This window comes from Sinohyriopsis cumingii, chromosome 9, assembly GCF_028554795.1.
Source record: "Sinohyriopsis cumingii isolate HCF-2022 chromosome 9, ASM2855479v2, whole genome shotgun sequence".
Classification (NCBI taxonomy): domain Eukaryota; kingdom Metazoa; phylum Mollusca; class Bivalvia; order Unionida; family Unionidae; genus Sinohyriopsis; species Sinohyriopsis cumingii.
Genome location: NC_142969.1, coordinates 6,638,548 through 6,926,905, shown reverse-complemented (window position 1 = coordinate 6,926,905; position 288,358 = coordinate 6,638,548). Strand labels below are relative to the sequence as shown.

At 36.6% G+C, this 288,358-nt stretch overlaps 1 protein-coding gene and 1 long non-coding RNA gene across 3 annotated transcripts; one reads left to right on the top strand and one right to left on the bottom strand.

Moving 5' to 3' along the window:
* The first annotated feature begins 139,916 nt into the window (after window positions 1-139,916).
* Window positions 139,917-209,877, top strand: LOC149791219 (sclerostin domain-containing protein 1-like). 2 transcript variants are annotated; one of them, XM_089969690.1, is made up of 3 exons: window positions 139,917-141,338; window positions 168,331-168,369; window positions 204,099-209,877. In XM_089969690.1, exons 1-3 carry the CDS (start codon window positions 141,179-141,181, stop codon window positions 204,548-204,550), a joined length of 651 nt encoding a protein of 216 aa, XP_089825816.1. In that variant the 5' UTR covers window positions 139,917-141,178; the 3' UTR covers window positions 204,551-209,877. The 2 variants fall into 2 exon arrangements, with proteins under 2 accessions (XP_089825816.1, XP_089825817.1); XM_089969691.1 differs by lacking the exon at window positions 168,331-168,369 and having other exon boundaries at window positions 139,920-141,338.
* Window positions 176,572-277,662, bottom strand: LOC149791218 (uncharacterized). Its single transcript, XR_016423323.1, has 2 exons — window positions 277,013-277,662; window positions 176,572-178,249 (listed from the first exon to the last, which is right to left on the bottom strand). It is a non-coding gene; the product is annotated as an uncharacterized LOC149791218 (long non-coding RNA).
* Window positions 277,663-288,358: the final 10,696 nt, after the last annotated feature.

Sequence of the window (288,358 nt, the reverse complement as noted above, 5' to 3'; positions counted from 1 at the left end):
CAGTATTCCGACAAACGCACAGGAAACGAATATTCGTCTTTCACAGGTTCGTTTCGATGAGGGTTGGGTGACATGAACAGGAGTTTGCTCAGGGCTGGATGACATCCGTAGGGGGGTAAACGTGAAGGTGAACATTCCCCTTTAAAACGAAACCCAGTAAAATGTCCAAGAGGACGAGCAGCATCGCTTTCGCACCCCACAGGTTTGACACGCACAGCATCACTTTCCATGATAGGGGTAGGGGCACTAAAGTTCCCATGATGCTTTACGGCATCGCTCAGGTCACAACGTACAGCATCGGTCCCATCGCAAGGCTCACAATCGCACTCGTCTGCAAACTCCGTTACGCAATTACAATGGTAACCACATGGACAATCGCAGTTTCCTTCCGGACATTTTCCGTCGCAATGCCTGGGTCTTATCCATCCAGTATTAGTCACACTAGAGAAAGATACAGCTTTTTTACAATCCCCAAACTGGAACGATGTCTCTTTCAAAGTATTCATCTTGTTCGCTCGGTCTTGGTAGTCACAATGAACTATCGATCTTGACCATAGCCCCCTTTTTATACTAGTCGCAATGCAGTCTCCAGCTTGTACATCTTTCCTTTTTTACGTTTTTTATGTCTTGTTTCGGAAGGTACCGTCTCTAAGGTACCGTCAACATTGTACCGTAGTGTGATGGGTGGAAAGGCCATAGAAAGGTAAGGGCAGTGCGGAGACCATCGAGTATGTTCCAGAATAGCTGAATCTTTATAGATACATAGATCCATTCGTAACTTCAGTCCGCAAGCGAAACACTGCACCTCGTATCCCAATCCTGACTCAGGTCCCAAGTAGACAAATCCTGTTCTAGCTAAAACATGCGAAGAAGGTAATCCTTCCCTATCCGTAGGCCATTTCTGAAACGTGTCCAATCGACGGGCACAATCACAATAGTCAGGTAAGAAGACTGGAAAATGGTAGGGTTTGAACTTGGAGTTCTCATCGGGTTTCTCACTCGATTCTTGCTGTGGCGAAGTCATCTTTCTGGTGGGGTAACTATCCTCTTACAACCAATGTTTTATACCAACGTGTCCATACGGTAAGGTGAAATGATTGGGAAGTCGAACTCGCTTCTGGTACACGATTTGATAAACTTTTTCCAAAGGTCGACTGACGATGTGGTGAGTGGGTAAACGTACAATCTTGTTCGGTTGGTGAGTGGTCACTTTAAAGTTTCCATCCTCTCCCGATTGCAAGGCTTCTTTCAATACCCCAAAGTTGACCACTCGACTGGTACGATAATTCAGAGTCAGTCCTTTCACTTTGCACGTCGTGTGCACTTCTCCTTGTTTGTCCCGGTATTCGTAGCCGTAATTTTTGGGACCGCCACTGACGAAACTTAGAATCTTGTCGTCGGGATGTTCGTCTGTCCAGGCTCCTAAACGGTCTCCTTCGATGTTAGGGTGATGTTGAATCGGGTGATGGATGTAAATGCAACTGTCCGTGTCAAAGTACAGGACGCGTTCTTCTAACAGTTCTAAAGCTTCGTACAATTTTAAGCGAGCATGGGCTGTCACGTAAGCCGCAATGATGACATTTCCAAAAGGGTCGTCTTGCACAAAGTCCAGATCTTCTTCGTAATTGACCAAGATCAAATTCTCTCGAACGACGTCCACGTGTTTCATGTATTTGGTTTTGTCGTGAATCATCTGGAAGTAGCGGGAAGGTTCTGTCAAATATTCCGTCTTGGGTAAACACGGTCGTTGTGCCATTTTGCCCCACAAGCAATTTAACATCACTTTGGCAAACGATCGCCTGCCTTCGTTTTTCTCGATGTGGTCTAAAGTGATACCTTCTTGTTCGTAATATTTCTCTTTGAATTGTATTTGGTCTTCGGGAGTGTGACACCAGGAAGGATAGCCGCTGGCTTCTTGTTTCAGTTTCAAAAAGGCATCCACGTAGTCGGCGAAAATGCCTTTCTGCGTGGGGTCACCCTTGCGGTATTGTTGTGTCTTGGGAAAGTGGCAAATTTCGTACACTTCTAACAGTTGGTATCCCATGTCCAGAGCTTTGAACAATTCTACGCTGACCCAGGTTCCCGTCAAGGCACGTTCTTCCTGGCTGTGCTGACAAGGTTGGTCTTGGTTGCACGTTTCGGCACAAGTACGGCACAAGGGAAACATCAGTTTGCCTTGACAATGGTGAGGTAAGACGGGGTGGTATAGGTTCGTGGGAGGCAAAACTTTGCACTTGATCAAGCCTTCGTATTGTCGAATGTTTTTCAGGTCAATGTGTTCCGTCAGCAATTGCGGGTGCCCTACAGGAAAACGACAATATTTGCACACGTAGGGATACAGCGAACACACGTCCAAGTATTTGATTTCTTCTCCTTTCTCTTCGTCGGCTTGGTACAGCAAACAGGTGGCATTGGTCCTTCCTCCGTACAAACTATCCCTCGGGTTCAGCGGGTCCACGAACTGGTAACTTTCCACGAGGCGTTTAAACTCGGGATCGGTTTTCATACGGTGATCGTACTCGTGTTCCCACATTTCCACCACTTGGTATCCTTGCTGTTCCAACTTTAGGCGCCGCTGACAAGTGTCCTGGTACAAGTCTTCCATGGTTCGTTGCAAAAACTGATTTTTAGTGCCACGGTCAGGGTAACAGACGGGACATCCGTGAAATAAGCAACCGTTAAACTCGTACACGATCTTGGGGTTTTCTAAGTCCCAGCCATCGACCGAATACGTTCCGATGGTCTTTTCGCCCCCTCCGTTGCGGGCATGCTGAATCCACTTGTCTTCCTTGTCGCACAAGTAATGTAACCAACGTAGGGCTTTGACCGAGTATTGACGTTTGACAAAGTGGGTCGTTTGAGGACTGATGACAGCCACGGTGTTTTCAGGCATGAATCGTTGTCGATACACTAAGGAACACGCTTTGGCAATGGTGCAAGCTTCTTTCAAAGGATCGACCCCTCCGTGTTCCATGAACAGTTCTCGAAATTTTCCACAGCAACGCCGTAAAATGTCCACGTCGGAACGACAATACTTTAGCATTTCTTCCTGAAAGTCGAAAGGGTCCGAGGCGTGAGCCTGGTACCAAGCGTAGAAAGCTTCTCGTTGTTCGGTACGCATGTTGTCGGGGTCGTAATAGTGAGCCTCAGGCAAATGGGGTAGAACGGCATGTTGATTGGCTTCCGTATTGAAAAAGTGTGGAAAGTACCCTTTAGCCATTTCTGTCATTCCAAACGTTTTAGGCATTCGACTCAAAGGCATGGCCAAGTAACTCATCGAATCTTTAAACTGCACTTGTCCCACTTGCATGAAAATGATTTTGGCTCCGTTCAAAGTCACTTTAGGACGTTCGGTGCCTTGTTCCGTATAATATCTGAGAAGAAACTGTCCATCGTATCCGGAGAAATTGTGAGCCATCACCGTGGCATGACGATGACAATCTCCGTAACGTTCGATGTCCTCTTGGCTCCACGTCTTGTCGACGGGGTCTAAGGCCCATTGGGCAAAATCGGCTAACGTGTTCGGTCCCCGAAAGATTTTTTCACGCCCTCCGGGTATCTTGCTGCAGTGAGGGCAATGACTGAAGATAGGTTCTTGAATGCACTTCTCGCACGCTCGATGAGCCACGCAGAAATTAGGAATGTGAATGCCAGTTTCTTGCATGCATTCGAAATCGAAAAAGATGAAATTGCCTTTCTTCTTGTGACCGTCCTCTTTCTCTGGTGGGGGTTGGTATTTTTGCACGTAACATTGGTGTTCCAAGTCCACGATGTGGTGACAAATGTGACATTTTTTCTTTCCTCGACATACGTGTGCCTTGGTATTATTGGTACGTATGACTTGTTCACACGTAGAGCACAATCTCAGCAGTTGACAAGCGCATTTCTTCTGTGAACCTTGCGTTTTCAGATGTTGTTGGTAACAGGTAGGGCTGACAAACGTGCGCAGACAAGTGGAACAAGGCACTGGTTCTTCGCTCAGACAGGGTGAAGAGGCCAAACATCCTGTGCATTTCGATCCACAATGCTTGTGTTGCTCTCGATTGTTATAACCATGGTCACATTTCTCACAGTAATAACCGTATTTCAGGAATCCGGTGATACTGGTAATGGTATCGAAATGTTCATCGTGATAATAGACATGAATGTATTTTCCGTCCTTAAAGTCTTGGCCTCGAAACAACAGAGGTCCGCGCACTTCTTGAGGGTGCACTTTCAAGGTGTAGCGTGGAGCTAGGGCATCTTGCAATTTTTGCATCTCAGGAATGCCACAGGGTGTGTCTTTGGACAGGCCAGCTTGTTGCAACAGGAGTTCTGCTTCGTTTAGTTGCTTGGCTCGATGGGAACGTTGAATAGTGTCCCAGGTTCTTTTCCATTCTACCGTGTCGTTCTTGTTGGCATAGGTTCGTCCCACCACGATGGCACGGGCTAAACACATCTGGTCATGAGGGTTGTTAATTCGGACGAGACTCTTTTTGGTGTTGCGAAGGTCGTCCACCAATAACATCTTTTTGCGTCCTGTCCCTTGAGGAGGAGAGACGTGGGTCATGTCCAGTGTGGCTTTACCATCGGTGATGTCAAACTGATCATTAGATTGTTGTACGTGTTGAATCTTGTCCATGACTTTGGAAGCAGTCAATTCTGCAGGGGTGCTAAACTCGATCCAAACAGGGGATTTCAAACCGTCGTGTTGTATGGAAAGTCTCAAACGATCGTCTTCTTTGGGTTGACATTGTCGCTTGAGTGCAGTGAGCAAAGAATCCCACACCTCAGTGATGAACACTTCTGCTTTCTCTAACGGCACTTCAGCCTTGAAATCTTTAAACTTCACCGTGTATTTGTAAGCCGTGGTTCTAAATTTTCTAGAGGAGCGCTTTTCCGTCTCTCGAATGGAATAGTACTTTTCAGGGTTGACAAAGGGTGGTGAACTTGGTTTAGAGGGTTTGGATTCTGGTTCACTCATGTCCTCTTCAAAATCACTGGCATGAATTTGTGCCAAGATTTCAGCCCTGGTACGAGGCGAGAGATCACGTTTCTGCCTCTTACTTTCTTCTTCTTTTTTCTTCTCGAATGAATGGGATCGTTTCATCTTGAAAGCAAAAAGTCAAATGACTCAAGTTCAAACACCATAAACTACTTTATAGTCCTGGCAGACCAGCGTATATAAAAGGGTGTGTGTCTTGTCCTTTCACTATTCATTTCACTCTCAAGCCGAGCACAACGATGGAAGAGACTGACCAGATGGAACGTTTCGTCAGAGCTTTGCGAGGGGTCATTAGAAAATTCTCTTCAGACCAGCCTACGGACTACTCTCCTTCCTTTAGAGATAAAAGTCAAGATACTTGCTATATCTGTCAGAAGAAAGGGCATTGGTCTTCAGAGTGTCCAGACCGTCAAAAAAGAAAAAAAAACAGGGACTAAAAGAGACAAAAGTGAAGATACCTGTTATTATTGTCAAGAAAAAGGACATTGGTCTCCAGATTGCCCAAAAAAGAAACAAGAGGAGTCAGAAGAAAAGAGGAATTCTTCAGAAGAAGAGAGGGATTCTTCAGAGGAAGAGAGGGATTCTTCTGAGGAAGAAAGAAGACAGGTGAAGAAAAAGAAACAGGAGAAAAAAAGAAGAAGGGAAGAAAGCGAGGAGGAAGAAGAGGAAAAGAGTGTGACGGTGAAGAAATTCAAAAAACAGAGAGACTAAACAAGGAGAAAAGAAGAAATCAATGAACTTATTATTAAAGTGTTGTGTTATAAATTGTGAATTGGATTGTAAAAAATGGAGAAAAGAATAAATGAATGATATAAGGTAAGTGTCTTTGAGTTGTGATTTTAAAATAAGAAGCTACACTCACGCACTCATACACAGACACGTACTATAAGGGTAACATGGGTGAGTTTTTTTGAGTTATTGGCAAATTGAAATTGTATTTCTTTTCGAGAAATGTGGGTGGCCCTGAAAAGGGCCTTTTTTCTTCATGGTGTAGGGGTGAGTTTAAGCAATCAATTTTAACTGCCTTAAGCCTTTGCCACGGCCAAGGCCTACTTCTGGACTGCGTAATGTTGATGATGATTGGGTTGAAATCACTAAGGGTGGTACGGTAGGCTTAGTCACAGGGTTGACATGTTTGGCTCGGGAAGGTCGTATTCTCTTCGGTCGTGATAAAGAAGTCTGATACATTTGTTTCAGACTTCTTAACTCCGCTAAAATGTCCAACAGTACCGTGACCGTTTGATTTTCACCCTCTTGTTTCTTTGCTGCTACTTCTTCTTGCTGTTGTTTTTTTCTTACCTCTTCTTCTTCTTGTTGCTGTTGCTGTAGGAGAAAAGCCTGTTCCGCTTCCTTTTGTCGTTGTATAAATTTCTCCAATTCTTCTTTCTGTCTCTGTCTAAAATTCTCCACTTGCGGTAATGAAGAAAGTAACGAAGGTTCCGGAACAAATTCTTGCGAGGAGAGAAAATCCACAAAATCCCAATTCACCTCTTCTGAAAGTAAGTCCGAGTTCCCTTGGGCAGTCTCCCCTGCTGGTGCACCCCAATGGACCGTTTTCTGAGTTTCCGTCATGTTGAATCACTGTCGCATAGACTGACTGCACACAAGCGCTAGCGAATCTATATTGACTACGTGACGTCACAGACTGCTCTCTTCGGATTGGATGCGAGCTGACTGAATTCTGTAACGCGTGTTCGGATTGGTAAATGAACTCAATCCGTTTCAATCCTTCCTCCGCCTATAAATAAGCGCCGTTCAATGTTCTCGTCGCTTCAAGATGTGGACTACAGTTGAGTCATCCACCCTTGTGTCTTCCATGATGTTTCGGACAGACTTGCTCATGTATGTCCGATCGAAGTGGACCGTTGTCCACAGGACAAACACCAGCCTGTGGATACGTAGGATCTACGTCGAAAGACAAGGATGCCTGAAAAGAGTGCTGATGTACGGACCAACAGTAAGACGCAGCCTAAGGACAAGAAGAAGACCAATGCGGTGCCATTTATGTTAATGAATACATTAACATAAAACCCAAAGGCCCTTTTCAGGGCCAGCCATATTTCTCGAAAAGAGATAGTCTTTTGAATTGCCTACCCCTTTTTTAAATTTAAATTTAAATTTAAATTTTAAAAAAAACTTTAAAAAAAAAAAAAAATCCCATGTTAAATTTCCCTTGTACGTATAGTATCCCACGATTTATTCCCATGTTAAATTCCCTTTGTCCGTAAAGTGTCCCACGATTTATTCCCATGTTAATTCCCCTTGTCCGTAAAGTGTCCCACGATTTTTCTCCATGTTAAATTTCCATTGTCCGTAAAGTGTCCCAAGGGTGTTTTTAATGCTAATTCCCATTGTCCGTAAAGTGTCCCCCTTCACTACTTATATGCGTGTCTATACTTTTTTTGTTCGCTATAACATTAATTTTGAGTACTTCTATTTCCCCTTCATGCACGTCTATACTTTTTTTGCTCGCTATAGCATTAGTGTTAATTGTTTCTATTCTCTGTCCATGCGCGTCTACATTATTTATGATCGGTACAACATTAGTTTTGATTGTTTCTATTTCCCGTGTATTCTCGGTCATACTTTTTTTGTTCGCCGCAACATCAAGTTTGATTGTTCCTATTTCATATGTATGCACGTCTATGCTTTTTTTGTTCGCTGCAACATCAGTTTTGATTATTCCTATTCCCCGCCAATACGCGTCTACATTTTTTTTGTTCGCTTCAACATCAGTTTTGATTGTTCCTATTTCCTGTGTATGCGCGTCTACACTCTTTTTGTTCGCTTCAATATCAGTTTTGATTGTTCCTATTTCCTGTGTATGCGCGTCCATATTATTTATGATCGTTGTAACATCAGTTCTGATTGTTTCTATTTTCCGTCCATGCGAGTCTACATTATTTATGATCGTTGCAACATTAGCGCCGATTATTTCTATTTCCCGTTCATGCGCGTCTACACTCTTTTTGTTCGTTGCAACATCAGTTTTGATTGTTTCTATTTCCTGTCTATACGCAGTGATATCATTTATAGTTATTGTGATTTCATCCGGTTTGGTATTTTTTTTACCAAGGAATTTATCAACGGCGCTATCAACCCTGTTAAAATTTTTTCGTAACGTGTAAAATTGGCCCGACAGCGTCGTAAACTCCGAAATAGTATTTTTTATTGTTGCAAGATTTGGTTCGGTTACCGTCGGGGTTCCAAAAAAACTAGCGGTAGTGAGTTGTATATCGGCGACAGATTTTTTCACCTCGGTGGCAGATTTTTTCACCTGCGCGTCAAGTTCGGTCACCGATCTATCTAACCTTGTAAAACCGTTCTGGACTAATGTTACCCTATCCTCTATCTCCAATATATGTTTACCCGGTCTGAATCGTCCGTCGGCGGTATACAACGCGATAGTGCCATCGTCGGCATCACGCTGTCGTGTTAAAACGTCATTCAGTGACATATTACTGGATTTCAATTTACCCTGGCGGTCTTGAAATACAACTATTTCGCCTGGGTCAACACTTGTTAAATTCAACATATCAGCGATTTCATCCTCAATTAGCTTTTTTATGTCGGCGGCGGCCGTTTCCGTGGATTCTTTCAGCGCCGAAACCGGTCGTCCCCAAATATCAATCATCGTTATTGTAGAAAAAAACGACGTTTCTAATTAACCCGCCGGGTCTCTACGACCCCACTAGTGTATTCGTTTACAACCACATGAGGTGGTTTCCGCGATGATGAAATCGCCGCGAGTACGTTCAATACCTCACGGCCACATATCGGTGGGTCACTTAATCGCTGCGTTGGCAGCGTGGAATAAAAAACCCGGGCTGAACACGCCCAGGCTGAACACGCCCGGATATACCGCATGAACTCTTTCGGCGGAGCTAACCCGTATGAATCAAAATAGACGATTGCACGCGGATCAATCGCGTATGCAACCCAATGAGTTCCCGCTCCGGAGGACCCATCGAGGTTAATTATGCCGGTTTCAATATTCCTTGGTGCCGCCGGTAATTGATCCCTCATAAAAACACCTCTGAAGTTTTTTATCGCTAGCGCGTTTGCGGCGTCTATTAAATCAAAATTAGACATTGGAGTCATAGACTCAGGAGTCATTGACTCCCGAGTTAATAAACGGTTCCCGGTAGTCTTAGACCCTTTCCCGAGTACCATGAATACGGGGTTCCCGGTAGTCTTAGACCCTTTCCGGCTACGGGTCGTTTTTTTTTGTAGCCTTTCCCGGTTGCCTTCTTCAATGCCATCCCCGCCGCGGTACCAACGGCACCCAACGCAGCCGCCTTAGCCACTGCTGGGGCCGCCGCGGCAATCAATGCCGGAATCGCAGCTAACAGCGGAAATATCCCACCGGTCTTTTCCATGTTTTTAATTGCTGCGGCTGAAAAATCTATTTGAACTCCCTTTTTATTCTTCATCGCATCATTGAAATGTTTTATTTGACGCACCGTCAACGATATCTTATGATTACCACCTGCCATCTGCGACGGCTTCAGCGTTATTGTGGTCCCGCATTGTTTAGCCGACTTTGATCGTAATTTCTTGACTTGACCATCAGTCAACTCTACACTGACGACACTATACGACATTTATTGTAAACGCGTTTTGTGCTTTCAATTACATGTTTTCCACTGGCGCATCAACGATTCTCATTCGTCCACCAACACCTTCTAGCAGCATTGATTTATCGCTGAGAATGACAGCAACCGCTCTATAATCGGCGCCACCCGGGGCTATACGAGCTCGGAAGTGTATATCAACGACGGATTGTCTCGTTAAATCAAGATGTTCCAGCGAAAAATAATAAATCGGATACAGGTTTTTAAAATCAAGTTGCGATATTTGCAAACCAGTGTCGACGTTTTGATCACGACCCATATATGACAGCAATCGATGGTACACACGTGCGATATGGTTGTCGCCGTAATTAAGCTGTATGTCCTCGGATGGTTCCTGTTGTCCGTTTATTCTCAGCGAAACATCCCTGACTCCTAATTGATCAAATATCATATGGCTGCGTTCTTGACTGCCCAATCGTTCCCTATTCTGTAGCGCTATGAATATATGACGCGGGGCTGAAACACCCTGTTTTGATGCCAGGTGCCATGTAAACGTATCGGCGACGTTATCTTCTTTAGCATCAGTTGTTACCGCTAGCCAACTCAACAACGATTTCCCTCCCTGTTCCATAAATGCTAACAATCGCGCCTCCGTGGTAACTGATGGAGTCAGCACCGGCATCCACAATGCCATTTTAGTTAAAACAACCTTACCGGCAGCGACGCCAGCAGCACGCCATATTGCAGTTATCATCGCCCCTTCGCGTCAGCGCGATTGTATGCTTAGCCCCATAGATAACTTTTCTAACATTTCTGCAGAATCCAAATATGTGATGGAGTGGAATCGCGCATGAAAACTTTCGGCGTGGTCTTTGCAACATCCCTACTCGTGCTGCGAATCCCATATTGTAATTATCGTTAAGACTTTTTATAACAGTGAAATCAGCGCCTGGTCTTGCTCTGCGGTCTGGGTTATTTGCTTCAGCCTGTGGGTCAATTGCGGTATCTCTTGCCGTCAGCACGTTAACGTACTGAAGATGATCAGCGTTATTGGTGGTGTCCTTTGCGAACATCATAGATGGACCCGCCGATCTTGTATAATCATCCGAGTATCTCGCCAACCCAATTATCGTTGTTGCAACATCAACCTCGCGTTCTATTGATTCAATTTCTCGCCCGTCAATAAGATATCTGGCGCTCTCAAATAACGCCATGATACCGTTGTTGACGAAGCCAACTCGAACACGATGGTCATCTGCGTATGGTGCATTATCGGCGGCATTTGTCACGAGTTCTCCCTCGATTTCGATAAACGCTTCACACGGCAGAAAGTATTTACTGGTATCTTGGACCTGAAGTTCAATTCGCGATCGTAGGTCGGGTTGCGCTGCATAATAAGAATAAAATTGATAATCACGGACAGAATCATCCCTGCGCACTGGGGCGTCCATATCAAACGCGGGATCAGCGGTTCGCGCAAACATTCTATTATTTATCATGTTGATGTTTTCAATTGAAATCCATCAACGTCGTTTTCGTCGTAAATTCTTTGAATTTAAACCACTCCCCGCTATCGCGTTCATGAGCGCGTTGGTTGCCGCATCGGCGGATGGCGAAGTCGCCAACGACGGAGTCGTCGCCAACGACTCTAGTTTTTCTTCCACGGCGTTATTTATTACTTTACTGACATTTGCAGGCATCACTGTCGTTGATGGCATTACCGGTGGTTTCTGTTTTCTTTTTGAAAATCTCTTGGATTTCACCAACGACATTAGTTTGTCCCGCGCGGCTGAAAGCGCCTTTCCGGCAACATCTCCAATAGCGCTGATTCCCTTATCACGAATAACATCAATAGCCTTCATTCCTAATTGTTTGGCTAACGGCGCTACTTTTGGAGCCATTCTTGTAAATAACCCCGCAATGGTGCTACCGAGACCATCTCCATAGTACGCGCGGTAAACAGGCAATCGCGAGTTTACCACGTAGACGAGTACTGGTTTATCGTGGTTGTAGTGTATGATCATCCTTATTAAAAACACCAGTTTTCCAATTAATCATCCACGAGCTCGTCTATGAGCGTTCGATATGCATTAATGTCCATAATACCGCCTGCAAATAACCGCTTGCAAATATCAGCGGCCTCATTGATTATTTCCGGAGAGTTATTTCCGGCTCGTTTTCCTCCGATTAGTACTTCCAGCCGTGATATATCACTGAGAACACTATTAGGACAGGTAACGCCGTAGGATTCTTTACCAACAGAGTATCCTTTTCCTTTTTTTGGTGTTATACTCTTAACTTCCTTGTGGAATGCGTCGTAATCGGATTTACTACGATGTGGTAATGCATCTTTATGTTTACTCGCTAAATACACTATTCTTGCCCAGTCCTTTAACGACTTTATATTTTTCTCGTAACCGCTATTGATATGCTTCTTATCTCGTATGCTCTTAGCAAAATTGTTGGCAGCAAAATTAATTAATTCTTCCCTGTTGCTGAAGCCTCTAATTTCATCTATTGTGCTCTTCTTGAGTACAATACGGGGTATATTCCCCTCTTTTTCTTCCGGTATTTCTTCTTCTGGTGTTTCTTCGGGTATTTCTTCTTCTGGTTCTTTCGCAGTAGCACCTAATTCTTCCTCGTCGGCCATTGTAACATAAGGTTCTTGTGGTTCGGTTATAGCGAGTGGTGATGGCCTCCGTGTTGTAGCAGCCGCTATTTTTGCAGGGAGTGTTTCTAAAGACCTTTTTGTTTGTTTTGTCTCTGCCGCTATCTTTTCAAGCGCACCAAGAACGGGTACAGTTGCCGCCGTAACATCCTTAGTCGCTTTAGTTACCGGGGCAAATAACTGTTCACTTCCAACAGCAAAATCAGTTTGCATTTGTTGTCGCGTTTGAAGTTTCTCTCTCACTCTGTCTCGTAACGGTATAAACTTTCTAAGCGCTGCTAGCCGCTCTCTGGCTAGCCGAGTAGTAAGTGATTCACCTACCATTATTGTAAATTGATCCGCAATTTTCTAATTTTCCGCCGAGTGTACCATCGGGGGCTCCACGGAGTTTTCGTCTATAATCCTTCTAATGTTTTTGATCTTACTAGAAATCTCCCGGCGTCGTTCATAAACACGTCCGAGTTTTTTTCGTATTATTTCAACGGCAGTGAATAGTCCAATGAATGCATTTGCGTCATTGTGGTACAGGTTCTCATTAATCGTATGTTGTAATCGTTTTATAAAAAAGTACTCGCGGGCCAGGGTAAAACGCCCCCGTTTCGACTGTTCGTTAATAATCTCATAATCGGATAATATTTTTTCACTGTCGAGACCATCAGATAATTCAATTCCTTGATTTTTTAATTTTGAAATCTCGGCTAATATATTATTGATATCTTCGATATTCATTATTCTTATAAAACATCTTATTTCTAATATCAAAAATTTTAATAAAATTATTGGGGGTCTCCACTCGAGTGTTGTGGCAGATTGCAGGCATACATGGACAGTACAATGCCGTAGATCTCCACTCGAGTGTTGTGGCAGATTACAGGCATATACATATACTTAATTAAGGACATTCATATCTTGGAACCCCAAAGCATACATCTCCGAGAGGGAGGCCTAGGGTGACAAACGTCATCGTAGACCGCCCAGAAGATATGCTTGGGGGACATCACTACATGTACTTAATTAAGGATGAATATATTTACAATGAAATGATTGATGGATGATGGGACGACACAAGACAGCACAAACATAAAACGGCGGGGCGGAACTCTACGGCCAATTCAACCAATCAAAAGCAACCCAATTAAATTAACCCGGTTGCATGATTGTGAACAAAAGACAACCACACGCCCGGGTCAAGAGCGTGGGTTAGTTTTGATTAGTTGAATTGGCTTTCGAAAGCCCCAGGCTTATAACGAGTCATCTTATATATAAAGTGACTAATACAGCGGCGTCAGTCACAAGGTGTGTGTTAATTTGAATTCCCTTGAATCGTTTGAATCCTTAAATACTTATTAATGGTGTTTCACGGCATCTAAATGAAACCAAATACTCAAATAAAACATTAAAAAAAAGAATACAGCTGTTAGATAACAGCGTGTATTTCATTAGTTTTCATCGTAAAATGATTAATTAATCGCAACATTAATTGGACTTCAAGGGACGTAACTCTTGTCATGCGACGCTATCACAAAACGAGTTATCTCCCTTTGATGTTATATATGAAAATCGAATTCTGTGACCCGTCTTTTTTGAGATCGCTGTTTGATATACTCGTTCTGCTACTCTTCGTATTGAGGCGATACAAATGTCAAAATATTTTCCTGCCTCATTCATCGACTGAAATATTTTTTCCTCGTGAGTTGTTGTATCAAATGACTTTACGGGTTTTGCTTTCTTTGAGTATTTACCAGTTTCCCCTTTTTTGGTATTTTGACTTTGCGAGATAGCTTGCAAGTTTGTAAGAGAATTATCAGTCTTATTATTATTAATATGATCAATAACAAGCCCATTCTCGATTAATCCGTTAAATGTTTCAAATACCGCCCTATGAACAAAATACTTCTTTTTTCCGGCACCAAACATCAAATACCCCTGATTATTTTTCCATCCAACCGGCTTCTTCAGTCTACGATTTCTAACAATGCCGTCGCGAGATGCCTCGTAATTGACGACCAGGGGATGCGGCTGAAATTCTTGGTCCATTTGTATAATAATACTACTTGTCTAATTTATTATTTGGTTTAATTATGAATCTTTCAACGTAGTCTTGGGGGCTTTTGATGACGAAGTCAGCGGTGGGGTCAATGACGGCGTTTTTTATTCGTTTGTCATAATAGCGTTTTAGTTCCCTGTATCGTTTGCCGCCACAATTGATACACAACTGCGATTTTCCTCTTACACCAACGTGACAAACCAAGCACGGGAGGGGGCCAAGAGAACCATTACGAACGCTTTGTAAATGATACCCGCAGAATTCACCTCTACATGATTTATTGCACGGGGTTATCGACCCAATCATCAACCATTTGCATTTATTCATTATACTATATTCTTTTATTTAAATACTTGTTTTAATTATATGGATGAGTTTGAGAGATTAGCAGTAATTAAGCCCTGGAAAAATATTAAGTTCAATCTCGATAGAGTCCTCAAGGACACACCAAAAGCGTTAATAAACGATAAAACCCTGTTGAGTAAAATACGCGATTGTATCAATGAATTCAAGCGTGATGGTGCATCTCATAGTTGGTCAACATTTCGAATTGATGGTGTTGTTGATGCTACCATGAACGACAACCGCGCAGCAACGATAATATCACAACTTGACGGTAAAAGGTATTTCTTCAGAGTAAAATTCATTGTCCGGGTGGAATCAGGCGATTGGATCATACGTGATAAATTTGAACCAGTTCTCAGCGACAAGAAAACAGTCACTGTCAGCCGCGACTCCAAGCCGGGGTTGTTAACCGGAATTGATAGACCATACTATGAACGAGCGTATCCTGAAACAGCAGTTGTTTATGGAATATACCCGTTAAATAAGAAACCTGATATCGGAAAACTGAAACCGATGAAACAGTCAACTGGGATAAATTGTGTAGCAGAACGAATAATAGAGCATTTTACAAATGCATGTCGAGGAAACAAATTGACTGATTTACGACGTAGCAAAATCAACCAGTGGGAACTAACCGTAAAAGAGCGTGGATCAACCATCAGCGACATAGCGAGATTAGAAACGTCGTTGAGATTTCCAATAACCGTTACAACGATAACCGATGAAGTATTATACGAATCGAAGTATAAATCGAAGGGAGCCCCAATCAAAATTATCGATCATAACGAACACGCATGGACGCCCGTGATCACAATATTTCCACGGGATAGAACAGTAAAGTATATACCCGAAGAATTCCTGGGAGAACAATTCTCCAAGGATGGTTTTCTCGCGGAGAGGAAACTATTTGATGCTATTGCCTACTTGTGTAAAAACGACCCTGTATCAGTGTGGTTACTTCGCAGCGCTGAAAACGATGCGGATACCTTTGATCAGTTTGTAAGACCAAACGGCGAATTATATCGCACTGAAGCATTTCACAACAGGATGAAAAAAACCGCCATAGAATTTGAGGAGCATGATGAACAACTGCTAACAAATTGTTTTACGATTCCATCGGTTGTAGCTCATGTTGCAGCAAGGAAAAATGCGTGGAGACCAACGCGCAAGGAATTTCTGCCGGATGTACAATCCAGTTGTTTGGAGTATTATCACGGTGGATTATGGAACACTGAATACAACCGCGACGCTATGATCTCGGTTGATATGGTTGCCTGTTATCCAGCGAGTTTTCTCGGGTATGGATCCGCCGCTGAGTATTTCAAACGATTTGGACACCCCAGACATGAAATGACTCGTGTTGCTATTAATGGACCACTGCCTGATTTTGATTTAACCGGATTCGCTCGCATAGTATCATTTGAATTCGCGGCAGGACTCCATCGCTGTTGCTATATTTGGATCGGTAGACACATGGCTGAAAAGAAGTGGCTGCCAATAGCGCTGCTACGGTATATGATTGATTGTAGCATGCTAGTTTCGTTGATTGTCAGTGACGCGATTATATCATACCGGGCACAGACTGAAGTCTGGTTACCAGAACCGGAGCGTCTAGATAGCATAATTGACGAGTCCAGAAAAAACATTGATGCCGACGAGGAATATATCATCGAATGGTCCAGGAGGATATTTAACCAACGAAACCGCGAGGCAAAAGATCTCGGTAGAAGAATAATTGGTAAGTTCACACAAGGTGGAAGAAACTGCGACTACAAACGATATTGCTCACGGCTGATTATAGATGACGCAGAATATGATTTCGTAATCAAGGACGCAGTGGCAAAAAATAGATACGTGAACTGCAAAACAGCTTTCTTGTCCAATGGAACGAGGTTGGGTACAGTTGTTACCTACAGCGATGGAGACAGCCCGGCGTATCCACATTTGAGGGCGTCTATGCTGGGTTATGCCGCTATCAATTTATTCTCGATGATAAATAGATTCCCCGATACCGCGGTTAGAGTAGCCGTTGATTCATTTTATATTGACGTAAAGTATAAGGGAAACGTAGCCGAGTTTACTAGTCCGGACGAGAGTTGGGGTACATGGAGAATTAAAAATGAAATACGACGCGATTATTCCCCGTCAGCAGATGTCACCGTTGAGAACAACTACTTACGCGGTGATAAATTGTCAGAATGGTCTAATGCACCATCGTGTTCTGATCCAATTTGTAGACACAAGACGGTTTATTTAAGCGGCTGTGGCGGGTCAGGAAAGACGACTCGGGCAATTGAATTATTTCGAACGCGGGCAAGTATAATCGTGCTTACACCGACCCATAGACTAGCGCGAGAGATAAAACAACGAAATGTTGACGCCGTTACTTATCACAGCTTTTTTCGATACAGCGGCGGTGAGTGGACTCCTGATCGAATGGGTGAAAAATTTATTCCCGACATTATCATCTGGGATGAGATATGTACTGTTTCGTTAGATACTTTACAAATGTTTCTTGAGTGGTTGCTGCGCGCGAATACAGCGGTAATCATGTGTGGGGACCATGGACAACCTCCACCATTTGTCGGCGAGGGTCCACATGATTGGTTGAGCGGGTTCGTGGACTATTATGAAGAAACCGATACTGATTACCGAGCACTTGATGAACAACTGCGCGAGGTTAAAAAACTAATCAGATTACAGCCGGATAGAGTTCAGTGTGAAATAATCCGCGAGGTTATTCCGGAAACGCCGTTGAATGAATTCTGGGAAACATGGAGACCAAACGATTTGATTGTAGCGAGTAGAAAGATAGTCAGAGACACACTTCAGCGGAAGTTGTTTACGTTGCATAAGGAAAAGTTTCCAACGCGTCCAGTGCCGTTATGTTATAGACCCGCGGACACACGGCGGCAGAACATTGAAGTTGAAATTCCAGGCCGGACAGAAAAACAAATTCTCGTGCTGAATGATATCGTGCTCGTTGATATCGGTGTCGTCGAGGACGCGCTACGTGCTGATAAATCCCCGTGGACGCTAGGATACGCAACAACAATACATTCCTCGCAGGGACTAACCATCACGGACACAATTGTTTGGATAGTTGATAATCGCATCGAATGGTCGAATCTAGTCTATCTTGCAGTGTCCAGAGTACGAAGGATAAATCAGCTTCGAAGAATTGTTATTGACGAAGCCACCGACGAAGCCGGCGACAAAGTCACCATCGATGCAAGCGTCATCGATAGAAAACTCTCGGGTTACCGCCAACAGGATAAAAAAAAAACAGCGGCGTTTTGATATTGATGCCGAATTAATAATCTCGCTACGACAACAACAGAATAATCACTGCGCAAGTTGCAATTGTATAATGAGTTGGCGTTATTCGGATAAAGACACTCGCCAATTTACCGTGGATAGGATCGATAACAGTCTCGGTCATGTCAAAAACAATGTGAGGTTGACCTGTCTTGAGTGCAATAGACGCAACGGCGCTAGTTAAGACCACGTGGGGGCAATTGAGTATCGTTAGGTATCACTTGTAGTTGCTCGCGTGTAAATCCGCGCTGAGGAGCAGTTGAATCCAGCCTATAGATCGGTGGTCTACCAGTTGATCGTGTTATCGTTGATATGTTATGTGTGGTAACACTCCAAATAGGATCAGTAGCTCTTTTTTTACCGCCTTCAAGCTCTCCTGGTTCATACAGATATCTCACGGTGACATTGCCGAGAATCGGCTTGAAAACGCTATTTATTTTTGATTTTCCGGGTATATACTCGTATTTAATCGCGTCGCTGGGCTTCATGTTGATTGCTCGGGTAATCTCGTTATTTAACGCTGCAATTACACCTGGCAACCTTTTAACCCATTCACGAGATCGTTTTTCTTGGATGAATTCCTTCGCGTTTTGATATCCAAATAACCGTTCAGCGAGAGTCCCATTGAATCGTTCAACAATTGCCTGATCACGATGTAGCGCAGTATGACCTCGTCGTATCGCGACGCTATGATGTTTCAGCGTTGATAAAACAGCGCCGCGAAATTCACTACCGGGATCAACTTGTAATAGATTTGGCCAGCGCAGAGGGCCTCTTCGATAAATTCTTTCAAACGCACCGGCTACTTCAGTTGCTGACTTTGTTTTTAACGGCTCCGCTTGTTTGTATCGACTCGCAACATCAACTACGGTTAGCGCGTATTTGTAACCGTTGTCATGCGGCAGAAATAGTATATCAGCCTGATGAACTTCATTAGGCACGCCGACATCAAAGCGAGAGAAGTTGATTTGTTTAGGCGGTGGTAGATAAATTTGCCATATAGCCTGTTTGGATAACCAATTAGCCGCAGTGGTCTTTGTTACCTTTGCAGCGCTTGCAAGCTTACCAATTGCGGCCTTCCCCTTCCAGTATCCTCTCGGAGAATAATAGATGGAATCCATCGTTTTTCTTGGATGATTGTTATTAATTACCAGCGCCAATCATTAATTTACCTTTCATAGCCGATTTTACCAACCATGAGGCCAATTTTTCTTTGACGGATTTATCAGGAATAGCATTTAGCGCGTGAATTAATTTTACATCCGCGATATGACGCTGTTGCAGATCGCTACTTTTGTAAGCAACATCATGAGCATGACACGCCTTATCGATAGCGTTTATTGGATACTCACCGGGTTTGGGCTGATTTTGATCATCGAGTCTAATATCTAATCGTGTTCCGGGGCCACAGTAGTTATATCCTGGGAGGTGTTTTTCTCCTGGATACTTTGCCCACGGTGTTCCGGGGAGTTTTGCCAATTTGGCTGCGATGTCACCTCCTCGCTTTTTTTTAAAACATCCCCGGGTTTAATAGAAATAAATCTAAATTTCTTTGTACCGCATTGTGCACACTTGCCAGTAAGCGCCGATCTGTTATTTCTTGTTGTAGCGGTTGTCATATCATTTGTGCCAGTACGTACTCTACACTTCACACAATATAGATCCATAATTTATGTATAGAGATATGAATATAATTGATTTTTCGGCGACTAAAACAAGAGAACCAGTTAAGCATGTTGCAGCGTTACCAAACTCGATCCGGATGATTATCATCGGACCATCCGGATCAGGTAAGACGCAATTGTTACTCAATTTAATAATGAGATGGATGAAGTGGGATAAGTTGTATTTGGTTGCTCCTAGCGTAGATGATCAACGATGCTACGAGGTGTTGAAAGATTTCAACGAGAATGCATCAGCGATCGCTAAAAAAAATGTTATTGAGTTTATTACGGATATCAATGATGCACCGGGTATTGATGATATTGATGGCGACGTTAACAATCTAGTCGTGTACGATGATGTTATGTTAGACAATCAAAAAAACCCAGCTAGGATATTTTCCAGAGGCAGGCATAAAAACACTGACGTGATATATGTCACTCAACGATACACTCAGATTCCAAAAGTAATTAGAGACAACTGTAATATTCTTGCTGCATTCAACGGCGTTGATACACACACGCTACGAAATATTTGGCAGACATGGTGCGGCGGTGACATGGACTTTAATGTTTTTCGAAACTTTTTTAGTCATGCTCAGTCGACCCCACATGGATTCGTAACGATAAATTTACATGATCCTCGGACACGATATCGTATCGGACTTGACCAAATATTCGGTTAGTTGTAAATAACCACTTAGCAGCAGGGGGGGCGATGACATCGACGCGGTCGTCGATGTGCTTACCGGACGCTGACGACGCTGGGGATCGACGCGCAGAAGGTGTTAATTAAACCAAATGACGTCACCATCGTGTAGGATGGACCGACGTCGTTTTTTTTTTACCAGGCGCTGACGACACTAGATCGTTGAGTTGCAGAAAGTATTAATTAAGCAAAATAACGATTGGACAAAATGTCCGATTCGCCCCCTCTGCTGCTTGTGTTATATCAACTGTATGTTGTTAGTTATTCCAATGAAAATGTTAGTGTGTGAATTCATTTTAGCTTTTGCTTTTATTGCTAAAAAAAGAATCGGAGAACAAATTTTATCTATAATATAGAACAATCTGCACATTATACGAGTATCTAGGAGAGTGGTATTTAAGGGAAGTTATTCACTTTGTCTTGAAGAAGATTATTTTAAGGAAAGGTTATCTCCCTTATTACCGCTGACGTTTGTCGGGTAAGCTTGTTAGTTTTGGCAAACTGATATATTGGTCAGAAACAATACATATTACTGACTTTGTTATTTCTGTTGCAATGACGAAAATCTAATTATTGTTGAGATCTAATGTAGTCTATTTGTTCATTAATCGAAGTGTTTTGTTCCTTGCCAATTTGCTTTGCATGTGATAGAGTCAATCATTTAACACGTGTCACAAATCCGACTTCATCAATGTTTGACATTTAGTATGAAAGAGCATTTCATTGTGGGAGGATCAAAATATTAAAGGTCCGGGTCAAATAGGATTTTTACAATGCAGATGACTCTAAATTACACTTCAGATATTAATCAAATTACATGTATGACTCTCTTCTGGGAGAGAAAAAAGTTCTTTGACAGGACATAAGGTCGAATTTCGGGGTTGATAATTTTGCACTAATTTTAGACTGTTCGTGTCTGTATCACGATAACGTTTGTTTAATTAACATACACTTTATATACACTTCATGTAAACTATATATACACTTCATTTAACTTTGTATACACTTCGTAATACTATATTCAGTTAGTGGTTTGACTCGGTGAAATGCTAGCTGGTCTACTTTTTTCAAAAGGTGGTAGTCACAATAATTTTAAGATAGGTGCTTCTTCGATACTAGTTAGGTTATATGCTCTCTCTACATACAACAATTTATGTAAGCCTTACCGAGTTAGTTGAGAGAGTAGCATTTACACGTTCAAGTCTAAGGATTCAATGTTAAGATAAACATACATGGTATGGCTACGGCGTTTAATGGTCATTTGAAGTATCGTTGACAGTTCCATTTTAATTGTTTGTTTACCAGTATTACAAGCATGGCATTGGAATTGAATTACAAGTTAAAGCAACTTGTCAAAAGTCCTGGACGCCAAGTCATAATTAAGTAACATAAGACTTGATCTCGAAGCTATTGCAACTTAACAAGGTTCCTGAACTCCAAATTATATGAACCTAACAAGAGGCCTGGACTCCAAGTAATAGCAACTCACCAAGGATCCTGGACTCAAGTTATACGAACTTAACAAGATGCATGAACTCCAGGTTATATCAACTTAGCAAGAGGCATGGACTCCAAGTTATATCAACTTAGCAAGAGGCCTGGACTGTAAGAAATAGCAACTTAACAAGAGCCATGGACTCCAAGTTATAGGAACTTAACAACAGTCATGGACTCCAAGTATAGCAACTTAACAAGAGGCCTGGGCTCCAAGGTATAGCAAGTCACCAAGGATCCTAGATTTCAAGTTATAGGAACTTAACAAGCGGCCTGGATTCCAAGTAATAGCAACTTAACAAGAGACCTGGACTCCAAGTTATAGCACCTTAATAAGAGGCATGGACTCCAAGTTATAGCAACTTAGCAAGAGGCCTGGGCTCCAAGTTATAGGAAGTTAACAAGAGGCCTGGACTCCAAGTTATAGCAACTTTACAAGAGGCATGGACTCCAAGTTATAGCAACTTTACAAGAGGTCTGGACTCCAAGTTATAGCAACTTAACAAGAGGCCTAGACTGCAAGTTATAACAAGTTACCAAGGATCATGGATTCCAAGTTGTATGAACTTAACAAGAGGCCTTGACTCCAAGTATTATCAACTTAACAAGAGACCTGGTCCAATTTATAGCACCTTATTAAGAGGCCTGGACTCCAAGTTATAGCAACTTAGCAAGAGGCCTGGGCTCCAAGTTATAGGAACTTAACAAGAGGCCTAGACTCCAAGTTATAGCAACTTTACAAGAGGCCTGGACTGCAAGTTATAGCAACTCACCAAGAATCCTGGACTCCAAGCTATAGGAACTTAACAAGAGAACTGGACTGCAAGTTATAGCAACTTAACAAGAGGCATGGACTCCAAGTTATATGAACTTAACAAGAGGCATGGACTCCAAGTTATAGCAACTTAACAAGAGGCCTGGACTGCAAGTTATAGCAAATCACCAAGGATCCTATACTCCAAGTTACAAGAACTTAACAAGAGGCCTGGACTGCAAGTTATATCAACTCACCAAGGATCCTGCACTCCAAGATATAGAAACATAACAAGAGGCCTCGACTCCAAGTTATGTCAACTTTACAGGAGACCTGGACTCCAAGTTATAGCAAGTCACCAAGGATCCTGGATTCCAAGTTATAGGAACTTAGCAAGAGGCCTGAACTCCAAGTTAAAGGACTTAACAAGAGGCCTGGACTCCAAGTTATAGCAACTTTACAAGAGGCCTGGACTGCAAGTTATAGCAACTCACCAAGAATCCTGGACTCCAAGCTATAGGAATTTAACAAGAGGATTGGACTCCAAGTTATAGCAACTTAACAAGAGGCCTGGACTCCAAGTAATAGCAACTTAACAAGAGGCCTGGACTGCAAGTTATAGCAAGTCACCAATGATCCTATACTCCAAGTTACAAGAACTTAACAAGAGGCCTGGACTGCAAGTTATAGCAACTCACCAAGGATCCCGAACTCAACATTTTTACCAGCTTAACAAGAGGCGTGGGCTCCAAGTCTTAAGAACAGGTCAAACATCGTAGACTCTTAACATGAATCAGCTCGCCAAACATATTGGACTCCAAGTTATAAGAACTTTCCCATTGAACTACAAGTTATAGCAACTTAACAAAAGTCCTTGGACTCCATGCTATAACAATTTGCCAAGAGTCCATGACTCCACGTTATATCAAACTGTCAAGTGTACTGCACTGTTCTTAATTAGAAAACAGTTGAATAAATTCTGACGACACTATCATGTATTTGAGTGACAGGCATGCCAAGACGTACGACTCTTTCTAATTCGGAGCACAGAAGATTAAGTTACTAGTTATTTTTGCAAGTGTCATAATGTTAATTTGAAGAAAAGAACTGAAAGCTTCTGGGACAGTGATTTTATAATTTCGATTAAACTTATTCAGCATATTTCCAGATTTAAAAACTAAATAGTCGCTTCACAAGTACATGTGAGAAATTTGATTCAAAATAGGATCAAATGGTTCTTTTAACGAACACACACGTGGCTAATTTCCTTTATACACTAACGTGACAATGGTGAAAATATTATCAAGGAAGGCTATCTAAATATATTCGATATTCCTCTTTTCAAGCTCCAGTTTAATGTGGAAGTGAAGAATCGCCGAATTCACCTTCTTCCTCACACAAGACATATATAACCAACCCCCTATATCCCCAAAAATGCAACATAATAACAATTTGCACTAAGTGTAATAGACTAGTGATCAACTCTCTGGAAATCAACCAGCTTGTTGGTGAGTCCGTGTTCAACAAAACTGTATAATGTTCATACAACCAACCTTTTACCATCGACAAACCTTTCCACATCTTCCATAAACTTTCGACAGCAAGCACATTGTGCTGATAATGCAAGAAATGCTGCAAGTATAATCAGGTCTCAGTTATACGCCATCTTACCTAGACTGAAATACCGCTCAGGTGGCCTAGTGGTTAGAGCGTCCGCCTCGGAAGCGGGAGGTCCTGGTTTCGAACCCCGGCCGAGTCATACCAAAGACTTACAAAAATGGTACTAACAGCTGCCTCGTTTGGCGCTCAGCATTAAGAGGTTAGTGTTAGGACTGGTCGGCCTGGTGTCAGGATAATGTGATAAAGTGGGACATCATGCTACATGTCTGCGGCATGATGCCCCAGTGCTAGACATCACTTTAAACTGCCACACTGCAGACATCGTAGCGATATGACTGAAACATTGTTAAAGCTACGTTAAAATAATCACACACACACACACCTAGACTGAAAGCTTGTTTGCACTTTTAGATCTGATCGCCTAACAATACGTGATTGGCATGCTATAACGCTGAAATTCAAATAACTTCGAAAAAGAATCCTCAAGATCTAACAACACACCCAACACCAGGTGTAAGTCTGCACTATTTATTCAACATTCCAATGGACTGCTGCCCACTCCCTTGCAGGGGATTGTTTGATTTATTTGGTAATAATACCTGGGTACTAACTTTGTTTCACAATAAAACGGCCTATGTAAGTGATAGACTGGGTGTTTTGTTTGGTTTGGTTTGTTTGGAGGGGGAGGTGTTTTTCTGAATTGGCGATTCATCAATCGCAACATTTTTTATTCGGTTTTCAGAACTTTACGCGTCATTGTTTTGAACAGTTATAGTATCCCCACCAAGATAACTGTAAGTCCTTTTTTTACATCATACATCATGTATGATTTAATTTTCCGGCACTGTAAATATAAGTTATTCCAATATTTGCGCGGTATATTGGCTAAAGATAGGAAGCAAAGAAGAAGAAATGATAAAGCTTTAGAGAAACATTACTTAAATAAACAAACATTTTGAACATTTTTATATTCCTAACGCGCCAGACTTTCCGATATTGTTTGTATTAGACAGATATTCCTCGAATGTGTTTAATCCCTGAGGCCTGCTCATCAATCCTTGGCTGAACGTATATAGTAGCAAATATAACGTCACCACCACCACCACCATCACCACGCGAACTTCATGCTAATTTTGATTACATCCACTTACTTATATGTTTAACTTCATGCAAAAATGTGTTACACATGCACTTTACTGTATAAGGTTAATTAGAGTACGTTGATCAAACACTGACCTACAAGGCTATAGGATTCAAGGCTTCGTACTGTCAGTGCCCCATTTTCTTCTTTCTCCTCGTACTCCATTTTTGTCGTACATTTGACCCCTACGATGATACTCATTTTTTAGACTGAGTTGAGTAGAGTTCGTTACATTCTATTTTATCAACAAAGTAAACAGTATCCATAGTGATGTATCCAACTTAAAACCTATGTGTCTCGTGTATGACATAGTATACAGAGACCCTTGGCAAACATTGCATATATGTCACGTGACGGTCGTAAGCCAGTAACTTGGTTGAGTAGATACATTTTCAAGTGTAGCCCCAAACTGACAACAACTTTTCCAAAGGTATCATAATCACATTTTTAAATAAAACTTTTATTTACCAGACTGAAACATGAAATCCTTTCATATCCACATTGACTGCCGTTGAATCTGAGTTATTCATTTTTATAAAAAAAAATTATTTATTTTTAAATGATGGTTTGATTTTATAAGACTTAAAACGATATGCTGAAATTTGCAAGTTAATAATTCACTGACCTTATCATGAAAAATACAACACGCTGTAACCTATTTTTGACATGAGAATGAGTACTGCTTGTGTTTTATCTACATGTCAGATTTGATGTATGCACGGCTAAGAGTGCTCGATAAGAGCTGACGTGCCGTAAACCAGGTAAATCCCACTATTATGACAAGTAAAGTTACACAGGTAGCCACAATGAATACTATAGCTGTATGAAAGTAGTGAATTCAGCTAGACTTAACTGGGAGCTTTCTAAAGTTTATTATTAGCGATGTTCATACTACCTTTATAAAATATTCGTACATTTCAAGAGAATGTTATTCTTTCATAAACCAATCAAATGCAGTTTTTCTCATCATTCAACAACCCTAAGTCTTTACAAAATATAATTCGGAATCAGACTGGCGAATGCACGTATAGAACAAATTAATGATCACGTCCTCTTACATATATGAAGTATGTATTTTATTCCGTTTTGATCAAGATTCTTATGTAATAAACCCATACATCTTGTCAGGTCTAATGTAATAAACCCATACATCTTGTCAGGTCTAATGTAATAAACCCATACATCTTGTCAGGTCTAATGTAATAAACTGATTCCTCTGGTCCCCGTTGGTTCCTTATAACCTTGATATGACGTCAAATAATGACTATTTAAAAAAAAAAAAAACATATAATATGGACATAGGTCAAATTGTACAAGGCCGATTTAGTAAATGCGCATTCATGTTTATGTCTTATCTTGATTGAGAGAGAGAGAGAGAGAGAGAGAGAGAGAGAGAGAGCGAGTTTGCTATCAACAGTGAGTTTATACAAACAACTGGCTTATACCTGTAATTTTCAACCCAAATTCAAAACACATATGACGCATTTAGGTTGAAACCAGATGGCTGACGTTACTTTGATCAATACGATGCACAAAAGTCTGTTGTTTCGAAATCGACCTTCACCTTCTTTAATTTAGTCCGATTCATCTTCTTCGCCCACACACTTCTTTGTATGCACTGAGAATAATAAGGCATTGTTTTTAATATTTCTATACTAGTTATCCAATGTTAAGAATTTAATAAGCCATGTGTATTTATTTGAAGAAAATCGGTAGAAGTGCTTTCCGTGTTGCACGCCTGGTTAAATATGTCGATTCGTTGAATTGGCAAGAGGACAAGAAAAAGTTACTTATTAAATTTAACCTTGAACTTCTAGTCCGTATAGTCTCATGACCATCCAATGCTAGTCCGTATAGTCTTATGACCATCCAATGCTAGTCCGTATAGTCTCATGACCATCCAGTGCTAGTCCGTATAGTCTTATGACCATCCAATGCTAAAGCTACTTGTTCTGATTATACGACTTTGGCTGCAATATTTTCAGAAAATAAATGTTGATTATTTTTTAAATACGTATTACTGAGTACAAAAATATGTAAAATGCTTCAGGATCGAGGACCTAAAAATGTGTAAACTCTCCATGGAGTCGATAAGATTTATTATTATTATTATTATTATTATTATTATTATTATTTGTTTTTTTGTTTGTTTGTCGGTGGCACAGTTGGTGATGTAAATATGATTACCTTTACAGTCTTGGTAAGACTTCTGTAATTAAAATTTTACATCTCTTTAAAGTTACTGCATGGATCATTCCGCCTAAAAAAGGCTGAAAACTGTCTCTGAGCTGCTTGTGTGTATACGAATTAGCAGTGACCTGTCCAGCTGTCTTTCCATATTGGTTAAACGGCATACATCTGGGACGTAAAATGAAAACATTTTTTTTTTCTGCAATATTATATTGAAATACCGCTGTATGCATATTTTTTTTTTATAGCTAAGTCAAATTAGCCTGCGCAAACCCAGGCCCACAGTGTACCTATCCGCAAAATTATTTGTCGGTGTAAAAAAAAAAAATACAAAGAAAACAACAACAACAACAAAAAGCACCCCGTCTACTTATCTACCTATCTGTATTTGAATTTGTATGTTTGTTCCTATAATGCAATACCTTAAATGAATTAAAGGAAATTCAACATTTTATAATGACGTGATATAATTTTGAGAATCGTTTACATTTGCATACCTGCTTAACGTACGTAGAAATTTAGGGGCTTGTCTGTGTGCATTGAGAGATGTCACTTTTTATACTAAAATACATTTATTGATCTCGCTTTTCAACGCACAAATTTAGAGTTCATTGTGTTCTCAACAGCACCTTAAATGAACGAAAATATTACAACAAAACAAAATTATATTTATAGCAACCGATACTGATATTGATAAAGGACCCAAGAATTACTTACTCTTGTAAGCCCTAATTTCGGAGTACTGTGGTTTTATTTACAGTGTTACTCGATCAAATAGCCTAAATGTTCATAATTATAGACAGCGCACGCTGTTAATATTTTTCTTTTGAAGTAAGTGACGGTTGCACGAACTGGCTCATTTACAAGAAAGAACCACGCCCGCATATCGAGTTCTTGCAAGAAGATAATCGCGTTACTGTAAATAAATGACAAGTATCGGCTCAACGTTTCATTCATAATGTTTGACGATTAAGATAAAAGTGTGAATTAGCCTTGGTTTTGGTAACAAAGAGGTACATGGGTGTACAAAAGAGATAGTTGCATTGTTCTTTTATTACGATAGTAAAAAAAAAGACGGCCATGGTTTAATCTATTATCTAAATTCATGTTTTAAAGACTTGTTATTCAAGTTCATTTTTTGGAATGGCAGGACGGCTGGTTTGGAATTTGCTTGCAATATCTATGGAGTTGATATAGAAGCCTTGAGCAGAGGCTGTTAATGTACTTGTTGCAATGTAATGTTCATTTAGAACAGCAGGTTCATATATATATATATATATATATATATATATATATATATATATATATATATATATATATATATAATGTATATAATGTAAATCGTTTTTCTTCCTTCACTTTTCGAATATATATGATGTTCTGACTTTCGTCAATGAATTGTTTTCTAGCTAATGCCAGCAAGCTGTACTTTTAAAATTGTTTCTAACTGGCAGAGAGTAGTTTACAGGCAGCTGTTGAGAATGCTACTGAACGATTAAACATGATGTGGTAAGGTATCGTCACGTTAGTCCCATTATATAAGATTCATGAGTTTGAATGGTCCACTGTCCAAAATTAATATCGATCGATGTTGTATTGATTGTGTTTTAGATCTGGCTCGAAAGGCAGATAATCAAAACGAACATTTAATTGATCCGAAAGTCAAATATGCGAAGAACGATTAGCTATAAGGGTCAGAAATTTGGATACGTTGTTTATATGGTCCCTGGGTATATAAATCAGACGACTCCGTTCTCCATGATTGTTCAAAAGTTGTATTCATATCACCGTAAATTTGGTATGTTTTCGTCGTCAAAATGTATGACATATCTGACTTATGTAACCATTTTTTATTCAGATTACTAATCTAAATCATTTCATCAAGCACAGTAGGTGACAAATAGACCCCAACGACCATGGTTTGCAACTGTAAAGACTAAGGCTTGCTTTTCCCCATCACTATTTCCAAGACATGCCTTCAGAAATAAACTTCTATCACAGATAAGGCAACGACCAGTGAAATGACAAACCATTGCTGTAGAAGATATGACATAATGAAAGACGTACCTATGCTTTAGAGGATATGACATAATGAAATACGTACCTTTACGGAAGAAGATATGCCATCACGAAATGACCAACCAATGCCGTAGAAGAAAGAGGATATGAGATAATGAAATACGTACCTTTACGGAAGAAGATATGCCATCACGAAATGACCAACCAATGCCGTAGAAGAAAGAGGATATGAGATAATGAAATACGTACCTTTACGGAAGAAGATATGCCATCACGAAATGACCAACCAATGCCGTAGAAGAAAGAGGATATGACATAATGAAATACGTACCTTTACGGAAGAAGATATGCCATCACGAAATGACCAACCAATGCCGTAGAAGAAAGAGGATATGACATAATGAAATACGTACCTTTACGGAAGAAGATATGCCATCACGAAATGACCAACCAATGCCGTAGAAGAAAGAGGATATGACATAATGAAATACGTACCTTTACGGAAGAAGATATGCCATCACGAAATGACCAACCAATGCCGTAGAAAAAAGAGGATATGACATAATGAAATACGTACCTTTACGGAAGAAGATATGCCATCACGAAATGACCAACCAATGCCGTAGAAGAAAGAGGATATGACATAATGAAATATGTACCTTTACGGAAGAAGATATGCCATCACGAAATGACCAACCAATGCCGTAGAAGAAAGAGGATATGACATAATGAAATACGTACCTTTACGGAAGAAGATATGCCATCACGAAATGACCAACCAATGCCGTAGAAGAAAGAGGATATGACATAATGAAATACGTACCTTTACGGAAGAAGATATGCCATCACGAAATGACCAACCAATGCCGTAGAAGAAAGAGGATATGAGATAATGAAATACGTACCTTTACGGAAGAAGATATGCCATCACGAAATGACCAACCAATGCCGTAGAAGAAAGAGGATATGACATAATGAAATACGTACCTTTACGGAAGAAGATATGCCATCACGAAATGACCAACCAATGCCGTAGAAGAAAGAGGATATGACATAATGAAATACGTACCTTTACGGAAGAAGATATGCCATCACGAAATGACCAACCAATGCCGTAGAAGAAAGAGGATATGACATAATGAAACACGTACCTTTACGGAAGAAGATATGCCATCACGAAATGACCAACCAATGCCGTAGAAAAAAGAGGATATGACATAATGAAATACGTACCTTTACGGAAGAAGATATGCCATCACGAAATGACCAACCAATGCCGTAGAAGAAAGAGGATATGACATAATGAAATACGTACCTTTACGGAAGAAGATATGCCATCACGAAATGACCAACCAATGCCGTAGAAGAAAGAGGATATGACATAATGAAATACGTACCTTTACGGAAGAAGATATGCCATCACGAAATGACCAACCAATGCCGTAGAAGAAAGAGGATATGACATAAGGAAATACGTACCTTTACGGAAGAAGATATGCCATCACGAAATGACCAACCAATGCCGTAGAAGAAAGAGGATATGACATAATGAAATACGTACCTTTACGGAAGAAGATATGCCATCACGAAATGACCAACCAGTGCCGTAGAAGAAAGAGGATATGAGATAATGAAATACGTACCTTTACGGAAGAAGATATGCCATCACGAAATGACCAACCAATGCCGTAGAAGAAAGAGGATATGAGATAATGAAATACGTACCTTTACGGAAGAAGATATGCCATCACGAAATGACCAACCAATGCCGTAGAAGAAAGAGGATATGACATAATGAAATACGTACCTTTACGGAAGAAGATATGCCATCACGAAATGACCAACCAATGCCGTAGAAGAAAGAGGATATGACATAATGAAATACGTACCTTTACGGAAGAAGATATGCCATCACGAAATGACCAACCAATGCCGTAGAAGAAAGAGGATATGACATAATGAAATACGTACCTTTACGGAAGAAGATATGCCATCACGAAATGACCAACCGATGCCGTAGAAGAAAGAGGATATGACATAATGAAATACGTACCTTTACAGAAGAAGATATGCCATCACGAAATGACCAACCAATGCCGTAGAAGAAACACCATCGCGAGAAGTCAAGCCTATGCAGTAGAAGATATACCATCATGAAAAGCCGAAACTATGTCGTAGACGACATAAAATCATGAAAAGCCGAAACTATGTCGTAGACGACATAAAATCATGAAAAGACGAACCTATGCCGTAGAAGAAACGCCATCATGAAAAGACGAACCTACGTCGCAGACGACATAACATCATGAAAAGACGAACCTATGCTGTAGAAGAAACGCTATCATGAAAAGACGAACCTACGTTGCAGACGACGTACCATCATGAAAAGACGAACCTATTTCGTAGAAGAAATATCATGAAAAGACGAACCTATGTCGTAGGAGACATACCATCATAAAAATACGAACCTATGTCATAGAAGACATACAATCATGACAAGACGAACCTATGCCGTAGACGAAACACCATCATTAAAAGATGAACCTATGCCGTAGAAGAAACACCATCATTAAAGATGAACATATGTCGTAGAAGAAATACCATCATAAAAAGATACAGGATAATAAAATGTCGCGCTCCCCCCTCTCGCTCTCTTTATATATATATAAGGGAAAATAAGTATTGAAGATTAGTTGAAAGTGAGCTAGAGTTTATTGTTTAACGTTTAGACAAAGACGAGCTTTATTTATGGATGGAAGGAATGGAGAGGAGATATTTGCTTTTCGTTCTTCATAATGTTATAATAGGTTAGCAAAAGAATATTATTAAAGCTATTCAAAGGCCAGAATATGTTCTCTGTAGAATCTCATATATTCTTAAAGCTATTCAAAGGCCAGACTATGTTCTCTGTAGAATCTCGTATATTCTTAAAGCTATTCAAAGGCCAGACTATGTTCTCTGTAGAATCTCATATATTCTTAAAGCTATTCAAAGGCCAGACTATGTTCTCTGTAGAATCTCATATATTCTTAAAGCTATTCAAAGGCCAGAATATGTTCTCTGTAGAATCTCATATATTCTTAAAGCTATTCAAAGGCCAGAATATGTTCTCTGTAGAATCTCATGCATCCAACCATATCATGTTACGATATTACCATCAAAATGGTTGGTCCCTTGTAGTCTATGTGAAGATAAAACACATTCAAAATACTAGCTCTGAGTGCTATTTCCATTGACTGGTAGTACTGTAGCAATATCTGAGTAACATATACTCTAGTGCTGTTTCTATTGACTGGTAGTACTGTAGCAATGACTCAGTAACACATAATCTAGTGCTGTTTCCATTGACTGGTAGTACTGTAGCAATGACTCAGTAACACATAATCTAGTGCTGTTTCCATTGACTGGTAGTACTGTAGCAATATCTGAGTAACATATACTCTAGTGCTGTTTCTATTGACTGGTAGTACTGTAGCAATGACTCAGTAACACATAATCTAGTGCTGTTTCCATTGACTGGTAGTACTGTAGCAATGACTCAGTAACACATAATCTAGTGCTGTTTCCATTGACTGGTAGTACTGTAGCAATGACTCAGTAACACATAATCTAGTGCTGTTTCTATTGACTGGTAGTACTGTAGCAATGACTCAGTAACACATAATCTAGTGCTGTTTCCTTTGACTGGTAGTACTGTAGCAATATCTGAGTAACATATAATCTAGTGCTGTTTCCATTGACTGGTAGTACTGTAGCAATGAATTAGTAACACATACCCTATTCAACAACGTATTTTAAACTGCAGACTATGCCTTTGAAGCAAATATAGTTTTGCCTATTGGATTAAATAATCAAAATCTTTAACTAGATAAAAAAATTGTTGTGCTTTACTGAGTTATTATGAGTATTTAACGCGTGGTGGGCCAATTCAATTTTTTTTTTTTGACGATTGATTCTAATCATATCCCACTGTGAGCCCCCATAATTACATTGGACGGATTCTTGTCTATCTGCGTATATTATTGACATTGTAATCGAGGTCAAATAGGGAATTGTATGACAGATTATCTTTGAGATTAATAACCGTCATATTTGTCAAAACCCTACATAAAAGCAGGGCTGTTGAAAATGAACGGGCTTCTGACACGCAACAGTAATACATACCTCACAGTTTAAGTAGCAATACTATAAGACTGTAAATATTAATGACATTTTCTTCATTTTCAGGAAGAATTAAAGATAGGACAGGAGATAGCTGTGAACCTTTGAATCGGAGACTTGTTTGCATTTTTAAAACTCATTACTGAGAAATTAGTTCTTTCCGGTGCTAATTTAGACGCTTCCCTCTTTATCTGAAGAATATTTACGCCTAAGTCTTATAGTGTGGACAATACAATGCTACATACGTACTTACATCTGGCTCTTTATGTCCATCACTGCCCTGACCATCATGCAATTCATTTCCGCTTGAGCAACACATTGCGAACAGCCAAGTGAATTGAAAGTAAAGTCTGTATACTGTAAAAGTTTGACAACTTTAATTTTCACTTATTCTTGTCACAATGTTACCAAATTACTGCCCCGTTTTATTCTTTTACTTTTATACACGGAGATTTCTATTCATTTTACTTTCACCACTCATAAAAGATTTAGGTCATGTTTCATTTTACCCACATTTGACTCCAATAGTATACTGTGCTTTCAGTACAAACTCTCTTTATTTTCAGAAACTTTTAGTATGTGGGTTGAAAATAAATTTAGTCCCAGGACTTATTTAAAGAAGAGTCACAGATACTGTTTGATTTATACTGCCGTAGACTATTACCAGTCCTCTCTTTATTTCCTTTTCCGTCACATAACTGTAGAAAGAGTTCATAGATTTAAACAATTTTGAAATATTGTATTTTGAGAAGAAGTGTAATTTTGCACACATCTGTTGTCCAAATGTCACCGAGTTATGGCACCTGCTGCTTTAGAAGTTTGATTTTGCATCACTAAGTCTGTTTCAACTCAAGAACTTATGAACTTAGTTGATGGAAACCAAATATAATAGAGTTGGTGTGGGTCTAACAAATATATGTGTCAGGCACGACTGATGACCTGTTTGCTTTAAAACTTGATTTATTGCTCCATCTTTTTATTTTGTAGAGCGTTTTGAATCTGGTTTCAGTATGCTCCATTGTGTTGTAAAAGAGTACTTTATTAGACTGTTTCGTCTGCAGTGGATTTGGATACCGGGTGAGTAAGATCAGTGAATGTAACACCCAAACTACTTACACTCTGTGGACGGGTTTTCAAAACTGTTCGAAACAAGTTAGATTTTCACTCCATCGGCGCACGTGAAGACATCGAGTGACTCAGATAAATCTATGAAGATCTCTCAAAGTAGCTCAAGCCTTTTTTTGAGCCAGATTATAGACAAAATCAAACAACACCCTCCATTCGGACGAACTCAGCAATTTCGGCGAGACATATAAATGCCTCGGGTGTAGACCACAACAGAAATCTACAAAACTATGATACATTTTGTACGTCGGAAATTTCTTCGCATGAAAGAAACCGTGTTCTAACCCATTCAAACATTTCTACGATAGAACTGACAGTAAGTAGCATTGTAAGATACGTGGTAAAAGAAAAAAGAAAGTAGTTCTATTAATTTGCAACTTCTCGGTCAGTCTTGTTTCGTAGATAAGCTAGGTGATCCGAAAGGCAGCTGATTGAAGCTGGCAGCATGTATTTGTGGTATTATCCGTGTTTTTCACGTCGAATGAACTTCCTCCATACATCTAATGAATTACTGATATGAAAGATGTGCGTCATAGCTCTATCATTTAACTTCCACAATAACAAGTTGTAATCGATCCTAACAAAACAAAACGGAAGGGCTAAATAATGGTAATGGCAAATATCTTTAAACATGTTTTGCGGCATAATGCGATGAACAATGAGTTCCAGGAACGAGATTTTAAGACATGTAAGTTTGAAACCCTTTGCTAATGTTTTCCAAGTGGAGCAAATCGAAGAAGTTTGCATAGTTTTTTACTCTTGAATTATAATATAGTGTTACTCGTGCATGCCTCTCCCATTGCACCTACTATTATTGTTCGTTATATTCAACTGGATGCTTGCGTCATGGATTAAATGCTACCAATTCCATCCCACTCAATAACTAATACAAAGGTTGAAAATAAATTTACTACATGATTTATATCAAGAAAAGTTACTGACCTTGCTTAAATTATACTGAAAGAGGTTATTTCAAGTTATCTTTCCATTCCTGCGTATTAACTTCAGAAAGAATTTATGCTTCTTAATTTCAGAATGAGTTCATGGATTAAATTACAATTCTTGTTTGTTTTACTGAGATTATTTATTACATATTTTTGTACATGTTTTCTTTTTTAAACAGTGTTATGAAACCTGCTAATTTAGAAGTTTGCTATTGCCTCAAGGATTCTGTTTCATTTCCATAGCTAATCGAACTGATTGGTCTAAATTCGATTTCTTATGTAAATCAAGTAGTCTTGATGGTAGCCTTCTGAGATAAAAGTAAACTTTACAGACTCCGACGCATTATTTAATATGCAAGATGAAGTCTTCCTTTGAATGTGACGAGTTCATTGTTCTTTTTCACACACACACACACACACACACACACACACACACACACAAACACACTCCGTCTCTCCATTTCTTGATCCATCTTGCTCTCTCATTTTTTGGTTTTTATATGAACGTCTACATACCCACATGCTTGTCTGCTCTCCTATCTAATTTGTCGTCTGCATTAAAGAATTCAATAAACGCTTCAATGTTATATTAAAAAGATATCGTCCAACAAGACCAGAAAATATTGAATACATAAGATTGCAAGTAGAACAATAATAAATTGATTGTATCTTCTACCAACGCCACGTTATTGGGATCGAAATATAGTGTGCTAAAATTGTTTGATAGGTCTTATCAGTCAAAGGTTATCGTCCTTATAAGTGACTTTCATTTTTGCTTTCCTTTTTTTAACTTTATGATGAGTCAATCAAAGCAGTATAGCCTAGTTACAATGGTATCATATTATCTTACCGTGTTGTGATTTTTGTTTGGATGTATGATCAAATATAAAAGGGTTTTCGAACGACTCGGCGTTGTTCCAACGAGTCCTATACATCAAAAGACTGATTCTAAACTCAGTAACCAGACAAGATCAATGACGGAGTCAATTGTAGCTTTCACAAAGGAACACTCATATCTATGTAAAAAGATGTGCGTCATACCTTGAGACTTTAACTCTTCACACTGAAAAGGTGTAATTGATCTTTGTAAAACAAAAGAGGAGGGGTGAGACGGAACTATATAGAAAAGAAAGGTAATTCTAGTGTTAATGAAAAAATTGTAACTTTAGGCATGTTTTGCGGCAAAATACAATGAAAAATTAGTTCCAGGCACGATATTGCGAAACAAGTAAGTTTTGTTTAAGATTTGTTTGCTAAAACGATACAATGTGGTTACTTCTTTAAGTAATATTAACTGAAAGTAAGAATTTATGCAAGACCTTACAATTAGCGGCGACAAGTACAAGGAAATGAGCACACGTATATTTTTCGACCCGCGTGTCATGGTCGTTGAAAAGAAAATGTTTCATCAAGGCCTATATAACTCTTGGAATGTTTTGACAGATTTGCAAGCTAGAGCACACTAAAGGGGTGTTGTTTTTGCTGGGGTTTTATTATTTAAAAAAAACCTGTAAAACAAAGCTTATAGTACAAAACACACTTGTAACTATTTAAACACAAAATAAACATGTAGGGAACAAGCTAAGGGGCACTTTTTGTCCTTCTTTGGGCCACATTTTAAAGTCACTAGAGACATTACTTTATGCAAAAGTAGATACCAGTTTGTTCACATTCATTGCGCTTGTAATAATAATAATAATAATAATAATACAAGTAAAGTCTTTGTATGAGGGTGACACAATTAATACAAAATATAATCTCGTTTGTGACCCTCAAGTTATACTTGCACGTGAATTTATTTTAAATAAGGTGTGAAGTTATTTTCGTTGGAACATTTACAATTTTCGTGAGATTTTGGCATTAATTATGGAGACACAACATCAATTATAGCCAGCAAAGAATTTCATTTTGCTATCATTTACATGTTGGTAGTCATTCATCTATCTGTGTCATCAACACAAGTATGCAATTCACTGAATGAAAAGTAAATATCGCAAGTTTTTTTTTTTTATATCGCCCACGTGATCAAGTACTGAGGTATCATAAAGATAAGTATTGCTTCAATATTAAATAGACATATCTTCAATACTAAATAGACATATCTTCAATATTAAATAGACATATCTTCAATATTAAATAGACATATCTTCAGGGAAAATTATACCGGTACACTAAATAAACCTTTTGTTAAATTAAAATTGAAAAATCCTTTTTTCCCGAAAATATCTCGAGTTCGAGAGATGATACTACATTAAGATACTTGAAATGTAACATCTTTAAAAAGAAAGAATGATTTTTTTCTTCTTTTCTTCAAACAGTTAATAATTCAGATTGATTGTTGATCGTTGATTGACATATGACTCAAGTTGTTATAATTGCAGTTCATCTTCATACGATAATATCACGTTAATATACAAAATACCCGCTCAGTACATATAATATTGGAAAAGACCTGTTTGTCTCTATCTATCATCCGTCTCAAATGACGGAATGTGATGGATCACTCCCATTGAAGATGGTTATCAATGAAGATAGGGTATCACTCGATTCATTACTCCGACAACAATCAGTCTAGTGCTAGGTCGTTCCGGCAATGACCCAGTCAGGGGCTCGATAGTATCACACGGAAGATCGTCCGTTGCATGAAACAACGAATATCTCTCTTATCGAAGAGTATTGATTAATGAACTATGTGACACATAAACCATTTTTAGTATTAATGCCATATGATATATGATAAACTATCTTGGTTTAAAATAATAATTTTGTTGGCACGAAATGAAAAATCGGATGTTCCCTACCAACAATCATATAGCTATATTTATCAAAGAAAGAATTTGGAATTTTAAAATTGTGTTTATGGGAATTTTTTTTTTCTCCTTCTAAAAGTAGCGCTATGTACCTATGTCATTTTGTGGTTATCGAAATCAAACATTTATAATATTCAGCCTCGGACTCTTATCATCAGTGTAGTTTGGGGTTCGAAGTTCCAAAGGAATAGTTTTCAATATTTGATCAAATAGATCGGGAAATTATATTTAAAAAAATCATTAAAAAAAACAAGAAAAGAACAACATTCCAAAACCAAGAAAGAAAAACAAACCAACAAACAAAATAACCACCTAACTGGTTGAGATCGTGGACTTTATTATCAAATTTTAAACGATTATACTATTTTTATATTGATTCGCAGATAGTGGTACCGCAGGATATTTACAGTGTGATAATTACCTACACAAAACTATGTATCTGTTTCGAGTGAACGAGTGCGATTTCAAGTCGAGATTGTTAGTTGCATAGTTTATTATTCGCTGTTACCCATCCTAAATTGTCGAGCCAATATCGACTACCAGTGTTGTGACGCAACAGTCAGCGAAAGTTTCATAGTGACTTAGTATCAGTCTATATCAGTTTGGTGTCCCAGTTGTTTACATATGACTCACACATTTTGCCTCTGTCCAAAGAGTTTGAGTCTCAGCTTGGCCGACTTGCCAATAGATTCCGTGGGTAGGTGTTTATTCCCGAGGTTTTGCTCTGGCGGACATGTATAGCCTATCATGTACTTGAAAATGGCGTTAAACGCTAAATACTAATACAAACTATACAGGTTCAAAAACCAGGTAATGCATTTACTCGACCGATGAACTTAAAGATTACATTGATATCCACGTCATTCTACTGACCAATCATATAACCCTCTAAAGATAAAGCCCGTGACATTTCCTAACTGGCGACACCATGATGGTACAGTCATATTGACAAAAGCCAAAGCTTGCTGACTTGTAACCCGGTTTGCCCAGCTATATTTAGCCTTTTCCTTGCTCCGCAGTAGAAAGCCAAACCAGCACATGGGACCTCCCCACCTCACCACCCCAAAAAATAAATGACACAAAATCAAGGTACCCACATTTATGAGCAGTTCATTAGCTAAATTAAATTTAGTAATGTCAGCAAAGAATGCAATATACACCTTTATGGCAAGCAAAAGTAAATGTTAATAAGTCAGGTGCAAGATCAATTTAGTTTTAAGTTCGACAAAAGTCATTTATTACGTGGTACACATTATGTCTTCCGAATCACGATGACGTCAGCACTTCCTTAATGGACATAGAACACAATTAATTTTACTATATGTTCTCTCCATTTGTTTCTCGGTACTGGCCTTTTCACTGTGTGACAATCAATGCAAATCATATGTTAATCAAAAATACCTTCAAAAATGACTTCACGGTGAAGTTTTTGTCAAATGTTGACCTGCTCTTTTTTGAGATGCTGGACTGTCAACATAACAGCATGTAAACAAAACACAGATTTTACTTTAAAATCCCTACCAAAAATGCATAAAAAGAACTCTTCTATCACCACCAAAATGAGAGAGGAAAAATGTTCTAAAAACAGACTAGAACTACATTCGTGGGTACTGATCTGGAAGTATTAATTGTGACCTAATTCCTGACAGGCACCATGTTTTACGCCAATTTTAGTCAAACTTTTATATTTGCATGCTATACCTATTTCAACTTTATACATGAAGTCTTTTTGAATTTCATTGCAAACAAAACACGTGGCACCTGTCAGAATGTATGTAGTGCTGGTGTTCCACAGGGTGCAAGTTCTGGTCCAAGAGCTCTTGAGAAACCAAAACTAAATTTACTATATCTTCCTTAATTATAGGACTATTTCAATGCAGTATAAACCTAATTGTAATACAAGATAAGCCCTGTCTGAAAATATGTTGAAAGTTACAAATAATGATAAATTAAATTTTAATGGCAAATTAAATAAACATTTAAATTTTAAAACTAAATTTTATTGAAAACTTAAATTTTCATACAAGTTTTTAAACACAGTTTGATAAATTTTATACAGAAAAGTTGACTAATGAATGGTATTTAAAACAAATGGTAGTTTGGATCTGTACATATAATAACATTTTTTCCCAGGGGTAGTGAAGCATCGTAGCTCATAGTGATATTGGTAGCAAACCGCAATATGCCTGTCCAGATGCATATAGGTGTACACACTAAAGAAACAATGACAGGTGCTATGTTCCACATTTATTGTGTCAGGTACTTAGGCAGTTGTTTCCATAGCTAATAGCACATTCAGATTTAAAGTTCTGATGGGACCACTGCCATGTTTTATAGCAAAAATGCATTCCATTTCAATGTCGATAACTACAAAAAGTGGCAATGGGATAGGAAAATAGTTTCTAGGGAGGCTCTACCTTACTGAAAAATGGTGCTGATCTCTCTCATGAAAACCTAAGCCATGTCTTTGAGGTGCCATATTTCAGTGTGGTGATATGAACTAATCTTGGTCACTTATGCAGTACACTGCACGTGACCTTATGAAACCTTGCTATCACCACCAGACTACTGGAGAGCTTCCAAGCTGATCCAACTCTAACACTTTGTTCCAGATACCAGGCTAGACCTGAAAAGATACAATATGTTTCACTTAATTCTAGAAAACAGTAAAATCTATGTAAATGAAGTTAAAATGTGTTAGTTATGGTGATTTCAAAATAACATTAAGGTTGCAAGCATGGGGCAAAATATTAAACTTGACAGAGTGACACTCAGAAATGTGAAGCAATCGGCCATGTATTAAAGTGATAAATTCATCCTAAAAATATATGTGGTTTCTAGAAGAATATTTAGCCATTTACAAGTTAAATAACTAATCAGGTAGACTATGTATCATAAAGTTTAAGGCAATGTTGGGGCGGTGAGGTTTGATCATTGGTACAAACATTAATACACATCAGTATACAGGAAAGTCAAGCGACAATGTACTAAATTAGAATATATTAATATAAGCAATACTATTCATAAGGGAAATAAAAATTTTGGATACTGCAAGTGAATACAGCCAAATGTGGCCATACAGATCAACTATAGGTACCAATAAATCCTATATCATCAGCTAAATGTGAAATTCTGATCCCCAAAACTTGTAAACAAAGATGGAAATTTGCATATGTTGGATATATACAATGTACTTGTTAAGATCAAATGTGCAAACATAATTCAAATGATCTGTTTGAACATTTATGGTGCATTTTTAAGAGTGTTGGTTACCAATTATTAAGCTCATTGATTCGGTGGATTCATATATCAGCTGGTGCTTCAATACCGCACTCTGTCAAAGTACTAAATTGAAATATGTTACCATACATAGGCATATTCATGGATATTTTCAGTGCACATAGCCATAAATGTGCCTTACAGATTCACTATAGGTACTATGTCAGCCTATATGATGTACTGAATGTGAACGTTTTGATCCCAAACATTTTAAAATGGATGGATATTTGTTCATGTGGGATATGCAACCATGTTAAGATCAGTTGTACAAAGTTAAATTCAAATAATCTGTTTGAATATTTCTTATGTAATCTTTAGAGTGTCAGTTAACAAATATTATTAGTAATTAATAATGCATAAAGCAAGATGGATCATTAGAATTCCCATAACATCATGTAGGCCACAATGCCGCACTACACCAATCAATATCTTAACCAAACTGAACAATAAAATGGAATACTTTTTGTGTTCAACTTACATCATTTTGCTGTTTTCTTACATCCAAAGGTAAATATACCTGAGGAAAGCATATTTTATCCGTTTGACCTGTATTTCATTCTCAGACAGTTTAAAATGATTTAGTAGAGAACTTGAGTAGGTTCTAGTATAAAGTTTTCATCGCTGTCCTCTCACTAAATACATTATAACTATGTTTATAAACAATTACTGAAGCTATACAAGCAGATGTGTGTTACTCAGGAAGTGACCCCATCATAAACACATAAATTAACTGCTTGGACACCTAATAAATAGTCTAAATGGCCAGTACAAATTATAATTTTGTCTTCGTGTATTTTAAATGAAGGTCTCATTTTGACTTACAAAGATATTTTCTCTGACAAAATGTGACAAATATCCAACATTGGAGCTTGTATATGTTATAGGAATATATACATGCTGATAACATTTAATATCATTCCAAAAAATATTATATATGTGCATTTTAGAGGGAATTTTTTAATTTTATTTTTTAAATTAAAAATTTTATTTAAAATTTTAAAATGAAAGTTATTTTTTTTACTTTTAATTTCATTCTTATATTTTCAAAGTCACTATACATGGCATAATAAAATTTCATGTATCTATTGTTAATAATAAAAATTTTATACCAATTTAAACTTTACTCCAATACTGCCCTGACAGGACATAGAACACAATTAATTTTACTATATGTTCTCTACATTAGTTTCTCAGTACTGACCTTTTCACTGTGTGACAATCAATGCAAATCATATGTTAATCTAAAATACCTTCAAAGATGACTTTACGGTGAAGTTCTTGTCAAATGTTGACCTGCTATTTTTTGAGATGCTAGACTGTCAGCATAGCAGCATGTAAACAGAACACATATTTCACTTCCGGATCATCACCAAGGCCTTATTACTCACTGTGCACTGTCGCCAAAATACACACAGACAACAACACCCTGAGCTCATATTATCAAGAATAAACAGTTACCTTTAAATCCCTACCAAAAATGCATAAATAAAACTCTTCTATCAACACCAAAATGAGAGAGGAAAAAATGTTCTAAAAATAATCTAGAACTACATTCGTGGGTACTGATCAGGAAGTATTAATTGTGACCTAATTCCTAATGGAAGGGAACAGATTGTGCCTATTTGATTTCAACAATCCGCAAGAAAAGGGTCGTTCGTTTTATGTAGTATTTTGCCCAGGCTGATATTTGCAAACTCTCTACGTAGATGCATTATGGGTAGGCCAAAACAAACTAACCTAGAATTTCATTCAGATCGTCCTGTGCCTTTCTCGTCGTATGTTAGTCGCATTCAACAAGACCTCTCGCGTGGCTCCGCAAGACAATCACCAATAATCTCTCACCAGATCAGTGTGTTGAACATCACACGGAGTCACACGACAGTCTGCTTGAACGAGATTAAAGTTTAATTAAACACGATTAAACAGGTATATCGTTCCAGTTTTCTTGTAAAAATAACAAATTAAAAGGTATACCTTAAAATCCGTGAGCTTTACAATTTTGGTCACCTCACAAGATTAACTGGCAGTGGTTAATTACAAATTAAGCCTATAGGTAACGATTAGAAGAAAGGAGGGGACGGGGTCCAAATATATTAAATTTATAACACCAGGATAGACACAAATACATACACCACCGTGTTTACAACTTGGTTAGTTCTTCATATTTTCGCCTTAAAATATTAAGTTTATACCTGCTGTAACATAAAAATACTTAATTTTCAAGGCATCTCAACAAAGCGCGTCGACTGGATGGACGACAAATTCGAGAAATTCAACACGTTTTTCCTTGATTTCAAGCGAAAGGAAACGGAAATGAAAGTTGGGATAGCGTTCTGATCATCTGGGATTTCACCATTATTGAAAAGAAGACGATATAAAAGATGAGCTGGAAAAGAAAAATGTAAAATGAAAACTTTAGTATACCGTGACAAGGAAATGTAAAACATAAGCACTGTACTGCAAACAATGTATTCTGATTTAAATGTAATCTTCATTGCTGAATGTGAGTACTTCGTTTTGTTATGAACTTTATTTCTCATCATCCAAATACAAGGTAATTCAAGTCTATATATATATATATATATATATATATATATATATATATATATATATATATATATATATATATATACGATCTCAAATGGCTAACGATCTAATATTGAATTTATTAAACGAGTTGAATAATTTCCAGCTTTTGCTCGAGTTTCATAAATTTAATATTAAATCATTGCCCATTTGAGATCCTCTATATATTGAATTTATTGACGTCACAGTTATTCGACGACAGTTCATCACCAATGGTGACGTCATAAATGGTTGGAGGTTGATTAGTGTCTTCTTTTTTTTCTCCTTCAGAAGATGAATGTATTACGTAAACAAAATTAAAGTGCAGGTGATTCGTTGAATGTTGAAACGTCTTCTTCACTTTAATTAGTAAAAAAGTAAGAATCTGGTTTTAGGTAAAGTAATGTGTAATTCTGCTGAGACGTATTCACATGCCATATGAAACGAGGTATTTACTTCGACTTGAGGCAAAAAGCGAATGCAATTTTGTGCCACATATATACAAACCTAATCAAAGGGGTGGTGAGGAGAGGGCATATCAGAGGCGGAGGGGGCCCATTTGGCCCGTTCCTCAACCCTTAACTGGTGGGGTGCATCTTGGGTGGGGGCAGGGGCCATATGGCCCATGACTGAATCCCTAACGGGCCTCGAAAGCGTTGTTTTGTAAAAAAAAGTAATTATGAAAATAATAAATATAGTTGTGTATATTTTTTCACTGCTTCTTATAGTAAATTATATGGGCTAATTTTTAAGTTCCAACTTTCAATATTGCCAGGTCCTAGGGGCCTCAATATATCGAAGTGGTCCGCGCTATCTCACCCGCTTAAGGGGACTGGCTATATTACTTTTCTTTCACGGTTTCCAGATATGAGTAACTTTATAGCGTGGACTTAATTAAAATCAAAATGGGATTTATAAAAGTAGGATTCTGTGTATCCACGAATATTGATGCAGGGGCATCAGTAAAAACACGTAAATGGCCCAGTCTACATGGAAATATGAATTGAATATGCAACACGTAAATGGCCCAGTCTACATGGAAATATGAATTGAATATGCAACACGTAAATGGCCCAGTCTGCATGGAAATACGAATTGAATATGCAACACGTAAATGGCTCAGTCTACATGGAAATATGAATTGAATATGCAACACGCAAATGGCCCAGTCTACATGAAAATATGAATTGAATATGCAACACGCAAATGGCCCAGTCTGCATGGAAATACGAATTGATTATGCAACACGTAAATGGGCATGTAATAAATGGGCATGTAATACATTTACCTAAAATCCAGGTCAGTTTGTACCAACAGTATGTTCTGCTATCAATTATTAAGAAAGTGACTGAACCATTTCGCTTATTTCATCTTCTTGAAAACTAATCGTCATTGACATACAATAGAGCCTTGTTCAATATTCGCTTAAATTATTCCTCTCAAACACTGACTGAACAACACAGTGTATTACCGTAGCGGTACTGTTGGCATGTCACATTTTTGTCAGTATAAGTTTTAGTCTGTATTTGTTATCTTACGGATACTATAGTTAAACCTTTACATCACACTAAGTCACGGAGGAGAAAGAATGAAAGAGAGAAAGGCAGGAAGGAACGAAGGAGTTAAGGGTAACTGAAAACGAGATATATCAAACGTTTTTACTGTATGTGTGTGCGTGTGTGTGTGTGTCTTTGGATTTTTAACGTAGCTTAACAATTTGAGTTATATCGCTATGATGTCTGCGGTGTGGCAGTTTATAATGATGTCTAGTACTGTGGCATCATGCCGCAGACAAATAGCATCATGTCCAAACCAGTCACATTATCCTGACACCAGGCTGACCAGTTCTAACACTAACATTTTAATTATGAGTTGAGATGTTTGAGATATTCTTATGCACTGCCTATTAGCATGGTTATGAATTTTGCTAATTTACATGCATTAGGAATTTAAAAAAGAATTAAGATTAGATTTTTGTCATCTTTATTAGAAACGCTGAGATTGTATCACCAGTTTCATATACTTTTTAGAACTGAGATTTTATTGCCGAACGGCGACTTACTTTGTAATTATTTTTGCAAATTCCATATGAAAGGAAAGACACGCTGGGTTAGTGACGTATGGACAGTGCAGTTCATGATGACGTCAGGACTGTGTAGTTCATGATGACGTATAGATTGTGCAATTCATGATGACGTAAGGACTGTGCAGTTCATGATGACGCATGGACTTTGCAGTTCATGATGACGTATGGACTGTGCAGTTCATGATGACGTATGGACAGTGCAGTTCATGATGACGTTGGACTGTGCTGTTCATGATGACGTATGGACTGTGCAGTTCATGATGACGTATGGACTGTGTAGTTCATTATGACGTATGGACTGCAGTTCAAGATGACGCATGGACTTTGCAGTTCATGATGACGTATGGACTGTGCAGTTCATGATGACGTATGGACTGTGCAGGTCATGATTACGTATGGACTGTGCAGTTCATGATGACGTATGGACTGTGCAGTTCATGATGATGCATGGACTGTGCAGTTCATGATGACGTATGGACAGAGCAATTCATGATGACGTATGGACTGTGTTGTTCATGATGACGTATGGACTGTGCAGTTCATGATGAAGTATGGACTGTGCAGTTCATGATGACGTATGGACTGTGCAGTTCATGATGACGTATGGACAGTGCAGTTCATGATGAAGTATGGACGGTGCATTTCATGATTACGTATGGACTGTGCATTTCATGATGAAGTATGGACTGTGCAGTTCATGATGACGCATGGACTGTGCATTTCATGATGACGTATGGAATGTGCAGTACATGATGACGTATGGACTGTGCAGTACATGATGACGTATTGACTGTGCAGTTCATGATGAAGTATGGACTGTGCAGTATATGATGACGTATGGACTGTGCAGTTCATGATGACGTATGGACTGTGCAGTTCATGTTCATGCTCAGAAGCATATTAACCTTTGTAAAATCAAATATTTTCTCTGTAAAATGTTCCATGAATATTTTTATTTGCTAAATATCTGCTTAAAATTTCTTTTATATTGGAAACGAAAATTTCTCTAAAATGAGAAACGAAAATGTCTCTAAAATGGGAAACGTAGGAAAATTTCTCTAAAATGGGAAACGAAAATTTCTCTAAAATGGGAAATGAAACTTTCTTTAAAATGGGAAACGAAAATTTCTCTAAAATGGGAAACATACGAAACTAGAGCCAACAAGTTATTGACACCTGCCGACAGGAGTTAGTCTGCAGGGTCATAGTCTGTATTTATCAGTGGAAAGTTCTTATAGTAGCCTCTTGGCCGTGACTGAGCAATGAATTAATGTTGATAAAATAAAATAAAATAAAATAAAATAAATAAAACAAAATAAAATAAAATAAAATAAAATAAAACTAATTGCTTTCTTAACTAGTCGACTAAAACATTACCAATAACTTCCGGTTCTTTTTCCTTGCTGTTGTAAAATTTATTTTTCTTAATGAGTAGTGTTTGGCCCCTGTCTAGATAGCTGCTTATTGTGCATAGACATTAGTCCCTTTTTCTCTAGTTTCGTTATAGTATCGTGCATAATTATAGTTAAGGTGTTGCGTGCATCACGTCTGAAAATCGTGCAAGAATTTGCGAGGATGCATCTGCGTGCTAATTGCAATCAATTTGACCGTGAAGTTAGTATATAAGGACTATCGTGATATCATCAGGTAATGACCCGTAATTCTAAACCTGATCTTAAAATGCTGATCCAAATTTTAGGAATGTAAATAAACACGGATTTTTAAAATTCATTGTGACGTGAATGACATATATCAATAATTGTCTTCATCCAATAATTATTTATGACATACCAAATTAATTAGGGGAATAATTTGTGCAAATTGGCCGTTTCTTTTGATCAACCCATTAATCAAGATAGACCAAAGATTTTAAGAAGAAACAAGTCTATTCGTGACAATGATATATAGTGCAAGATATCGAACTTAATGATCTTTCCGTGCCATCTAGGTATTTATCAAAGTCAAGATAAGGTATTATTGCCAATATTCTTTTGAATACATTTATTACTGTATAGATAGTTCAAAAATATTTACCTATCTTAATGATTCATATCTATGATGACTATAATGGTACCAGTTACTGTAAGAAGGGCGATGATAATGTCGAAGAAAAGAGATTGTTTGCTATGTAATGTATATGTATGATGCCTCGATGTTAAATGATGTAAGACTAAGTCTCAGACGCGCTAGAGGAAATAAAGAATTATCCTCTTTGAGTGAAACAAGTACCTACCTACCTATCTATCTATCTATCTATCTATCTATCTATCTATCTATCTATCTATCCATCCATCCATCCATCCATCCATTAGTCCATCCCTTCATCCATCCATCCATCCATCTATCTATCTATCTATCTATCTATCTATCTATCTATCTATCTATCTATCTATCAGTGTGTCTGCTAGCCTGGTTGTCTGTCTGTCTGCCCGTTCGTCTGTTCATTGGTCCGCTCATCCATACATCCATCCATCCATCCATCTGTCTGCTAGCCCGATTGTCTGTATATTGGTCCGCCCATCCATCCATCCATCGATCCATCTGCCTGCCTGTCTATCTATTGTCAATATAATAAGTTAGTGAAATGCTTCATTAAAATCGCTATTACTCTTGTCTTTCTTAGGAAGGCAGCCTTGTTTATACAGACAGTCAACCATATCGTACTTGGTACAGTGGTTCAATTGACTTTCGATTGTTCATATTGTGGTAATAGGCATGTTGCTGTCGTTTGAGACTGAATCCATTGATTCTGAAAGGGCTCAACATGGGTATAAAGTTAGTCTCTGCACCGTTTATGGTCACTTTTCATAATGCATGTTGTCTTATTTGTAGGAACCCCTCCGGTAGCCAAGTGGTTAGAGCGTCCGCCTCGGATGCGGGAGGTCGTGGGTTCGATCCTCGGCCGAGTCGTACCAAAGACTTACAAAAATGGTACTAACAGCTGCCTCGCTTGGCGCTCAGCATTAAGAGGTTAATGCAAGGACTGGTGGGCATGGTGTCAGGATAATGTGACTGGGTGGGACATTATGCTACATGTCCGCGGCATGATGCCCCAGTGCTAGACATCGCTAAAAACTGTCACACTGCGGACATCGTAGCGATATGATTGAAACATTGTTAAAGTTACGTCAAAAATCCAAATCTTACACACACACACACACATACACACACACACACACACACACTTATGTGCAGTACGAAGTGCCAAGTAAAATTGTTAAGTATTTTGAAACAAAACGTTTCCCCACATAATTTTGTATTTTATGTGTGCGAGCATGTTTCGTGAACATTTGTAAATCTTATGAATTATTATTATTATTATTATTACTATTATTATTATTATTATTATTATTATTAGTTGCAGTAGCAGTAGTAGTAGTAGTAGTACCAGCTACTAATATTAGTTGCTACTTTTATCTAGACATCCGTGTTTTTGTTTTCTTTTTAAGTGTGTACACTTTATTATTTAAAAATCTGTTTCTTCCATGTTTTTTCACCTATGCACAGCTCAAGGCAGGGACATTATTACATATAAACTTAAGAGAAGCAATAAAAAGGGTAATTTTCGAAATGTGGAACGATGATGACATCACGTTTTTATTGACAGAAAGACGCTAGGTTATCAAGTTTTACTTGTGTTGAATACAAAACGATAAAAAATTGATGTTTGGCGCCTTCGAATTCACTCTGCTCAATTTCATCCCAATTAAAGTTATTAGAGAAGACATTTAAATGAGTGCATGATTTATTCATTGCGTTAACCAATTAGAAGAGTTGCAAATATTGTGCTGTGTGATCCCCCCCCCCCAAAGGAAAATAATTGCTATTTAAGAGACCCGATTTTTTCAGGAGTAACAAATGTAATATTCGCTTGTGAAGGAGCAATTTGGTCGTTTCTTTATTTAGTTGCATAAATTTTAATAAAGCCAAAACCTTCGAAAAAATGATTTTGTTTTATATCCTTGTAAAGTTTTTGAAATTGCAGATATCAGCAAAGACTACCTCATCCCATTAATAAACGTCTACTAATAAAATTAGATTACTACGGTTATTCGCTTTGTGCCGTTATTTATCACATAAAAGAACAATATGTATGCAAATCACCAGAACTTAAATCCATTACGTCATCAAGTGATTAACCACTGGAATAATGACTATAATGAACAAAGCAAATACGATGACGACAACAAAAGCTGTCATTAGCATCTCTACTGATGCTAGACCAAAGATATCTAGCATTTTATAGTTAACTGAAGGAATAGGTAGGTGAAAGGTGTACATACTTTGTGTGCGACTTGCTCTTCATTCCTTCCTCGTGTTTCTTGATGGTTACGAATACCACGATTGTTCGATATCGTGTGCAAAATCTTAGCAGATGAAGGATATGTCTTGCTCGTATTTTGGGAAACACGATTCTTTTGTAAGTGAAGCACGCTAATTTCGCCAGTGTAATAATTAACAAATATAGACTCTCATATATTTTTGTGCAACGGATTTTACTTCACCGCAAATGGCCTTTGCCTCAAGATCACTGTCATGCTATAATTTGCAATTTTATGACTATGGTCCATGCAAGAAATATAACGTTTGAACTAATGAAGAGATTTGAACGAGAATGTGGTACAGGATTTGGTAACACTAAACAATGCCCTCATAACCGAGGTCAAGGAATTACCCTCTCACTTCTGAATCCACCAGCTATCAAGACGATGCTCTATAACAATCAGCATGTAAACATGTCCAAAAGTCGAAAATGGAAAATGTAATCAATAAAGTAATGGCACGGTGAAACACGGCTTTCTGTGATAAAAAAACTCAATCGGCACACCAAGACATTCAAAGCGTTGCAATGCCTAAAACTAGCGATCGTCACCATCATAAATAACCAGTACTGATCGAACCTGAAGGCAGGGACCATTGCGTCCAAAATATTGACAAACTGATCTTCCCACAAAATCATTCAATATACAATATGTCTTCCTGCACTGGAATGGTCATCTTTATAGGTTACTGCATTTGTATGGGAAAATATGAACGAGTTTTTCGGATGTAATACTGCACGACCTTGGGAGTGCAGTATATCCATCCGACAAAACGAGTTCTTATTTTCCCATACAAATGCAGTAACCTTTTTATTATATGCTCATTTTCTTATTATACCTAAGGCTTAATTTTATAAACAAAATAAACTACAAAAAATAAAGTACATGAATATATGTCGTATTCCAAACTAAATACATAGGCGCATATTCATCATTACACAACAACATTATTATTGCGCACATAACTCTGCCCAGATAAATTTGAACTTAGTCGCGCGCTAGACATAAGTTTCGAACGAAAACGACGCTTTTGACTACTTAAAATTGAAATTTGGAGTCATATTGCGAATAAATGTGCATTGCAACAACTTTTTATTTCATCTGGAATGAATAGATCTTGATATTTTTGTTGATTCTATGACATTTCGTGATTATGGACTGGATTTATATGTGACAATTCCACATGAAATACACCGGATTGAAACAGCGAGGGAGATGCATGTTGATACATGAAAACGTGTTTCTGTTTCTGTCCTTGAATGTTTGAAATGATAATGCGTGAAACATATGAATTCTTTCAATTGCAATTATCAAAAAGACTCTGTTGAATTTAATGCTTATTTCATTTTGAGTGCAGTAAGGAGGATGTAATTGCACTTATATTCGAAATTGCAGTACAATTTCGAAATATGTAATTAAGATTGAGAACTTATGGCATGGCTCATGTAATTCGGATTTGCAGAATTAAGAAAATACATTTTGAGGAAATTCAGGATGTAAAACTAAGTATATTTTTTGCCATTCTTATTACCAGCTAAAGAAGACAGTTTATGCCTTGCCACTTGTATGTTATTTGTAAGGACCCTTCCTAGCGTCTACTGTATAGCTAGCCTAAATCCGAAACATTGTATCAAAACAGTTAACATGGAATGTGTCAAAACATATGGTATGTGGCACTCCACGAAACGTTTGCTTTACTTTATTCAGAAACAAATTTCATCAACCAAAACGTAAAGCGCCTACTACGCGAGTGTAAATGATTTGTTTACAAATCAAAAGTGCTAGCGTCTGCGTCCATTGTTTGTGTACAATAGAAAGTAGTTCCTTAATGCACGTGAATGCAATATGAAGGCATGCAATATCGTAAACTACTGAACGATTCTGACAATGTTAAGTTAACGGAGAAAAAACCGAGCATATAATAATAAGTAATATTGATAGTGCAGTAAAGAACGAGGTAACAAAAGTTAGATAAAATATGGATGTCTCTTAAATAAAGAGTACACCATGGTCAAAATTGCGACACTGCTTGGTGTTACATACGCCACGACTAGAACATGTGTTGCATACGATAGCCATGACAACTTCATGAACTTGAGGTCACGGCAAGTCAGATCTAATTATGTGACATAAATCGTTGTCCCGTGTGTACATTTCCAACCACTCAAGACATTTTAATGAAATTTTGCCCAAGGATATATCACCGTCGGTGTCGGTGTTGCATGTGGTAGTCACGCTCCCGGCATCAAGACCAAGGTCACTACAAAGGAAAATGTAATTATATGATCTGAATCCTTGTCTGGTGGATAACACTTGAACCACTGAATATATTTTAATTAAAGTTTAGCATGTAGTGTGTTTTGACCTGACGAATTGAATCATACCTAACCTCACGGTTAGGATCACAACAAGGGATGATCCAGTAATACCTCTACCTCAAGGTTAGAGTCACAACAGGGGATCATTCAGTCATACCCTTACCTCACTGATAGGATCACAACATGGGAAAAACCACATCATGCCTCTACCTTATAGTTAGTGTCACAACAAGAGGTTATTTAGTCATATTTCCACCTCAAAGGTAGGGCGGAAAACAATGGATACATCAGTTATATCCATACCTCAATGTTAGAGTCACAACAAGAGACCATTCATTCATACCTCTACCTCAGTGTTAGGGTCACAAGAGGAGTTCATTCAGTCATACCCCTACCTCAATGTTAGGGCACAACAATGAATAATGTAGTCATACCTCTACCTCAATGTTAGTGTCTGCCATTTGCGGTACGCCTGTTGTTTCCCTCTTTGCGCAAGATCTCTTAACCGTTTCGTACAATTCTTTGTCCTAACCATGCCTTTTGGATGAACCGAGACTGGTGCTTTACGTTAGGAGACGACATGTCCCAGCATTGGTTTATATACAGTGTTTTTCATGCTGAATGGTTTACATTTTTGGATGCACATACGTACATTTGTTGAGTGTTGTGATACCTTTAAACATCGTGAGTCTACTACCTTATGTGTATATGCATGATGGGGCAACTTTGAAATTCTAATTTATCACATCAGTCTTTGTATTCAAAATTGTGATAGCACGTATCATGACCTGTCATTCAAAAGATTTGTTACACTGTTACACGTCTTTTCTAATTTAGAAGTTAATTCACATAATTAGAACAATGTTTTACTGGTTCGAAGAAATCAAGACAATCTTTCCTTATAAAGAGAGATCTTTAGGTCAAATAGAAAAAAAGAAAAAAGTATTGTTCTGTGATAATGTTATATATTTTGGAACTATGGGTTCAAACCTTCCACAAGACAGCTGAGGTTCCAAATGGCTGCGGATGTATTTGAAAAGCGAAAAAAATTTCACGGCTAATTAAAATTTTATACGTAATTTAAAATGTCGTGACCTAAATTAATATATCACAATACGTAATAAATACACATTTGATTCCCGAAGAAACCTGAACAAATTTCATTCCAAAAATACGTCCTATCAAATTGGTATACTCCCTGACACAATCGTAACTAATACCCATGTTTGTCGGATTAAATGATGACTGATATAAACGATCCCGATATGAGATTGTATTCTATCGACATCTGTAAAATTATCTCCGGGGTCATCGATGGATATATCTAATCTGGATTTAAAATCTGAATCAAATATCCAATATATGTCAGTGACAAATTAGGTATGGCTGAAATTCGCTGTGTAATGTTAACGGTCGTTTATGGCCGATTAGACATTTTTGTGTTAGAAAAGCTTGAGAATGAATGCAACAAGAGAGGCTATCTATCAACACAAAGGTAAACAAAACACATAGGAAAAAACATCAATAATCAAACGTCTTTAATGTTTGATTTATGGTGAATCGCTTTCTTGCACATATTTAGTTTCGAAAAGAATTTAACTGCGATCCAGGTGGATGATATCAAAATCGCTACGAATGAAAGTAATCGTTTTAATGTTTAATATAGGAAATCCATTAGTGTAGTACATCTACTTATGGCCATTTATTGACTATACATCAAAGAATGAAATCAAAATCACGAGCATGTACTTTACATATAATAATTCTTATAACCATCCACATTATTGGCATTATATTATACTGACGACATAAAAAAACGAATGGAAGTTTAACATATAGGGTTCCTAGAAAAGGATTTTGGACTGAATTGAAACTTGATTAATCATCACACAAAACAGAACAGACGAAAACAAAGCTTGCCTTGTACCAAAAGAACAAAGAACAAAGAATAGAATGGATTCCAACAATGTGTTCACTATCATTAGCAAACAGCTTGCACAGAAACAATGGTGAAATAGATTATCATAACTACTTAACTCCGTGTTTTATTATGTGGTAGCTTTCAAATATTGTTTGACCAAAATTAAAATATATCGAATAATTTTGCTCCACGGAGTTACATAACTTTTCATCATATAAGAGGAAATATTTCGAGTCTTTTGAAATTTGAATGTAACGTTAACTTTTGAAAGTTTTGAGGAAAATATAGAATCACTCAACAGGTTTGATACATTTTATGAACTTTAAACATAACATTAAATTTCTGAATATTATTTCGTGGCGAGACACTCCGTCTGTTTACAATGACTGTTAGAAAGCTGTATCGGTCTAAGATGTACATTTAAACGAGCGAATGAAAAGCAAAGATGTAAGTTTGTAAATAAATATGCATTGATACATGGACGGATGCTTGGATGTATGCATGGCTGATAAAACAGATTAAAAATAGCACAGTAGACATTGTATAGTCTGCAGCTAAGAATCAGCATCCAAGACGGTTTCTATTTATCCATACTTCGTAATGACTACATGCATAAACACAGACCTACCCTTTTCTAGGCCCTACTCATATGGGATAGATACAGATTCTGAAATAGTTATGCATACTTACTCATAGTAATATTTCAAAGTTTAAATTCTCTTTTTAAAACGGTGTTTGAGTTGTTATTTCATACGCACTCGTCCTTACATGCATAATAATTGAGTCTACAGTCTTTCTTTGAAAAGACATGATCTCAAAGAGTGTGCAAATAGCCTGATCGCTGTCAGGAATTACTGGTCACTTTTAGAAAGCAAACACTCACAAGAAAATCAGGAACTGACTCCGGACATCAACACGACGTAGAGTGCTACCGAGTGTTCGAGAAAACATTACATGTAAGAAGATGCACAAAGATTAACTAAGCTGATCAATGAAAATTGATCCATATCAAATAGTACAAAATATAAGTATCTAACACACAATGTTTGTTTGCTTATAGAACAAGCAGCAACGAATCTTCTTTGCAACTGTAGTATGGGCAAAAGTGTGAGGGATTTGTTTTCGTTTGCTTGTTTGTAATGTAACTGGACATCATCACTAAAAGGTTATGTAGAGACACGATTTATCTTTCTGGTCGCGATATCGGTACGCTAAGCGGCTCACGCGTGGGATAAGGGGAATCCGATGTAGAATTTATTTATCTGACGAAGTTTAGAATCAGATGAACCACTCTTTTTTGTCCCGGACTATCTTATAAATTAATAAGATAGAAGTGTTTATACGAGTACCTCATAGTTGCATACATACAAGCATACTATCATACACAAGGGTAGGAAGTGTTTATAGACACACTATGTTATCCCCTCACACATATTAGCACGAGAGAAGGGATAATGGATCTTAAGGTTTAGTTTCAAACATCAAAACTTACACAACACACGCGCAAACACATACATAAGCACAAAATATTTTTCTACTTTAGACTAATGGGTGGCCCTGAAAAGGGATGATGGTTTTTTTTTTTCTACATTTCGATCAGCAGTAGTCGTGCCTCCCGGTTCGAGCAACAAAGGCCGCACATCTTTGCCACAAGTTCTTTCCATCTTTTCTCTTACTGGCCTTGTTGGAGACCATGAACTTAAAACTCGTTTATTAGCCCACTTCGTCCAGTCTTCCTTTTCTTCCGGCATCCAGTGTGGATGACACACTATTCAGAATTATATGGAACTCACCTCTTTGTCAATTGCTAAAATTTTCGTCAAAGAGGTGTTGCATGAGGAGAAGTGGGAGACACTTCTCCTCATGCAACACCTCTTTGACGAAACTTTTAGCAACTGACAAAGAGGTGAGTTCCCTCTTCAAGTGTCGCTTGCGGTGGTATACCTGTATCTATTCCACCCAATCAAGGAGGTGCTGTACCGTTTCCATGAAACATCGCTATTATTTAATTGCCCACTTTACAACTGCACGACACATAATAAAACCCTCACACAGAATACAAAGCTAGCAGAACATGCGCGACCTAAAACAAAACATACTAAGATTTCTCATAGGTTTACACAAGGCTAAGATAGTGTTTATATGCACACTCTGTATATCCACACAGAAACACACACTATTCCCAACAAACACTTTTATAAGGAAATATATTTTAAGTGTTACATTTGTTGGGAAAATACAACGATACGCACAAACGACATACACGGAAACGTAAAACACAAACGTTTTGGAAAATTGGTTATCATCTTCTTTTCTAGAGCTCTGACTTGCCGTGAAAAAAGCTGTTTTGATTTGGTGAATGGTCTTTGATTTTACAGTCTCGGATGACAGCCACGTTTCACCATGGGCCGCACCACAGTAAAAGGCCGGCTCTTTGTGAAAAAAAGTCCTCCGTCTCCATTCTGTATTGAACTTCTTTTCCTCCATTTTCTTTTTGTTGCTGCTAATCGTGCTGTCCCTCCGCCCAGTCTTATTTATACTTAACGCTCTCTTCACGCAGGGCATGTGGTAACTCCTGCGCCAGTTTTAAGGATATAGGGTTTGCTTCCTTATTTAGATGCTGTCTGATACAGTGTATGTACTCCATGGCCTTGCTCAATCTGGTAATCTTCGAAGACATTTTTAATGGCTGACGGATCAGTGATGAGTGGTCAGAGTAGTGGAAGCACTGCTTTACATGGAGAAAGCATGAACATGACAGAAACATCCTATTTATTCGGTACTCGCATGTTAAATAAACCCGATCAGGATACATATGAAGAGCATATTGATACAATTTGCTTTCAATAAATATAAAACAATGCAGCAATTTTTCCAAAAATAATTATTTTTTAAAAATAGGAAGCTTCTGGAACACAAACAGGAATACAAACTAAGGAGCAAGCAACTTTAAACATGAATGTATTTACAAGGTTGAAAGATGAGTCAAACTAGACTTCCATTGGTCTAAGGCACACACATTTTGCAATCGCTGCACACCACGTATCTGAGTTAAAGGCTAGATATAACTCACAAAACCATCTTTCTATTTTATCATTGTCTCGTGAGTATTCAAGATCAAAATAAGTCACTAAATGTTCTCATGAATGTAAAAGACTGTTGATGAAGACAACACAAAATAATGTCCACACATCATACAGTCTAATCCTTGTAATCTGATATTACTGATTCGAGTTGATACATCATGTTTTCTCATAAAGTCAATTATGTAGTCTTCTAGAGAAGGAAAAACGTAGGAATTATAGTTGTCCATACTTTGATCGTTAGGAAAGAGGACGGATACCCAGTGGTTTTCTGGACGATCACCTTCGTCTATGTTGATGACATAGGCTTGGGAATCTTTAGCTTTCGATAAAGACGTTCATCTTTAGCCCACACCACATGATTCCAAGAATCTGTATGCAAACCGTGAGACAGCAGGTAATGAAGGTCCCAGGTATCCATTTGTTTCATGATGGTTTCCCATATATTCCATTTTCTTCCTTTCACATGCAATGATATGTCATGATCTAACTTCCAACGTTCTTTCCAGTACCTCGCTAAACAACTTGTAGTCTCTGTACTCCGTACAGTTTCAAGAGAGCGTCTGGTAAGGAGGTAAGGAATGGTCAAACAAATCTTTATGCCCCCTTTTCTAAAATGTCTCCTGTGAGCTGCATGTTTCAAAGCATGCAATACTAGAGTCAACACCTGTTTTAAAATGTGTGATATCGTACGCAAAACTGATTTTGACATATCTTCTAAACCACGTCATCGCTGTCGAGCAGCAACGTGCTACAAAGGATACATATTGTTTTACAATTGACCGGGTAATCGTTTCTAAAATGTACTTTCACCGTGACATTTCCTTTTGCGAATAGAATATTCGGAAACACGTATCAAGTTCACGGAGAATTTTCACATCATCATTTTCTGCTTGTCAGTAAATCTCATTTTGACAATGATCACTGATAGTATAAAATGAGATCAAGCAGCAATGACATAATCCACTTTGAAAGGAATGACTAAAAGCAATGGAGAGGATGTTGTTCACACCACGTTTTACTCGACCACATCTGAGTACACAAACAGTAAATTTAGCCCTTTGATCGGTTCCACGGGGTGACGAAAATACTTGTAGAATCCATCGTTGTTGCAAATGTTTTTCATAGGAGCATGAGTACTTTATCCACTATGAACAGGCAACAAACTGGTTCAAAAGCATTACTATTCTACGTCAGAAAAGGCGATCCTCAATTATATTATACTTATTACGTTTTAGTAAGCTTTCGCCTGAGCCCCATTGATCATTACACATCGAAGCAATCGTTTCGAATATATGCCGAAAACTAAAAGAATAGCATAAAGAATTATCATGACATGTGTAGTCAACGGAAGTTTAGTTGTTGATTTGATGGTGTGTAAGATTCAAAGTAAACAGAATAACGTTTATCCAAATATTTTGAATTTGTTCGTTCAAGATATCGGAAATGAAAGTGTCTTAACCTTGATTGATAGTGAAGCATTGCATTGAATGAATGATTTTTAACAAACGTCACTTCCCAGTGAGCGTCGTAGTAAAATTGTATGGCTTGGGGTAATTTACATATAAAACAACATCATCTTTTGATGAGAAATACATCCGTAGAACTGGTACTATGTAAAGTTAAATAAAATTGGTTATACATAGTTTGATACTTCCGAATTCTGAGAAGTCACTTGATGTGAAACGAGAATGATTTTCAAAATGTTCAAAAGAGGGTTCGTGTTGTTGTGACTGGAATATATATTGTATGAACTGGTTTTGCTTTTGTTGTGGTTATTTTCCGTAGTATATTTCAAGGAAGGACTGGGACAAAGGTAATAAATACAGCTACAAAGAGAATTCTCCACAGTCATATGTCTTCGGCTGCAATCTCATATTTCCAATCGAACAAGACGATTTGATGGTTCTCCAAACCACAGCCAGAGAGGTTGTTTGCATAGTTCTTAAATAGAGTAACGCTGACAAGAGGCAGCTGCTGCCTTTAACGGCATAATGACCACTTCTTTTTATGTCCAATGACTTGTGAGGTTGCAATTCAAGAATGCAATCTAGGCGGCTATCTTGTCTAATGCACCTGCACTTTTTAAGGTCGACATTTGCCCCCTTTATGTGTCCTTCATACGAGAATGGTTCCGATTTTGTGACGTGATATTTTGCTTTTTGGGGTCGATCGTTGTAACACAGGAAAGTTACAAGATCCTATTCCTACATCTCCGTTAACGTTTACCAAATTATTGACAGGAGGAGCAAGTCAACGCACTTGTCCAATGACAAATCAACAATTCTTTTTTCCAGTTATGCAAATAGCATGTGTCAAAAGTGAATCTGGTTTTTGTAGTGCGAAACCAATTTCCGGTCTTGATCACCGCTTTTTTATTTTAGTTGGTGTGTGATGTTCTAAGCCATCTACCAAACACCGTCATTTCGTTTTTGGGTGTCACGTCTTTGGGTGCACATAAACTGTTTCGATGGTACGAATGAACGTAAGCTTTGACGGGGAGTGGTAACACGTCGATGTACTTGAGAGTCTGTTGATGTTTACAATAGTTCCATATACGTTCTTTCAAAATAGTTTGAAAACGTTCAACAACACTTGCTAAAGTATCGGGATCTTAATTAGGGAAAAATTAATTTTGTTTTTCATTTTTTTTTAATTGGCTTATTTTGTCTGTGGTTACCACTTAGCTTTAAAACCAGTTTAAAATATCACCTTAATTCTGAACTTGTTGAAGTAGAAGATTATTCTTCTGATGATTATAAAAGACGTCAAGGACACAAAATAAACATTGGCAACCACGAATGTACGCTAGGAAATGAGAAATAGGAGTTAAGTCCGCTTGCCACAGGTGATCGGTGCCAGTAATCCTGCGATAACTTCTGGAAATCAGTCTCTTTGGCATTTTGTTGTTGGTGGTAGTGTTGCTCCTCAGTAAGTGACCCACTGTTCCATACTGAATTCAGGTTAATATTTGCGTGAATATTTTTGCGGGGATTACGATGAGGATTGACGTATCCGACGAGCAATAGGAGCAGCATCCGTTTGTGAGGTGCTAACTTTTTTGTTATATCTTCATTCACTTCTGTCTTCCCTTCAGTATGTTTCCCTTCTGCTAAAGACGTTGTCGACATCACCTTTGTGACACAACCGTTCATGTTTTCTCATCTGGTAGCAGGGCAAACAAAATTTGAATCATTTTTCTTGTGTCTTCGTCCTCCATCCCTTTGGTAGTGTTTGTCCTGGATGCTGTTTCTTCGTCTTCCATGATAGTCTTGAAATCTCTCAATGTAGCTGCTTCGTAAAATGCATTCTTGTAAAAGAGATGAAGACGCCACAATAAATGTCCGTACCTTTGCACTGTTACTGTATCTGACAAATCGGTCCGATCCATCAACGACTGCAATTCTTGTTGTAACTGTGACATCTCGAGGAGATTAAGAGAATAGGTAAATGATTTATCCGTTGTTTGTTCCAAAGATGGAGTTCCATTCATTGCTTGTGTGGAACTAAAGAAAGTTTTCATTCTTCCATAAACTCCAAAGGTGCAAGTATGACATCTTTCCAGAAAGTGTGTACTTTGTATCTTCTTCAGTATAATCCGATGACCGTCCCTAAAGGTGCTCTATCAACCGATAGTAATAAAGCTCCGTCAAATTTTACAACAAATCACATCTCTGAACGATACATTTAGTTTTTGATCGATATGTATTTTACCTATTACCATTTGGCAAAGAACATTCTAATGTTTTATTAATCGTTGCTTCTGTATCTTGGATTAAGGAACTGTTTCATTCAAAACATTAAAACAACATTCACACACGGTACTTGACGGTTTCTTTGGGAACCTTTTGAATGATGTTTTAGCATCGGAGGGATGGATTTAGTTCATACTGACAAAACATCCAATTGTTAAGCTAAACGAGGAGGGTCCTTTTTACCTTTTTTCAGTAAGCTCTTTTCTGGTGATGAGGATTGTTGTGTGTACTTCTTGGTGACATTGTATATTTCAGAAGCAAAAACACCAATACTTCCATCTAATACTTTTGTCTGCACTCATTGTCGGCACGCCATATCAACTTCATTCTCGTCACTATTCAACAATGAGGTATTTTCATGGACTAAATCGTGACAGTTCTTGTTTGGATCCAGTAAACTTTGCAACACACCTTTTCTTTCCTTTCCATTTCTCATGGCAGGGATCACTTTTGTTTAACTGTAGCAGCAGTCGCGACAGCAGTAGAAGAAGACGTCGTCGCCGGCGCTGGAGGAATATACGTTGCTTCAAAGATTTGTTTCCATTTCTTCATCAGATTAGAAAACATTGGTGTTCAATGAGGTTTGGCAGGCATCATCCTTAACGGTGAAGACGAAGAAGGAGAGACCGTATTTTTATGTCGTACAGGCGCGTCCTAGCAGCAGGGTCTCTATGTTTGGCAGGAGATGTTTGTTTCTTGGAGTTTATCTTCTTGGGACTTTTCTTTCTCTAGTGTTACCTTATGTCAATACCAATCTTCATTTTGGTTTGTCTTCTTTTTGGAGACTTGACTTTTCCTTTAGCATTAGGTTCCCATTTAAGAAGGTAAAATGTGATTTTTAGTTTAATTATCGATTTATGGATTTGCCCGTTGTGACAACGCTACTTCATGTTCTTCAAAATAGATTTGGTTTGATGGAGCATGTAAAAGATGCCATAAAGTAATTGACGTGCTGTTAAAGTAAGCCATTGCAACCTTACTTTGAGACTTGCATCTCACAAATGCCAGTTTGGCAGGAGAATGAGACTTAAAAGATGTGATGTCTAATATTGTTTGATAGAAAGGAAGAGAAGGATATGTTCATATTTTTTCAGACAGACGCCATAGGTAACGTGCACTTGACAGGGCATTATTCTAGGCATTGATACGAAATTAATTAATCGTATGTTAAAGGTTTGAAATCGATGAGTAAATACGCATCGTCATACACATAGTTCAAAAGAGGTATTCCTAATTCGTTTACTAACACTTGCACTAGACATTTATCTATTTTACTTTTAAACAACACCACTTAATGAACATCGCTACTGAAGATCTGTTGGTAATTATGAAGTGAGGATAAAGTTCCAGAAATGTCCACTTCACGCGGAGGTACATAACTTATGTTCATCACTATTCTCAACACTTTTAACACAATTTGTTTTTCGTACATATATACAGTGTAGGGGTCATGTCTTTGCTGGATGTATTGTTCGCAAATGATCCACAATGAATTTGTCGGTAAACGAAATCCGTGACAAGTAGTCCATAATACGTAGACCATACGTTGTCCAAAATTCAATCGAATCGTAGGTAGAAACAGTTCTTGTAAATGTGTTTGGTAATCAGCTAGGGCCTGAACGCTGGCATTGACTTCCTTCCGCGGAATTTGCTGCAACACTGAGGACAAAGTTGTGGGATGGTAAGCATTATATCAACGTAGAGATTCGTCTGTTATAATTTTTCCCAAGAATCAGTCATCTAATACCTCGGAAATAGTATTACTGTAAGATCGAAAAATGATTCTGAGTTTGAATTTCACTTGTATCTTGACAAACGCTTCACAAATGCGTTCTCACAGCTCCAAATATAGAGATAGAGTCTGAATATGTTCTTTTAAGCTAGTCATCCAGTGGAATGTATTTCCTTTAGATGAAATGCTCAAAGATGAGCCAAATGGTGGCAAATTATACGGAACCAGATCAGACACTAACTTAGCCTTTTCTTGAGGCGATACGTGTTTTAAACTTTTTTTGTAATCATCTAAATGTCTGGCCTCTTCAATTATGTGTACCACTGCCACATCAAAGATAGAATTCGTCGAATGGAACTTGTTCTGACCATTTGTACACTTTCAAAACATTTTGTTCTCTTATAGCATTCATGTACCACGTAAAAGGTATATGTGGTAAGGGGTGCGATAGTTTTTGTATTTCACTTTAATCTGTTCGTGTTCTTTATAAATGAGTTCGCGTAGATGTCGCAACAAATTACAAAATCTGTCTTCTAAAGTATCCGACACATGTATCATATTTAGGACAGAAAAAGGAAAGGTAGAGACAGCTCAGATACCATCTGGGATATTCCAGGCTAACTATATTTTGTATTCCCCCATTCGTGAAGTGTTACAATGCAGCAGAAACACTGTACTTTGTTTCATTCTCCAATGTAGACCAATCCGGCTCAGGATAAAGACAGTGAAGCCACAGTATCCCTTTGAACATTTGGAATCGACTTTCAAAGTCACCGTATCCCTTTGAACATTTGGAATCGACTTTCAAAGTCACAGTATCCCTTTGAACATTTGGAATCGACTTTCAAAGTCACAGTATCCCTTTGAACATTTGGAATCGACTTTCAAAGTCACAGTATCCCTTTGAACATTTGGAATCGACTTTCAAAGTCACATTATCCCTTTGAACATTTGGAATCGACTTTCAAAGCCACATTATCCCTTTGAACATTTGGAATCGACTTTCAAAGTCACAGTTTCCTTTTGAACATTTGGAATCGACTTTCAAAGTCACAGTATCCCTTTGAACATTTGGAATCGACTTTCAAACAAACATTATCCCTTTGAACATTTGGAATCGACTTTCAAAGCCACAGTATCCCTTTGAACATTTGGAATCGACTTTCGAAGTCACAGTATCCCTTTGAACATTTGGAATCGACTTTCAAAGTCACCGTATCCCTTTGAATATTTGGAATCGACTTTCAAAGTCACCGTATCCCTTTGAACATTTGGAATCGACTTTCAAAGTCACAGTATCTATTTGAACATTTGGAATCGACTTTCAAAGCCACAGTATCTCTTTGAACATTTGGAATCGACTTTCAAAGCCACAGTATCCCTTTGAACATTTGGAATCGATTTTCAAAGTCACCGTATCCCTTTGAACATTTGGAATCGACTTTCAAAGTCACAGTATCTACTTGAACATTTGGAATCGACTTTCAAAGTCACAGTATCCCTTTGAACATTTGGAATCGACTTTCAAAGTCACATTATCCCTTTGAACAGTTGGAATCGACTTTCAAAGCCACATTTCTCTTTGAACATTTGGAATCAACTTTCAAAGCCATATTTCCCTTTGAACATTTGGAATCGACTTTCAAAGACACATTTCCCTTTGAACATTTGGAACCGACTTTCAAGCCACATTATCCCTTTGAACATTTGGAATCGACTTTCAAAGTCACATTTCCCTTTGTACATTTGGAATCGACTTTCAAAGCCACATTATCCCTTTGAACATTTGGAATCGACTTTCAAAGCCACATTATCCCTTTGAACATTTGGAATCGACTTTCAAAGCCACAGTATCCCTTTGAACATTTGGAATCGACTTTCAAAGTCACCGTATCCCTTTCAACATTTGGAATCGACTTTCAAAGTCACAGTATCTATTTGAACATTTGGAATCGACTTTCAAAGTCACAGTATCCCTTTAAACATTTGGAATCGACTTTCAAAGCCACATTTCCCTTTGAACAGTTGGAATCGACTTTCAAAGCCACATTTCTCTTTGAACATTTGGAATCAACTTTCAAAGCCATATTTCCCTTTGAACATTTGGAATCGACTTTCAAAGACACATTTCCCTAATAACATTTGGAATCGACTTTCAAAGCCACATTATCCCTTTGAACATTTGGAATCGACTTTCAAAGTCACATTTCCCTTTGAACATTTGGAATCGACTTTCAAAGCCACATTATCCCTTTGAACATTTGGAATCGACTTTCAAAGCCACATTATCCCTTTGAACATTTGGAATCGACTTTCAAAGCCACATTATCCCTTTGAACATTTGGAATCGACTTTCAAAGTCACATTATCCCTTTGAACATTTGGAATCGACTTTCAAATTCACATTAAATAGGTAAAGCCACAGCATCCCTTTGAACATTTGGAAATCGACTTTCAAAGCCACATTTCCCTTTGAACATTTGGAATCGACTTTCAAAGCCACATTTCCCTTTGAACATTTGGAATCGACTTTCAAAGCCACATTTCCCTTTGAACATTTGGAATCGACTTTCAAAGCCACATTTCCCTTTGAACATTTGGAATCGACTTTCAAAGCCACATTATCCCTTTGAACATTTGGAATCGACTTTCAAAGCCACATTATCCATTTGAACATTTGGAATCGACTTTCAAAGTCACATTATCCCTTTGAACATTTGGAATCGACTTTCAAAGTCACAGTATCTATTTGAACATTTGAAATCGACTTTCAAAGCCACAGTATCTCTTTGAACATTTGGAATCGATTTTCAAAGCCACAGTATCCCTTTGAACATTTGGAATCGACTTTCAAAGTCACCGTATCCCTTTGAACATTTGGAATCGACTTTCAAAGTCACAGTATCTATTTGAACATTTGGAATCGACTTTCAAAGTCACAGTATCCCTTTGAACATTTGGAATCGACTTTCAAAGCCACATTTCTCTTTGAACATTTGGAATCAACTTTCAAAGCCATATTTCCCTTTGAACATTTGGAATCGACTTTCAAAGACACATTTCCCTTTGAACATTTGGAACCGACTTTCAAAGCCACATTATCCCTTTGAACATTTGGAATCGACTTTCAAAGCCACATTATCCCTTTGAACATTTGGAATCGACTTTCAAAGCCACATTATCCCTTTGAACATTTGGAATCGACTTTCAAAGCCACATTATCCCTTTGAACATTTGGAATCGACTTTCAAAGTCACATTATCCCTTTGAACATTTGGAATCGACTTTCAAATTCACATTAAATAGGTAAAGCCACAGTATCCCTTTGAACATTTGGAAATCGACTTTCAAAGCTACATTTCCCTTTGAACATTTGGAATCGACTTTCAAAGTCACATTTCCCTTTGAACATTTGGAATCGACTTTCAAAGCCACATTTCCCTTTGAACATTTGGAATCGACTTTCAAAGCCACATTTCCCTTTGAACATTTGGAATCGACTTTCAAAGTCACATTATCCCTTTGAACATTTGGAATCGACTTTCAAAGCCACATTATCCCTTTGAACATTTGGAATCAACTTTCAAAGTCACATTATCCCTTTGAACATTTGGAATTGACTTTCAAATTCACATTAAATAGGTAAAGCCACAGTATCGCTTTGAACATTTGGAATCGACTTTCAAAGCCACATTTCCCTTTGAACATTTGGAATCGACTTTTAAAGCCACATTATCCCTCTGAATATTTGGAATCGACTTTCAAAGCCACATTATCCCTTTGAACATTTGGAACCGACTTTCAAAGCCACATTATCCCTTTGAACATTTGGAATCGACTTTCAAAGCCACATTATCCCTTTGAACATTTGGAATCGACTTTCAAACAAACATTATCCCTTTGAACATTTGGAATCCACTTTCAAAGTCACATTCTCCCTTTGAACATTTCGAATCCACTTTCAAAGTCACATTTCCCTTTGAACATTTGGAATCAACATTCAAAGCCACATTATCCTTTTGAACATTTGGAATCGACTTTCAAAGTCACAGTAAATAGGTAAAGCCACATTATCCCTTTGAACATTTGGAATCGACTTTCAAAGTCACAGTAAATAGGTAAAGCCACAGTCAATGGGACTTACCATTAAAAACCACCCTGGGACACTCTAGCGTCAATGGAAATTTAACATTAACCACCCTGGGACACTCTAGCGTCTATGTAAATTTAACATGGACGAAAAACCCTGGGACAATATAACGTCAAGGGAATTTAACATGGGAATAAATCGTGGGACTGTCTAGCGTCAAGGGGAATTTAACATATGGAAATTGAACATGGTGGGTCTGTATAGCGTCAAGGGGAATTGAACATGCTGGGATTGTCTAGGGACAATGATGGTAGAGGGTCAAACACAACAGAGACAGAGACATACATACACTAGTACAAGCGTGAGATCTATATATATATAAAGCATTACCAAGACCTGAAATCTTGCTGGGGTGTTCAAAAATTTGCATAATTGTAATGATGCTATAAATAGCTATAATCAAGGAAATACTCAACGACAAAATGGATGTGACTAAAAGTAACGCTAAAATGACAAAATTGTCCCAGAATTTAAAGGAAAATAAACATATCCCCGAAAATTAAGTTACAATGGTTTAGACTAAAATGGATAAAATTAGTAACTACTTACAATATCAACTTGTGTGACGATCGTGGATAAACACCCATGTATCTATTTATAGCTATAATCAGATAAAATTCATATGAAATCCCACTATCTATTTATACTACAACTTGTGGGTTATTCCTTTGGAAAACCCCACTATCTTTTTATAGCCTCAGCTTGAGTGACGTTCCTGTTTATGAACTCTAGTACATATGTATAGCTACAACCTGTGGAAATCCCAAGTCCATATTTATAGTCTTAAAATTTCCAGCTTCAGTGACGTCACTGTACTGAACACTAGGGGATAAATGTCAACAGTGTTGCAAGTGGCTGACCTGAATACGCGCTACTGGAGGTAGGTAGATTGAATGTATTTGATAGGGATAAATGGAGTTTTATAAGGACAAACAGAGACCAATACACACACACACACACACACACACACGCACACCACAGAGGGAAGAAGAAAAAAACAAACCCAAAATATACTATTCACACAGGGAAGAGGAAAAACCCAACAAATATACTATCCAGACGTTCTTACACACACACACACACACACACACACGCATCAGATCGAAGAATAAAACCAAAATTAAAATATAGTATCCATACAAACGTACGCTAACGCGTACAAACCCCAAATATACTATCCATACAAACGTACGCGAACGCATACAAACCGCAAATATACTATCCATACAAACTTACGCGAACGCATACAAACCCCAAATATACTATCCAACAACGTCGCTAACGCATACAAACCCCAAATATAATATCCACACAACGTCGCCAACGCGTACAAACCCTAAATATACTATCCACACAAACGTACGCGAACGCATACAAACCCCAAATATACTATCCATACAAACGTACGCGAACGCATACAAACCCCAAAAATACTATCCACACAACGTCGATAACGCATACAAACCCCAAATATACTATCCACACAAACGCACGCGAACGCATACAAACCCAAAATATACTATCCACACAACGTCGCTAACGCATACAAACCGTAAATATACTATCCACACAAACGTACGCGAACGAATACAAACCCCAAATATACTATCCACACAACGTCGCTAACGCATACAAACCCCAAATATACTATCCACACTCGGGAGGAAGAAGAAAAAAAACAAATATACGATCTACACAACGTACGCACGCGCGCACACACACACACACACACACACACACACACACCACAGAGGGAAGAAGAAAACCATTATACACTATCCACACGGAGTGAAGAAATAACCCTTTATATATACTATCAACAGAGAGTGAAGAAAATAACCCATTATATTCCATCAACACAGAGTGAAGAAGAAAAATGTTTTTTGAAAGCACCTAAGCCCTCACCTGCAATGACCAACTCTGCCAAACACCTACACCCCACCCCCACTCCCAACACTACAAAACCCATTTAACCAGTTATTTTATGGCATCAGTGTGTGATTTAGGAAACATCAAGACACAAAATGATGGATGAATAGACTGACTATTGTTTACCGACTTGCATGCCTAAAGAGCGTGCGTGAAGGAAAACATCCTTCCATTTCAATTCTAACTAAAACATGATCCAGAGGGATAGGGCCAACGCATCGGCTCACATTGTCAATTTTTTCATTTCCATGTCTTCACTGGCACAAGTTCTTCCTCATCTTCAATTTCTTCTTCTTCTGAATCCCTCTTCTCTTTTTCGTCCTGTTTCTGTTTCTTCTCTTTTCTTGTAGGGCACTCTGAATCCCAGTGTCCTTACTAATGACAACGATATTAGGTATCTTGACTTTTATCTCTCTTTCTTAGACGAAGCAGGTATTCTGGAGACAAATACCCATTTACCTTTGCAGATATAACAAACTTCATCAGCACTTACACACTTTCGTATGACTCTCATCAAATCAACGACCAAAAGAGTAAGTTTTGTTGCCAATTTCGCCTGTGAATTATGCTTTCGTATGACTTTTAGCATATATTTGACCAGCAGGTCGATCTGTGCTGACTCTTCCATCTTCTTGATCGTTTGAGAGTGGAATGAATACTCTGACGCTAAGACACTCTCCCTATATGCAGGGACCTGCTGCGTATGAAACCTAGTCAAATGTAATTTTGCAATAAGATGAAACGATTTCATTGAGAAAGTAAAAGGCAATGATGTACCGTATCGCCTCACACAAAACCTGAAGCGTTAGTTCAAATCCGTGTCAGCGATTTCGAAGACGACATAACTGAGCTTTCATCAATGCTCTCCATTGATGCCACAAAACCACGAGTCCTGATTCACGCCAAAAGAAATTTCGTTCGGTCCATAAAAAATAGTATCACATCTGAGAAACGCAAAAACGTACTTCCAGAAAACTGAGAACGACGGCTTACACCTACAACGTAAATTTATGAGTTCAAGTAGTGCGTAAAACTTAGTCAAATTAAATTTTTATAGTCAAGACGAAACGATCTCTTTTCGAACAAGAAAGCAGACACCAAGCGACAATGGCGATCCGTGTCACACAACACTTTTCAAAATGTGTATTATCAGAGGTTTGTTCTAGCGATCTGCACGGTTAAATTAAATGTTGATGTATTTTGCAATAAGACGGACACAATTTCCATAGGATCGCCCATGGTACGATTGTTCGTGCATTAGTTTAATTTTTTTAAATATTTTTTTATATAAATCGCCTATAGGATAGACCCAGTAAAGCATGGCCATTCTCGTCACTGTCTGAATAGCTAGTCAAGTCAATTCGAAGCGAACGCGGTAAGAAAATAAGTATAGCCAATGAAATGGCTTACAACGGGTGATGCATTGTTTTATTCTACGACTGTGTGGCATAATAATCCCTATGCTCTTGCGTTGTTACCATTACAGTGCAGACAGACTGAAATGTGAACTTACAAGCCCTCTTTGTGTATTGTACCATTTCTTCTTACCACATCAAAATACTGAGTGTCACAGTATTGGTTCGCGTTTTCAAGCTGACCATTTTTTTATATCTTACTTAAACATTTTAACATAAACACTCACACTCACATCGGTAGGGTCAGAACAGACGTGTTACAGTATTGAGGGGCATGTTATCTTTTTTTTCTTCAAAATAATAAATTTGGGGTTTGTATGAAGTAAAGAACCTAAAGTACAGTGAAACTCAAGGATGATGACCCAATCAGTCTGTCTATTGATGCGTGTATTTACTTAAGAAGAAATATGACCTCTAAAACACAAAGAGATACGGCAAGCATGATTAGAATGAACACAACGATGTTTTCCTTCACGCCCGTGTAATTTAGAGTTTCAATCCTCTTTCAAGACAAACTTGGTCTCCTTTTGTAGGGCTTGAAATAAAAAAAACTGAAAAATCTTAAGCACTTTGCTATAAATAATTTCATCAACAGACTAAACAACATAAATACCGTTACAACACTAGAAATCTTCTATCAAAAAGAAATGCATCAAAAAATTAAAGATTAACGATAACTAACCAATGAAACCGAATTTAACAAAGGCAATGACATGTGAAGAAATGTCTCTCACTTTGGAAAGGTAGGCGATTGTAATCTGTCATGTACCATAAACTTGAAAAAAAAAAATTATAAACAGAGAGAAATCTGAATTCAAAATTCAGTTGTTTTTCTTTCAAAATTGTTTCGTTTCGTTTTTGGAACAAATCTAAGCACTAATATAGAGTGGAAAAGGGAAAATGCACATACAAGTTTTGATATTTCTGAAAACATGAGGGATATTCCTAACGTTCATAATCACCTATATATGCTTGGACTTGCCTGTGACTTATTCACAAAACAAGATGTACATATTTCTGGTCAAGCTGCAAGTGTGTGCGTGTTTTGGAAAATGGTAAAAATTGGATATAAAATTTTTTCGTGACACTTATAAAGTGAAGAATCTGTGCAAGTGTCAAAAGCCAAAGTCATATAAGTTTTGTATTTTGTACGGCTTGTAAAGATTTCCACTTTAGAAAATGTGAAGTATCACAAGTCATTATCACAAACAGAAGTGGAACATAGGGGCTTGCAAGAAAGAAAATAACCCAGACAGTTGGTGTCATCAAGAGTGCTAGAGACGGTACCCGAACTTGCTTGCTTGCTTACTTGAATTAAAGTGATTTTCGCTCCAATGGAGCATGTGTCACTGGTTTAATCACGCATCGCGTGATTTTTAATTACTCCTGGGGAAGGAAAGAGAACCTCATCCCCCAGGCTTTTATGTACTCACAGACTACTTTTAAATTTAGCCACTCAGGTGTAGGACTAACTAGTCCTTAACAACCTGACGGAAAGGCTTTAAACATGAGTGGGAATAGTCTCACCACACACTCATTTTTCTTAGTTGGTTTGAAATGCCTCAGGTGTCAACCCAAGTAGTATGTAAAGCCCGCTACGATTGGTCGGCAGCTATGACGTCACATTAGGACACATGGGCGTGTGGCAGGTGGAAATCGTTCCACATTCTGCCACGTGTACGATGTCCGAGCGTGGTAAAGGAGGAAAAAAGGTGCTCAGCAAGCCAGCGATGGATGTTAAAGTACTCCCCAAAACGCCAGCCCGTACTTATTTCAAATCAAGTCCCGTTTTTGCTAATGGACAATAAAAAGTACCAATAATGTGTTTTCCTCCTGTGCAATTAGTTCAAATCTAACGAGTCTGTTAAATTTCCTACTTCCTAACGTATCTATCTAATATTAGTACTTAGTATACATAAAAATAACCATACTGGTCTTATTTAAATTAATATGTCTAAGCGACATATACAAGTTTTGTCACTGTTAGGTTTGACAAGTTAAGTTTGTTGCGGTGTTCCAATGGGTCAAGTTTGTTTCGAGAATAGTTTAGTCAAGGAGGGATACCAAGCCAAATATGGTTCCCTATTTAATAAAAGGCAATCTTTTGGAGCCCTAAAAAGGGCAGTTTTTTTTCTGCTAGAAGGTACCACGTCTCTCCTTCGCCCTCACGATCTTTCCCGCACTCCTAGTCTCATGATTCTTGATATCAGGAAATGCGTAGCCATGATGGGCGACACTGTGAGCAGCGGCTTCTACCAGTTGACTGAGGGGGTATCCAGTGTAGGCTTGTCTGTAGAATTGGGGGGGGGGGAGAACTCTGACCCCAGATCCCCATTGAGAATGTCTTGGTTTAAAGGTGTCTAGAGATTTGTAGGCAACGTATTGTATGGCTCTTATACACTGCCTTGCTTTGTTGACGTCATACAATGCTTGATCTAGCCCCATTTCGGTGTACTTCTCAACGAGGGTCAGCGTCCCCTATGGTGTCTGTCGCTGTTATTGTTGTTGTGGTTGTTATTTCAGCTGGAATTGCCTGTAGTATCGGAGTGAGAGAAGAACGTAGTGCCTCCGATAATTGAGTCTGAGTTTGCCATACCGTTTGTTTAACATAATTGGCCCTTTGTTCTGCCACCACTCTTTCCGGGGTGGGTTGTTTGTTAGGTATAGTCGACTGTTGACCAGATGTTATTTGTGGTCTCAAGGTGGGTGGAGTGCTAACTGGCTGGGTCTGCATTTCTTGCTCCCGCTGCTGTTGGGTATATTTCTTCCCTCCACACCGAGTTCTGGGTCTAATTATTTTAATTTCGTTGTACCCGAACTTACATTATCCATATTATCACAAAAAACAAAAACAAAGAAAAAAAAAAAAAAGAAAAAGAAGTGAGTCTATAAGCACATGCTTTCTTTATCTTGGTTAGAAAGTGTGACTCTAAGCCCTTCGTTTCCGTCGCCTATCAAAATTTTTAAAATAGTGATGGTCAGTAAAAAGTGAGTGAGTGTTTCTTTTTTTTTTTGTTTTTTTTTTTTGGATACACTCTCAGTCAACTTGTAGAAGCTGCTGCTTACATTGTCGCCCATCATGGCTACGCAGTTCCCGATATCAAGAATCATGAGACTAGGAGTGCGGGAAAGATCGTGAGGGCGAAAGAGAGACGTGGTACCTTCTAGCAGAAAAATACAGCCCTTTTTAGGGCTCCAAAAGATTGCCTTTTATTAAATAGGGAACCATATTTGGCTTGGTATCCCTCCTTGACTAAACTATTCTCGAAACAAACTTAACCCATTGGAACACCGCAACAAACTTAACTTGTCAAACCTAACAGTGACAAAACTTGTATATGTCGCTTAGACATATTAATTTAAATAAGACCAGTATGGTTATTTTTATGTATACTAAGTACTAATATTAGATAGATACGTTAGGAAGTAGGAAATTTAACAGACTCGTTAGATTTGAACTAATTGCACAGGAGGAAAACACATTATTGGTACTTTTTATTGTTCATTAGCAAAAACGGGACTTGATTTGAAATAAGTACGGGCTGGCGTTTTGGGGAGTACTTGATATCCATCACTGGCTTGCTGAGCACCTTTTTTCCTCCTTTACCACGCTCGGACATCGTACACGTGGCAGAATGTGGAACGATTTCCACCTGCCACACGCCCATGTGTCCTAATGTGACGTCATAGCTGCCGACCAATCGTAGCGGGCTTTACATACTACTTGGGTTGACACCTGAGGCATTTCAAACCAACTAAGAAAAATGAGTGTGTGGTGAGACTATTCCCACTCATGTTTAAAGCCTTTCCGTCAGGTTGTTAAGGACTAGTTAGTCCTACACCTGAGTGGCTAAATTTAAAAGTAGTCTGTGAGTACATAAAAGCCTGGGGGATGAGGTTCTCTTTCCTTCCCCAGGAGTAATTAAAAATCACGCGATGCGTGATTAAACCAGTGACACATGCTCCATTGGAGCGAAAATCACTTTAATTCAAGTAAGCAAGCAAGCAAGTTCGGGTACCGTCTCTAGCACTCTTGATGACACCAACTGTCTGGGTTATTTTCTTTCTTGCAAGCCCCTATGTTCCACTTCTGTTTGTGATAATGACTTGTGATACTTCACATTTTCTAAAGTGGAAATCTTTACAAGCCGTACAAAATACAAAACTTATATGACTTTGGCTTTTGACACTTGCACAGATTCTTCACTTTATAAGTGTCACGAAAAAATTTTATATCCAATTTTTACCATTTTCTAAAACACGCACACACTTGCAGCTTGACCAGAAATATGTACATCTTGTTTTGTGAATAAGTCACAGGCAAGTCCAAGCATATATAGGTGATTATGAACGTTAGGAATATCCCTCATTTTTTCAGAAATATCAAAGCTTGTATGTGCATTTTCCCTTTTCCACTCTATATTAGTGCTTAGATTTGTTCCAAAAAAGAAACGAAACAATTTTGAAAGAAAAACAACTGAATTTTGAATTCAGATTTCTCTCTGTTTATAATATTTTTTCAAGTTGATGGTGCATGACAGATTACATTCGCCTACCTTTCCAAAGTGAGAGACATTTCTTCACATGTCATTGCCTTTGTTAAATTCGGTTTTATTGGTTAGTTATCGTTAATCTTTAATTTTTTGATGCATTTCTTTTTGATAGAAGATTTAAGGCTTTCTAGTGTTGTAACGATATTTATGTTGTTTAGTCTGTTGATGAAATTATTTATAGCAAAGTGCTTAAGATTTTTCAGTTGTTTTTTATTTCAAGCCTCGTGGTTTTGTGGCATCAATGGAGAGCATTGATTAAAGCTCAGTTATGTCGTCTTCGAAATCGCTGACACGGATTTGAACTAACACTTCAGGTTTTGTGTGAGGCGATACGGTACATCATTGCCTTTTACTTTCTCAATGAAATCGTTTCATCTTATTGCAAAATTACATTTGACTAGGTTTTACGCAGCAGGTCCCTGCATATAGGGAGAGTGTCTTAGCGTCAGAGTATTCATTCCACTCTCAAACGATCAAGAAGATGGAAGAGTCAGCACAGATCGACCTGCTGGTCAAATATATGCTAAAAGTCATACGAAAGCATAATTCACAGGCGAAATTGGCAACAAAACTTACTATTTTGGTCGTTGATTTGATGAGAGTCATACGAAAGTGTGTAAGTGCTGATGAAGTTTGCTATATCTGCAAAGGTAAATGGGTATTTGTCTCCAGAATACCTGCTTCGTCTAAGAAAGAGAGACAAAAGTCAAGATACCTAATATCGTTGTCATTAGAAAGGACACTGGGATTCAGAGTGCCCTACGAGAAAAGAGAAGAAACAGAAACAAGACGAAAAAGAGAAGAGGGATTCAGAAGAAGAAGAAATTGAAGATGAGGAAGAACTTGTGCCAGTGAAGACATGGAAATGGAAAAATTGACAATATGAGCCGATGCGTTGGCCCTATCCCTCTGAATCAAGTTTTAGTTATAATTGAAATGGAAGGATGTTTTCCTTCACGCACGCTCTTTAGGCATGCAAGTCGGTAAACAATAGTCAGTCTATTCATCCATCATTTTGTGTCTTGATGTTTCCTAAATCACACACTGATGCCATAAAATAACGGGTTAAATGGGTTTTGTAGTGTTGGGAGTGGGGGTGGGGTGTAGGTGTTTGGCAGAGTTGGTCATTGCAGGTGAGGGCTTAGGTGCTTTCAAAAAACTTTTTTCTTCTTCACTCTGTGTTGATGGAATATAATGGGTTATTTTCTTCACTCTCTGTTGATAGTATATATAAAGGGTTATTTCTTCACTCCGTGTGGATAGTGTATAATGGTTTTCTTCTTCCCTCTGTGGTGTGTGTGTGTGTGTGTGTGTGTGTGCGTACGTTGTGTAGATCGTATATTTGGTTGTTTTTTTTCTTCTTCCTCCCGAGTGTGGATAGTATATTTGGGGTTTGTATGCGTTAGCGACGTTGTGTGGATAGTATATTTGGGGACTGTACGCGTTCGCGTACGTTTGTGTGGATAGTATATTTGGGGTTTGTATTCGTTCGCGTACGTTTGTATGGATAGTATATTTGCGGTTTGTATGCGTTCGCGTACGTTTGTATGGATAGTATATCTGGGGTTTGTACGCGTTAGCATACGTTTGTATGGATACTATATTTTAATTTTGGTTTTATTCTTCGATCTGATGCGTGTGTGTGTGTGTGTGTGTGTGTGTGTGTGTGTGTAAGAACGTCTGGATAGTATATTTGTTGGGTTTTTCCTCTTCCCTGTGTGAATAGTATATTTTGGGTTTGTTTTTTCTTCTTCCCTCTGTGGTGTGCGTGTGTGTGTGTGTGTGTGTGTGTATATTGGTCTCTGTTTGTCCTTATAAAACTCCGTTTATCCCTATCAAATACATTCAACCTACCTACCTCCAGTAGCGCGTATTCAGGTCAGCCACTTGCAACACTGTTGACATTTATCCCCTAGTGTTCAGTACAGTGACGTCACTGAAGCTGGAAATTTTAAGACTATAAATATGAACTTGGGATTTCCACAGGATGTAGCTATACATATGTACTAGAGTTCATAAACAGGAACGTCACTCAAGCTGAGGCTATAAAAAGATAGTGGGGTTTTCCAAAGGAATAACCCACAAGTTGTAGTATAAATAGATAGTGGGATTTCATATGAATTTTAGCTGATTATAGCTATAAATAGATACATGGGTGTTTATCCACGATCGTCACACAAGTTGATATTGTAAGTAGTTACTAATTTTATCCATTTTAGTCTAAACCATTGTAACTTAATTTTCGGGGATATGTTTATTTTCCTTTAAATTCTGGGACAATTTTGTCATTTTAGCGTTACTTTTAGTCACATCCATTTTGTCGTTGAGCATTTCCTTGATTATAGCTATTTATAGCATCATTACAATTATGCAAATTTTTGAACACCCCAGCAAGATTTCAGGTCTTGGTAATGCTTTATATATAAATCTCATGCTTGTACTAGTGTATGTATGTCTCTGTCTCTGTTGTGTTTGACCCTCTACCATCATTGTCCCTAGACAATCCCAGCATGTTCAATTCCCCTTGACGCTATACAGACCCACCATGTTCAATTTCCATATGTTAAATTCCCCTTGACGCTAGACAGTCCCACAATTTATTCCCATGTTAAATTCCCTTGACGCTATATTGTCCCAGGGTTTTTCGTCCATGTTAAATTTACATAGACGCTAGAGTGTCCCAGGGTGGTTAATGTTAAATTTCCATTGACGCTAGAGTGTCCCAGGGTGGTTTTTAATGATAAGTCCCATTGACGCTAGAGTGTCCCTATTCACTACTACCGTATTCTTCTTTCATTTTGTACATCTTGACGAGAGCGACTACTGAATGCATATATGAAATAGATAACTAGGTACACTTTTACTATACAGAAAGGTCAGGATGCATCGTGTTCGTTAGTAGAACGGTTAGGCACACGACGGCATCGCGTTTAATAGTATAAGAGCTGAAATGTAATGCTGCATTGCTGATGTCGTGGAGTATAGGATCACTCTGGTCGTAAGGCAAGGCATCGCACTGGAGTTTAGTGTTGAACTTTGTTTTACACAGTAGGCCCCGCACTCAGTTGCTGCGTTGGATTATTCACCTTTTTAGGTTGACGTTTGTATCCGCAATGAAGCATTTTTCTTTAAAAAATACTTTCCCCATTTTATACTCGAGCACAGTGTGTCCGTATTATAAACTATTGAGGTCTGGACGACAGTTTGATAGATTTTGTCCAAACCTTTACTGACAATATGGCGGATTCGGAAAGGCACCATTTTGTGTGGATCCAATATTTTCACATCAAGGTCTTGATCATGCAAGGCGGGTAATGCTTCGTTTCAAGATAATAAAATGGCCTCCCTGGTCCATCGGTAGCTCAGGTTCAGTCTTGTGACTGTGACTCGTCTATGCAAGTATAGATAATGCTATTCTTGATTTATTTGTATCACAGCTAGCAAAACTGACAGTTGTCTCTTCTGGGTGTTCGTCAGTACATGCACCCAAACTGTTACCTATGATGTCTGGTTGATGGGTATGAGAGCGAGGGATATACATGCAACTTTTCACGTCGAAGTAAAGGATTTGCTTTTTTAAAAGTTCCAAGGCATTATGCCATTCTAAACGAGCATTGGCTGTCACATACATGCAATGACAATTCTAAATTCGATTACATCTTCACAATTTACCAAGATCAAATCTTCACAAAAGATTTTCACGTGTTTAATGAGTATTCCTTTGTCGCACACCTGTTGAAAGTAGCGACTTGGATTCGCAAATTATTCCCTCTTATGTAATAACGGACGTGGTGCCAGTTCTAAGGTACAAACAATTCAGCAGGGCCCATTCAAACGGCCATCTTCCTTATTTATTTTCAACGTGTTCCAAATTAATGCCTTCTAGGTATCATTCATTGAATAACTGTTTGTCCTCTGGAGTCGGACACGAATATGTATATTCACTGGCTTCTTGTTTTACTTTTAGGAATTTGTTGACGTATCCAGAAATCTAATTCTGGACTAGAATCGTCGTTCTTTTGGTATTGTTCTATGTTAGGAAAATGCCAATATTATTAGCCATATTGTTTGGTTAACATGGTAACGGCCCAAATCATTCGTGTTTTTTATGTCTGTTAGTGTTTGCGTGTGTTGTGTGTGCCTATGATGTTCTAAAACATAAGACTCCGTCACCCCTTCTCTCTTATGTGTAATAGCATGTGTGTGTATGTGTGTGTGCGTGTGTATCATAGAGTGTATATACACATTAAATACCCTTGTGTGTGTTTGTATGTAAGTATAGGATGCATATATAATCACCCTTACCCTTTTCGTTAGAGTTATGGAAGTGTGTTTGGATAGTAATAAAGCAGTGGTCGACTGCATTCGTGGCGTGTTGGATCGCAAAAAAGAAACAAGTACTGGATTGTATATTTGGTGTGTTGTATTTTAATCAAAAACTGATTGCTGGGGTGAGCTGAAATGTGTTCCGGACAATAGATAAAACTTTAACAGTACAATTGCCCTTGTCCCGTGAATGAACGATCTTATCTCAATTTGTAAGGCTATTTGGGGACAAAATAAACCGTAGGCTAAATTCACTATGTCCCCAGAGTGTCCATCATCAGCTGCTTCTGGAACCACCGTGCAAAATGCTTGTCTACCCGAATAGTAAGAACACTAACCCCTTAAAATATTACTTTGTCATTCGGTCAGGGATTTCAAACTCAAACAGCATAACAATATAAAAGAAGTTTTGTTATTATTATCGACGCATTCTTTAGATTTCTGATTTTGTTTTTATCTCTTTATTTTTCAACTTAAAGGCGGTGAACACATTTCGTTTATATTCGTTTACTCTGATTCTCTACGCCAGCAGTTCTCGGCTTGATGATAAAATTGGCCATGATTTCTGTGTATTTGTATCGCCATGTGACTCGTACGTTGGAAATAAAACAAGGATAAAACATTGTAAAAACGAACGTGTGAAAGTGGAATGATATTAAAAATGGCATCGCATTCCCAAGGGAGAATTAAATCAGATATGTAGTCCTCTTTCCCTCCATGTTATGGCATAAATGATAACTTGTTATTTTTTATGGGAACCACATGCCAAAAAACTGTTATGGAATGTCCAAGGTTATATCCCTAAAAACGATTTTATGGCGCGTTTGTTGATGTGTGAGAACAAATATTTACAACTGGCGCATTACAATGCCTGATAGCAGGCCTTTTTTCCACCATTATCACACAGACACTCAACAATACGTCAATATAGATTTACATGTATCATTTTTAGCAACGAATGAATATCACCAGGAAACTAACCACTAACGTTCGAAAGAGGACGGGAATATAGTGGGGGCGGGGCAGTATGTTTAATTTATACTCCATTTTGAAGTGTGTGTGTGTGTATATATATATATATATATATATATATATATATATATATATATATATATATATATATATATAACTTTTGAGTATGGAGTTACCCTCCTCCGAAAATGTCTTTGCGCCCCACCAGCCCCACCACGAAATCTTCATGCCGACGCCCATGATTATGCTACCCATCCATACTAGCCCGGTCGTTGCCAGAAATCTATGAATGCGTCTTTACTTGTGACTAGGTTGCAAGTCAGCGTGAACAAATCTTAAAGGAATAAAGTGAATACTGATTTGTTCTTCCTCTTGTATACATAGTTTGCCATACCAAGAAATCGTCGTATCTCTGGTACGCATTTTGGTGTTCCTATTTCAGTTATAGCTTTGAGTTTTTCTGTCTTAATTGTGTCATCGTCACGATCTTATTTAAGGACTGAGTGTTTGAGTATGGGATTTATAAAGAACACTTTAATATACCTAGCAATGTGCATATGGATGATTGAACTTCTTCTCATACAAATCCTTTGTCCTATTTTTTAATATTTTTTTGTGAAAGCTCCAACTAAAGTTTAAAACATGAACGTATCTAATCGTGTGATTAGCTAGATTTACCTCTAATGTTGAAACGGGTCGCTTTGACATTTTTGGGTAATCTACTTTCAAAATACGTATGATCCTCGTGGAACAAAGTTTGCAATAATAAAGTAATATGGTAAATGGATAGATATTGTTTCCCCAATTTATTTAATTGCCATTATAAAAATTTACATTCTAGCGTATATAAAGTATTTTGCACACAACCATTCTGGAGATTCAAAATTATATATATATATATATATATATATATATATATATATATATATATATATATATATATATATATTATATATGTGTGTGTGTGTGTGTGTGTGTGTGTATATATATATATATAATTACCGTTTTGTTCTCTTTTCAATGATTCTCTAAATTTGCTTATTAGTCACCCATTAACATATAATTACAACTATTACAATGAAATATCCGGGATATAATTTGCGCATACATAAGTTTACATAAAATAACAGATGACGCTATGGCTCATCAATGTCTAGGTCAATACAAAATATATTTTAGCATCCGCAACCAGTCATAGACACATGTAAACTTTTACAAAGACAACGGTTTGTCTGTTTCATTTGTTTGTCTTGTCTATGTTTTGTATTTGCCTTTGAAAAAGACTCATTAAGAGTCGAAAGCACTTAGGCTAGCTAGATACTAGTTTTGCACTGTTCGTAGTGAGTTATTATTATTATATATATATATATATATATATATATATATATATATATATATATATATATATATATACGAGTTTATCCTCTTAAAATAAGTAAAAGAAAAGAGTGAAAACAACAAGTTTGTAAATTTTAACAAATAATTTATTTCCCTAGAGTACATAGTTTAAATGAAGATAAAAAAGAACTTACGGTAATGCGAATTATATCCTAAAATAATCCAAGAATTACAGACAAGTAATAATAACTTAAAATCCTGAATAAAATTCAGTAGACGTCCAGAATAAATCCAAAACATAAAGGCGATGATGTATGTGGTAGCTTATAGAGTGTTGATGTATCAACAATATTTTGTTGAATCACAGTAATATAATTCATGATTTGAATTCACTATAAATCCTATTGAATGTCTCTATCCAATAATGTTATCAGAGCACTTTTGTATTTCCAGAGGAAGAATTACTTGAATTCAATATTTTGAAGAAATGAAATACTGGGCACAACATACGTGTATGTGAATGTAACTGGAATTTTTAACGTAGCCATAACAGCTTTTCAGTCATATCGCTACAATGTCTGCAGTGTGACAGTTCATAGTGATGTATATAGCACGTAGCAGACATGTAGCATGATGTCCCACCCAGCCATATTATCCTAACACCAGGCCGACCAAGGCCCAAATAAACATATTTATTTCTGTTAATAATAATACTGATTTTAATCCCATACAAATAGAGAATAATTTTGTTATGTATTTGTTGACACAGAAAACAGGTCAATTAAAGTCAAGCATCAGTGAACTCAGTTTTGGACAAGGTTAAGTCCATCATACAAATTTACATTACAATAGCATGTAATGAGATAATAAAATAAAATAAAACTAACAAACAAAGCTATAAAACAAGTGCATATAAGAGTGTACATATGAGAACAATGTATAAAAAGAAAAAAATCTGTATTAAATAAGGAATAAATTGCGAAAATTTAATTGGCAATGATTGGTTAGACTTCATACGTATATACAATTAACACAAAATACCAAAGACAACGCCATAGGTACACACACAAGGAGCACAAAATACCAAAAACGTCATACGTACACGCAAGTAACTCAAAAGACCTAAGACACATCGTATGTAAATACAAGTTACACAAAACACAAAAGACACATCTTATATACATACAAGTAACAAAAAAACATGAAAGACACATCATATGTACATACAAGTAACATAAACTACCACAATCACATCGTACGTAAACGTAGTTATGAGAAAAGAAAAGAAGATATTCCATCATTATTAAATATCACATCACACAATTGTAGATAAAACAAATACATGAGTAAGAAAAACATAAAGAGATGATAGCGCCATTTAGCACAGAAGGTATACATAAAAATGAATCACTTACAAATCATAGATACTGGGCAGTCGGGATGTTGGTGGCTGGTCATACATTTAGTTATGATCGATCCATTACATGGAACCCAAACACTTAATATAATTTATGTTTTCTACACAAGTTGAAAATTAACTTATACGGTGGGAAGTCGATATTTGATAATTAACTTTTCAAATAATAGCTACGTTTTCTATTGCTCATTCTTTATGTAATTTGATTGATTGATTTTAACCTTTATTGCGGGGAGGAAAATCATCTCAATCAGTCTGGAAGCGCCACTGCATCCACAAGTTGTCATCTGTACCTTTGGTTTTATCATCACAATTTTATGAATTCGCAAATAGAAACTGAAAATATAGGAATATTAAGCAGTGGTCCAACAAATCTAGCATTGCTATTAATAATTTATCAACCTTTGTCGGAGCAAATCGCGTAGTCATAATAACGGATATGGCAACTCAAAACGAGACTCACCGCGGTTTAAACAGATTGTAGCATTGTCTTCGACGTTATCTGTAGAGAAGTATGTCTCGGCCAATTTGATCTAACTCCCTGTGACCCAAAGTATTAATACTACACTTATACTTTGAAAATAGTATAAATTGTTACCTTTCTTACTGATATCGACGTCCTACCTACATAGATTTTGTTACGAGAAAGATGCATGCCGATGAAACAAGTTTCTTCGTGTTTTTTTTTCTCGGTTTAACCATATATGGTGTCATATATATATATATATATATATATATATATATATAAATTGTAGTAAAATATATTTAGTTTGGTAGAAATATAAAATATAAATGTTAACTTCGTCCACATTCATAGAGCAATCAATGCATACACGTGGAAGTAATGTCGTTTTTTGTACACCGTAATGCGGACCGTGATATAACCAATTCAGTGAGGTCCGTTTCCATTGGCTGCAGTTTCCAGCTCTAATTTGGAAAGTCACATCGTTTGAACTGTGCATGCAAATATCAAGTTGTTAGCGTTAAAAAAAATAATTCATGCATTGAGGAATCAGTGTAAATAATAGGTCTAAATTGAAATGTAAAATCAAACAGACTATTTTAGAATTTCATCATGCTAACGCAGCAATTTTATTCTTCTGAATAATTGTATCGATGTCAGTATCTCTGATTCACGAAATAACGTTTAATTTGTGGTTATTTTCTGTTTATTAAGTTTCTGAATATCCGAGGTCTATTTTATAAGGCCAGAGTTCTCTTTTATACATCAGAGGAAAACATTAACAAGTTGCCATTGGTAAATAACGCTGTTCATAATAGAAATTAAACATTTCCATTGATTTCAATATTTCCGAATAGTTATATTGGTGAATATCAGAGAGACAATGCGTTGCTTGCGGGTCTTTTAATTTGCCCACAGTTGTCGATATCTGATGTCTATTTGCCAATAATTCGTTCTTAATAAAATAGTTATGAAAGTAAAACGTTTGCTAAATTCACTGGGACTAGAGCAAGCATCATAAATTAGTAACTATGTTGCTTTTAGTGTAAAAGTGCGAAAGGATATATACATTGAGTCGTTTGATGGTTTTTCTGCCACTGGGATTTAAACAGTTCGTTGCAGCTTACGAACCTCAGTAATTACTAGATATTTAGCTTTCATATTGCTTACATATTTTAAAATTTTAAAATATTTTTACGTCTCTCAGGACCATACCAGCATGAGCCGGAAAGCACTGCGTTAAATTATTTTACTCCTTTTACATGTCTAACATTAAAACGAAACATTTATTTGTTTAATACGTTTGTGACCAATAATCGAAGTATGTAAGCATTAGCAACAGAGTATTGTTGGGGGCCCCGTGTGGCCGAGTGGTCTAAAGCGCTTACCGTTACGGATCACTGCCATCTCACCTCTGTCTGCGTGGGTTCGAGTCTCATATTCGGCATACGTGGGTATGTGAGAAAGCTTGCCAGTAGCTTCTCGTGCGTCGGTGGTTCTTTCCCGAGTTTTTCCGGGTTCTTCCTCCACCATTAATACTGGCCACTATGTATAGCCTATCTTGTGGTGAAAATGGCGTTAAACCCCACAAAAACAACAACAACAACAACATATATTGTTAACAGATCATTTGGTGGGACGCTCATGGATTATCTTTGCCTGTAGAGTCAATATGGCGGATGCGTTGTCTCTTGGAAGACGAGCAGCTAGTGATGAGTCTTTGTTTAAGAAGTTGTTTATACTTTCTCAAAGATTCATTATTTTCTTGTATTATGTACAATGTCGATTCGCCTGAGGATTAATACAGTACAATGAGCAAAAGTTAATAAGCAGAACAAAAGCGAAACCGTATGATAATGAAACCATTATAAACGGTTTGGAAACTGTGTTTCACTTTTTGGTTGCACTACTAAGAACGAAACCATCAGAAGGCGAACAGTACAGTTTTAAAACGATTGGCACCAACAGGTGTGCAAAATGAGATACGTTCCGCAAAACGAAAACCAAAATCGGTTTCATTAAGACTCTTTAAGCACCATCCAAACTTCTGAGAAAAATAAATGACCTTCAGCAAATTTGTAGCTCTTCAGATTAAACGTTTTCTTTCGAAATAGCTATCAAATGTCCACTAGAATACAGATTAATCGAGGTAACCTGCCCTACTGTTACAATCGTTCAGAGAAAAAGGTAACTTGCGGTAAATACAGTCAGCTACAGGCTTACATATTTACCGGTGAAACTGTCGAGTTGCTGGATTCACAAAATATTCCTGCAGGAACATTACGGTGCTCATGCGCATTAATATGATAATGAGTTATTTTCATTTCCTCTGAAAATATTATTTTTTTCCTGTAAAGTGGCAAAGCTAGTTATTCGTAATTTGTAAGCACGGCACATTCTAAAGAAATGAGCTTTTATAATTCAATGTTTGAATTGTTTTATTTCCTCCATATGTCGTTTTTATTGTATAAGATTATTTTTCAACACCAATTGTTAACGTTGGCTGCTAATGAGTTTTAATGTATGAAAACTAAGATATTAAAAACGTATGTTATCGACGGTAATCAGCTTTGATCAGCTGGAAAACAACTATAGTATAAGGGCGCATTTATATTATAATTACAGGCAAACACTTGTGTTGATTGCGCTGAATATCAATATTTTGTCTTTGGTTTCCTGAAAGGATATATTCTAAAATTAAAGTTATACCAATACACGCGCTGAGTACCGTTATGGCCCAAATACTATATGACCAAAAGGAAATATAAACACTTGAAAAGAATTATATATTTTAACGAGATTTTATAGAGAATGGTTCATGTATTGAACAATTTGATTAACGTGTTTTTATTGAATTGGTTTTATTGATAAAAGATTATGGCCCAGTCGGTTGTTGAATATTCAACCATTTCTTTTCAAAGCTAAACGTCACCATAACTAACTATTCAAATACTATTTAAGATGTGTAATTATACTAATGCAACAGGGGAAAATGCACGGTCAGACCAGGTCTTGAACCTGGGACAGCGCTAAATGTAGTCAGGCGCTTTACTATCTGAGCCAATACGCCCAGTCCTAACCGTTACGCTCTCTCCCTGCTTTTCTGAGACACGACGGTGTGTCTCAAGGTCCCACATATGCTTAACTGTACCTTCCCTAACTGGTTGGTGCTCTATCATTTGCGCCATCCCAGCCAACACGCCCAGTCCTACTCGTTACACTAATATTGGGATACAGTCGTCAGAATTCAATTCATTCTTGGCAGTTTCTGTTTGCAAGAAACAAAAGCAAACCAAACGTTTGATTTCGAATTTCACCTACTTCATATTTGGCTGTAATTCAGAATAGAGTTCAGGATGATTGCACTAAAGTTCTTGCTGTGTCTTGACAGGTCAATGAGATTCCATTACTTCATGGATACACGAATGTCAGATGGCAGATAAATAGGCCATGTTACTTACCGAAAGTGTACACAAGTTTAGAACCAGAATGCCGCTATCGTGAAACGGCTACTGCTCAAGTCAGGTTTGTCTTCGGCAAACAGTCAAACCTCAATTGGACACAGATTGACACATAAAAACAGATAACAACTACTCACGGCGACATGAAGTGCTCGTCACAACTTGATTAATCACGTGTCCGAGATGGTCACATGACACACTCATTCTCGCAATGTTCGATTATGGCACATTTTACGATAAAATTCGCGTTACTAAACAGATTGGAGATAAGAGAGCTTCAATAGCTTGTTATAGGCGGGCAAAGATGTTAAAATGCCAAGCCTGATAAATACCAAGTCGTTCGTTAGCTGACAGTCTGACAGCATGCTTCTCAAATGAGATAACGAAATGTCGATCGCGCACGCGCTGACGTATAAGACCCGAGCACACAAAAGTACTTGATTATCATCATAAATCTTCAACAAAAAAAAAAAAAAAAAAAAAACCCACAAGACAAGACTAAACAAAAACAAAACAAAAACAACCTATGTTTGTTATGAAAATGACGCGACACTGTTAAAATGGAACTGATAAACATCTTGTAGAATAGTATTGCTTCCTGCACGCGCTTTCAGTAATTTGACTTTATACATTTATCGACACCCTTCGACACCAGATATGCAACATGCTGAAGATAAAGACAGCAGTTTCAAAATAATATTCGGTTTCTTGGCCAGAAAAATACCACATTTTGTTCATTTCTACTATCCATAAAAATTCAGGAACTATGATTATCAGACAAACCTTGCCAAATATACTTCATTTTATCTTCAAACATTTCGAGACCGGGTCCCATATTTCTATATCATTAGCAGTGTGAGTCCTGAACGATGATAAAAATTAATAACCGACTTAAGTCTTCATAAATTAAATTATAAGCTAAGTGATAAATTAAATTTAATCAAATACCAAGCAACAGCTTCGGACTAAGAGCCAGAGGAGCTGCAAAAGAAACCTTACGGTACAAAAGGCAGCGGGAGGGCACTTCGTAATTGAAATAATGGATGGTACAGCAAACAAAACAGCAAAACAGAGATTATTTGTCGACATCATTAAATGTGAGTCGGAGGGGGCGTATTATTTGCATATATTATATTTTCAGTCTTGATGTTTACAGTTCTTGGGACATCTAAAATACATGATCATCTAAATTTGCATTATTGTATTCAAAATAAATGAAATCATTCTGCTTGTATGATCTTAATATAGAAGTCTCAAAGTGTAAGAAATGGCCTTTGTGATGGTCAAAAAACCATCACACAGAAATCTTAAAGCGTGTGACACGGCCTTTGTGGTGGTACAAATTATCATATAGAAATCTCAAAGCGTGTGGCGCGGCCTTTGTGGTGGCCAAAATCATCACACATAAATCTTAAACCTTGTGGCATGGCCTTTGTGGTGGCCAAAATCATCATATAGTAATTTCAAAGCTTGTGGCATGGCCTTTGTGGTGGTCAAAATCATCACACAGAAATCTCAAAGCGTATGACATGGCCTTTGTGGTGGTACAAATTATCATATAGAAATCTCAAAGCGTGTGGCGCGGCCTTTGTGGTGGCCAAAATCATCACACATAAATCTTAAACCTTGTGGCATGGCCTTTGTGGTGGCCAAAATCATCATATAGTAATTTCAAAGCTTGTGGCATGGCCTTTGTGGTGGTCAAAATCATCACACAGAAATCTCAAAGCGTATGACATGGCCTTTGTGGTGGTACAAATTATCATATAAGTAGTGAAGGGGGGCACTTTACGGACAATGGGAATTAGCATTAAAAACACCCTTGGGGCACTTTACGGACAATGGAAAATTAACATGGAGAAAAATCGTGGGGCACTTTACGGACAAGGGGATTTAACATGGGAATAAATCGTGGGTCACTTTACGGACAAGGGAATTTAACATGGGAATAAATCGTGGGTCACTCTACGGACAAGGGGAATTTAACATGGGATTTTTTTTTTTAAAAAAATTTTAAAAAAAATTTTTAAAATTTAAATTTAAATTTAGGCAATTCAAAGACTATCTCTTTTCGAGATATATGGCTGGCCCTGAAAAGGGCCTTTGGGTTTTCTTCTTCTAATTTCTTCTTTTCCTCCACCAACTTCTTATTTTATCTCCAACACTCTTTCTCTTCTTTTTTTTCTCCTTCTCTTCTTTCTTCTCTTCCTCCTCTTCTTCTTTCTTCCTCTTCTCATTTTCCTCTTCTTTTTCAATTTTTTCGTTCCATGTTCTTATTCTTATCTTTTCCTCTTCATCCTCCTTCTCCTCCTTTATTTCTTTCAACAGATCACTGATGATTACCTTCATTTTTCGTAAATTGTTTATCTCCATCTTCACTCGATGGGGACTATATGAATAGTGATCCTCGTTTAGGTTAACCAACATTTGCTCTATCATTCCTAAATTGTCGAGGACGTTTTGCAATTTTTCCATTTTGTCCATTTGGTTAGAAGCCATCTTCTTTGTATTCTTTGCAGAATGGTTTGAACAACGAGCACTGTGGGTTCTTATACGAAAAGCGCGAACGTGAAGGAAAACATCCCTCTAAAACATAAAATGGATCTTACCTAGATCATGACCCAACATCGCGCGTACGTGAAGGAAAACATCCCCCTACTTTCTCATTTCATATAATGAAACCCTAACTATACTCTTCACATACGCTAAGAAACCCATAATCTACTATTCACACTAACATACCTGAGCTCTTACAAACACAAACACACAAACACACAAACTCATACCCTCACACTATCTAAAATAAGAGTTAGTGTTTATATACACACTACTCTACCTACACATTGGCAAATTAATAGTTATTTCTTTTCTAGAATATTGGGTAGCCCTGAAAAGGGCTGTTTTTGTTTGGAACTTCATGGACACCTGGTTAATGGTGGCACCTTCCAGGCCTTGCGCCACATACACATCTTATCCCCCAGTTACTTTTTACCTTTTGGGGGCAGAGAGCAGAGGCAGGATATGTCGCTTCAGAATCCCAATTTTCGCTCTCTGGGATTTTGAAATTTCTTCTTTCCTTTTCCTCCTCCTCTTCTTTGTTTCTTCTTTCCTCTTTATATCTTCTTTCTTCTTCTTCTTTATATCTTCTCTCCTCCTCTTCTTTCTTTCTTCTTTCCTCCTCTCTTACCCTTCCCTCCTCTACAATGGCTTCCGCGGCCAGTTCATTTAATATGCGCCTGGCATATTCCAGATGCACATGAAGCTCCAACAGTTTCTCAAGTCTCGTGTTCATTCTTCTGGCTGTGTTGATCAATCAACAAGGGTAGCTGGACTGCCGAACGAGTTTCAATTTATACTGAAAGCGCGTACGTGAAGGAAAACATACCCTAAAAAACATAAAATTCATCTTACCTAGATCATGACCAAAAAACATCAACAACGCGCGGACCTAAAAGAAACACTCGCTCACTTTTTTATGCTACCCATCACTTCAATAGACTATTTACATATGCAAAGCAATCCAATCTAACTCCAAATATACACCTCAAACACTAAGAAAAGATATCATTTTAATCTACTATCCACACCAACCTACTTTATCACTTACAAACACAAACACACCAACACATACCCTCACATTTTTTAAGAAAGAGTTAGTGTTTATTTTCACACTACTCTACCTACACACATTGGCAAATGGATCGTTATTTCTTTTCTAGAGTATTGGGTAGCCCTGAAAAGGGCTGTTTTTTTGTTTTTTTTTTGCTATGGCATTCTTTTTTAGTTTCTAAGAATGCGATGTCCTCTGAGGATAGACTTTCTGGCGATAGGTCTGCTTCTTCGGAAAGAGAAGAAGAATTCTTTGGTGTCGATACGACAATCGACAAAGCCTCTGTCAGCTTCAGGTTGCTGCTGTTGCTGTTGTTGCTGCTGTTGCTGCTGTCTCTGAAGTCTGTACTTCTCTGTCCATTCTTCTTTCTCCCTGTTCATTTCTTCTCTGAAGAGCTCTTCTATCAGGTCTTCAGTGATTTTTAACATTCTCACATTCTCTATTTCTTCTGGTTTCGGTATCAGACTGTGTCTGACCCTATGCAGATTCACGTAGGCTTCGTTGAGCTTAGCTAGTTTGGAGCACATCTTCTTAGGAGGATGAGTCGACAATGGATGGCTAGACTGGGAACAACCCGGTTCTTAAAGTGAAAGCGCGGACGTGAAGGAAAACATCCCCCACACGGTTTTCGAGCCGCAACGTTCATGAGAGGGATAGTAAGAAATGAAAGAGCATCAATCCAACATTCTTATAGCTAAACAAAAGACAAAAGCATTTTTTCAAAACACAACATTTTTTATTCAAAAATCACTTAACACTAAACAACAACTCTAACATTTTTAATTATAATCCAACACTATAACATCAAACAATTTTTTTTCAAATCACAAACATTTTTTTCTCAATTCACAATCTACTTTAAACAGGGCTGACAACGTTGTGAATGAAATTGTGATTTCCACTGTTGGAAATCATTAGGCCATTGATGGACACTACGTTTCCTAGCTTGAGACAAAAGATAAACATAATGGTCACAAAACCATCGATCTACTTTCACATCGTTTCTAGCAGAAGAACGAGGATCGAAATGAGTCACTAAATGTTCTAAGGAATAGCCCAGGCTGCGATGATGCAGAAAATACACACAGTACTGTCCACACACCAAGGAATCTGTGCCTTGTAATTTCACATTATTGAATCGGGTGGTTTGAGCATTTCTTCTCATAAAGTCGATGATATCGTCTTCCAAAGGGGGCAATCCGTACGAATCGAAATATTCCACACATCCTTCTTGAGGAAAGTAGACGGCTACCCAGTGGGTTCCTGGGAGATGACTGTCGTCCGTGTTGATCACGTAAGCTTGATGGTCTTTAGGTTTGCGATGAGGGAGTTCATCTTTAGCACAGACGACGGGATTCCAAGAAGACGTATACGAACTGTGGTTCAAAAGGTAATAAAGTTCCCAGGTATCCATTGTTTTGTGTTTTCTTCTTCACAGGTAATAATAAGTTGTCAATTCGATCCTGACTTTTTGCTTGAAAATGTCTGACGAATAAACGGTTATTCGTTCTGTTTCCTCACTTTGATTCAGGAGAGCTTCGATACGATGGATCTCTTGAGTGGTTAATGGTGGACAAGAATGTTCACGCAAGTCTTTATACCACTGGTGCAACACGTCTTTGTTCGAGATGAGACTCCAAGCTTCGTCCAGATACTCGTCCAATTTTTCTTCTTGACTTAACATCAGGCATTTATCGTGTTGAATTTGACTGGGATGATCGTTTTGACATCCATAGCAATTTTTCTTGATCAATTCCGTCATTTTGTCGACCAAGTGTTTGGCAAAACAGGAGACTAAATGGGCTTCTTGTTCTGGCCATCTCGACTTCATCAAAACTTCTTCGTCTTTGTCTTGAGATTCTTCTCCTTCCACGGTCTCCTCACATTTCATCTCCAAAGTTTCTCCACTAGGTAAAGAGGGATAACAGTCTTCCATGGCTTTCTAATAATCTAGAATGACTTCTCTCAAACTGTTGATTTCTATGGTATTATCGAATTCTGCATACAGGATGACGTTCACTGTCTTGTCCAGTGGCTTTGCAAACTGAAGTTCCACACGAATCTGGCCAGATTTTATAGGGTGGAAATGTCCCTCGTCGCTGCCTTGGTCTGGAGTGAAATCGAAAGCCCACAAAGTATAGCCTCCGTCATAATCGTCATACTCAATGCCGTGACTGGTGTTGGTTCCTAACTGGCCGGTGGCTTCGTACAGGGACAAGTACGATCTCAAGTAATTCTTTGCATCACCAAATTTAGGTTCGAAAGGTCGGGTACACAAGGTCTTGCCATCCCGACTGACTTCGATCTTGGACACGTTGAAGTGTTGAAAGTTGAAAGGATTTTTAGCGATGGCTCCGTTGAAGGCTTCATTATCGACCATACCAAGGATTAAACGCTTGGGTAACTGTCCTTGAAACAGATGATCTTGGGTTATGGATTGAAGGTTAGCGGGAATGGTGAACGTTTTCACTTCCACGCGTCGGATGGGATACTTGGCGGTCGTTCTGCTCAACGTTTGACTGATTTCGTTTGCCACTTTAGGTAACACTTCTACGCGTCGTACGTAGAGTTTGGCCTCTTGGATTATGCTTTTAGGAGCCTTAGCAAGATCAGCAGCCTGCAAATGGAAAGTGGTACTGCTGCGGTTCAGTCTCAAGCGGACATTCACCCCGTTCAGCAAATATTTCTCTTGCAACCACATGTCCAAATGCAAACGATCCATCAGTTCTAAACTGTTCTTGTTTAAGATTTTGCTTTCTCTTGTCTCAAAGCCTTCATTGCTTGGATCTATTGCGTCGAACTTGTCTGGTGTGTCATCTACCCACAGCACACAGGCATTGAGATGACTTGTCTTGGCATCTGTTCCGTACGTCAAGAGATTTTCCAGGTAGGCACGGTAAGGGTATGTATCCATGCTGCTGCTGACCAGTTTGTTATTCAAGTACAAATCCACTGAGCTGAACAAGGAATGCATGAAATTGTTGACGGGAGCTATATTATCATCGTCTTCTACTCCTTTATCCTCTTTTTTTAGAACTTGGACTTTCAAGTACAAGTAACTGCTATTCAGATCGATGTAATCTTCGGGCTGTCCTTTGATTTCAAACTCGATGGGAGCGGAATCGGTCAATGAGGAGATGGGATTAAATTCCACCCATTGGGATTCTTGCATGGTCATCATGGTAGGGGGCATGGCAAACAGATCCAGTTCCGTCTTGGAACAAGCACAAGACTCTCGGTGCATCATTTTTTGTTGTTGCTGTGTTTCAATAATCGAAAACGTCTAAGTCTCGAACGGTTCTTCTTTTCTTGGCCTTTCTCGCTTGAAGTCTGGTGAAAGGGTGTTTTCTTCTTCGTCGTCTCTTTCTGCCTTGTCCTTGCTGAATGCTTGACTCGGTAGCGTGCAGGGCATTTATAGGTGTGTCTCGTCGACCTAAAATGTCTTTGCCCGTTTGCAGCAAGACATTTTTGCCAGCCCTCATGAAGGCTTCTTTAGGGTTTTGTTTGTCGATGATGACATTTTGGAGAAATTCTTTGCCTTGTGTCAGTGCCGCATCTTTCAAGGCGTGCAATCCGCGTGTCACCATCGGTTTCAACACTGGGGCCACCGAACGAAAGGCCGATTTTAACATGTCTCCTAAACCGTGTCCTCGCTGTCGAGCCACCCCTCGGTACACTGGATACATGACTTACGAGTCGTGAGAGAACCGTTTTCGAAAATGGAGTTTCACCGTGACTTTTCCTTTGGTGAATGGAATATTTTGTCCCAAATCTCCTTTTATAGTAATGTTGACCGTGTCCAAATACGACTTGCTGACCGGCAAATAGTGAGGATGGACAAATTCGCGGTGGACGTGATAAGTGTTTCCACCTTCCTCGTCAGCGTTTGTGGCAGAATCCACTTTGAAAGGAATGACACGCAGTAACGGCACGGAGGTGTGTCCCACCACGTTGTATTCCACCACATCGGAGTACACGAAGATCAAATTCAGTCCCTGGTTCAGTTCTACCGGGAAACGAAAATATCTCGCAAAAGAGTCGTTGTCATGAATGACTGGTAATTCGGGGCTTTTTTTTTGTTCTCCTATCTTCCTCAGCTCCGTGTCACCGCCCAATATGTCAAACAATTCAGGACAAAATAAGAAAGATATGAATTTTTTGGACCCCTCAGAAAATTTCATCAGAAAGCGACGAGCTATTTTGTGGTATTCCAGGGTGACACTTTTTTGGACATTACTCAAAGCTTTATGGAACACGCCATTAAACTTGGAGGCTATGGCGCTGACCAAATGATGACCACTGAAATAATAGCCTGGGGGAATCAACAAGTTGTAGGTGGTCGTTTTAGTTTTCTCATCATAGGTTTTATTGGTATATGTGCCAATCTTATCCAACTCCTCTTGCAATTGTTTGTCATGAACTTCCACCTTAAAATAATTTTGATTGGGAATGACATTGTGGACTTGGGTCGGGTGAATCATTTCCACTAAAGCCACTTCCCAATGGGCTTCGTGATCTAAGGGGATGGCTTGAGGTAATTTGGCCGTGTAACAGCACAACGTGTTGTTGGGAAACACCTCCATGGAACTGTCACTGGGTAAGGTTAAGTAAAATTGGTTTTGGTGACTCATAATTCTAGAGTTCTGTGGCTGTCCGAGGGGTTAGTGGATGTCAGAGGCGTGTCTCCGCCCAAAATGGGGTTCTGGTTGTGGTTGTTGAAGTGGTGACTGGCACTGGCACTGGACACAACGTTCCCGTTCGAGGAGAATTTCAGGGAGGGATTGGGAAGCAGGTAACCGATGCAACTGCTCAATAAAATGGTCCACAATTGTTTGTCTCCTTGTTGCAAACTCAAATTGGCGATGGCTGCCCCGATGACACAATACACCACGAAGATTTGGCAGAAAAAGACGATTTGCGTTTTAGGCACACGTTCTCCACACCACACCCACAAGGGTTGTTTTTGTAAATCTTGCACAGAAGAACTAGGGGAAGAAGGAGTGGTCGACGTAGCTGCGTCTGCTGCTGTGTGAAAGGGCATGATGGTCACTTCTTCTTTTTATAGTCGATGACTTGCGAAGCGTCGATCCAAGAATCGAAACTGGGTGGATATCCTTTCCAACGTACTTTGACTTCTTTGACACGTCGTTTGCCCACTTTACGGGTTCTGCGTTCGAGAATGCTTTCGATGTCGTACACGTCGTCTTCTTTTTTGGTGACACGTTGTAACTCGGGCAAATAAAACGTTCCTTTGAGTACTTCTCCGTTCATGTCTTCCAATTTATAGACGGCAGGATGACGGCCATGTACTCGTCCAGTGACGCGAAACAGTTCGGTCGTCCAGTTAGGTAAGTAACCTTTGTCGAAAGTGCGTTTGGTTTTGCCAATGCGCACCCAATCTCCTACGGTCAACTCTCCACTTTTCTTGGGGACAGCCCTCGTCGGGGACGTACCGAACAGGCGCTCGAACACCAGCACTTCGTTGTCGGGAGTCACGTCTTGCGGGGCACGTCCGATGCTTCGATGGTAAGATTGGTTGTACGCTTGCACCAGGTGCGGTAAGATGTCGATGTACTTCAGAGTGTGGTGATGCGTAAAATATTTCCACATGCGTTCTTTCAAAGTGCGTTGAAAACGTTCCACGATGCTGGCTTTGGTTTCGGGATTCTCGGTGGTAAAAAAATGAATGTCACGTTTCTTTAATTCTTTTTGGAAAGCTTGATTCAGAAATTCGGTGCCTTTGTCCGTTTGCCATCGAAGAGGGCGACGACCGCTTTGTTTCAACACCCGTTGCAGGGCTCGCACTAACTCGCTGCTGGATTTGGAAGTCAAGGGTACGACCCAGGCAAATTTGGAAAAGACGTCGATGACACAAAACAAATATTTGTAACCACGATTGTAGCTGGCCAAATGAGAGACATCGGCTAAATCGGCTTGCCATTGATGATCGATACCTTCCACTCGGGTGCGACTTCTGGCAAACTTGCGTCGAATGGGTTTGTGTAAAGTGTAGGTAGCTTGTTCTTGTAACCATCGTTGCACTTGAGGTAAACGGAGACTTTTCAGTCGCGTTTTGGCAGCACGATACAATTTTTGAACTCCTGCGTAACCTGCAGGATGCGAGGGATCGTAGTAAATGCTAGCTAAGACTTTTTCCATTTTTTTGTGATGATTGGTGTCTTAATAAGGCACCCACTCTTGGAAGAGGCTACTCTTTTTCTCTTGGGGTACTTTCTTGGATTGCAAGGCTTTGCGTGTGCGGCCAGCAATAGGTGTCGAAGAGGAGGAGGATGTCTGAGCAGGGGATATCGGTTCTTGTTTCACTTCTGTCTTCACTTCTGTCTTCACTTTCTTTTTCTCTTGTGAGGAAGAAGGGGTGGCCATCATCTTTTTAATCCATCCAATTCTGGAGGTAGGTGGTGTTGTTAACTTGCGTACCTTTTCTGGTGGAGTTTGAAACCCTTCTTCTTCTTCTTCTACTTTTCCTTTTTCTGTCTTGGTCGCGGGTACTGGTGGTACTGGTGATGGTGCTGGACTTTTCATCAAGGTCTTAAAATCTTTCAAAGTGGGTAGAGCTGTTTCGTCTAAAGCTTTCTGGTGAAAGAGTTGTACTCGTTGCAAGAGTTGACCGTACTTTTGCGATTTTTCTGTTTCGGACAAATCTTGGCGATCCATCAAGGACTGCAATTCGTGTTGTAACTGGGACATCTCGCTCAAATTGGGATTGGGAGGTAAATGCGGGGTGCGTTGTTCTTGCCACCGATGGTATTCCATCCATCGTTTGTAAGGCACTAAAGCTAGTTTTCGTCCTTCCATGGGGTTGTCAGCGGTCGATTCTGAGATCTTGGGACTTCCGAAGGCCTTTTTATCTTGCTCCCATCAGTCCTCCCAACATGGTTCCCAAGACTCCTTTCAGTATGGGGCCTAACAAGAGAGGTAAAATACCTCCACGTTGGACCAACATCTTCTTTTTCTGACGAATGGGAACTTTCTTTTGAACCATTTTCCGAAGAACGTGACGATGTTTGCCTAAGCATTGTTTCTGGTGTTTGGACAAAGGGATCGTGCCTTTCAAAACGTTCAAACAACATTCGCACACGGTATCGATGACCTCTTTGGAGGCCGTTTGAATGAGTTTTTTTCGTAGGGGTGGAGAAGCTTTGGACAGGACAGATAACAGGTCCCCATGTTTGGCTAAACGTGGTGGTAGTCCTTTCCTTTTCTTTCCTTGGGGTTTTCTGGAGGGTGACATCTTTGAGTCTTTAGGAGCACCTAAAAACACTGATACCCTACTCGGTCACAGGCCTTTTTTATACTGGAACGCGTCGCCACTGATTGTCTTTACGTTTTATCAGTTTGAGGACAGGCATGACACGTCGTGCAGGGGTACGTAACGGACTAAATCGAGCCAGTTCTTGCTTGGACAAATCCAGTAAACTTTGTAACATGCCCGATCTTTCTTGAACTTTGATTTTGGGAGAAGGTACTTTGTGAGCAGCAGCCACTGCCGCTAAATGGGAAGGTCCTGCCACTGGGGAAGTTCTTTTGGGGGTCATCAACGGAGAAGTTCTTGGTGTGATCAACGTCTCCAAGTACTCTTCAGTTCCTGGTGACATCAACGGAGAAGTGGACAAACGTGAGGCTGCCGGAGACGTTGTGGCAGGTCGTGGTTTGCGAGTGTAAGGTTGCGTCCTGGCCGAAGTGCCTCTCTTGCGACTAGTTTTCTTCTTCTGTGGACTTTTCTTTTTCTGAGGACTTTTTCTCTGTTTCTTTTTCTGGGGGCTTCTTTTCTTTTTCCGGGGTGATGGTGGTGTCTGGTAAGAGGAGGGTCCTGCCACTGGAGAAGTTATTCTTCTTGGGGACTTGGTCTTTTTCTTTTTCTTCTTGGGGCTTCGTTGAACTTTTGTCTTGGGGATAACTTTGGGGGCATTAGGATCCCATCTTAAGAGTGAGCGAATGATGACCCCTCCTAGAGTACCGCTCCCTCCAGGTTTCAAAATGATTTGTTTTTTGGTTTGAGTGTCGATGCGGGGATCGGCCAGTTGGACCAAAGCGACTTTGTTTCGATCGAAAAAGCGTTGGGTTTGATGAGGAATCTGAATGATTCCTTGGAGTAATTGACGTGCCGTCACCGTGAACCATCGTAAGACTTCTTTGAGACTAGCTTCTAAGACACGGGCTCGTGTTTGTGGATCTTTTTCTCGACTGATGCCATACAAGGCACGAATCAATTTGACGGGAAGATGCGACTGAAGGGACGTCATGTTCACACTGTGTGAGACAGACGAAAAAGGGTCTGAGGTTTTTATAGATTTTTTTCATGGGAGGAGTGAAATGAAGTCGAGGACGGAGACGTGTACAGGACAGGCCCTCCGTCTTGGCACCAGTGGTGAAACAAGTGGGTACGAAATCGCAAATCCTCGGGGGTCGTAGGTTTCAAATCGACGAGTAAATAGGCGTGTGGCGTTTGAGTGGCATCGTCGTACGCCTGAGTCAGCCAAGGCGTTCCTAACTGTTTGGCTAAGACTTGCACTTGCGATTTATCTCGAGGGCTTTTAAACAAGACTACGTAATGCGCATTGAGACTGATGGTGCGATGGGCTTTACTTTGTTGAAACAAATTTTGGGTGATGTAAACGACACTGGCATTACGGTGATGCCCTTTGCGCGTAAACCACAATTTAATTTCTTCTTCGTCTTCTCCTAACATGTCGTCGAAAATGACCAAATGGGTTAGACGGGAGTCAGAGACGATGCCATCGTCTTCTTTAGGAATGCCTTCCACAAACACGATGGAATCGCCTTGACTTTCACGCAAGAGGCTGTACGCCGATTGCCACTCTTTGTAACACCACACGATCCGTTGAGGGGGCCGATCGATCAAATGATGTTTATGTTCGATCAAACGTTTGACGAATTCGGTTTTGCCTGAACCGCTAGGTCCAGCAATGAGCATGTTAAAGGGATGGCGAAGATACAAAGCCTCCCAACTGGCACGATCTAAGTGTTCGTCGATGACTTTGACAGTAGAGGAAGAGGGAGCAGAGACAGCAGAGGTAGCCATGGTGTGAGAAATGTCACTTGTGACACGAAAACAAACAAGACAAGAGTTTATATACTTTTTCAGAACACGTTTATTGAATGTTTTTTTTTTTTTTTTTTCAAACATGAATACGAAAGACAAAAATACATAAAAGCCAAAGGCTTAAGTACAAGGATAAAAGGCACATGATAACGATGAACGTGGAATAAACACAAGTGTCTGTACAACAATCACATCTTTTGGGTAATGTTCTAACCAGTTCAACAGGGGGTAAGGTCACACAAGTGTCCTCCCGAAAGGGTCTTTCAGGTCTGTCCACGACAGTCCTGTCCTGGGTGACGGGTTCTTCTGGCACCGTCACTAACACGGGTTGAAAAGTAACTTTTTTCCTTGAACAACTCTCGTGCATACTGGGCCACTTCTTGGGTCCAAGCCTCAAAATCCCATTCTTTCCAGGCACGGACATCTGTCCAATGGGGATGTAAGTCACAAGCTACACACACATCGTCATACACGTCTTGGGTCGCTAAAAGTTGACGAATCTTTTTTTCCCGTAGAGGTCGAGAAGTATCCAGATGAAAACGCAAGGCTTTGAGCAAGAGGAGTTTTTCGTGACCATTTAAGGCCATGGAGGTGGTAAGTACTGATCGTAAAGAGTCCACAAAGAATCGGCTGGTAAACGAAATCCCAAAAAACAAGTCACTAAGACACACACCACTTGTCGTCCAAAATTGAATGGATACAGTTCTTGTAATAATTGATGGTAATGATCCACGGTTTGAATATGGTCATTGAGTTCCTTCCACGGAATCTGTTGGATGACATGTGACATAAACCGTGGCATGGCAGCCTGTTTTTATATTCTCTTTTTTTCGGATGCAATACACGTACTTTCTAGCCAGTGATGTTCGTTCTCCAGTAGGGAATCTAAATCTTGCATACTGTAACCGAAACGTCAGAGTTCGTTTAGGTGTTTCCTCTTCCTCTAAGTAGATTCCACGTAACAAATGTTGGTAATCCTTTAACTTGTCTTCCTCAATGCGTTGCACTAGGTGAATCTCAAAGTAACCATAATTATGAACATGTCGATCATTAGCGACCTCAAAGTGTTGAACAATGTCTGACCATTGAAAGAATTTCTGACGAATCAGTTCTTTTATACCATTCAAGTACCAGTGGTTAAAGATCTGGTGACGTATCGGATGCAATTGTTCTTTACGTTTCACTTGTATTTTCACCAGCTCTCGGTAAATGCGTTCTCTCAACTCCACAGGCAAAGCACGAATGTTCTCTAGCAAAGTATCCATGAATAGGTCATACTAAATCCTCTTTGGTCTGACACAAGAAATGTACTCTTTGCACAAACATGGTTTCACTTCAGTGTCGAATTTAAATCGTTGAGTCACTAATCTACACATTACAATTCGTTCAGAAGTTTCCTCTTTCACCAAGTTGACATTGTGTTCAAGATGTTGGTAATTCGTTAACTCTTCCTCTGGAATTCGATGCAGTACGTTTACAATGTAGTAACTACAATCGTCCATACCAAACCAATCCTTTTTAAAACTAGAGGATCGTTGATCAATGTCTGTCCAATGGAACACTTTCAATTGAATCAATCCTTGTATAGCCTTCAGGTACCAGTGGTTCAAACACCGGTGACGTATCGGATGCAATTGTTCTTTACGTTTCACTTGTATTTTGACCAGCTCTCGGTAAATGCGTTCTCTCAACTCCACAGGCAAAGCACGAATGTTCTCTTGTAAAGTATCCATGAACAGATGATTATGGTAAGAAGTTACTTCAATGTCTCGGTCCCACTAAAGGTAAGTAATGACAATTCGGTGACCATCGAGCATGTTCAACGAAGGCCGAATCTTGGGGTTCCCAGTGGTGAAGTGACACACCGCAACTGAAGCACTTGACTTTATCTCCTTCGCCCAAGTAGAAAAATCCGGCTCTGGCTAATTCTTCGGGGGTCGGTCCTCCCAGATACTTTGGCCATTTTCCTTTGAACGATTGAAGACGATTTTCAAAGTCGCAGTATTCCGACAAACGCACAGGGAACGAATATTCGTCTTTCACAGGTTCGTTTCGATGAGGGTTGGGTGACAGGAACAGGAGTTTGCTCAGGGCTGGATGACATCCGTAAGGGGGTAGACGTGAAGGTGGACATTCCCCTTTAAAACGAAACCCAGTAAAATGTCCAAGAGGACGAGCAGCATCGCTTTCGCATCCCACAGGTCTGACACGCACAGCATCACTTTCCATGACAGGGGTAGGAGCACTAAAGTTCCCATGATGCTTTACGGCATCGCTCAGGTCACAACGTACAGCATCGGTCCCATCGCAAGGCTCACAATCGCACTCGTCTGCAAACTCCGTTACGCAATTACAATGGTAACCACATGGACAATCGCAGTTTCCTTCCGGACATTTTCCGTCGCAATGCATGGGTCTTATCCATCCAGTATTAGTCACACTAGAGGAAGATACAACTTTTTTACAATCCCCAAACTGAAACGATGTCTTTTTCAAAGTATTCATCTTGTTCGCTCGGTCTTGGTAGTCACAATGAACTATCGATCTTGACCATAACCCTTTTTATACTAGTCTCAATGCAGTCTCCAACTTGTACATCTTTCCTTTTTTAAGTTTTTTATGTCCTGTTTCGGAAGGTACCGTCTCTAAGGTACCGTCAACATTGTACCGTAGTGTAATGGGTGGAAAGGCTATAGAAAGGTAAGGGCAGTGCGGAGACCATCGAGTATGCTCCAGAATAGCTGAATCTTTATAGATACATAGATCCATTCGTAACTTCAGTCCGCAAGCGAAACACTGTACCTCGTATCCCAATCCTGACTCAGGTCCCAAGTAGACAAATCCTGTTCTAGCTAAAACATGCGAAGAAGGTAATCCTTCCCTATCCGTAGGCCATTTCTGAAACGTGTCCAATCGACGGGCACAATCACAATAGTCAGGTAAGAAGACTGGAAAATGGTAGGGTTTGAACTTGGAGTTCTCATCGGGTTTCTCACTCGATTCTTGCTGTGGCGAAGTCATCTTTCTGGTGGGGTAACTATCCTCTTACAACCAATGTTTTATACCAACGTGTCCATACGGTAAGGTGAAATGATTGGGAAGTCGAACTCGCTTCTGGTACACGATTTGATAGACTTTTTCCAAGGGCCGACTGACGATGTGGTGAGTGGGTAAACGTACAATCTTGTTCGGTTGGTGAGTGGTCACTTTAAAGTTTCCATCCTCTCCCGATTGCAAGGCTTCTTTCAATACCCCAAAGTTGACCACTCGACTGGTACGATAATTCAGAGTCAGTCCTTTCACTTTGCACGTCGTGTGCACTTCTCCTTCTTTGTCCCGGTATTCGTAGCCGTAATTTTTGGGACCGCCACTGACGAAACTTAGAATCTTGTCGTCGGGATGCTCGTCTGTCCAGGCTCCTAAACGGTCTCCTTCGATGTTAGGGTGATGTTGAATCGGGTGATGGATGTAAATGCAACTGTCCGTGTCAAAGTACAGGACGCGTTCTTCTAACAGTTCTAAAGCTTCGTACAATTTTAAGCGAGCATGGGCTGTCACGTAAGCCGCAATGATGACATTTCCAAAAGGGTCGTCTTGTACAAAGTCCAGATCTTCTTCGTAATTGACCAAGATCAAATTCTCTCGAACGACGTCCACGTGTTTCATGTATTTGGTTTTGTCGTGAATCATCTGGAAGTAGCGGGAAGGTTCTGTCAAATATTCCGTCTTGGGTAAACACGGTCGTTGTGCCATTTTACCCCACAAGCAATTTAACATCACTTTGGCAAACGATCGCCTGCCTTCGTTTTTCTCGATGTGGTCCAAAGTGATACCTTCTTGTTCGTAATATTTCTCTTTGAATTTTATTTGGTCTTGGGGAGTGTGACACCAGGAAGGATAGCCGCTGGCTTCTTGCTTCAGTTTCAAAAAGGCATCCACGTAGCCTGCGAAAATGCCTTTCTGCGTGGGGTCACCCTTGCGGTACTGTTGTGTCTTGGGAAAGTGGCAAATTTCGTACACTTCTAACAGTTGGTATCCCATGTCCAGAGCTTTGAACAATTCCACGCTGACCCAGGTTCCCGTCAAGGCCCGTTCTTCCTGGCTGTGCTGACAAGGCTGGTCTTGGTTGCACGTTTCGGCACAAGTACGGCACAAGGGAAACATCAGTTTGCCTTGACAATGGTGAGGTAAGACGGGATGGTATAGGTTCGTGGGAGGCAAAACTTTGCACTTGATCAAGCCTTCGTATTGTCGAATGTTTTTCAGGTCGATGTGTTCCGTCAGCAATTGCGGGTGCCCTACGGGAAAGCGACAATATTTGCACACGTAGGGATACAGCGAACACACGTCCAAGTATTTGATTTCTTCTCCTTTCTCTTCGTCGGCTTGGTACAGCAAACAGGTGGCATTGGTCCTTCCTCCGTACAAACTATCCCTCGGGTTCAGCGGGTCCACGAACTGGTAACTTTCCACGAGGCGTTTAAACTCGGGATCGGTTTTCATACGGTGATCGTACTCGTGTTCCCACATTTCCACCACTTGGTATCCTTCCTGTTCTAACTTTAGGCGTCGCTGACAAGTGTCCTGGTACAAGTCTTCCATGGTTCGTTGCAAAAACTGATTTTTAGTGCCACGGTCAGGGTAACAGACGGGACATCCGTGAAATAAGCAACCGTTAAACTCGTACACGATCTTGGGGTTTTCTAAGTCCCAGCCATCGACCGAATACGTTCCGATGGTCTTTTCGCCTCCTCCGTTGCGGGCATGCTGAATCCACTTGTCTTCCTTGTCACACAAGTAATGTAACCAGCGTAGGGCTTTGACCGAGTATTGACGTTTGACAAAGTGAGTCGTTTGAGGACTGATGACAGCCACGGTCTTTTCAGGCATGAATCGTTGTCGATACACTAAGGAACACGCTTTGGCAATGGTGCAAGCTTCTTTCAAAGGATCGACCCCTCCGTGTTCCATGAACAGTTCTCGAAATTTTCCACAGCAACGCCGTAAAATGTCCACGTCGGAACGACAATACTTTAGCATTTCTTCCTGAAAGTCGAAAGGGTCCGAGGCGTGAGCCTGGTACCAAGCGTAGAAAGCTTCTCGTTGTTCGGTACGCATGTTGTCGGGGTCGTAATAGTGAGCCTCAGGCAAATGGGGTAGAACGGCGTGTTGATTGGCTTCCGTATTGAAAAAGTGTGGAAAGTACCCTTTAGCCATTTCTGTCATTCCAAACGTTTTAGGCATTCGACTCAAAGGCATGGCCAAGTAACTCATCGAATCTTTAAACTGCACTTGTCCCACTTGCATGAAAATGATTTTGGCTCCGTTCAAAGTCACTTTAGGACGCTCGGTGCCTTGTTCCGTATAGTACCTCAAAAGAAACTGTCCATCGTATCCGGAGAAATTGTGAGCCATCACCGTGGCATGACGATGACAATCTCCGTAACGTTCGATGTCCTCTTGGCTCCACGTCTTGTCGATGGGGTCTAAGACCCATTGGGCAAAATCAGCTAACGTGTTCGGTCCCCGAAAGATTTTTTCACGCCCTCCGGGTATCTTGCTGCAGTGAGGGCAATGAGTGAAGATAGGTTCTTGAATGCACTTCTCGCACGCTCGATGAGCCACGCAGAAATTAGGAATGTGAATGCCGGTCTCTTGCATGCATTCGAAATCGAAAAAGATGAAATTGCCTTTCTTCTTGTGACCGTCCTCTTTCTCTGGTGGGGGTTGGTATTTTTGCACGTAACATTGGTGTTCCAAGTCCACGATGTGGTGACAAATGTGACATTTTTTCTTTCCTCGACATACGTGTGCCTTGGTATTATTGGTACGTATGACTTGTTCACACGCGGGGCACAATCTCAGCAGTTGACAAGCGCATTTCTTCTGTGAACCTTGCGTTTTCAGATGTTGTTGGTAACAGGTAGGGCTGACAAACGTGCGCAGACAAGTGGAACAAGGCACTGGTTCTTCGCTCAGACAGGGTGAAGAGGCCAAACATCCTGTGCATTTCGATCCACAATGCTTGTGTTGCTCTCGATTGTTATAACCATGGTCACATTTCTCACAGTAATAACTGTATTTCAGGAATCCGGTGATACTGGTAATGGTATCGAAATGTTCATCGTGATAATAGACATGAATGTATTTTCCGTCCTTAAAGTCTTGCCCTCGAAACAATAGAGGTCCGCGCACTTCTTGAGGGTGCACTTTCAAGGTATAGCGTGGAGCTAGGACATCTTGCAATTTTTGCATCTCAGGAATGCCACAGGGTGTGTCTTTGGACAGGCCAGCTTGTTGCAACAGGAGTTCTGCTTCGTTTCCTTGTTTGGCTCGATGGGAACGTTGAATAGTGTCCCAGGTTCTTTTCCATTCTACCGTGTCGTTCTTGTTGGCATAGGTTCGTCCCACCACGATGGCACGGGCTAAACACATCTGGTCATGAGGGTTGCTAATTCGGACGAGACTCTTTTTGGTGTTGCGAAGGTCGTCCACCAATAACATCTTTTTGCGTCCTGTCCCTTGAGGAGGAGAGACGTGGGTCATGTCCAGTGTGGCTTTACCATCGGTGATGTCAAACTGATCATTAGATTGTTGTACGTGTTGAATCTTGTCCATGACTTTGGAAGCAGTTAATTCTGCAGGGGTGCTAAACTCGATCCAAACAGGGGATTTCAAACCGTCGTGTTGTATGGAAAGTCTCAAGCGATCGTCTTCTTTGGGTTGACATTGTCGCTTGAGTGCAGTGAGCAAAGAATCCCACACCTCAGTGATGAACACTTCTGCTTTCTCTAACGGTACTTCGGACTTGAAATCTTTAAACTTCACCGTGTATTTGTAAGCCGTGGTTCTAAATTTTCTAGAGGAACGCTTTTCCGTCTCTCGAATGGAATAGTACTTTTCAGGGTTGACAAAGGGTGGTGAACTTGGTTTAGAGGGTTTGGATTCTGGTTCACTCATGTCCTCTTCAAAATCACTGGCATGAATTTGTGCCAAGATTTCAGCCCTGGTACGAGGCGATAGATCACGTTTCTGCCTCTTACTTTCTTCTTTCTTCTCGAATGAATGGGATCGTTTCATCTTGAAAGCAAAAAGTCAAATGACTCAAGTTCAAACACCATAAACTACTTTATAGTCCTGGCAGACCAGCGTATATAAAAGGGTGTGTGTCTTGTCCTTTCACTATTCATTTCACTCTCAAGCCGAGCACAACGATGGAAGAGACTGACCAGATGGAACGTTTCGTCAGAGCTTTGCGAGGGGTCATTAGAAAATTCTCTTCAGACCAGCCTACGGACTACTCTCCTTCCTTTAGAGATAAAAGTCAAGATACTTGCTATATCTGTCAGAAGAAAGGGCATTGGTCTTCAGAGTGTCCAGACCGTCAAAAAAGAAAAAAAACAGGGACTAAAAGAGACAAAAGTGAAGATACCTGTTATTATTGTCAAGAAAAAGGACATTGGTCTCCAGATTGCCCCAAAAAGAAACAAGAGGAGTCAGAAGAAAAGAGGAATTCTTCAGAAGAAGAGAGGGATTCTTCAGAGGAAGAGAGGGATTCTTCTGAGGAAGAAAGAAGACAGGTGAAGAAAAAGAAACAGGAGAAAAAAAGAAGAAGGGAAGAAAGCGAGGAAGAAGAGGAAAAGAGTGTGACGGTGAAGAAATTCAAAAAACAAAGAGACTAAACAAGGAGAAAAGAAGAAATTAATGAACTTATTATTAAAGTGTTGTGTTATAAATTGTGAATTGGATTGTAAAAAAATGGAGAAAAGAATAAATGAATGATATAAGGTAAGTGTCTTTGAGTTGTGATTTTAAAATAAGAAGCTACACTCACACACTCATACACAGACACGTACTATAAGGGTAACATGGGTGAGTTTTTTTTTGAGTTATTGGCAAATTGAAATTGTATTTCTTTTCGAGAAATGTGGGTGGCCCTGAAAAGGGCCTTTTTTCTTCATGGTGTAGGGGTGAGTTTAAGCAATCAATTTTAACTGCCTTAAGCCTTTGCCACGGCCAAGGCCTACTTCTGGACTGCGTAATGTTGATGATGATGATAATGATTGGGTTGAAATCACTAAGGGTGGTACGGTAGGCTTAGTCACAGGGTTGACATGTTTGGCTCGGGAAGGTCGTATTCTCTTCGGTCGTGATAAAGAAGTCTGATACATTTGTTTCAGACTTCTTAACTCCGCTAAAATGTCCAACAGTACCGTGACCGTTTGATTTTCACCCTCTTGTTTCTTTGCTGCTACTTCTTCTTGCTGTTGTTGCTGTTGTTTTTTTCTTACCTCTTCTTCTTGTTGCTGTTGCTGTAGGAGAAAAGTCTGTTCCGCTTCCTTTTGTCGTTGTATAAATTTCTCCAATTCTTCTTTCTGTCTCTGTCTAAAATTCTCCACTTGCGGTAATGAAGAAAGTAACGAAGGTTCCGGAACAAATTCTTGCGAGGAGAGAAAATCCACAAAATCCCAATTCACCTCTTCTGAAAGTAAGTCCGGGTTCCCTTGGGCAGTCTCCCCTGCTGGTGCACCCCACTGAATCGTTTTCTGAGTTTCCGTCATGTTGAATCACTGTCGCATAGATTGACTGCACACAAGCGCTAGCGAATCTATATTGACTACGTGACGTCACAGACTGCTCTCTTCGGATTGGATGCGAGCTGACTGAATTCTGTAACGCGTGTTAGGATTGGTAAATGAACTCAATCCGTTTCAATCCTTCCTCCGCCTATAAATAAGCGCCATTCACTGCATTGATTCACCTGTTCTCGTCGCTTCAAGATGTGGACCACAGTTGAGTCATCCACCCTTGTGTCTTCCATGATGTTCCGGACGGACATGCTCATGTATGTCCGAGCCAAGTGGACCGTTGTCCACAGGACAAACACCAGCCTGTGGATACGTAGGATCTACGTCGAAAGACAAGGATGCCTGAAAAGAGTGCTGATGTACGGACCAACAGTAAGACGAAGCCTAAGGACAAGAAGAAGACCAATGCGGTGCCATTTATGTTAATGAATACATTAACATAAAACCCAAAGGCCCTTTTCAGGGCCAGCCATATATCTCGAAAAGAGATAGTCTTTGAATTGCCTAAATTTAAATTTAAATTTTAAAAATTTTTTTTAAAATTTTTTTAAAAAAAAAAATCCCATGTTAAATTCCCCTTGTCCGTAGAGTGACCCACGATTTATTCCCATGTTAAATTCCCTTGTCCGTAAAGTGACCCACGATTTATTCCCATGTTAAATCCCCTTGTCCGTAAAGTGCCCCACGATTTTTCTCCATGTTAATTTTCCATTGTCCGTAAAGTGCCCCAAGGGTGTTTTTAATGCTAATTCCCATTGTCCGTAAAGTGCCCCCCTTCACTACTCATATAGAAATCTCAAAGCGTGTGGCGCGGCCATTATGGTGGTCAAAACCATCACACATAAATCTTAAACCTTGTGGAATGACCTTTGTGGTGGCCAAAATCATCATATAGTAATTTCAAAGCTTGTGGCATGGCCTTTGTGGTGGTCAAAATCATCACACAGAAATCTCAAAGCGTATGACATGGCATTTGTGGTAGTCTAAATCATCAGACAGAAATCTCAAAACGTTTGACATGACCTTTGTGGTGGTCAAAATCATCACACAGAAATCTTAAAGCTTGTGGCATGGCCTTTGTGGTTGTCTAAATCCTCACACAGAAATCTCAAAGCGTGTGACATGACCTTTGTGGTAGTCTAAATCATCACACAGAAATCTTAAAGCGCGTGGCATGACCTTTGTGGTGGCCAAAATCATGATATAGAAATTGCAATGCTTGTGGCATGGCCTTTGTGATGGTAAAAATCATCACACATAAATCTCAAAGCGTATGACATGGCCTTTGTGGTGGTCGAAATCATCATATAGAAATTTCAAAGCTTGTGACATGGCCTTTGTGGTGGTCGAAATCATCATATAGAAATGTCAAGGCGTGTGGCAAAGCCTTTGTGGTAGTCTAAATCATCACACAGGAATCTCAAGGCGTGTGGCATGGCCTTTGTGGTAGTCTAAATCATCACACAGAAATGTCAAAGCGCCTTACATGGCCTTTTTGGTGGTCACAATTATGATACAGAGATCTCAAAGCGTGTGACATGGCCTTTGTGGTGGTCAAAATCATCATGCAAAAATCTCAAAGCGTGTGACATGGCCTTTGTGGTGGTCGAAATCATCATATAGAAATTTCAAAGCGTGTGACATGGCCTTTGTGGTGGTCGAAATCATCATATAGAAATTTCAAAGCTTGTGACATGGCCTTTGTGGTGGTCGAAATCATCATATAGAAATTTCAAAGCGTGTGGCATGGCCTTTGTGGTGGTCGAAATCATCATATAGAAATTTCAAAGCGTGTGACATGGCCTTTGTGGTGGTCGAAATCATCATATAGAAATTTCAAAGCTTGTGACATGGCCTTTGTGTTGGTAAAATGCATCATACAGAAATCTCAAAGCGTGTGACATGGCCTTTGTGGTGGTCGAAATCATCATATAGAAATTTCAAAGCGTGTGACATGGCCTTTGTGGTGGTCGAAATCATCATATAGAAATTTCAAAGCTTGTGACATGGCCTTTGTGGTGGTCGAAATCATAATATAGAAATTTCAAAGCTTGTGACATGGCCTTTGTGGTGGTCAAAATCATCATGCAAAAATTTCAAAGCGTGTGACATGGCCTTTGTGGTGGTCAACATCATCATATAGAAATCTCAAAGCGCGTGACATGGCCTTTGTGGTGGTCGAAATCATCATTTAGAAATCTCAAAGCACGTGTCATGGCCTATGCGGTAGTCAAAATCATGATACAGAAATCTTGATGAGTGTAACATAGTATTTGTGGTTGTCAAAAATCATCCCATTCAAATAGCACAGTGTGTAGCATCATGGTTTTTGCGGTGGGATAACATTGTGTTGGTTTCTCTAGACTGAAATGTTCGAGTCATACTTTATTTATAGAGATATAAGAAATACTACGAAGAGAGAGAGAGAGAGAGAGAGAGAGAGAGAGAGAGAGAGAGTGTGTGTGTGTGTGTTTGTGTGTGATTTGGACTTTTAACATAGCTTTCACAATTGTTCAGTCATATCGCTACAATGTCTGCAGTGTGGCAGTTGACATGATTTCAAACACTGGGGCATCATGCCGCAGACATGTAGCAGATATGTAGCATGATGTCCCACCCAGTTACATTATCCTGACACCAGTCCGACCAGTCCTAACACTAACCTCTTAATGCTGAGCGCCTACCATGTTTATATATTTGGTATGATTCGGCCGGGGTTCGAACCCGCGACCTCCCCCATCCAAGTCGGACACTCAACCACAAGTCAACCGGAGCGGATAATATATGAAAAGGGAAGACGATGTTGTAGATTTTGTTTTCTTGACGTATTCATATTATTTAAGATTAATTTAATTTCATAGTAAACCTCTCTTAATATTTACAATCTTAACAGAATATTTGTTTAACTAATTAGCGTAGAAAACAATTAGTATGCTATATTAAAGATCTTTGCAGAGCACATGTATCCTGCATTCATTTCAAGAAAGAATTTGGAAATGTACTGGATAATGCATTGTATCATCATAGGTGTTACTAATAATACCACTATTTCGAATTGTCTGTATGAAGCATATATTTCTGTCTTACATGGGAATCTTGTTTTGATTCTTTATTTAAATGTAACATTAATGAGTCATTGATGTTACTCATTTAGTTTGATTATGCTGTTAAAGCCATTATTCTGAATGGATGAGTCGTATGCTTAAATTTATTAAAATGACTCATACGCAAGTGGGAGCTGGGAAATGAGATCGGGACTGAAAGATGTAAAACGAGTGCATGATCGCAGTGCTATAAAGGACACTAAGAAAATAGACAAATCCACAAAGAATAGGTTACCACGCTTTCTAATTATCATGGTATTTTCTATAAAGTTTGCGTTTTTATTTAACGTAGATACATTTTTCAACTGACTATGAATGTTATGAAACGTGAATGACAGATAGTGAAGATGTAACTGTCTAAATTTGCATGATATAAAGTGACATTCTTCTAGGTGTCAGAACAATTATTAGAGTGCTTCAGAGAGCTACTTGAGTCAGTGGTAAATAAGTCACACTTTGCCAGCGAATGATAGTACTTGTCACCAGTCAATTGATGCTAGTATACGTTACTGTTTGAATGATGTACTCGATTGACAAATCAAGTAGAAAATGAATCCCAAAGACTGGATTCCAGATGAATAATTTCATTTTAAAATCTATTTTCAAGTTCCATTTTGCAACAAAGACAATTATATGCAGTCTCCATTCATATGAGATTTGCATTTGACAGCAGACGGTATCCACGTCGCCAAACAGTACAAACAATGTTTTTTTTTCCTAACACACTGTATCATATCTTACGTCATTATAACAGCTAATATTAATCCGAATTCATTTTTAAAGAGAAAATGGCTCGAAGGTCTGAATATAAAATGAAATAATTTTACCCGATAGTCAGCATCTGCGCTTCCTTCTTTTACGTATGAAATATTGGTTAATCACTCATTTGCAATGCCCACCTATCGCTAGATCTAAAGTATCTTTCAGCAAACTAGAAAAATTGATAGTTGTTTTAATATGTATACTCTAAGTGACCTCATAGTTCCTTATCTCCTTCAATTATTCAATAATTACGGACCATAGATGTTTTGTTTTTTTATCTCTTCCTCAATAATTCAATAATTACGGATCAATTATTTAACAACATAATACAACCTTTTCTGCACCGATCCAAATGAAATTTCACACAGCTACAGATTCAAGCATCAAACTGAATACACAAAACTAAAAGGCAAGCCAACACAATTTCTTGCCAAGAAAAATAAAAAATTTTACGTTGAATAATACACTACAACTAGCACGAGAGACACCGTATGTGCTCATTTATAAGCCGAATTAACTGCAAACAACAAAGATCGTGATCTTCATGGTCTCTCTTGTTTATTCGACTGATTACTATTAATAATTGCACAGATTCAGATTTACCGGCACACTAACCGACGGCAGATCTGGATCTGTGCAGTTTCCAGTAGGATTCGTCTTATAAGCGAGCATATACGGTGAACAGAAATATCCAATACAACAAAACGTCATTGAAAGAATATTCAAAAATGAAAAGCAAACGAACGTGGGCTTACAAGAAATATGACTTTTATTTTGAAAAGCATATAACATAGCGAAAATTAGTGATAACAGCATATAAATACCGGACAAGAAATGACAAAAATTTTCAAACTGAACTCAGATGAATGTTTCAGGGAATGTGAAAAAATCACAAACTTAATGTCGCCTATAACAATGCTGAAAAATAGAAGAAGAAAATATGAATAAAAATTGACATGGGAGAAACGTGACTGTTATGCTGAGAAGCCCGAACGGCATCCGAGATGAACATGTAAGCGATGTTCCAAAAAGTTTCATTACCGGACAGATAATAATAATAATAATAATAATAATAATAATAATAATAATAATAACAATGAGGACTTTGTATAGCGCCTAATCTTTAGAAGCTCTAAGCGCTTTACAACATTAGACAACATCTATAAGATAAACAACATATAATAATTTAATTACGAAAACAAACACCATGAAATGAGAAAACATTTTTAAAAAAAACATGCTGAGAATATTGAAGGTAGGAAACATTATTAGGTCTTTAAGTTTGTTCTTGCAGTCGAAATAAGTGAGTTTTGAGAGCCCTCTTGAATGAAGCCATTTAGTATAAGATGTGTTTTCGAACAACTGAAAACAAGAAGTAATGTAGTAGCTTCGTATCTGTATTAAAATATGTATTATTCTCTTGGACACCGGGGCCCCGAGTGGCCGAGTGGTCTAAAGCGTTCTCCGTTACGGATCACTGCCATCTCACCTCTGTCTGCGCCGGTTCGAGTCTCAGATTCAGCCAGTGTAGGTATGTGAGAAAGCATGCCAGTAGCTTCTCGTGGGTCGGTGGTTCTTTCTGGGGTTTTCCCGGGTTCTTCCTCCACCATTAATACTGGCCGCCATAAATAGCCTATCGTGTCCTGAAAAATGGCGTTAAACCCCACAACAACAACAACAACAACTCTTGGACACCATAATTATTTCAATTACTTCCAATGTGTCTTGAAAACTGCAAGACTTATCTACCTTTTATGAGTGTTATGTATATTTAACTTGTATTATTCGTTGGCTTTTCGTAATGATTATGTGTTATGTATATCTGTATTTTGCACTTAACCTTAGCCCCAAATAACATTAATGGTGTACCTGACCAATGCCGTTTATTTTGTAAACAATATAATGCATAGCTAATATTTCTAATTGAGTATAGTTTAAATATTCTTATTAGTAATAATTGTAAACATGTTTAATTCAGTTTGAGCTAAAGGTACAGTAATGATTCTAGCCTTAAAAACCTCAAGAAATGAAATTTCCCATTAAGTTGACAGGACATTTCCAGAAGACATAGGTAAATTAGAGGGGTATACAATCTTGTTTACTTTAGGCCTATTCATTCGTGACTTGACGTCCGAAGCAGGATCAGTCTTATTTTTGTCTTAAGTTTTTCATTTGGTTAGATTTATTTATTTATTCCTATTATGATCCACTGGAATTATAAAATGCTCAATAATATTCTTGGAGTAAAGCTTTAAATTTGGAATCATAGTGAATTCAGACAAGGACATTTTGGATTATATTTTTGTGATACATCAAAAGACTGTTACAAGTCACCACATTCTAGGCCATTGGCGCATTTGCGCTGTATCAACACATTCAATATCAATATCAGAATTCAATTGGAACTTCATGCATTTAGATTTTTGATAGAACTGTTAGGACTATTTGGGATTTAATGCACAATACTGTAAGTTCATTTTAAGTTTTCTCTTTGTTTTCTAGGTAAATAAATTTGTCCCTTGAATTTTACAAAACCGGTTGTATTTGGCTTCTACTGTTACTTTGTCAAATACCATATATACGTGTTATAAAAATAAATCTTCGGATTTTCTTTAAATGTGATTCAGAGCTTATAATTACCACGTGACACTAAAAAAATAATACAGGATTAAGTTTTAAGTCTGTGCTAAGTCAAGATTCATCATTCATCTGAAAAACATGATCATATATATTGCTTATCCCTGACCAATTTGAATAAAATGTATTTACTATTGTGCCATCTCTTATTAAAGAATGGCAAACATGCTTATTATTGCATCATGTCCTATCAAGGAAACGTAACGATGTTTCAGTGGAATTTTTGTGTCTAGTGATAAATGTAGAAAAAATACTTGATAGTTTCCATTTGTATTATGTAAATATTATGGGCAACATTCATGAGATAATCTTCTTATAGGTGTGTGTGAAGAATAACGTGCAACAGTTAAATACTGGAATATATATTTTTTTTTAAACTATGCAAAAGCAGTCGCTATTCCTGACTATGTCAATAAACGGCTTTGAATTTCAATGCATTACATAAAAATAATAAAAGATAAGGCAATAGGGTATTTGAACAATTTATATTTTAGGCACGAAATAAAGATATACATTTGCGTTCTTATAACACGTATTTTTATCATGGGGAAGATAAATTGGAAATGGAATACGTACCTTTTAAATGAAACACATTATTGACTAGATGTCACAAGCATTTAATCAACATGAATGGCCGACATTTGGTGATGTTTTAGTCCCCATTCATCTATCAGAGACACAACATGTCATAGCGAATTTAATTAAATAACAATTTTCTCTATATGTGTCCATACATTTCCAGTGACCCATTTACTCTGTATGTGTCCATACATTTCCAGTGACCCATTTTCTCAGATAACCCTACTCTGATGGCGATATGCAGAGAAAACTTTGGAGCAGCTTAAATCGCTTTCCGCAGCACAACTGAACCCTTGTTTTCAGTGTGTTTACTGTCCCAACTGTATCGTACTATAAAAATGTACATAAAGAGTGGATATACCAAACAACAACGGTGCAAAATCATGGTATTATTCCATGACTTATAAGATAAAGGGTTGCTGTGAATCATATTTCAGCGTATACAAATTGTCGGGGAATGCTCTTTTTTGGCTGATTGCTATTATAAATACGCATACACTTACTCTGCAGTATTGTATCATAGACGGTAAATGTGTGTGTGTGTGTGTGTGTGTGTGTGTGTGTGTGTGTGTGTGTGTGTGATTTGGATTTTTTAACGTAGCTTTAAAAAAAATTCAGTCATATCGCTACGATGTCTGCAGTGTGGCAGTTTATAGTGATGTCTAGCACTGGGGAATCATGCCGCAGACATGTAGCATGATGTTCCACCAGTCATTTTCATATCCTGACATATCCTGACACCGAAATGACGGTAAACGTAAACAAAATATTCACCTATGTGAAAATGTAACATCATAGGTTTTAAGTACAACACGTTCAGATTCAAAACCCGAGTATACGTATATATATATATATATATATATATATATATATATATATATATATATATATATATATATATATATATATATGGGGGGGGGTGTAGGTAGATAGATAAGCAGAGGAAAACAGACAGATTGTACACTCAATTACATGATTTTAATCAAATCTGTTCAAAATTTCAATCCCTCAATAATACATTTTCTGGACAATCAAAATATAGTTGACTGAATAAATTGCAAAGCAAATTATCACGTCATAGTTGGGCAGGTTTGTCAAGAAAACAAAATCTCAATACGTAATTTTAAATTCAACAATTGTGTTTGATTGTTTGCTCGTGTCCAGAGTTAAGACACAAGGACCAAATTTGTGATAACGGAAATTTGAAACCGCACAGAAATAGGGTGGCATTAAACCACTTGCTTCCTCAAGCACATTCTTTTTTGCACAACGAAGCTTGATAAATACGGTTTTTCTTCCTGTTGCTTGTGTAAATTCAACCTCCGTAATCATTAATTTCAAAGGAATCTTTCAGACTACAGTAAGTATGAAGTACATCACTTCACAGTGCAGGGTCTACATTTATCAGCATTTATCATTTCCTCCTAAAATAGATCACTGGAACCAACCGACAGAATGTAGAGTGACAGGTCCGAGCCTGCATGCTTCCAAAATCTGCCACCCAGCAGGCGCCGTCCGTTTAAAAAGATGTCAGAGCGAAAAAATTTGTATAATAAATATTCTTCTTTTTTTTAACTAATTTATTCCCCCTGGAATTTTCTTTTGAAGTAGAATAGCTTACAAATAAAGTTTATTTTCTACAAAATTTATGAACAGAATTTCATATTATATGCGTTTGACATCTTGTGTTATTTAATGGGCTTCACAAAATTCGTTTTAACTGAGTACAGTTGTGATGTTTAAATTCGTCACATCATGCATAGGACATTATTTCAGTCTGTGACGTTGTTGTGTGACGCTGCTAAGTGTTATGATACAGTGTAATAAACCAATATACCACATACGACGTTATGTCACGACACAGAAAGACGAACCCTACCATACATTAAATTAGCACCCCAAATTTTGTTTTAGTTTGGATCTAATGAAAAGACGACAAAAGCCTGTACAGAATTTCGTCATCTGCATCACTTATAATACGAGACAATTGATGTCAAAATTGCTTTGCTAAATCATTCGGTTACTGTAAAGAAATGTAATTGAGCAACGCGAACTGGTTTACGGAAATGTTGAAAAAAATTGACTCCTGACATAGTTGGAAACAGATGGCACATGCATTTGATAAAAGCTAAAAGGAAAATCGTGACAACTGGGTTTTTAGGCAAAATCCTGAACCGGTAAAAAAGTTAACAAATGACCAGTAAATGGTTTTCATTTTCTTTGGCCATCATATGAAACTATAAATATCTCGAAATAGATACTACATTCCTAAATATTAAAATTATACTTTCTTCCTTCTTTTTTCTCTCAAACAATTACAGACAAAGCACTTATCATGCCATCACAATTTGCAGTCAGTTGAACTTCTCTGTAGTTCTCCCAAATTTCGATTGTTCAAACGTTGCTGCAATTTATTTGTTATTCTGAAGGCTTTTTTTCTAAACTTTACACAACAGCTGTCGCCTTTTATCTCTGAGGCCACGCCAATTCCCGCAAAAGAAGCCGTAAATTTGTCTTATTTCGTGGGAAAGCCACGTGGATAAAATGATTACCACGTGCCCTTCCAAATTGATTCTCCTCACGTTCCGTGAGGGTTGTAATTTGATCAACTGACCTACCGGATAATAATGGGGTGCGCTTTATCTTCATTATGCAGTTTTCCGAATGAAACTTTCCTTGTTTGGTATAATTTGATATGAGAGAAACATTCTGCATAAATTTGTCATCTAAAAGATCCCCCGTTGTGGCCTTATCATAGAAAGAGCTAAAAGTCGGGCACGGGAAAGTGGTGGTTACCGAAATGTAGCCAGACTATAAGGTGTATCTAAATAAGAGAAAAACTTAAAACAGCTTTCAATACCCGTGACAGAAGCGGGAAAAACAGTGAAATTGACTTGACAAGTGGCGAAATACAAACCTTATTTACGATGGAATGAGCTGACGTTCTGATAATTACAAAATATGCTCTAGTTCAAGGTAAACAAGATTTTGCCGACAGAACTTAAGCATGGACTTAAACATCATTTTAGATCTAGTGACCTTGTCCTGTTTTCGAAAGACTGGACTTCAACCTGAGCTACAATCGTGTGCTTCGGCCTGGATTTCACAAGTCTAGACTTAAACCTCATCTGGCCCGGATTTCTCAAGCTTGGACTTAAACCTAAGTTTGGAGGCCCCGAGTGACCGAGTGGTCTAAAGCGCTCTCCGTTCCGGATCACTGCCATTTCACCTTTGTATGTGCGGGTTCGAGTCTACGGCTCGGCTAACGTGTGCACTTGAGAAAGCTTGCCAGTAACTTCTCTTGGGTTGGTGGTGTTTTCCAGGGTTTTTCATCCACCATTTAAACCCGCTACCATGTATATCTTGTGCAGAATAATTGCATTAAACCCTGCAACAACAAAAACCTAAGTTTAATTGTTGTTATCATTATTATTTATAAATATTGTGCTTTGATTCCGTTAGTTTTGGAATTTCATCATATCAATTAAAATCAATACCATCCCAATGATTATGTTTTGCTCAATTTGTAAAATTTTAAAACAATGGCCAGAAAAAGTGATGTTGAATCTTTGTTTCCCTTGTAAAGTTGTGCCTGATATTTTTATGTCTAAGATATACATTAACAGTCTGTGAACTCCTAAAAAGCTGACCTGATGTACATTAACAGCCTGTGAACTCCTAACAAGCTGACCTGATGTACATTAACAGCCTGTGAACTCCTAACAAGCTGACCTGATGTACATTAACTGCCTGTGAACTCCTAACAAGCTGACCTAATATACATTAACAGTCTGTGAACTCCTAACAAGCTGACCTGATGTACATTAACAGTCTGTGAACTCCTAACAAGCTGACCTGATGTACATTAACAGCCTGTGAACTCCTAACAAGCTGACCTGATGTACATTAACAGCCTGTGAACTCCTAACAAGCTGACCTGATGTACATTAGCAGCCTGTGAACTCCTAACAAGCTGACCTGATGTACATTAACAGCCTGTGAACTCCTAACAAGCTGACCGGATGTTATTCCGAATTCTTGACCAGATTTCATCAACAGAAGTGTCAAAGTTAAGTCTAGAAAAAGTACATCTGGTGGATCAACGTTAAATCAGGAGTACAACTACAGGTAATCTAATCACTGGCACGACCACTACTTCTACTTACTATTATTATTAATTATTATTAATAATTATTATTATTATTGTTATTATTATTATTATTATTATCTTTGGACGATATTTTTCAGTTTTTTAAAGGACCTGATTGTTAGAATATAAATTATTTGTATCATCACTTTAAAAATATATTTTGCGAAACTTATCTTGAAGTGTAAGGAATCTGCTAGAGCCACCAGTATAAATGGCGGAGGAAGATCCACCGACCTACGAGAAGCTACTGGCAAGCTATCCCACATTAGCCGACTCGGAGACTCGAACCCACGTAGACAGAGGTGAGATGGCAGTGATCCGTAACGGTGACAGCTTTAGACCACTCGGCCACTCGGGGAACGCAAGAGCAGATATAACAACAACTATAAATTAACATTACAAATAATATAAAATCAAAGTAATTAACGGATCCACGTCAATTAGTGTTAACTGTTTTAGGGTATGCGGAAAATCTCATTAAAACAGTTGAAAAATGTTACAGCGATTGCGATTGAAATTTGTATATAATATATTGTGACAGTTGGCAAGCTTACATACATAAGCTTGCCAGAAAGGGCCTCGAGTGGCCGAGTGGTCTAAAGCGCTCACCGTTCCGGATCACTGCCATCTCACCTCTGTCTGCGTAGGTTCGAGTCCAAGGCTCGGCTAGCGTGGGTACGTGGGAAAGCCTACGAGTAGCTTCTCGTGGGTCGGTGGTTCTTCCCTGGGTTTTCCAGGGTTCTTCTTCCACCAGTTATGCTGGCCGCCATGTATAGCCTATCTTGTGCTGAAAATGGCGTTAAACCCTAGAACAACAACAACAACATGCCTGAAAAGTTTCCTGGAACCTTGTAAACTGTATGGTGGTTCATGCCTTTGCCAAACATGGTATGGTCGGCGGTCAGTATGTATTGGCACATGTTTCGAGTTTGACAGAAATACAGCGATGCGTTTAGCAGATATATTTTGACGGTATAATATCGTCAGCTGTGTTAATTGCCTCGACATACGGGACCCGTACATGACTATAACAAGTGACCACAACATCGGTATCACTAGTAAATTAGACACAATTATTTAAACTCCAAATTTATGATCATGGAAAAATACATATAAACTTACACAGATGGACCATAATTAATTATTATAATATATAATTTTGAGCAATAAATGTGTCACGTGTTCTTACATTATTAGTGTCATTGTTCCTGGCAGACTGGGAAAAAAAAAAAAAAAAAAAAAAAAAAACGGACAGCCTTATGATTGCCACAAACGTTTCAAGAACTATTCCATTTAAAACCGAACATCAAACAATTAAGAGGAATATACAAATTGTATCAGTATTTATTGTTTATGATGTAGCATGATGGGTAAAAAGCAATGGATAAAAGCAAAGTGCCTTCGCCTGACAGGTAAAAAGCAATGGATAAAAGCAGATTGCCTTCGCCTGACAGGTAAAAAGCAATGTATTAAATAAAGGTGCCTTCGTCTGCTGGGTCAAAAGCAATGGATAAAAGCAAATAGCCTTCGCCTGACGGGTTAAAAGCAATGCATAAAAGCAAATTGCCTTCGCCTGACGGTTAAAAAGCAATGAAGAAAACCAAATTGCCTTAGCCTGATGAGTAAAATGCAATGGATAAAAGAAAATTATTTTAGCCTGATGGGTAAAAAACAATGGGGAAAAGCAAATTGCCTTCGCCTGATGGATTGAAAGCAATGGATAAAAGCAAATTGCCTTCACCTGTCGGGTAAAAAGCAATGGATTAAAGCAAATTGCCTTAGCCTGATGGGTAAAAAGCAATGGACAAAAGCAGATTGCCTTAGTCTGATAGGTAAAAAGCAATGGATAAAGCAAATTGCCTTCACCTGTCGGGTTAAAAGCAATGGATAAAAGCAGATTGCCTTAGTGTCATGTTAAAAAGCAATGGATAAAAGCAAATTGCCTTCGCCTGAGGGGTAAAAAGCAATGGACAAAAGCAGATTGCCTTAGTCTGATGGGTAAAAACAATGGATAAAAGCAGATTGCCTTAGCCTGACGCGTAAAAAGGAATGGATAAAGCAAATTGCCTTCACCTGTCGGGTAAAAAGCAATGGATTAAAGCAAATTGCCTTAGCCTGATGGGTAAAAAGCAATGGATAAAAGCAGATTGCCTTAGCCTGACGGGTAAAAAGCAATGGATAAAGCAAATTGCCTTCACCTGTCGGGTTAAAAGCAATGGATAAAAGCAAATTGCCTTAGTCTGATGTTAAAAAGCAATGGATAAAAGCAGATTGCCTTAGCCTGACGGGTAAAAAGCAATGGATAAAAGCAGATTGCCTCAGTCTGATGGTTAAAAAGCAATGGATTTAAGAAAATTACCTTCGCTTGATGAGTAAAAAGCAATGGATCAAATAAAATTATTTTAGCCTGATGGGTAAAAAGCCATGGATTAAAGAAAATTGGCTTCGCCTGATGGATTAAAGCAATGGATAAAAGCAAATTGTCTTCACCTGACGGGTAAAATGCAATGGATAAAAGGAAATTGTCTTAGCTAATAGGTAAAAAGCAATGGGGAAAAGCAAATTACCTTAGCCTGATGGGTAAAAAGCAATAGATAAAAGAAAATTGGCTTCGCCTGATGGATTAAAAGCAATGGATAAAAGCAAATTGTCTTCACCTGACGGGTAAAAAGCAATAGATAAAAGCAAATTGCCTTAGCCTGATGGGTAAACAGTAACTGATGAAAGAAAACTGCCTTCGCCTTACGGATAAAAAGCAATGGACAAAAGCAGATTGCCTTAGTCTGACGGGTAAAAAGCCATGGACAAAAGCAAATTGCCTTCGCCTGACTGGTAAAAAGCCATGGACAAAAGCAAATTGCCATAGCTAATAGGTAAAAAGCAATGGACAAAAGCAAATTGCCTTCTCCTGATGGGTAAAAAGCAATGGATAAAAGCAAATTGACTTAGTCTAATGGGTAAAAAGCAATGCATTAAAGAAAATTGCCTTCGCTAATAGGTAGAAAGCAAAGAGAAAAGCAAATTGCGTAATGTGACATACTGTATGTTACAATATCATTGTCCACAAACGAGGCTTGAGGTTTGGGAGGTGGGACTTTATCTGTCGAATAATGCGAATTGGAATACAATAAATAACACCAGTTCAGAATGATGTCGAAATAAATAAATTAATATTTAGAGTACACGTGTTTATATTTTGTACTCTTAATGACTCTGAGTCAGCAGAAATCACTCATGTACTATTGGTTTTAATCAAATATTGTCAAAAATGCTTACCAAATGGCTATTTGTTTAACGTGCAGGGAACTTCCACTGCCAAGCAGAAGTCAAATTATGCGCTTGACATCATGGCATGATTGAATTACGTGTGACATAACTTGGTCCATCAATTTTACTTAAATGGTTGAGGCAACTTGACTTTAAATTCGCACGGTTTGGATCTTAGTTTGCTGTTGTCCCCAGTCAGAAACATTCCCACGGTCTTTGGTCTATAGGAATCTTCCTGACGTAATTTATAATGTTTGGTAATTCAAACACCTGCGCTCCCGGGTCGAGGCACGATGGAATTAATTACCCCTTTTAAGAAATAGTTTTGTATGCAAAACTTCCATTTGATTTTTCACTACGTTTACCCCTACTTTCTTCCTGTCAGTTTCAACTCTCCTTAAGCACGGCCACCTGAGTATTCCTCTCTGACAGGTTCTTAGCACGCTTCATGTTTTTTATACTGGGTGTCCATAAGCAATTCATTTGTTTTCACGTGAATTGGTTATTCTGTTATCTGAAGGAAAATATACAAAATTGACGAAATTCTTCATATTTAGAAAGTAATCAATCGTTCTACACCGAGTCCTAAAATCAAGCTAGAGGGATTTATCTTACTGGAAATAGCCACGATTATTAAGTACCTTCGTACTGATATCCCGATCAATGTATTCCTTGACATCCATCCGTGTTCATACGACAGCAGGTGTAAGGGATACAATTTCATCTCAGTTCTAGTACATCCACCCAAGTCACGGGTAAAGCGCGTGTGAAACTTAAAACAGTAAACAAATTAAATTCTGACTTCGTGCCGAGTCTCAGCCACTGTAATTTATTGATGACAAAGACTACAATCTTTAAATCTCTTTAGCATATTAGGCTAAATAAAACAGTTTTATTCCAATGGGTAGGATATGTTGAATTACCACATATATATATATATATATATATATATATATATATATATATATATATATATATATATATATACTGTTGTCATGCTAGTCATCGCAACTCACAGTAAATCTTTTAATTTTTCACCTTTTGTTTCGGCATTATGTTCACAAGCATTCTGTTTACAACAGTTTTTTGCAGGTAAAAAGCATACAGAACTGTTTCCAATGTAGTGATGTTTCAGATGGCAACAATTTGATGTATTGATGTTTATTTTGATAATGTTTGTTTTATTGCAAAACAAAAAGAAAAAATTTCTTTTCTGCATCAGAACATTCCAGAATAGGCTATGCAGTTATATTTATCTGACATTTTAAAATGTAATAAAGAAAACAAAATATATTCGAAAAATTAATTCCTGATGCAACACAAGTGTCGTCATAAATATCGTTCATAGCGGATGTTGACGTTTTATATGTAAAGAAAGTTACTAATAATGACCTAAATTTCGAATGAGTTTGTTTGTTTTCTGAATAAAGTCATAACAGGTGAAACGTTCAGAATTGGGTCAGTCATTCTTTTTATTGGTTCATGACGTTTTGCGACTATAGTCAAAGTGTCACTAAAGGCAATATAAACTTAATCAAACAGAAACACCCATCACGTCTAAAGTCAAAATTAATGATCAATACGTGATTTGCTTACTTTTTTACTTACTAGCATTGGATATATTATGGTTTACGTCAAATTAAAATTAAAAATTCTAAAATTGAGCCCACATTTATTGGGCAACAAAGAACCAAATTGTTTTGTTACTATAAAGGTTGATTATTTCCTAGTTTTAAATACAAAATATTTGTTTTTAAAAAATATCGCAAATTCCACGCCTTATAATCACCTTGGTTACAACTTAATTCTGTTTTAAAAGAAATGTTGCACGCAATTGGTCTCTCTAACGAGTGAATCAAACACTCGCGTGAGTGATGTGCCGAAATCCCTTGCTTATTCCTATTTCCAAGGACTTCCTTACAACATTCGATGTCAACTGGAAGTTCTCCTAATGAGCCAAGACTGCGAATAATTTTTCTCTAATCATTCAATGAACACAACTTCACAATTTCACGCCGTCTCCTTGTTAGGAGTCTATAGCGTAACGTCAGTACCTCTCACCATGAAATGGAAAACACAATGCAAACATTCAGTACAAGGAGTTACGTTACCATTCCTTCTTTGGGTCAGTCGAAACACTGTTCTAAACCACATGTTCCCCATCCCTAAACTGTCTTCACAGCAACAATTTTAATGGCATTTCCAATAGAGGGATAACCCCTTCTAAATTATTCTGTGGCACAAAATATTAGTCCCTGTCACGAAAATTTCACATTGAAAGGCACAACCAATCAACACCTTTAAATTAAGGTTGAGACTACCTGGCTCTGACCCGACGTCAACTACGAAACTAATCTATGTCATCGTTATCAATACTGTACATTGTGACGTTTGCCCCTAGCAAATGGCTAATTACTCGAGCTGAGATTTATTTTCCCAACACAGACTTCCCATAATTAAACAGCTAATCATTAAAATATAACAAATGTATAAATGGAGACTTATTGATATTTAATTTTATGTTCAGTTTTGCCGAAATAATAACACCCAAGGCATACATTTAATATCTGATACGTTTAATTTTTCATAAATGTATTTTGTAAAATTTCTCAAACTCTCACCGTATTGGCAAACTGGAATGAATAATATTATTCCTCAAGTTGGTTTTACCACTATGATTGTATCAAATCTGATCACGATTGTATTAATGTCAAATCACGGCAATTCTCGCGCTTCTCTCAGTAATGTGACTGAAAGCAGTAATAACAAAGTATAAAAAGAAAAAATTCCTATTCATTTAGCGTCTTAGCAGATATTCAAAACGTGTCACTGTGTATTGTATCCCCAGATCGTTCGCCCTCCTGCTTCCACGGCAGAAGCGTACCACGAAGGAGTTCAAATTCAACACGGCAACAGTAATTACGAATACAAAATGCTTGATCGTTTCAAAATGTGGGAAAACATTGGTTTTATGACGTTTCTGATATGCTTCTCGTTAGCTCAAATATGCAGATGCCTCCAAACTTTCAAGTGTATTATTTGACACCACACATTGTAAACAACGTAAGTAATGAAAGTTATATTAGGACACATTTCAGATACCAGAAGGAAAAAAATGATTTTTTTCTTCTTATAAAAAACAAGATGATATATATATATATATATATATAAACTGACAACGAACAGTGCGAAACTAGTATCTAATTAGTCTGAGCGCTTTCGACTCTTTAATGAGTCTTTTTCAAAGGCAAATACAAAACATAGACAAGACAAACAAATAAAACAGAAAAATCGTTATGTTTATAAAACTTTACATGGATGTTTCGACAGGAATTCGACCTTTTGACTACAGTATGGGTCAATTAGTTTATTTCAGCCTGTTGCTGATACTGGAAAATATTTGTATTGACCTAGAAATTGATGAGCCCTAACGACATCTGTTATTTTATGTAAATTTATGTAAGCGCAAATTATGTCCCGGATATTTCATTGTTATAGTAGTCATAGGCTATTAAGCAAATTTAGAGAATTATTTGAAAGAAAATGTGTCGGCTGTGAAAGATAATTTTATTTGTGCATGGTTGTCCTTTTCCAGTCTTCTTGGTTTAAACCTCTTGGTTTCAATGTTCTAAGGCGGAGTATCCAGTAAGATTCCTTTTCTTTCCTAGTTTAAGGACTCCATTTGGGGTTGTGAGCAATTGCAATAAGTGTTATATCACTGAAAGTGTGGCCAGGGGAGGAGACATATTCTGCGACCGGGATGCCGTCAGCTTCTTTGTCATCCAATCAGATCTATGAAGGTTGGTCCTTTTTTTTGTAACTTTTCAATTTCTCCGACATACTGAAGGCTACAGATCTTACACGTGATGAGATAAATGACATTCATTCTCTTTTGTGCACGTTTTGTTTGAACCATGTATGTTTAATTTTTCTCTGGTCACTGTGCTAGAAAATGTCCCGGTCTCTATCATATGTTTACAGGTTTTGCACCTTTTGTAGCCACAGGAGCCAGATTGACTAGGGTGGTCTTGATTAGCGATTTGCGTTTTCTTCTCCCTGACTAGGATGTCCTTAAGGTTTTCATGGTCTCTTGTAATATCCGGGATATAATTTCCGCTTACATAAATTTACATAAAATAACAGATGTCGTTATGTCCAGACAACCCCAGAGTAGGTAAAATCATCGGGAAGCACTGGCCCATCGTGGAATCGTCGGACGCACTAAAGTTAATCCTCCCTAATAAACCTGTAGTCGCCTACCAGAGACCAAAAAACATCAAGGACATCCTAGTCAGGGCGAAGCTAACGCCAATCACAAATAAAGACCACCCTAGTCAATCTGGCCCCTGTGGCGATAAAAGGTGCAAAACCTGTAAATATATGATAGAGACCAGGACATTTTCTAGCACAGTGACTAGAGAAATATGAAACATACATGGTCCAAACAAAACGTGCAAAACAGAGAATGTCCTAAGATCTGTAGCCTTCAGTATGTCGGAGAAACTGAAAGGCTACACAAAAGGATCAACCTTCATAGATCTAACTGGATGAAAAACAAGCTGTACAGAAATCCGGTCGCAGAATATTTCTCCTCCCCTGGCCTAATTGTCAGTGATGTCACCATTATCGCAATTGCTCACAACCCCAACTGAAATCTCCAAACAAGGAAACAAAAGGAATCTTACTGGATACGCCGCTTTAGAACATTGAAACCAAGCGGTTTAAACCAAAAAGACTAGACAAAGACAAACATGTACAAATAAAATTATCTTTCACAGCCGACTTATTTCATTTTAAATAATTCTCTATATTTGCTTAATAGCTTATGACTGCTATGACAATGAAATATCCGGAATATAATCTGCGCTTACATAAATTTACATAAAATAACAGATGTCGTTAGGGCTCATCAGTTTCTAGGTCAATACAAATATTTTCCAGTATCAGCAACAAGCTGAAATAAACTAGCTGACACATAATAGAGACAAAAGGTCGAAACAGTCATGTGATGTTTCGCAAACATAACGATTGTTCTGTTTTATTTGTTTGTCTTGTCTGTTTTTTGCATTTGTCTTTGGAAAAGACTCATTAAAGAGTCGAAAGCACTCATGCTAGCTAGATACTAGTTTCGCATGGTTCGTTTTCACTTTTTGCATTTATCTTAATCAAACACACACGTGATCCCTTGTTGGTTCTACTGTACTTGATATGGTTGTTATTTGCCATATGATTTGTGTTCGTTATATATATATATATATATATATATATATATATATATATATATATATATATATATATATATATATATATATATATATATCTGTGTGTGTGTGTGTGTGTGTGTGTGTGTTATAAGTATGATTTCACTCTCAGTGCCTCTAGTCCTATTCTATTAGTTGATAGTGACAGTTGGCCAGAACATTAATACCAGCATTTTGGAGATTTAATACCAGAGACTATCAACAGGTCCTGTGCTGTTGTTTATCTTCCCATGGTTAACTGAGCCTGGACCAGTTCCTGCCCATGGATAAGGCACAAATCTTAAATCAACTAAGATCCCTTATCTCTAATCCTTACTAAAACAAGAGCAGAGTTGCGGAGAAGGCAGTTTATAGTTAGGCTTGGTACTGTAAGCAACACTGGTTTTTTGTTTTCGTGAAGATTTTAGTTTTTGTTTACTTAAAGTTGTAGGTCCCTTACCTGGCCTTTGTGTGTCCTTTCAACCCATATATATATATATATATATATATATATATATATATATATATATATATATATATATATATATATATATGATTGAATTTATATTTGGTTTAATTTAATTGTTTGTTTGTTAGTTTAAAATTTCTTTTATTCCATTACGTGCTGTTGTAATGTAACTTTGTTTACTGGATTTGATATTGCCCATAATAGACTTTAGTTATGATTGATTTTTGTTTATTTTTTACTTAATCAGATAATAATAGAGACATTTTATCTAATGTTGACTTAGTTATTGACCTTGATTTAGAAACAGTGGCAGTTCTTTAAAACTACTTTGAAAAACAAAACAATAATTATTCTTTCCCAGAGTACGAATCATTTATTTCAGCTACGGTCATACTGGGAGTACGTGATATTAGGCATGTAAAAAGCTATTTTATTCTGCAAGGGTGACCATGTTACCCTCATTCGGGAATCTGTTTTGCGGCTTAAATTAGTTTATAACTGTTTCCTGATTATAATTTGGGCATTCGGGTTCTAAACCATTGATACTTAAATGTGTTTTGTTATGACCATTTTGAGCTGAAATTTTATTTTATGAAATACAAGTGGTTCTTTTCCCTGGAAATATATAAGTGCTCATACAGAATTCTTTGACAAAGACATTCTTCGAAATTTATTCGGAATTCAAAACTGGGTAATTTGTTTCTGTGATTCAACAAGAAACTGTTGAAACAACGGCACTTTGAAGGTTGCAATAGACGTCATCGCCTTCCATTTTGGATTTCTTCGGGGTCCGAACTCAGATTCGTTTAGGACTTTTTACTAATAGGACTTCTATTTTTTAATTCTTGGATTAAATTTGGATTTGATTCGTAAAACCGTAAGTTCCTTTTCTCATTTTTACCTGTTTTTTCTAGGGATATAAAGAATTTGTTAAATTTTACGAATGTTGTTGTTGTCATTCTTTTCTGTTACGTTTTGTAGATATAGAGGCTGCAAATATTACCACCTGTTGAAGTTGTTTAGTCAGAGACTAAACCTAGTTTATGCATACACATATTTATACATACTTAAATACATACATGCATGCATACATACATACATACATACATACATACATACATATAGACAGAAAGACATACAGACAGACAGACATGCAGACATACATGGAAGGATCAAAATATACAGAAATTATTTATCAGCACTTGAACTGAAATATTTTCAGGTGTTTTAATTATTGTTTAAGACAACGATAATTTTTTATAGCGAAAATTATTGGGTACCAAATCATCGATAGCCACAATGCTGTATGTAGTTTATGGAGTCAGTGGCATTTCCATGACTTGCCAATTAGTTTACCTTAAAGGCGCCGGATTTCTTTCATGTATTGGGCAGAGTGCATTTAAAATCGTCAAGAATTGTGGTTTTACCATCGCTAAACATCAGGGTTACCATGAATTTGACCATATCGTTATGAATAATAATAATAATGATTACCTTGATTTAAAGAGGATCTGTCAGGTGGTTCTCAAAGTATTAACAGGTCTTGTTATGAAAAGAATCCCTTACACGCACTCAGGTATACTCTTAAATGCAGTAACAGCGATTCGAAATGGATTACTATTAATATATAGTCAACAGGTGCATATATGAATAATATACTGTACATTTGAGAGTAACCTATGTCATATATATATATATATATATATATATATATATATATATATATATATATATATATATATATATATATATGTGTGTGTGTGTGTGTGTGTGTGTGTGTGTATGGAATAAATGAAAGAGAGATTATCTATGGATATCTTGAAACATTGTATTGGAAGGCATTAATGTGTCATTCCAGCTGGTTGCTAAATAATTTCTTAAATTATTCTTCCACAGAGGCAGGGAATTTGAATTACGTATTCACAAGGGTAGGGGATTCCCAAAAGATACATGTTGTTTTAAGCAAAAGAGCTATAAAAAGTTTCTCATCCTTGGAATCTCGAATTAGTTCTTAGTTGTTAATCGGATCTTTCTCTCAGTAGATGATGATCATCGTTCATTAAGGATGCACGTATAATCCGGAGAAAGACTGCAAGTTTTGCAATGTTGAGTTCGATTTGAAGGCTGCTTTCAATGTAGATTTACCAGATGTAAGCAGTGTAGAATCGTCAGCACACAAAAAAAAGAGCAGCGTTAGGATGTACTGGATACAAAGCTAAGTCACTGACAACAAGATGAAATAGAAGAGGTCGTAATATAGAGCCCCGAAGAACACAACCTAGAGTTAAACACGAATCAGAGTATATTTATTCGTACAACAAACATATAATCTAAAGTGAGATATGACATGAATCAAGAAAGTGAGTTTAAAGAAACCTAGAAACTGATAGTTTTGTAATGAGCACTCAATGAGAAACCACGTCGAATGCTATTTTCAATCAGTAAGTCCGCTTTATGAATCGTTTTGGGAAATATTGTTGCTAACTTTTGACGGTAATATATCAACTCAGTCTTGCTTTTCTATTTGTGGAGTGCTTCAAATACGTGTAAAGAGCACCAATGAGTCATATTTTCACTTAAGCCAAGTACAATGGTCTTTCATCGTATGCACAACTGTATATAGTTTTTCTCCCTAGGATGTTCTTAGTATGGGCAGGATTAAATTTGCAGCAAAAGCATATTATACACAGTTAAACGGAATTCACTTTTGTCAATATGACCAATTGCAATAATTCATTTATTTTGCTCGGAAAGGAATATTAAGATATTCTTAGTCTAGCAAATTATTTCATTTTCTACGATTTCAAATAGCCGATTTCTCTATTTTTGACTATGAAAATGTAGGGAAACCGGCTGTAGGCCCATAATGTAGGCCCATGATATTAATTTGCTAGGAAGGTCTGTTTTCAGAGCTTTCATAAACTTAATGTGTGATTTGTGCGTGTGTGATTTTGGATTTTTAACGTAGCTCTAACATTTTTTCAGTCATATCGCTACGATGTCTGCAGTGTGGCAGTTTATAGTGTTGTATAGCACTGGGACATCATGCGGCAGACATGTAGCATGATGTCCCACCCAGTGACATTATACTGCCACCAAGCTGACCAGTCCTAACACTAACCTTTTCACGCTGGGCGTTAAGCTAGGTAGCTGTTAGTACCATTTTTATAAGTCTTTGGTATGACTCGTCCAGAGATCGTACCCACGACCTCCTGCATCTGAGGCGGACGCTCTAACCACTAAGCCACCGGAGCGGCAAAAAAAACAACATAATAAATCTTTCAAAATCATTGATCACGTCGATGTACGTTGTAGGGACGCTATGATTGGTTGGTATTATTTTTCTGTTTTCGATGCGGAGCGTGACAGCGCCATCCTCGTGCTGTTGGCCTTACTTTTGTAATAAGATTTATTTTTGATGAAAATAATATTCAGTATCTTAGGAACTGACGAATTACATAATTAGAGATAACCATGCTAACTAATGGACCTATTCCGCAATTCGTGATTTTTGAGTTATCTCTCCTGAATCATCACTTAATGGTGCGCTGGTAGCAACTTCCGCGACGTTTGGATGCAGATATTTTCCACCGGAAGTGGTCGGTGGTAGAAACGCCACCTATTATTTGGAGAAATTACTTTTGCCAAAAGGTCCCTTAGCATTGCATTTTCCCCCAAAATAAAAGATTTTCTTGGAACATTTTACGATTTAAAGAGGTTAAGTTTGGTTGTACGGTACCAAGGCCACGAAAATGTGGTGAAGGGTAAGAAAGTTTTAATAGTTTTATCTTGCGCATGCATTATCACAAGCGTAGTCAATGTGTCGGATCCTCACTATACCAAGCAATCTGAGAACCCAGACGTTATTATGTCATTACTCATACACCGCCCGACGTTAGAGTGGGCAACGGTCCATCATCAGAAATGTGAATAATAAACAACTGAATGACACCTTTTGGTAAGTAGGTAGGAAGGCAGGAGGTGATTGTGGATTCTACAATCGATATACCATAAAGAAAATAGTTTTTAAAAATATCAGGCAGTTCGATGCGTAATAACCGCCGTCGAGGAGTTATACAAGCATTATCACATTAACATACTAATGGTTTAATAGCATTACTGTGTATTTTACAACTTTACGGCACACATGCTTCATTTTGTTATTAAGTTTTAAACTTGGAAAGTTACCTGGTGGTCTTCGTTTTAATTCGGGATAACTGAAACTACGCGAAACGGTGTTTTGCATTTCAAGTTTGAAACAGTTTTATGACCACGTAATGTTAAATATAAACTTTTTGACGTGTGTATATGTCCTGTAGGTGTTATGCATCAACATGTATTTAAAACATGTCTGTAAAGAAACCCCACGTGCATGTGAATGCTCGACCCAAAAATATTCATCAAACTGTTTCATGAATATTTATTACATTGACATAATGTACTTTGATACACTTTGTATTCATCATATATGAGAGCAGTTCTCTTTTTTATTACAACTGTCATTATCATTATTTATTAAATTAATTTTAATATAACGGTAGTTATTGATATTTAAGATATTTTTTGTAATATAACTACATTTATCGTCATTTAGGATATCATTTTTTAACATAAATGTAGTTATCGTTATTTACGATATTATGTTTTAAATATAATTGTATTTATCGTTATTTAGGATATTATTTTTTAAATGTTACTATATTTATCGTTATTTATGATATTATATTTTAAATATTACTGTATTTATCGTTATTTACGATATTATTTTTTAATATAACTGTAGTTCTTGTTATTAAGGATATTTTTTTTTCTTCAGGGTTTTAGCGATTTATTAAAACTGTGTGTTATTATGCACATGCTGAAAAGATTATGGAAGATTTCATTTCGATCCATTCAGGGACTGGTGTTTATCCCGTTTGTAAGCACATCTACACAACGTGACCATTGGAAGAGTTTCCTGAATGACAATAATTGCTAAGTAACTTAGAAAATCACACATCCAGAGGAATTCTCAACAAATTAGTTTGAGATATTGCTATCTCAGTAAATCATTGAATATAGAGATGCACTTTTAACATTGATATTACAAAATGAAATTGGTTACATTTCTTTATACCTATAACTGTACGTGATTAAGACACGGAATATACATTGAATATACTATGCTACTTCCGTCTATATTATTTCTAGGAAAACTGATATAATTCTACCATTCCAAGATGTTATATATTTGATGTTCGAAAATATTTCATTCTAATGTTGTTTTTATTTTGCAGTTTCATTGATTCCACTTCTTTTTAATGTATTTGATTTCACTAACTTGTACATCATGGGTTTTCCTGCTCCGGTGGCCTTGTGGTTAGAGCGTCCGCCTCGGATGCGGGTGGTCGTTGGTTTGATCCCCGGCCAAGTCATGCCAAAGACTTACAAAAATGGTATAAACAGCTGTCTCGCTTGACGCCCAGCATTAAGAGGTTAGTGTTAGGACTAGTCAGCCTGGTGTCAGGATAATGTGACTGGGTGGGAGGGACATCGCGATACATGTCTGGACATCGTAGCGATATGACTGGATTTTTTTTAAAGCTGCGTTAAAAGTCCAAATCACACACGCACGCACGCACGCACACACGCACGCACGCACGCACACACACATCATGGGTTTAAGGAAATTAACTTAATATTTCCACCCCTGACAGTGTCAACAACGAAACAGAGAGATATCCTCAATGTTCGTTTATCCTTCATTATCTGTGTCAGTCAAGTGTTGATCTACATGCAGCGTTTAATTGTGCACTGTACCTATGTTTCCAATATCATAGCATCCCAATACAGTATGCATAGTTCTCATTACACTAACGGTCTAACCTAAATGCTATGTCTTTGATCTAATTTTGCGTTAAGGTGTGTGTGTGTGTGTGTGTGTGTGTGTGAGAGAGAGAGAGAGTAGCCTAATGACCTATATTAGTTTTAATGTTAGCATTACATGTATAATGCTTTTGATACATAAACTTCGTAATTACGTGCTAAGCTTTCCCTTTGCTATTGTATTGTGTGCTTTTGTGTGGTATATTTATGGGGTATTTTTCGTCGAAAGCTATAAACCAGCTTTTGTCGACTTGTATGGTCAAACAAGTCAAGTCTTGTACATTTTATCCCAATTGCCTTCCCCATTACAATTCTGATTATTTTTATTATCTCGCTATAATACTAGCATTCTCACTGTTCAGTGGGAAAGCTGTGCTCTAAGTCTTACCGCTGGTCCTCATGACTACCAGAGATGGCATGACATCTCGAATACGACGGATGAAGAAAGATGTCGGAGATTAGAAGTATAATTATAAATTAAAGTCAATAGTTCGAACATCTAGCAAGTGTACGTACATGTTATAAAAAGGTTTTATCATTAGTGTCAATCCCCTAAAAATTTCAAGGTTTAATAATTCAGACAATATCATTCTAGCCCTGACTGCCTCTGTGTCATTCTGCAATCCAAGAAAGACTCCGAGTGACACTTCACATAGCCATGTTACACAGCGCGCGACATAGAGACACGGGTCTCACAGTTGATACCCTTAGTGCGCGACGTAATGACATAGGCCTACAGTTGATATTACTTAGTGTACGACAGGGAGACACAGGCCTCACAGTTAATACCTATAGTGTGCAAAATAGCGATACAGGTCTCACACTTGATATCCATATTACTTATTGCGCGACATAGCGAGACAGGCCTCACATTTGATATAACTTAGTGTACGACAGAGAGGCACAGGCCTCACAGTTGATAGTCATATTACTTAGTGCGCGACATAGCAACACAGGCCTCACAGTTAATACCTACAGTGTGAAAAATAGCGACACAGGCCTCACAGTTGATAGTCATATTACTTAGTGCGCGACATAGCGACTTAGGCCAACAGTTGATACCCATATTAGTTAGTGTACGACAGAGCGACACAGGCCTCACTGTTGATCACTAAGTCAAAGATTCTAAATCAGAACGTGCTGTTTATTAACTGAATGCAGGCATATTACTCTTGTTTACGCGGTGCTTCATGAAGTCTCAAGGTACTTCCCGTCCCCGTTATTTACATTTGTTCCTTTGCGAGTATGACAGCAGCCTACACGTAACGTTTTCATTCTTTTTACTAGAAACTTTGCGTACGGTCAATTAATCCTAACAAGAAAACTGATTTAAACTTGCACTATAGTTGTTTGTTTATGACGTGTGTTGATATTTTCTATCAAAACTGCCTTAATCGTGTTTTGTTTGGCTTCGTAATGCAGTCCGAAACAATATTAAAAATGCGCATATGTAATAGATCAAACTTGATTAACTAACACTTTTAGTGATGTTTACATTCCTTTCTACAACTTATCATTGCATAATATTCAAAGTCTTCTTTTGTTTCCATTTACAAACTTTTCAGCATGTTTATCGCATTTTTCATCCTTTCCATGGTCTTTACAACCATCGCCGCTAATGAAAGGATACTGTAACAATACTGTGAAAATAAGGCTGTTATTTAAAACATTCGAGGACCAGGTAGATGGTGGCGTCTACTATTTCGTTCATTACAGAGGGTTTAATTTTTAAAGAAAAATAATTTCACAGGTTTTTCTCACAGCTTATCCTGGTTATTTTTTTAAAAAATCTTGTGTACATGGTCTGTTATTAATGAGCTTTTAATTCCCTTTAGCTGGTCTATGATTGATGAGTGTATTTTGGGTTTGAGAGTATAGAGCTTGAACTTTCTTCAGATGTGCATTTATCCAAATACTGCTGGCTCCGCTTGATCATTTTCAGTTCCTGTAATTCAAACGTGCATTTTTAAAAACGATTCATTAATTTCTTTTTCCTTTTATATATTTTGTAGTTCTTTTATTGTACTTTTAGAAGTTGGTATTGACTTCTCTGGTACAATTCGTTGTCCGTATTTTAATATCCGTTAGATTTAGTTTTCTGCTTCAAGGTCATTTTTTGATGATATGGGGGCCATTTTGATCAGATGTGTTCTTAGATCATGCACGATTTCCACAACTACAATATGTACAAATATTTAAGCATATCATGCACGATTTCCACAACTACAATATGTACAAATATTTAAGCATATCATGCACGATTTCCACAACTATAATATGTACAAATATTTAAGCATATCATGCACGATTTCCACAACTACAACATGTACAAATATTTAAGCATATCATGCACGATTTCCACAACTACAACATGTACAAATATTTAAGCATATCATGCACAATTTCCACAACTACAATATGTACAAATATTTAAGCATATCATGCACGATTTCCACAACTACAATATGTACAAATATTTAAGCATATCATGCACGATTTCCACAACTACAATATGTACAAATATTTAAGCCACCGTACAGTAAAGCAGCACATAGGTATGACAACGTTCTCTGCACTGTTCATGATTCAAATGCAAACAACTTCACCTTGCACCTGTCACTCTGTCAGAAGTCTGTAATGTCTGTGGAGCGTCTCCGTTGGGGTAGGAACAGTCATATTGGTCAATAGTTGGGTTCCCTGCTTCGTATGCTCGCTGCTTCCCATTTTGGTATCTAACAACGGGGTGCAAAGCAAAGAGCATACTAAATAAGGAACAAGATCAATTAGTGCAATATGTCATAAAACGATATGAGGCGATTCATGTAGATAGAAGACATCTAATTCATTTGCAAAGGATATACACAAAATTAGTAAATGTTCTTATCATAGTAAACATTGCTCAACCCAACGGAAAGGTTTATACTTCAAGAAAAGGATTGGTTGCAGTATTAAATAATATATGAAAGGGGCTGTAGATTATTTACAAACTCAAATAAATAGATGACTCCATTTGAATATCAATAGCTTTATGAAACGGAAGCTCCTTGTCATTGGTGCAGACACAATTAACACTTATGAATCAACGTTTCCTTTTCAATTATCAAATATATAGTTTGCATTTTATTAAAAGTCAAGTTTTTCTTTCATTTTCTTTTATTTTGGAAATTTATTGAGATGACTGCATGTGTATTATTTCGTAAAGATCAAAGAGACCATGGTGCCAGGATAAGCAAAGTAAACAAAACTTGTTCTGAATCTCTTATATATTTTAAAGGAACATTTAGTCTTTTCTATATTTGCTCGGGACAACAACATTTCTCGGCACATCTGCATCGTTTGACCCTCTATACGACAATGTAAGGTCTTGATACCAGATATCTGCCCCTTTGTACAATCATGTACAGCATTGATACGAGATATTTTCCATCAGGATGACGGCAAACCTTCATCTGTAAACCGAAGGCAAGTCGAATGGAATGTCGTAATTATAACACGGCATGTGAAAGCCTTTATCCCACAATGTTTACTGTAACAAACATAGTCATAGCTGAACCAAGAGTTTGTAATTAGTCACTGAAAAGTGTCTTTACCTTGTAACTTTGACCTTAACAGATGTCCAGTCAGATACAATAACACATCTTTGTAGCTCCTTACTGCCAGGATGCTGTCGATTGTTAAATATTTCCTAATTATATTAAGTAGGTTTTGGAAGGAAGCAACTGCATTTTTATATTCCTTTACATAGGAAGGAAGCAAACACTAGGTGTACTGAATTCAAATGACAGGATTATGTAAGAGTCCCCGTCAAACTGGATCATTGCGTGGCAATGAGTTTAAGAAAGACAATAACGTTTTATGTGATGTGTAAAAGCCGCCCAATTTAATTACAACTTTTCCGAATTTGTAGGAATTCTCAGGTCATTGGTGTCATAATGCTTCCTGTAAAAACGGATCAAATTATGGAGCGATGAAATCCTTTAAATGGTTTTCATTTTCAGTAGCTGAATACATATCCAAACCTGAAGCCATGTTAGAACGCGAGTCAGCAGCGTTCATTAAAATCATTGATTAATGTATTCAGTTCGTCAGTTTGTCCATGTTTTTTTTTTTTAGGAATCATATTCTCCCTGTGAAATTTTGTTTCAGTAGTTAGTGACAGCATTTCTAGATAATATTATATCAACCGAACTGAGACTAGTCATGTATCTGCCATCAAAGAGGCAGTTGCTCTGAAACAAAGTCAGGACCATAATGCCAGAAGGAGATTCCCGTTCATTTTAATTAACGTTATTAAAGTATTTATATATCCGTCCATTTGAGTGAACGAACCCAAACAAATTGTTTCTTGAACACTTTCAAAATTATGATGTCGGCATGATGTTAACGCAAGCACACTGACCGAAAACGCTTGGCAACAACATAATACGGTTTGTTTTCAACCACCTTTGAGCGTAACCATACCGAAATGCAGCTTGACACTAACCTCAGTTACCTGACCAGTCCTTGTGTCTTTTATCAATGTTCTCTTTTCTTCTATAAAATGTTCTTTAAAATCGGCATTTCATTATTTCAGGAATTCAAAAATGGCGACCGTAAAAGGATGCACGTTTTATGATGCAATGGCAGGGTTGCACTATAACATAACCTTGCACGAGCAAATGTACACATTACTTGTTGCAATAGTAAAAAATAATACCACTGTATCAAAATAGCAAAATTTATATTTAATATTTCTTAACTAAAAAAATACAAATCTGAATAGTATTAAAGTTTTGGCTTCGTCTGGTGCTTTACATCACTGCAGCAGAAGTAGGTTTTCTAGTGCCGATGCAATTGGTAGCTGACCCACGCTGGTCCTTATTTAAGATTCGAATCAGTACTCCTTGCGTCCGACACGCTAACCAGTGAGTCACTTCGGCTCAATTTGAAAGCTTTATTTAATTTTGTCCGGATGGGAGAGAGGGGAGAAACGCATGCATTTGTTTTCCCAAACCGTGTTTATCTCTGGTAAAATATATATTTAGCACACCAAAATAATAATAAATAAAAAAAAAAAAAATGGGCTACATAAAATAAAAGTATCAAGAGTTGTTTGCAGATGTGAAAAGTATACTCAGGTGTAAAAGTCAAGAGTACGGTCACTGATTCTTGAATGTACCGCCAATACCACGATGCAATGATTAAAAGTGTGGCCAGGGTGTGGTTCTACAGCTCGTACCGCTGATCCGAGCCGCTTTCTTGCACAGGAAAACATAAAAGTGATTTCCTTTGTCATTCTTCAAGATCACTGTACCTTTTTGGGGGTCATTAATTTCAAGGACTTGATGTCCTCTCCTTGTTATCCGTGCAATACAAACGCAGTGAGGGTATGCTTCGTTATAATTCTTACCTTTCTATGAAGTTCCTATGCAGGATCTTGCCTTTACCTATTTTAACCAGAGCTACAGCTGTACCGCTGTATTTGTGTATTTGAGTATGCCTCAATAATCGTCTCTGTCAATACACCTTGTAATGATATGCCCATCCACGCGCTTCCAAAATCCACAATTTCAACCCCAAAGAAGAATGGGTAGATTGTTGTGCTTTATCTTGTCCTTACTATTTGGGAATTAATACAGTGGAAGTTTCGCTCGGGTTAGTGTAGAAGGCCTTTTCATACCGTCATATCTAAGCGATCGCTCGATACTGGTGACAGTTTATCAAGCATAGCTGGCCGTGATATATCGGGACTGAATGAACCACTTCAGGTCCGCCCCTGGAAGAACCACTCGATTACTTGAATTCTCGTTTTATAACAAACATTGATAGTGGATAGTAATAGCGCCATTCATGTACGGATCGACCTGTTTGATTGACAGCGCAAGTTGTCGCAAGCCACGCCTACGCCGCACGCGGGCTTAGCGCGCTTGATCAGCCAGTTCTGCTACTCTCGTTATTGGTAGAGAGCAAACGACATTTCTTTAGATCTAGTTAAACAAGCAAAGTCTCATGGGCAACTGTACACATGCACAGCGTATTTTAAACAACGTAACAATTACATTTTGTCTCGTTCGCAGGATATAATGCGTAGTGGAAGATTCAAATGTGATATTTCAGTAATATATTCCTTTGAAACCTGTTGGGATCTTGTTCTACCGTAGCACGACATAAGCCGTTTGAATGCGTCCAAAAACATGTCCCAGCCCATGGGAATTCTGTTTCTATGTGTTACACTCCTGGAAACTTTACTGCACGCAGCAAAGCTTCCCAACTTAACAAATGGATCTTTACTCGTGTCAAGTAACACAACAGTGATTGCAAAATCGGACTTTACAAACTTCAAACAGTGGCCAGGTAAGCAGATATAACTTGCAGGTATCAATTAATCCACGTGCAGTTTTCCAGGTAATATTATCAGGTGAGACACTTTGGTCACGAATAAGATCTTTTTAATTAAAGTAACCGATGAATGGCGATGTTTTTACAACCCAGACTTGCGGTTTTCAAACTATGACTCACTAGCGGAGAAACTTAATTGGTTATTTGCTATTTCTTCACAACGCATGTCAATGTTAGGATTTGATGATGCAACACAATGCGTGGTCTTTGCTTTGTTACCAGACTGTGTATAAAACATCAATCGGATTTACTGTTAGAATGTGAATTTTGTTTTGTCTTTTCATACACGTAGCCTCAAATTTCATAAATATTTTGTCCATTAATTGGTAATCGTTATTGAAAAACTCTTTTAAATAATTAGGTATCACAGACATAAGTTTAGTTCACGAGTTTTTTCAGATAATCTTGTTTAGTAGTGTCCGCTCGAGAGATAAATCTTTCATGTCATGTATGTGAGTATTAGTTTGTCCTCTATATTTGCTTTAATAATTTAAGTTGCAAGCTTTCATTTCTTCCAGCTGGGAAATCGTCTACCTATGTTGTTAGTTTCAATGTTTTTTTCTTTCTGTCCTTCCTTTGAACGTGATATGATGTTGCGGCCCAGTCAGGTAAAGTGCATTGCCCAAGGGCACACAGTGAGAGCCGATACAATTTAATCCGACGATGGGAATTGAATCCGCACACATTTAGTTACGAGTTTAACGCTTTAACCATTAAGCTACCGCGGCTCTATTTATGTATTGCATCGATCACTACGTAGTGAACTGAAAAATCACGGAGAAAATTTGAATACGAAATGGTCATTTGGAAAGTACTGCTATTTACCGACATATCATTCCAATTAATAAAGGTGCGGTTCTTTCTTAAGCTATAGAAATCCCAATTTTGGGTTATTAAACGTGACTACAGTGCATTTATCAAACCTTAATATTTCTAAAACTATACGGCCATCCTCCTATACCAGGAGTTGGAACTTACATACACTTTCCCGTACAGAACCGAATAATATTGACCGATGGTATGGCGTAATTTCAATTTCATGTGAAAATATTTATGTGGTTTGGCATTTACAAATTCGAATCAGAATATCGGTTATTCTCTTTCAGTTTGTATTTTTGTCGCACTCCATCTGAAGGTATTACATTATTCTCGTGTCCACAGAACACATTAGCTGTACCTTCTGTCTCAGTATGTAGATTCTTACACATCGACACATGCTCTTATTCACAGATTAACCAAATTGTCTTCATGTAGTTGCCACCAACTGGAATGTACGCCAGATTTAATACATGAAATCGGATCTATGCACAGACAGGTATATATATCACAACATATTCAAACCATACATTAATGTAGGATTAGTTGCCAGTCAGCTTTCTGAAACCTGACTGATGATTTCACATTTTGTCATCAGTCATTTTCTTGTAAATTCAAATAGCGTCCATCTTCGTAAAATCAGTTCTGGTATAGTGGTCGTTGAGTTGAAAGATTGTTTCACATATGTTCATCACCAAAATGTTTTTTTATCTTTGTTTTTTAATGAAGCTGAGATAAATGTACATGAATTCATTCGATAAGACAATACAACATATTCACTCTCTTTTTCCTCCCACGCTGTCAGCACTAGTGGGTATGTATGTATGTATGTATGTATGTATTTGTGTGTGTGTGTGTGTGTGTGTGTGTGTGTGTGTGTAAAAAGAAGAAACGAAAACGAAACACGTAGTTTTTCATACTGTGGCCACTAGTTGGCCGTGACACTTTGATCTTTCCAGACTCGAAGTCATACAGCTATCAATAGCTGGCGTGGTCGCTTGACCAACCTGCTTTGACAAAATTCTTCTCGCACAGAAGGATGATAACATCGAAAGCTGAGGGCAACATTGTATCTTAAAGTATTCACAGTATCATTTGGTGCTCGGCCTTGTCCATGTTAAATTACTCACAATACCATTCTGTCCACGTTAAAGTATTCACAATACCATTTGGTGTTCGGCCCTGTCCATGTCAACGTATTTAAGGAAACAATACTGTCCATGTTAAGTTATTCAAAATACATTTTGGTGTTTGGCCCTGTCCATTATTATGCAATAACATACTTTCTTCACAGAATCACTATCGCTGTTGGTAATGTTCATCGAATATTTTTGTGTAATTCGTTTGTTGATTGTCGGTGATTATACATACATACATACATACATACATACATCTGGACACAATAGTCGCCATATGGTGCCGACTAAAAGTGAAGTTGTAAAAACGTGAAATCAATCCCTTTGCATAATTAGTGAGCATAAACCTTTCCAAATAAACGTAAGCTATGAAGTACAAGAAGATAAAATACAGATTTTGAAATTATGTTTAATGTATATCGAGTAAAAGATAAAGATAACAAATACAAAGTTCTTAAACCATATTGTTAAAATTTGTTCTATAATCCGTATTGATTAAAAAGTTCAAGATTTTCTCGGGTGGTACACCAGCATGCAGTTTCTATGGGTTGCAATGACATTTTTAGAGGACAGAGATTGTTGGTGGTTTAATATGGGTAGTAGCTTAAGTAAAGTTGGATATCAATCAATCTGTAATATAAATACATCAATAATATGTCGAAAATAAACAACACACGACAAACATCGCATCGGAATCTATTATCCAACAAAAAATAATGCGTCTATGTGCTGTGCATCGGTGCATTTTTCATCCTGTTTGGGATAAAGTGTGTATTGGTTATAAACTGTTGCAAAAAGAAGGGCAAATATACACCATAGAGCTTAACTACAAATTACACATGAGTGAAACAGGGAGCAACGGGAGCTAAATGGTAGAGCATCGGACTCGTAATTTAAGGTAATTTAAGGGCAGCCGGTTCGATACTCGACCAGGCCATTCCGGGTCGTCACTGTGTTTCCTTTGGATAGGCACGTGTCTCCTGTTTCTTCTATAAGATATAGCAAATGAGGTGTTAAAAGTCGCTTAAAACCAAGAAACGAAACCACAGCCTAATTAATCAATCATTCATTACGCAAGGTTAAAATAGATTTAACGACTTACTTTATAAGGAAGGAGTTCATTCAAATAGAAAAGTAACTCTGCCTAGACTGATGATCCGGTTTATTCCGAAAAGAAAGTGTTTCATTTCAATTCCCCTTACCATTCAAACGAACAATTATATGTATACGATAGGACAAATATTGTACAATTGTTTCGCCGCCAAGAAAGCTAGTTCTGTTTTTTAATCTGAATGATATTCTATCTTGGCCAAAAACTCGACATACACATGTAATAATGTCAAACCAGGTAGCTTTAACAAAGTGAGTGATTCAAGCTATTGCACTAACTGAACAGCGTCGCGCAGGCATATAACCCAACATTTTTACATTTTAGATGTGCAATTCACTCGCACCTTTTGAAATAAAATTGTAGTCTTAATATACCTAGAAGTGGTTATACAATTGCACGTAACTTCCATCCAGAGTGCTTTATAAGTTGGCCTTTCTCCATTGCGAAGTTAGAAGAAACACTAGCAAGGAACGGAGGTTTTTAATTGTATATTACATCGAGTCTGACATGTGATTATATAAAATGATTGTAAGCTTCACTTAAATTAAGGTACAGCGATGTATCTAGGTCTATCAATATAAATGAGATGAATTATGCTTTGATGTCATTGAGACTGCATGGTTTTCACAGGATTAGTCTGCACCTGTATTTTCTAATAAAGACCAAATCAAGACGTTTCAAAACTATATTTTAAGTATATCCATTGAACCTTGAGAACTTGACGTGTAAGAAATGCTTACAATAAAAAAAAGTTTAAAATAGATTGACGGAACAGCGTTCTTAAAGAAAAAATAAATAAAACCACAAGTAATGATTTCTAGATGTAAACTTTGTGGTTCTGGTGTAGTGTGATGTCTTTATCCTGCGTTCTTTTGAAACTTTCTTTCACGTCATCGGTGTATAAGCCTGGAAAGCCGTCTTGTGTTGACGTTGCGATGACTCGATTAAGCATTACACAACTATGTTTTTTTTTACCTGTTTGAACGATAAGATAAGATATTTGTCTTTGCCAAAGAAGTCGGCCAGACCCCTTCGATTATAAAACAATGTTAATGTTAAATGTTCTTAGTGTTAAATCGAGAATAATGAATCTTACTCCATACTGGAATATCATGCTGAATCGTACTTCATGCTGGAATATCATGCTGAATCGTACTCCATACTGGAATATCATACTCGAATTGTGCAAATGCAGCATTGTGTTTGGTCTGAAAACTATCATCTATGAAGATTAGGAGTCGATTAAGACTTTTGACGATGAAGCTAGTTTATTAATATTTAAGTCTGAAACAGGGATGTTCTTTTATTGACATAGTCGAGGGTCAATGGAAGAAAGTGTGCATGAATTCGATTCAGCAGATTTCGTTGTAAACGGCTATATACGTGCTCAGGATTCAATTTACTTTGTGCCCATTCATTAATACAGTCATGGTGCTGTTATCTTGAAACCCCACTTAGGCAATGAAATTGTCTTACCGGACCTGTCGTGCCCTACGATAAAACAGATTTGATAAATTATGTTTGCCTACACCAGTACATTTATATTGACAGCATATTAAGTTCAGTATGACTCCTTGGGGAAACTTGTATGTGTGTATGGTATAGTCACAGGCGGGAAAGCTAGGAAAGCCTTTTGGTTGCGACGTTGCAATGCATCTAGGAACTGAAACTGTAAGCCATATGCCTCCATTATGTTATACTTGTTATATAAGTTATATGTAGACGTAATAAAAAGAATTGATGTCCACGTCATTTATGATAATTAACCGCTGTTCGTCATAAATATTTGTATGTTGATCCAACAATCCATCAATTTGTCCTTGTTTGTATATATCCATGTATGCACGCGTCAGACTTCGTCCATACGTATGTCTGCCTACTTGTCAATCTATCTTCGTTACTTAGGACATAAATACATATAATCTTCATATATCTGAAGATTATTCAACCACACGATTTCTAAGCTTTATGATATTGAAATTGGGATCCATGTCTCGGAGGTAATTGGTGGACACGGTATTAATACAGTTATTAGTGGCAATTACTTTCTAAACAGCTCTTGTATTAGACGAAAATCCCGCTTTTGTAAACAATCTTAGATAAAATCAATTCGTTGATTTAATTCGATTTTGATAATCTCAGTCTATTAGAACGTTCAATCTCAGTATTTATTTTAGCTGTCAGATTCACTCATTAGCACAGATGTCTTGCGATTTCTTAGTTATTGCTACTTGTATCTGTCACGTAATTATTCTTTTAAACTCATGGAATTAATGTTCCGTGAAGGAATTTAATAAGACCTTTCATATTGCCAAACAATCAAGGTTTAAAAACTCATCGTATGAAGACCAGCTATGTGTCGTCCTCCTTCTCTTCTTTATTTGAAAATCTTGGAAGTAATGTCTGCAATAATAAAATCAGGCATTTGAGTTCAGAGTCACAACCGCTGCATTCAGAGTATGCTCTTTCTAAACTCAGGGAGCAACTGTAGATCATTTGGCAAAGTATCAAACCGCTAATCCAAGAGTTACAGGTTCGATACTCTATGAGGCGAAACTGTGTCGGCTGCGCAGTATGTCATTCGGAAAGCTCCCATTTTCATGACATGATACAGCCAATAATATGTTGAAAGTACTGTTGTGAACCAAGCAAGGAAACACTTTCATGACCCATCTTCGCTAATCAAACCTTACGAGGCCAATATTCTATAAGGCTAACTGAGTCTATGCATCGCTTAGTTGATTCGTAACATAATACGTACATGGTCTGTTTTCGATCCTATAAACAATCTGCTAGTTATTCCGTGTTGGGATAAATATTTAAACTCCGATGCAGCAGAGCAAACTGGAACATAAATCATTTTTCAGGCACTGAAAGAAAATAAATAACCATGCACATATACATGATTTGAAATAGAATGCAGACTGTACTGTTGTATAATACTGTAGACTGTGTCTGCGCTTTCTTGAACTATCGATTCTGTTTTTGTGCAGGTCATAGGTAGTAAAAAGTCGGAGTACCATGCTGACAATATATATAGTATGATAGAAACAGCAAAACACTGTCGAGAGTGAATGATTTCATACCTTTAGATTAGTATATTTATTTATCTGCATTGTAAAATTAATTAAAACAATATAAAAATAAATGCCTGAGCATGCTATATTTAGGTTCCAGAAGGAAAGAAACTATCTTTGCCGGTTTATGTAAATCTAATTAGGTCAAGGAGGAATGCATATGTTGGCTTGACTTTCATTGAATACTTCGATTCGAGTAGAGTGATTCATAAAAGACAAACGCAGTAAAGAGCCCGGCTTTCTCCCTAGCTGTTTTGTACCAGGGCTGATTGATCGGAGTTAGTGTATGTGTGCAGTGAAGTTTTTGGTGCCGCTCCATTTCCCATTACTGGCTAGAGGATTGGCGCAAGGGATATAATACAACTCTTTTCACTCAATGGGGCAGCGCTCCCGAACAAGTTCCACATGTAAGAGACCGCGACGCGAGGTGAATTTTAAATAAATTGAGCTTGAAGTACAATATGGAAATTTCAATAATATGGCCATTCTAAAGTGATATTGACAGGGTTAGGAAAAGGTAAAGTGTTGTGAATTGAAAGTAGAAATTCAATACCTCAGTGATAGATATTGAGTGACATTTCTTTTGGCCCTGATAAACATACAAGATTTCCATTACAGATGCGACCTTTACCTCAAAAAACTTTAGTTTTATAGAGAATAGAGAAAGTAATGATAGTTTTCAAAAACCGGTTAAGATCAAACCGTTTAAAAACGTTGACAAATGCAGGGAATATGATAAGCGCAGGGTAGAAATTAGTTGATAGGTGAAAAAAGTTGACATACAGTTTCAAATGTCTCTTAAATTCATATTGCCCATCCTTCTACGGAATAAGAACTCGTAAAATTTACTTTTCATTTAACCTACATTTCCAGTCGTGAACGACATACAAATTAGATGTACATATATATATATATATATGTATATATATATATATATATATATATATATATATATATATATATATATATATATATATGCACATGTTCGGAGACGGCATCAATAGTGTGATTTTTAATGTGGAAAGCGTTAGCATCATTAGAAACAACCATAACTGCATAAATAATTTTATATAACATACCCTCCTCTCTCTCTCTCTCTCTCTCTCTCTCTCTCTCTCTCTCTCTCTATATATATATATATATATATATATATATATATATATATATATTACGTGAATTATTATTGTTTTAATTACCTATGATGGTACTCTTGACCAATCTCAAGCACTCAAAGCTAGCTGCTGTACTAATAGGTTCATACACATACACTTCGGGATGGGATGGATAACTCAGTTGAACTCATCCGAATAATTGTTTCCCCTGACCATACTGTTAACATTACACTTGCTGTAAGTCTGTGTATGTATGTATCTGTGTATGCATCCCTACCTGCCCGTTTACCAGGCTGTCTGTATATGTACCCAGCTTACTATTAATCGACCGGCTTCTCATGGTGGCCGTTTTGATTCGAGTAGATTCTCAAAACGGAATTTTATTTTGATTCAAATTGACAACCGGTCTCTGATTTTTCTAAACGTTGATTTTAGGTAAAATATTCGAGAAAAATATAATTAGATATGTATCTGTACTACAGTATAGTGGCCTCCCTGTACATAGCACCCAATGACACGGTCATTTAGTGCTTGATTCATAATGAACTTGGATGAATTTATGTCTAAGGTAGAGTGGCAACATTCACTGATAATACTCATTTCTGTTCAGCGTATATTACGCATATGAACGTACATCTCGAAATACCTGTTACAACCGAGCACCCGTTACAATTATTCCCACGACACTGACATGAGTACGAACATCTTGTCCAAGTCATTTTGACATATCAAAGCCACAATGCCGCCGTTACGTGCAAAAAGTCGTATGTGCCAAATCATCTGAACAATACTGAAACTTGTAACATATTGGTTCTTAAGATTGTAGGTTTCTTTTAAAACCAGATAATATGGACGTTTATCACATTATGAGCCATGTAATTTCTCCCCTGACCTGAGAATCCCAGCTATTTTTCACGTGTAAAACTGAGCCATTTTTCACATGTGTACGAATGAATTTGTTGTTGATTGGCGACCTTCGTGGGTCAGCCGAGTTCAGTAGAAGGCTGCAGCATGAGATTTGATGATGACAGCATTGTGCACATAAGAATCTAACACCACGCTATGTCGGATTGTCTTCAGCCCAAGTTAAACCCTCCACATTATTGCAGCGCCCCAGCTGATCACCAATATTTACACGAGTCTGATTTTATCAAATGCAAACGGTTTCTTCTCAGATTCGCTTGAAAGAAGCAGGCATGCCTCTCTTCATTTTCTCTCAAATCAGTTTCTTTGACACATATGAATCTCGTTGCTAGTAGATTAGTCACTTTGGGAATTTGTCGCATATATCATATCACTACTTTGGGAGAACACCCGAAAAAGAACGTAATAACGACTGAGTTGACTGCATTAAAGGGTGGCACCTTTTAATTCTAAACCTAATACTTGAACGTCGTTTAAGTCTAACATCTTGATAATTTCAAAGAACAGTGTATGTTTGATAGCCTTTTTAAACAAATGATTTAATTCCTTCCAGGTTTAAGTTTTGCTGGAAGAATGGTGAAATTTATGATAAACGTTGTCATTGGGACTTTATTACATGCAATATGGCGTTCGCAAAAGATATCACTTTAAAAAACCTAATGGCGGGGTAAACGACAGCCTTGTTTTCCTGGAATTACGAACTATTATATGGGTAAGCTCGGCGTGCAAAACATAGTTTATATATTAGAACACAAGACAGCCTTTTGTGACTTGTATCGACAACTGTTAAACAAAAAATAAAATCAAAACAAAATCTTCATGTCCTAATGTGATAATCGTGTTTAATTTTATTTTGATACTTGATTCATTAAAAAGACCTTGGAACTAGTTTAGTGCCAGGACGATTGATGATTACTTTTCAGTTTAATGTTTTAAGCAAAGTGATACGTGCCTTACATGTGTTGACTCCACCTCTTCCACTCTTTTTTTGGCCCAAGCTTGGTTGACTCAGACAGCCGAACCAGCAGCAATATATAAGTATGAAATGAATATAGAACAAGGACATATGCACAGACAAAAACTTTGTAGATCCGATGACACTTTTACAGTACTATTACACGTTTTGCGGGTAACTGAGTGGTTGCTAGGGTTCAGCCATGAGAACTGGAAGCCATGAGATCGAATCAATACTCCGACTAGGTTCGCAGGCCTTCTTGTTCTAAGTCAGGAATTGAGAGTAAGAAAACGAAAACAACATCATCAACAACAACACCAACAACATCAGCAACAACAACAGCAGCAACAACGGCAAATAATAAACAACTTTTGTTTCTCATCCGCCTGAGTGGCTACAGGTAAACATGAATTTTAAATAAACAGTGCTGCGAAATTTCATCAGTCGTAAAAAGTTACTAATACCCAATACACTTGAAGTAACCATACATGCTTATAATGACGGTTAATTTGTGGTGTGGTGCCATGATGGCTCAGTGATTTGCTGGAATCGCGATCAGAAGGTTACTGGTTTGAGACCTTCCACCTGATCAGCTAAGGTTTGCTTCTGTGGGGTGTCTCTGTGCAAGTTGCTTAACTGAAATGTCTCTGCACTAAATAGCTTTCATGTGTTTTCGTGTCATGAAACAGCTAGACGAAAACCAAGGACTGGATGCACTCAGGACAGAAATGTCGCTATCACCCATGATGTATGTTAACGCAGTTGTCCATCAATAAGTGTGTCATCACTTTGGTTGTTTATTGATGTCCGATTCTTTAACGTATTCAGTATTGCAAACGAGACGCGTGCTATTGGCAACCAACACATGACAGCTGATGACACTGAAGGTTTGTTCTAATTAGGACACGTCAACGCTTTTTGTCATTTTTGTCAAATGTATTGAATGGCATTTGCACAAAGGAAGCCACTTTATGGATAACAATAAAATCAGGTGTCTATCTGAACAGTAGAAAGCAATTCATGGTAATAAGGTCATCCTATTTCGACTGACATATAATTCACATCAATTTACAGTTTAGTTAAGGTAATATCGGTTAAAACATGTATTACTCATTCCGTTTTTCTCAAGCGTAGATATTTGATAAACAGATATTTAAATGGCTCTGACATCCATTATAAAGTAACTCATTACCACAGCTTTAAACTGAGTCTTAAAATAAAACACAGTTTAAATCTAGTATCATCGAAACGAATTACTTGCTTGTCTGATTTTTTTTTAAAATAGAAATGTTGATAGTTGGTTTTGCAATTTTGTTGTTATTTTATTTTGGGTCTAAACAATAAAACCCTTCGATACAGAAACCTCACTAAACCGAAGTTCCTTGAAATGGATAGATGTTTCTTGCCCCAAAATGTACCTTCTTTAATTGCATTAAGTTTTTGAAGTCTAAATAGTGAGCAAAAACCGCTCTAGTCTGAAAATGCAAGACATTTTCGTTCACTAAATGCCTATTTTACACTGTAGTGATCCGCATAAAACCGGACCATAATGAGAACGTGTGAGCAGCCAGTGTTCAAAGAAGACTAAGGCCATGCAAAGGAAATAAATTAGAGACCAATACAGAAACCTAAACTGATGAAGTGGAGTTTTAATTATCGCAGATATCTGTTTTACAAATTGAGTGTTTATTGATGTTTTATGAAACAAAACACAGAAGGATTTACTTGTAGGTGATAGGACACTTGATTGCATATCGTGTTAGAGGGCAAATAACGAATCATGTAAACCGAAACATCTCTAACCCAAGCATTTCATTTTGTTTTGAGGGATGTTAGTCTTAAGCTGTGTCACTGCACAATTATGACACTTGCTCCAAGGGTGTGTTAGAAGGACAGTTGATAATATATGAATGTGGAATACTCTGTTCAATTTAAAACTCTGCACTTAATTTATTGCACAATGATTGTAGCCTATGATCACAATGCACCATCGAAGTTAGTTAAGCGCCTCACCTATTTGACGGTAAATTTGTTATATTAGTCTTGCTCCAGCCAGCTTGGCCGGAATATGTGTACGATGTATGCTAAGATTTGTACCATTTATTTTGTTGTCATGATTATTAAAGTTAGTCTAATGTATGTCTAGACTTAAAAATTATTCGTGTAAAATTCTTTATAAAAATGTGTACATTTGTAAAACGTAACATTGCCCATTCTCAGTGGAGCACTTCCACTGTCAAAAACATCATTTTCCGAGGAAAGTAGTTCTTGCTGTTTGTCAAGCTCCAGTTTTAGAGGTAAGTAGTTATTGCATGTAGTTCGCAATTCTATATTGCCTAAATGGAGGCGAACGTAGGACATTTCTCTTATTATCTCACTTTTACTTTGACTGTGTCACGGAATTTTAGAAAAACTTGTAACTATTTTCAAGATTGGCACATATTCATAAAGCAGTCCTTGTAATCACGAAATTGTCTGAGCACAAACATGGAAATCAGACTCGAGACAGAAAATCGTTGGAATTAAGCTATTTTGTATATATTGAAATGATGTCGACATTTTGATGATTCTGACTTCACTCGAAGCGAAACTATATAATAATACAGTGTTAGAAAACTGAACCAAAGTTTGATTTTTGTGTTCTTATATGTTTTTTGATCTTCGTGGACAGTGAACAAATTTACGTTTAAACAATAAGTGTTCATGCAGTTGGAAAAAAACGTCTGCAATTTGCCGATACGGATGCGGAAAAAGATACGGAAAGTTAAATAATCATAAAAATGGAAATTAATAAATATTTTAAAGCATTTACAACGCAAAAACAAACATTATTGTTTCAAGATTTTTTTATTATATACTTCACAAAATGTGCATAACATTCAAATTGTTTAAAAATAAAATATTTCAGTTCGTTTTGATCTTTTAAGTTCTTGACATATCGAAAGAAGGCGTTTTATGCTGTGCTTAGCTTGTTACTGACCAGTCATGTGTCAGTTCGTGTCAGCGTGATCTCGGTTTTAAATGTCATTTAGTTTTGTGATTGGTAAAAGCTGGTTAGAGTGTTTTTAATGGCCATGATCGCCTAAGATATATTTTTACTTCCTTGTGCTTGTGGAATAAAAGTACTCAAATCTATTAACTTCGTAACTTCATGACGTTGAAGTATGGCTGTATCCTACAGCTCCAATGTCCTGCGAAAACAGCATAAAACTAAAATGCCTGCCCATATGGAGACCATGAAAAAAAGAGCTCAAGTTAAAATCATAAAAACATATTCATTCTAATTATTAATCACATGACACTTTGTAGATGATTAGGTGAGGTAAGGAAAGAGGTGTAGGCTGGTGTCAGATATATATATATATATATATATATATATATATATATATATATATATATATATATATATATATATATATATATATATATATATCCCGAATAGGAACATCTCTGTCTTTTTGTGAGGTCGAGAAAAAGACCTTTGGTATCATTCGTCGCCACTGAGAATTATATTTCTGAACTCTGAAAAAGGCGAATCACAAAACACTTAAAAATATTATATCTGCTACAGCTACTTTCAAGGTTATTTCACGACCTGAAATGGTCGATAGAGCGATGTTCCAATCAGCATTACCCGCACAACGTGATTGGAACATCGTTCGGCCATTTCCGTCTGTTCTTGAAATAACTTAGAAAGTAGTTTTTGGAATACGCATCATTTTGAGGTGTTTCTTGATTAGCCTTTGGCTGTGTGAACCACATATGTTACAACAGCAATGTCCGAGATAGTTCAGATTGTCCGCCATATTGTTCTACATGCAAAACGTAGTTCAAAATATATTGTTCTCAATGGCGACGAATTACATCCAAAGTTTCTTTCTAGATTTGAAGGAAAATGCCGAGGATGCTCCGATTGTCTCGCAACTCTAAACATGGGGAAACGTTCTTATTAGTAGGAAATTTATAAGAAATGTCAGAAATGTGAAGAAAATAATGAGTTTAATTGTCATTTGCTTTTCTATACAAAAGAAATGAAGTATTGTTTATATACTCCGATTGTATTTTGAAAGATTGGTAGTAAATAGCCCTTTTACAGCAAGAATTCTGGAATGAAACTAAAAGTACATGGACAGGAGGTCAACGTTTTCCAACATTGTTTCATTTCTGTCACTCTGTTTATCGAATAAGATATACGTGTGTCAATAACACTCATCATATATATTTATTTGACAAATCCATCGTTTCATCACTTGAGTACCAGAATATATTTAGCTAAAATCGTAACGGACATAAGTCAGTAGGAATTGCAGCCATCTTGTTGGAACTGATGAAGGAAGCAGTCGCAAGGTAGTTATAGCTTCTAACACCGGCACGAATTTTATTAATATCTTTTTGAAAAATAAATTTCTCTTTTTTAATTTGAAAATCAAATATTTTTTAAATACTTCTTACTTTTTGATAGTTTTAACTTGAATGGGACTGAACATTATTTAGGGCTTCTCTGAACTCACAAACGATGAAAGTCTCGCATGTTTCGATTTTTTAACCTTGTAACTGCTTCATTCATTTGTGTAAAGTTTATCTTCCATCATTCCAGGTTTTGGCATTCTTATATCAATTGAAAACGATTAAAAGCTGGCAGCAAGGTGGTTAATTTGACACCTGGCAAGTTGTGATATACTAGTTATAGGGATAAGACGGTGAATCCCGTGTAAACCAAGATACACAAAGACTCTCCATATAAATGAACTTGCTAAGTGACCGTTCTTCAAGAAGGACTAATCTCTTAAGTGCAAGGTTCCACTAAAGTATGTGGTTTTCACAAAGGGAGAAAATCCTATTATATTTCTTCATTCCAACCTAGTATTATTGCGTGCGTACATTGTTGTTAATGCCATTTATATGCGTTAGACAGAATGCAAAAGCATTCATTTCAGTTATTCTAGCTAAACCCTGTAAATCTTTTGCCAAACTTTGAATATCTTTACTTATTAAGTAAATATCAAAGACAATTCTGCATCACCAGTTTTAACGGCTTCGGATTGCGGAACACGTGGCATTGTGCTAACAAGGAAGCATATAGTAAACAACACTTCAGTAGTTTCAACACGAACTCGAAGAACGGCATAAAGATAAGCCATATTGATCTAGAATAAATAATGAAAACGGCGTGCCGTTTTTATTGTATACAAAGATAAAGTGAAGCTATGCATTTTGAAATCGTATTTCAGTCTTAAGAAATTTTATTCAATTTGTCTGACTCGTCACAAACATCTTCCTGAACATTTAATATGAATAAATTATTTCGTAAGAAATTATTTTCTGTCATTCTTCTTTATAGCACTGAATAAATGGAGAAGGGATCTCTAACAAAAGTCATTCTAGCAGGATTTGCTTTCAGCACCTTAGAAGCCTCAGACGCTATATAAGGGACATTCTTGTTCTTGGGAAGCTAGTGCCTGGTTTTTCTCCTTTTTTATCCCAGTACTGCATAAAATAACTCGAATTGTAGACGTACCCCATCGATACACCAATCTTACAGTTTTGCTTCGAGTACTATAAGAACAATTAGTATTCTTAGTCCAAGGGTATTACCGAATTCTTAGTCCAAGGGCATTACCGAATTCTTAGTCCAAGGTCATTACCGAAGGTCTTTCTGTCTCATATTACTACTGTCACCATAGAGGCTTCAACCACAGACGTATAATTAATATTCGTAGGAAATTAGTCTCAGTGTTCCTCTTCTGTCATAAAATGGCTCTAGAATGATTACTCGAATTGTACACCATTTTCCAGTTGAGAATCTAGCTCGTTTTGCTGTCAGTACTTTAAAGGCTTAACACTTAAAAAAGGAAAATTGTGTTACTTTAGCTACGAGGCTATCAACAAACTGTACTTAAGATACAAAATGGATTACTATTCATTAAACGCAAAATAGTTTACTATTCATAAAACACAAAATAGACTAATATTCATTGAAAACAAAATAGACTACTATTCATTAAATACAAAATAGACTAATATTCATTAAATACAAAATAGGTTACTATCATTAAATACAAAATAGATTACTAATCATTAAATACAAAATAGACTATCATTAAATACAAAATAGACTATTATTCATTAAATACAAAATAGACTAGTATTCATTAAATACAAAATAGATTACTATTCATTAAATACAAAATAGACTACTATTCATTAAATACAAAACAGACTATTATTCATTAAACACAAAATAGACTACTATTCATTAAATACAAAATAGACTAGTATTCATTAAATACAAAATAGACTACTATTCATTAAACACAAAATAGACTACTATTCATTAAATACAAAATAGACTACTATTCATTAAATACAAAATAGACTACTATTCATTAAATACAAAATAGACTTCTATTCATTAAGAAACTCGTTAGATGTTCCTGCTATTCGGAAAAGTTCTATCTTACTAGGTTGTTTTTGCACATTCTATGTGCATTGTTAGAACTTCTTTTTTATTCAGCTCTATATGACCGGTACTGTGTTGACGTGCTTTTAAACAATATCATGCACCTGGATCATTCCATCAGAGTTGACAAACAAATTATTCGTAAAGAGCGTAACATTTATCAAGCACAATCGCTAAATATCGGGATCATACTGTTTCGATTTTTTGGAGGAATCAGACTGATTCGTTTATCGGGATCAGACTGTTTCGTTTATCGTAATCAGACTGTTTTATTTATCGGGATGAGACTGTTTCATTTATCGGGATCAGCCTGTTTCGTTTATCGGGATCAGACTGTTTCGTTTATCGGGATCAGACTGTTTCGTTTATCGGGATCAGACTGTTTCATTTATCGGGATCAGCCTGTTTGGTTTATCGGGATCAGACTTTCGTTAATCGGGATCAGACTTTCATTTATTGGGATCAGACTGTTTCGTTTATTCTTGGTCATACTGCTCTCCAGTGAAGTCAATAACTCCAGTGCCTGCACTGATCGTGTCAGAATCCTTTTGATTTATCATTTCAATTCAAACGAAATGAAAGTAATAAGTTACATTTATTGTGGTTGATCTGCAGAATTAAGACTCGTATATTCATTAATTTTATTAAGTTTGGAAACGATTTGGCATAAAGAAGAAATGTGTTTTTGCAGAAAAATTAATAAGTCAACATGTGATATTAGTGAGAGCGCCATCTGGGGATCAGTTTCTAATTTTGTAATTCTTGGAAGAATGCTGGGAGGTGTTTAATGAGCAACTAGTTTCTGTTGCTAGGAAACTGAGTTGCTCAAAATTCTGACGAAACACCTTAAACATAACCGTAAACGAATTATTATTATTATTATTATTATTAAAGACATACTGTCATTCAAACAATGCAACGTCATGTGTCATTACTGACTCCCATATGCGAAAAAAAATGGCATATACGCTATTATCTGTTAGGGGCAGAAAAAATGTATCGAGTCTCTATGATGTACATAAAATATATCACGTTATGAAGTACATAATATATACCACGTTATGATGTACATAAAATATACCACGTTAGCTTAACATGTCAGGAAGGTTATCAGAGTGCGATAGTGATTTTGTACATTTGGGGTAAAAGAGACAGTCAAATGGGTACAGTAAACTCTCGAAGAACGTACTTCTGAATCGTGCGAGCTAGAATGTTCTTCTCCAAGCAACATGTTTATTTAGAGAAAGATGACAATTTTTTTATAGGATAAAATGCGACATGATTTATATACCTAATCAATCATAAGACAGAGGGAGACTGTTAGGAAGCAAGACTGGTTCGAAATTGGGTTTGATCGATGTCCTTACATATACTCTGTATATAAAAATCGCACTACAATACATGGATGAATAAAACAGCATGTCATGACATCAATATATTATTATCGTCGGAAAGTGTCACATGAATAACGGACAGACACACGTCAAGATAGACGGTACAGAATTCATTTGCAAGCACAGATGTGGACAAATGTTATATATATATATATATATATATATATATATATATATATATATATATATATGACGAGATATATATATAACGAGAAAGAGATAGAGACAAAGAATAATAGAATAATAAAGATATTTTGCTTGGATGAAAGACTTGTGTAGTGTGGATAATACGACATTATCCATGAGAGAGGAAGCTATGAAACATTTGTTTGTAAACACGGAGTCATATTTCACACAGGAAAATGAATGAATGTATTTTTGTTTTGGAATCAGTATTGACGTTTGTTGATATTGTTTTTAAACCCGTGACTAATTGTTACACATTAAAGTAGGCTTTTCACATAGGAATGTAAACATTACAGTTTTTCTCACAATTTTGTTTGTTGTCAGTCATTGTCAAATATACTGTTTGTTTATGATAAATTGTAGAGACTTAGCATAAATATATCATTGGACTACAAGGTGGAAAACTCACCTATGCCTAGATTCTGTCAAAACATAACTTTTCTATGAGAACGAATACACTTGTCCAATCTATACCTAATCATCTATGTGAGGCAGTTGGCAATGCTTTCACAGCAGGCAATTGGATTCAACAAGGTACATTTGCATAATAACATGGCAGAAGTTTAAAAGAAAATATATTGGCTCTAATAACGACATGGGTAGACATGCAATTCAACTTGAATAGCCTTTGTCAGGGGCATTTGGAATACTTCTGGTCTTTCAACATATCTGTACATCTCTGCGCATTGATTGAAACAATCGGTCGATGATTTTCGAAACGCATGGGCCTGAGAAGCAAACCAGCTGAGACAAATAGCTGTTCCACCAATGCTTTTGGCACCCTATATAGATTACATAAGACATGTCATATAGGTAAGTAAGTGACAAAGGCTTGCGTTGAATTCGGCGCGTTTTGTTTTCAATGTGGCGACCAATTCGAATTGCACTTGCTTTTGAAGATGGCAACTACCGATTCAAATAAAGGCTATACTCGTAATTTCACTCTAAACTTTTTCTTTTCTCGAGAGTACGAGGTAGCATACGGATACACGGAATAGTAGGGGCCATCTATTTAGTACGTACGCAAACATCTGGTAAAGCTTGACCCCCCCCCCCCAACATGTACACATGCGTACTTTTTACCCGCCCCACATGCGTACGTACGTTTGACGCAACCCCCCCCTCCCCCGTTCTATTGAACGGCCTATATTTAATCCACGCAGAAACGATCAAGGATTAATAATAATTAACGTGTTTAATAAAACAGACAGTCCACCGACGACGAATGTCTGGCTGCATCAAAGTAATAAGCTGCGTAACTTTAAACAGTTTATCTAGTGTCTGCTAAAATTAAAAAACGCAGTCGAACAGGTTACGTATTATACAAATTATTATCCAGGTTTCACCCCACCCCACCCCGTTTCCTATGCGTACGTACATTATCAGTAGCCCCCCCCCCCCCCATACGCAAGCGTATGCATTTGGGTTAACCCACTCCCACTTCCATACATACGTACTAAAAGGATGGCCCCTAGCTATTTATCTGGTCTGGTTTTCTTGTCTTATTGGGTCTGATTTATTCAAACTGAACCGCGATTGTTGAAATAGGCTGATATGTAAAGTCGCTGGGGAAAAGCTCGAAGTTAACCGCCTGTGCGTGACGTAGGATTGTGGTGTTAGCAGCTGGCAGTAAGTGTTATACCAGGACATTCGAATACAATGAGGGTCGGTGGCGACATAAAAAAGAAAGCTCGTTGCAAATATCTTTTCTTTATGACCTTGTGTGATTCGTATTCCCTTACCTATATAATACACTACCCATGCCTTCCTACCTTCTATATCTACTTACTAATATACCTACCTACCAAACTATGTACCTACATATACACGCATATACCTACCTACCTACCTACCAAAACACACACATACACACATACACACACACACATACATACATACATACATACATACATACATACATACATACATACATACATACATACATAAGACTGAGACAAACAGACAAAGAGTACAGGAGGTGCTGCAGCTCATTTGAGAGAGAGAGAGAGAGAGAGAGAGAGAGAGAGAGAGACCGGTGCACAAATATATATAGAGTGTGCTTGCTGTTGTAACTCGTAGAACGTTGCTTGGATCAAATCCACTTTGTGCAAGGGCTTGGACCATGCCGGAAAATGCAATATTATTTTAATTCACATCAATCTAGTTTACTGTAAAAAGGACTGTAAATAAAGCATATAACACTCAGATTCATAAATCGTTTCCTCTTTGGATCTTTTTTATTCAACTTTATTCGTACACATCTCGTGCAGCCCGTCACAGCAATTGTTCCAGTGGATAAGCTTAAGCCTTCCAGCCCAATAATGTTATTATTAGCTGATACTTGCGTCTTAGTTAAAATTGTTATTAAATGTATAACGTTAAGAAACATAATATTTAGCCGTCATTGAACTTTACCTGTTTGAAATATGGCACATCTTGGGTTAACAGCCTGGATGTCATCGCGCATTAAATAGGACAGGCAATTGTACTTGCGACGAAAAATATATTTTTTTTCTTCTTCTTATATATAATGATTGTAGCTTTTCAATTTCGCAGATAAATTACGATCTTCAAACCAAAAGGCGTGAAACAGCTTCATCCGGTCCTGAATTTAAAATCACCACTTAAACAAGCTACTCGACTGCAAAAAAGTTATTATTTATTAAATTTCACCCTCTTATTAAAAAAATAAATATATGACTATTGCTTGTATATTCGTTCAAAAGAACCCATTAACGTGATGTTGGAGAAGGTGTACAAATATTGTATCTGGAGCCAAAGGGTCATCACAGTCCTGGGCATAGTCTACCAGTAATTTGAATTCAGATAGCACAGTGGGTGCCACATGATATCAGTAACTAGTGCAGTATTAATAACTTTAATCACGTGTCCTTCTTAAGAGTATCCTTTCTAACAAAGTAATGAGTTTGCTTTTCGAACCAGACTTACCCGTTCTGTATCACTTCCTCACAAATCTCTATCACTCCATAGCTTTCGCCGTGCATTCAGCTGTATCTGTACCATCATTTAACCTATGTTCATGTATGTATGTATGTATATAGGTATTGAATGGATGGAAGATGCGTGCATTTATGTACGTATGCATGGTGTTTGTGTGTTGGTAGAGACGAAGGTGTCCGGATAGGTATGATTGCTATTGTCACTATCTCTCTCTCTCTCTCTCTGTTTTGTATTAGCCTTTGAAAAAGACTCATTAAGAGTCGAAAGCGCTTAGGCTAGTTAGATATTACTTTTGCATTTAACTTAATCAATCCCTGACATACCTGGTCCCTTGCTGGATCCAGTGCACTTGAAAGGACATGTTATTCGCAATATGATTTGTATTCTTCATATATATATATATATATATATATATATATATATATATATATATATATATATATATATATATATAATATCAAACTTTCCTAATGCAACAATTCTTTGAGAAATCGTTGTTGTCAACTAATAATTATAGATAACAAAACATGACAATATCAATTACAAAAGTAAGAAGCACCAACATAATATATGTTTAAATGCTGTTACATTATTTAAACCAAAGTGAAAGTATGTAATCCATACACAATGTCGAAAGGGCCGAAAGCAGTATACATTAAACGTTTTACATTTTGCCAAATGAGGTATTTCAATCTAGTAAGTACACTGAAACAAATGGAACTTAACATGGCATGGCAATAATGTCAATTTATGAGCACACGTTTGTATGTATGTATGTATGTATGTATGTAGGCATGCATGTATGTATGCATGCATGTATGTGTGTGTATGTGTGTGTGTGAGCGTGCGTGTGCGTGCACGCGCATAGACGCACGCACGCACGTACTTACGTATGTATGAACAATGAACAATAGCTCTGCACAACAATGTGGTGCCAATCAAAATTTCAAACATGTAGAAACAAAGAATTGAAAAAAAATCCTCGGAAATTAAACTCTTCCAAGGAAATGTATACAAGAAACTGGAAACCGGTTTCATTCTTGATTGATGCCGCATGGATTTTAAGTTCTGTGGTGACAGATCAAATAAGTTCCCTAAGTTCTTTTGGTTTCGGTGTTCTAAATTTGATTGTTGGCCGTCAGAAGAACATTACTGTAATGGTTGCCAGCGGAAGAAACTGTTCCGCAACGGGGCTTCTAGGAAATATTTTGGATTGCCTGTCGACTATATGTAGAAATTGTGTGCAGTTATTGGTTTCTACATGCATGGAACGTTACTAGTAATTGGCATAAAATAACCATTATTACGCCAATTTACCGCCAAACGTTAATCCTTCCATCCATCCATACATCCATACATCCATGAATGCATGCGTGCATGAATACGTACGTACATACATACATGCATACATACATACATACATACATACATACATACATACATACATACATACATACATACATATCATTTCATTTCATTCTAAGTTTTAAAGAACACTGCAACCCATTTTCCTCGTCATGTGTTACATCTAGTTGCAAGGTTGTACCTCCCTGGAGCTTTCTTGCAGTTCTTGGTTTACATATAATCGTGTCAGCTTAAAACTAGAGAACTCTTATAGTCTGGTTCAGTTGGCCATCGTGTCCCGTTGTCCACGAAACAACCGCCACACGGTTTATTGTCCTTGTGCAATTAACACCCAAACACTGCAGCGCTTCTTCAGCGAATGAGCAAGTATATTATATGACTTCAACTTGTTGCTATAAACATATTACCTTCTAATTGCAAATGTGATAAGAATAAAAAACAACATTGCCTTTAGATGCGTATCCTAAATGTTGACATTTGTGACATACAAATTTATGTATTGTATGAAATCACGTGTCTAGTACTACGGAAAGACATACCGAGAAAGAATATTTCAAGGTTAAAAGTATTAATGGACATTTCTTTAACGGTTTCCAAGAACGCCGCCCTTTTCGTAGGGCGTGACCTTCCACCGTTAAAGTACTGATATTGCCCAGCTCTCACCACTATATAAACCATATTCGTACATATTTGCATTTATTAGCACAAATATTTAAGTTAAGTGTGCATATCTTTGAAATAGTATCTGGTGAATTGGGTACTCAAAAGTTCCACTGTCATAATTTGAGACTTTTTTCTGCATAAGTTTCTCTGTCATGGTTCTGTCTTAGTCACAGGTAGCGTGATTTTTCTTTTCCTCGGTTATTTATATCATGGTACTTAATTCTAATCACTAAACCAATTTCATCAAATTGTCATTACGACATTTTCTTTTTACTTAAAGATCTTTGCATTATCAATCACGACATCTATAATAGGTCAAAGTTTACTTACCTTCACTTTTCAATTACATATTCATGAGCACACTAATTTTTTGAAGACTTGTTGAAAATACCAGATAAACTGTTAAATAAATGAATGAAAAAATATATATATATATATATATATATATATATATATATATATATATATATATATATATATATATATATATATATATATATATATATATATATATATATATAAACAAAGCATTGATCAATTAATAATGAATGAAACAAATAGTTGCATGTTTGGGACATTGAACAAAATACATTAGTGTACAGAACATTGATTAATGACAATTGTTAGATGAATTTAAGACACACAAGGTGTCAAGAATTGTGATTATCAAAATTCCAGTTTATTCACATTGATGTCGCGATATTGCAAGACGTTTTTAATGTAAAATTGTAAATCAGTTCATTTTGATTGAATTTCAGTATACTTCTACATTTTAATATACATGTATATGTTTTGTTTTACTAAAAAAATTAAACAACTACGAAATTATGAACTGCAGATGATGAAACGATTTGTGTTCCAACACCTTCATACTCCTTTTTCTCATTACTTAACCACATTAATTATTATCCAATTTAAAGTCAGAAAGATCGTAATTTGTCATTAAGACCTGCAAAGATAAACTTTTTTTCTTTCCAGAATTAACATGAATGCTGCAAAAAAGCTATCATTTGAAATAAAATATTTGAAATACGGTATTGTACTAAATTATGTATTTTTTTAATTTTTAAGAAAAGGAGGAAAGCAAATATATTGCCTATGGGGACATGCTTCTAGTTTGTGATGATATATTAAAGTGTTTCAGCTGGATGATTTTGCAGTGAATTACGGCATTTTGGTCACGTTTTATTTTTGTTTTGACTAGTACATTGTCAGGTTTCAAAATGTCTCTTTAAGTTACCATTCGAAAGCTTCTTTTCAATAAATTGTTAGGTCTTATTTAAAGGAATTGAACAGTTGGAGAAAGCGTATAGATCAGAGTGGCGTTTAAAGTCACTAATAATATCAATTTTTGCCCTAAAATATAGTTCGGATGTAACGGTAGGAAGGTATCTCAAAGGGGTCAGTTATTTCGATACAAACGTTATGGTTCAAAATGGATCTGTGAATATTGTAAATGATATTGACTAGATCCATCATTATTTCCTTATCTCCCAGTCTTCTCATGCACTGTTATGCTTCTGAAACATATAGATTCCATATAGGACTTTGGAATCATTGAGAATGTCTTGATTCGGGGGCCGTTTTCAACATTATGTGATCGAAACATATTTCTTTTTATTTCCCATAGATGACAGCCTTGATTGTCGGATACAGCGGTTTCTATATAGGTGTACTTAACGGTTTCACATAGGAATTTTGTACGTTTATGAAAAACGTATCAGTTTTCAATTTTCCATATATATCTTAAAGGTATCTGTCTTTCTATCTATCTATCTATTTATCTATCTATTTATTTCTTTGTCTGTCTCTGTGTATGTGTGTGTGTGTGTGCATTTCACTTTCATCTACATCTCAATTCATTTCTCCTGCACACGAAATCTTATAATAAGATCATATTAGCAGCTTATGACTCAAAAACTGAATCTGGTCTTATCTTTGCCATTGCTTTTGGCGACATCGTTCGTCAGTGGGTTTTTTTAATGTGTGCACCAGTAGTCGTTGGTGATATTTTGTATCTGTCCTGCGTCTGTCGGTGATAACTATCCTGCATCTGTCGGTGATAACTATCCTGCAACTGTCGGTGATAACTATCCAGCTGCCGTCGGTGGTGATGTTTGTCCATTAGGAAAGGAGATGTTATAATTGACCCTTTGACTCAAGCTAGAATCTGTCAATCAGCAATGAAATAACAGGATTTATGTATTGGACACAAATTCTATCACCAACTAGGTGTAAAGGGCTTGCATCATCGAGAGTCCGACGAAGAGCCTGTCCAATCAAGCAGGGCAGCTATAACTAATTTATTATGTAACACATGTAAATATATCTCTTAATAACTCTGACATCTTTCATTCGATTTTAAAGCAATTTTCGTACTTTATATATCAGTCTTTTTCCAATTACTGGGAACTTGGTCAATATGAACATTGTCGGTTTTAAGACACGAATATGTAAACGAGTCGGTTGAGCATCCTCCGATTTTCAGAAGAGGCAAATACCTTCCAAAAAAATCAAATATGTACCTTGGCACGAGATACTTCAGTGCGCCAAGATGTCGGATTACCTTGCACTTAATTCCTTATTCAAGTTTGCCTTGAAAGACGTGTCACCATTAGCCACTTTCTGCAGATTGTATGTTTCAGGTAATGCATTAACTAGATATGAGTTCGTCTGAAATAGGTACGATGTAGCTCGTAGGAATATTACCAACTCTTATACTTCATGTGAACGGTTACATAAAGCATCAGTACAGCAAAACAATTCTCTATACTACGTTAACATCAATCAGCTCTCCACTGTAACTGTTGATGGATATGTTTTTGAAGGCTTGTACATAAATGTACAACATCCGCTTGATTCATCGTCATAGATTCAGTAACGTTTGACCCAAGTCTTACATAAAGTCATGTATTAAGTAAAAGCATCACCGATGAATCTTTCAGTAATTCGATTAAATGTAAAGTCAACCTGCAATTTGTAGTATCACGGTCACGCGTGGATTCTTCGTGTGACAAGGCAGTGATTCACGTGCAGATGTACTGACGATTTGAACATTTCCGGTGATTTTGTTCTCACACAGAGAGAGAAGATGTATAGCGCTTTAGACTGGAATTAATTTTGGAGAGTGTGCAAGACTAAATAACAGAAGTGGTCTTTTATTTAATTGTATTTGGATAATGTTAGCTATTCTTAACAGGTACTATTTTCTTACTCTGAATTTCTTGATATAGTTTTGTCCGGAATGCCGAGATTAAATTCGGTATCAAATGAACACATGATACGTAGTAAAGTTTCTGAAACAAACTTGAAGGTTTTTAACCCACTTCGCTTGCCAATGGTCGTCCATTCACTTCGTTCGACATAGACCTTTGGTAAATTATCTGAAACAATATATACCGTCCCCATCTCGGATTGGATTCAACTAAAATAAACGAATCCAATCAGAGTGCTCTATTAGGTGGCCTGGAACGATAGTTGGAAATAATTATTCTCGTCTTCTCAAAAAAGCGACACATGTCGCATATAAGTGTCTCCACCTTAAATCTTTTAGGTTGTGTCATTAAAGACATCATGAAAGTCGTCATATTGAATATCTAACATGTCATGTAACATGTTCTCTGTCTGGTCAGTTGGATTCGATTGCTAATGGTAGCAAGTCGTTCATCAGCAAGACGTATCAGTTACAAACACTTCATAGCGAATCGCTATATGTGCCAATGGTCCATGGCAGCCATGATTTCAAATTTCGGATTGATTTTCACTGATCCAAGACATTGTAATCTGTTTACGCTAGATGGATTCAGTTTAATTCAGCGTGACGATGTTTCTCAATATTACGCGATATTGCTCATTATTATGCGATGGTGCTCAATATTACGCGATGGTTCTCAATATTACGTGATGGTGCTCAATATTATGCGATGGTGTTCAATATTGTGCGATATTGCTCATCATTATGTGATGGTGCACATTATTACGTGATGGTGCTCAATATTACGCGATCTTGCTTGAAAGAATCGTTAATATGTACAAGAAAAAGATGGAGTCGGCGACTTAAGAAAACCGTAAAAATGAATTAAGAGTTTCAGTCTTATTAATCATATATGTTTCATTTATAATATGCTTTGATAGATGTCTTACATATCTTCTTACAATGTCCTATTGTAAATGTGGATAAAAATCAATGTACGTAGTGGACACATGTTTTGGAGACCTGCACGAGTCGTATTCATTATCTTAAATACAAGTTATGACAACTAACCCGACTTGACATTATTTGTATCAGATTTTCTCGGTTCGAATTTGCGTTGACGTTGCTTGTTTTCGCAACACAACGTTCCTAACATAATATGTGATCTTATCTATTTTCACAGGTATTCTCTACATGTGAAGTGTGAGTTCCTGTCTTATTCAGATTTATTTTGATCTTTTTAATAACAATTTTGTTTACTTATATTTTCCGTTATCTGTATTACCTGGGAAGGTTCTTTTTGTAACGAATTCGTTAGGTACTTAGTGTATTTTGAATGCATGGAAATAATCCGATTTGGAATGACCTACCTTTCATTAAAAAATTATGCAAGGTAATACAAATGGATTTAGCGTTCTACGTCTTTGCTAAATTGTCACTAGGCCTTTTTGTTTTTTATACTTTGGAAACAAAATATGCCTATTTAATTTGATGTTGTGTTGTTTTTGATGATAAAATCAAACCATTAAAAAAATGTGTATAAAACGTCAGAATGAATTTAGCTTAACAATTTATGCTGTTCTTTCATTTTTAGCTGAAGACTGGGAAAAGAACCTTAACCTAAATGATACTAGTAAGTTGGTTCCTAAACATTTATCTGTGTTGTGTTTCTTAGTGCGAGGCTAACGGTCTCTAACATGCGTCCATTTCATTTCTCTTTTCATTCTTTCTGCCCTTTTGTCGTGCTTTTTTAAGTGTGTAGAATCTCATACGAGGTTTGCTGCTTTCGCGTAGCGTATACAGACAGAAAATGGCCAGATAAGTTAAGAAACTTTGTGCAGAAATGTGGATACTGGACAAATGACCATATTGAGGACCAAAACCACTTTAGGACTCGGGTTTGTAAGAACAAGACCAAAGTGTTTTAGTACTCATATCACTTAATTCAAAGAATTATCAATCGGCTCTTTTAACCCAGTTTGATGTTCTGTGCGAAATACAGTAATGTACCAAGGTACACTATATACCGTAGCAAGTACCTTCAGTGCATGCAAGCATATGCTATGTTCAAAAGAGCATGTCGTGAACTGTTTATTTTTATAAGATACCTCAGAAATGAAAAATATAAATCTTATGAACGAGACCAAAGAGAAAGGACAGCCATTAAAGGTATTATTGCACGATTAAATGAATCTTATGGAAAATAATTGATTTTATGATTATTTTCATTGTGGCTAGAAATGAATTCCCCAAAAGAAGTGTTTCATCTGTCTGTATACGTGTTATTGCACTAGCGTCTTTTGCTTTGGTGATTCATTTCTATTTAACACTAGTTACGCTTGCAGACCTACTTTCCTGTCACACACCCACACACCTTCTCTTGATAATCATGCTTTTAATTTCTCAAATATTAGCAATTTGTTGCTTTCAAATTTGGTAAGATTCCAACGTATTTATCCTACGGAACACGTGAGATACTTTTTGGTTCGATTTGATAGTTATTCTTAAAGTAGAGTCCATAGTAAATCTAATTGTTTCGAAATGATTACAAATTTCGTGGATACGTAATTTTTCCCTGTTCAATAATTACGTTGTTTTCATAAATCTCCGAAATCATCGTGCTAATCTGGATGGCGTCCTGTTTTCAGCCATATTTGGGGAGTGGTATAGTGTCTCTGTCTAAATTATCCGAAATGTGGAAGGAATCATAACGATTACTGAAATAATTTAGCATCTTTCGGATGATATAAGTTGTCAAATTGAGTAATATCCGAATTTAACCCTTTAATCCCATCTTGCGAAGAAAACTGTTTCTAACCTAGTGCAGTACAACCAATAATATCAGCTACATAAACCAGTATAGTACAGTGGAAAAGCACTTTATTGTACTAGCATTTCCTTCGTCATTGTTTCTTATTGTTGCTCCAAGCTGACCTCAGAAATTCCTACTTAGAACAGTATAATGTTATTCTCCTGTTATGTACATCATCCGTGTCGCTAAAGCATGAAACGATGTCAGAACGGTTTTGAAGAAAGGAAACAAAACGGGTTACGCTTTCTCTCTTGTGATTTTCCTCCTTCGCTCGACCCCCTTAAGTCTGTAAATATGGACAAGCATAGAGACCACTTACACGTCTCTTTATGGCCGTGGCATTCCTCATATATTTGCAACGTTTATGCATATTCGATTCGCCATAAATATTATTTTATGTTGTATTACTTTTGCAGACAAAATCCACCGTGTGAGGGTATGCTAAAGACACTATAATTTCATCCAAAATTGCAACCCCACACCCACCCCACCCCACCTTAAGTTTTAAAATTCCTCTTCTCCTTACGCTCCATGCACACTTTCCATACTTATACTAGCAATCGCTAGCCGGAGCACTGTTTAATACGATTTCAGCCATAGTAATCATTTTTTACGGCTATTGATCAAGAGATTATTTATGTCGCAGAGCTAGTGTTTAACGTTATCTAAGTTATAAATCATAGACTTGGGTTGTCGTTTGGTCTCCTTGGCTTTACTTATCTGATTATTGATGGAGTCCTTACACCGCAAAAACTATTTGTATTACACGAACTGAATGTACCATTTCATTGTCGATGCCGTAAATTTTGCACACTTACGGTCGGATACAAAATAGGTTTCTTTGAAACATATCCACTTTCATACGCCCCACGTAAGACAAAGGTATCATGTTATTGTCGAGTCTTTCCTTACAACCATGTATATATATATCCCTGTTTATTAACACTTTAGTTTACACAAAGTTCTACTTCATACAGCATCGTTAAACTACATTTGTAAGTTGTTCGATCGGAGCATTGCTCTTATCTTATCACCTACCCGAAACGAAGTCAAATAGTTCTCTCCGGAGTAATTAACATAACAATTTTCCAGGAGTAAAGGTGCCTTCAATAAAAGGGGTGGCACCTTTTGTTCCCATAGCAACAGGTATGATAGAGTTATCTTTCTTAGGCATAGTCCTAACTATGACCTAAGTGCTTTATTTTGCAGGTATTTTCCAGTCTTTACGAAAATTATTGAATGGCAATCTAATGGGTGGGTTTCCTTAATAGATTGATAAAGCCTACAGTTTGGGTTATAAGGTCAAGAGTCAAGGTCAGAGACCGATCAAAGCAGAATAGATTCCGTACAATGTAGCCTGCTCTGCTTCACATAGCTGCACAAAACATGGATGACGGAATGCCGGTTAGTTGCACAGGAGCCATTTATTCGGGGTAAAAAGGTCTATGTTCATGGACACTATGTCCATAGGAACACGCATGGCTCCACGAAATATCTTGGATTATACACCTTTACCTAGCCCGGTAGTTAAACAGCGACTATCATATTAAGAAGCATATTAATGTTTGCATCTCAAAGTAAAAGGTCAAGGTCACTGAAATTGAGAAAGGGAAACTATTTTTTGGGTGGTTAACTTGAGTTGTATTGAAGACAGTTTCACCCTAGGTTACTTGCCATTGATGTTACTAGGAACCGCGATGATTAGAACGAAAATAATACGGCCAGTGTCATCCTGACCCAAACCAAGATAGACAGCGAACTTAATATGTATCATACATTTGATAATGCATTGTTTTTAAGTATTATACGATATTTGCTTCAGATACTCCAACTTGAATCTTTATTATATAAACTGTATTGATACACGAGGTTGCTCAAAATGTACGTTCTTGTCAAACGTCAAAGCGTATTGCTCTTAATAGCAAAATTAAGATATTTGAGGTGAGTGCGATGTAAAAGTTGTTAGCATTTATCTCACTGTGACAATAGTTATACGGATTACACGCAATTATGACACAAATTTAAGTTGAATATTTTTATTTCTTCATTTTGTACCCAAAAAATCGCGTCATCAAAAAGTACAGCATTAATAGAAACAACCACGGTATTTTCACCTTTAGTTTGTTGTTGTTGTTGTGGGGTTTAACGCCATTTTTCAGCACGATAGGCTATACATGGCGGCCAGTATTAATGGTGGAGGAAGAACCCGGAAAACCCCGGAAAGAACCACCGACCCACGAGAAGCTACTGGCAAGCTTTCTCACATGCCCACATTGGCTGAATCTTAGACTCGAACCGCCGCAGACAGATCACCTTTAGTTTACTTTTAGCTATAAAACAGGTAAATATTGAATGGAATAATTTTAGCTTCCAGTGATTTTAGTTTACACAAATTTCATTGAAAAAGAAATGTGGTTATATATCATTTCCTGCAAATTTTAAAAAAAAACGTTACGGGTCAAATTCAAGCAGTTGACACAAAAAGAATGACGATAAGTTGAGAGGCCGCGCGATAAAACACTATTTTGGCATTTCTTGGATCTATAGTAATATTTAGCTTATGTCAAGCATGAAGATTGGCATCATTGCTCTGATACTATTCCCAGAAAGAGAATCTGTTTTTTTAGAATCGTATGAAAATAGATTTTAGTATCTTGCTACGTTTCAAATAAGAGAATCTAAGATACGCGTGTCCAGAATTTGTGCGCGCAGTTATTTACTTGGGGCTTGGTTTGCTTACACGTCTCTAGCTCATAACACGCTTGCAGCAGTGAGTATTTTTGTAGGTGTCAACAAACATCAGTTAAACACTTAAACCCAGATAATCCTGTGTCCCAGGGTATTCTGATCAAATCAAGTTTTGTTTCACTTTGCATTTCTTCATTAGAAAGCGTTTGGTTAGCATTTGGATCTAAGAGTAGTTAAAATTCAAGTTTTTGCTCCTGTAAATAAAACTCTGTTCGTATTGTGTCGCAAAACTGGACTTGGCTTGTGTGTAGCTAAACTGTTCATTTGTGCACTAATTCTAAGAGGGCGTATAGAAGGATTTCATAGGGAAACCTATTATTATTTCTTGACATATGCTTTGCAGTTGTAACCTCGGGTGCAGTTGTGTGCAAGTGTGTTCTCACTTTTTAAAGCTTATGGCTGAAAACAGTTTTTGATATCCCATTGCTGTCTGAACATACGTCTTTCCTGTTTTCTTTCATCATCATCATCATCATCCATGGTCATTGCTGTCATCTTCGCCATTATCTTCGTGTTCATCTGCTTCTTGTTCTATAACGAATGTATTTGAAGTGTAATTCTTCCTTATTGACATTCGATCTCCTTCTTCGTGGACTTGTGACTTTTAAACAGCACTTCACGGTACCAATAACTACCACATTTTCGTGTCCTTTTCTTTAAATCATTTTTGCTATCCAAGGGTCATAGTTCTGCTACGCTTCACATCGCTAGTCTGGGGACGGAGATCTACTTCGTTCCATATCGCCAGCCAGCGATCGAAGATCTACTTCATTCCACATCTCTAGCCAAAGGTCGAATATCTATTTATATTGCTCCACATTGCTATCCCAGGGTTGAGGAATTACTGAGTTCCACACCGCTAGCCAAGGGTCGAAGATCTAATTCGTTCCATATCGCTTGCCAAGGGTCGAAAATCTGCTTCGTTCCACATCGCTAGCCAAGGGTCGAAGATCGACTTCGATCCACATCGTTATCCAAGGGACGAAGATCTAATTCGTTATACGTCGTTATACGCCGATATCCAAGGGTCGCAGATCTAATTCGCTCTACACAGATATCCAAGGATCGAGGATCTACTTCGCTTCACATTGCTATCCAAGTATCAAAGATCTACTACGTTCCACATCGCAAACCAAGGGACGAAGATCCACTTTGTCCAACGTCGCCAGTAATGGGTCGAAGATCCACTTCGCTCCACATCGCTATCCAAGGTGGAAGATCTACTTCTTTCAACATCACTATGCAAGGGTTGAATATATAATTCGTTCTACATCGGTATCTAGGTGTCGTCGATCCACATCTATGTTGTTCGCAGTTGATCATTGACACTTGGATACCGAAGGTGCCTTTAAAGATGCAATGATTCAGTTCTGCATTCAGGGTAGCCAAGTTTCTATTATCGGTGTACATTCTCGACTGTTCATGTATGTATGGTGTCAATACAAACGCCATGTTTGTAATTTTGTCAAAAACGTGATCGAAAGGTGAATACAGTCTGTTCGTATGTTACTAACTTAACAGTACGGCAAAACGATTGTTAATTATATAGATCTAATCTCCCCTGCGAGACCTGCTACTGTACTCAGACATCTCCCCAGTGCAGCAGTGTTTCTTTCTATCCTGATATTAATGCCATCTCATATTAGTAAAAAAAATTCTAAAAGTCCCTTTCATGGTATTCTGGGCGCTTGCATAAAATCACAAAGAGCATCCCATAATCAAAGTATATATACTTATTTATACAATCTCTGCGCCTGGGTTGGAGATATATTCTGAAAAGAGGAACATTCCTTACACAAACCCTGCATATGTGATACTTTTGTCAAGGCTTGTTCATATATTCAGGTATGCGTCAAGCCAGGATGTATTTCGACATTTACGGATAATTAATGCATAACGCGTTCTTCAACTTCCGGACTAAATGCTTTTTGCACATCTCTGTATCGATGCACTCTTGAGAAAATTAGCGTATCATCTCTAAATTTACAAATTAGTATCCTATATATATATGATGAATATAGGATAGTGGTACGGTAATGTGACGTTTATTACGTACCCACTTGATCTTACGTGTTTGATATGACTTTCGATACAGCCGTTCGGTCCTTTTTTCCGTATCATACACCCATATTCGATCTATGGCTGTCTTCTTTGACGTCCGCGCGCTGTCTTCTTTGTCTTTTTTGACGTCCGCGCGCTGTCTTCTTTGACGTCCGCGCGTGTCTGTTTATATATATATATATATATATATATATATATATATATATATATATATATATATATATATATATATATATATATATATATATATATATATTGGACGCAGTGAATGGAACATTATAAATGTCAGCCCGTTTAGAATTTCATTTATACAGCAAAACAAAAGCGTAAAGTTAGTTAGTTAGTTGGATTATAGTGGTTTTCGTTCTTTTGAACATGTACCACTTTTTTATTCACGCACTGCGTGATTTTTAATTACTCCTGGGGGAAGGAAAAGGAGCCTCATCCCCCAGGCTTTTATGTACTCAAAGAGTACTTTTTAATTTAGCCACTCAGGTGTAGGACTCACTAGTCCTTAACAACCTGACTGAAAGGCTAATAGACATGAGTGGGAATAGTCACACCACACACTCGTGTTTCTTAAAGGATGGGTATCGAATGACTCCAAGTTTGGTTCCAAGTTGGGAGAAAGAACTCGCTTTATATGGCTTACAAATATGTCGCAGCCTAGCGGCCTCGTTTTATCCCTACGCCATATAAAACTCGTTTTTGCGCCGACTCGTAACAAAACACGTATGCAATTTGTGTATGTACGAACTGTTTGTTGTTTGTTTGTTTTGTTGTTTTTTTTTTTTTGGGGGGGGGGGGCGGGTTGAAGACGGCAAATTATCTGGCTTCCTATATTAGCTAGCATTCAGTGTTTGACATTGTATCAGCTGTTGATACTAGACAATACCACTGGATGTATTCTTTATCAGAAAATTTCCACAGATGTAGGTGAAAGATGTAGAAGAATTCTGAGGCTATCAATTACATTGTTTTGAATAATAAACACCGACAGAACATAAATATATTTATATATTCAGTGCGATCCATTACATGTCTATTTTCATACATAGCAAAGCGTGAGCACGGCATGGTTTACAGACTAAACTCCTTTGATTTACAAATGAGTCCATAAGTGTACGAATGTGTCGACTTTTCTTGGGTTTATGCTCTCTTTCTGTCTCTCATTATCTTGTGCTATTAAGGCGCTGTTGAGCTTGTGTTATTTTAGGACATTTTGAGACACACTGAAGAACATTTTGAGACACACTGACGTGAAAATTTCTTTCACAAGAGACATAAAACGTGCAGTTTTTCTATTACAGTTTTTAAGTTTGGAACTATCTAACGCCTGATCGGTAGATACATAGATGATATCTGCGCGACAATATAAAATGTTTCCACGTCATTGCTAAATATTTCCTCATATCTACTTAAAATGTAGATTTACTTTTTATTATATATGTTTTAAGGCAAAATCATTTCCTTTGCTCTGATTTTCCCCAGGTTTGTGTCTGAGCGATTAACGGCGGCATTTCTGCATCGATAAAAAGAAGTTCCAAAATTTAACAATATGTTTAGATTAGCAACTTTTACATTGCATATATAATGCTTCTTTATTGTGTATCTTGTCAAAATAATGAATGCTTTCCTACGAAAATGAAGCAAATGTTTATTTTAATTCCGATATGTGTTACGCGGATTGCTACTATCAACTATGACTGTGGGGTACTAGAGAAAATATCAGGACGGTCAACATATATTGATCGTAAGAAGATATTTGTAATTATTATGAGTTTCCTTGGAAGGAATTTGGTTTGAAATATTTCCATTAAATATCTGCATTCAGACGTGAATTTATATATGTTGACAAGCTTGCATTCTACATCAGTAACCGATGCTGAACCCAAATGTCGACTGCCACTTCATTTCTGTGTGAATTCTACACTAATTAATACCCAATTTCTCCCTCGTTCTCAGACATGACTATGATTGCGATAAGAGTTCAAATTGAACAGTTTTATTACTATATGTAATCTTTTGCGTTTCTTAAAAATGTGTACCGTCCGTAGTTCTGTGGCATAAACGTATAAACGATGATCAACAGTATTCTTATATATATGTTCACCAAGATGGAGAGAGAGAGAGAGAGAGAGAGAGAGAGAGAGAGAAGGATAAGAAGAAAAACAAAACATGAAATAGGACTAGAAATGACAATACAGGTCCGAATAACAGGCAAGGGCAAATATACTCCCTAAGTGGAATAAAGAAAGTAGTTCCAAAATCGACATTGTAATGATAATTGTGGTAACTCCACTATTTCGATATCTTCCGCTGATATATTTCAATATCTCTTTATGAAATTCATGATAAATATCCGTTGAGCAACAACAATGTACACCCTTCTGGTGACGAGTAAGACGCCTATTCCTCTGAGGCACATCACGACAGATGGTCACATATTCGCATGTACACCCTTCTGGTGACGAGTCACACGCGTAATCCTCTGAGTCACATCACGACAGCTGATCACATATTCGAATGTACACCATCTTGTGACGAGTCACACGCCTAATCCTCTGAGGCACATCACGGCAGCTGATCACATATTCGAATGCACACCCTTCTGGTGACGAGTCAGGCACCTAATCCTCTGAGGCACATCACGACAGCTGATCACATATTCGAATGTACACCCTTCTGGTGACGAGTCAGAAGCCTAATCCTCTGAGTCACATCACGACAGCTGATCACATATTCGAATGTACACCATCTTGTGACGAGTCACACGCCTAATCCTCTGAGGCACATCACGACAGCTGATCACATATTCGAATGCATGCCCTTCTGGTGACGAGTCACACACCTAATCATCTGAGGCACATCACGACAGCTGATCACATATTCGAATGTACACCCTTCTAGTGACGATTCACGCGCCTAATCCTCTGAAGCAAAGCGGGTTTTTGTATATATAAGTAACTATAACCAACACATCTGACCTTTATAGAGTATTATTTATATGAGAGTTCTGCAGAGGCTCATTTGGCTTAATAAATCACCACTTATATAATGTTATAGGGAACTGAATATGTGTAGTCTCCATTGCTTAATTTTATTGGATACTGAATATATTTAGTTTCCCTCGTTCCGTAGATGTACGATGGGACTATGTGTCTAGGGGACTCACTCTACACTGGAAGTAAAGGTATCGACATCTCTTTGTATCTCCTGATAAGAACTGAGCCTATGGTTATCGAATGCCAAACCCAATCAAGTAATGTAATCATTTTTAAAAGATCTCTGCATTTTTGTAATTTTCGTTGAAATAAGTTGCAGGTCTTTCTAAACGATACCCGACAATCTTTTAAAAGACAAAGAAAGTACACACTGCACATATTTCGCTTAAAATTAATAAAGCAATGTTTGTTAGCTTTTAATCATGTTACCTGTAATGAATGTTACTTTGGTTCCAAACTAAGAATATACATAAAATGATGGAATTCTAATTCCTCACTCTCAGCATCTTTTACGCAAACAAATATCGACTAACACCACATAAAATATTTTTATTGCGTTAAAACTACAATTTTAAGCATTAATCCGAAATTAACAGAGTCCCGCTCCTGCCGTAAGTACAACCAATGTTTAATGTTTGCGCAGTAGATCAATGTAAACTTTTTGACGTCAGACCAAGTTCCCACTGTAATCACTTACTCAGTTGTAGCCATATACAAAAATGCAACTAGGTCACCAAGTCCTAACTTACTGAATTGTGCCATGTACTGAAATGCAACTAGGTCACCAAGTCATTGGACGCATTTTTAAATGCACAGTTAGCGTCTTGATGTTTAAGACTTATTTCCAATTCCGACAGTATGTTTCATTCTGACGATCTCGGCCATTTCTGCAAGACAAAATAATCATAGAATATATATAGGCATAGTAATTTTCAGGAAAAATATACATTTTTTCTCCGGAACTTCACCGAGAAGTTAAAATTAATATATATATATATATATATATATATATATATATATATATATATATATATATATATATATATATATATATACATATACATATATATATATTTCCATGCATTCTTAACTTGTTGGCTCAATCTTTGTTTTTTTTTTTTTTAAATAGTCTTGGTGTTCCGAATGGCAGTTATCCGCATACAGTGGAGTTATGATCCGATTTACTGAATTAGAAATTTCAAATCAATGCATTTTTGTTATGCAGCGTTCACGTACAAACTCGCCAGTTTATTATTATTATTTTTAGGCACAATCAGTTACATACCAGGGAGTTCAGTTCATTAAATCACCTTCTAAACCACTGTGTGAAAATTTCATGTCAGATACACTCATACAGAAACATACGTGTACTATTTTTCAATGGAATACATGTATACAAATTCCACATGAACCTAGGTGTACATCTTGGATACTTGGAGAGAATGCAGTCGTAAAACATTATATAAGATGACGATGAATGCCATTTGGCTTTGCTCCTGAGATGAAACGACAAAAGACTGTGGTGTAAAATGTACTAGATGTCAGTATCACTGAGAAAAATATTTAGTACTGATTATTTACCTTGAATTGCATTTCTGTGTTGCAGGTTGTCATGCGAAAACACGTATCACGTGCGATATAGTGTGACGTAAACAATGCTTTGTCGGAATCAACGTATATATTTGCCTATTGAAAATAAGCGTAATGTTTAATTTTGTCTCTTGAAAAAATGCGTAATGTTTCATTTCGTCTATGGAAAATAAGCGTAATGTATAATTTGTGTAGTGAAAATAAGCGTGGTGTTTAAGGCACGGCTTCTTGGCAAGACTCATAATGGCGGTCAATATAGTACTTGGCAAATTGCCTAAAAACCAGTCTATATGAGAGAGCTCTATAGTGTATTTCCACATTATGATAAATATTTAAGTTTTGAAATAAACATGATATTTCCCATTGCTTGAAGTACTTTGAAAGAATTCGGAAATGTTTTAAACTGCTATTGCAATCAAGTATTTGTAAAACACTATGGCAATCCTAGTATCCAAGTATCTGCTAAAAGCTATCGCAATCTTAGTATCTTAGTATATGTAAAATTCTAAAGTAATCACAGTTTACTAGTATCTGTAAAACTCTATAGCAACCCTGGCGTCCAATTGTCTCTAAAACTCTATTTCAATCCTAGTGTCCTAGTATATGTAAAACTCTATAGCAACCCTGGCGTCCAAGTGTCTCTAAAACTCTATCCCAATCTAAGTATCCTTGTATATGTACATTTCAATAGCATTTCAAGTGTTTCAGTATGTGTAAAACTCTATAGCAATCCTTGTGTCTTAATATCTCTAAAACTCTATTCCAATCCTAGTGTCCTAGTATATATACATTTCAATAGCATTACAAGTGTTCCAGTATGTGTAAAACTGTACAGCAATCCTAGTGTCTTAATATCTCTAAAACTCTATAGCAATCCTAGTGTCCTAGTATTTGTAACAATCTGTAATCTTGTTTATTTACTGTCTTGAAACCAATCTGTGCGACTCAGCCTTTATTTTGCAACAGCTTAAAAGAACGTTTCTAAATTAATGCAAAGGTAATTTCTACGTCCGGAAGGTATCTTAAAGCATCGAATGCAACTGTTTATCATATCTGGCAACCACTGACTCCAAATTCATCTCAGTAATATTCACAAATTCAAAGGTAATGAATTAAGATGCGAATATTTCCTTTAGTTCCAATTTCTTTTTTACCATCGCGTTTGTGCACGGAATTTTCTCAAAAACACCACAGTACGTAAACAGTTAATTTTTTATAATAAGTTTCAGCTAACTTTAAACAGGTTGCCAGCAATCGAGATTTCATATTGATGGGGTGTGGGGTGTCGGGGGGCGAGAGGATAACCTTTACCAAAATGGGATTTTTATGTAAGGAGAAAAGGTGCAAATTTATGAAATAATGGGTCTCCTGTGGCGATACAAAAACGTGATGCAGATTAGAATTGTATCCTTTCTGACGTAGAAACAGACTCGAGCATATTCAAATATCTATTCTGATCAACTTAAAAATAAGTGGAACTAATATAAAATAAGATTCAAGGAGGCATTGTAATGATCAGGAGGGGGCATAGAAGAGGTGGTTATAAGAACATTGAGGTCAGACAGAAGGGGTCATAAGAACACTGAGGGCAAAGAGGAGTGGCTAGAAGAAAACCGAACAGGGGTAGGCGTGATGGACACTTGCGAATTCCATCGAGTGCAAAATTAATCCACAAAACCTCGTTTTCGCTTTTAAATACAATTGGCTATTAGGGACAGATCATAAACAGGAAAGGCAGGTCACATATTTAACATAAATATGTAAAACGAGGAAACTGACTAACTTGATTCGAAGAAGCAATATTCCCTACTTTAGAACAAAAGTAAAATCCGAAATGTATTTTTCATTCACGCACCACGTAAGGGACGCAGAAAAGCCGCTTCTTGAATAGACAAATGCTGATCTGATTATTCAAAGCTAACCTTTAAGAGCTAAATAAAAAAGAAAATGACAGCCATTGTATATAAAAATAAAAAGTGCATAGTGTCCACGTAAGTGTTGCTCATTTTAAAACGCGCATATTCCAATCTGTATGTATTGCCAGTGTTTTTGGAACTAGGAGCATAAGTGTGCGACCACTGAACGTACATATTTCAATTACCAAAGTTTAAGCACATATCTCACACCTTATCATCACGGCTTATTTATTCCACTAGCATTGGCAAAAGTGTTGCAGTCATGTATGTGAAGAGATCAAAGATCCCGTTTAATATCATGCAGATTTCGCATGATGGTTGTGTGACCTTAGTTTATATCGCGACCGTTCATTGGGTCTGTCTGTACCTGACACGTAAAATACCACCCGGCCGATCTGGTTTGAAATATTGAAAATCATAGCTGACATTGAACTCACGCATTCATTTCTGTCAATGCTATTTTCGTTTTCGCAAAAGCATTATCGTCAAGGAGAAATATTGGTATAGGTAATGAGAACATATTTTCTAGTCATATAGTACAAATATATTTATAGGATTGCCAGAAGAAGTTTCATTGTTGGTAGGAACTGATTCTCAGATTCTTCGAAAATGATACACCACTGTTAGTCAATGCAGCATAGTTTATATTCATTTTAATTCATGTTTTGTACGGCCGCAAGTGATCATACTTATATATATATATATATATATATATATATATATATATATATATATATATATATATATATATATATATAGCTCATTTCTTATCTCTCATATGAATACGCGAAAACATTTTTTTAAACAATCGAATATGAAAAATGTCTCTTAACATATAGTCTTTTGTAGGCTACAAATGAAGATATTTGTTCTTTTTTTTAAAAAACGATGATTATTTTTTCCAAATGGATGAGTATGTTTCGTTTACATATGGGATATTTGTTTAGGTGATTTTAATTATTTTCAATATGTTGACAGTTATGTAAATAATTTCAAACGTTGACGACATATACCTTCTCAGAATATCAAAAAATATATTTCTTCTCCCCATAAGCAAATTTTCTTTAATTATCTGTGGCGAATTGAAGAACACCAACACTCATGTTTAGACTATTATTCTGTTTATTTTCTGAACACCTGTGCAAAGAATCAGTATAGTTGGATTCACTTTTCAAACCTGCTTCAAACATGATTCTACCCTATTACTACTACTATACACATACGTATATATTTGGCTATACAAATCAATTTATGTCAAATAATTGAGATATAAGCTATCAAAAAGTCGTGCTTGGCTGATTATTGACATCTAAAATGCATTGTCCATGAGGCGCCAATGAACTATTAAAAAAAGCGAGACAACATTCAATGTACTCGTTCAGCTAATCGAAATGGTCGTTTTTCTTGCATCGTGAAGTAGGTGTTCCGTCCGGCTTTTGTTAAAATTATTTTTTTAAAAACTATATCCTATGGAAAACATTCCTCAAGGGCTTAACACTAATTCGACACGGGTTATCACAATATCGTAACCTGGACCCATCGATGTCATAACGAGGTATATGACAATCCACGAGGGGGGGTCCTTACCCTGCAAGTGCCAGAGAGCTTATGTATTTGGTCACGTGTGAAAAAGTAGACATCGGACTTCAAAACCATATTGATATTCAGATACGAAAAATAATTCCATTTTCAAGGGCGGTGTTATAGACCATATTTCTCCTTGGCTAAGCTATTGTTTTTTTCCATGAATGTGCTTTGTATGTACGCTAAATTGGCCAGGGAACCGCGTACACGTCAATATCACATTAGGACTGACTGTGTTTATCATGGACTAGTTATAGGGAGAAAAGTGGAGGACGTGTTATCAATATTATGTCCCAAACATGACAGTAGTAACTCCAGATATAAGGCCACGGATAGCACGTTTATGAGCCTTTGAGACGTTTTCGCCCTCCACAGCATTTCGTCTACGGGAAGCAATATTGAAAATTAGAGAGGTATGGGACAGCTTGTCGATATGTCAGACAACGCACGTAGCAGCGGTGCCCCATGCATCGCTAAGCCTTGTATTAATGGCATTATCAGTGGAATCAAATACACGAATCATAGTCAAACGTTCAAGTAAGTTTCATTGACACTGGTAAATGTTTTCTCTAATTGATTTGATAAACACAATAAGGGTCAATTGACGACTAGCCGGGTAGTATTTTATCTCTTTGCTTTTAACCATCTAATAGGACAGGAGACGTCAAGTGAAAATTTCATGGTGAGCGCCCCCAGACTATACGTCTCTGATCGGTGATAACTTGATAATTCTAGGGAAGCTATCATACACCTAATTATTGTTATCGTACTACCCTCGAGTGCCGAAGGCAAATATACAGGGCTGATAAAGGGGGGCCAAATATCTAAAATTAAGAACTAGATTTGAAATTTTAATCCTGCAAAAGACATTACTTTTCAGTCTTGGTTGCCGATCAGTTACTTTCATTGCCTATTTTAGTTGTATACCATACTTATTCTTTCTTTACTGGCTGTGCAGTCTTTGACTAAATGAAACAGGGATCGGTCATATACAGATTTCGATGTAGCACATGTTTTGGAGAATGCAAATGGCTTATATAAAAGCAAGCAGGCGTATTTATCAATGAGCGTATTTATGTAGCACAGGCCCGATCAAAACATGAAGGCGAATGGAGAAAATAATGAACTCTAATTACACCTGTATATTTTTACAAAATTAGAGGGAGTGATGAGGTGAATTATTTAGTGCATTGGATAATATTCAATTAAACAACATTAAACATAACTATGGTAAAACTCTCAATTTAATAAAACAAACTGATTCGACACATTTGTGAACGAAGGTAAATGACTTTGTTTTATTCTTTACGCGAGGGTAATCTTTACCTAAAAAATTATTATCATCGGTCTATGGATGGCTTCTTTGTGCTTGGTTCGTATTTTAGAGGCACATCAACGTGAGTAGGCAGGTTATCAGTGTTGAGGCGATTGTGGTAAACTGGCTTGCTTAGGTCTTACTCAGGTATCATCACAGTAACTGGCCTGGTCTGATCCGATGGTAGGATTCAAACCCGCAGCGTTTTGTCAGCGAGTCCGCAACTCTAATCACTTAATCATCGCGAACGAAGCACTGAAGTACGATCGAAGTTTAGAATTCCGCTAAAAATCAATGTAAGTGAAAAATAGACTATTTGCTTTTATGTATACCTACCAATACATTAAAACCAGCTACAGGTAGATCAATACAAATTTGGTGTATTGTAAATATTGTGTGTCCATTATTGTGAAAATGTGGTTCGTAAGAAGGGAGTCATGCTGTGTTGTTAGCCAAACCACCGGTCTGTAGTAAAACGGCTGGCGACTTTCAGTTGCGGTATTTTACAAATATATGCTTCAGTGACCTTACCAAGTCAGTGCATGATTGCCAAAACGTGTATTGAATCGACAAACATAATGCTAGCAAATAGATTGAACGTAGTAAATAGGATCCAAACATTATATTCGTAGAGCTGTCAAACTCACTCATGACAGTGTTCGAAACAAGGCTTTGGAGAGGGTGGAAATGGGTATGTGGATGGCGTGTAGTAGGGAAGCTAGAGATCATGCCCCTAATAAAAACATATTGTATTACTTTTTCATCTACTTTTTAAAATATTTTTCAAATATTTATATCTGCATGCAAATAGGCAGGTATGCACACTTACGTTATTATGTCGGTAGGTAGGAAAGCAGGTAGGTAGGCAGACAAATGGTTAGGTATGTTTGAGTTGCATCCAAGCACATGGTGACCCCCTTTCCGAGTAATGCTGAATCTTGATATTATGAATTTGTCTATTGATAACTGTCATATTACTTACCTCCCTAACTATCTCCTTATGTGTATACCCCAGTGACTTAGGACAAAATTCATAAATGGGTGCGAGAACGCCGAGATATGGTCAAAATGACCGTGGTAGGACTTTGACGAAGGTTGCGCTGAACTGTTTAGGTAAGAATTCGTTATTGTATATATTTGAGTGTTTTCTTGGTCTACACGTATACATTACAAATATTATGAATGCAAAATCTGAACAAGATAGTGAGGTACACGGCAGATGCTTATATCATATCAGTTTCTGTCAAAGTGTTTGACTTGCTTGACATCGGCAACATGAAAAGACAAAAATAGGAAGGAGATTTGACCGCATTCTGTGCACCTTCCACGGCCATCTCACCCCCACCCCACTCCCCTCAATCCCTCCACCCCAACCCTAATAGGCATATTACACGTTTGGACCTATTCTCTAGTTATCATAATGAAAGTGTGAAAGTTGTCTAAACTTCTTTCACTAATGTTGGATCATGCTGCAATCATCCACGCCAAAAACAATGAAGGATGATCGCCCTGATTGGTATTACTGTCCCTTATAAATTACCATTTCTTTTTAAAGACTGTTTGTGAACAAAACACAACAGTTAAGTATGGTGAAAAGTGGATGAAATATGGATCTTTGAATATATAAAACTATACAAGTAAAGTCTACACAGGTGTCCTTAGTCTGTTTCCGGGCAAAAATACAAGCCCATAATGTCTGTTATGTACCACTGAATATATGAGAACAACGTTTTCATAGGTCAACGTCGCAATTGCATATTTACGTCATAACAGTAACATAGCACCGGAGAGCCTAGTCTCGACCTCCCAAATCTTTATCTGCAGAGAAAAGTTGCAGACAGCAGTATGGGGAAGATATAGAAAATACAATGCCCCTTTGCGGTATGGTTACATCAAGAACATACGCTCTGATCTCATCCCTTGAGAAAATGTTAACGTCATTGAGATAATGACGTTTTCATGTGCATGAAAAAATACACGATGTTAGACTCATATATGACTGTATTGATCGAAATACGTTCTTAAACAGTAATATACATCTTGCCGTTGTCAGCCGAAAATGTGTGAATTTACTTAATTTATTTTATTATTAATTTTGTGCAACGGAGTTAAAACTCACAACTCCGTCAAGACCCGTTTTTCTTTTAGCCTGTATACGGACAACCGCGATCGAAATATCACACAACTTAAGTCAGAAGTAGTTGCAGGAATACACGTTAATGTGTTGGATTTAGTTGATTCGTCTCGGGCAGGTGCACCACATATGTTACGACAATTATTCTCATTTTGACTGATTTCTTCGGCCAGTAAAATCGCATACTTTACTATACTATATAACCGTTGCTATAACTGGACGCATGCAAACATTCTTCGGCCAATAAAATCGCATACTTTACTATGCTATGTAACCGTTGCTATGATTGGACGCATGCAAACAATATTTTTATTTTTGACGTTTATTCATACCCCATACAGCATGCTTTAAATATATTAGCAAAAGCCCCGAAACAGACGACAACATAGCAACTGCGGTAGACGTTACATTATTTGAAAAGGAAATTAATTCAGTCTTTTTATATATAGGCCAAAACATAAAAAAAGTTCCTTTCAAATCATCGAAACAAACTCTTGGCAATCTTTTTAGACAATAAAATATAGTATTCCTTTATTATACGAAGGCAGTGTGGGTAAATCTTGCTTGAATAAGGTTATATGGAATTCCTTATTAAAAAACTCTAAGACGGTGGAAAGCCGTAATAGCCTCGTTCCATCTTCATACGAGATATGTATAACGTATTTTCATTTGGCTTCTTTTTTTCTTCTCCCTGGCCAAGGCTTGAATGTCCACTGCGTCAGGATAAAAACGGAAGCGCGGAGAGTTCTCTAGGCTGTGAAAGGCCTGGCAATAACATTTCAACAGAGAAATTTATTTTTAAAAGAAAATATGAATACTTTTTGTAACGTACAGTACAGCGAAAATCTTTTCCTTTATAGCAACAAAGTACAAAAACGTGACAACACTCCGTTTTTAAATAAGAACGCTGGGTTGTTTTTGAGACATAGGTAAATCTTGCCGTATTAATATATAAAGAATTCCTTTGAAATAAGCAATATTGATGTTAAGCCAGAATGGTCTTCTTTCCTGGTGTGAAAGATAACAACAGGACATTTAATTGGTCCGTAATGTATTGACCTTTATTGGAATGTTAGCCAAGCTACGGGCCGAATCGTAAAGCGGTTCTCTGTAAATAGCAACGGCCAGCTGTGCTATAGCGTCTCAGAAATGTAACATTTGTAGTGCAGTCAGGACTGAGACAGGGTGTATTCGTGTTGCCATTTATATTAGGACGTGTTATAAAATAACAGAATTACATTAAAATCACCGCTAAATACAAAAAATATTGCTAGTCTATACTGCAAAAATCAACGTCATTTAGAAAATATAGCACCATTAAAACATAGTATCCGGCAAAATCATATTCGTTTGTATTCCCCAGAAAGCATGCAAAATTGTAGCAGTATTTACATAGAGAGTAGAATACAGGGCTGAATTTCGTTTACGGTATCATGAAGCAACATACATACAAAAACTGATCTACTTTGTATTATGAATAAACTGACATAGATAATTGCGCCCGTCGAATGAAAGTAACACACACACACACACACACACACACACACACACACACACACACACATATATATATATATATATATATATATATATATATATATATATATATATATATATATATATATATATATATAAATGTTTCAAGTATTATTACTTTAGGGACAGTAACAGGAATACAAAGTGTCATTTTTTTGTATTGTGTGTCACAGGTATTACTTTACAACTGTGTGTTAGTCTCGACATTGCGTGATATCACACTTTTGAAATACACGAACAAACTATATATACAAATACACACAAACGTAAACAGAAATATCAACCAGCTTATAAGTACCTACAAGTTTATTCTCAATGAAATAATAGGGTGAACTTGAGTCAAAGACTCATTCAAAATAAGCAAATGGTTGCAGTACATCTAACTGAATTGATCGCTGTTTTTGCACGAAAGACACCGTCTCCGTTTTTTTTAATAGTTTCATGTGTTTTGCTTTGTCAGAGACAGACCCTATTCATAAATCATATAAAAGTGACATAATAACTAAGTATTACATGATGTTATTTGGTTTTCTATACAGTCATGAAAGGGTAATGTGTCAAATACTGTCAAGGAAGTAGAAAATATCTTTCTCAGTTATCGCACCATACAAAAGTCTTTGCATATCTATCTATCTATCTATCTATCTATCTATCTATAAATATATATATATATATATATATATATATATATATATATATATATATATATATATATAGAGAGAGAGAGAGAGAGAGAGAGAGAGTTTCTGTTAATACTGATAGTACAACTCCTAATACTGTTGATACTGATATTAGCACTCTTACTACTGATAATACATATATAGCTACTCCTAATATTCTTGCTACGGATAATACGGTTAATACAGGTGCTACTACCCATTCTACCATTGTCACTACTGGTACTACCCATTCTACTTTTCTTACTAATGCTACTACCCATTCTACTTTTCTTACTAATGTTACTACCGATTATACTGTTATTACTAGTACCCATTCTACTGTTGTTGCTAATGCTAATACACATGCTACTGTTAGTACTGATACGTACTAATGTTAATACTGATACAACTACTCCTTATATTCTTGCTACGGTAAATAATGCTAATACCCATTATACTGTTATCATTAATGCTTCTATCATACTAATCTTAAAACTGATAGTACATCTACTGCTGTTAATACAAATGCTACTACTACTGCCACTGTTAATACAAATGCTACTACTACTGCCACTGTTAGTAATAATACTACTACTACTGCCACTGTTAATACAAATGCTACTACTACTGCCACTGTTAATACAAATGCTACTGCTACTGCCACTGTTAGCAATAATGCTACTACTAATGCCACTGTTAATACAAATGCTACTACTACTGCCACTGTTAATACAAATGCTACTACTACTGCCACTGTTAATACAAATGCTACTACTACTGCCACTGTTAGTACAAATGCTACTACTACTGCCACTGTTAGTAATAATGCTACTACTACTGCCACTGTTAATACAAATGCTACTACTACTGCCACTGTTAGTAATAATGCTACTACTACTGCCACTACTACTGCCACTGTTAATACAAATGCTACTACTACTGCCACTGTTAATACAAATGCTACTACTACTGCCACTGTTAATACAAATGCTACTACTACTGCCACTGTTAGTAATAATGCTACTACTGCTGCCACTGTTAGTAATAATGCTACTAATAGTACTAATGTTAATACTGATATTACTACTACAATCGCGACTAATTGTACTGCCTCTAATACTGTTACTACTACTATTACTATAACTGCTGCTGCCTGCTGCATCAAACACAGATGTAACTAATGCTGTTTCTACTACTACTACTACTATTAAGACAAGTATTGCTGTCAAATTGTTCCCAGATCAAACAGCCATTCACATTCATTTGTAATTACACGATTTTCTGCAACAAAATGTTTTAGAATTTTAGAACCACCATGACCGTGATGCATGTTGCGCCTGCTACAGGAACATCAGCTTGCTGATTTAAATTGTTTGCTTCTAAATTGTTCACATCTGACTTGCCTGCAATCAAAATTGAGTGAAAAAATACCAAACCAACATACACGTTGGTTATTTCTCTATTTAAGATGTTTTTTTATACAGCTAAACTCATACGATAATCATGCTTTTTTTGATTCCCTCATGAAATATCAGGATATAAGGAAACATCGTTTGTAGTTGTTGTTTGGTTGTTTGATAAATATTGCTTATGATTTTGAATTCTGCTAAACGATCATCCTTTTTCGTACAGACAGATTACCATAAACAATAACGTTTGCTTGTTGTAAAATTTTGTCTGAACAATACAACTCGCCCACACTTAACGCCTACGGATAGCGTTTGTATGGCGTATCCATACCATTGACCTTTCGGTTCCCAATTTCAGAAATTGTGCCTATGAGCAAAGCCACCTGAAACAGAAAACAATTTAAGAAATCCCACATTATACTAACGCTATCTAGTGACAAACAAGAGTGGTAGGAGCACCGTTCTTGTAATGTCGGGGAAATCACCTTGTGTATATCTACAACTCTCCAATTTTTGCATGTGCAGATCGCAGCAAATGAGATTTAATTGAAATTATACTGAACTCTCTCTCTGTCTCTGTCTCTGTCTCTCTCTCTCTCTCTCTCTGGTTTTGCTGCAGTAGATTTGCAGCATTCGTGGTCAGAGGTCGATGATTATCTTCGTGCCCGTAAGCACTGACTTAAAAGATCATTTATACACGGTCAATGATTTTCTTTTCTATCTTTCTTATTTTGTGACCACTTTGTGCTTATGCACATGAACTAAAAACTATCCTTCAAAAGACATGCACAGTTGCGCAAGTCGTTACATACATTACAGGCAACAAAAGTAAAGTTAAATATTTCAAAACAGTTTAGTAATTTTGTTAATATATTTCATTTGTTTACATAGCTTGGAAAAAAAAAAAAAACCACAATCTCTACAACCCATTATCGGCAGGCCTCTGATAGCTAGGTTAACATGTATAATAGACATCTAAATAATACTTCATTATGACTCAACGCTCCGTTTCAAACGGAGAACAGATCTCTGTTTTTTTATGAGGACAGGCACCATTAAATTTAGAATAAAACCGCAAATATAATTACCTATTCTCATTATGACGTAATTTTAGTGACTCATAGCCATACCCGATATTACCACGCGACAATATTGCCCCGTGCTTACAATAGTGTTCAGTTACAAGTACTCGCCTATAGCAGTATCACCATTAGGTCGTATCAGACATGTGTCAAGTGCGCCCAGGTTTCAGCATTGCTCTAATTGCATATATTGTGTGTAGTGCAGTATTAATGATGGCAGTAACCTTAGTCAATTATTATTGGAATAAGTTAATTTTTTGTTTGCATTCTTTCTAAAACGCAGTCCACTCAACACAAAAGGTCAGCAAGAGGGATATCAACACCATTTAGATTATCAAGGTTTTGGTCATTTATTTGGTCATTTGTACTCATATCAGGACGTGCAAATTGGCGGAATGTGTATTTGGGAGTATTTCCATATCAGGGTCATTCAACCATATTATTAAATATATGATATTAAATATATGATATATAGCTGGATTAGGAAGCATGCTAGTCGTTTGAATATATTGTAACGAAATAATTGAGCTAATGGTTTGGTACTCAAATACGTGCAGTCAAACCTGGGAAAGGACAGAAGGGCGCTAAAAAGTTTATTTCAGACATATTTTGCCGATGTAAGAGACTCAGAAACTTAGTCGTACTATACAAAAGAGTGCTTAAAAGTTGCGAATTTTTAAACGAAGGTTTGACCTTATTTGGAATAGTGATATGCAATATTGAAAATTTTGGTTTTTCTTGCAAATATGGGCAGGAAAGGACTGCAACGTAACATATCCATAAGATGAGTGCTTTTTGGGTTCATAATGCCATAGCTGCAAGGGCTCCGTACCAAGGCCGTCCGGAGTAGCCATATCCGAAAGTGCACAATAAGCCGCTGACCGGAGTGGTCATATCTGCAAGGGCGCCGTATCAAGGCCGTCCGAAGTAGCCATATCCGAAAGTGCACTATTAGCTGCAGACGGGAATGGTCATAACTGCAAGTGCGCCGTATCAAAGCCGTCAGAAGAAGTCATATCCGAAAGTGCACCATTAGCCGCTGACCGGAGTGGTCATAGCTGTAAGGGCGCCGTATCAAGGCAGTCCGTAGTAGCCATATCTGAAAATGCACAGTAAGCCGCTGACCGGAGTGGCCATAACTGCAAAGGCGCCGGAACAAGGCATACAGAAGTGATAGAACAGCGTAAATATCATTGATTTGCACATTATATGTCTTTTTTCGTCCCTTTGGTTTTCTGGTAACTAACTTAAATTCTGAACAAAACAGTCTAGAACCAGTATACTTTGCCATCTAGCTACAGAATAATTGATGTAAGCGACTGCAACCTCATAAGTATCCTAGCGTTCAGACCGCAGACCCAGGGCTATGTCCGAGTTTGGACAAAGTTCCCTTCTTCCGAAAGAGACATCCGATAAATCTTTATTACCTGTCTGAGTTGACACGACAGTGTGACATTTGAAATCGGCTGTCATCCCAGTAACTCTAGGGTCCACTAAATATATACGACTAGATCAGGGTGGGTGGGTGTTATTGCAAGTCATATCGCGCATGTCCAAGACCGCTATTGAGAATGCTAAGCCAATATCACAAGACTTAACATTTGTACTCTTCCTTGGTTAGCTGGGTATAAAACAAATACTCAACATTTGTTTCTGGTCACGAAAAGTCTAAATCGACCCATAAATTGAAATATTTTGGCCTTACGGTTTGTAGGATGTAGAATGGACCTGATGCACTTTATGGCATGTCGTAAGAGGCAATAAATGGTGACGGTAATCGCTGTGTCGTTCACTACATCCGACCCAAAAGACGCTTTTTCCAATCCTCTGCTCTAAATAACCTATTGGTGTTGCTGTGTTGCAAAACGCCAAAACCAGACCAAACATTTCCTAATACGAACTTTTTGAGCACTCTTTTACTTCAAAATATATAAATAAAAACGTTGATCGATTGTCAGCTAGCTTAAGTTTTTATTGAGTTTGTTCTCCTGATCAGGTATAACGTCATTGACAACAGAGTTTCTATACTGATAGGTTATTCATTTATCTTCACAAGGTCAGTCGGTGCAATCAAGAGAGGAGTGTTTTTCAGCCAAAATTCGTCAACAACCTTGTTGATGTACAGGATGTCAACTGTATTTGATTGAAAAAAACAAATATAAATAAATGTAGAAACAGATTAATATTATGGCCGATCACGTACATATTATTCATAGAACATATTATCATTGATACGAGTGTGTTGTAGGATCTAAACACGCCGGTGTTTGTTTTTTTGTTTTCGTTCTTGTACGTTTCAAGCATGTTTACAAAGTGCACGAGGCTACCCTGAATTCAACACTATTTTTTGTTATTAAAAAATAAAATAAAAAGTAAGCAATATACGTATATACACACATTTTGTTTTATTTAAATGTTTCTCACAGCGTTATGAAACAGATAAAGGACGGTCTGTGCGTAGGTTTACCTTTTAAAACGGAGTGGAATAATTTATTTAGTGTAACGTCCTAATTTAGGTAAGATGTGAAGTGCATGGCGGTGACATCAAGCTATACCGGGCTTATAAACATTAACCTGGTTGTTTTCGTACCTTATCTACCTGTTTTAAATTTTAGGCTTTTAAATCTCCACGCTAGGACAGGCTTTTAGTTTGCACAAATATAGTGTGTAATTACGCGCAAAATTATTGGTCAAGCTGAAATAAACAATGTTATGTGGCGCATTTGCTCTTTTCATTAATGGTAGGTTTCGGCAGTTTTCATATGTCAGGCGAACGTGAACAAGGTCTGTCTTAGGGGTATATATAAGTTTTATCGATGCAGTGATTCATCCGGCACTAGCCTAGATTGAGTGTTGCTTGCACTATATTTTTTCGTTCATTCATTGATAAGCAGACGAAGGACAACTACCGACGTATGAGGTCACGCCTGTCGTAAAATGGATTGAGGCGCCCTGAGGAACTTGTTGATGCAGTTAAATTAAATGACGGGGAACGAGACTAAGCAATAGCGTGTTATGAAGTATGACTAGATTGCAAAAGCGCGCATCATATGCCCAGGTGCATACAAGAAACACGCGCATATTTACTTACTAATTTTATAGTTTTTCACTTTATTCGCGAACACCGCAATGTACAAAAAAATACCAAATGTTTGCAGACCGTTGCGCCCTTCTTTTGTCTCGAGATGGAAGTCTGCTTGTGACCTAGGAAATATAAAATGGAACTATAATCTGATCAGAATTAGGAGCCACTTATGATCGTAGCAAAATTAAATTCATAAAATACAAATTTGGTTTTGGAGCATCGAAACAGTTTTTTTGTTTTTTCTCTCCAAGAACCTAGACTTCGTGTTTATAAATTCATCAATTCATTAATTTATACAGATCCATAAAGAGGCAGCGTTTCATATGCTTCCATCAGTTATTTATTCACCATTTGACACACTACCTTCACCCCGTTGAACTTATTCCTGTTTTAGTACAGTCAAGTGAGAATGGTACATTTATGATGCAGATTTTCTCCTTTTTTATTAAAACAAAATAACAATAATCTGCAGCGAGGAAAAGATGTTTTCCCAGACTGACAACAAGTATGTGTAACCTTGATACATGACAGTTTTATGGCCGAGTGTTTATCGGCTTAAATTTGATATCAGATCATGTAATATTAACGCACTATTCCCCGGCCGAGTCTTACCAAAGACTTACAAAAATGGTACTAACAGCTGCCTAGCTTGGCGCTCAGCATTAAGAGGTTAGTGTTAGGACTGGTCGGCCTGGTGTCAGGATAATGGGACTGGGTGGGACATCATGATTCGTGTCTGTGGCATGATGCCCCAGTGCTAGACATCACTATAAACTGCCACACTGCAGACATCGTAGCGATATGAGTGACAAATAGTTAAAGCTACGTTAAATATCCAAATCACACACACACACACACACACACACACACATTAACGCACTATACAATTTAGTTTCCTTGCGCTAGGTAGTGAAATTTAACATACAAATGTACGTCATCCATGTTTACTTGGGTAAAGGCATGTATAAATGAAAAGGCATATCTTTGTTGTTGTCATTTATGTTGTATCGCATTGATAAAAGCCGTCAAAAAAGGGAAACGTAGAATTTGCCATTTGGTATAATATTTGAGACAACTCTTTCCTTTCTGATTACCTTAAGTTCATCTCGCTTTGGTTGAAATAAATATATCAACCGAACGTTGAATCTGAACGGCCTGGTTAGATTTGTTGATTCAGAACACATACTGACCCTTGAACTGCAGGTGTGGCAAGATAGGAGGGATCAGGTCCTCCTTGCTCTATCTCCATATAAGCATACACACCTTTCTGCAAGGCATGAAGATAACAAGATTTTAGGTAAACTCAAGACTTATATATAATTTTTCAGTCTAAAGCGGACTCCGTGGAGAATGTTTTCGTCCTTGCAGTTCAAATAAATGTCAGCATGGTCTATACAGTTCAAATAACTGTCAGAATGGTCTGTACAATTGAAATAAATGTCAGAATGGTCTGTACAGTTAAAATAAATGTCAGCATGGTCTGTACAGTTGAAATAAATGTTAGAATGGTCCGTATAATTGAAATAAATGTCAGCATGGTCTGTACAGTTGAAATAAATATTAGAATGGTTTGTACAGTTCAAATAAATTTCGGCATGATCTGTACAGTTCAAATAAATGTCAGCATGGTCCGAACTTCATTCAAGCACGATTCTTTCCAATCGGCAAAACTTACATCAAACATTGATATTACAGATAACCTAATTTGTATTCATTTTATACTGTTAAAAACGTCATCATTTTGATATTTGATAACAATTCGCAGAGCTTGTTTCTGTATTGTACAAAACAGTTATATTATTAAAAAAGTTAACTTTAATCATATGATACTGGTAAAAGTGTCACCATTTTGACAACAAGTTTTGGAATTTATTTTCAGTTCTGTAAGTATGAATCATACTGTACATTAAACTATGTACAAGGGTCGAAAATGTTTTTAATGATCGGGCAAATGTTGTAGACATAGTGTGACCCTTACATTGTGTACAAAAGTATATTCACAATTTTGTTAATTACTTTATTCCTTGACTATAACGTAGAGAGTAGTAGCCACGGTGGCTAAGTGTTTAAATGACTGACCTCGCGACCAGAAGGGCTCGAGTTCGATTCCCCCATCGGATCAGCCAAGATTTACTATTGTGATGTGTCCCTGGGCAAAGTAACTAAAATCTACTTGCCTATGTACAATGCAGGCTTGAAAGTATTGGTGTGCCGTCAAACACAAAAATAAAATCAAAATAATTGCATATGATAAACTTTTGCATGTAAAGAGGCATTGACCTTCAATCTGAAGGGTAAATTGTTACAGGTGATTTGTGGTGGTAGGGGGATAAACCTTGGTAAGCTGAAAAATACATCCGCTTTAATCAATACTGTGCCTAATTTATGCAGCCAGCAGATGACCTGACATGTCTTACCAGGTAAACTACTAGATATAGAGTTGCTGTAATATATGCTCAATGTATAGTAAGAAAAACGATATGTTGTGCCATTAGCTTCATTATATTAAGGTATATGGGCGCGTGCGAATGCGAGCGTGTGTGTGTATATGTGAGAGAGAGAGAGAGAGAGAGAGAGAGAGAGAGAGAGAGAGAGAGATGCATATGCAATCAAGTGAGAAGTTTCTAAGAACTATGAAGAGGAACTTCACAATTATTTTTTGTGGATACGAAATTTTGCAGTTTCAAGATGTCAGACACTGTTGTAGCTATTTGATTTTGCGGATCTGTCACTGATCTGTTCGTCCAGCTGCGTTATAAAAGTGTACTGTGTTTATTTAATTTTGAACTGCGATCTCCCCAAGAACATATAAAAACAACTCAAGGATATAAATAGTACGCCAAAAATAGGTTAAAGTGATATTTATTATGTCGAATGAGAGTCGTAGTTTGAAAAGTTTGAGTGCGAGAGGAAAAACGAAAGAATGAATATTGTTGATATGCATTAGATCTCACAGAAATTACAGAAGGGTGACACACACACACACACACACACATATATATATATATATATATATATATATATATATATATATATATATATATATATATATATATATATATATATATATATATATATATATATCTGTGAAATAGCTTTCAAACAGATATTCCACGGCAAGACAATTTATTTGTACATTAGGCTTCCTTGAATAGTTATCATATTGCTAGACAACTTGATATCAAATTAGTCCGCCTTAAAACAACCATTCTGAAGCTAGCAGATGTCTTGGAAAATTAGGACGGCTTAAAACAACTATTCCGAAGCTTGTCGATGTCCTGGGAATTAGGACGGCTTAAAACAACTATTCCGAAGCTAGTCGATGTCTTGAGAAATTTAGTCTCCTTAAAACATTTATTCTGAAGATAGTCGATGTCTTGGTAAAATTAGGCCGCCTTAAAAAAAAAAAAAAAACATTCCGAAGCTAGTTGATGACTTGGGAAATTAGTCTGCCTGAAAACTACTATTCCTAAGCTAGTCGATGTCTTGAGAAATTAAGCCTCCTTAAAATAACTATTCTGAAGATAGTCGATGTCTTGGTAAATTATGCCGCCTGAAAACAACTATTCCGAACCTAAACGGTGTCTTGGGAAATTATGCCTCCTGGAAACAATTATTCCGAGCCTAGTCAATGTCTTGGGAAACTAGGTTTTACTAAAACGGCTATTCCAAAGCTAGGACATTTTCTTAGGAAGTATGATTTAGATTTGACTACATCTTAAATACTGGTGCACAAACATTGCCTTTGTGCACAAGTTCAGACGTATTAGCTTGTGTGAAGGAAGAAGTGCACACAAAACGTCAATCCACATTCAAAAGTAATTGTGAATTACCCCCAACAAGAAATGTCTTCAAGGTTGCCTGACTAAATTTCATTGGTAACAAAGGTGATGAGTAAACCGTTAGTCTCGTGGCTTTACTGGAACAACAAGGGTTTAGTGGCTGTGCTTTAAATATACAGATTATAATATGTTTTTCCTACTGTTTGTTCGTGTAAAAAATATAAAGTTACTATCTACTTCACACGACATAAGCTTTCGGAATTCATCCGCAAGAGACACAAACTAACTAACCAAACTTTTGAATGGCAGACCAGTGAACAGTTTCAAAAAATATACATATGTATAATGGTAACGCTCTCTCTTGGATGTTTGGAGGGTTACGCTTCCAGTCAACAGTGCATGTTATAAAATCTTTTTTAGGAAATCATATTCCACCATCTCAAAAGACCAATATACGACATCTATACCTTTAAAACACATGTAGAGTAAATATTTGGTTGATAGATGGGTTGTCTCACATATCAGATACGAATGAGTCTTAAAGGTGATTTGGGGATATCTTTTAACGGTAATTTGTTTCTTTGAGTTTCCGCCAGTATATACAATAAATGTGGTTGAAAAGAAACGTACGTTTTAATCTTTAAAGGAAACAAAAATTAATTAAAAAACAATAACAGCAACAACAATTAAAACAAGCAAAAAAGCAACAACCATTTCAGATTAAAGCTTTTGCCTTTGCGAGATGTGCGTGATCATTGTCAATCATGGAAAAAGAGTGTATGCCATGATTTGATAATCCATGTGCATAATAACAACTGGTGCATACATAGCTTTTTCTGATTATGTGCTTTTCTTCTATATTTATTCAAGACAAAATGTACAGATTTAAATGCTACTCTGCTCTCCTTCGTTTGAATATTCTGGTACTTTGGAGAGAAAAATAGAATAATTACGTCACAGTATCTAAATAGGTTTTGAAAGACGGGTTATAAGACCAAGCTTCGACAATAAAGAGAAATTGATTTATTGGCCTTCAGATCCCTACTGGATTGCAATATCGACAAGTTCATTTTTAGAGTCTCATTTTTACTAGAAATTAGTTACTGTAAATATGTTCGCATACAGCCCCCCCCCCCTCCCCCGCTGCTTTCTCAACTTGCTATAGCTTTTCTGGTATTCTTATGCCCCGCTTTATTTAACTGATGTGAAATGACTTTTCGTTTCTTAAGAACGGTAACTACTTATAACCTCGTAGACTATTATAAAAGAATCATATTCACCAGTAAATCTTTTCACGACATTAAGTACATAATTTGATAATTTTCTTTTTGGAATTTCATTATTAAATTACTGATTTTAGATTAAATATATTAGTCAGATTTACAAAGGACACATAGAGTAAGGCCGAATTTTCACCGTCTCCAAAATGACGTTTTCTGTATAAAAAAAATCAAAAGTCGTGTGTATCAGAATTGAGAGTACACGCAAATCGTGCTTAACTTTTAAACCTACGTTACCGTATTGTACCTTATAGGTATATTAAAGGGGTTCGTTGTTCTTTCATTGCTTCCGGTTTTTTTTCTTCTTTAGCTTGGAAATAAATCGAATCAGGTGACTTCTTACCCTTCAATGCAGACTTTGAATTGATAATTGCTGGCAGAGAATAAATATTACAGGATTTAGAGAGAAAAATGCGTACAAAGGAGTGTTTTTATTGAACCTTCAGCTGGTGGTTTGGTTTCTAACTTCTGTGTATTTTAACAACTTCTTCAGTGAGAATACGGAAGATATTTCACTGCTTTAGAAAATTGTTGAAATATAATTCTGAAGTATAGTACAGATTCCACGACACAGCATTTGAATTTATCTAAACGCAGAACCTAACTACGGCGTGACGGACAGACGGACGACGATATGGATTGACTGACAGGGGTGAAACTCTTTCTCCTACACTGTCCTTAAGAAAAGCTTAGAGCTAGCATAAGACGTTAAGGTATCTTTCCAAATCTCAGTTCGGCATGCATTCTCAATTTTGTCATGACGATTGACAAGAATGTTGATTGTTTCTTTTACAGAAAACGCAATACATTGATATCGATGAATCCTATTTCCAGCACGAATATATTATTTCAGTATAAGCTGGGTGTGAATATATTCCAATGCAGATGTTTTTTTTTTCTCTTTCCGCATTCACACTCTTGCGTCAACTATATCTAGCTGCACTTGGAAAACTTTGACAATATGACAGATGATTATTTCGTTGTAAAATCCCTTACTGTAGAGGGTCTTTCCGATAAAACACTAGCTAATGCACTTAATGTGTCAAGAAGGGCGGCAAAATTGCATGAACTTAATTAAAGTGAACGATTGTTTGGTTCGACATTTATTGAATACCTGGGTTGCAGGTTGTAAAAACTCGGCATACAATCAACGGGGTATGGATGCGTTATTCTTGTAAATACTTTTGTCGGTTTATTACGATGATGAATCATGAAGGAGAAGCGATTAAGCCATGATTCATAGCAGGACCAAGGAGATTCCGGGTTGCGTAAGCTGGAATGAATCATAGCATCTGTATGCTAGTGGCGATGACAATGATGACATCGATAATGTTAATGAGGATACTTTTACTGATGCTTCTGCCAATGATGATGCTGATTATTATTGCTTTTATCGTTATTCTTTTGTTGATATTCATAATAACATTATTTGATACCATGACTACTACTGTTAATATTGTTATTAATATACTTTGTAAACGCCTGGACACAGTGAATCGGCTACACTTGTCTAGGTGATAGCTCGATAAACGGCTGTTTTAGTCAAACCCCTACACAGCTTTAAGTCTATGCAGAATCAGCCTACTGTTATTGAGCAGGTTCTATCTAAGTTATTACACTGAGTAGTTATCTGGCCAAGAAACTAGAGTGCGTACACACCGATTCGTGTAAAATGTCATTTGGATCGAGCATGATACAGCTCGTATCTACTTTGTATTGACGTTTCTCAATTCGCTTCATTCATTATGTGGTATCGAAAACATAATACGCAAACATCTGATCGAGAATGATACGAGAGCTTGATGATAAGGCTCTTACACTGTAAAATAAAGAAACTCTGTCAGATCCTCCATTCCTTGATACTGACATTACTTTTACCTGGGCTTATTTGGGGTTATTGTTCTTGGTGGTGCGTTCCTGATCTTTAAACTACGTCTTTCTGACTGAGCCTTTAATATAATCTTTACCTCTGCGTGGACATGATCCAACAATGTCAAGTTCCGAGTGAACTCTCTTTCACTAAAGTTCTGGAACACAAACTGTCACTGACGTGTTAAAAGACTCACGATACTATCACTTACGTGTTACAGGACTCACGGTACTATCACTGACATGCTACAGGACTAGCGGTACTATAACTTATGTGTTACAGGAATCACGGTACTATCACCTATGTGTTACAGGACTAGCGGTGCTATCACTTATGTGTTACAGGACTCACGGTACTATCAATTACCTGTTAAAGGACTCACGATACTATCACTTACGTGTTACAGGACTCACGATACTATCACGTATGTGTTACAGGACTCACGGTACTATCACTGACATGTTACAGGACTAGCGGTACTATCACTTATGTGTTACAGGACTCACGGTACTATCACCTATGCGTTACAGGACTAGCGGTGCTATCACTTATGTGTTACAGGACTCACGGTACTATCAATGACGTATTACAGGACTAGCGGTACTATCACTTACGTGTTACAGGACTCACGGTACTATCAATTACGTGTTAAAGGACTCACGATACTATCACTTACGTGTTACAGGACTCACGATACTATCACTTATGTGTTAAAGGACTCACGATACTATCACGTACGTGTTACAGGACTCACGGTACTATCACTGACATGTTACAGGACTAGCGGTACTATCACTTATGTGTTACAGGACTCACGGTACTATCAATGACGTGTTACAGGACTAGCGGTACTATCACTTACGTTTACAGGACTCACGGTACTATCAATTACGTGTTAAAGGACTCACGATACTATCACTTACGTGTTACAGGACTCACGATACTATCACTTATGTGTTACAGGACTCACGGTACTATCACTGACATGTTACAGGACTAGTGGTACTATCACTTTCGTGTTACAGGACTCACGGTACTATCAATTACGTGTTAAAGGACTCACGATACTATCACTGACATGTTACAGGACTAGCGGTACTATCACTTTCGTGTTACAGGACTCACGGTACTATCAATTACGTGTTAAAGGACTCACGATACTATCACGTACGTGTTACAGGACTCACGGTACTATCACTGACATGTTACAGGACTAGCGGTACTATCACTGACATGTTACAGGACTAGCGGTACTATCACTTATGTGTTACAAGATTCACGGTACTATCAATGACGTGTTAGACGAATCACGGTACTAATTCAGCTCCCATCGCAATCCTATGCAAACACCATGATATTAAAAATTCAATAAATTTCTGAATTCTCTATATTTATCAGTATAGACATACGGTTGATCACAGCATCTGTAGAGAAAACAATGAGCGGCAGCATTTTCTGGATGTACACGTGCTTCAAACACGTGTTTTCCATTCAGTACCAAAGAGTAGGGTGCTAAGCAAGCTCTTAAAAGAATCTTTGTTTTACTAAAATCTTTCTTTCATTATCAACCAATCCTGGGCAGCCGAAACCATATATACTCTATTTCTATGATCACCCATTTCTAGACTGGTTCCGGGTCTTTCATAAAATTAGCACAGTGAATCCTACTCTAAAGCTAAAGACTACGGAGTTTTACATTATGCAGGGAAGACATTGTAAAGCGTGTATAGTGTTTCTCTAGGTGTTGCACAGTGTGTGTGGTGAGTGTTTTCGATGCATGTTATCCTTAATACGTAATGAAATTGTGTGCACCGTATAATTTATATATATCCGGATAATTCTCTACTTTTATATATAATACTGTTTAATTTAAACTTATACTTTCTGATACATCTATAATCTAATAATGTGATTAAAAAGAAATTGACTCTATCTCTATCTGGTATCCATCGCTCTCTCTCTCTCTCTCTCTCTCTCTCTCTCTCTCTCTCTCTCTCTCTCTCTCTCTCTCTCTATATATATATATATATATATATATATATATATATATATATATATATATATATATATATAACTGTCTGTCTGTCGGTCTGTCCGTCTGTAGGTCTGTATGTCTGTTCATCCATCCAACTATCTACCAAGTTAACTTCCTATATACCTACCTGCGTATCTACCTAGTTATCTATCTTAAAAGATTCAGTGAGTCCCTGTTCATTTATATAAAAAAATTATATTTCTACCCAATGTCGCAAGTAAAATCATATTCCAGTGACCCAAGACATATCCTATGAAAAACAATTTGTACATTATACTTGTCCAAAGGGCCAGACTTCAAGTTTCGTATTGCTAAATATACTCACGAAGATAGGCCTGTATAGGTAAAGGTTTATGTTGACATTATGTATTTACAAATATTCTTCTCAGATGTGTATATATAATGTATTCAAGGATATATATATATATATATATATATATATATATATATATATATATATATATATATATATATATATATATATATGGATACGCATACGTAACTATATACGTTTTATTCGCCCTAGGACAAGGACAGGTGTATGCCCCATAAATTTTTAACACTCATTGAAACACAGACACCCTGGTCTGAACCCGTCAAACCGATTAATGGCTTTTTTGGTATATAATACATTGGATATCAGTAAACCCAGAGGGGACAATGGGTTATTTCTTTGTAAAAAAAACAACATATGTATTGGTGAATTTATATGTATAGGAGGCGAATACAGATAGATACTTATTTGTCTGTGATACATATAAAATTATGAATACATTTGTCTACTTGGATATTTCTTGCCTCGCTGACGAGCTGTGTGATCTAGGTCAATTGTCTTTGTCATTAATGCTAATTAGAATAAACGTTGGGGGTAATGGTAAGAAGAAACATTAACCTACACTTGAATATTAAATTTAAATTTACCCACACCATATCTTGCATTCTTTCGCAATTAGTATGTTGTAAACGGCAGGATACCTTATTTTTCAAGCATTAATTCATCTGGGAATTCCACGATTGTAACCTACTCTAGTCTTTCGTCAGGTGATGTATAGTATTGCTGGTATGGCGCCGTTACATATTAATTGATAAACAATGTTACGTTTGAATGAAATACAGAAGCAAGGGTAGATTCTTCACAAATGTTTTTAATCCATAAGCTCACTAGAAAAGGAAAAACATCAGTTTGGAATGCATGCTATTAACAAGTCTGTTCCTCTGTGATAAACACGTAATTCCCTGAAAGAACATTTACATCCCTAACAAGCGTGAATAACATTTCCGCCTTTAAAACTATAATTTGCATTTTGTTCAGTTTTGTTTTTAGGCTATTATTAGATAAATGTAAATATTAATGCTTTTTATTTCCCCAATGTCAGAAAAATGTAAAATATTTACCCCGAACTTGACCATTAGGCACAAAGAAAATTAACAATAGTTCGATGTTTTCTGTATTTTTCAGATAATATCCAGATTGGGTGCAGAGAGTTACGAGCGAAGCGTTATATTTCTGATGGATACTGTACTTCTATTAAACCAATCAGGGAGGTTGTTTGTGCCGGACAGTGTTATCCCATTAAAGAACAAAATCTGCCATGGTGGTCAGAATTCACAAAATATTGGTCCAAAAATAAACTTAAGGAATGGCGATGCGAGGAGGCAGTGACTCGACGTAAGAACGTGCAATTAATTTGTGGGAACGGAGAGGTGCGAACTTATAAGAAAATAAAAGTAGTCAAGTCCTGTAGGTGTAAATTCTATGCTGCTGAACACAATAAGTCTCACAGAAGAGACGGAAAAAGTGGCAACAAACCAAGAACAAGAACGAGACGGAAGGGTAGAAAAGGCCGATCACGAAAAGACAGGATCGGCTTAAGTCAAAATACTAGTTCTGAGACTACTCAGCAAAGTTAAAAAAATATATACACTCAAATATTTGAGTGAAACATGTTTCTAGATCAATAGAGACAAAAGGCCAGCAAAGCAGGCGCTGGCCCTGGAATCAATTGTGGAAAAACATCTACAAATTCACTATGTGAAATTTACCCTTCCAACCATTAGCCAGTGAAACATTTTTGTGTATCGGTGGTGTGCTTCAGGGGTCAACCGTTTCCCCTGTTCTGTTCGTTTAGATGTGTTTCATCGGAAAAAAAACAAACTTCGACGACCATTAGCAACAGGGATTGCGGTTTATTATTGTAGATGTTACAATATTTACATACGATGTTATTTGTTTGTGATAGGCTGTATCTAATTTTATTGTATATTTGTAAAAATGTATAAATGTACATACATCTTAGAAAATGTTGTGCAGGATCGATATAGTTCACAATATAGGCCTGCAGAGTGAATTTGCTACTCTTACTGTAATACATACATTCAAAAGTTAGCATAAATTAATACAGGTGATACAAACATCTGTGTTAAAACAATTTTAATTGCATTGTATGAAATATCTTGCTTGATGCTTAGCTGCTAGTGATTCAATAAAATGGGCAAAAATACAGAGATAAACTGATTTTCTGGGGTTAATTTTTTATTTCAGCGGAATAACTGAAACTTTTCGTCACAATATTGACATTTTAGGTATGTCAATGTACATTTTAACATTTGAGACTCTACATTATATTCACAATCAGCCACAATGTAATGCTACATCGGAAAGAAATTATGGTAAATTTAATTTATTACATTATGAGTACCATAGTTGTTTTGTTCAGTCTGTGAATACACATTAGTATTCAAATAAATTTTAGACGATATTTGTTATTGATACATGTAAGCATTGAGATATAGACACACACAAACACACACACATATATTTATCTGAAAATGAGGTATACTGTCTTCAAAGCAAATCTTTAAAGCATTGTTAGTTAGCAAGTGCTGTTCTATGTTAAAGCTACCAAAAGTCATTTGATACAGTTTTATGGTGTGAATTCGTATATCCATATATATATATATATATATATATATATATATATATATATATATATATATATATATATATATATATATATATGCTATCATCATAGAAATACCCCCCCCCCAAAAAAAAAATGAATAGAATTGAAAATTTGTTGACATAAAATTACAATTCATTCTGCTGACATAATACTGTTAGTGATGAATCTCTTCATCTTTTTCTGACAAACATTGGGTTGGGAAAAACACAGAAAATTGACTAATAAATAATACTTGATAGTTCGCCATCAAGAAAAAAAAACGTTATGGATGTTCAATACATTATCTCATTTTTCCATTCAGGCAAGGCATTACCTAATATTCTTTACCAAAGGTAGCAATATGACATTGTGACCAGATATGTTACAGACGATTTTGGCAGAAAAAAATAAAGTAGTGTAACTTTGGGATTAAATTGCAAAATGTATCGGTAAGGAAGAAAATTAGACCTGGCTTTACACTGTCACTTGTCTGTAACTGGTGTACAATTACAATTCTGTATATAAATCTAGCGCGTGGAATTTTTAAGAAAAATATCATAAATGTTGATAGATCACTAAACTGGTTATACATATATTTTCCATCCCAATATGGCCCTAAGATTGGTTGTTTTTGTTGGAGACCAACCTGCTTATTCATCTTGAATCCATATTCAGGTGTAAACAAATGTGTCTGGATTTTTATCATTGAATCAAATTACGGTAGAGCTTACATTCCAATAACTACTGTACACCAAATCTGAAGGAATTATAGCGTTGCAAAAAAAAAACAAAAAAAAAAAACGTAAATTCAAAATAGTGATTCATTTCTACACGTTGGTTTCGAGAATTTAAGCAAAATTAGATTTTAGAACTATTGACTTTAAACAAGACTAGATTATAGACGCATTGACTTATTAGGCTCTAGACCCATTGGCTTTAAACAAGACTTGATTCTACACTCACTGACTTTAAACAAAATTAGATTCTAGACACATTGACTTTAAACAAGTCTCTGATTATAGACCCATTGACTTTAAACAGGACATGATTCTAGACCCATTGAATTTAAACAAGACTTGATTCTAGACCCATTGATTTTAAACAAGACTTGATTCTAGACCCATTGAATTTAAACAAGACTTGATTCTAGACCCATTGAATTTAAACAAGACTTGATTCTAGACCCATTGACTTTAAACAAGACTTGATTCTAGACCCACTGAATTTAAACAAGACTTGATTCTAGACCCATTGATTTTAAACAAAATTAGATTCTAGATCCATTGACTTTAAACAAGACTGGACTCTAGACCCATTGACTTTAAACAAGACTGGACTCTAGACCCATTGACTTTAAACAAGACTTGATTCAAGACCCATTTACTTTAAACAAGACTTGGTTCTAGACTCATTGACTTTAAACAAGACTTGATTCTAGACCCATTGACTTTAAACAAGACTTGATTCTAGATCCATTAGCATTAAAAAATACTAGATTCTGGACACATCGACTTTCAACAAGACTTGATTCAAGACCCATTGACTTTAAACAAGACTTGATTCTAGACCCATTGACTTTAAACAAGACTTGATTATAGACCCATTGACTTTAAACAAGACTTGATTCTAGACCCATTGACTTTAAACAAGACTTGATTCTAGACCCATTGAATTTAAACAAGACTTGATTCTAGACCCATTGATTTTAAACAAAATTAGATTCTAGACCCATTGACTTTAAACAAGACTTGACTCTAGACCCATTGACTTTAAACAAGACTGGACTCTAGACCCATTGACTTTAAACAAGACTTGATTTAAGACCCCTTGACTTTAAACAAGACTGAACTCTAGACCCATTGACTTTAAACAAGACTTGATTCAAGACCCATTTACTTTAAACAAGACTTGATTCTAGACCCATTGACTTTAAACAAGACTTGCTTCTAGACCCATTGACTTTAAACAAGACTTGATTCTAGATCCATTAACATTAAAAAATACTAGATTCTGGAAACATCGACTTTAAACAAGACTTGATTTTAGATCCATTGACTTTAAACAAAATTAGATTCTAGACCCATTGACTTTAAAGAGTAAATATTAGGACACTGCAACTCAGGGTATTCAAACTTATTAAAGCAAAATATCACGGAGGTGTAAAGACTGACTTCAAAACGTGACATTTTATCAGGAATTCACATTGCGAATACGTCATTTATACATAAATAACATTATGAACTGTCTCATCATTTTTCCGTACATTATAATGCTTGTAAATGTGATTTTATATGATCATATCTCTGTGTTTCGTTTCTGAAATTCGAAACTCTTCTGGTAGCCATAACACACTTCCCATGTGAAAGGCATATCAGCAAACATTATTGTTGTTTGTATTTTTTGCATTATGTTTCGTTCAGTTAGGATTGACATGCGATTTCATTTTTGATCGGTCTACAAATATTTTTTGTTTGTCTCTTTTTAAGACACATACACTGTATTTACTGCAATATAAATCAGACTCATCGCCAGACTGCACAGAGCCAGACCGGCTGTTCCATAATGCGCTGGCATATCTCGTTCCATGCATTTCGTTAGGATTAATCAGTACAACAAACGAGTTAGACCTTGATCTGCTGACACATTAGGTGATGGTAGATTAGGGTATGTTGTTGTTTGCAAATGTACCCGTCTTATGTGTGAGTACACGACGGAACACATTTATAAGTACTGTTAGAACAATGAAATTATTTAAGTTTTTACGAGAACATTTCAATCGTAATTGTACAATTTCAGTATCTGCAACATATAGATGAATATGACAATATATAAATCCCCATATATGTAACAGATTTAATTGAGTTTTCCTTTTATTCTCGGATTCTATCATAAACACATGTACCTATCAATTATATAGTTTAAATTCTTGCATACGTATTGTAAGTTATGTGAAGAATTGTAAACATTATTCAACAAGCAAATGCAAATTGCAGGTGGCAATGGGAAACCTTATGATCTTGGACTTTATTACTTGTGCAGAAATTTGCAATAGTTTAATATTATCCGTTGAAGGAGAAATAATACTGATTTTAAATTGTAAGTAGATTCTTCAGAAAGACCTGGTCATACGAAAGTTTCATGACGCGTTATCAATAACCCAAACTATTAATCTAATGTATCATAGCTCGATATCAACAACCCAAACGATTAATCTAATGTATCATAGCTCGATATCAACAACCCAAACGATTAATCTAATGTATCATAGCTCGATATCAACAACCCAAACGATTAATCTAATGTATCATAGCTCGATATCAACAACCCAAACAATTAATCTAATGTATCGTAGCTCGATATCAACAAACCAGATGATTATTCGAATGCCGCATAGCTCGATATCAACAAACCAGATGATTATTCGAATGCCGCATAGCTCGATATCAACAACCAAGATGACTAATCGCGTAAAAATGTACTTTTATTTATTTATTAATCTTCTGTATCTATGGACCTTTAATATAATCGTCACTATATATATACGACTTGTATGCATTGATTAAGTCATGAACAATGCGATAATCATCTCATTATCAAATATTTAAATAATATTTTAGAAGGAACGTCTGTATCAATTGCATGCAAAATGAAGAAATCAAGTAAGTAGTTGTGGAACTTCTACTAAACAAAGACTGGTTTACCACTGATATAAAGTTTCTTGTAAAGGTGCTTACGTTATCTATTATTCATTACTGTACCATTCGTCAAAACGTCCACTATTATACAATATTCACTGTTGCTGTCGGACGCTATCCTACATAATTTACTAGTTAGTAAATCTACCCAAACATACTTTGTTATTGCATAGACAGCAAAACCTAACTGATCGTAGATAAAAAGGAATGTTCAGTGACATAGCCAGGAAAGTCTTGACATGTTTTCACCTTAGTATCTAACTGACATGATTCAGTTTTGTACAGGAAGATCATTTTTCTTATATAAGCATGCGACTATTTTGATAGTTATTGTTTCATCATTAATTAATTACAGTTATCATTATTGTTGTGGTCTTATTGTCATTTCAGCTCCATTTGTCAATGTAAGTTCAGTACAATTAAACGCTGTCAATATTGTACGTGAACCAATGCGCATTTCCATGTCTACCTTGTAAAATTTTGTCGATGTCAGTTCAGTACAGTTAAACGCTGTCAGTATTGTACGTGAACCAATGCGCATTTCCATGTCTACCTTGTAAACATTTGTACTAACATGTAAATAAATACACAGATAAATATAGCCAGTCTTCATGAATCTGCTTTTTTCAACATTGTTATTTTAAAAACCTTATCAATATAGGAATCTAATTCACATTCCATTGATGTAACACATTTAATTTTTCTGACTTTCCTTCAAGGATTTCCTTTAGCTCCAACAAAACAATGCCACTCACACATGCGCAAGCAATTGGTAGTAAAATTCTTACAAACTAGTATCCTAATACTGAGGACTATCAATAGACGCGTTGTGTTGGAATATTTACTGAAGACTATCAATAGAGGCGTTGTGTTGGAATATTTACTGAGGACTATCAATAGAGGCGTTGTGTTGGAATATTTACTGAGGACTATCAATAGAGGCGTTGTGTTGGAATATTTACATCAAAGGGTTTATGTAAGATATTATTTGCTGTATACAAAAATTACAAATTTGAATGTAGAGGTGTATGGTATCGCTGTTACTAATATCTAATATCTAACAACTGCATTTATAGTATGTAACGGAAAGATAAAATATTTCAACCACTATATCCGAAAAGTCGTCTGTAGAAAATGAGACTAGAACGAACATGCCATGTTCCTTATCAACAATCAATTTAATAATGTTACGTCTGATACATCACGCAGTTAAGAGTAAGATCGTGTGAAAATGCAGTATACGTGTGGAATCAAAACGATATAAAGTCGTGATAAAGACGATGACAAAAAAAGTGTCATCACGGATTACATATCACACCTATAAGAAGGTTATCCGTTGTAAGCAGTAATTATCATGCAGAACATAAATTACGTTAAAAAAGAATTTGACAACGAAATGTGGGTCTCTTTTTAAAGCAAAGATTGTTCTGCAATATTTTGTCTTTACATTTAAATTGCAATGGTTTTGCGATTTATAATTTTATCTTCTAATCAGTTTTGCTCTGAGATACCGTTAAACTCTACAGGTCCGTATATACAGATAAACATACAAGCTCGCATATTTGTGGAGGTAGTAATGAGTTGGTAAGAACTGAAAATGAATGTTGGTTTAGTATTACTTAATAAATAACCAATGTCTGTGAAGCGTTAATTATGGGTCACAGTGACCAGCTATTGAAACAAGACGTACTTAGTACTTAGCACGTTTCTTGTTTCGAGATATGTCATTATTAAACAGAAAATAAGACATAAACAACCCTTGTAGTCAAAACAGAGCTTTAGAAATAAACTTAAAACAAAATCTTTAACCAAAGTCAGCGAAACGTGGAAATGGTCATTTAGATGATAACGCTGTCGTACTCATCGAAATACATCTTTTCACAAAGTGCCATGTATACAGCGCGCAATAGCATGAGCTAAACGGAACAGTCTAACCTAGAATGTACAATTAATGTACACGTGTGTATACAGGTAACGCCATCAGCCCCCCCCCCCCCCATGGGTTTTGGAGCTAATGAATTTAGTGAGATTGGACATAAGAAAATATGATTTTGTTTGTGCGCTCGTTGACGTCAATGATAGTTATATACTTTTCCTCTCTTTCGAGCTTCGAACACAATAATTTATCGTCATACAAAAGATCAGGAAGTGCTACCGTCTTGTTTTTTAACAGTAAGAAAGGTTTTGATTTTTCCAAACTTGCTTCAAGATAACATTTGTCAGTCAATCAACAATTTAACCATCTATTTAAACAAATTTCTGTTGTTGCCTGTGGCAAACATAGATATATTGAAATAATTCTTGATTAATTGTATAATTAATATTACCGTCTATTCTTCTACTAGTTACATTGCGGTCAATTTTTTTTTTTAAATTCGTTCAAAATACATACATTATAGCAGAATTCTTGTGTCTTCGAAGTATAACATAAAATAATGGTTGTTTCATCGTAGCAATTTCTTATTTTATTTTGAAAGCGCACCTGTCTCTTGTCTTCATATTTTGTGTGATTGTCCTTCGCCATAACATATGAATCCGGTGTACATAATTAAAATGTATTTATTTTTTCTTTGGAAATTTCATGTTAACGTTGCTATGAGTTCGTATTATCGACACCCTCTTCTGAAACACAGCACAAGCTCACTTACTACACTTCACCATTTATCTTTCGGAATTATTGAATCTATTATCTACAAATGTATCTTACACGGTAATCGGACGCTTATACAGATTTCTCAACACGTAAAGTATAGGTCTTTTCTGCGTGTGTAGAAGCAAATAAATTTAAATTTGTCATTGAAATCCCTAATTTAGTGTCCGTTTTTGACTGACAATTACCAGTCTTGTTACGTATGACTGGTGGCTTACCTTCAGTACATGGAACAACTTCGTGTCACCCTAAGCCAAAATCTAAATATTAGCTATTCGTATGAGCTTTCCATGGGAAAAAGGATAATAAGCACACATTGTGTAAAGAATCCGACGTACCTACAATGGCAGCATTGACACCCGGGAAAATACTAAGAGGAGTTTTGCTCATTGACATGTTAAATGAAGTGTTACTACAGAAGGAACGTTATAATTTGATTCACGATAATTATGATTCTACTGATGTGGAAAGGCAAATCGATAAATATCAACCACTGAATATCTACTTACATCTAAGCAAGCCGATCAATATCAACCGTTGACTATCTACTTACATCTAAGCAAACTGAAAATATCAACCTCTAACAATCTACTTACATCTAAGCTAGCCGATAAATATCAACCACTGACAATCCACTTACATCTAAGCAAGCCGATAAATTTCAGCCACTGACAATTTCAATTCTTATCTAAGCAAGCCGATAAATATCTACCGTTAACTATCTACTTACATCTAAGCAATTCGATAAATATAAACCACTGACAATCCACTTCCATCTAAGCAAGCCGATAGTTATCAACCGTTGACTATCTACTTATATCTAAGCAAGCCGATAAATATAAAAAAACTAACAATCTAGTTACATCTAAGCATGCCGATAAATATCAACCGTTGACAATCTACTTATATCTAAGCAAGCCGATAAATATAAAAAACTAACAATCTAGTTACATCTAAGCATGCCGATAAATATCAACCGTTGACAATCTACATACATCTAAGCAAGCTGATAAATATAAACCACTGACAATCTACTTAAATCAAAGCAATCCGGTCAATATCAACCACTATATACTTACATCTAAGCAAGCCGATAAATATAAACCACTGACATCCTGCTTACATCTAAGCAAATCGATAAATATCAACCACTAACTATCTACTTAAATCTAAGCAAGCCGATGAATATCAACTACTATCTACTTAAATCTAAGCAAGCCGATAAATATCAACCACTAATACTTACATCTAAGCAAGCCGATAAATATCAACCGTTGACTATCTACTTACATCTAAGCAAGCCGATAAATATCAATCGTTGACTATCTACTTACATCTAAGCAAGCCGATAAATATCAATCGTTGAGTATGTACTTACATCTAAGAAAGCCGATAAATATCAATCGTTGATTATCTACTTACATCTAGGCAGTATGTAACCTCCGACAACGTACTTAACTTACTTCATTGCCTTGTTCACGAACTGGGCCAACTAACTCAACATTTAGAAGACTTTAGCAAAATTCATATCAAGGATTTTGCGCAAGAAAATCCCCTCACATGTGCTTGCAGCCTACTTCTAAAATGATACAGTAAAACCGTTGGTGGTCAACGTTGTAAAATGCACACGCATACATGTGGGCGCATGTATTTGTGTGTGTGACAAATTTTGGATAACTACTAGAGAAATGGCAAAATATAATATCCGTACGGAGTCCTTTCGTCTTTTAGCTTTCTCCCAGATGTAATCTCCACTGCATCCCCCTCCAACCCCCTTCAACAAACAATAAGAACAAAGATATTAATGTATTTATATAACAATGTAATGTGGTTGAAAGAAATACTACTACTACTACTAATAACAATAATGATGATGATGATGACAATAAATGTATGTCAGTAGTGGAGCGTGACACCGAGCAATCTGATTGGAAAGAAACCGACTCATGGTGTGATAACCAGGGCACGAATGGACTGCAGTTTAACCTATAAATCCAATCTACAATGGGTTTGCATCTTTAACATCAAAGATTTTTTTTTATGGCAACGTTCTTTGCCAGTTAGTCTGTAATTTGCTCACTGGAAAGCATTTCCTTTAGACTGACTACAGAATCCGACTGAAGTGAAACGGTTCACGAGTTTTGTGGTGACCTTGTTTCTTGTATGGCTTTAGGAATTATTCATTGTCTTCCTACAGGAAACTGTCTCGCCAACATATTGGACGGTACAAATCTTGTACATCGGGAAGTAAATGACGTTTGTATTAACATGTCCAAAACCTTTGGTTGATATTATACTTAACTCTTGCTGGTGAACTTTTGCAAGTGCTAGTTTCGGCATTTGCTTACATATTAGACAACGTCTACCTTTACACAAGTATGTTCCTGCGTTGCTTCTGTTCTCTTGTTTGCATTCAACTGCGCAGGCACAAGGTGGTTTTTGTTTAAAACGTTTTGTGGTCATCGGTAAGCGACCATAGAGGGTTCTTTGAAGACCGTCCTTAGATGTACAGATGAGTTATTAATATTAGTGTATGCAGACAATTTGCCCTATGTTTGAAACATCTACTCTGACAATTATTTTAAGGCCGTTGGCAGTCTTAACTTTGTATCTGAGGAGACTGCTTCGGTCAATGACCTAGGCCTTCCATACAGGCATATTTATAGCTTACATGTGTATACAAGTCACTTGTGTATGAAGGTGGCTTTCTGGCAGTCGCACCGGCTACCACTTTAGACAGATTAAACTGTATTTTATAAACGTGAATAAAAACATCCACACTGACACATTGTTTGTTCTTTTAGTTATATAACGGGCTATGCGCAAATCTCTGTTCATTCATTCCGTGAAATAAATTTGACTTATCGACCTGAAGAAAAAGGATGGGTGTTTTCTTAGATATCCCGCCAACCCGTATCTATCTATGGGTCTGATAAATTAAATTTCAGTATTAGAAGTGTTGCATGAAACGTTTTCCTTTACTTATGTTCTTGGGATTTCTTGTCCCTTTATATAGTCTTTCACCAAAGACAGAAGAAATAACCTGGCACATAATCAGCATTCCAACAGTAGAACTTGTAATGAAATTTAACTCCTTTAATCAAATGAAAGGTGTTGATAATAAAGATTTAACTTTAACATCCCAAAGCTTCACATAGCCCGCAGATAGGTTTGTCTCAAAGCTTCACATAGCCAACATATTATTTGTCCAAAAGCTTCACATAACCAGCAGATAGACTTGACCCAAAGCTTCAGATAGCCAGCAGATAGGTTTGTCCCAAAGCTTCACATAGCCAACATATAGGTTTGTCCCAAAGCTTCACATAGCCAACAGATAGGTTTGTCCCAAAGCTTCACATAGCCAGCAGATAGGTTTGTCCCAAAGCTTCACATAACCAGCAGATAGGTTTGTCCCAAAGCTTCACATAACCAGCAGATAGGTTTGTCCCAAAGCTTCACATAGCCAGCAGATAGGTTTGTCCCAAAGCTTCACATAGCCAACAGATAGGTTTGTCCCAAAGCTTCACATAACCAGCAGATAGGTTTGTCCCAAAGCTTCACATAGCCAGCAGATAGGTTTGTCCCAAAGCTTCACATAGCCAACAGATAGGTTTGTCCCAAAGCTTCACATAACCAGCAGATAGGTTTGTCCCAAAGCTTCACATAGCCAGCAGATAGGTTTGTCCCAAAGCTTCAGATAGCCAGCAGATAGGTTTGTCCCAAAGCTTCACATAGCCAACAGATAGGTTTGTCCCAAAGCTTCACATAACCAGCAGATAGGTTTGTCCCAAAGCTTCACATAGCCAGCAGATAGGTTTGTCCCAAAGCTTCACATAGTCAACAGATAGGTTTGTCCCAAAGCTTCACATAGCCAACAGATACGTTTGTCCCAAAGCTTCAGATAGCCAGCAGATAGGTTTGTCCCAAAGCTTCACATAGCCAGCAGATAGGTTTGTCCCAAAGCTTCAGATAGCCAGCAGATAGGTTTGTCCCAAAGCTTCACATAGCCAACAGATAGGTTTGTCCCAAAGCTTCACATAACCAGCAGATAGGTTTGTCCCAAAGCTTCACATAACCAGCAGATAGGTTTATGGCCATACACGATCGGTGATAATTCACCCTACAGAGAAAGATCAAACCCCTTGGCAACTTGTTTGAACCTTATGATAACATGTTTAATGGGCCAGTTTATTAAAATTTTCATAGCGTATTAGGACATAATATGTTTTACATCGTTTATCTTTAAACTTCCTTTCATTATTATAATTTAACGTTTCAGATCATTCGTTTTACCCCTCGTCCCGACAGGATTCTGTGTAATATGAATGATATTACAGATTGTACAGAGCAGAAAAAATGGAATTCAACTTCATTTTCCCTTGTCTCTGTTGATCTGTTTGCCTGCCTTTCTGTCTATTTACCAGTTCATCTGACTTTATATTTGTTTGTAATTTGTCTTTATTATGCCTATGTACCAAGGATTGTGATACAAGTAGGTCACAATGACACTTATAATTTGGTGTCATAATTTTACGGATGAGGTACCAGAAGCAATATGCATCCTTAAGCTTTAGATATCCATTTGATGCTGCCAAGGGACAAGAGCATTTGATTAACCAAGCGATTTTTAATGTAAATTATTGGCCTTTGGCAGTTCTCAAATAAGGCTGTATGATCGTCTTCCCTTGAACTCATCTTAAAAATATGCATGAAGCAAACAGTTTATCTTGCTTCTATTACCTCTTACTGCAGTTTGTGTGTTATGTAATGCACCAAAATTCTCAGACGCACGCAATGCATGAGTTATAATGGACTCAACACTCATATTCGCATGTATATCTCATAACACACACCTTAATGAATCATTCATTATTGGAATGGAAAAGTTCCGCGACCCCATTTAATGTGCTTTTTCTGGAAGAATAGGTTCCAGTCCACCCATGATATTGACTTCCGTATTTAACTTGGCTACAACATTTTCAGTCTGGCTCGTTCTAGACGACGTTCCTTTGGGAAGCAGCTGTTTATACTGTTCCTTCAATACATTAATTTGAAGACTTATAACAGGGTCATTTTTTCCAGTCAAACACTGATATACGTATTTCGAGTTCTTTATCGCATCATAATCGGGATCCAGCATTCCAAGTGCATATTCTGGATTCCACCGAGGTACTAGCGATTCCACTGATGTACTAGCGATTCCACCGAGGTTCTAAAGATTCTGCCAGATTGGAACGCAACCATTTCATGATTGGAATCTCTCCCTTTGTAAAAAATATTTTCTTTCAATAGAACAAAAACAAATAAAAAGTCTTCATTTAAAGTGAACGAATGTCATGTTAAAGTAAATAAACATGAAATGTGTTCACATCTATTCCAGACATTACCCTTAATGGTAATCACATTAGCAAATAACGATATCAAACATACACTTTAAAATCGCGATATTAGAAATGTGTTTGTGCGTGTGTATGTTTCTATGTGTGTGTTTCTGTGTAGTAATGTGTGTGTGTGTTTCTGTGTGCGTGTGTGTGTTTATATGGGGGTTTTTCTGTGTGTGTGCGTGTGTGTGTTTATTTGTATGTATTTCTCTGTGTGTGCGTTTATGTTTCTATGTGTTTGTTTATCTGTGTGTGTGTGTGTGTGTGTGTGTGTCCTGATGAGATCCACCCTTTACTACCTGATGCTGGCGACACTTATGATACATTTTCAACAACTCGCTTTAAGCTTTATATTTTTTCAGTAACGCGGAAGCAGGCTGTTCATAAAGAAGAGGATAATACATGTTCCCTCAAGTTGCAGACTAATTTCTCTACTGTGTGGGCAAAATCTTCGAAAATGTCTCGTCAAATATTTGTGTAACTATGATGCAGCCAACAACATAATTCTCCATCTGGGGCTTGGATACACCCAAAATGATAAGGTGGATTTATCGTTGTGTGACATACATACCTTTCTAATGCAGATCATTTCAAGTGATAGTTTGTGATATGCATATTACTCTTTTTAAGGCAAATAAATTTAAGTAATATTTTGTTTCATACATACATTTCTAAGGCAAATCAGTTAAAGTGATGTTGTGTGATACTCATTAAAGGCTTTAATAAAGTCTGGCATAAAGGTTTAATTTTTAAACTAATAAATACTAGAATATATGATAGGCAATTTAAATGGTTTAAAATTATTTTGGAAAATATGACGTAGAAGGTGTTATATAAAAAAGACCTTTCATTACAGGTTTGCCACAATGAACTATGCTTAGACCACTTCTATTCCTAATTTAAATTAACGATATTGTCACTGATACTCAGTCCAGCTAAAGAATAACTGATCAAAGATCAATATAAAATAATATTTTTGGGCCGTTCTCTGAAACCCTAATTTTGTATGTACATAAAAAGGAAATAACTACAAAAGCTTGGGTAAGGTTGGATGTATTACTTTCAAAGTCAAAGCAGGTGGAAAAGCATTAGAGCTGCATTATTTCACTTTGATGCAGACTCTTTTTGGAATACGAAGGTGTAACTCTGGATAACGTCAATAGCATGAGAAAATTGTAGTATAAGAAAATAAAAACTACACAGGTTGAATTGTTTGTGGGCAATACAATATACGCCTTATGCTAGATATTCGAAAGAACCCGTCGTATACTCTTTTTACTTATTCTTAAACAGGCGTCTAGTAAAAGGTCTCTGGCTATTAATATAACCGTAAAAGATTAGCACAAATTCTACAAACAAACTTTTGACTAAATTGTACCTCATCTGTCCAATAACCACTTGTCATCTAACAATAGCCATGTATGCGTTGAAGCAATAACGGCAAATCATTTCTTTCACACTGTACAAAGTAATGTATTATAATAAATCTTGCCTCTGTCTGCGCAGGTTCGAGTCTCAGATTCGGCCAATGTGGGTATGTGAGAAAGCTTGCCAGTAGCTTCTCGTGGGTCGGTGGTTCTTTCCGGGGGTTTTCCGGGTTCTTCCTCCACCATTAATACTGGCCGCCATGTACAGCCCATCGTGTGCTGAAAAATGGCGTTAAAACCCACAACAACAACAAATAAATCTTGCAATAGGAATGTTTTCTTATAATTTAGCCATAAAATTGCTATAATGGGTAATCCACTGCAATCTCTTAAGGTCAACGATGAGATTTTTAAAGCAGTCCAGATGTTCTTTATAATGGTAAATTTGAGATTTGTTTGGTCTCCATTTTATGTATTCGCATTTCCGTGATATATTTATTGGATGTAATTAGTTAATACGTGTATACCATTTAGTCGAAAGCAATGGTACTTTACACATCTCACAACATTTTAGTAGTTAGTCTTTTAGTATACGGCAACGTGTTTCGAGGGTCCGTACTTTTTACTTTCCTGCTAATGTAGTACACTGTTATATATATATATATATATATATATATATATATATATATATATATATATATATATATATATATATATATATATATATATATATATATATATATATATATATCTTTCTAATTGACTTGTATCCATATTTGTAATCCTCTTTTAATTTTCCTTCATTATTCACATCAGTCATAATAACCAATTAAAGACGATTTCCAATGAGTAGAGAGCTCCAGAGAAGCTTAAACTTTTTGCCGATTCCTTTAGAACTGTTATTCAAAATTGTATGTTCATTTCATGATGATCTGCACATATCTCCCACCCCTCCACAACCATCCTACGAATCAGTTTAAACCGTCCAGTTTTGAAACTGATAAACCAAAAAGTGTTCACTTTAGTTTCAAGGATGTAAACGAATTGATGGACTCGTTTCTTAAATACTTGGTTGTATATTTTTGCAGAACAGTTTTCATCATACCTCATACAGACTGATACAGAATAGTTTTCATCATACCTCACATGGACTGATACAGAAAAGTTTTCATCATACTTCATACAGACTGATACAGAATAGTTTTCATCATACCTCATTGGACTGATACAGAATAGTTTTCATCATACCTTATACTGACTGATACAGAATAGTTTTCATCATACCTCACATGGACTGATACAGAAAAGTTTTCATCATACTTCATACAGACTGATACAGAATAGTTTTCATCATACCTCATACAGACTGATACAGAATAGCTTTCATCATACCTCACATGGACTGATGCAGAATAGTTTTCATCATACCTCATATGGACATAGAGAAAATAATGCCAGAATAGTTTTCATCATACCTTATATTGACTGATACAGAATAGTTTTCATCATACCTTATATTGACTGATACAGAATAGTTTTCATCATTCCTCATATGGACTGATACAGAATAGTTTTCATCATACCTTATACTGACTGATACAGAATTGTTTTCATCATACCTTATGTTGACTGATACAGAATAGTTTTCATCATATATCACATGGACTGATACAGAATAGTTTTCATCATTCTTCACATGGACTGATACAGAATAGTTTTCATCATACCTTATATTGACTGATACAGAACAGTTTTCATCATACCTTATATTGACTGATACAGAATAGTCTTCATCATACATCACATGGACTCATACAGAATAGTTTTCATCATACCTTATATTGACTGATACAGAATAGTTTTCATCATACATCACATGGACTCATACAGAATAGTTTTCATCATACCTTATATTGACTGATACAGAATAGTTTTCATCATTCCTCACATGGACAGATACAGAATAGTTTTCATCATACCTCATATGGACTGGTACAGAATAGTTTTCATCATACCTCAGACGGACTGATACAGAATAGTTTTCATCATAACTTATACTGACTGATACAGAATAGTTTTCATCATACCTCGTATTGACTGATACAGAATAGTTTTCATCATACCTCATATAGACAGATACAGAATAGTTTTCATCATACCTCATATAGACAGATACAGAATAGTTTTCATCATACCTCATATGGACTGATACAGAATAGTTTTCATCATACCTCACATGGACTGGTACAGAATAGTGTTCATCATACCTCATATGGACAGATACAGAATAGTTTTCATCATGCCTTATATTGACTGATACAGAATAGTTTTCATCATACCTCATATGGACAGAGAAAAAATAATGCCATTGGCAATTTGTCAGTTTGCAAAGTTTGACAACTTTCAACAATTTTTCACGCACAAATTATTTGTGATTCCGTATTTACTGAACCGTTCTTGTCAAATATGACTTAAATGTGATGTCAATTTAATTCAGATCAAACAACAAATATTGCAAAATTATAGCCCAATAACGCTGTTATCATACAACAGTTGGTGATTCCTGCGAAGAATAAGTGTCGATGATGTGAAACTAAAGTACATGTAAATGGAATAGACGATTAAATTGCTTGACGAGTTCACTGACACACCTTGGCTAGGAAGCGATCTTTTTATTTGGCTTTTGACGGCTGATCGCCTCGCAGAAATGTTTGTATACATTCATATTTATGATATATATCATTTGAAATAATCTTTGACACCTGTTATGGCCGAAGATATTACTGTTTGTGACACCGGGTGATCAGAGGTCAAGGAGAAAAGCGGCCAATAAGGTATGAACTTTAAACAGAAAATGAAATCATGTTGATTACAAGAAGGCCCCTCGTAGCTGACACATGTCAAACAACAGTTCAGTTGGGCGTCATAAAGAGCGTGCCCATACCAATCTAAGTAAATACAGTCCAGGGAGTTGTACCATATCGTTTGACTGAAAAACCGTCCATCGTGTCAATTAGTAGGTAGCCTGTATAGCTGAGTATGATAAACCAATACAAACACAGAGAAAAGAAATTGGAAAAAAGAAAAAAAAATGCTTAATTTGATAAGAGGATTGATGATTTAGATATGTTAGTCATTTTCCTCCAGTCTTTCAGATTTCACAAGAGATCAATTAAGGTAGAAGTGTTTAAAGTGACTATCAGTTTATGGCAGGTGTTATAGCTTCAGTAGAATGAGTAACTTCATCAAAATGAAGAACCTATAATGTGTTCACTGAAAATGATCAAATACAAAAGCAAATAAATAAACTGAATCATAAATAAATAATCTGCATCAGAAGTCGATTTTAAGTGAAGCAAGCCATTTTACGGAATACCGTAAAATGGTCAAACCTAGGGATGACTTTCATACTAAAGCATAGTCTGATATAAAATGTTGTGTGTAAACAACTGTATTAAAATAGGTCGGGTTGTTAACTGTCGTTTAAAGACTCGTCGGATCACGTGTGCTGGGTGATACTAAAGAAAATATTCCGACGTACGTTTGGCTACCGGTTTTACCATGCTTTTCATTCCAATTATGTTTTTAAAAATAATGTCGCTTCGGGTTTATATCAGGCAAGGTGACCGTATGACGTATTTCATGTTTTCTTTATCGTTAATATAATTCAACATATCTCAGAAAAAAAATCTTCCAAAATCTGGATATAAGAAATAAATACAATGTTGAAAGAACGTCTCACCTGGGTCAAAGTCTTGTTGAATCACATATAAAGTCAAACCGCCGTGAGTAGTGTTACAAACGTGTATGTTGTGAAAAATTTCGTCTGATAATCCCAGACATTTTTATCCCAATATATGTTTACTTCAATATGAACCAAATCTTTATGTAAATACTTTCAGTAGTCGTCTACCGTACTCTCTCATTCTACGGCCCGCATCCCCGAAACATTTAGCAAGAAATACACGTCTAAGCCCCGAAAATGAACCAATTAATATGATACTTGATTCAAACAATATTTATTGAATAGCAATATAAGTTAACGGTACATAAATATATTTATTGAATAACAATATAAGTTTAAGGTACGTAAATCTATTTATTGAATAGCAATATAAGTTTAAGGTATGTAAATCTATTTATTGAATAACAATCAAAGCTAAAGGTACATAAATCTATTTATTGAATAACAATATAAGTTTAAGGTACATAAATCTATTTATTGAATAGCAATGTAAGTTTAAGGTACATAAATCTATTTATTGAATAGCAATATACGTTTAAGGTACATAAATCTATTTATTGAATAGCAATATAAGTTTAAGGTACATAAATCTATTTATTGAATAGCAATATGCGTTTAAGGTACATAAATCTATTTATTGAATAGCAATTTAAGTTTAAGGTACATAAATCTATTTATTGAATAGCAATGTAAGTTTGAGGTACATAAATCTATTTATTAAATAGCAATATAAGTTCAAGGTACATAAATCTATTTATTGAATATGAACATACGTTTAAGGTACATAAATCTATTTATTGAATAGCAATATAAGTTTAAGGTACATAAATCTATTTATTAAAAAGCAATATAAGTTCAAGGTACATAAATCTATTTATTGAATAGCAATATAAGTTTAAGGTACATAAATCTATTTATTGAATAGCAATATACGTTTAAGGTACATAAATCTATTTATTGAATAGCAATATACGTTTAAGGTACATAAATCTATTTATTAAATAGCAATATAAGTTTAAGGTACATAAATATATTTATTGAATAGCAATATACGTTTAAGGTATATAAATCTATTTATTGAATAGCAATATACGTTTAAGGTACATAAATCTATTTATTGAATAGCAATATACGTTTAAGGTACATAAATCCATTTTTAATAGCAATATAAGTTTAAGGTACGTAAAACTATTTATTAAGTAGCATCATAAATTTAAGGTACATAAATATATTTATTGAATAGCAATATACGTTTAAGGTACATAAATCTATTTTTTAAATAGCATCATAAGTTTAAGGTACATAAATCTATTTATTGAATAACATCATACATTTAAGGTACATCAATCTATTTATTGAATAGTAATGTAAGTTTAAGGTACGCAAATCTATTTATTGAATAACATCATACATTTAAGGTACATAAACGTATTTATTGAATAGATATATAAGTTTAAAGTACATAAATCTATTTATTGAATAGCAAGATAAGTTTAAGGTACATAAATCTATTTATTGAATATGAATATACGTTTAAGGTACATAAATCCATTTTTAATAGCAATATAAATTTAAGGTACATTAATCTATTTATTGAATAGCAAGATAAGTTTAAGGTACATAAATCTATTTATTGAATAGCAATATAAGTTTAAGGTACGTAAATCTATTTATTGAATAGCAATATAAGTTTAAGGTATGTAAATCTATTTATTGAATAGCACTATAAGTTTAAGGCACATATTTATTGAATAACATCATACATTTAAGGTACATCAATCTATTTATTGAATAGTAATGTAAGTTTAAGGTACGTAAATCTATTTATTGAATAACATCATACATTTAAGGTACATAAATCTATTTATTGAATAGCAATATAAGTTTAAAGTACATAAATCTATTTATTGAATAGCAATATAAGTTTAAGGTACATAAATCTATTTATTGAATATGAATATACGTTTAAGGTACATAAATCCATTTTTAATAGCAATATAAGTTTAAGGTACATAAATCTATTTATTGAATAGCAAGTTAAGTTTAAGGTACATAAATCTATTTATTGAATAGCAATATAAGTTTAAGGTACGTAAATCTATTTATTGAATAGCAATATAAGTTTAAGGTATGTAAATCTATTTATTGAATAGCACTATAAGTTTAAGGCACATAAATCTATTTATTGAATAGCAATATAAGTTTAAGGTACATAAATCTATTTATTGAATAGCAATATAAGTTTAAGGTATGTAAATCTATTTATTGAATAGCACTATAAGTTTAAGGTACATAAATCTATTTATTGAATAGCAATATAAGTTTAAGGTATGTAAATCTATTTATTGAATAGCACTATAAGTTTAAGGCACATAAATCTATTTATTGAATAGCAATATAAGTTTAAGGTATGTAAATCTATTTATTGAATAGCACTATAAGTTTAAGGCACATAAATCTATTTATTGAATAGCAATATAAGTTTAAGGTACATAAATCTATTTATTGAATAGCAATATAAGTTTAAGGTATGTAAATCTATTTATTGAATAGCACTATAAGTTTAAGGTACATAAATCTATTTATTGAATAGCAATATAAGTTCAAGGTACATAAATCTATTTATTGAATAGCAATATAAGTTTAAGGTACATAAATCTATTTATTGAATAGCAATATACGTTTAAGGTACATAAATCTATTTATTGAATAGCAATATAAGTTTAAGGTACATAAATCTATTTATTGAATAGCAAAATAAGTTTAAGGTACATAAATCTATTTATTGAATAGCAATATAAGTTTAAGATACATAAATCTATTTATTGAATATGAATATACGTTTAAGGTACATAAATCCATTTTTAATAGCAATATAAGTTTAAGGTACATAAATCTATTTATTGAATAGCAAGTTAAGTTTAAGGTACATAAATCTATTTATTGAATAGCAATATAAGTTTAAGGTACGTAAATCTATTTATTGAATAGCAATATAAGTTTAAGGGACATAAATCTATTTATTGAATATGAATATACGTTTAAGGTACATAAATCCATTTTTAATAGCAATATAAATTTAAGGTACATTAATCTATTTATTGAATAGCAAGATAAGTTTAAGGTACATAAATCTATTTATTGAATAGCAATATAAGTTTAAGGTACGTAAATCTATTTATTGAATAGCAATATAAGTTTAAGGTATGTAAATCTATTTATTGAATAGCACTATAAGTTTAAGGCACATATTTATTGAATAACATCATACATTTAAGGTACATCAATCTATTTATTGAATAGTAATGTAAGTTTAAGGTACGTAAATCTATTTATTGAATAACATCATACATTTAAGGTACATAAATCTATTTATTGAATAGCAATATAAGTTTAAAGTACATAAATCTATTTATTGAATAGCAATATAAGTTTAAGGTACATAAATCTATTTATTGAATATGAATATACGTTTAAGGTACATAAATCCATTTTTAATAGCAATATAAGTTTAAGGTACATAAATCTATTTATTGAATAGCAAGTTAAGTTTAAGGTACATAAATCTATTTATTGAATAGCAATATAAGTTTAAGGTACGTAAATCTATTTATTGAATAGCAATATAAGTTTAAGGTATGTAAATCTATTTATTGAATAGCACTATAAGTTTAAGGCACATAAATCTATTTATTGAATAGCAATATAAGTTTAAGGTACATAAATCTATTTATTGAATAGCAATATAAGTTTAAGGTATGTAAATCTATTTATTGAATAGCACTATAAGTTTAAGGTACATAAATCTATTTATTGAATAGCAATATAAGTTTAAGGTATGTAAATCTATTTATTGAATAGCACTATAAGTTTAAGGCACATAAATCTATTTATTGAATAGCAATATAAGTTTAAGCTATGTATTTCTATTTATTGAATAGCACTATAAGTTTAAGGCACATAAATCTATTTATTGAATAGCAATATAAGTTTAAGGTACATAAATCTATTTATTGAATAGCAATATAAGTTTAAGGTATGTAAATCTATTTATTGAATAGCACTATAAGTTTAAGGTACATAAATCTATTTATTGAATAGCAATATAAGTTCAAGGTACATAAATCTATTTATTGAATAGCAATATAAGTTTAAGGTACATAAATCTATTTATTGAATAGCAATATACGTTTAAGGTACATAAATCTATTTATTGAATAGCAATATAAGTTTAAGGTACATAAATCTATTTATTGAATAGCAAAATAAGTTTAAGGTACATAAATCTATTTATTGAATAGCAATATAAGTTTAAGATACATAAATCTATTTATTGAATATGAATATACGTTTAAGGTACATAAATCCATTTTTAATAGCAATATAAGTTTAAGGTACATAAATCTATTTATTGAATAGCAAGTTAAGTTTAAGGTACATAAATCTATTTATTGAATAGCAATATAAGTTTAAGGTACGTAAATCTATTTATTGAATAGCAATATAAGTTTAAGGGACATAAATCTATTTATTGAATATGAATATACGTTTAAGGTACATAAATCCATTTTTAATAGCAATATAAGTTTAAGGTACATAAATCTATTTATTGAATAGCAAGTTAAGTTTAAGGTACATAAATCTATTTATTGAATAGCAATATAAGTTTAAGGTACATAAATCTATTTATTGAATAGCAATATAAGTTTAAAGTACATAAATCTATTTATTGAATAGCAATATAAGTTTAAGGTACATAAATCTATTTATTGAATATGAATATACGTTTAAGGTACATAAATCCATTTTTAATAGCAATATAAGTTTAAGGTACATAAATCTATTTATTGAATAGCAAGTTAAGTTTAAGGTACATAAATCTATTTATTGAATAGCAATATAAGTTTAAGGTACGTAAATCTATTTATTGAATAGCAATATAAGTTTAAGGGACATAAATCTGTTTATTGAATAGCAATATAAGTTTAAGGTATGTAAATCTATTTATTGAATAGCAATATAAGTTTAATGAGGAAATGCAAATAAAACATGCTGACTCAACGTTACTCGATTTAGAAATAATAACATCAGGTTTTAAGTATATGGTATGCAAGAGAGTTTTAAACTGGTAAAGATGTGTATTGCTCTGAAAAGTATGAAGGTGGTATAGATGTTTATGGCATTAAGAAGTTTGATGACATCTTCAATTTGAACGCTGATCAGAATCTTATAGAACAGTTGATCAGAAATGATATCGATCTGATCAGAAATAACATCGATTTGGTCAGAAATAATATCGATCAAATATCTTAGTGGCTAAGATTATTCTTGTGGAACTTACCAAATATATTCTCATTTACTTCAAGCGGTAGCGACGACGTACCCGAAAGTAATGAATATACATGTATATCTATAAAAATGAATGCTGCATCTATGGTACAACGTCAGTTGGTAATGAAGATAGATAGATATATATAACAATGAATAGAGTGTCTACGTACAACGTCTGGAAACACACTTTCGGACTATCTAGCAGAAACTATTTTGTAGTTTCTAGTACGTCACACAAACAAATATAATTGAGCCACCACTGGTTACTGAAAAGGACTCCATATATTAAACTGCATTCTGTTATGTTGAACTTGAGATTTTGTATCATTTTAGTTGTAATAAGCGCGTTTTCGTTATCTATGTTCATATACGAATTCAATTATTTGAAGGGATTTATTTCTAATCTCAAATATGAGCAGATTCCATTTCGTGGCATATGTTGGTTGAAAACTTCTATTTCGTGACATATATTGATGGGAAAATTCCATTCCGTGACATATTTTGTATAAGGATTTTTTTTCTAGAATAAAGCGTTTGGAGGTTTGACATATTTTGAGGTTGTCTCTATGGTTAGACCTATCGTGAGGTTGTCTTGCAGGTGAGACCTCTTCTTAAGAGGTTGTCTTTTCAGTACATGCCGGACACTCAGTGAAAACATGGCGCTCAAGTAAAGAAGGGCTTTATCATGGTACATTTTGGATAATGCCATCATTATATTATCTTGTTGAAGTATTTCCTTATTTGGTTTATCCCAAGTGCTTCGTTTATGACGAAGACTGTATGACCACGCAAACAACGCTAATTGCGTCATCCCGTACAAGCTCGATTTGAAATAATTTCACATTGTGAAAACATATCAGTAAGACAAAATGGGCACATTAAGTTGCCACATATATGCATAACAATAGGAATACTCTGCGATCAGCAGCCTTTTTTGTTTAAAATAATTCCAGTACAACTCAGTAGGGACATAGGCGTATAACTGGAATCAACGCTTGACTTCCCATTTTATGGATAAGGGTGATATTTTGGATCTCTCTGGTCTACATTTTTGATTAGTATCCGTGTTAAGTACAATTACTATGTAGAATCAACAAGTATCTGTTATTAGAATGAACGACTCAATAATGAGTTAAACAAGTTCGATGTTATGGCAATCACCTACATATGGGTAAATAGTTCCGATTTAGAGTCAAAATACATCATAATACCAAGCTTTCAGAGGCCTATCCGTCTTGCGATATATTTAAAAAAAACGGGGACTCCATTTGTTTTAAATAACGGGGACTCCATTTGTTTTTGTTTGTGTGTGTGTGTGTATGTGTGTGTGTGTGTGAAACGAATCAACATAAATCTACAAAACCTCGTCGTCATTTCCGTTGATATAATAATTGACGGATGAAAACTTCTGACCTGGATTGTATACATGCTGACTGGATTGAAGTATTAGTTCATGCTCTATTGATAAAACTCAGACACTACTGTTCTCCATGACTTCGACGAAGACTCCTTAGTGCCCTGTGCATCAATAAATACACACATAAACCCATTACAACCAACCATTCATATATCCATCCATCATTATAGACCATAGCGTGACACAAAACTTTATATGATAAGACAAAATACGCCTGTGTCTAAATTGCTAGAGTACTTGATTTTCCACGTATAAACAGCAAAGTTATCTATTGTAGACTTATCCAAAGATATGAGCACAGTCGTTATAACGTCTGGTATTACCGTATACTCGCTTATAAAACGAGTCAAAGTACAACTACGGCAGTCTCTGTCTAGCGTTATTCCCTTGTTCGTGCTTCAGAGATGTTCGTATTGCATGGACGCCAAAGTTTATTAATGTGTAAAATGCAGTGATTCGCCTTGATGAGAGACGGTTAAACATTTTAGAATATGTCCTAACTGTAATGATGAGATATTTTTTTTTATACTTTTAATATGTAACAATGCATTCTAATACGATCCATGATCTCAATAACTTTATCTGAAGCCTTCATCTGTAAAGCCTTCCATTTGAACATTAGGATAAGAATTGTTTGCGAATTTATTGACTCAAGATCAGACAGATATTTTTGAAAAGTCGCCAGCTTGATACAAAATTGGTTTGATGACTGATATCTACCACATTTCCACTTATAAAATGTTAATTTGTTTTGTTACTATCTAGAATCGTAAAAGCTAGTCGTCCGTCAGTACATTGAATTCAGTGTTAAATTAGGCTTCGACGTCACCAAGCTCATTCATAAGGAATAGAAGTAAAAACAGGTTAATTTAGAAAAGTTAGAGATAGCTTACTTTTGTGATAATAATTCACAACCCTTACTTACTTAAATTTAATATTCTCTGCCCAAGTGGAAATTGTGATATATATTTTAAAGCACTGTAATGTCTTATGCAAGTTTAATGTAGAGAATGGAAAACAATGAGTCACAAGTTGGTAGCCAAAAAGGCATATTTGAAGCTTGGAGTAAATATAGGAATTGGTATGAGAAACCTCTCAAGGAGTACCAGAAAGGTATCGGAACCCAAGGCTTTGATTATTTCAAGAGTATTCCAGTAATGAGCAAACCAGACTATACTGATGTTATGAAACGGTCAGTAACAAAGCAAAAACAAAATGTAATGAGAAGACTTCTTTTCAAACAAAGAAAACATGTATACAAACAGCACGTACAGTTCCGATGCTAAACTGATATCACAACATAGCTCCTGCCAAACAATCGGCATCCAGCCTAATAAGATACAAAATCTCATTCGTATCGTCCAGTAGGCATCAAAGTCATTTTATGACTTGAGGTGAAAAATTAGGTAGTTGTTGGAAAAAGAAAAACAGAAAAAACAAAACAATGCTTAGATAGCAAGATGTATTTGATATTATCTTGTATATCAAATATTTTGATTTTAAAAACAACAATGGTTTTGCTGCGTTTTAGATTACTGCATTTTCTTTAACAAACAGCGTCATGTTTTATATATAAATATGTAAAAATCCAGGGGGAAATGTTACGCTTACCAAGACCAGTTCGGATGGGAAATTATATATATATATATATATATATATATATATATATATATATATATATATATATATATATATATATATATATATATATATATATATTAGAGATCTGTAAAGGTCAGAAGACACCAAGATTGGTGAATGGCAAGACTGACCACGATTGCTTAATTGGATTCACAAACTGATGCCATATGTATAGCAAAATGTATATTTCACTAAATGCATTTGAATACCCAAGTTCGTGAGGACCGGGGCCCCGAGTGGCCGAGTGGTCTAATGCGCTGTCCGTTACGGATCACTGCCATCTCACCTCTGTCTGCGTGGGTTCGAGTTTCGGATTCAGCCGATGTGGGTATGTGAGAAGCTTGCCAGTAGCTTCTCGTGAGTCGATGGCTCTTTCCGGGGTTTTCCTGGGTTCTTCCGCCATCATTAATACTGGCCGCCATGCATAGCCTATCGTGTGCTGAAAAATGGCGTTAAACCCTACAACAACAACAACAACAACAATCGTGAGGACCAACTGCAACCAGTGTCGTTCCTTTCTAAAGGGTAGCAATTTTATAAAGTATACCGATTAGATACTTTTTTAATCCTGAGACGACTGTAGCCTTACTACAGTGTAAATAAATGACGCCATGAATATGTTTGCTTATCTGCGTTTCTTTTTGCTACGATGTCAACACAAGTTACTTCATTCCGCAAGAGGGCAACAGTCTGTTACGCAAAGAAAACGCACCTCAGCCGTATAATGTCTTCTGATCGCTTGGTACAATGTATCTGCAATCATTGGCTCGTGCCATTAGAGATCTGTAAATGTCATCAGTCGGACTGAGACAGACTTCAAGCAAGGGAAAATAAATATAAATGAATAGCTTGATTACTTACTGTTTTCATGGATATTGTCAATCGGTCGAACCTTGTACAATATCTCGAAAATGTTAAGGATTAGTTCCCCTGTCTAGCTTATGCTCAAGAAATTGTTTTCCTTTTTTTGCATCTTATAGAAAAAACAAATGCACTTGTTTGAACGGAGTCACGAGGAAAGTATTTAATTAATCACATGCTAATTGTTTTTTTTAATGTCAGACTATTCACATGTGATCATTTCATTTTACGGAGGTTTTCAAAATGTCTTAGTTGTCTGATATAATGCCAACCATCTTTGATTTAACGACAATAATTACTTGAATATACATAGAGATTTTAAACGTTTTTGCAGTGATCTAGGTATAATATAACTATGCTATTGACAACACGAATAAACAAAAAACAACAACAGATTTATAAGTTGCAATGTAAATGCATATTACCAATCGTCCTGTATGATATACAGCACATTATCTTGTAAGCGTGTTTAGTTTTTCCTTGTCATCTATTTCAAACTCACGTTCTCCGTCCCTGGCCAATTTTCCTCGGTTGCTCAGGTGTTACCGTGCCAGACAGGCGATCGAAAAGATCGAATCCTACCATCATGCCAGCCTGGGTAAGTTACCATGTAGTGTAGATAGTCAAAACACTTTACTCCAGTTGCCTTGGCACTTATTAACCTACCGGTTTTGCTGTCCCACAAATAGCCGCACTTAACTAATTTGCGCCGATTTTCTGCTCTCAAAATCCAGAATCGTTAAAAGATGAACAGTGTTTTCTCTATCCGTATGACTCGATGGAAATGCATGACTGATATTTTGGGCATAACTATATGTCAAAGCTAAGATCCATCTGGAGAGACAAGAATATCTGTCTGAAAACTAAAATCAGACTATTGCGAGCTCTAGTCATCTCAGTCTTTTTGTACTCATGTGAGGCCTGGACCCTGACAGCAGAATTACAACGAAGAATCCAGTCACTTGAAACGAGATGCTACAGAACCATCCTTGGCATCTATTACATGGACCACAGCACAAATGAAGAAGTGCGTAACACAATCAGGCGCGAAGTAGGCCAGTATGAGGACCTCCTCATCACGGTCAAAAAGAGAAAGCTGAAATGGTATGGCCATGTCACTAGAGCCAACAGTCTATCCACAACAGTCCTGCAGGAGAGGTAGACAGACGGAAAGGTAGACAGAGACAAAAGTGGACTGACAACATCACAGAATGGACCAGGAAAAGTTGTGCGGAGACACAGGCATTGGCACATGATCGAGACAAGTGGAGGGAACTGGTCAGATGTTCAGCAGCACAGTGCCTCGACGACCACACTAGGTCATGAGACTGATGATGATGATATGACAATGGCAGAAAAAATGTCTAAATATCCATATACCTCTTCTTACTGACTTTATTGTGATATTGATGTAATCAGTGGCCCACGGCAAAAGCTCCGTATTACAGGTGTTTGATATCATTAATCAAACTAGAGAATAACAGACAGTTTACATTTTTCCATGGTCTAGCTTAGGTGTAGAGAGGGGTATTAGAGTGTGTCTTTCTTGTGATGATGTTTAGGAATTTAACCAGTTCCTACGAAAACAATTTAATTTGTTCACGAAAATCACACCACAGCTTTCCACAATTATCCTTGCTTTTCAAATGAAACTGAAAATATCTCACATTGCGGCTTCTCAAATTATGCAAATAAACATAACCTCTTTAGGCTTCTTTGAAGGTACTCTTTCCTCGATTCCCTTAAACATTACGGATGCTATTCCCACTCGAAGGCGCTAAATCTAATAATCGCTGCTCCTGGACGATATGGTCAGACGCATGTATAACACATACAATAAATCCATGTGTGGGAGACCTTGAAAGTCGTTCGTCACAGTGGTCTGCACCACAATTTGAAAACGTAATTTTTCATAAATAATAAATGACGGAGTATCTAGAAAGTAATTATTACAGTATCCTAGAAACGAAAACAGAATGTTCATGAATTATTAGTGAGACAGTAAATAAATGAATTCGAAAACACGTGTAAATGCATTATAAATACTTGTGCCAACGTGGTGGAAGCCATATTATTATAAGCATCTTGAACCTCTTAAGATGGATGGAATATATATTGTTAGCGTGGACAATGTTATGAATAATGAATGAATAATGAAAACATGTTTCGCAATTTTAGGCGCTTACTTAAGCGGGTCTTGACGTGTGGAATAGGCCACAATTTTTTAAACATTGGTAAGCAACTAACAATAACAGGTCTAGGTCCTTCCTAGAGGTCATGATTGATGAAAAACTACGGATCATTTAGAATGGGCATTAATTTAGTCTTTATTACACCCCCTCAAGATACCTAATATCGTTGTCAGGAGAAAGGACACTGGGATTCAGAGTGTCCTAAGAGAAAAGACAAGAAACAGAAACAAGACGAAAAAGAGAAGAGGGATTCAGAAGAAGAAGAAACTGAAGATGAGGAAGAGCTTGTGCCAGTGAGGACATGGAAATGGAAAAATTGACAATGTGAGCCGATGCGTTGACCCTGATGTGAAATTTCATACTACCTTCTAAAAGAGAATAGACCAGAAAGAAAACGTAAGTATCTCTTGGTCTTGACATTGTATAATAAGGATGGCGTGTTTTGTTTTTACTCACACTTTATGAAATTGTGCTCTTTCACCTCTCTCCATCCCTCTGGATCATGTTTTAGTTAGAATTGAAATGGAAGGATGTTTTCCTTCACGCACGCTATTTAGGCATGCAAGTCAGTAAACAATAGTCAGTCTATTCATCCATCATTTTGTGTCTTGATGTTTCCTAAATCACACACTGATGCCATAAAATAACGGGTTAAATGGGTTTTGTAGTGTTGCGGGTGGGGTGTAGGTGTTTGGCAGAGTTGGTCATTGCAGGTGAGGGCTTAGGTGCTTTCAAAAAACTTTTTCTTCTTCACTCTGTGTTTATGGAATATAATGGGTTATTTTCTTCACTCTCTGTTGATAGTATATATAAAGGGTTATTTCTTCACTCCGTGTGGATAGTGCATAATTGTTTTCTTCTTCTTCCCTCTGTGGTGTGCGTGTGTGTGTGTGTGTCTGTGTGTGTGTGTGTGTGTGTGTGTGTGTGTGTGCGTGTGTGTGTGTTCGCGTACGTTGTGTAGATCGTATATTTGGCTGTTTTTTTTCTTCTTCCTCCCGAGTGTGGATAGTATATTTGGGGTTTGTATGCGTTAGCGACGTTGTGTGGATAGTATATTTGGGGTGTGTATGAGTTAGCGACGTTGTGTGGATAGTATATTTGGGGTTTTTATGCGATCGCGTACGTTTGTGTGGATAGTATATTTGGGGTTTGTACGCATTAGCGACGTTGTGTGGATAGTATATTTGGGGTTTGTACGTGTTAGTGACGTTGTGTGGATAGTATATTTGGGGTTTGTATACGTTAGTGACGTTGTGTGGATAGCATATTTGGGGTTTTTATGCGTTCGCGTACGTTTGTGTGGATAGCATATTTGGGGTTTGTACGTGTTAGCGACGTTGTGTGGATAGTATATTTGGGGTTTGTATGCGTTAGCGACGTTGTGTGGATAGTATATTTGGGGTTTTTATGCGGTCCGTACGTTTGTGTGGATAGTATATTTGGGATTTGTGCGTGTTAGCGACGTTGTGTGGATAGTATATTTGGGTTTGTACGCGTTAGCGACGTTCTGTGGATAGCATATTTGGGGTTTGTATGCATTCACGTACGTTTGTATGGATAGTATATTTGGGGTTTGTATGCGTTAGTGTACGTTTGTATGGATAGTATATTTGGGGTTTGTACGCGTTAGCGACGTTGTGTGGATAGTATATTTGGGGTTTGTGTGCGTTAGCGTACGTTGATATGGATAGTATATTTGGGCATAGTATGCGTTCGCGTACGTTTGTCTGGATAGTATATTTGGGGTTTGTACGCGTTAGCGACGTTGTGTGGATAGTATATTTGGGGGTTTTATGCGTTCGCGTACGTTTGTGTGGATAGTATATTTGGGGTTTGTACGCGTTAGCAACGTTGTGTGGATAGTATATTTGGGGTTTGTATGCGTTAGCGACGTTGTGTGGATACCATATTTGGGGGTTGTATGCGTTAGCGACGTTGTGTGGATAGTATATTTGGGGTTTGTATGCGTTAGCGTACGTTTGTATAGATAGTATATTTGGGGCTTGTATGCGTTCACGTACGTTGGTATGGATAGTATATTTGGGGTTTGTATGCGTTCGCGCACGTTTGTACGGATATTATATTTTGGGTTTGTACGCGTTAGCGACGTTGTGTGGATAGTATATTTGGGGTTTTTATGCGTTCGCGTACGTTTGTGTGGATAGTATATTTGGGGTTTGTACGCGTTAGCGACGTTGTGTGGATAGTATATTTGGGGTTTGTATGCGTTAGCGACGTTGTGTGGATAGTATATTTGGGGGTTGTATGCGTTAGCGTACGTTTGTATAGATAGTATATTTGGGGTTTGTATGCGTTTACGTACGTTTGTATGGATAGCATATTTGGGGTTTGTATGCGTTAGCGTACGTTGGTATGGATAGTACATTTGGGTTTGTATGCGTTAGCGTACGTTTGTATAGATAGTATATTTGGGGTTTGTATGCGTTTACGTACGTTTGTATGGATAGTATATTTGGGGTTTGTACGCGTTAGCGACGTTGTGTAGATAGTATATTTGGGGTTTGTATGCGTTAGCTTACGTTGGTATGGATAGTATATTTGGGGTTTGTATGCGTTCGCGTACGTTTGTATGGATAGTATATTTGGGGTTTGTATGCGTTAGCGTACGTTTGTATAGATAGTATATTTGGGGTTTGTATGCGTTCGCGTACGTTTGTATGGATAGTATATTTGGGGTTTGTATGCGTTAGCGTACGCTGGTATGCATAGTATATTTGGGGTTTGTATGCGTTCGCGTACGTTTGTATGGATAGTATATTTGGGGTTTGTATTCGTTAGCGTACGTTTGTATGGATAGTATATTTTAATTTTGGTTTTATTCTTCAATCTGTGTGTGTGTGTGTGTGTGTGTTTGTTAGTGTAAGAACGTCTGGATAGTATATTTGTTGGTTTTTTCCTCTTCCCTGTGTCAATAGTATATTTTGGGTTTGTTTTTTCTTCTTCCCTCTGTGGTGTGTGTGTGTGTGTGTGTGTGTGTGTGTGTGTGTGTGTGTGTGTGTGTGTGTGTGCATTGGTCTCTGTTTGTCCCAATAAAACTCCCTTTATCCCTATCAAATACATTCTACCTACCTACCTACCTACAGTAGCGCGTATTCAGGTCAGCCACTTGCAACACTGTTGCCATTTATCCCCTAGTTTCCAGTACAGTGACGTCACTGACGCTGGAAATTTTGAGACTTTAAATATGGACTTGGGGATTTCCACCGGTTTTAGCTATACATATGTACTAGAGTTCATAAACAGGAACGTCACTCAAGCTGAGGCTATACAAATAATAGTGGGATTTTCCAAAGGAATAACCCACAAGTTGGAGCTATGAATAGATAGTGGGATTTCATAGGAATTTCAGCTGATTATAGATACATAGGTATTTATCCACGATCGTCACACAAGTTTCTATTGTAAGTAGTTACTAATTTTATCCATTTTAGTCTAAACCATTGTAACTTAATTTTCGGGGATATGTTTATTTTCCTTTAAATTCTGGGACAATTTCGTCATTTTAGCGTTACTTTTAGTCACATCCATTTTGTCGTTGAGCATTTCCGTGATTATAGCTATTTATAGCATCATTACAACTATGCAAATTTTTGAACACCCCAGCAAGATTTCAGGTCTTGGTAATGCTTTATATATAAATCTCACGCTTGTACTAGTGTATATATGTCTCTGTCTCTGTTGTGTTTGACCCTCGACCATCATTGTCCCTAGACAGTCCCACCATGTTCAATTCCCCTTGACGCTATACAGACCCACCATGTTCAATTTCCATATGTTAAATTCCCCTTGAGGCTAGAGTTGCCCAAGACTTTTTCCCATGTTAAATTCCCTTGAGGCTATATCCCCCAGGGGTTTCCGTAATGTTAAATTTCCCATTGTCCCTAGACAGTATTACGATCTATTCCCGATGTTAAATTTCCATTGTCCCCAGATTGTCCCATGATTTTTCCCCATGTTAAATTTCCATTGTCTCCAGATTGTCCCATGATTTTTCCCCATGTTAAATTTCCATTGTCTCCAGATTGTCCCAAGGGGTCCTGTAATGGTAATTCCCATTGTCTCCAGGGTATCCCCATTCACTACTCCTATTCCCTTGAAACGCATCTATAGTACAGTCTACATTTATCCCCTTTAGACACATATATAGTAGTCTGTACATATCCTCTTTAGATGCGTCTATAATATAGACTATACATATCCCCTTTAGACGCAATTATAGTACAGTCTATACATATCCCATTTATGCGCATATATATAGTAGTTTATACTTATCCCCTTTATACGCATATATATATATATATATATATATATATATATATATATATAGTACAGTCTATACATACCCTCTTTATGCGTATATATAGTAGTCTATACTTAACCCCTTTAGACGCATCTATAGCACAGTCTATACATAGCCCCTTTAGACGCATCTATAGTATAGTCTATACATATCCCCTTTAGAGGCATATATACTACAGTCTATACTTAATCCCTTTAAACGTATTTAGTTTAGAAAGGCAAACAGTATTTGCATGGACTTTCTCTAATCTTTGTCAATGTGATTAACAGCTGCTCTTGTACCACGATAAAAGAAATTTCTAAATGTTACAATAATTTTTGGACAGTCAAGTTTGACAAATTTTAGCTTGTATATATCTTGGATAAAATTGCGTATTCGTCTAAATTAACATCTTTATTTGTATGTAAATTAAGAAATGTTTTTGTTAACCCATGGTCTTATTGGTACTGATGGGGTGGGGTAATGTGCAAGCACTGAACTGTTGTATCTGAGAGACTTCAGAGTATAACGTCTTTAGCTAACTTGAAAAGATTTTATTTTAGTTTTAAGTACATTTAAACGGGACTTCTTGTGGCCTTTGCATGCGTGCTGTCTAGTTCAGTGGTAGACGTTGGATCTAATGTGAAGACAGTCACTTAATGTCGGTTTGCAATCAACACTAATCAACGCCCGATGTATCCATAATTTTCAACACGATTATGATACGAGTTGATATTGCTGCTTGAAAATGCTATTACTGCATTTAAATACAATCTATTTTTGATAAATATGTAGACCTTTTGTCGTTGAGTATTACAGGTACACTGTACTGTATGGGTGACATATAACAACAGGTCCAATAAGTTCAGTCATTGACAGTTTCCATGATTGATGTATAGAACTAATTATTAAAGTGTAATAATTGAAGTCTGCTTTTGGCTGCTTGGAGTTATTTTCTAGGCATATCTTTAGGGTACCTCATTGATTGTATAAATGTATACATGTAGGTCTACAGTTCACACGTTTCAAGATCTGCTATCCTGATGTGGAGAGAGAGAGAGAGAGAGAGAGAGAGAGAGAGAGAGAGAAGAAGAAGAAGGAAGTGAAATAAGCCTTAATACGGAAATACTGGTTTGTTTAGTATGCAACATATATATTATCTAACTGGGGAAAAAGTAGTTTCAAAAGTGATACAGTCAGTGGCGAATAAAGTATTTTTCTCCCAATGATAAATATCAAGAAATGTATGTAAAATACATTTAAATTGATTGTAATTAAAGGTACGTATGTAAGAAATAATTAGCTTTGCCATATTTGTTTGTCTTTACATGAACACAAGCTAGAAGATCTTCAGATATCCGTGTAGAAAATACTATAGAATGTTTACAAGATGGGAGTAGATATCTGGAACAAAGACTTCATGTACTCAGACTGGAATTCTTGCTGTCTATTGTGGATCAATTGTGCACTGACTAGTAGATCTTTTGGTTATTTCGAAACATTCATGCAATGTGATAGGTATGTTTACTGCTATTTTTGCATCATCTTTGCAATGATCGGTAAACCTACTGCAGACTCTGCATTATGTTTGCACTGACAGGTTGTTTATTGCTCAGTTTGCAACATGTTTGCACTGAATAGTAGATTACTGCTGACTTTGCAGCATGCTTGAACTGACTGGTTTTAAACCTGTTTTACTTTAAGAAGTAAGGACGAGACAAAGCGTAGTGAGAGATCGACGCCATAAATTATCTCTCGGTAGAATTATGCAAGGAGGTTTTTGAAGGATATATGTTAAAATAATTGAATGTCGGGATGATGATAATAATAATAATAATAATAATGATAATAATAATAATAATAATAAATACACTAAAATGATAAAAGATGTAATCACTTGGGTAGCTATTAGCGTAAACATTGTGTCGTGTGCTAAATTAATGTGTATGTACGTTTGACAAGGCTGCAACGGGAAGGTCAATTATTTTTCTTCTTTAGACCATACTCCCCATGAGATCTGAATATAGTTCATTAGGTGTGCATTATGTGTCTGTACACCCTAGGTTAGATTTAGTCGGTAACATTTCAAGGGATTCGACTGAATGTCCATTCGAATTTTAGTGGTTGGCGTCTTTCGAGTTGAGTTTGTTATTATATGTGAGACACATTGGTAACAACGCTGCAATCTCCAACATCGTTATTAAACGTTTCTTTTAGTCCCATTCTTCGTGTATGTATGTATGTATGTATGTATGGTAAATTAGCCAAAACGCTTTAACTTTATGGTTTCAAATTAAGTAACAGAAAGGAGCGAACACAAAAACGTTTTGTAAAATTAAACAAATAATTTATTTCCCAAGAACACAAAGTGAATACTTCAAACAGAACTTAAAAGTATTGTGAATTAAATCCCAAACCGTTCTAAAGGGTCTATACAAGTCCAGAAGTAAAATATAATTCTGAATAAATTCAAGTGGTATTCAAGGCGTATTCCAATATCGAATGTACCGAAGTGCCAGTAGAGTCGAATGTGCTAATGTTTCAACATTCTTGATTTATAACAATGATGGTATCCAAAATGTCCTTGAATGAATTACACTAATCCCCAAATAGTGATTTAGTCCTTAAATATTGAGCACTTTGTAATTTCAGTGAAATGTTATGTATATTGTTATGTATATTTAATTTAATTTTTTGTTTGTTAGTTTTAAATTCGTTTTTTTTCCATTACATATTATTGGAATGTAACATTGTTTGCTATACATGACATTGTCCTGCATTGAGTTCATTTCTGCTTAACCTGATTGACTTTATTTTATTGTTTTAATTTCATTTATGTAAACAACTAATACTAGTTTCATTATTCTCTACGAGTAAAAGCTTATTAATCAAATTATTATTCAGGTAAACATATTAATTTGGGTCAGGAGTTTGGGGATTCCAAAGTGAATGGTATAGGCTATTGTATTGTAAGTAAACAAGGCTCATTAGATCATTCAAGGAGGTTATTTTCCAAAAGAGGTAATGATTGTTTTTAGAAATGATAATGTGACCTGAGGTCGAGCAGAGAACTATATTATCTTGTGACTGTGATGATTTTACCAGTCGTGCTTTAACATCTAGCACTTTAAGTTGTATTATGTTGTGACCATTTTGGGCTGAATTTTATTTTCCTCAGATTATGGAGTTCAAGTGATTGTTTTCTCTGGAAATACAAAAATGCTCTGATAAAATTCTTGGATAAAGACATTCATTGAAATTTATGCTGAATTAAAAACCGGAATAATATTTATTTCATTCAACAAGAGACTGTTGACACATCAGTACTTCGCAGGCCATAACAGATACGTCATCGCCTTCAATTTAAATCTCTTCCGGACTTGAACTGACTTTTATTCAGGACGTTTTATCACAATGACTTGCGTCTTTAGTTCTTGGATTATTTTTGGATTTAATTCCCTATGACGTTAAAATAGGAACGAGCAATTCTGTTTACTTCTCCCATACACAAACCTATGACGTTAAAATAGGAACGAGCAATTCTGTTTACTTCTCCCATACACAAACCTATGACGTTAAAATAGGAACGAGCAATTCTGTTTACTTCTCCCATACACACACCTATGACGTTAAAATAGGAACGAGCAATTCTGTTTACTTCTCCCATACACAAGTCAAAGTTCGAGGGCCAAACATTCATTTCTAGAGCATTCTTATTTGTCTACAGGATCAGGAATTTCCAAGTGAAAAACTAATGTTCTAAAATCAGATACTAGTATAAATGTTAACCTCCAGTAATAATAATCTTAACATATAATCAAAAATGACAGAGAAATATTAACTTTGTAATACGGTGGTTATAAAATAAGATTTTGCCAGGTAGGACCTGACTCAATTAATGGCCAACGTCTATCACACACACACAAGCATATATATATATATATATATATATATATATATATATATATATATATATATAAGATATTCCATAAAACAGACTTATTCTTACGCTTCTAAGTTATTCACTTGCCCCATCAAACCACCCAATACCCTTGCTGTTGGGTTGGACCATGGAAACCACTAGTACATCACTCTACCCTTTACCTTTGCTATAAGTTTATGCCATGACTACAACTAGTCAGATCCCACTATCCATTACTCTTCCTATAGGTTTGAACCATGGCTGCCACAGTCCCATCCAAACACTTATTACTTTGCTATATGTTTGGACCATGGCTAACACTAATCCTATCCCACCACCCATTACTCTTGCTATAGGTTTCTACATTGGCCACCATTAGACATACATTACAACCTATTACCCTTGTTTTAGGTTTGGACCATGGCTGCCACTAGTCCTATCCCACCACCCATTACCCTTGCATTAAGTTTGGACTATGGCTAGAACTAATCCCTTCCCACCACCTATTACTCTTGCTATTGGGCTGTACCATGGCTACCACTAGTCCTATACTACCACCCATTTATCTCGCTATAGCTTTGGACCATGGCTCTATAAGAATGTAAAGTATGAAGCACATTTCAAAGTAATCCCCATTCCTGCCCCAAGATGTCGTCTATAGTTCATAAATGCAGTCAGAGCAGTAATTGTACTGAAGATGTTTTACTGCAATCATTTTACAAGGCAGGTGTATTGGACTCAAGTGTATCCAATCTCTTCCGTTTTTTCCAAAGTCCCACCCAACAAAAACACATTATCAGTTATCGTGATGACATTAATCCAACATATGTAAAAGGTGAGAATGAACGACAGCTATAGGAAACAGGTGGAGAATCCGCAGGTGCAAACCCTCGTGAGAATGAAGTATCAAAGAACGAATACCATGGTGTCTTGAAACATTATACTCTTATGGCCGTGCCAAACCACAGAATGCCCCCTTCTTTGAAAAGAATCGTAAAGAAATATATATGCATGAAGCAGTTAAAGTAAAGAATATATAATTATTTCATAATGTAATATTGATTACTTTGAATCTTCCTGGCTTTAACTTTTGCAATTTTGTAAGAAGAAGTTTTTTTTTTTATTATTATTATTATTTATAATTTGTATTTTGCGGTACGGATTAGTTTTATTTTACGGGGGGGGGGGTATACTTCGATTGAAGCAACAATGAAAATTGTTACAAACTTCCCAGTGATGTAATGCATTATTTGTTCGCCGTCAGCATTCACAAAGTACGAGTAATTTGAATGTAGACTAGTTTTTAACTGATATCATTAAAAATGGATAGAGACATGACCCGTTTTAACTGATGTGGTTTAAATGGAATGAGAAATGACCTGTTAAGCATAATATGTCGTTTGTAAAAGTGTGACATTTTTGTTATGACATGCAAGGAAACTGATTGCATGACCGATATCCATTTGGTCACAATAATAAAGCCTTACAAGTGAAAAATATAGGTCAAAACATTTGATCTATCAACAAATGCAACCCATTGTGATTGGTATCATTACAAATTGAATCTAGAACTGACACACCCTCAGGTTTACAGCCAATCGTCCGCTCTAATATCCACCATTCATAAAATCACACAGTCCCCGTATCAGTTTTGTACACAGGTGTTCATTCTTTACAAGTAGTAATTGACGTTACACATCTCATCACAAAACAAAGGGGTAGTACGGTAGAGAAACTGATGTACGCACGCGGATAATACCTGCCTTGTACTCTGATAGTGTACAAGTGACTTGAATTAATTTCCACCTGTTTTTGTAAAACCCTAGAATATTAAAGTCCCACATAAATTAATGTAGATTTTTCGATAGCGTTTGCTAAAGATACAGACATAAACAACAGTAACACACGACAATGATCCATTTAAAAAGTTAACTTTTTGAACTTTCGGATAGCACATGTTTTCTATAGGATTTGGACTTTACCTGTTTCTTGACGTCTGATTAAATCAATAGACAGTCCCTTTCAGAAGCTGGGATAGGCTCCAAGCACTTCAATAGTTTGAGACCCATGGCATTGCTTATAATGAAATTTGTAAATAAATCGAATGCCAAGACAACCCCATATAATTTACTATATAAGGTAAACTGTACACAACAAGGAATATTTATTATTTGCAGAATTCCTTTCTTAAAACAGGATTTTCGATGCTCCTTGTACGTTGCCATTCGGGTCATATGACCCCCTCTGGACCTGTCAAAAGCCCCATCATATAGGCAGACGAACTGATCAATATTTAATATTTCCTTAAACAAACATGTACTTCTTATTTATATACTTAAGATACTTCCACATTTTTTCTTGTCTATCTTTGTTTCTTGTCAATAATCAATAATATATCTTAAAATAAATACAATTTTATATCCCGGTATTGGTTGACATAAGCATTTAAACATACGGATCTCAATGATTGGTTGACCTAAACATTTAAAAGTATAGCTCTCAATGATTGGTCGACATAAACATTTAAATGAGTAGCTTTCAATGATTGGTTGACTTAAACACTTAAAGATAAAGCTATCTGTAACTGGTTAAATTAAACTTATATTCAGATTCAACATTAAAAGTTATGTAATCTGCAAGCATCTGCTTGATTTTCAGAGCTAGGCCCTGAAATAAGCTGAGAGTCCAATCGGTAGAGAAATGTTAAAATAACGATATTAGTCTCCATGGCTCCATTCAATACTGCAAAGAAACCTTGTTGTTGTTGTTGTTGTAAGGTTTAACGCCATTTTCAACACAAGATAGGCTATACATGGAGGCCAGTATAAATGGTGGAGGAAGACCCGGGAAAACCCCGGAAAGAACCACCGACCCACGAGAAGATAATGGAAAGCTTCGTCACATACCCACACTGGCCGAGCCCGAGACTCGAACCCACACAGACAGAGGTGAGGTGAAAAGTTATCCGTGACGGTGAGCGGTTTAGATCACTCAGCCACACGGGTCCCAGGAAATCTTGTACTTACTTAGACATTAGATCCAAACAGGGATGTTATGATTCACACGTTCAAGAGAAAGTGAGATTTATGATCTTATTTGTCACCAGCTGTATGCGTCTTTGCATAAAAAGCATAGATGGTTCATAATTATGTGCAGATGTGACAATGAACCAACCAGAGGAGAACGACAGTGATGAATGAATGGATGCTTCTGTTCGGCACTAGGTTCTGCACCTGTTAGATAATGTTAATGGCTCTTAAACTAGCAATAAAAATGGCGTTAAACCCCACAACAACAACAACAACAACAACAACATTCTTAAGGGAGCACCGTTGTTGATCTTGTTAACATGAACAAGTCGTCAGCAAGACTTGTGATATGGAAGAGTGAACCATGTTTACTAGAGAAATAAGCAGTTACATTCAAATGTACATTTGGCTAAAAATCACAAGTAAAGAACAGACTTTTGAAGTGATTGCGTGCAAATAAGGTGTATTTTGGAAAAGAAAACAACTGTCTTTTGCTGATTGTGATCCTCATCTAATTCAAAAAGATCTTTCATGGTTTAAAATACAAGACGACACATTATCACTGTCAAATTACCTCCCTTTGGCATCGGCTATCTGTAATCTAGTATTCAAATAACGAGGTAAACACAGTATTGGTACACAAAACGTATGTTGCCGTCTTTGTTAAAATAAGTTTTTTTATTACTCCTGACCAGGAGACACACTATTATCTAGTAAAGTAAACGAAACCATCTACAGGGGAAAATGAGTTCATAAACAGTCATCCTTGTCGTTGGGTATATCACAGTTATGGAGGACATATTAATATGAATCACATATATTTGTTCTTATTTTAATATATTGCAAACGCTTTATTTTGTCCTGAACTTGGTTGTTATAGATGCATCTGGTTTATTAACGAATGCAATGATTTTTCAGAACTAATTATCAGATCTTTCACCTGAATATCAGGATGGGCGCTTCCGCTTGTCGACTTTGCCACTAGGAATAGAGTGACACAGTTTCACATCTACCGTCCATACCCTCTTGGATGCGACTTTCAACGTGTTTTATTCAACCATATCTCCGAAAAATCATTTGAGCAGCTTTCGGATTATAGTCAGCCTTTGTGGAATTTTATTTAATATGCGACATGTAGATAATCGTCTGTCATTTAAAATTCAGTGACATACTTGCATTTATGATGGCGAGATTTCACCTTGTGTCATCAGCAAATATAAATGGTGTAAATATGTCTCTCATAAATCAGACAGGAAAGATAAAATTGAGTATGGGCCTGATGTGATTTATGGCGGGACTAGGGTTTCTGAATGGATATGCCTAGATAGAGAGGCATACGAATTAGTTTCGTAGTCAGGTCACGTGCAGCTGTTATCCCAGGTACCCGTATCTTGCGTGGCGAGCACAGTAGAAGCATTATTTGTTCGTGGCAGAAAGCCAGATCCTGGATTTTGAAATGTATATCGAATTGCTTGACATTCTAGTGAGAAAAATCTGTGCATTATGTTAGCAATCCGATATAATCAATATGGTGGGCTGTCGGTAGGGAAAAGATGCTTATTTAACGTTTAAGTGCAAGTGAAGTGCTAACGTGTACTATGAAGACAGATCACCCCGTCATTACCATGTTATGTGTAGTAGTATCTAGCAGGAGCTTAGCATTGTATCAGACTGTATTATTTTGCATTGTGTCAGACTGCATTAATTGGTATTGTTTCAGAATGTATAATTTTGTACTGGGTCAGACTGTAATATGTATTGTTTGAAACCGCATTATTATGTTTAGATTCAATCGGCATTATTTTGTATTGCTTCAAATACATTACATATACATTACATGTGTGGTAGCATCATGTCACAATAGAATAGGCGAATCTCTCTCTCTCTCTCTCTCTCTCTCTCTCTGTGTGTGTGTGTGCTTGTGTGTGTTTGGATTTGTTACGTAGCTTTAACAACCGCTACGATATCTGCTTTGCGGCAGTTTATAGTGATGTTTAGCACTGGGGTATCATGCCGCAGACATGTAGCATCATGTCCCACCCAGTCACATTATACTGACACGAGGCCAACCTATCATAACACTAACCTCTTAATGCCGAGCCCCAAGTGAGGTAGTTGCTAGTACCATTTGTATGAGACTTTGGTTCGAACCCGCGACCTCCCGCATCAAAGGCGAACGTTATAACCAGTTAAGCCACCTCTGGCGCATGATCTATACTTTCAGAACATTTATTTTCTGGAAATACCCGTATCTGAGTGTAAATTATACATGTGCGCTGTAGAAAAGCGTTCATGAGAGCATATTATATATGTGCGTTTTCAAAAGCTTTAATGAGAGTACATTTTATACGTAAGTTGTACAAAATAGTTCATGATGATACATTTTATTATATGCTCATTGTTCTTTCCTTTAAGTTTACGTTGTCAGAATCGTGCAATATTTTACAATATTGCACTCACGTATACTTCATATTGCACTCACGTGCACGACACGTGTGCCCAATAGTGTATTAGAAACTACTTTGTAAATAAATCATGTACATTCACGTAGTAGACGGTTTGGTTAATTAAATTTGTTTCTGAATGAACTAAAGCAGACGCTTCGTGGACTGCCATATAAAAGCTGCTTTGCCACATTCCGCGTTAACGTTTATGATCCACTGTTTCGGATTTAGGCTAGCGAAGAACGCCAGACAGGTCATACAATCGCTGGGTCCCTCCAAATAACATGTAAGTGACAAGGCATAAACGTGTCTTTTTAGCTGGTAATAAGAATGGCAAAAAATAAACTTACAGTTTTACAGTCAGAATTTCGTCAAAATGTACTTTCTTAGTTCTCAAAATCCAAATGTCATGGGTCCAAAACCTTGATTACACATTTTGAAATTGTAATGTGATTTCGACTATATTCCAAGTGCAATTATATCCTCCATACTGCACTCAAAGTGAAATTAACATTATATTCCATAGCGTCTATTTGATAATTACAATTGAAATAATTCATATTTTTCGCACATTATGATTCCAAACGTTCAATGATAGAAAAGAGACACACTTGCAGATGTCAACACGCTACTCCATTGATGGTGAAATCAGATGTACTTCATGTAGAATTGGCACAGATAAATCCAGTCCATAATTAAGAAATTTATTCATTCCAGACGAAACGGAATAGTTGTTGCAATGCGCATTCATTCACAATATAATTCTAAATTTCAATTTTAAGTAGAACCAGACGCCAATTTCTTCAAAGGTGATCTCGAGCGCGTGACTAAGTTCTAATTTATCTGGGCGGAGTTATGTGCGCATTAATAATGTTGTCATTGTGTAATGAAAAATTTGAGCTTGTGTATTTAGTTTGGAATACGGCATACATTCAGTTACTTTGTTTACAGTATTTTTTGTATATATATCATTATGTCTTAGGTAGAATAGGAAAAAGAGCATATAATAAAAACGTTACTGCATTGGTATGGGAAAATATGAGCTCGTTTTGTCGGATGGATATACTGCACTCCCAAGGTCTCGCAGTATATCCATTCAAAAATATCGTTCATATTTTCCCATACAAATGCAGTAACCTATAAATACAACAAGTGCGTCGTACAAAACCGTTCATGAGAGTACATTATGCTTGTGCGTCGTACAAAAGCTTTCATGAAAGTAGATTATACATGTGCGTTGTAGAAAAGCGTCTATGAAAGTAGAGCAATATATGCTCATATCCATCCTTTCGCCACTACGTGATATTATATGTCAAGCTCTATCTATTTAATTTAAGCCTAACTTGCTAAATACTAAGATGTCCTTGCCATAAAATTCGTCAATGTTTTGCTATATCAGCAGATTTTAAGAAATAATGTATATTAACGATATCGTTTTTTCGCTACTTGAGCCGTCTGGTGTTCAAGTCTGCAGAAGGAAATACAATTTACATTGGTAAATGTAGCCATGTAATTGTTTTCTATACATTTCATTATTCATCAGCGACAGTTTTATTCCATCCAAGAAATACAGCATCATAAGCGTTTATAATTTTTACTCCGTCTCCAGGTCCATTAATAACATAAATGTTGTAGCAAGGTCATGGATATTGTGCGTTGTTTACATTATTGCAATTTGCTACATCCATTTTCTTACAGAGCCATTACTATTATGTATCTCATGTTAGGTGTTGTACGTTCTTAAAACAGCAGGAGGTATTAGCCTCTTTATCCACTCGACTATTCGAAGAATACTAGAACACATGCAATCATTCCAGCGTCAACGTCATCAACTCACTTTAATGTTCGTAGGAAAAGCTATCATGCATGCAAGAGTCATTAAATGTGTTGTATGCACAAACAAAATTTGATTTAAAAGTTCGAGAGCTCATCATAAAGATGTCTACAAACGGAGACACCTACTTCAAACTTTCCGATATTCAATATCAACCGTTTCCAAACAAAGGTGTTATTTTTTTTCTAGGTTACATTGAGTAATCCGGCGGAGCGTAAAAATCAAACTTTCCACTTGTACTTGAATAGTTATATATTTATAAATCATATTTAGATTAAGTCATCACCAAATTACGCGCTTTAGTTAGCATTGATGTAATAAAATCTGACAGATGAAATTTTTAAATATTTTAAGCGCGACAGACAAAATAAATCCTCTCCGAAAATGTAATGTCAGAAGGAAAGTATTGACACAGCTTATCCCATAATACTTCTAAAACTTGTCAAATAGCGCAACGAAACCATTCACACGTCATCTGCCCATTTCCTCGGATGCTACAATAAATCGGATAGAATCAGGTTGCTTATAATTGCAGCCAAGCGGAACGCGTTGTACTGATTACACGTGCGAATAACGCGTTTTATCAGTCACACGGGCGATTTTGAGATGTATCACCATTAAACCTTTGTGATAATGAAAGAAGAGCAAAGTCAAGAAGAAACCCACTGGGAAGACCAGCATACTATATTTGTGAAATTAAGATAGATGAAGACCTTTGCGTTATAAATCGTATACATTTGTTATAATTTCGATCTTGGAAATGGAGCAGTCCAGATAACCCTAAAGGATAAAATATAAATGAGAATGATCGAAACGATGACATAACGAATGACCCACATCTTCAATGCTCGACGCCAGCTATCGTGAGACCAAAACCATCAACATTCAATAGTGTTTGGTACAAATTATATATCATAATGTGTGTTTGCTTACATCGTAATTTGTCAAAACATTTACTATGAACAACCAATATAAATCATTTCTCGAGTATCCAGAGGATACCTTACCAGAGGTTTTTATGTCTACAAACAGCTTGATCATATCTACTTTCTCACAAACGTATATCAGACACAGATCGGTCACGCCTGCTGAATCCGTCTAGCCCCATTTGATATGGACAACAACAGGGATAGTTTCGAGGACTACCCGATAGAGTACACGAGAGATAAGACAATACACTAGTGTAAAATGAAATTAAATTGCCGAAATATTTCGCCGTCATGACAAGAAGGTGAAAAAGCGAGCTGGAAGAAAATCCACAAGGCTATTAATGTCACAGGAGCGACTCGGCAGGTCGCGTCAGTGTCCACTGTTTATCGTCAAAGATAGTATCATTCCTGAAACTATTGTTCAAAGGAAAATGGTGCTTTGCCCATTTAAATTGTCAAAACTATACGTAAACTGTAGATAGCTCAGAACCTTTTGACCACGGTCACACACTGCGATTCAAACGGAGTAGAAGGTATGCTCAGAATATGCGATATTCGGTCAAGAGAATTCTCCCGTTAAATTTAAAGGCGACAAAACGGTTGCCATTAAATATAAGTGGCGGAGTGACTCTTTTATGTGCAAACCTACTTGTAATATGAACATATTTTTTTTTTGTAGGCCAAGGAATGAGATAAAGGATACTACAATGACGGGCTTCCACTTATACAGAAACCATGGATAATTTTAAGTACTGTGTTACTAAATGACGTGTGTTTACAACCAAACGTCAGTATATAATAACATATACAATGATGTCACGGAACAAAAGTAAGTAAAATATTTACTCTGCGTCAAAGTGTCCCCCATTCATATAAAACCGTTAGGAGAGCTAGCTCTTGCATGGTATGCAGGTTTTAATCTACGACACGTATAAAAGTATTCATTTTCCAGTTGAAGCTATAAGTTTGAGAAAAGAAGGACTTCCCTCTTAACTCTGTTAGTGTGTTAGTGACTTTAATTGACTCTTCCATTTACATAGTTTTGTCCATCTCTCCGTCAAAGCATAGAATCTGACATAAATTCAAACTAATATTAAATGGTGATGATGACAGTTCGAAAGGTTCCGTCATTCATGGTGTTTTTCTTCTAGAATGCATTAAACCCTCACTAAGGAATTAAACACAGCCGGATCAAAGTGTGAACCAAATTGCAGGCAGTCATGTAAACATTTAATAATTGACTAGGATTTGTTTTTACAGAGGATGGTATATCAAAGAAATCTGTTTGAGTACTGCCAGCACCTTGCAGATACGTCTAATAAAGTTACCACCACTGGTGAAAAGATAGCACCTTATATGTAATAGTAGTCGAATGCAGCAACTCGTTTAAAAAAGTCAGATAATCGATGTTAAGAAGTTAGATTTAAACACGAACTTTTTCCACTCAGAATACACACAAAATACTGATTATGACGAACAAGACAAAGTGATCAAAATAACACTCTCCGACAAACGTCAAGATAAGGAAAAATAAGTCACTTGAAATTAAAATTTCCTCTATGCACTGTAGAAAAGGAGCGAGCTTGAGTGTTACAAGACTCTTAAAACAATGTCAATTTGATGCAAGAACAAAATGAATATGAACTATTTCAAAGATACAAATGTCAAAACATAAATTAACTAATTAGCCGCGAAAAATGATCTTGATCCGTAAAACTGCATGTATAATCCGAAACAAAAGAAGAATTAAGGAGAATGAATTAAGGTGCATTTTAAATGTATATTGACATTTGAATCCGTATGCACAATAACAAGTCCAAAGTCTATGCTAATATCAGCACCACCACCACCACTACTAATATATTAAGAAGTATTTCTGCTTTCCCTATTTGTACGTAATATATATATATATATATATATATATATATATATATATATATATATATATATATATATATAGGCATATAATTATTATAAGTTAAGCTAAAAGTTAATTTGGGATTTGTTACTATGTAAAAAAACCGAATATCTTTCTCAAAGAATTCATGATGGCAAAAACAAACAAGATGACAAAAAACGACAAACTCAGAAATCTAAACATCTCGTGTAGCAGTTGGAATTTCTAACATAAGAGCTAATATTTAAGTCGATAAGTACAAGTAACGTGTCGACCTTTCAAACTCTCCTGTGCCTTTATTATTTGGGAGGTTATTGTGTCATTTCTTTTGTGCTCAACACGTAGTCTTTAATCATTAGACGAGCAACCACTCAAGTGAAGTTTTAAGATTAATGAAATTTACTGGGTAATATATCTGTTTCCAAAAATGGATATGCGTGTATTTCCTGTGACCCTTAAAGGATTGACCCTTTATTGCACGATTTGTAACCACTCATCTAAGGTTTTACATTAATGACATTTATTGCGTAATAGATACTATCCCCAAACTTAGATATTCGTTGATTTCTGCTGACCCATACAGCGTTTTAACAACTCATTTGCTCTTAAAATGCACGTATAAAGCAATCCATGTATCAGTGTGGCAACAATGTACAATAAATCACGACATGTTGGATATTCTGTTCAGATTTGTTCAATGACATTTACGCGTGTTTCTCACGTTACGAGGGTCTTATAAAAAATAACAACACTATGTTTAGTTTATTGTCAAGATATGTTACATGATAATTGAGCGTGTTTCTCGCGTTACAATGGCCTTATCGAGCATTTCTATATCAAGAAGCCCTAACTTTGCATGTCTCGGTAGATATCATCGTGTATCAGATAAGTTCAAAAAAATTATATTGTTTTGAGATCATCAGCACATAAAAGGCTCTCAGCTTCTGCGTTAAAATGTCAAATATGATATTAATGTACGAAAAATGGCAACAAATGATTATCTGGTGAATGACTCATATACTATTTAAATACGGCAAAAACAATGTTGTTTAAAGTGATGTCTGAGTATTATTGCATATTGGAGATGTTGAATATGATTTCTGACTAATCTATTATTACATATTGGAGATGGGGGCCCCGAGTGGCCGAGTGGTCTAAAGCGCTCTCCGTTACGGATCACTGCCATCTCACCTCTGTCTGCGTTGGTTCGAGTCTCGGATTCGGCTAATGACAGTATGTGAGAAAGCTTGCCAGTAGCTTCTCGTGGTTCGGTGGTTCTTTCCGGGGTTTTCCCGGGTTCTACCTCCACCATTAATACTGGCCGTCATGTATCGTGTGCTGAAAAATGGCGTTAAAACCCTACAACAACAACAACATATTGGAGATGTTGAATATGATGTCAGAGTAATCTATTATTGCATATTGGAGATGTTGAATATGATGTCAGAGTAATCTATTATTGCATATTAGAGATGTTGAATATGATGTCAGAGTAATCTATTATTGCATATTAGAGATGTTGAATATGATGTCAGAGTAATCTATTATTGCATATTGGAGATGTTGAATATGATGTCAGAGTAATCTATTATTGCATACTCACGATGTTGAATGTGAAATCTGAATAATCTTTCATTGCATATTGGAGATGTTGAATATGATATCTGAGTAATATATTATTATATATTTGAGGCGTGGAAGGAGATCTCTAAGTAATCTATTATTACATATTTGAGATATAGAAGGTGATATGTGAATATAATGTTATTACATATATGAGATTTTTAAGATTTGTTCGTGTTTATTATAATAATATCTACATCGGAAACTTTGTAATTGTCTGTACGGATACAGTATACGGATGATGAAGTTGTACATTACAAAATGGCATACTTGAAGCAATGTAAATCAATTAAATACATTCGCAATATTTAGTAAATCTTAATGTCATTAAGTCAAACATTATTTTTCAGGATGTAAGATTGATGCATATTAATTAACGACGATAACTGAATAATTAAAAGGAGATAAGACCTGTTATATTTTCAGCGTTAAACATGACAATTTTAAAACTATTTGCAAAAGTACTTTTGATTGACAAAATTTTATTCAGATATACAGATAGATTACACTGCTGTTAAGTCTAACACATCACAGAATTACAGATCTAATACTCTGCCGTTAAGTCTAACACATCACAAAATTACAAATATATTACCCTGCTGTAAAGTATAACACATGATCTTAGAAGTAAACGTCGACAAAAAGATGAAATTTTAACATCGCCAAGATTAATATGTTTTCAACGTTATGAATTAGTTTGAATGTTATAAGCATTCAAATATTTTTTTTTTAAGTGGGACACAGCTTGTCAGAAAGAAGTTACCTTTTCCTGATTTGAATGCTTTGCCATGTGGAATACTAATTTGTAATAATATAAATTTTCTTTATCAAACTTTAAGACCCATTCGTTTCATTTTGCTTTCAGAAAGGTATATTTAAATTAAAATCCATTTAATGACAAAAGTTTTTGTGAAGGAAACGGGATACATTGTCATTTTAAGGACTTGAAATTCATTTAGAGCCGTCGATAATCCTTCATTGTACAACAATTCTTGTACAGCGAGAGCTCAACATACCAGCTGAAGAATAAATGAAACAACGAAAAGATATTGTTATGTGGAGGCAAGTACATATAATACACCTAACTTGTAGATGCTAGTGTGGTGTGAGAATTTCAATAGGTTCTTAAAGATAATCGTGCCTATATTTGTATTACGACTATGAGGCCTTAAACTATGGAACATAAACTATTTGCACCAACAAATCAAGTTAAATTCAATAAATAATTTATTACCACAAGTTGCAGAGTAACGACTCGAAATAATTTACAGTTTTATTAATTAAATCCGAAATAATCGTAAACGTTATATCGCATGTCCAAAGGTTTGGACTGTTCCGAATGAATTCCAAAGGTTTGGACTGTTCCGAATGAATTCCAAAGGTTTGGACTGTTCCGAATGAATTCCAAAGTTCTTGAATATTTTTATGTACCAATAGTTTTGAGCGTGCTGATTGAAGTACTAATAGTACTGAATTTGTTGATGTACCAACAGTTTTGATGTATCACAATGATATAATCCAGACTGACTTTGAATAAATTTCTCGTCAATTAGCTGTTTTGTAATTCCAATGAATAGTATAAATAATTTTTATAGAATTGTATCTATACACACAACAAATTTTGATCGAAGATTCTAAAAGACTGATATGAAACAGAAATAGGTAATTGTTTACCTTACCTTTATATATACGACTGTCATATGAACTTTGACGCAACATAATGTTCAATTAGACGCTAGATATGTTTCATTTCTAGTGGAACGTTCCATCACCTTATCAACAGGTTCGTTTCCAGAAGATTGTAACTACGTCAACAAGGTTAGACCTTGAACTTCATTTTATGTAAGCATCTTGTTTACTTCATTGAATTTTAATAAAGTTCAGGTAAAAGACATGCCAATAGTCATGTATATAAAAATATACACACAATCACAAACAAAAGTCAAGAACACAATATCAATTAAATACACATAACATTTGCCAGATTCGTTTATTTCCCATTAGAAAGATAAGGCTAGTTTTTGAATCAATAACTGATTGAATATCAAAACCTTTTGAGTGAAGAGAATTAGAAAATATATTTCTTAGTTGTTGACTTACAGGCTACACAAAAGAACGTGTTTGCTGACATCTTTTGAGTCTGAATAGAAACTACAATCATTGACTTGATTTTTTTGTATATTGACTTATTTCAATCTCTTGATTTGTATCTAAGGCAAAAACTCAAAAAGGATTTTTTGTTGGTTGTCATTTGGGTTTTTAACTACACGTAGGCAGTTTTGAAAACTAGTTTGCTTTATGAAGATGCATTATGTAACTAGCTTATTAGATTTGCCAGTTTTTCAAAAGGTTACATGGTTCTGAAAATTTGTAAGATCAGATGGACCTAATTGGTTCTTTAGAGTTTCGGTATTTTATAGATTTTCATGGTTCTTGAGATTTCCCAGTATTTGAAGGAGTTTGATATTTGTTGAGATTGCCCAGATTTTGATGGAATTGCATAGTTCTTTCAAGTTTTTGGCATTTGAAGGAGCTTAATCGTTCAAGAGAGTTCCCTGTATTTGAAAGACTTTGAAGGTTTTCGAGATTCTCAAGTTTTTGATTGGCTTACTTAGTTCTTTAGAGTTTTCGGTATTTTAACGAGTTCAATGGTTGTGGAAAGTTCCTAGATTTGGATGAACTTACATAGTTCTTTAGATTTTTCAGCATTTGAAGGAATTTTGTGGTTGTGTAGATTTCTCAGTATTTGAATGAATTTCATAGGTCTTTAACTTTTTCAGTATTAGAAGGAGTGTTATGGTTCGAGTGATTTCCCCGTATTTGAAGGAGTGTCATTGTTGCGATTTCCCAGTTTTTAAAGGAGTTGATGATTATTGAGATATCCCAGTATTTGAAAGAGTTTCATGGTTTTGGAGCATAGTTTGCCGCTTAAGAACTAATGATTCAAGATTATTTATATGTATTACAGTTATAATATCTACTTTTAGATCAAAGATAAAAATAAATAGTAATGCTTAATTTAATATAAACCCAGATCTCATATTGTGTACGATACCATCATTGTTTTGCTCGTATGCTTTGAAGAGTACACGTAAACAGGCGCCATTATAAATTATTTATTACGTTTATATATATACTCTTTGATATATATTTATCTGAAAATAATCATCTAGTTGTTACGGTCCTACTAGACATGGTATGATAAAGATCCTGTGCCCAAGTATGGCATGCACGCATTTCATCTGATCCATAAAGGATCGCTTATGCATTCCGCATAATATAGTTCAAGTTAAGATACTCCTTTTATAATTTAAGACACTATTTATAACGCTTCTTGACAATATGTTTGGTATCTAATGACAATTCATTTAATCAAGTGTGCATGTTAAGTTCGATAATTCGTGACAATATTTTCTATATGGAGACATGCAATCGTCTTTGTTATTGGAGACAGAAATGGGTGATAAGCATGATATTGTCTAGTGATGACAATGGCACGCGCGTGGCTCCTAACAAAAGGGATTCAATTTCAGAACTGATATCAACATATTAAATTATCTGTTATACTGCAAACAAATTTGTCATTAAGATACCAGTGGCACTAATTAATTGTTTGTTGTACATATAGTGGCATGATGTCATGGTTTTACGTATGTGGAGGACACAGTGGTTTAACTACTCAGTGGGGTAAACATGTTGTCTAGAGGTCTAAGGGACAGAATTCTTGATTAGGGACGTGGATGCAAAGCCCCTGAAAGAGCCTACGTTTTAAGTGTTTCCATGGCATAATGTGAGCAATTTAACAGAAACAACACTTACGATAAGAACTATTGCGGTTGTTGAGCGCTCATATTTACTGACCGGGGTGGGGGTGGGGAGGGGGACAACGTCTCCTCCCACTTCGTCCACCTCGCTCCGATTTGCCTCTTCTAATTTTTTAAAATGTAATATGTTCTTTTTTTTACATAGGAAAGGAAATTCGGTTAAAGTTTAAAACCTTTTGGTTTCAATCACATTATTAAATAAAACGAATTAAGATTCTAGTCAGCTTTAATGTGATTAAACACGACTTGCTAATTATCATTGTCATAAGACTTCTAATTAATTAACTGAAACATAAACCAAATCAGCGTGAAGTGACAACGATTCTGTACTTCTAGATTCATCATTATCATCATCAGCCCCGTAGCCTGGTAAACCCTTGAGGCACCATACAAGACCGAACAACCAGCTTCCTCCCCATTCCTTTCGGTTATCCGTTTTTCTCAGTGAGTCGCTCAATGTCAAGCCTGGCCCACCTCTTTCTCTGCGAGCCTCTCTTTCTTCTTCCTTGTAAAGTGCCTTGAATGATTGTATGGCAAGTTCTGATGATCGTGAGACATGCCCATACCACTGCAGTTTAAGTTTTTTCACTGTAATCAGGAGATCTTAGTTAGGCCCAATAGCTTGTCTGATCCTTTGCCCTATTTCTTCACTGATGACACCGTATTTGTATGCAACGCCGCGGTTCTTTCGGAAGCACCCCCATCTCTGTGGCCTGTATCCTTTTCTCTGAGTCATCTGTTATGGTTCATGATTCACAGGCGTAGAGAAATATGGAGATCACCAGCGAGTGCACCAGTCTGACCTTTAAACTGAGTGCGATGTTCTTGTTGTTCCAGATGGGCTTCAATTTTGTCAGCGCTGATGTTGTCTGTGCAATCCTGAAGAGTACTTTAGGTTTCGATCCTTCATCTGTTACCGTTGCTCCCAATTACTTGAAACTGTGGACTGTTTCTAGCTTCGTACCTTGGACCCTGATGATGTCAGTGATGCTTCCCTTGTTGTTGTTGGTCATGAGTTTCGTCTTCTCTGCACTGATTTCCATGCCGTAGGCTGCAGAGGTTTTGTCGAGGCTCTGTACTAAGCTAGCCAGTTCTTGCCCATTTCCTGCTAGTGCATCAATGTCGTCAGCAAAACATAAGTTGGTGACTGTTCTGCCTCCGATGCTGACTGTCCCTTCATGCTTTTAAAGCGCGTCAGCCAGGATTCTCTCGAGAAATATATTGAATAGTGTGGGAGAGAGCAGACAGCCTGGTCTGACACCGACTGTCATTCTGAACCAGACCTCTATACTGCCGTTGAAGTATACTGAACTGGTGGCCTTGTCATTGAGGTACTCTATTACTGGGACGAGGTCGGCACTGATGTACAGTCTCTTGGTCGCCCACAAAGCTGCATGTCATATCCTGTGAAATGCCGTCTTGAAATCCACGAAGACGCGGTACAGATCTTGTTGGTGTTGGCGGTATTTCTCACACAATATCCCGTGGTTGAAGATCGGCTCTGTTGTGCTACGCCCTGCTCTGACACATGCCTACTCCTAGGCAATGATCTTTTCAGCCTGTGGCTTTAGTCTGTTCAGCAGTATCCTCAACATAACTTTGCTTGGATGGCTTATAAGACTGATTGTACGGTGGTTTGACATGGTTGCAAGTTGCCTTTTGGGGGGAGGGTGATGATCAGTGATTGGGTCCACGGCGATGGACATACTCCTGTTTGCCAGATCTTGTTGCCAACAAGATCGTACTAGATTAAATCCGTAGTTTAAAGTAAACAAGCTCATAATTTCGATTGGAATAGTCTTCCATAATTCTCCGCCCGATACATCCAAAGATTGTATCGTAATAGGAATACAAATATACTGGTCTCCAAAGTAACAACGGTCAAGATATTATGTGAGCGGTTTGTGATATATATCAAGTTTTCGGGTACAATGCCACTGACCACCTTGTACATTTTGAGCAACGTGCTCACATAATGATAACTAATTTAATCTAGTAAATCATGAAGAAGTTATTGTGAAAAAATAAGCTTTTAGAGTTAATCGGATAATCAGTTTTGCAGCCTGGCACTCTGTTTAGATTTATATATGCTGCAATTGACCCAGCAGTGTATACTAATTTAACGACTGCAAAAAAATAGCTATTGTATTGCAATTACTAATATTTTTTAAACGTGAGCAAAAAATACGTTTCATTGGGCACATTCCATTTACTTAGTAAATAACATATATGGATAACTTGGGGGTCCCAATGAAAATAGTTGTCCTTGAAAACACCTGACAATTTTTTAGTAATACAGAGGCAATCATAAATTTGAAAATAAGTATTCATAACATTTTTGCGAGTGGGTTTATCGTAATAGAAATAGTTTGCAATTGCTGTTGGTGCACGCAATGCTGTTGATACTACTTGGAATATGATTGAATGGCTGCCTGAAGATGACCGTGTAGAATTTCTAGAATGGTGGCTAGCTGATTCACCATGGAACATGCCTGTATTAGGGTATTCATGACACAGAGGTAGATCGTTAGAAAAGATCAGATAACGTCTGGGAAGCTTCTGAAGCATCAGTTATAACTGGTACTATGCATAAAGAGTGGTTTCCAATACTGACTCTTAGAGTAATGTTTGAAGGTAAGACCTGAACCAAGAATGTGCACAAGTTTAAAATTATCAGAATTTCAGTATCACCATAATCATATGCCTTTTAAATATTTATATAGTCAATCCCATTGAGTTTACAAGAGTTAACGGCAGGGAACCATCTTTCAGTAAGTTTAGTTACATCTGTGTTTGAATCTAGCTGCCACTGAATCATCTAGTTAGCCAAATGTAGTCGATCCACTTAGGTCTACATCCACCTTTGGCATATATAGCATGCGGAAACAATATATATCGCTCCGTTTTGTGATTGGAATCTGATCCATTGATATTGATTGTTACGTGTTAAGCTGCTCCAATTAAAAATCGCCCATACGTACGGTTTTATATTGAATTAAGGCACGTGGACATAAAGAAGTCACCATATTGAACACAGAGCCAGTGTGGATAGCTCTCCTTTGTCAATTGGCTTAGCTTACTGGAGGCTTAACATACTCACGAGAACACAGGCTCATAACATTGTTTCGGCTATCTACGTCTGCCATTGGTCGATGTTGATACACGACAGTGATGGTTCCAGATAGAATAAGAGTTATTAACAAAATATTTTGATAATATATTTTAGTAATTATTTGTCAGAACTGTTAATGACAATAAAATAAGCATGAATTGAATCAGTTGACTGATATTACTGACGTCCAGCCTGTGGCTACTTTTATAATTTATACGTAGCAAGCCATTTCTCTCGCACTGAGTCTTTCCTAAATGTATCTTTAAATAAAAGGAATACAATAGAAACACTAGAAAAGAAGCCAAAAATAAGAACAAACGATAAACGTCATACTGTGATCATGTATTATAAATAAATAATAAACGACAGTATTTAAATTAGGAATGCAAATGTATTACATGTTTCTAACATAATCCACTCCATAATCCTATCTAATAAATAATCGTATAAAAATTAAAATAGTGTTTAAGACTATTGAAAACCAGCTATTCGACTTTCAGTATTTTACTCCTTTATTAGCCATGCATTTTCAAGATTAGTTTTAAACTGCATTCACTTGATTTTATTCCTTTCAGATGAACTGTAATAAAGAATATTGTATTCCTTTATAATTTATTTACTAGTGTATATTTATTCCTTTATAATTTATTTACTAGTGTATATTTATTCCTTTAGAATTTATTTGCTACTGTATATTTATTACTTTCAGATATTCTGTAGTAATGTTTTCTATTCGTTGTATACGTTCTGTTTAATGTTTTCTATTCGTTGTATACGTTCTGTTTAATGCTTTCTGTTCGTTGTATACGTTCTGTTCAATGCTTTTTGTTCGTTGTATACGTTCTGTTTAATGATTTTTATTCGTTGTATACGTTATGTTTAATGTTTTCTATTCGTTGTATATGTTCTGTTCAATGGTTTTTATTCGTTGTATACGTTCTGTTTAATGTTTTTTATTCGTTGTATACGTTCTGTTTAATGTTTTTTATTCGTTGTATATGTTCTGTTTAATGTTTATTATTCGTTGTATACGTTCTGTTTAATGTTTTTTATTCGTTTATACGTTCTGCTTAATGCTTTTTGTTCGTTGTATACGTTCTGTTTAATGTTTATTTTGAATGTGGGAAACTATTATCAATCTTATACAACTGGAACGCTATTAATAACTATATACATTTTTTGCGGTCGCTGCATAGTTGATCATGTTTTCACCGAATAGTATTAATTATCAATTTTGAATGTCGCCGATGTCGTATGCAAGTTTGAAATCAATGTATATTTTTGGCTACAATTCTAATTTTGGTATACCTTTATGTACGAATAACACTATCGTTACATAATCACATTCATCATTGACATAAGCTGATACCCTAAAACCGTCCTATTGACGTAATTACATCAATTGATGACACGAAGAGGTGGATGTTAAATTGATCATTTTGCTTGCTAAAGTGCAATTTATTATTTCATAGATGATCGACGTACACATGTATAACATATTTGATTATTATTTTATCCACTGCATCCCGAAACTGTTGTTTGAGTTTTTCCTTGGGAAATGCACTTATCTGTCGGTTCTTTCTGCATGATACGGCCATTAATTTGCTAAAAGCACGGTTACAAACTATCTAATCATCCATGCAAAATACTCTGCTTAGGATGTAAATGTACAATATTACACATTACAGACCTTTGCTGAAGTGAATATAGAGTTGTATGAACAAGTAAATACTGTACTGGCAAAACAGATGTCAAAATGATAGATATTCACGTTTCCTACAACTTAATATTCACGGAAACAACTCTCTATTCTTTTATTATTACATGATTGTTTTAGAATGTTACTAATCCCTTTTCAACTGTATTTACGTTTCATGCATTTTAATATTTCAACATGTTTATCAGATATACTCCAATTTGTTTTGTAAAATGAATGTTATCGTTGGATCATTTGTGTGTGTTTCGGGAAAGGGTGAAGATAAGCCAGACAACCCCTGTTTAAAGATGGCAATATAATATATTTAAAACAATAAAACAAAACAAGAAACGTTAAAAACTTACCTGCTATGATGCCAGGTAAATAAACGATGTTATATTCATGTTAAACGACGAATGATCATGCGGCATAAAGAGATATCACATATCACTTGGCTGTTAGCCACCCGTTAAAAGATCATCTCAATCGAAAACACGTAATAACTTCCCTTATCATACAAATGGTACATATTACAGGTTTAGCATTTTTAATATGTACATCGTTTATTTCAAGATGTTAACATACTAATTTATGTTAATCTGATTGGTCCATATAAGACAATGAAATATGTGCTTAGTATTATCTTTATTGTTTGGCGGCGACGGTGGGAATTTTCATGATCCCATCATCGAACCTTTTAAAATTATTATTAATATTAGCAATTTAGCGACCATCTTTCGAATCGAATGCCGGGACATTTAGGAGAAAGTCACCTCTGTCGGAATATGGCCACCTTACCTCAAAGCGCTTCGTCACAAAACAAAATTAAGGTCAGTTGATAGAGGTATAGAGAGGGAGAGATTCAAGCTTATAATTGGCACCCCACTCCTAATACAAACGTGGTTGAAATGTTTAAGTCAAGGAATAAATAAATTCATCTCTGAAGAAAGTCGACAAATGCCGGTCTACCAGATTACAGAGAGGTATATAGTCACATCATTCTTTCAATTTTCAATCTTTTAATTCAGTGGAGCATTTAAGTCACATTGATAAGGTCAAAGGTCAAACAGTACATATGTTGGAGATCAGCTGATTGTTTATAAGTTGAAAGTGAAATGTTATGCTTTTTAGCAGACACTTTGGGTACCTTTTGATGATTCACAAAGTTCATGTTTAAAGGGTAGTAATGTCGATCGAGAGCGAGACCTATTTCCGTTTTACGCTCTCTATTCATATGCAGATAAAAAGCCAATCTTGAATCTGATTTATGTCCTGAAACTGAACAGATCTGAACCATTCCAGATTTGTGTGAGATCAATTCTCACTTATTGAATAGATTTTTTATGTCATGGAGAGTCCATCGGCTGCTCTAAGGCTGGACGTACAGGATGTGATTTCTTCGCCTAGTGGTCTATTGCAATATAATAGAGGGTTATATTCCAGGAACGATTCTCGTCTGTCACTTTTAGGAAGGAGATTGGTGAGATATGTTTCAAAATAAGGCCATTGGCCAAATTTGATCAATAGGTATGTTTTCATGAAACGATGTATGTTTTACTTGCTTGAACCTCGGCTTATTTTGCTTGATTCATCAATTTTCTTTTGGAAGCATCTCTTTCCCGATCTGTCGAGGCAGCTTTTAAATCAGGTTTTGGTTATCAGCAACATTATTGGCCGTCACTATCCGTCCTAAACAGGACCTAGTACAAAGCTGTTCTTATCAAGCCAACCCGCACGGAATTTTGGAAACCTTTAATTATTTTTATATAGGTAATGAAGTACAAATGTTTGCGTACAGTTAATGTAATGAAAGATATTGTTTTAAAACACCAATATCGCTGAGCAGTGGAAACTTGTAACAGTCATTAAAGAGATTATACAACCATAGGTTGAGAACCAAATATGCATTTAAAAGTTTCTTCGGCATCAACGTTTAAATGTTGTTTCATTGTGATAGATTCGCACGTGCCAAACATTCGGTTAAACAAACACAAAATCAGCTTAATTCATCTCTTAACGCTAAAAATTCTGTTTGAGTCGTCGTTTGGTTACTCAACTAAATCACAGTAGTTCAGATTGACCACTTTTAATCCCATAATACAATGCGTACATAAGGCTTGTTTACATGCGTGACATCATAGTAGCACAGGGTTTTCAATATTACCAGAACTGTGTAAGCATGATAATGCTTGATACGTGTTGGGTTTAGGAAAAGTTCCATACACCTCTTCAATTTCATTAAAATACGAAGGCCTATTTAATTTGAAGTGTAACAGAATGGTAATTATAATACAAACACACTCGGTTCTCGTGCATTAAGACCAATGGTTCAACAAGCCCTAATGTGCATTATCCGTTCTGTACATATAAAGTGATATAAGCTTGTATATTTTATCTTATTTTTCTACTTATCATGCTTATCTTGTATCTGATACACAAATAACACATAATGTAGGCCAACATATAGGTTATGGTGCTACTGTTAGTAAATACGATCTTTGTTTAAATAACATTAAGTAGATAATGAATAATGTTACTACAATCTTTATCCTACACTAAAATACAGGCAAGTGATTTGTTTTCAATGTGATGTTTTTATCTTCTCCAAATCATTTGATAACATTTATAACTATGCTCGTTAGAAACAGGCTGTGTATGGAATTACGTAGCAATTGATATGATTCGAAATCGCTATTTGACAACCAGTATGAGTTCCAGACACTGATAATGTATATTATGAATAGAGGTGTATTATACATTATCGCCATTGCTGATTAAAACAATAAAAACGATTGGCTTCAGGCAAAGCTCTCATTGACAATTAATGATATTCTTTATTGCATCACAGAAACTAAGAAGATGGAAAGTTTATTTTAATATACAAATTAAATTATCTTGTTAAGAGAATGTACACTGTAAAAGCGATACTGTACGTTTAATGTCAGACAGATAACAATTACATTGCTTTTAGCTATATGGTATATTTCCTTACAATTATATTATTTAGTATCATAGGTATTATTTTCTTTGATACAATTCAAGACATGGCCAACGAATCATGCGAAATTTATACATTCCTACGACAAGTTAAGTTCATAGGAGTATACTAAAGATGTGTTTATTTATTGTTTTTAATTTACATCCTTTTCACAATACCACCATACTTAAATTTAGATACACGTCCTCAGCTGATGCAACATGGGAATAAATGTTTTAATCAAAACACAAACTCAGAATATCTGGCAGTCTCTTAAATCCGCTAGAAGTTTCCTTTTGTATTCAGTGATATTGGCTAAACTTTGCACATGGCTAAAGTGTATACGATATCTAGAAAATCTAGATCTTGAGCAACTGCAGCGTCAAACTAATGCCAGCGAATATATACATTTGAGAACATCGCCTAAACGCGCTACTACAGACAGAAGAAAGCTGTAAATTACAAGAGTAAATCTGCATTCGAATTATATACCTGAACAATAGTAATCTAATAAAGAAAGGCTTACTCATTTATTCACACATAAAAAAATAAAAATATTTACAGGTGTTTGTTGTCAGCTAAATACATTTAATTTTGATGTCATTTAGAATGACATATTTGACTACAGTTTTGAGCATGATGGACGGTGAACGTTTACTAATGCAAAATGCTTAACTGTAAAAACTATATAGTGGCTATCAAATGTGACTCAGTGAAAAACATCTGTTGCCATCACTGCTTTGCTTCGACAATAAATACTGCAGTTACAATCTGTATTCCACTCACACCACCTAGTGGTAGACCTGCAATACAATATAATTTACAATAGATGAACACGCGTGTAATAAGGTATATTAATTCCAGTAATGGTTGTCCTCTTCTACAGCGGACAAGTTATATAAATAAAATCCTCTTCGGTGCACATGAATTAACTACAACATCATAAAGTAAGAGATATAAATAATATATTGTTGTATGTCTTGACCTTCACACTAATTCATATTAGATATGTTTTATTTAATGAATAGTATATGACCAATGCGTTCAGCATTCCAAGGCGGACTAGGATGCACACTTTAATTTTACAATAATACCTCTTATTAATATACATAAATGAATAGTTCAGTTTTTGGGAATTAAACAAAGCACTGAAATGTAAACTATTTGTGTTTTGTTTATAGTGAAACACGTGGTTCAGGTCAGATCAATTACATACAATACACGGACCTTCCTCCCCAGGTGTTTGTATACATTTGTCTGACTCGGTTGTTAAATTGTAATAGGAAATTATAGATTTAGAGTAAGGTGAATACATTTGGTTAAAAAGTCTATAGGTAAAGCAATTACTCGAAAATGTGTATTTTCTCTCTCAATTTCATCATTAGGAAAAGAGTTTATAACACCACACATATACATATCTATATTCACCAATATAGATTTTTTCATTATTAAACTATAAATGCGTATTGCTATTCTTTTTCAGATAATCTACTATTGCATTATATGTTACTCTTTCGTTTTTCTCTCTTTCTATCTGCTTGCAATAAAATTTACCAATATTTATTTAAACATGAACCATGAATGGTTTTCTTAGTGCCTCATACAAAAGCGTGCAAAATGGGGAGCTCTAGTGACGTTTTATGTCAGTCTTACGGACAATAATATTCATTTTCGTACAACTCCAAATCATTGATTCATGCAATAGTATAGATATAATACCGCTGTTAATTAGTTTCAGCTAACATTCAATAGGAAGGACATGATTCAGTTTGGAAGAATAATACGGTTCTTTAGTCTTTTACACTGTTGGCATGAAACATAACTCCGAATTAAACGTATTATTACCGTATCTAACATTAAACATTTACATTTGAAATTTAATTTGTCCGTGTAATCTCTGACATCTATTAAAATTTAGTTTTGTCAGCATTACAGTTATTACGAAACCGATGACCTCGTTTTACGTGTGCAAGAATAGCAGCATCATAAGGTCAAAGGTCAAACAAAACCATAGTAGATATGTGATATTTTCCGTATCGTCTACTTGCAGTTTGCCGCCATTTATATCCTTCATCTTCTGCTTGCAGTTAGATACATTGTAGTCTGAAGATTCAATATAATATTCAAAATAGTGGCGGGAAACCTTTTTGCTTTGACGAAGTACTTTCAAATAAGGAAGAATCAAGCGAACACGTTATATTAAAAAAATGCCTCAAACAATTGGGAACATTGCCATACACGTTTATGTTATAATGACACACAAATACCAATTAAGACGGTTGAAATCTACAATAGGAAAGCACTGTAATACTAACAGTACCAAAGCCAGACACATAACTACAAGCTCTCGGACTCCATCATTATTTTAATAATGGTAAGGGATAATTAATTTTTAATTGATTCAACAATTGTACTTTATCCAAAGGCATATATCTGGTACAGGTGCAACATAAATGTTAATGTTAACAATGTCTGCTATCAAACATGCAGGATGATATGATTAATGTTCTGTCACTACTAACAGCAGCCTCTGCTATGCATGGAGAAAGAAATTATGCTGATAATACCTCCTTCTGAAGCGAAAACGTTGTTTCGATGCAATACAACATATTTTGTTATATTGGTACACCACTATAACGATGAAAATTGCATCAAGCTAACGTTACTCTTTAAACAAATAAAGAGTAAAGTCAATAATTTAAAATTCAGTAAACGAGTCCAGGCTATCTTCAAATGCAAATCCTCCAGATTGTGTCCACATAAATTCAATCATAATTTCCAAAGAAACAGAGCCTGTGAAGTTTGAAGTAAATATCAATCCGGATATATACCTGTAATTCTTTAGATGCTTTTGAAAGTAAGTTTCCTGTAATCTACACATTGCCCAAGAATCCCGTCTTTCCCCTCATTTAATACATACAGAGAACTCTAGGGACTAGTTGGGGGCTCAACAAATCCTAGCTCCAGTAGTTTATCTAATATTATTTTATCACGTATTTGCGTTGCGAGCAAGGTATTATATACAGGGACATTGCATAATTAGTATTTAACCGGGCCTTGTTGTTATAACATTATATAATTCATTGCAAAAATTACTAATATCCTTTCCTTGCTTCTTCTCCAAGTTGATTCACAGCTTACTACTAGCATCACCCTCGCCTGGTCTAGGGGGAAAATCGATGTTCAAGCAATCTTTCTCGTCCATCGTTGCCAACACCTCATCTCGCTTGTATCCACTTAATAACTTGTACTCATGATTGTAGGTTGTAAAGTGCCATCTGGAAGCACATTACACAGCTTCAAGATAGAGGGTTGTCCTTTTAAGTGGAGAAAACATTTTGTTTGTAGCTTCTTGACCTTGGAAGGTGCAAAAGTAATCTTGATGACGATTTTGATCGGATTTGAGTTCAGGTGATAAGTTTCTCCTAGGAAAACCAAGTGACCTTATTTCTGATTGGTTATCTTCTTAAAGCCCCAACCTTGTTGACAAGTTAGAAATATCTGGAAATGATCATTCGGCTCTCTTTTTGTTTCTGAAATTGCGTTTTCAAATATGGGCTGTTTAACTTTGACTTCGTTATTCCCATCTTAAACATCAGTCTCAGTAGAATTAGCTTTAGTTGTGTTTAGAGAATTTCTTTCTTTCAATTATTAATTGGCATAACAAGGTCCTTATAAAATTTATTATTAAGTAGCTGGTTTGGAATGAAAGCAAATTCATGCAATGACATTTTCGATTATATCGTGGCGATACATCGGGACGTTTAGCACATTCTAGACTACTGTTACATCCGCACAGTGGCCGAAGTAAAACAGAGCGACATGTGTGCGGTCACAACGCAGATAATCAGCAAACTCGCCAATTTTCCAATGTGCGCGAAGAACAGTCTATTTGTGTGGTAAAAGACGTGACCTTCGCACATACCATGATCATACCAGATGAGATAAATGTTTTGAAGATCTGGATTCTATTATACAGAACTACTACGGTGAGTCATTCAAACCATGCCCAGTCACCAAAGGAGTCAAGCAAGTCTGTGTGCTAGCCTGAGCCAACTTCAGGTTGATGTTTTCTTCCATGCTTACCCATGCCTTCCATGACTGGGATTGACATCAAATACCATACTGATTTAAGTCGTTTACCCATGCCTTCCATGGCTGGGATTGACATCAAATACCATACTGATTTAAGTCGTTTACCCATGCCTTCCATGACTGGGATTGACATCAAATACCATACTGATTTAAGTCGTTTACCCATGCCTTCCATGACTGGGATTGACATCAAATACCATACTGATTTAAGTCCTCCAACCCAAAGAGACTAGAGGCGAAGATGAAGTTACAGGAAGTAACTGTTTATGATCTCTTATTTGCTCTTGACCATGCCATGTCAAAGTCTGACATATGCGGATCAAGAAGTATCATTCTGTTTCTATTCTCAAGGATTTATGTTGTTGCATACTTATTTTGTTCCTCTTTAACAAACTGGATAAACCCAAGACGGACCCCTTATTGTACGACTTTCCGTCTTTCTCTCGAATCTGCCTACCATCTCTCTCAAGACCGTATCGTGTCTATGTCTGTATCACCCTTGGGGTACGGCAACGTGACCCGATGATTTCTGGCATAACGGTCACTTGCAACCATCTATGAGGTTCCATCTGTACATATTATGTTTTTGTGACTAATATGAACACTTCAAGCTACTGGTATATTAGTACGCTCAAGACTACGGGCAGATCAGCGCCTTCAGCGCTGGATCTTATTTTCAACACTACTGGAATTTAATCGATACTTTATTAATTAGAACTTCTGCTCTGAGTTCTTTTTAAGTTGTATTGTAGGGAAATAGATTATTTGTTGAATTATGCAAAACATGCAGATGTTCGCTCTTTTCTATGACTTAGTTTAAGATCGTAGTTCCTTAAGAATACATAACTGTGAACCTTCTCTCCATCAATATTCAGATGTATTGTATTGGCAATAACATTGTAAAACTATACATCAACATATTGGAAATCATGTTCTACATTAGATACACAGAGATTAAAATGTGTATATAGATGAAGATTACTTAAGAACTTTTAAGAATGATAATTAATTTTATTTTTTAACTTTATTTCATAATATATTTTTCTATGATTGTAGAGTTTTCTCTGATAACGAATGAGATGTCACTCTTGCCTATTTAAAAATGAGACAATATGATAATAAAGCACATTTGTAGACACTTTACCGCGTCGTTGTGTTTTAGTTTTATCAGTTTGTTTTATATAGGAAATAATGATATGGCGGAGGTATTAATGTTGTGTGTCTGGATTGAAAGGTCCTTCAAGGTGTCGGAGTTTGACTTCGAGATAGCGAAAGAACTCTGGAGACATGAGGAAAATAGTATACATGATATGAAAAGAAATGCTATATTTACAGTTTGGTTCGACGAACGATGGCACGAAGAATCAAAAGTGGTTGGTTTTTGTAATATACCTCTAACAGTTGGGTCCGATGGAAATGACGCTATGTCATCAAAGAAGTGTAGGGAGGCCCATTACAGCAGTTCAGTTCTGATACTCTAATTGGGTTAGTTTACATTCATAGTCATTTTGTTCAGGTGTTTACTAACGTAATCTGCCTCACAATACATTGCAATCTTAATCTGTCATGCACTATACACATAAAACGAAATGAGACCAAGCGTTGACCTAGAAGTCTTTAAGAAACGCCCCTGGGGGTCACCTGGAGTAGATTATGGCATTGATAGCCACTACACTATTTGATTTGGTGTTTACTTTATAACACATATATTCTACGATTTGAAATGTGCCCTTCCGATATACGATCCTCAGCAAGTACAAACGATTCGAACGTTCTCACTTAGAATGCCAAGTGACATCCGAGTAAGTTCTTTAGTAGATGGATGTAAAACAATTCAGTGATTGTTAAACGTACCATTTTTCTTAATTTCATGCCATTATATTGTATTACGTACCATTCTATTGTATTATATGCCAATCTACTGCATTATATACGAATCTGTTGCATTAAATACCATTTTTTTTGTATTACATAACATTCGCTGTTATCAACGCATGAACGGAATACGCATACTGTTCAACACGGTTCACAGCTGAATTATCAATCCAAGATGAAGACTTTAATTATCTTGTGTACGCTGACTGTAAGTGTTTACAGCATTATAGTGAGTAAGGCAGAATGAAGACCCCCTCCACACACACACGTGATATCAAGTATGGCTTCACAATTTCATTGTATTTGAAAAGTAGTTACGTTTAGGAGGATATAAATCAAAGTCAACAACTGCAGTAACAACTTTCAACAAAAACTTCATTATGTTCATCATAAGACAGAAAGAAGGATCCTGCGTGCGACCACATATACCTAAAGGAGGATTCTCCGTGCGACACCACATAGACCTAAAGGAGGATTCTCCGTGCTACACCACATAGACCTAAAGGAGGATTCTCCGTGCTACACCACATAGACCTAAAGGAGGATTCTCCGTGCGACACCACATAGACCTAAAGGAGGATTCTCCGTGCTACACCACATATACCTAAAGGAGGATTCTCCGTGCGACACCATATGGACCTAAAGGAGGATTCTCCGTGCTACACCACATATACCTAAAGGAGGATTCTCCGTGCGACACCACATAGACCTAAAGGAGGATTCTCCGTGCTACACCACATATACCTAAAGGAGGATTCTCCGTGCGACACCACACAGACAAAAAGGAGGATTCTCCGTGCGACACCACATAGACCTAAAGGAGGATTCTCCGTGCTACACCACATAGACCTAAAGGTGGATAATCCGTGCGACACCACACAGACATGAAGGAGGATCCTCCGTGCGACACCACATAGACCTAAAGGATGATCTTCCCTGCGACACCACATAGACCTAAAGGAGGATCCGTCGTGCGACACCACATATATCTCACTGACGGCAAAGAACAAAATTGGATCCAAACGGGTGTTAGTGTAAAATATTATTTAAAATTGAATGAAAGTGACTTCAAACTTACAACGTTTACCCGGAGTCGTCAAACAAGGTCCATTGACTACTTGCATGCCCAATATAAACTATGGATGGGAAAATAAAAACTGACATGTCATGAAACAGCTGACTCTCATCTACATCTACTCCCAACAAGCTTACGGTCTTTACCTTTTGACCAATCCCGCTACCATAGAGACTAGATTTGGATACCTCAAGGGTTACTTTAAAATGAGGTAATTCAGAAAGACATACCTTGATGAGGCTATGTACAAAACTATAACCCTCAGTAGAAATGGACTCTTGCGATAAACAGCCAGAAATGTTCCCAAACCCATCCTTCGTGGTTTTGTACAATTAAACTTGCAATATACTATTCTGAATTATTGGCGTCAGATCTAATCTTCCGAACGACCAAGAGGCATAGTTCAAGACGGTTCTATGTCAAGGTACGTTCGCACATGACCACAAATTCCGGCACATACAATTGCAGAAACAAACACATATATGCAAACGTATGTCTGAGATCAAATCGCTCCGAAGTTTATCAAAAGGAGTTAGATTTAATAACAGTAAGAGATTAGAAAGTTGAGGCAAAAGAGTAATTTATTTTATCATGTGCAAAGCCTGTACCCTTCAGTATGTTTTTAAAACCTTTGACTTTAGACAAGTAAAGAACATCCACAAGACTCATATTCGCAATAAAACCGACGTGAAACCAGTCATTCACTGCAACTCATCTGAATAGACACTTAAGGTGATATCGACTGAGTCTGTCCCGCCTGGAACGAAACAGGATTGCACCCGTAAAAGACCAATAGTTGATTTTGAACCGAAAACGCACGGGGAATTGAATCTAAATGAAAAGGTAAGTTAAACGTATCAATGCAGATTTGTCATATTTCATTATACGATATTCTCAATGCAGACTGTCATATTTCAGTATACGATATTCTCAATGCAGACTGTCATATTTCAGTATGCAATAATCTCAATGCAGACTTGTCATATTTCACTATGCTTTTTGAATACTGTCTTGTCTTATTTTTAATATACGACATTCTCAGTGCAGACTGTCGTATTTCAGTATGCAATCTTTTCAATGCAGCCGTGTCATATTTCAGTATACTTTCTGAATACAGACTTATATTTTTAGTATATGATATTCTAAATACAGACTGTCATATTTTAGTATGCAATCTTCTCAGAGCAGACTTGTCACACTTCAGTATGCTTTCTCAATGCAGACTAGTTTATAATTTTAGCATACGACAGTCTCAATGCAGATTTGTCATATTTCAGCATGTAATCGTCACCATGCAGATTGTCATATTTCAGTACGCAATCTTCTCAAAGTAGATTTGTCATATTTCAGTATGCAATCTTCTCAATGCAGACATGTCATGTTTAAGTAACCAATCGTCTCAGTGCAGAATTGTCACATTTCAGTACGACAATTTCTCAGTGTAGACTTGTCACATTTCAGTATGCTTTCTCAATGCCGGTTGTCATGTTTAAGCATGAAATCTTCACAAATGCGGATTGTAATTTCTCAGTATGAAATCGTCTCAATGAAGTATTGTCATATTTCAGTATTCAATCTTCTCAATGCAGGTTTGTCATATTTCAGTATGAAATCTTCTCAATGCAGGCTTGTCATATTTCAGTATACAATCTTCTCAATGCAGTCGTGTCATATTTCAGTATACAATCTTCTCAATGCAGGCTTGTCATATTTCAATATGCAATCTTCTCAATGCAGGCTGTCATATTTCAGTATGCAATCTTCTCAATGCAGGCTTGTCATATTTCAGTATGTAATCTTCTTAATGCAGGCTAGTCATATTTCAGTATGAAATCTTCTCAGTGGAGGCTTATCATATTTCAGTATGCAATCATCTGAATGCAGGCTTATCATATTTCAGTATGCAATCTTCTCAATGAAGGCTTCTCATATTTCAGTATGAAATCTTCTCAATGCAGGCTTCTCCTATTTCAGTATGAAATCTTCTCAATGCAGGTTTCTCATATTTCAGTATGAAATCTTCTCAATGCAGGCTGTCATATTTCAGTATGTAATCTTCTCAATGCAGGCTTCTCATATTTCAGTATGAAATCTTCTCAATGCAGGCTGTCATATTTCAGTAAGCAAACTTCCCAATGCAGGCTTGTCATATTTCAGTATGAAATCTCAATGCAGGCTGTCATATTTCAGTATGCAATCTTCTCAATGCAGGCTTGTCATATTTCAGTATGAAATTTTCTCAATGCAGGCTAGTCATATTTCAGTATGTAATCTTCTTAATGCAGGCTAGTCATATTTCAGTATGAAATCTTCTCAGTGGAGGCTTATGATATTTCAGTATGCAATCATCTGAATGCAGGCTTATCATATTTCAGTATGCAATCTTCTCAATGAAGGCTTCTCATATTTCAGTATGAAATCTTCTCAATGCAGGCTTCTCCTATTTCAGTATGAAATCTTCTCAATGCAGGTTTCTCATATTTCAGTATGAAATCTTCTCAATGCAGGCTGTCATATTTCAGTATGTAATCTTCTCAATGCAGGCTTCTCATATTTCAGTATGAAATCTTCTCAATGCAGGCTTATCATATTTCAGTATGCAATCTTCCCAATGCAGGCTTGTCATATTTCAGTATGAAATCTCAATGCAGGCTTGTCATATTTCAGTATGCAATCTTCTCAATGCAGGCTTGTCATATTTCAGTATGAAATCTTCTCAATGCAGGCTAGTCATATTTCAGTATGCAATCATCTGAATGCAGGATGTCATATTTCAGTATGAAATCTTCTCAATGCAGGCTAGTCATATTTCCATATGCAATCTTCTCAATGGAGGCTTGTCATATTTCAGTATGCAATCTTCTCAATGCTTGCTTGTCATATTTCAATAAGTAATCTTCTCAATGCAGTCTTATCATATGTCAGTATGTAATCTTCTCATTGGAGGCGTATAATATTTCAGTATGCATTTTTCTGCTAGTCGGTTTATTCATTTAAATATTCGTTGAGTCAATACATACAATTTGTAATAATAATAATAACAATAATAATAATAATAATAATGATAATTATAATAATAATATTGTTATGATGATGTTGAGATTATTATTATTATTATTATTATTATTATTATTGGTAGTAGTAATAGTAGTAGTAGTAATAGTACTAGTAATACATGTATTCCTCTCATGTTTTATTTTACCGACATATAAAATATGCTATATCTTAGGTGTATCATTTTTCCACTGTCATTCCTATGCCTTTAGCCTAGACATTGACCAAATAAAACTCATCCACTCAGTGGTTGTTCATTCTCTTGCTTTATATACCAAGACTAAATACTAATGTTTTACCAAGAGACTCTTCACTTTACTAGTAAGTATTGCGTTTTTTTTTTGTTGTGATTTAATAGCATCGACCTTTGTATTAATATGTATTTACAAATTTTGTGTCGTAAAAAGATTATCAACCAATGACATTCGTTCTAATCGTCAGTTTGATTATCAGTACAAGAAACACGTACTTACTCAGATCAAATCACATTTGGTTATTTTGCAAAATTGTACAATACTGGTCCCAACACATAAAGACAATTTATTCCCGCTCTCAGTCTCATTCTTTTACTACGAAACTAGTTTTTGCACACGTCCATTTTGAGGACATAACTTGTAAATGGTTTAAGATGAATAGCTCGGACCGTTGGGAAACTTTTTTTAACTACTATACTGTTACTTATATACTGCACACACACACACACACACACACATCATTCATACATACATACATACATACATACATACATACATACATACATACATACATACACACACAGGCACATACACGCACACATACATACATACATACATACATACATACATACATACATACATACATACATACATACATACATACATACATACATACATACATAGGGAGGGGCAGAAAGACAGGCATAATTTAATACATGCATTCATGCAATCATATGTGTATATGCAAGTCTAAATTAAGAGTTATAAAACTGAAGATTTAAGTTTCAGACCATATAAGCCAACATTTTAAACTTGTCTTTCTTTTCACGCCTTGTAAATAATAAATGGAGGACAAGACGATAGCCATTCAAAATGATAAATTATTACGACGAAGACATTTATAGAGCCTTGATGACTACTGCCTAATAACCTTACTTTTCATGTAATACAGCGTAATAAAAATTATGATATTTTAAGATTAAATTAACCCCTACGACTTACATTTACAGTAAGTCATATCCTATTGTTCGTATAATTCAATTCGCACTTCAAGACTATGTATATATTACCCAACCTTTGAACAAATGTATTCTCAAATGATTGGAAGTATTTGAAGCATTGATATGTATAAAAACACTGATTTTAAGTTCAAATTCCCTGTGATATTTATTTGATTTAAGATTTAACGGGTCTTAAAAATAGTCTTGGGCCAGTCATAAACAAAAACTCCATGAAAGCCACGAACGAGTGATTTATCATAAAGTACCTACCTTAGAATTTACCGCATTCCAGTCGAATTTATATATTGTCACCAGACTGTAAGTATTTAAATATCTCATCCGTTTCCCACTCGACATTCATCCTGCAGTTATATCCGCTAATATTTAATAATCCGTGATAAAGTGTGGCGATGACCATTGAATAAATTAGAATTATCACAAATATTCGAACGCTCTTGGCTATTACTCATCACAGCCCATGTACTAATTATCCGGCGTCGTATATTTCCGTAGACTGTCATCCGCCATATTGAAATTGCTTCACATTGCACATACCGCATTAGTTATTACTCCAAATTTTCATCCAGAAAACGTATACGATTTGAAATCGACACAAATTAAAAATACGTTTGGATTCATAAAAAGTAGAGTCTGATTCCCAAGAACGTTTCAGCTCAGACTCTAAATATAAACAAAATATTAATCTCCAGCCATCGAATTATTTTCACGTAGAAATTGCTCCATGTACATGTTATTTGTTTACTTTTCATCATGTACCTCATGTATATTTTCCACAAAATGGTACAATCTATCAAATAGTACACATTTGCAGGAAATAAGAGTTGAAGACAGAATCTAAGTCTGAGTTATTCCAAGAAAGCTTTCGTAAAGTCCTGTTCGTTCGTAAGTTGGGTGCGGAAGAAAAAATATTTAGAAAAGGTATGGAGGTGGAATTTGGAATGCAGAATGTTGTCAATGGGGTACGTTAGCAGGCCCACTTATCTGTGGTGACGGGTTGCTTGTACAACTTAGGCGAGGCTCTTAACCGAAATGTATTCACATTATTTCAGAATAGAAAACTTAATGTTTTTCTTTAAATCCTCCCATTGTTTGGCTATAGTATGTGTATTATATATCATATCAGACATATTTCTCTATTTAAAATTTACCAAAGGATATCATATATTATTTTTTAGAACAAGAATAAGTTTATAGGTTTAAAACCCCGGTATTCATGTATGCATGGGCCCGTTTTTCAAATTCCAGTGAGGGCGAGGTCAAGAAAAAACTTTGATCCGAACATTCCAAGTGATACATAAAATGTAAACAATGTAAAATCGCTGTCTCTCATAACAATTTATGTACATATTAAGAGGGTCTGTTATTTCATACTAGCGTCTTATCAGATATATTTCTTTAGATACAAATAAATTAAATAGAATTAGACAAATATTTTAAAACGTCAACGAATCATGTCACCACTCTTACACACTACACATTCAGAACAGTGTGGGTGTTTTCCTTTAATATCAGTACAAAAACAAGGACAAGAAATCCCGTCCTCGATAGTTTACAAGGGCATGGAAGACCGGTTGTCAAGCTTATATTTAACTGTCGTTTTCAAGACAAATGTTCAAAATTATATTTTCAGTTTAAATGGATGATAATTTTACGTTCCTAGTCGGCTATCTTTTTTTTCGTTTTATTTGTCTTTATAGTTAAACGTATTTAATAAATCGGGCTAGGATCTTAGATAAAATATAGAAATTCCAGTGAACTTTTGATAGAACAGTTCAAGGTCATCATCATTGGTTATGTGTTGTGATGGACGAATTGATTTACAGTTAAACAAGTCAAACAGTCTTTGCTTGTGCCAACTTCTGCTTTAAGACGAGATGAAAGGAAAGCAAAATCCAGATCATCTGAACAGTTCGAACCTCGCATGCTTCAATTCAGACTATAATGTCTAACTTTGGAGAAGAAGAAAAAATATGCTAATATACCACACTTTTACTGGGCCAACCTACAGTCCTCAATAAATATTAGATGTTCAAATTTGTCGCTAAAGTAAAATAATGACGCCTGAAAGAATCAGAATTAGAATTAAATTGAAATCTGAGAAAGAAATGAATTTATTGGAACAGTGGGCTGATAAGTTGTCGGAGAACTTAATTATGCATGTACAACCTTACAACAGCAAAATACTTTTATAACGAACAATTAATTAAATCTAACGTCAATTTTGCACAAACTAATGAAAAACGATAACCATTTTAGTGATCTTCATACGAACGTGCTGCTTTAAATTTTATGGAAAAAGTTTAATTGGCTATTTTTTAAAAGTACAAATTTTCGTAAATTTCGTAGTCGTTTTAAACAGAGAATTTAACAACCCAAAGAAAATTTAATCATTTTGTTTTTATAGATATACTTAACATATTCTCTTTGGCGTTTGTCAAACGCATCAGGGATAATATGAACCATTATCTGTGAATTCCAACAAAATCATAAATTCTTCTAACATGAACCTTTTCTCGATGTATTAAACTATCATATTTGAATTCTAATGAAACTATCTTTTTTGGAAAAAATACAATTTACAAGAAATAAAAAATCATTTACATTTCAGCGTCAAGGTGCTGGTTGTCCTTTTTTGGGTCAGACAAATTTAACATCCGATGAAGTTAACACCCGATAAAGTTAGCACCGGATAAAGTTAATACCTGATAAAGTTAACACCCGATGAAGTCAACACCCGATAAAGTTAACACCCGATAAAGTTAATACCCGATAAAGTTAATACCTGATTAGTTCCTGACTAGTTCTGGACAAAATATAGGAACAAATATGGATAACTAAAGAAAAATGACGCAAATGTCTACCAATATTAACTAAACTGTTCATTTTTATGGAAAATGTTATAATCCTATGGTTGTGTACTTCAAGATAAAATTTATTCAGTTTTTTTTTTGACTCGGGAAGTACAATAAAAAAATAATTACACAGTCAACAATCAAAAAGTAAAGAAGAAAGAAATGAAAATCAAAATAATCTTTATCCTAAACATGGTTTTAACAAATTTGAAAGAAAGACTTGAACTAATTTGAATCTTATTTATTTATGCAATAAAATGGAATGCCTTTATAAAACTATCTGAGATGTTGAGGATTTTAGGAACAAGTGCTCATCACATGTCAACATGGATCAATAACTAGTTTGGAATGTTTTGGAGAAGTTATACTACAATCACATGACTGAGGTCAGGACAGGTAGTATCGAGGTAAAAGGAACGAAGATTCTGAATACATTTGAAAGCAATTTAAATGCAGTATGCAGCGCACTTCCCCCAAAGAAAACAATAAATAAAATAAAATTTAAATAAAAAATAAAAAATAAATTCAGTTGATTTCACCCCCCTACATTTATATGCTCTAGGTTTTAGTATTGTAATAAATCTATGTTATGTGCAATTTGTATTTACGTCTCCCATCGTATAGATTTAGTAGATATTAGTGATTAGTTGTTTGATTATGGGAAGTCGGTGTTTGTGAAATATTCCTCAGCTCGTGTAATTAGCCCTTATCTAGGGGTAAACGTCACGGGGTTCAGTGCTGATGAGATTTCATGATGGCACCGTATAGTTTCATAGTGAGTTCCGATCAGAGCCGCATAAGTGGGCATCAAAGTAGTTCCTTTTAAAATGTAATTGTGTTGATTGATTGTGTCTCTCAATGTGAGTTAATTGTTATAGGGACTGATATTTTGTAAAATGGAAGAATTAAGAAGGGATTGTTCCATTATGTGGAGGCGCCTTTTGTATTGCTTATATAAAGGTAGATCTGGTGGAGTAATACACGCTAAATGAGACTTAAAATCATGGTCCGACTGATCCAGAGATAGAATATGAAAATAGTTCCATGTATTTGTAGTTCTATTTATATTTTCACGGCGTGAAGTACTGGCGCTACGTTACAGAAATCTAACAAAGAGAAACCATGCAATTGTGAGGCTGGCACGCAAATGTGAAATTGTGATATTCATGGTCATTCAGTGATTAGAGGAAAAATTTGTATAGTCTTGTCGCGTCTTTAGAACTTCCAATTGACAACGGTAGTTGTCGAAACGTCCTTGGAAATAAGGGGAAAAATCCTGACTTTTAGCAGAAGTCACGCGAGGGTTGGATTCGCTCGGTAAAGGGGCCCCTTGATGTATTACACTATTTCTCTGTAATAAGATTCATCTAGTTATTGGAAAGTACCTTTACGCTTAAACCTATATGATTGAAAACATAACAGAGCTCACAAATTGGCAGAAAATACATATTTTTTGCGCCACTTTGAATCTACATGTTTGCATATGAAAGGCCTTATGAAAGCTGAAACTTGAACTGATGTGTCATTAAGGACTAATTTTATCATCACTTGAAGTATAGTACGAATACTTTCTCAGTTTGGACAAATATCCTAACTTTTCCTAAAGCAAAATGTCGAGTTTTAAAGCGCATGCAAATAAAATATTTGTTCGTAGTTATTGAACCCAATGCATGCAACTAAGAAAGTACATGAAGTTTGTACATATGATGTATTACTCGAGTATATATAATACATTACTTGTGACATTTTGAGTACGATTGTACACATTTCTGATGCAACACAAAATTGTTACGAGCATATGTATCAACAAACCCGCAGATAGCTCATGATATTTTCGTTTAATGTGATTATATTTTAGAAGAAATCAAGCTGATAACACAACATTAACACTGGTATATTGGGTAAATGTTTATTCTATTTCAGCGGATCTTATCTACTGTCAAAAGAAATAACACGAAACTATCAAGAATTCTAAAAAAGTAAATGAAGTATACTCTTGTACTGTCAATGGGCCATCGGAAGGTAGCTGCACGTCTATTTACTCCATCAAAATTATACGAAGACTGGTATGAATAATTATGATTTGGATAGAGTGACTGTATTTAAATGCAATGATTTAGATTCAGTGATTGTATTTAAATACAATGATTTCGTTATTCAAGATGCTGGAAATGGACCTAACGTGCAGTCAGTGAGTAACATATTAATTTCCTTCTTCTTTTTATTGTTGAAAGAAAAAAAACAAAGCAGAAGAAGAACTAGTAGGTTGAGAATATAGTTTGGGATGCAGAAATTTGAGGGTTTTGTTCATTTATTCACTACTTGATTGATTACTAAAAACATATTATATATACACACTCACATTTGTCTTTATGTGTGTTAGGTCTGCCAAAGAAGAGGTCACTGGTTTTAAAATATTGTTTTATATTGTTATTTTCAAACATAAATTTTAACTCGCCCATCCCAAGTTTTAATTTTGTATTTACTTTTTAATTTTGTTTGGAAACTTTCCTACGCCTCGCAATCGCTAGTAATCAAAAAATTCAGCGTGGTCATTACTTCATGAACTCAAAATTCCATACTTTATAATTGTACCTTCATATCAGACTGTCTAGATGGATCATGTATACACATGATGTTTGTTCTGTCTGACACATATAACTCTGTCACAATGCTATACCACTGTTTGCTGTGTCTGACACATATCACACTGTTTCGATGGATCATGTATACAACTGTTTGCTGTCTGTGACACATATCACTCTATCTCAATGAATCATGTATAACACTGTTTGCTGTCTGTGACCATATCACTCTGTCTTGATGGGTTATGTATACCACTGTTTGCTGTGTCTGACATATATCACACTGTCTCGATGGATCATGTATACCACTGTTTGCTGTGTCGTGACGCATATCACACTGTCTCGATGGATTATGTATACCATTGTTTGCTGTCTGTGACACATATCACTCTGTCTTGATGGGTCATGTATACAATTGTTTGCTGTGTCTGACACATATCACACTGTCTCGATGGATCATGTATACAATTGTTCGCTGTATGTGACACATATCACTCTGTCTCGATGGATCATGTATAACATTGTTTCCTGTGTCTGACACATATCACTCTGTCTCGATGTATCTTGCATACAACTGTTAGTTGTGTCTGACACATATTACTCTGTCACCATGGATCATGTATACCATTACTTGCTGTGCCTGACACATATCACTCTGTCTTGATTGATCATGTATACCACTATTTTCTGTGCCTGACACATATCACTCTGTCATAACGGATCATGTATACCACTATTTGCTGTGTCTGACATATATAACTCTGTTACGATGGATCATGTATACATTTGTTTACTGTCTCTGACACATATCACTCTGTCTCGATGGATCATGTATACAATTGTTAGTTATGTCTGACACATATCACTCTGTCACCATGGATCATGTATACCATTAATTGCTGTGCCTGACACATATCACTCTGTCTCGATGGATCATGTATAACATTGTTTACTGTCTCTGACACATATCACTCTGTCTCGATGTATCATGTATACAATTGTTAGTTGTGTCTGACACATGTTACTCTGTCACCATGGATCATGTATATCATTACTTGCTGTGCCTGACACGTATCACTATGCCATAACGGATCATGTATGTCACTATTTTCTGTGCCTGACACATATCACTCTGTCATAACGGATCATGTATACCACTATTTGCTGTGCCTGACACGTATCACTCTGTCATAACGGATCATTTATACCACTATTTGCTGTGCCTGACACATAGCACTCTGTCATAATGGATCATGTATACCACTATTTGCTTTGTCTGACACATATCACTCTGTCTCGATGGATCATTTATACCACTGTTTGCTGTCTGTGACCATATCACTCTGTCTCGATGAATTATGTATACCATTGTTTGCTGTCTGTGACACATACCAGTCTGTCTTGACGGATCATGTATACCACTGTTTGCTGTGTCTGACACATATCACACTGTCTCGATGTATCTTGCATACAATTGTTAGCTGTGTCTGACACATATTACTCTGTCACCATGGATCATGTATACCATTACTTGCTGTGCCTGACACATATCACTCTGTCATAACGGATCATTTATACCATTGTTTACTGTCTCTGACACATATCACACTGTATCGATGGATCATGTATACCACTGTTTGCTGTATTTGACGCATATCATTCTGTCGCAATGAATCATGTATACCACTGTTTGCCGTGTCTGACACATATCACACTGTATCGATCTGTCATGTATACCACTGTTTGCTGTGTCTGACACATATCACACTGTATCGATGGATCATGTGTACAATTGTTTGCTGTGTCTGACACATATCACACTGTATCGATGGATCATGTATACAATTGTTCGCTGTATGTGACACATATCACTCTGTCTCTATGAATTATGTATAACACTGTTTGCTGTGTCTGACACATATCACACTATCTCGATGGATCATGTATACCACTGTTTGCTGTCTGTAACACATATCACTCTGTCTCGATGAATTATGTATACCATTGTTTGCTGTCTGTGAAACATACCACTCTGTCTTGACGGATCATGTATACCACTGTTTGCTGTGTCTGACACATATCACACTGTATCGATGGATCATGTATACCACTGTTTGCTGTATGTGACACATATCACGCTGTCATGATAGATCATGCATACCATTGTTTGCTGTGTCTGACAGATGTCACTGTGTCTCGATGGATCATGTATACCATTGTTTGCTATGTCTGACACATATCACTCTGTCTCGATGGATCATGCATACAATTGTTAGTTATGTCTGACACATATCACTCTGTCACCATGGATCATGTATACCATTAATTGCTGTGCCTGACACATATCACTCTGTCTCGATGGATCATGTATAACATTGTTTCCTGTGTCTGACACATATCACTCTGTCTCGATGTATCTTGCATACAATTGTTAGCTGTTTCTGACACATATTACTCTGTCACAATGGATCATATATGCCATTACTTGCTGTGCTTGACACATATCACTCTGTCTCGATTGAACTTGTATACCACTATTTTCTGTGCCTGACACATATCACTCTGTCATAACGGATCATGTATACCACTATTTGCTGTGCCTGACACATTTCACTCTGTCATAACGGATCATGTATACCAGTATTTGCTGTGCCTGACACTTATCACTCTGTCTCTATGGATCATGTATACCACTGTTTGCTGTATTTGACACATATCATTCTGTCGCAATGGATCATGTATACCATTGTTTGCTGTCTGACACATGTAACTGTCACGATTGATCATATATTCCATTGTTTACTGTGTCTGGGATATTAGTTAACGTATTTGCTTGTTTGGAGATAGAAATAGACTATCGGGACTTAGAAATATTTTGACTTGATATTTTTGATGATGTTGATGAGGAGAAGGAGAAGAAGGAGGAAGAGAAGAAGAAGAAGGAGGACGACGAAGAGGCGACACCATTTTAAAAGAAAGAGATGCGTACCATCCATTAACCTAACGTAATAATAGGAGATACTATGCTGCTGACACAGTTTATTGGATAAGTTAGGTAAATAGTAAGCGATGCATAAGTTTTTGAAGGTATCGTTTGTACCTATACTGCCCATAATCAAATGGTCACACTATGAAATTGTGTCGGAATCAGGTTACATATGTTTCTTTTACGGATCGAGTTGCAGTATAAATAGGTGTAACTATTTCTATGGTTTTGCCAGTGAGCAAACTATTGGATAGGAAACTGACTGGGAAGTTGTGTGATTGATTGTTTTGAGAGACAGGTCTGACCAAGTGGTTTCGAAACACTTGCTGTAATTTAAAAACTCCAAACGGCACGTTCTTCATTGGCCTATATTTAAAGTAATGAATCCGTCCGTGTCCCCCATAATAGGAGCTGTATTTTAAAACGTTAACCGCCGATGAAGGCTGATGAAGATGCACATTATAGAAAATAAAGGTAGATCTAGCAGTCCATTTTTTTTATTACCGAAGCATAGACTTTCTTAGGTCGTGATCAAAGCGCCAATACTCTCATTGGACGTGTGTAAATAAATGAACGTCGTTCATAGCTTGATGTTTCTATTTTATGAATGGAATATTAAGAAAGGAACATGGCGTGAAACAAATGAATTTTGCAAAAACATCCGCTGAATGATTGATACTTTTTCATTTCTTAGGAAATGGAGTTCATCAGACGTATAGTAAGACCCATGTTTCAGGGGGTCAAATACTTGTACTGCTACTTGTCTCGAAAAGATTGTCGTGCAAGTAACTGGATCTAATTACCTCTCAAAAGCTGTACTACCAGTGCTATAGAATTATAGAATTGGCAGTGAATCTACAATATATCCTTTACGGTAAAACGAAATCCGTGTTAGTCTGTATGCATTAATGTAAGCTTTGTTTTCTTATCCTTCATATATTCAAGGAAAGAGAAACTAACGAAGGCGGACTGTTTTAGCGTGTACAAGTAAAGTTCATACAAATGTTATTAGCTGTGCTTCTGCACACAGTTGATAAGCATAATGAAATGGCAGTATGTGGTATATATTATTCCAACCGATGGTCGAAAACTAAGTAATATAATAAAAGCGAGACCAACAAGGTTTTCTTTTTAAATCTTAAGAAATAATTTAATTCTCAAAGTTTAAAATGAAAATTTAAGAGGAACTTAAGTCCGAAAAGAATTGAATGTTACGAATGAATTCAAGATCCTGAATGTGGTGATGTACCAATATGTTTGAATATGCTAAACTACTATCGCAAGTCCAGAGGAATAGTAGTACTCCGAATAAATTCCAGGCCCTGAATGTTCCGATGTACCAATAGCATTGAATGAAGTACCAACAGCCTTGATACATCACAATGGCATGGTTCAAAATGTGTATTTTCTTTAGACAGTCTCATGGGCAATTTGTAATTCAAATAAATAATTAAAACAACATTTTATTTCATATCATACCAATACACAACATTAAATATATAAGCAGAATGATATTAAAACAAGAACACAAGAAATATGAATCCGAATAAGGAATTGCACACTTATTTGTCTTTATATAAATCCGCACGATACTACAACTGTATTATCGCAGTATTGTTACGTGGCAAATCTCATATTTGTGTCACGTGACTTACGTCGCAATACTGACCCACATGACTTAGAAATTAGAATCTCCTGTCATGGACCAATAGTTAAACACACAATATATACATAATATGTTATGCACAAACTCATCCAGTACGGATATTTAAATAATAATCGTAATTGTTTTCACCAAGCCTTTGTACGAGGGATTTACCTTTGTTACAATAGTATCACGTGACGCAGAAAACTAGACATTGCTTGTTTCATTACTGTTACGTATATGTAATTAGCATTGTTTGTTAGTTTTCTTTTAATTTTTGTATTTCAATGCATGTATTTGTTATTGTAATGTAACATTGTATGTTGGACTTAACCTTGTCCAAAATCTAGTTTTTATTCTACTTGACCTGGTTTATTGATTGATTTAAAATTGTATTCTGTAAACAACTAATACATAGCCAAAATATTATCTATATGTATGGGTTTATTCTTTTTATAATTATATGATTATTTTGGGATTTCATTCACAAAACCACAAGGTTTTTCATTTTCACGTTGTATTTTAGGGAAAGATGGTAATGTTAACAAATACAAATGTATTCACTGCATATTACCTCTTTGATTCTGTTGTAACTTACAAATATGCTACTTATGAAATCCAAGGACAGACACGCTTTCCCCAAGAAAACAAGGCTTCATTGCGTTACACGTTTCATCGTCAAATCATATACCACCATAATGTTGTAAGTTAAAACGGAACCAAAGACGTCATCTGCAGTGAATACATTTGTATTTTCAACTGAAATATTTATTCTCCGATATAAACAATTATCTCCAATAGCGAAGGAGATATTTAAATACTTAATTACATTTATAGAGGGTGCCACTCCCAAGAGGGATGGTGCGGGAGATCTAAAACTCTAGCGTTTATCGATCACTGCCATCTCACTTGTCTGAATGGGTTCAAGTCTCTGGCTCGGCCAATGTGGGTATGTGAATATTACAAATTCATTTTTAGACTAAGTAATAGAAAATAGCAAACAACCAACAAATTTATAAAATTCAACAAGTAATATTTTTATTCTCAAAGATCACTATAGTGTAGGTAAATAAACTGAAAATCTATTGGATGATGCGAGGTCATAAAAGGCTTCAAAAATGCAGGCAGAGGGACAAAACATTTAACTTCGCATAGTGACAATCAAAAGAGTGAAACAGTCATCATGTAACAAAGTGACAATTTATCCACAAGCTAAAAGAGGTTTCCAGAAGTATGTTTGTCACAGTATATTTAGCAATTAACAGGTTAAATAACAGATAAGAAACATCAGCTATCATAGCGCAGAAGGCAATGAGGGAGGATGGGTTTGATCATATGTAAAACAGTGCATACAGAGAGGTTGGGTGAAAAGGTAATACATTAAAATATATTACCATGCGTGAGATACTACTACATGGAGATAACACTACATGGGGAGAACACTACATGGAGATAACACTACATGGAGATAACACTATATGGAGATAACACTATATGGAGAGAACACTACATGGAGATAACATTTTG

Coding starts and splice junctions, on each gene's coding strand:
- LOC149791219 (XM_089969690.1), top strand. CDS start 141,179: ATGTCCCAGCCCATGGGAATTCTGTTTCTATGTGTTACACTCCTGGAA. Junction 141,339..168,330: donor AAACTTCAAACAGTGGCCAG/GTAAGCAGATAT, acceptor TTTCATTTTTAG/CTGAAGACTGGGAAAAGAAC. Junction 168,370..204,098: donor CCTTAACCTAAATGATACTA/GTAAGTTGGTTC, acceptor TGTATTTTTCAG/ATAATATCCAGATTGGGTGC.